The 215,706-nt window shown below is 42.0% G+C and overlaps 14 protein-coding genes across 17 annotated transcripts; 5 read left to right on the plus strand and 9 right to left on the minus strand.

The window, feature by feature from the left end:
• Positions 1-25,481: 25,481 nt before the first annotated feature.
• On the minus strand, positions 25,482-26,813 carry LOC308323419 (E3 ubiquitin-protein ligase TRIM39-like; the record flags this gene model as incomplete). The annotated part of the gene is made up of 1 exon (XM_080775150.1): positions 25,482-26,813. The coding sequence occupies one exon, from the start codon at positions 26,811-26,813 to the stop codon at positions 25,482-25,484; it is 1,332 nt and encodes a 443-aa protein (XP_080631276.1).
• Positions 26,814-32,789: 5,976 nt separating this feature from the next.
• unm_sa1261 (un-named sa1261) lies at positions 32,790-39,034 on the plus strand (the record flags this gene model as incomplete). Its single annotated transcript, XM_080775578.1, has 3 exons — positions 32,790-32,964; positions 35,660-35,862; positions 37,723-39,034. The coding sequence occupies 3 exons, from the start codon at positions 32,790-32,792 to the stop codon at positions 38,539-38,541; spliced, it is 1,197 nt and encodes a 398-aa protein (XP_080631704.1). The 3' UTR covers positions 38,542-39,034.
• Positions 39,035-44,227: 5,193 nt separating this feature from the next.
• On the minus strand, positions 44,228-49,929 carry LOC308323764 (uncharacterized protein). 3 transcript variants are annotated; one of them, XM_080775573.1, is made up of 6 exons: positions 49,617-49,929; positions 46,725-48,913; positions 46,534-46,627; positions 46,257-46,306; positions 45,946-46,026; positions 44,228-45,806 (listed from the first exon to the last, which is right to left on the minus strand). In XM_080775573.1, exons 2-5 carry the CDS (start codon positions 48,909-48,911, stop codon positions 45,982-45,984), a joined length of 2,376 nt encoding a protein of 791 aa, XP_080631699.1. In that variant the 5' UTR covers positions 48,912-48,913; positions 49,617-49,929; the 3' UTR covers positions 44,228-45,806; positions 45,946-45,981. The 3 variants fall into 3 exon arrangements, with proteins under 3 accessions (XP_080631699.1, XP_080631697.1, XP_080631698.1); XM_080775571.1 differs by having other exon boundaries at positions 45,946-46,029; XM_080775572.1 differs by having other exon boundaries at positions 45,946-46,029; positions 49,613-49,929.
• Positions 49,930-50,364: 435 nt separating this feature from the next.
• Positions 50,365-71,867, minus strand: LOC308323762 (uncharacterized protein). Its single transcript, XM_080775568.1, has 22 exons — positions 71,581-71,867; positions 70,500-70,577; positions 69,870-69,935; positions 69,029-69,180; positions 68,830-68,914; positions 68,297-68,480; positions 65,833-66,034; positions 64,631-64,748; positions 61,230-61,340; positions 60,764-60,820; positions 60,567-60,635; positions 60,359-60,448; positions 60,149-60,258; positions 59,399-59,954; positions 58,239-58,343; positions 55,591-58,113; positions 55,195-55,342; positions 54,775-54,892; positions 54,021-54,180; positions 53,607-53,708; positions 52,888-52,974; positions 50,365-52,786 (listed from the first exon to the last, which is right to left on the minus strand). Exons 1-22 carry the CDS (start codon positions 71,710-71,712, stop codon positions 52,646-52,648), a joined length of 5,394 nt encoding a protein of 1,797 aa, XP_080631694.1. The 5' UTR covers positions 71,713-71,867; the 3' UTR covers positions 50,365-52,645.
• Positions 71,868-72,331: 464 nt separating this feature from the next.
• Positions 72,332-81,437, minus strand: LOC308323771 (splicing factor U2AF 65 kDa subunit-like). Its single transcript, XM_080775581.1, is given in 14 exon segments — positions 72,332-73,468; positions 73,667-73,909; positions 74,907-74,993; positions 75,101-75,223; positions 76,431-76,453; positions 76,456-76,497; positions 76,500-76,521; positions 77,731-77,810; positions 78,618-78,756; positions 78,886-79,002; positions 79,121-79,272; positions 79,643-79,746; positions 79,844-80,105; positions 81,304-81,437. Coding segments are annotated over 14 exon segments (1,575 nt in total). The 5' UTR covers positions 81,353-81,437; the 3' UTR covers positions 72,332-73,336.
• A 1,291-nt stretch (positions 81,438-82,728) lies between these two features.
• Positions 82,729-86,728, plus strand: dhrs7ca (dehydrogenase/reductase (SDR family) member 7Ca). Its single transcript, XM_080775579.1, has 7 exons — positions 82,729-82,861; positions 84,420-84,603; positions 84,747-84,859; positions 85,040-85,250; positions 85,413-85,505; positions 85,631-85,783; positions 86,078-86,728. The coding sequence occupies exons 2-7, from the start codon at positions 84,438-84,440 to the stop codon at positions 86,278-86,280; spliced, it is 939 nt and encodes a 312-aa protein (XP_080631705.1). The 5' UTR covers positions 82,729-82,861; positions 84,420-84,437; the 3' UTR covers positions 86,281-86,728.
• A 365-nt stretch (positions 86,729-87,093) lies between these two features.
• Positions 87,094-88,626, plus strand: LOC308323772 (protein NATD1-like). Its single transcript, XM_080775582.1, has 3 exons — positions 87,094-87,331; positions 87,506-87,627; positions 87,834-88,626. The coding sequence occupies exons 1-3, from the start codon at positions 87,163-87,165 to the stop codon at positions 87,957-87,959; spliced, it is 417 nt and encodes a 138-aa protein (XP_080631708.1). The 5' UTR covers positions 87,094-87,162; the 3' UTR covers positions 87,960-88,626.
• Positions 88,627-89,577: 951 nt separating this feature from the next.
• LOC308323420 (germ cell-specific gene 1-like protein) lies at positions 89,578-95,959 on the minus strand (the record flags this gene model as incomplete). The annotated part of the gene is made up of 5 exons (XM_080775151.1): positions 89,578-89,839; positions 89,921-90,032; positions 92,054-92,206; positions 93,817-93,864; positions 95,656-95,959. The coding sequence occupies 5 exons, from the start codon at positions 95,957-95,959 to the stop codon at positions 89,578-89,580; spliced, it is 879 nt and encodes a 292-aa protein (XP_080631277.1).
• Positions 95,960-99,428: 3,469 nt separating this feature from the next.
• On the plus strand, positions 99,429-102,901 carry rcvrna (recoverin a; the record flags this gene model as incomplete). Its single annotated transcript, XM_080775580.1, has 3 exons — positions 99,429-99,809; positions 100,828-100,939; positions 102,783-102,901. The coding sequence occupies 3 exons, from the start codon at positions 99,429-99,431 to the stop codon at positions 102,899-102,901; spliced, it is 612 nt and encodes a 203-aa protein (XP_080631706.1).
• A 1,829-nt stretch (positions 102,902-104,730) lies between these two features.
• LOC308323765 (dynein regulatory complex protein 1-like) lies at positions 104,731-111,053 on the minus strand. Its single transcript, XM_080775574.1, has one exon. The coding sequence runs from the start codon at positions 110,397-110,399 to the stop codon at positions 108,342-108,344; it is 2,058 nt and encodes a 685-aa protein (XP_080631700.1). The 5' UTR covers positions 110,400-111,053; the 3' UTR covers positions 104,731-108,341.
• A 34-nt stretch (positions 111,054-111,087) lies between these two features.
• On the minus strand, positions 111,088-145,599 carry gas7a (growth arrest-specific 7a). Of its 2 annotated transcripts, XM_080775576.1 has the most exons (14): positions 145,517-145,599; positions 141,738-141,858; positions 138,101-138,178; positions 135,456-135,499; positions 133,255-133,317; positions 127,098-127,187; positions 122,895-123,010; positions 121,144-121,218; positions 120,482-120,560; positions 118,594-118,725; positions 116,991-117,114; positions 113,601-113,680; positions 113,413-113,511; positions 111,088-111,474 (listed from the first exon to the last, which is right to left on the minus strand). In XM_080775576.1, exons 1-14 carry the CDS (start codon positions 145,517-145,519, stop codon positions 111,361-111,363), a joined length of 1,218 nt encoding a protein of 405 aa, XP_080631702.1. In that variant the 5' UTR covers positions 145,520-145,599; the 3' UTR covers positions 111,088-111,360. The 2 variants fall into 2 exon arrangements, with proteins under 2 accessions (XP_080631702.1, XP_080631703.1); XM_080775577.1 differs by lacking the exons at positions 135,456-135,499; positions 138,101-138,178; positions 141,738-141,858; positions 145,517-145,599 and adding an exon at positions 134,870-135,101.
• A 6,769-nt stretch (positions 145,600-152,368) lies between these two features.
• LOC308323421 (myosin heavy chain, fast skeletal muscle-like) lies at positions 152,369-171,969 on the plus strand (the record flags this gene model as incomplete). Its single annotated transcript, XM_080775152.1, has 39 exons — positions 152,369-152,572; positions 152,995-153,138; positions 153,337-153,493; positions 153,585-153,612; positions 154,084-154,195; positions 154,333-154,425; positions 154,966-155,029; positions 155,138-155,236; positions 155,825-155,928; positions 156,019-156,157; positions 156,910-157,028; positions 157,679-157,828; positions 157,926-158,096; positions 158,526-158,832; positions 160,327-160,400; positions 160,541-160,628; positions 160,721-160,838; positions 162,447-162,570; positions 162,911-163,047; positions 163,144-163,399; positions 163,830-164,072; positions 164,205-164,381; positions 164,682-164,827; positions 164,987-165,077; positions 165,197-165,586; positions 165,720-165,846; positions 166,002-166,120; positions 166,220-166,416; positions 166,941-167,124; positions 167,290-167,455; positions 167,547-167,671; positions 167,763-168,071; positions 168,559-168,762; positions 169,734-169,859; positions 169,990-170,160; positions 170,642-170,746; positions 170,881-170,976; positions 171,322-171,453; positions 171,955-171,969. 39 exons carry the CDS (start codon positions 152,369-152,371, stop codon positions 171,967-171,969), a joined length of 5,811 nt encoding a protein of 1,936 aa, XP_080631278.1.
• Positions 171,970-174,176: 2,207 nt separating this feature from the next.
• LOC308323761 (myosin heavy chain, fast skeletal muscle-like) lies at positions 174,177-198,454 on the minus strand (the record flags this gene model as incomplete). Its single annotated transcript, XM_080775567.1, has 40 exons — positions 174,177-174,335; positions 174,852-174,986; positions 175,067-175,162; positions 175,518-175,622; positions 175,715-175,885; positions 182,632-182,757; positions 183,573-183,776; positions 184,466-184,774; positions 185,068-185,192; positions 185,306-185,471; positions 185,552-185,735; positions 186,229-186,425; positions 188,576-188,694; positions 188,789-188,915; positions 189,013-189,402; positions 189,491-189,581; positions 189,659-189,804; positions 190,386-190,562; positions 191,142-191,384; positions 191,486-191,741; positions 191,837-191,973; positions 192,059-192,182; positions 192,324-192,441; positions 192,575-192,662; positions 192,775-192,863; positions 193,112-193,205; positions 193,347-193,562; positions 194,319-194,489; positions 194,639-194,788; positions 194,897-195,015; positions 195,112-195,250; positions 195,559-195,662; positions 195,761-195,859; positions 195,951-196,014; positions 196,173-196,265; positions 196,352-196,466; positions 196,765-196,792; positions 196,934-197,090; positions 197,549-197,692; positions 198,251-198,454. 40 exons carry the CDS (start codon positions 198,452-198,454, stop codon positions 174,312-174,314), a joined length of 5,844 nt encoding a protein of 1,947 aa, XP_080631693.1. The 3' UTR covers positions 174,177-174,311.
• Positions 198,455-207,449: 8,995 nt separating this feature from the next.
• On the minus strand, positions 207,450-214,375 carry LOC308323422 (tripartite motif-containing protein 16-like; the record flags this gene model as incomplete). The annotated part of the gene is made up of 7 exons (XM_080775153.1): positions 207,450-208,824; positions 210,866-210,925; positions 211,499-211,658; positions 212,025-212,273; positions 212,935-213,030; positions 213,242-213,622; positions 214,130-214,375. 7 exons carry the CDS (start codon positions 214,373-214,375, stop codon positions 208,307-208,309), a joined length of 1,710 nt encoding a protein of 569 aa, XP_080631279.1. The 3' UTR covers positions 207,450-208,306.
• Between the last annotated feature and the right edge of the window lie 1,331 nt (positions 214,376-215,706).

Genomic DNA, 215,706 nt, shown 5'->3' on the forward strand with positions numbered 1-215,706 from the left:
AAAGGAATCCAAAGAACAGACAGTGCCAGAGGGGGGCATTTATACACTCGATAACATTTATGTCTATCACAGCCTGTTGCCCTTGACGTGCATACTGCATATTGCGCAGGTTCCTTGCAATGCAATGGTAGGGTTTGACGTGGGATGCCACAGTGTGATTTAGTGCTCATCACAGAGCTTAAGAGCATCAGAAATAACTCTGTCTCAAGAAGCCTGGTTAACCTCACAGACATGAAGTTTTGGTAGCAGCAATTTGTGGCTGGATCCTTGCATAGCTGGAGTTTGTCAAAGTGCTGCATGTTTGTTCCAATTTAGCCACAAGGATTTGTGAAACAATTTCTCCAGAGGGCAATTTGATGGCTGTCTGGCTACTGCTTTCCTTTATACAGACAATATCCTTGGGACAAACATATAGTCATAGCAAACACTTTCTATTTGATTGGATTTTGCCTCCCAATCTCTCTTGTGTGCGTGCAAGCATTATATTATATGCGAGTGTCGGTCTGTATTTACATGTCCAGCTTTGCGGATATGTATGTGTACAGCAGCTCTTGCTGACCCATGGCATACCGTTTAGTGACCTCCAAAAAGAAGAAGGGGCAACACTCCAGTCCTATTCTCTCCTCATAGCAAAGGATCAGGCTCATTCAGACTCCTATAGAAGAAAATCAGTCAGTTCAAGTCAATGTGAACAAAAAGACAAATGTTTTACCATATTCCGTGTAACTGCTTGTCTGCTTGTAGCTGACCATCCGGTTAGTGCCTGTCTAAGCTGGAACTGCTGACACAGGACCCTTGTAATGCGGGAGCTGGCGAAAACTTCTGGGAACTCAGATTACAGGACCCCCAACTTGGACATTCCTATTACCCGTGAAATGGGTTCCATTGCAACCAAGTGTATTGCTCATAACATGGTTTTTACTCCCCTACAAATGATGTGCTGAATTCCATTCACCTCTTGAAAGGGAACGACTCTTTGACCTCCTGCATCCTTGGTGATGACGAACGGTGGCAATGCAGTCGGCTAGCATAAAGCCCAGACAAATTGAAAAGGCCCATGCCTGGGTTTTTCTATTCTTTCAGAACAGTGATGTGGGGGGGGGGGGGGGGGGGGGGGTGATCCTCTCTCCTCGGTGAATCACCCTGAGAACCCGCAGTGCCATTACCTTGTGGGGTTGAATGCTTCAACTCAGCACTGACGATTCTTCCCGGACGTCCTTTGCTCAAACTTTTGGTACGATTGATCTTTCCTTCAGTGGGCAAAGTACAGTTTACTCTATCGTAGCCCCGAAGGACAAAAGGAACATTGTTCTAGTTTTGTTTCCCAGAGCCAGCGGCTGTTATCTGTTGAAGAATGAGGGGGATATCGAGAGCCATCCAGGAAATGAACAACTCCTTGCATTATGAACAAGTCTGAATCATAGTGCTAATCACAAGTGCTTCAAAGAATCCCCACTGTGGCATTTGGTTAATGCTAACTCAGATAATCTCTTTCCCCTAGAGATTATCTTGATTAGACATTTAAAAGATGCTGAAACTGTCCGGGACCTCTATCCTGACAAATTGAAGGGGAAAATTAGGGAGAGCCTGCAGATGGATGCTACAGCACAGAAGAATTAACTACTGTATTAGAGCTCTGGTTTGAATGGAGTAATCCTTTAAAATGCCATAATTGTTTCCAGTACCAGAGCTAGAGTTAGGATAGAGGAGGGAGATTTCCCACAGCTGGTTCAGGCGGGGAATGAGGGAGTAGAGAGGAGTTGGATTACTCAGCTCAAAGCCCCCCTGCATTGACAGACCTGCTCCCGTCTCTGTCTTTGTGTCCACCTGCTCCTGGTGACTATACTGAACCACTGGCTCATCTCATCCAGGAAATGCTCATCCTCTGACCTGTTGGGACTGGAATGCTGGGCCGGCCATCTCCAAGGAAAGCTTCTGAGCTGATATTATTGGATCCCCATCAAGCCTTTATTAAGTGCAAAAAGGAATTGAAAATATTTCATTTTTGTCAGTCAGTCTTGCATGTCTTATGACAGCACTATAAGTAGGCGATTATTTTCTTTTTCTTTATCAACTCCTTTTTGTTGGGTTAATTTTGTCATTTTGAAATGTGATTTCTAATTGTTTTTTATTTTTTGGATAAACTAATCTATGCGAACACCCTATTTCTTTCATACTTAAGTGTCAGGCTAAAATAAAAGCGATAGTAGGTCGACGAGCTAACAATGCACTGCGATGCATTGTTAGCTTGTAGATCTGCAATGTTTGCCATTATATTTAAAGAAGAAAATTATTCAAAGAAAACTTAGGTCAAAACAAAGTTAGTTCAATTTGAATGGGTTTTCAAACGTTTTGGAGCAGTAAGTAATATTGAATTTGCATATCGTCACCTTATAATAATGGCCTAATTAAAGTAAAATAGAAAAACAGAACTGAACCAGATCAAATATATATCATATATGCTCGTAAATCATATGCATATGATTTACCGACATTCTTTTTTACTCTTATTGATATTGTTTTGTTTTGAGAGCCTCTTCTCTTTCACCATCACAAAGTACTTTCTTTATCAGAGTAAGGGCACAACTTTGACGTAGTTACTGTTGATATGGTTGATCACCAAGCATCTCTGAAAGTATAACATACAGTTTGTACAAAGTATTGCAAATGCAAAGAATTGCTGCAGGAAAAGTTTACTACTGTAGTAGATGCCACCCTATACAAATCTTTAGAAATATTCATATCATTAAGGCCAAACCGTACCGATGCAATTAGTCACAACTCCTCGAAACAAAACAGTATTAACTGCACGAATTAAACTCCCTGCAACTGCCATTGGGGAGAATGGTAGTTGTATGTTGCAAGGAGTCGACTCATTGGTGTGGAGTGGGCTTTAGAAATGGCTGTATAGATGCTGTCAGGTGGAAATCTCATATCTCCATATTTCAACTTTGTGTGTTTTGTCACCAGCTATTTTCCACTATTTTAAGTTTATCAAATAAAAAAACACTGTTTTGGACATGGGTTTCCGACAGTGACTGTATGTCGCGATTGCGATGGCTCATCCTTCCTCCTCATGTTAAACAATAAGAGCAGGAAGTCACATGGTGGTGATGACCAGTTAGTATGCTGTACACCCAGAATGGTGAGCACGGCATCCCACGCAGGCTTCCTCAGTTCCAGTCCCAGGTCTCAGCAGAGATGGGGCGGGGTTCCTGAGACCCAAACCCCTCCCTCAGACACAGGAAATCCTGTCTGGAGACAGGGGGGGGGGGGGGGGGGGACGACACGTCAGCTTTGGGGTATCGCTCTCTCTACGTGGAGACCTGGCCTGGAGGACAGCCAGTCAAGGACTCACCAATATGTCCGTGACAGCTTCTCCGAGTGGGATGTTGGTAGAGAGAGAAGCAGGGCGGAAGCAATGAAGGCCATAGGTAGGTAGGGGCAAGGGAAGGTACAGCAACATGTCTCTGTATGAGTCAGATAGACAGGAAGCTGACCTGGAGTACGCCATGAAATTGTAAAGCACTTGGTTTTCAAGCAGTGGTTCCGGGGACCACCAGTGGTCCTTGAGGAGGTCTTCTTGAGAGCATAAAATGAATGCTCTCAAGAGTAAATGTTTTGTTAAACATCTGCATTACTAAGTTAATTTACGAGTAGTCTAGACAATTAGAGAATGTGAAACAATTGTTATTTATATCAACATTTGCCTTATATGGTATTCAAAGTTTTGGGTCCGAGACTGCATGTCAGCAAGGACATGATGAACCAAAGACTTGACCCCCCCCACCCGTCACAGAGTTTAGGCCAGTCAATCTAAGCTAAAGGTGTGTGGCCCAAAAGAAGAAAAAAAATGTCATTATGCTATAAGTAGCATGTGACGTGTCAAACTAGGGAGTTTCATGATTCTGAATCCATTGCAAGCATTGGTTTTGCACGAAAAACAAAAAATGGCCATATACTGTCGCTGTCATCACAAATGTGACGAGGTCATCACATTTGGCTATGGCCTTAATGTTAATGGTCACGTGGAACCTGTGAGCATTATACATGCTCACCAGTCCCACTGTTAGTCACTACGCCCTGAACCAATAACCCAAGACATTCTTTCACTCATAGGCCTAATGTAATACAATCATGAGCACATAACGTTTTTTGCATAATGTAGCCTAATGAATGATACATTAAGAACCAGTGGTAGTATCGTGTCAGTAATAGTATCAGGGTCGGAATCATGTTGGCATCATGTGGATATCATGTCAGTATCACACTTCCTGCTGTAACAAATTGTACATTCTGACCTTGACAAGTAAGGCATTACATTCTGTGAACTATTCTGATGAACAAATACAATCTCTCTACAGTGGCTAGCTATACAACTGTATGCAGTTTGCAAATAATCTGGTTCTAGACTTTCTCAAAAGGAGACATTCTATGGTTTCTCTACACATATTGTATAGCAGGGAATAGCAGCTGAACGATTCAGATGCTATTGGTGGGGTGGGGTCACTGCATTGTAAATTTGTATTCATAATTAAAAGTTATAACTTTGACATGCCATTAATAATAACGACTTCAACCCCAGCATCCCTATTCTGGAGTTGCAACTCAGGTCAGTTTTTGCTAAGAATAGAGGGTTTAAGTGGTTAAATACTAGTAAATACCTATTGCTTTTGCCATCAACAGAATCAGTCATCCATGAGGTTGAACCTAAGAACATAAAGTTGTGTTACATCGCCCTCTGTAGGGAGAAGAAGAAACTGAAGTTTCAGAGGAAGCTGTAGACATGGCTTCAGATGGAAACTGCCATAGACATGAGAAACTGCAGCACCACATTGTGAGACAGTTTAGCATGCAGATTTAAATTATTTAGGACATGAAGACTAAATTATATGATGTTATCCCTAAGTCATTATCCCATATTCCACCACAAGGTCTCAGATCCCTATACATAGGACCACAATGGAAACAAAAGTCCCCGGGACTGTTATCCGTTCATACACACACACACTTTAAGTGCATAAATGCTTTATAAACTGAGTTTGGAAGTTAACGTGTGTGTGTGTGTGTGCGTGTGCGTGTGCGTGTGCGTGTGCGTGTGTGTGTGTGTGTGTGTGTGTGTATGTGCATGTGTGTGTATGTGTGTGTGTGTGTGTGTGTGTGTGTGTGTGTGTGTGGAAAAGGAGGAAAGCATCTATTGCTCAGCATTTTTGGCAGCATCACATTTACCTATTGTCACAAACACCCACACTGGTGTTCCATTGCTCTGCTAGCCATCAATATCCCCTGCAGTGATTTCTACCCAAGGGTGTAGTGACTGGATGGGATTAGTCATGCAGCATGCTTTTAAATGTATAAGACTACATTTTACAGTAATACCAGATTGTGCTAACGTTCAACATAATAAAAAGCCAAGACCTCTCATCAGTTAGGGGTTTTCAACTGATTGTGAACGAGGGACCACCACCCTGACTTAGAATCAACCTGGGGACCACTATTGTGTTGGGTGAGGATATGGCCTAAGATTAGTGCTTTTGTAAGTTAACACTTGCACTATGCATCCCATGTGTATACATCCCACTGTTTCTTAACCGTTGACTACTACTGGTAAAATGTCCTAATAATGACTCAACCAGACAATCCGGTGCACTTCCCCCTTCTTGAGAATCTAACTCCCTTTTCATGTTGAATTTCTTGAACTCCCAACTTGTCAGTAAATGACTACATGGATGGACTCATCATAGGTCACCAGGTCATTCAGTTCACGGTTTCTCAACTAGTGGAAAGAACATTTAAAACAAATCAACAAATCCTACATTACTAAATTCATGGTCAGGGACCACATGCAATACCTCCACGGACCACCAGTGGTCCACGGACCACCTGTTGAAAACCCATGAGTTAAAAGACCACTTCACCACTTTTCAACCTATCTTCATATAATAGGTCCTCACTAATAATCATGGAAAAAAAATCTACTCGGTCTGTGTCTCATAGGAGGGCTGTGGGCAGTTCAGAAACCGTCTTCCAGTGACATCATCGATGGGGAATCCAAGCTAATAGAAACTGCAAGCTTTCTAGTCCTGAAAAGTTGCAATGCGAAAATGGAAGCCATCGTTCTCACGATAATGAGAATCTAAACATTTTTGTAAAAACATCTTGTTTAAAAAAAATCAGCCTAATGATGATGTCACTGGTGCCATTTGATCATGATTATTAGTGAGGACATATTATATGAAGATAGGTTGAAAAGTGGTGAAGTGGTCCTTTAACAGTAACTATTTAACCTTTTCTACTAGTTTTAAGTAGTAGTGTAGGAAATGTTTTTCTTGTCTATGTAGACTTATAGGTTGACTTGGATTGTTGACTGCGGTTGGTTGCCATGAGGAGAAGAGGTCCATTAAGCCAGGCAATGATTTATTGGAAAGTTGACCAGTGCATGCATGACCAGTGACACACACACACACACACACACTGCCGGGACTGCCCAATGGAATTCAATGCAGACAAGTAGCTAGGGCTGTATTTTGTGTGTCTTAAGTACCAGCAGGTCTTATTCCCTAACTTGAGTAAACTAAAGACCTGGAGGCGTGATCAATGCTCTTTGGCCACTCAGAATAGCCAAATGGCATTGATCACGCCTCCAGGTCTGTAGTTTACTCTAGTTAAGGAATAAGACCGCAAAATACAGCCCATATATGGCTCCTAATTCTTGGATCTTCAAGAGAAAAATACTTAGAAACACTGAGTTCCTATATTATCACTTTCGGGCGCCATCATTTGATGATGCCAATATAATGATTTATGATCAGATATTGGCTTTTGGCACTAAGGCTTTTCCTCTCTAATATACTACTTAAAGGACAACTTTAGTTTTTTTCAACCAAGGTTCATGTTTTAGCTTGTTATTATAGAAAGTAAAAGATGAATGTTAACTTTTTAGCTGTTTTTGACAGGGGGGGGCATTCGAGCATGGGGCTAAATATGTATTTTTTTACAACATTTTATAGCGATTTCTTTTTTTAATATTTACTATAGTCCAAAAACAGCTAAAAATCCATAAAACGAAAGAAAGCAGCAAATGAAAAATAATTAACACTCATCTTTTACTTTCTCTAATAACAAGCTAAAACACGAACCGTGGTTGAAAAAAACTAAAGTTGTCCTTTAAGTAAACTGGACTAAATACTATAGTCAAGGAGTAAAGGTGGACGGAAATTGTCTCTCACTGCAAATCAAGCCACATAATCAGTATAGGACATAGGACGTTATGCAAACTATCTCCTTGGTAATTTAATAACTTCCCTTCATCTGCAGACAGGCGCATAAACTCACAAGGATTATTATGCACAAAGTAAACAGCCACCCTTCATAGATAAGGTTTAAGTATATCATTGAACTTTTTCCTTTAAATTTTTATCCCACGATTTTGTAACCCAGTTTTTCTTTTCACCCAGTGCCAATTATCTAAGTAATCCTGGGCGCTACACTTCCTCTGCCAACCTGGGGGGGCAGCGGACTGACCTCATGCCTCCTTCTATGCATGAGGAGTCCAAGCTGCTTCTTTTCACCTGACAGAGGGGAATTTCCCCGGCCGGACGTAGCGCGTGGAAGGGACACGTTGAACAATTCTGATTATTCATACAGTAGTTTAGGCTTTTCGTGCTCTCTTTTTTTCCCCATTTTCAGATTATGTAAAATATCATTCTTCATGACAGATCATTGATATACAATACGGTTTCTTTCTATTGGCATATACTCAATGAGCAAAGATACAAGAACAATCCACAACAATGCTATGTGAAACAGACTCAAAACATCTGCAACACATTCTGGCTTTCTGGCTTCAACAAGATTTCAAGTCTACAGTTTGACGCCTCCAGTCACCTATAATTAATTGTTGAACGCTGTAGAGCAGAGATAGAATTTGTGCACAGACCGTGTCTTTATATGTAGGCCTATATAAGAAGCTACATTGTTTTGGACACTGGGCAGGTAACAGTCTAGTAATCAGATCCACTGGCAATCTGGTGGTGGAGGGTCATAGTTTACTAGACTCTAGTCTAGAGCTATCAGGGAGGCTAGATAAAAAAATGTCTTCTAGAAAAGACAAATTGTTTTGTGAAAGTGAAGACTCACTGCTGCAGGCTACTGCTGTGAGGACAGTTGGTACATATGTGATGATCTTCTGCTGTGTTACAGCGAGTAGAGCTACAACAATGCCTCGGTCAAGTGTATAGTGTTGATGCAAGGCTGTGTGTGTTCCTGCTATGCGTGGCTGGACTGGTGAGCAGGCTGGCAAAGAGATTCTCATTCAGTTACCACCCCTGGCCCAGTCAGAGCAGGACTGCTTATCGCCAGTTCAGCCGACAGCCCACTCCCTCATCTTGTGTCGGGTGGTTTCCTGTTCACCGGCTGGAGGTCGAAATACAACTGGATGTTTAATGTGTTTGTTTCGATCCTGAGCCGATAGGAGCCCAACTATGCTAAGTCCTTTAAACAATAGGACAGGATACGTTGGTCTATAGTGTGTGACTAGAGAAGACAATAACCGTGTAGTAAAGGGTATTAGGACAAATACAAGGAAGAAAATATGAGTTTCACAGGTTACAGTATAGAGCATTAGATAGATAACCAATAGTCTAAATATCCTCTATTCAACCTTTTGCCATTGGCAAACAACTCTCCAACCATGTCTACTCCATATTTCTAACCATAGTAAGAAATAATATTATATGCCATCTTTGTAAGAAACTGTATCCCAGTGCCTTATTCTGTAAGTGTTCAGTCAGAATAGGCTACTGTATATTTCTGCATACATTACTCACTGTAGCTCTACAAGAACTAGACAAAATAATTACTGAACTATATAGCAAAACATAGTAACTCCCACTCCCCCCTTGCAACGCCCCCATGGCCCTTATGACTCCACGGGATTCTGGACTTCTTCTGTTAGGACCTGTAATTAAATACATTAAACCTATAGTGTCCCTATTCTCGCCATGTCATATAGTTGAACATTCAACGAGAAAAGGCGCACATCTGGTTGTTACGACCCAGCCTAGGGGTCACCAGGTGTAACACAAAACGCACAAAAAGAAACCCCTCCAGAATAGGGATACTAGTATATAGGATCCATACGTTTCTTTAATATTCGTCTCTGTCCAGGTGGTGAAGCCTTCTTTCAGGGATGTCTGACATAGAATCTATGTCAGACTCCGGCAGGAGTCTAATCTTTGAACGTGACAAAAAAAGCAACGATCACTTTGCCCTCTAAAGTCATTTCAAAGAGGAATTTGATTTACTGCCATCTGTGTGGCTGTGGATATAAATAAATAAGAGCTTGGAGAAAGGGCAGCAGGCAGATTTTAACCCCAGTATACTTTGATTCTGCAGTCGCAAGGAAAGCAAGCAGCCATATGTGATGCCTTGCTTTGGTTAGTTGGGTCACACTGGCTGACACCAGCTAGAGCTGCCTCCAGGAAGGCTACTGCAGTCCGACTCATCTGGTCTAGATACAAACAGTGCGGGTTAAAGTACTGTCTTATATTGGTTTTTGGAATGTTGTCCTTCCACAACCCTCTAAACTAGTCCATCTGGCACTCTACATTAGCGTGTAATTCTGTAATATATACATTCACCACTTCAATAAGGCATGCATGCAGTGTGGTTACAGCATATGGAAAGGGTATCGCTGTCACGATGATCTGTAATTTGGGGGTTATGATTTGCATCCTGAAATACTTTTCTCAAGGTCAAATGGTAGAGCTATAGCATTTCCTTCCAAAAAGGCAATTCTATTTTTAATCATACCATAATGGAAAAATAATTCCTTATTTACAAACTGCGGAAAATGTAATGGAACATAAATCTTAATAAAGAGGCGTAGGGGTTTATTTTAGATCACTTCTGTATAGCACAATTAGAAAACGCAGAATCCTGCCAGGCTGGGTTGCCTACCCAGGGCTTTGTCAGTCATCGTGTGCAGCCGTCAGGACTCAGGAACGAAATTAAATTGTTTGTTCGACAGCTGGTGCAATTGTTCTCAGTTTGTAAATGAGGGTTATGGAGGTGCGCGTTTGCAATTTTGGTATGATTGGATGATAGGCTATATGTGGGTTTTTGGTGAGAAATAAGCCCCGGCCACGAATTTGTGGAAAAGCAATTACAGGAAAAAGTATTGAGTATCAGGTATGTTTGTCTATGCATATATTTGCTATATCTTTCTCTCGCTTCCCTTGCTCCCCCCTGCCCCCCCCCCCCCCCTCGTCTGCTTCCCTTCTCTTATGGAAATAACAAAAACGATGGAGCTTGGACAAAAGATTAGAATTCACCCACTGTCGTAAACCTGTGATGTTACAAGGCACCCCCTATGGGTGTAAATTAAATTGCTTTTGGCTCTGCGTTATTTAGAGGCCCCTCAATGTGTGAATTTTTTGCAGATGTTTTGTGGCATTTTTTGCAAAACGGTCCCCTCCTGTAATCATATAGCCAATCGGAAAGAAATTTGACATTTTGATCAGAGGACTCAGGAGGTAATGTGTACTACTATATGGGGAGTTGCGTCATATGGTCCAAGGAGGAATCCAGGAAAAATGTATTGTGAATATACGATATTGGTCAAGGTTCAAATCGTGAAGCGGCCTGTTCTAGTTCCCTACTGGGAGTGCAAAATTTTACACCAATCGGTCCGGCTGTGCCTGAGATTAGACAGACACACACACACACACACACACACACACACACACAGTCACACACACAGTCACACACACACACACACACACACACACACACACACACACGGGTGAGAGAACATAATCCCCGGCCCTGACCATTCCGGCTTGGCAGAGATAACAATTCATTGAATGATTTATATACTTGAATGAAGACTGCAGGGGGACAACCTCAGTCATGTTGGAGAGCCACATAAATGTGCTAGTCTCTGACAGGAGGGGATGACAGGACGTATTGCCTTCTAACCACTTTAACACTGGTGTCCCTTTGCACATGTCATACTCATAAGTGAAGATTTTCAAATAATTACAGCCATTTTCCAAACATTTCTAACAAAGATGTCCAGAGAATTGTATATTGTATAGCAGATCTTCAAGTGAATTTTTGCTATTCATCATACAATGACGTGTTACAGCGATGGGCAATATTACTCAAGAGTAATGTTACTTATTACATATTACTCCTTAAAAAAAGTAATATTATATTACTTACTTGGAATCAAGAGTAATATATTATGTTTCAGTTTATATTACATAGGCCTATTACTTCACGCAATTCGTTTAGTCAGCTTATTTTAGAATTGAATCCAAACCAAAAAAAGCAGCAATCTCTCTTGACCTTTTAAATGAAATGTAGCCAACAAATCCTGAGTAATATACCGTAATATCAATATGTGCTCCTTTTTTTTTTACAAAGCAATACCTTAATTACTTTACTTATTACTGGGTAAATAATAATATTACAGTAATATATTACTAGTAACTTGTTACTGCACAACACTGGACATGTATAGGATCCTCCTGATTGGATAAAATTGGTATCCTGACCTGAAAATGAATTGTCTACCGGTGCATACTAAAGAGCTGGAGACAGCAGGGACTGTACCACTGTTACTGAACAAACACTATATGGCAATGATTACTATTAGAGTAGCCTATATTTAGTCATTTTATGAAGTGTGTCTGTGGGTTTTATAAATATTGACACCATGCCAAAGCTATTAAGAGCTTGTGACTAAATAATAACTAATCAATTGGAATAGAGGTTTGTTGAAATCTTCGCCGAACAGTAATGGTTTTGGACACTACAAGGCTACAAGGCTACAATATATAATGTAATGGTAGCGTTAGTAGCCATTTCAGTGGCTGTGTGGAGAGGCTGCCGCTGGCCTATATAATGTAATGGTAGCGTTAGTAGCCATTTCAGTGGCTGTGTGGAGAGGCTGCCGCTGGCCTATATAATGTAATGGTAGCGTTAGTAGCCATTTCAGTGGCTGTGTGGAGAGGCTGCCGCTGGCCTATATAATGTAATGGTAGCGTTAGTAGCCATTTCAGTGGAGCTGTGTGGAGAGGCTGCCGCTGGCCTAGCATCTTTAATCCTCCACTGCTCAGACACAGAGTTGGCCGCCTGCAGCATCTCGATAACAACACAATGTTAATATTCTGAGCAGTGAGCAGGCATCAGTGCTTTGGCTAGAGGAAATTGGCGATACGTGAGCGAGTGAATATAAGCCTCGCAGCGTTGGCTAAGTATAACCGTGACAAACGCATGGAGCACAACACGTACAGTCAAGCGTTAATTACATGCCCCTGTGAAACATATAGCCTACATCAATGATATCCCTCTGTTGCTAATAGAATCCATCCATTCATCCACAATGCCGTGCAGTACGTGTTACCACGTACGGCACGTACGATTTTCACCAATCTCATAAAACAATATTCCTGTGCATGCCAACTGCCAAAGTGCATGCTTGAATCATTCATTAGTCAGTGTCTGGAAGAGTAAAATATTATTATTATGATTTTACAGTACGCTTATTGTTAATGTACCTGATATTCCCTCAAGGAGATATTATCGTCTACAGTGACATTACTGTAAGTCCTTGTCGTCAAGGAGGATGAATTCAGGGGGGGGGGGGGGACTGAGGCGATGGGGATGACCATTTATTCCTTCTGGCTCTGCACGTGTCCATGCCAGCATAGTGTCTAAACACGTGAACTGTTCATTTGCTGATTTTGCTCAAGTGCAGTGGCCTTGTGGGGGAGGGGGGAAGCTGCTTTTAATGCTGTAAAGTTTATAAACCACGTGGCAGATGTTTTTCAGTCTCACATCCGAAGATCTAGTCTATTTCCAATTCCTACTAAACAAACGACAACACATCAACAATACATCAGACAGCCTATACATAAGAAACTAGACTTAATGCACCCACTACCCACGTTTATAAAGAGCTATGCATCTACACTACAATAAAGTTCACAGTTCATCGTATAAATAAAGTGCGTACCAAACAGTCTATTAAAGTGCATATATTCTGGCATATCTGGGTGACTAGCAGAAGACTTCTATAGCATTGTCAAATAGATAAATATACAGTACGGTAGGACAGAATAGAAGTGCTATATGTGGTGCATTATCGAGTGATTTATTTGGCCTGGAAGACTGAAGGCTAAAGGAAAGACCTGTCCTGTGGAGCTTTATCTCCACATCTCCTAAATGTCCTGCTTCAGCCAAAGATATACACAGGATTGCAGGTCATTGCTGTTTGAGGACATTGCTACACTACAGCCTTTGTCTGTTATTATATGAGAGGGTGTGGGCCACTAGAGCAACATTAGCAGAGGTTATGAATTGCATACAGTCCAATCAAACCAGGTGGCTAGGGGAGATCACATGATGGTTTATCTAGACTCAGAGTTCAGAGTTGGCTGCTGGTTTTAGGCCCTGCTGGTCTGGATTTGGAAAAATCAAAATGAGACAACCTCGCATAAAAGTACATTTCCCAGTCACTGTCATGGCACACATACGAACAATACCACAGTCATGGACAGTACTGAATTTCTTTATTTATTCATTTTGTCCACCACTGCAAATACAATAACGCTCATCCAGCATCTAAGTTCATTGGCCCAGCAATCTGAACACTGCATTAGACATGGCAAAATTACATAAGCATATTGTCCCTGTGTACAAAGCAACACAGTCCGACACCATGGAGGAAAACACCAGATTGGAATCGGAAATTGAGGCTGAGTAACTGAGAGTGTAACAGACAAGCTATGCAGTCTTGTTTCTGAGTCCTGTCGAGATTAGAACACTGGATAACTGGAATATAGGACTGTCTGTGATTACATCAGTAACTTGATTGAAGTAGCCCCCAGTTGTTCTGTGGGATTTCTGATAAACAAAGTGACTGGCAGTGAAGCAAAATGTAGGGCTGTTTGCCAGGCACATCCTCAGGTTAGCCCCTTTCGGGACCCTCGGTTACCTTTTCTGAATTTTGGACGGCAGTTACCGCCGTCCAAAAATGCCGGTGAAGGGCCTACTGGGTCCTCCAAACTAAACATACACAGCAAACAAACCAATCAAAACAATACGAATGTGCAAAACCAAATGCAAATAAAGAAATTAAAGAATCACAGCAAACTAAATCCAAACCATCCACTATTAATTGGCCCAGTATACACCTACAGTATGTCCTCAACACCACTATTCTCCATATGCAGATCGCGGCCATCTTCATATAAGTTAATGGCAAGGTTCTACCTAGGTGCAACTTCCAATGGCTGTATCCCGAGAGAAGACAGACTATGCACCCACTGCACACAAAATGAAGTGGTAACCGAGCTACACTTCCTAACCATCTGTCCATTGTACCAAGACATCAGAGACACATACTTCCCACAGATTACAACCACACACGGAGATTTTGAAAACATGACCAATGACAAAAAACTCCCATATCTGCTGGGCGAAGTACAACAATGTGCAAACACAGCAGCAAGATTTGTGAGTTGCTGTGATAGGAGAAGGATATCAAATGGAACACAACCACCCTAAAGACTAATCATTGTGTATATTCCTGCACTATACCTGCATCGAGTGATCTTGGTACATAGAAGTTGATCTATTGAAGATACTGACCTTCAGAGTACATAATGTTTGTTTTGATTGTATTGCTGTATTGTTGTATTGTTCTTTCTGCTTTGGCAATGTAAACGTATGTTTTCTCATGCCAATAAAGCCCTTTGAATTTAATTGAATTGTGTCATTGCAGGAGATTATTTATTATAAGTGCTGGAGTTTGGAAGTGCTCGTTAGATATCACTCAACGGCCCTGTGTACCACCTGTTTATAATTAGCACATAATGCAAGCGGTAGCAGGACATTGCTTTACTGAAAACGAGTGCTTCCAAACTGATGGAAACATGGCCGCGGTCTGCAAATGAGCAATGGCTCATGGTGGCCCAGCAAACAATGTGGTAAAACCCAGTCTCAAGTACAATATGGCAAAACAGTGAAAGGTGGTAGATTAGGTATAGGTTAGTTGTCCTCCTATAATAGATCACATAATACATCTGGTTACCCCTCAATACAAATTCATTCCATTATACAAAATCATCATTATCATCATATCATATCATATATCATAATCATCATCATCATACTATCATCATCTTCATATCATCATACTATCATCATCATCATCATCATCATACTATAATGACTTGTTGCCCCCCGTGGCAACAAGTCACAAGTAGGCAAATATTTGAGTTGTGCAAAGAGAACCAATTTAGGTTAGTTAACTGCCATAGTTTTAGAGACACCTGCATCACTGGCCACCGTTCTCACTGTTCTCACTGGCACGCTTCCTCTAGCTACCGTCGTAACACAACAAACAGTGGCCTATACAATTTGGCGCCGCAACACAACAGTGGCAAATGAGTCATGACTAAAAGACAACAAAATACCAAAACCTATCCAGTCAATATACTCAAGGCTCCCACTGATGGAGGCTCTGGAAATACAGAGGATAAGGGAACGAGGATAAAGTAGGCTAACCATTGACTAACATTGACCCCATGTCAAAAAAACCTCTTTTTGAGCCTGCCGAACTCTATAAATTGAATAGAACATGTCACTAATTAAAATATATCCCATAATCAATATGAATTATCAAAGCATCAACATTTGTTTGAGGTTCTCTTACCTTAAGTACTAGGCTGTACACCTCACCATGCCTCCCCAACAAACACTCAAATCAGGCTTCTGGCCAAACATGAGGCCTCAAAACCTGCACCCCTTTTATGCACTACCCTTAAAGGGGCAGTGCTACTGTATAGTTACAACTCCTTCCTACCAGACTACTGCCTCTCTCTCTGGTTTCTCAGACACCAATCAATGGCCTAATTATTTACTTTTAATTTAACATATAATATGTTCTGTGGCATAGACATATAGAAAGGTAGTTGTCTCCTTCGGCTCTGGGGCATCTGTATCACAGGGAGGGCAAGCTTCTGTGACGCACGCGGAAGCTTGCCAAGCTCGCTTGAGCCGACAACCCCGTCCGAGTTGCGACCAGATAGGCACAGAATAGTAAATCCTCGTCCCACCAACAATGAACACAGTGGACAGCTCCCTACCCCACTAGGGTTTTATTGAAGGTGAGGGGAAAGAGCTGTTGCTTAAATACTCTGGGCCATGAGGTGGGAGTCCAGAAGGTTGGGGTAAGAAAAATGGACAGAAGCTGATAAGTCTGTTCCAAATCCGTTATCCAATTTCCTAGTGTAGAAGAGTTTCTACTTTCTACTTAGTCTCCAGGCCAGTGTGTCTGTACCAAAGACCAAAAATTAATTCAAAGATCACGCACTGACTGTAATTCCAATTCATTTTCAATCCTCAATGTTCTCTTACGTAAGGGTCTGTTCGTTCTCCTTAACAACCACCTTCCTCTCTGAGTGTGCCGAGTAGTTGGCCTCAAATACCGGTATAGGTCCTTCGTAATTACTGAAAATTGCTCACCTGTGCTCTCTCCAGGGGAGCATTCAGCCCTGACAAAATTTAGCAAAATGTGTATTTTTTTTATTGGATCCATTGCACTCACTGCCTTTTTAACATGGCAGGGTTTATATTTACAGTAGTATACACTGTACACGTTCACTACTGATTGGATAACACCGCTGTTTAGAGGAAATGTCGTTCAACCTGGAAACCAAACCATATAGGAAAACGGTACATTAACTTTTTAGATGTTTAGATAGAGTCCCCCAGGCCTGCCACAACAAAGTGGCATCCTGGCCCTCCCACATTCTGCATAGCTGTCCTTTTTTTGTGGCCCTGGGCTCCAGCCGGTGTCCTGAACACAGTTCCATCCAAAGAATGTAAGATGTAATTGTTGTACACTCTTGATACGCGATATTGCCCTGTTGCGCCCCTGTTAAGTGTTGACTTGATGCCATATGCAGTCCATCTGAAGAAAGCAAGGATTATACAGAGACATTGGAGGGGGGAGGGAGGGGAAAGAATCCTGTGAATTGCACTTGTGGCCTATGTATACATAGAAATGCTGTCTATACTGTACTGCTTTTTCCAAATAAAAAAAGAATTATTAAAAAAAATATATATATATTATAATAAATTATAATAAATGAGTGCTATTTTTGTAGGATAATTGCACGTCATGTGTGACGTACATTACAGTACAGTACATACACTGTAGAGCAGCGGGCCTTGTTGATAAGTCATAAGTGTCATCACTGCAGGTTGTCTTCATACCTGCAGCACCCAGGGATCTCATTATTCTCCTCTTTAGGGGAAATGATCAGACAATGCTGTCAAACACATGCACCACTGTATAATAATCAACAGCTCACTAATGAACTGCCCTCAAACCCCCATCAGGAAAACTGACATCTGATGCAGCCCTATATACTAGACAAGGGGTTTAAAGCGTTGTATACCCCGGAGCGTCCTGTATGTGTTTACTGTATGTTCTGCTATCAAACAATGATGCATTTAATTGCTGCTTGCTTGAGTGGATGCTGTTCTGCTCACTCAAACCCCTTTAAGATTGGTGGCACACCTGCCTTTAGTGTCACAGAATTGCCACACGTCCCACTTTTGTGTTCCCTTCCCTAGCTTTGGTTGCATCACATTGGTTGGTCATGCCCACGAGGCACTCATGATCCACAGTGCACACACACCCCTTATTCTGCTCACTCAGACAGTGAACAGATCTATCTGTTCATCCAAGCAATAGCATAACACCCGTGGCCAACACTTATACAGACGTAGAATCTTGTCCCTGTTGGGTAGCTGTGGAATGCATTGCACAGGTACCCCCCAAAAGAATGTGAAGTGAGTTTGCTCAGCAAATCAAATCATCACAAATGTCATTCCAACCAATCACTTTTGGCGTCTTCACTTTTTTGCCCTCACTTTTATCCTCAATATGTACTTTGCTCAGCCAATCAAATCATCGCTATGGGGTGATCAGCCAATCATCAGCCAATGTTTGTTTTTCAAACGGGTTCCCAGATTGCTACCATGCAAAGTTTTGACAAATTAGGATTTTTAAATGACACACACACACACACACACACACACACACACACACACACACACACACACACACACACACACACACACACACACACACACACACACACACACACACACACACACACACACACACACACACACACACACACACACACACACACACACACACAACCTGAACAAGGCTGTCCCCAAGGAATACACAGATGCACACTTCATCTGTCCCTCTCTGTCTCCTATACAGGGATGGCCTCCAATCTCATTTCAAGTGTTGTCAGCTACTCCACTTTTAAATAACTACTGTTGCCAGGTAGTGAGAGGACAGGGTTGGCCAACTGCCAGTTTCTAATAGAATGATCCAAAGTGTAATTAAACCTCTGGGTTGTTGCAATAATAGTATGTTTATATGCAGAGATGTCATGGATGATGGCCCAGGCTCAAATATGTGCACGTGTGAATTAATTCTGCAGTATAATTGCATTGACGAATGGATGTAATTCTCCCTCTGCTGTCCATTTCCCTAGCCTTGAATTTGGCCGTGAAGTCGTCTCCTCTGTGACAAACTCCTTTGCCTGCAGAATACCAATGCATTGTGGTGACGCAGGTCCTGTGCAGCCTGTGACTCAGGAATCAGGATCAGACGAATCAGAAGAAATACCATACACTGACATTGTATTGAAGCTTGGTTTACACTTAGTTGTGCAGGTGTCGCGTGCCCAGAATAGCTGATCTACAAGCTTGTATAGTTCGGGACAGATTTGACCATGCATCAGACGTTTGCCCGTCGCATGTGGCATGATGATTTACAATTCTCTGCCTATAGATCGGTGTGCAACTTGAATGCCGCTGAGTTGGCAGAAGTGGACTTCGCACAGCCTGCATGGCACATTGGCACAGCCATTCGCTCGCCTAATGGGGTGCCTGCCTCACATCTGTTCAGGTCTGCTTCTGACGTCACGCCTGCCTTGTTAAAGTGTTTCTATAGTGGACTCCTAGTATTTACCTGTTGGGACTGGAGTGAGAATGGCACGTCCATATTCCAGTGTGGGCAGGACCATATAGACATAAAAAGGTAGACGCCTCCTTTGGCTCTGGGGCATGTCTCTCTTGCAGGCAACATGGCGGCAAGCTTTCCCGAGGTTCCTTGCAAAGCATAACGGAAGCATGAGCGGAAGCTTGCCAAGCTTCCACATGCGTCACAGAAGCGGACCAATCAGAAGCAAGTTTGTTTTCTCCAACACTCCCTGCTGACAGGTGCCGCCCCAGCCTGTAGGATTACACGCAATGACAATTATCACCCTGCGAGGCCCGACTTCCCTCCTGCCATGGTGGATTCGAACCCACAACCTCTGTGGTGGTGAGCAAGCTAAAATGTCGCAATGGGAAATCCTGTTGTGTCACTACAGTCAGACAAGTGACCCATGGTCAGATGTTGCCCCACTATATATAGGACTTGAGTGTGAGAATGTGTAGAATATAAATAAACAATCAGGACACTTTCAGAATGATCCAGTGATCAAAATCGCTATACTCTGCTCCACATTCAACAACCTCTGCATCTCAACATACTGTGTGGCACATGCATGTTCCCCTATGGAGAAGCTCTTTGGATAATCAGAGATAGGCATAAAATATATGTTTTATGACATTTTATTCTCATATTGACACATTTATACGTGGAATAAATGAATAAATAAATAACCCAAGAATGCCTCTCTTATAGTTGGTCAACAAGAATGTACATGAAGAAAAGCAGATACGATATTGCGAATCTATGCATGGAGATTCGCTCCATATCAGTCCATTAGGGGCGCCCAGCCGCCCCTCGAAGCGCAGGTCAGCACTCAGATGTCTGTCCTGGTCCTGGAGAGCTCTCAGCTCTGACGTGTCTCTACTTTTTCAGACACTATATAGAAGTCCCTGCCTGTTTGTGACCTTGATAGGCCGCACAACCTAATGGTTAATGCTCTTAAAGGTCTACTTTAGCCTATATCATCACACATAGCAATATAATATCAAGAATATTATTTATTATATAATTTACTTGTTCTGTTTCTCTATTCTTAAACTCACACAGCAATGTTAATTTACTTACAGTAGGCCTACCTGCCTAAAACAGATATTTTTTGGACTGTCATTCCAATTTCTATCATATGAGGGAGAGGGAAAATATACCTTTTTGTGACCCAATCAACATTGCACTTTCACGCCTCAATTCACACCATGGAAAGCCTGGTGACGCGAGGTTAATTCACACCTGCCTGGCAGAGTGCCTGCAGCGTGCCATAAATCTACAACATTACATTACACGCCGTTTGATTAAAACACAGTGAAACAGCTGCGCGTTTCCTCCAGCATCATCTTTTGCTTTGTGTTTATCATTGCGCGCGCAGGATTGATCATGGATGGGATTGGGATGGGGAGGGATGGGAGGGACTCGGGAGTGAATTATGTGTGCAGAGAGAGACCAGACCAAAGGAACACATACATAGGAGCAGGAATCAGGATGCTGCCTTTTCGTCGAAGCCTTCATCTATGCTCCGTCTCTCGGTGGTGTCGCGCGTCTAAATAAATAGCCGACCTACAAGCTCACAACGCGTCGCGCATGGAACGCGCTGTGAGTTTATACGCTGCTGCTGTTATCAACGCGCGACGCCGTCGTGCGACGAAATCTAGACGGGGCTCCGTGTGTGCGTTCTGACTGGCCGCGACATACTCGGTGGGTGTGTCTTGTTGCAGCCTCGCTCGCAGCCTCTAGCAGCGGAGTGCGGAGACAATAGGAGGACAACACACTGTAGTGTGTAGTGTAGCAGCCACCGACACACACAGGCAAGCATCACCTCTACAACACACAGCCGCCACCGCAGGAATTGAAGGTGCCGCCGTCTCTCCCAGGTATCCAGTCTGTGCCTCGGCTTTTGTTTTGTTTAAGTGCAGTAGTAGTTTCCAAAAACTAGAGCGGAAAAAAACAAAAAACTAGAATAAATGATAGGCTATCACCTTTGTGACGTTTTCTCCCCAGTTAAGATGGTAGTATAGTAGTGGCTCCTTAATGGATTGACACTTGCAATTGCAAACCTTGTGTATCATAATTTCAAAGGTAAGCCCTCCAGTTTTTTTCGTTTATTAAAAAAATGTGGCTGGACCACAATAGCTAAGGAAGATTCCATTGTATTTTAAATTGTTAAAATGTAGACATATATTCTTTTGTGTTAAAATGTATATATAATTGTTTTTGTGTGTCAATGACCATTTTGTCTTTTGTGCTGGTCTGTTTGGCTCCAGTGTTTTTGCAATGCACTTACATAGGCTACATGTCATGTCACTGGCCTTGATGCTATAACATTTCAAAGCATATTTTTAAATGTGCTAAATTGATTCTAATTAACCATATATAACCTTCACAATTAAAAGTTATACATCCACCATAGATAACAATAACCTGAACAATGGGGTCATATATAGCTATGTCTTCCCGCAGGTTTTAGTTAGGTTGGTTACCGGTACACAATGTGCATTAATTGCCTATCACATTATCATGTTAGTTTTCTGTCTTGCATATATTTCTAAAATTACTAGTTCAAAATGCAATGTTTATTGAAGCACATCATGCGTACAGTATATAAACGCATGGCTTGCATGCGCACGCGCACCGCACACACACTCATAAAACATACACGCATGTACCCATGGTCCCGTGCACGCACACGCGCGCACACACACACACACACACACACACACACACACACACACACACACACACAGACGCATACAGTACAGTATAGCCTACACGTGCAGTCACATGCGCACATATCACGTGCACAGATATTGAAACATCAATACTGCTTGATAAAATGCTGCTATAGATATAGCTAACTGCACCGCTTAGGTTCTTTATGTATATGACCACATCACATATATAGCATCCTCTGATGTACACGGCATATAATATTACAGGTCTTATGGCGTTGTCATCTGCCTATTTCTTTGAGTCTGTTTGAGGGGGGTGAGACTTGGCCTTTCATGTGACTTTTGAGTTTAACCAGAGAGAGGATCATAGTTGTCATGAGAATGCACACACATTTACAAAGAAAATGACTCAATATCATGGTGAAACAATACATATAGGCTAATGGCCTGCCTATTAATAATAACCAAGTATAAAAACAGAGACTTTGGAGTGTAGACAGAGGAGCAACATGCAGCTTTTTGTCTTTGACACCGAGCTGTCTGTGTGAGATGTCAAGATATCTCTCCCAGCCAGGCTGGATTTGTTGTTTTTGAAGCATATCATTTGCTGCATATACTGTTACTCTACTCGTAGACCAGCTAGCCGACAGTGGATCTCACACTTGTACCACTGGATAGAGAGAGACAGGGGGAACATTACCGTGCTTTCACATACAGTAGTTGACAGCAATGTGGTACAAAACAGCAGCTCGTGGCCAGCCAGTGATGTGCCACTGACAGAGTGTACATGGCACAAAGGGACGTACTGTATTTACACAAGTGCATGCTATGCAAACTGCTTTGCCTTTTTGTTTATAGTTCAAATATCCAATCTACAAGCTCACAAGTCGCAACGTGTCGATGTAGATCGGCTTGTTGAACAATTTAAAAATGTTTTTCAAAATAGTTTAAAAAGGGGGGGGTTCCACTGGTCCAAGTGGTCCAGGCGCATGCCACATTTGGCCTGACAGCTAGCGTGTCGTGTGTTCGAGTCCCATTCGAGTCAGATCACCATGCCTTCATTTGCTTCTCTCTCTCCCTCTTTCCTGTCTATCTTCACTTGATACTATCAATAAAGGCAGAAAAGCAGAAAAGGGAAGAAGTTTAGAGAAAAGGATGAGATTTTTGCGTCCGGATACCCCGTCCAGGACAGACTTCAGACGTGCCTCCTCAGGAGACTTGGCTCAGATCTGAACCCATTAGACTTTTGCCGTTATAGGAACCCGACAACCCGTTGTTACCGCATGCCCTTGCTGACGTAACGTTGACCCCCAGGCAGGGTTCGAACCCACAACCTTCCGCATGAAAGGCATACGCTGTAACCACTACACTAGGGCGGCCCTAGGGATAAGGGATAAGGCCTTTGTGTTTGTAGATGGAGGAGGTCTATGCTGGCCAAAGCTCCATCGCTTTGAAGTGCTTCACAGCTCCGTGAACAGCGTGAGGAGGAGTGGATCAGGGCACAAAGTGAACGGCGGGTCGGCGGCTAGCAGACTGGCACTAAAGATCTGCAGAGAAGGGTCTGGGTGGGCAGCCTCACGCCCTTTAAAGCACTGGTTTCCCAACACTGGGTCGGGACCCATTTGTGGGTTGCGGACACATTTTTATGGGTTCCTATATATTTTTTGTTTAGCCTACGAAATGTTGTTTTAATTTAAAAAAAATATATTTTTTCATTTTCATTAAGAAAATCAAAGAAATTCTATAAATTTGAAAACAAATGTTTAAGAAGTAGAGTTAAAATAGCCGATCTACAAGCTCCCAACGCGGCGCGAACTCCGCGAAGCAACGCGTTGTAAGCATGTAGATTTGCTATATTTTCACTAGCTTGGGTCCCCCCCAGGCAAACGTTTTATTTCTTTTTTGGTTCCTGAGCTAAAAGGTTTGGGAACAACTGCTTTAAAAAGACTCGGTCCACACAGTGAAATCCTGAGTGTTCATTTAACTCAGAGTTATACACCCATAAGGGTCCATTTGGTTCCTTTTGTGCACTCTGGGTTGGTTGTCACTCAGGCTCTACTTTCATACATACATACATTAGACTTTGTTAGTGAGTTTTGCTTGTGACTAAAGAAATGGACTAGAAATTGTATACATTTCTTTGATTACAACAAAATAATGTCATGACATGATGATGTATCCAAACAGGTTTTCTGAATTTCAGTTGTCAACGATTTCACAAATAGACAATTTCTAATCAAGGGTCTTTGTGCTGCTGGAGCCTCAATGTTGTTCCCCGGGTTTGTTTTTCCAACAAATGTTCAGCTGTTAAAAATTTCAAGCAATCCATAACTAATTTGTCATTTGTGCTTCTGAAAAATGTACAGGTATATTGTAAATGAAATGACCCCTGCTCAACAGAAATGGAAGCACTATTGTTTGGTTGTTCCGTTTCTTTGAGCACAGAACGAGTTTCACTGACCCACATGGTCAATAGTCCAGGTAATTGAACAACCTGCTGGACCAGTAAAAACTCAAATTGCAATTCCATTGAACCAGTGGCCGGCAGCTGCCTCTATATTGAGTCAAACTCTGTAAATAATGCAGAAGCAGCATTTGCTGTCCTTCAATAAAAGACCATAGAATAGGGTTTTTCTGCTATAAACTAAAGGCTGCCGTGTTGCATTGGTAACACCATGCCACAATTCACCTTATGCTACCCAACACCATGGCACAATTCACCTTATGATACCCAACACCATGGCACAATTCACCTTCATATGCTACCTAACAGCATGCCACAATTCACCTTATGATACCTATAACACCATGGCACAATTCACCTTATGATACCCAACACCATGGCACAATTCACCTTTATATGCTACCTAACAGCATGCCACAATTCACCTTATGATACCTATAACAGCATGCCACAATTCACCTTATGATACCTATAACACCATGCCACAATTCTCCTTATGATACCTATAACACCATGCCACAATTCTCCTTATGATACCTATATAACACCATGCCACAATTCACCTTATGGTGAAAAACTAGTTACTAAGTGAATCATTTTTATGATTCATTTTTCTCTCTTTAATTTCTTTTCATTTTTACACAATACATCCCAATATGCATGCCATTTAGTAGCTCCCGGCAGCCATCATGGACGCCATGTTGAAAATGATCCGTTTCCCCCTTCCACCCTTAACACAATCGGTGCTGGGATTCCTTCAAAATAGGAGCTCTGGGGTGCCGGAAAGACATGGTCGCTTTTACTCTGAAACCCACAACCCGGAAACAATCCGCTAAATACGTGTGCTTTACATTGCTATCGTTTTAATTTATACGATATATAATCCAAAAAGCGTTCATATTTTGCGGGAGATCAGTTCAAAACCACGGAGAGCGCCCTGGATTAGGAGAGACGAGTCATTCTTTCTGCCGCGCTAACAGCCAAGTCAACGTTAAGCTAACATGGGCTCAGAGCGTAGCATATGGTAGCCGAAAGGCGAACTGACAAATAAAAAAAGGAAACAAATCTGAATATTCCTCTCTCGCCCGGTATGATTGAGGATGCGCTAGGACGTGTACAGAGACGTCGTATGGACGCGTCGATTGGGACCCCTAGGACGTGTGGCGACAGAAACGGATTTTAATATTGGACGTGCATTTATTCATGAATAATTTACTGCAGGGACAACTTCATGTTTTTCTTCTTTTTGAAGTTAGAGGGACACGTTCCCTCCGTGCTCACCGAGAGCAGCGTCCATGTTGACAGGAGAGATAATCAGAGGAGCAGAGTTCATACCACCCTCATTACGACATGGACTGAAGAGTGGAAAGAGTTTCTCAGTGAAGGAGCAGCCAGTGAAAGAGTAGAGATTAACTCTGGCATCCACGTCATAAAAGGAGACCAGACCCTCCTCAAAATCCACAAATACTCCCACTTTCTGGACCTTCTCTCTTACAGGGAGGAGGACAGCACGGCCACAATGAGCCTTGTACTTTCCATTTCTCAACGATATAGTCCTGTAACCATTGTTGGGGGCCAATGTGATTTGTCCCTTCCTGTCGATGGACTCTCTGGCCACTCCTAGATCCCAGTCAGTCTTCCCTTTAACCTGAACCTCGTAGTAAAACCTTCCTGAGGAGAAGCTTTGTTTTCCTAAGACATTAATACATTGAAAGAATCTCTCTGTGTTGTCTGGGACATTCTTCTCTACGTCTTCATCATGACTCACTTGTTTTCCATCCTCAGACAGGATGAGTTTGGGATGTGCTGTATCAGGGTCCAGAGTGACATCCACTGCATATTTCTGGATCCTCCTCAGCTCAGCATCACCCATCTTCTCACCTATCTCTTCACTGAGTGCCTTCTTCAGCTGAGCCACAGCTGTCCTCACAGTCCTCACATATGAAGACTGAAGGACATTGACCTTTGTCCAGTCCTTGGTGGGTGGAGGGGTGTGGATGGATGTGACCTTCTGGAGGTGATCTTCATTGTGTGAGTTCTGCTTCAGCTCAGAGATTCTCTCCTCTAACTGAGTAATTTCCTTTTGCAGATCTTCGACGAAGCCTTCAGCCTGTTTCTCTGTTGTTTTCTTCTTCTCTTCAATCGCATCAATGAGGTCAGCCTTGCTTCTCTGAATACAGCTAATGAGAGCAGTGAAGACCTGCACACTGTCTGCTAGGACTGCGTCTGCATCTTTCCTGCTGAGCTCTTCCAAGCGTTTGACCTCCTGGATCTTCACTCGTCTCTCCCGGATCATCTGCTGGATTTCAGCCTCTGACTTTGATTCATATTCTTCTTTCCACTCGTGACTCCTGAATCGATGAACCATGTCAGAAACGAAGACATCGACGGATACTTCTGGCCTCGCGTCGAAGACCTTTGCACACAGCGGACACCTGCACACGTGGTTGGTGTCCCAGTAGCGTGTGATACAGGTTCTGCAGTAGTTGTGTCCACATGGAGTTCTGATTGGATCGGTGAACACACACAGACAGACAGCGCAACGTAAGTCCTCTTCAGTAAGGCGAATGCAGACAGAAGCCATCTCTACACACTCAGAATAAAAGTGTACAAACTAAATAACTTCCTTCATGAGAGAGAGAGAGAACCCAACCCGGTGATCACTATCGTTGACTATCGGTGAATATGTTCGATGACGCTACAAATCCAACGTTAAGTTAAGATATTGTGAAGGTTGTATATAGGATTATTCTGGCAGGTGGTGAAGAGCCCAGCAGGAGGCGATGTCACGTAGGCAGGAGGTCTACCTTTATACCAGGTGCTGTGACATCATCACTGTGATGTCAATATGACAAGCCTTGCCCAAATAAGGAGTCCCGTGATGTCACACTGGCCTCCTAAGCTCACTGATCGGTAACACTAGGTAGCCAACGCAACCCCAAATCAACAAACTGATTTCTTAGGGGAAACTATAAGATGGAATCTCCATATATGGGCATACAGAGAACACACGTAGACACAGACACCGATATCTCCATATATGGGCTGCCATCAGGTACCCACACAGACACAGATAACTCCGTATATCATGGCCGTACCTAACACCATGCAAAATTCACCTTATGATACCTAACAGCATGCCAAAATTCACCTCATGATAACACCATGCCAAAATTCACCTTATGTCCATACGTAACACCATGCCACAATTCACCTTATGTCCATACCTAACACCATGCCACAATCAGGGCTGGACAGCGACAAAAAAAATTTCACGCCAATTTGGAACAGACCAGCCCACCACAACCAGCGCGCAGATAGCTGAAACTATACCGCCCGCTCCGTCGAGGCACACACAAACAAACAAGCCCTAATACCACCAACATAAATGATACAAACCAACAGACAACTACACAACCCTTTGTTGCTCCCACAAGATGCTTGCATAAGGATTCAAGATAGAAGAGGGTTTATTTGACACACACTGTCAGAAGTTGTCAATTATACTGTAAACCTGATTTATTTATGGTGTCCTTGTGTGTAAGGAAAGGACAGGCTGTGTCCCTTGGCACAATCAGAGTGATGAGAGATAACGATAGCAGTTTTAAGAAGCAAGCAGGCCTACATTAGTTCTCGATACCAAAACAGCTCTCAAGATATAGTTGAGAATTGCAGTACTGTATAGTCAAGTGTATACTGGTACATCCAAATGTAGGCTATACCGGTGCTACAGTATCCTACCCGTTATACCGATTAATATGGTAAACATTCTTCCCGCTATTTAGCATGGGTGATATATTGATTTGGCAAGTCCCAGATATTATTATTATTAATGCGCCGTCGGAATTACGAGCAGATCCCCCACTCGCTGCGCCAGTGCGTAACGTTCTCCCCTCTTGTTGAGGATCCAGACTACAGCCCCTAACATTTACAATTTACAATTTAGGCATTTGGCAGATGCTCCAGAGCGATTTACAGTGTTTAACAAAAACATGGTAATACATCATGAATCATAGTAAGCTAAGAACCTAACAAACTGCCTTTTGTTGTTATGCAAGCTAATGCTGTACGAGGCGAGTTTGGCAGGTAACGCAAGTTGACACTGACAGGATATGTGTTTTACTGTGCCCACTGTGTGTGCGTGTGTGTGCATGTAACGCACACGCATTATACTGTATACGAGTGTATACAGTGCATGCAGGAAACAGGAGAAAGAGGAGAAAGCATCTATTGCTCAGCACTTTTGGCAGTCATCACATTTACCTATTGTCACAAACTGACATTCCATCCTGTAGCCAACTATACATTGCTGCAGGGAAACAAGACAACAATACTCATTCCTGTCTCAGTGTTCCACTGCTCTGGCCATTTTTAAATAGCTAAAACACCAAAAGGGGTTCCCGTCCATAATGGGCCCCTGCAGCGAATCATCCCACCTAGGGTCCTTCCATAATAGGGTCCTTCCCAGTGCCAGATCTCAACACAGTCACCTCTTTTCCTGTGCGGTGTGCAAAAGCAAGCAGGCATCGGAACGGTGTTTCCCCAACACCCTCATGCTGTGTTAGGTGGTCAGATGGTCGAGAAACATTTTGTACATGATATCTTTTCATTGAAATATTAGTGTTTTACGAATTTGAGTAAAACACTGATATTGAATCCTCACCCACCGTGTGGATATCAGCCCCCATCAGAGTAGGATACGGACCGGGGGTATAGGGGCAAAGCAGCTATGATGACGCAAGGCAGATTGGCTGCTGAACACAGTTTCGTCTGTGCTTTGAATACACATGAATTAAACCCCATTGAGAAGCAAAGAAAACCCATTGCATGGCAATCTCAGCCCCCTTTGCCTAGGAGGCAAAATAGGACTCGGTGATCCCAGCAGCCCCTCTCGGGAGTATATAGCCATGGCAGGATTAGCCTACCCTAAAAAGGGTCTGGAGGAGGGGCGGGGGGGATGGCAGGGCTGCAGCAGAGGAGAAGCTCTTAATTGGCAGCATTTGCTTCTTTCTTTTCCCAGTCTCTTTGATATTAAAGCGACCACTCTGGTAACTGTGTCAATGCGTCATGCATGTATGCTCACTGCACATGTTATAGTGTTAGTTACACGTCAGTTATGTGTATCGATACACGCCACAGGCACATTCAGCAGAGGTGTGTTTAACCCATTTAGAAAATGTTTTCTGAAAAAGCTGTTTCTATGTTGTTTTTTTTCAAAAATAGCAGACCTACGAGTGGCGCGCTACGAGCTTGTAGATCTGCTATTTTTCAATAGCTAAAGCATAACATAACGCTAACACCAAAAGGTGTTGGGGGGGGGGGGTTCCCGCCCCCAAAATGGGTTAAATTCCAAGTAGATGATGCAAAAAAACAAAAAATTAAACCAACAGCGAAATAATACAAAGCTTTATAAATGTCTGTGTGTTGGATGCAGCGCGTGTCACACATGTTTTTGTCTTCAACCGTGAGTATGCATTTCTCTGCTTGCAGTGTCAGCTGGTCTTGTTCCTATGTGCTGGTGTTGTGTCCACCATGGGGCTTATTGACCTTGTCACAGTGCTCTGCATGCATGCTGAGTACACTGGAGCCATGTCTCACAGGCTGACAGCTAGCCAGTAACATTCTCATTGTTCATTTATCATTTCATTTCAGAGTTAAATTAGCACTGAGGAATGTGATTGATACATTGTGATATTTTCATGACATGATATTCATCTACAGGAAATGCATACATTTAAATGTATACTAACTAAACCATTTGAAGAAACAAGAAATTTGTTTGTGCTAGCTTTGATTTATTAAAATCATTATGATTATCATCAGTATACCTATATTTTTTGGCCATGTTAGTATAGCTGAAAATGTCAAAACAATTTAAAATATTTTGATTTATTTTTTTAACAATTTGTTGTACAAAATGTACACGGCTAAGTTGAGACCACAGGTCCGTCTGTCCACCATCCACCCCATGCCTCCATATATGGTCATGCCTCGTGACATCACGTGACATCATGGAGACACTTAGATCTTGTGCATTTTTTGGTCAAAGACGCTGACCTCATCTAACCCTGCAGGATAACCATACATGGAGAAGTCTGTATCATCACCTACTGTAGATCTGCATATATATGGAGCCGGCCAGCAACTCGCTCCATATTATGGCCAATACAGAATTAATTCCATATGTTGATCTGACCTTATCTGACCTCATCAAACCCTGTACACTCAAGACACTGCCCCCGCTGCCACCCTTAGATATATACCCTATATATGCCACCCATATAGCTCCATATATGGATATACTGACATCATGATGCAGCCCAGTGGCGTGCACAGACATTTAGAGGGGCAGGTGCTCAAGTGAAAAAAAGGGCACCTTGTGCAGCGCATTTTGGGGCGGGAACCCATTTTGGTGCTTTAGCTATCGAAAAATAGCAGATCTACAAGCTCATAGCGCGCCACTCGGTGGCGCGCTATGAGCTTGTAGATCTGCTATTTATTTTTTTATCGAAGAACCACTGACATAGAAACATAGCTTTAGATTGTGGGGGCCTAAATAATATAGTAGAAGCGTTTTTTTATCAAGATTTGATCAATGTCACCATGGTCCACACACTAAAAATTAGGGGAAAAAAATCAAACGTTTTTTTTTCCTTTTCTTCTTTTTTTGAGCACATTGCCAAAAGGGGTGCTCTGGCACCCCCTAGTGTCTATCTGTGCACGCCACTGATACAGCCCATGATGCTGACGACATCACAGTATCGTGTGAGTATTCTAAGACAGGCACAGATGGACGTCATTCACAGGATGTACTGTAGCTATAGCGTTCTGCATCATACCATCAGGGCTGTGAAGTCTATTCAGTCATATAGTCGATAACTTGGCCGCCGCGGGTGATGAAATACAGGATATTGCAAATGAGTGTTGCTTGACTTGTCTCGTGGCAGTTAAGGCAGGCTGAGAGGCATATTTACTGAGAATGAAGCTGAGCAGAGCGAGAATGATCAGATTAGAGGCAGGCATTCATTCATATTGGAAGCTCATTAATACTGTTTATCTTCCCGATCTGAATCTGCAAAATAGCAATGTTTTGCTGTCAGTAATGCTTCTTTTGTTGAGCACACAGTAGATACAGGATTTGCACTGGATAATAATACACAGAGTGTACTTTAGTTGCTAACATTTACATAAACATGACTACATGTTGAGTTAGTGACCTGACCTACATTGAGACTTGTAAGAACCTATTCAACTTCAGGAACTAGAACAAAAGAACAAAGGACTTGAATTGTGGATGTGTGTGTGTTCATGTCGTCTCTTCTGCTGTTTGAACTACTGGTTCAGTGTTCTCCTGTCAGGGGAAACGGCGGCTTGTGATCTTGGACACTTGAAAGTGGTTCCGCTGAACAGGGAGGGGATGCATGTTGTTTACTGCATGATATTTGAACTAAGATTACATAAGAGCTCATTTGGCCAGGATACAAAACACAGATGTCTCCACTTTGATGTTTGTAACAGAAAGAAAAAAAACGTGGTGTGTGTGTGTGTGTGTATATACAGTACTGTATATTGTACAGTATGTGCATTGTATACTGCACAATTGTGTGGGAATGAATGCATGGATGAACGCTGCCGGTTCAAATTCCACCTTAAACACTTTCACCCAGGCATCCCAAAAACTTCAATCTTCTTCTTTCTTTTTTTTAAAGCCGATCTACAAGCTCATAACCTGTTGAGGCACATTGTGAGCTTGTAGATCGGCAATTATTCGAATAGAGGAAGTATGTTTTATTTAACCCATTTAGACATGAGGACGCATCAGTGTCACCTTATAGCTTTTAACCACTTTAACCATTATTTTAACCTTTAGCTGTTGAAAAATAGCAGATCTACAAGCTTGTAGAGCTGATTTTTGTTTTATCGTGAAAATGTGGCACAAATCTTGAACGTGAACGTTTAACTTTATTCTTACCCCCGGCCTCTCCCTCGCAGGGACAGAAGTCTCCAGAGCAGCCTTCCTCTGCCCCCGGCCTCTCCCTCGCAGGGACAGAAGTCTCCAGAGCAGCCTTCCTCTGCCCCCGGCCTCTCCCTCGCAGGGACAGAAGTCTCCAGAGCAGCCTTCCTCTGCCCCCGGCCTCTCCTGAGCAGGAACAGAAGTCTCCAGAGCAGCCTTCCTCTGCCCCCGGCCTCTCCCTCGCAGGGACAGAAGTCTCCAGATCAGCCTTCCTCTGCCCCCGGCCTCTCCCTCGCAGGGACAGAAGTCTCCAGAGCAGCCTTCCTCTGCCCCCGGCCTCTCCCTCGCAGGAACAGAAGTCTCCAGAGCAGCCTTCCTCTGCCCCCGGCCTCTCCCTCGCAGGAACAGAAGTCTCCAGAGCAGCCTTCCTCTGCCCCCGGCCTCTCCTGAGAACAGAAGTCTCCAGAGCAGCCTTCCTCTGCCCCCGGCCTCTCCTGAGAACAGAAGTCTCCAGAGCAGCCTTCCTCTGCCCCCGGGCCTCTCCAGAGCAGGAACAGAAGTCTCCAGAGCAGCCTTCCTCTGCCCCCGGCCTCTCCCTCTGGAAGAATGAGCTCCTCACCCCATGGCTCCTCCCGTGCCTCCATGGACATCCTGGAGGAGCTCCAGGTCATCGCTGCCCAGAACCTCGAGAAGCTGGACATCAACAAGTACTATGAGGTCATCCGAGAACTGGGAAAGGGCACATATGGAAAAGTGGACCTGGTCGTCCACAAGATCAGAGGTAACTCTATGAAGGATGTTTGGTTACCCACTGCAAAAAGTCTGAAAGGCTTTAGCCTGATTGATGCTTAGTCGAACATTGTCCCATGCCGAAAATAGTTGACAAGCTCACTGAGCTGGTAAATTAGCTATTTTCGGTGCAGGAGTATTAATTAGGCATTTCTGCTAGTCATGCACTCATACATGTATCGCAGCAACGGTAGATGAGCATCCAAGGTGATTATCATGTGCAAATGATACTCTCTTTTAGAGTTCGTAACATTCAGTTCATTATCTTATCATCCTGATTTGAAGATTTCAGAGAGTCTTGTTATTTGGCTTGCAAGTGTTCATTTCAGCTGAAAATAATATTTCTGCATCCTAAATCCTAAGAAATAGATCAGATTATTTCAGTAATTGAGCACAGATCAAAATTCTAAACTCAGAATTCACAATGAATAAATACTTTCTGAATTTAAATCTAAAGCATTGTGCACCTGCTCCAATTCACCATAGCTTTTATAGAAACACAAAGAACCCATCTACATACAGTGTAGTACAGTGGTTTCTGTCACCAATTGAGGCACTGAACTGAATTGATCACTTAAATGGGTATAGTGTGTTTCTTTTTTTACATAATAGTAATCCTTTTTTGTCAAAACATGGTTACATAACAAACAGCTGAAAATACACGGTACACAGCATTAAATTAGACAGTACAGTGTAGAGAATAGTATTACTTTGAGTATTCGCTTATGGAAATCGCCAGTGTGAATTCACAGGAGTCTATACAGGTTCATAGACTCCAGAGAGAGAGAGAACCAGTATATACTGTAGCTTTATTGTTGTACATTACAATTCCAATTTGGCAGTGAACATACTGTAACTGGGCAAAAGGTTTTGAACTTTAAGGGAATTTATGATCTCTGAATTTTAGATCTGTGTTCATTTTAGGGTGGTTGGATATTTAGATTAATCTACAATATTCATAGGAAAGAACTATTCATAAAAAGCGAAGCATCAAATCTCTTTTTACTATTATTGTCAAGAAACGCCTCTGGGGCAATTGCATAAGTTCATCAAACGTTGGGGCCAGATAGATGGTTTATAAATATAGAACATCATTATGTTGGTTGCTGCTGAACAGTTCTTTGAGAAGAAAACAACCTTTGCAAGTAGGGATGCTCCGATCGGGTTTTTTGGGACCGATACCGATTGTTTTTCTCATGATCGGCCGATTCCGAAATGTTGCAAAATGTTATGTTTCCAAAATTATTATATGTCAAAACTGTTCCTGTGTGTGGGGGGAGGAAGGGGAGAATGTTTAGGCCTGTCACAACATTGCAAAATGATATTATGCTCTATATCTGATTGACATTTATACCACTTAAATGGTGTAAAAGATCAGTTTCTCCAGATAAGGTAAATTGCCGATCACAGATCAGAGTGAATATCGGTCCATATGACTCAAATTGCAAGGCTATTATTCAGTTCTCTGTTGTTTAGTTTCAACTTTCAACTCTGCTGCAATAGGGTTGTATTATTTTACATTATGGAATTGATTTCAAGATTACTTCAGAGATGACGTTAATGGAAAAACGTCCTATGGCAAATGGATCTTTCATGCAAGTCTATAGCTGTGCCTGCTCAATGCTTTCTTGGTGCAATAAGCAGAGCTGAGCCAGTGGTATTGGAGAAGCATCCCTCCTCACCTTCGCTGACACACCAGCCATTACAGTAGCTACAGTCAGACAACGTGGCATTTTGAAGCTGGCATCTCTCCAACTTATTGTGTGGGTATTTCTCCTCCTCTCAAATTAGTGGTGGTAATGTGTCTGTCTCCACGCCTATGCTCATTGCTGTGCTGTAGTTTTGGGGGAGTGTGTCTGATGAGTGGAGATTAAGTGAACCAAGGCTCTGGACTTATTGCTCTATCCCTCGAGGCAGTGGGATGGATTTTAGGTTTCCAGTGGCTTCACATTACTGTGTACATGAGTGGTTTCCAAACGGTGTGTAGAGGCACACTGCATGCTGTAAGACAAGTCCAGATCGTGCCTTGGGATATTGGGACAACCTGTATGCAACTACTGTATACAAATAACATTTTAATTACTGTATTAATAATACTTTGTGCGCCCTCATTTCTAAATACAAATTAAATAAATTATATATCCTAAACAAATATTTGTGCTAAAAATATTTGGGCACGACATTATAGGCAAATAAAAAAAGGAACTTTGAATTTTCCAAAATTCAAAGTTTGGTATTTTCTCATGGCCTGAGGCAAAATACACTTTTTTTGCCTAGTCTAATCTTCTAATTGTATTCCTGGCTGGATATGTTGACACCGCTGAATACATTCATAATTCCTGTTCAATTCCCTGCCAAATCCTGTACATCAAAGCAGATGAGGCCCTCATGCCTGCTACAGAGGCAACACTGTATGGAAACACAAATCCGACAGAGGATTTGGGATATTTACTAAATATACAAACCCAAAACCCAAATGGATTTAATTGAGTAATCCCACTCCCTTTAATTATTCATCACATTTTAAAATGAAAAAAGCATCTTAATTGCGTTTCATTCCCACAATTAAGTAGCCATTAATTATAATCCCCCATGGCACTGAAATGGAGCTAAAAAATAGCATGAGAGGGGAACAGGTTTGTATACTGCATGCCAGTTATGTAAACTGGCTTGCTTTCCTGTTTCAGGCACAAAAATGGCCTTGAAGTTCTTGCGGAAGAAGACAACCAAGCTGAAGAGTTTTCTGAGGGAATACAGCATCTCTCTGTACCTGTCGCCCTGTCCCTTCATCATCAACATGTTTGGCATCGCCTTTGAGACCGACGACTTTTACATCTTCGCCCAAGAGTACGCCCTGGCTGGAGATCTCTTTGACATTATCCCCCCGCAGGTGAGAACGAGCAGGGTACTGTACTAGGGCTGCCAGCCGCTGAACTATCGACTATTTTCTTAGACTATTTGGATTACTATATAGAGCGTTGCAGTCCCGCCCCCGACGAGGGGCCCGGAAGAGAATTTCCCATTCATTTTTCCTATAGACGTCTCAGAAGTTATTTATTTAAAGACCTTTAAGCCTCGGACAAGGCCAACTCGGCTCCTGACAAATCATGACAATAAACATTTGTTTTGGGCCAAACAAATAACTAGGAAGAAGAAACAAAACACCTTTTTTAGAGTTTTTCTTCTTTATAAATATTTGTTCGGCCCAACATTTTTTGTTTATTGTTGGCTTTGTCAGAGGCTTAAATGTATTTCAATAAATACTTCCTGATACTTTCAGCTTCCATTTGTTAGCTTCCAATATAGTGTTCAAGTTTCGATTTTGCCTGCTCATTTCTTTGTGTCATCACATACAGTTTCACTTGTTTATCCTGTATTCTGTATGAGTTCTCTTCCCTTTCCTGATTGGATCAAATTGGTATCCCGACCTGAAAATGCATTTTCTCTTCACTAAAGAGTTGGAGAGATGGGAGCCGGGAGACCCCCATTAAATAAAATTCTATTTATATTCTTATAAGAGTTAAATCACGGTATGTTTTATCACATGGATGTTATGTTACTGACTTGAAAGGAATGCAAAATGAATATGTGGTGCACCTGTGTAATAATGTGGTGGTTATGTGATCAAATGATCTGTAATATTAGTTTCCTCAGCCTAGGAAAGGTTGTAACATATATAACGGTTACAATAATAACAATTAAATAAACCTATTATAGCAAAAAAATTGGGAGGTGGTGGGTCAGTTCAGAATAAAAATCACTACAGAAATCAGTAAATAAGCTTAACGGTGATTTATTAAATCAAAAGAAAAATCAAGTTTTCGATCACGAAATGTTCACTTAACCAAATCAACATAAAATAAAACTCTCAAAAGGTAGGGGTGTGAAGTCCAAGTGTCCTAGCACTATGTACAAACTAAACTCAATGTGTCCAAAACTAAACTCAGGTGTCCAAAAAATAAAGCAAATCCAAACCAGTCTGTAGAGTAGAGTGTGGCCAGTCTCCTCTGGCCGCCCTTAAACTCCTTTGTAAAGTCTGGTCCAATATCCAAACTCCAGGAATGGGAAGAAGGTCTCTAAATCCAAATGTATAATCCAATATTAAGGGAATGATCCAAAAAGGAAAGAATGGCAAGACTTGGGAAATATCCCTCTTGCTCACGGCAGTAGCCTGTCTGTCTCTCTGCACCTCCACTCTGGACTGACAGAGTCAATCTCTCCAGGTGGCTCAAACAATGTGATTGCCCCTCACTCCATCAGCCAGGTGAGCTGTCGGCGGTGCTTCCCAATCACTGCCTGTTGCCATAGCAACACATGTATCCAACTGGTTTCTCATGGCATATAGTCCAGCAGATAACTAGAAACATTTGGCAGCGGATTGGTAGAAAATAATAAAATACAATGGTGCATAGCAAACAAAAAATGCATGGAACCAATGTGACTCTGGGCACAGATGTTACACATAATCCAGTTATTTATTTCTCACCCCGCTCCCTGAAACAATTAGATCTATTTTTAGGCTCTCATTTCCAGCTCACTCACTGCAAAAAACATATCTATGTGAATTACAAGTTGATATCTGCTGTGTAAAGGTATTTCTGCAGTATGGAAGCATTTTTTGACATTCTCACCATTTCTAATGATATGGATCGAGGGGTTTGGAATTTGCCACAGATCTTAACTTGGTGTTGTCCTGTGTGTGTGACTTCATCATTCTTTTATTTTATTTTTCTCCCTTCCCTTTGTCAAGGTGGGGCTCCCCGAGACGGTGGCCAAGCGATGTATCCACCAGGTTGCGATCGCCCTGGACTACATGCACTGTAAAAAGCTGGTCCACCGAGACATCAAGCCGGAGAACATCCTTATCTTTGACAAAGAGTGCCGCAAAATCAAGCTGTCCGACTTCGGCATGACGCGCCGCGCCGGCTCACCGGTGAAACGCGTGAGCGGAACCATCCCGTACACCGCCCCGGAGCTCTGCGACCCCATGCGCCACGAGGGCTTCTGTGTGGACTACAGCACGGACGTGTGGGCATTCGGCGTGCTGCTCTTCTGCATGCTGACGGGGAACTTCCCGTGGGAGAAGGCCATGCAGTGCGACGGCTTCTACGATGAGTTTGTCCGCTGGCAGCGCCGCAGGACGGGCACGGTGCCGTCACAGTGGCGCCGCTTCACTGACGACGCACTGCGCATGTTCCGGAGGCTTCTCTCCGTCGAGCAGGAGCGCCGCTGCTCCGTCAAGGAGGTCTTCAGCTATTTCAATCACTGCTGGATGCTGGACACAGAAAATGGGAACGCCGTTGGCGGCGGGGGGCTCGGGGGCAGCGGGCCCACGGTGGACATCAGCTCGTCTTCATCGGAGGAGGACGTGCTAGTGGACAGACTGAAGCAGCAGTCCTTGTCGCCTGGCTGCACGGTGGCGAAGGGGAGCATTCTGATGGACAACCATTACTCGTCCATGTCCACCAATAGCTCCCCCTCGTCCACGGGAAGCTACGAGCGGGTCAACCGAGAAAACAACGGAGGTGGCCGCATCCTGCATCCCACAGCGATTGAGATCTGCGTGTAGAGGCCGGCTGTTCCATCCTGGGCTACATCAACGTGAGGAGGGTGTTGCACCCGCACACCCGAGTAACACAAAGGTTGTCTGAGCTAAAGCGAGAGATCTTTCCAGGGAAGAGGAAGGAGAAATGAGAGAAAAGTGCGAAAAGAAACAAGGCAGCTGCTACAGTACTTTGTATAGTGGCGTGTCCTAGCTGGTCTGAGATAGGATATAGCTTCACTGTGGATTTCTGAATAATTTCTAATGACGATGCACTCTGAGGGAATGACTAGCAAGTCCCAATGTGTAGCCTACTTAACATTCTTGTATGGCTGTACTTCAGTTGCTGAAATACACTGGAAATACTGACTTAAAAAATAAAAGAACTGAAGGAAGACAACTTTACAGATGAAAACAGAACACTATTTAGAAGCAATATGAAAATGAATAATTTAAAACAACCCAGTCATCGATTTGTGAGGCAAAAGTGCAAGAAATACTCTTTGCATCAATTTGTGCATACAAAAGTCTGTAATATGATTGTGATGGAAGATACTTAATGGGCCTGTATTATATTGAACCATGTTTAATAGTTAACATTTTGTTATTTTTTTCTGTAAACTGTTTTTTTGTTATTTAGTTTTCGTTTCATTATTTATTATGTCGTAATATTTGTACTAGAAATTAGAACTTTGTTTTGATACATTTTCTCCCCAAGTTTAGGTGAACTGCTACGACATGCCATTTCGGCAGATGCTTAGAGTGCTTTACAATTCCCAGAAAATATACATTCTTTGCAGTGTTGGCTACAGTGAGACTCTGACAATGCTGTCCCTGTTAATGCCATAACTTGAACTTGACAGGATGACTACTATCATGCAGCTATGGAACATTTTACTCACCAAGCGTGAGTAAAAATGTTGTTGATGTACTGTAAGCCTCCCAAATATTTGTAGAGGTCAATGTTTTGTTTGTCAGAAATGTCTGTTCATCATGTCAGCGTGCAAGGTCTAAACCTACTGTTGTGTACAGTAGTATACAAGATCAAATGCCAAGGAAAAGGCTGTATACTGTTTCATGACTCTGTCTGGCATGTTGCTCAACATAGATTTAGGATTTTTCGAAACGATTAAAAAAAAACAATGTGAAAAAAAAAAACATTAATTTAAGCTTAAGAACACCTAGCTCTTGGAATCTAGTTTCCAATTAAGAAGTTGGAATGGAAGTATACGGGAACCTCTACTGATCCATTGATTACAAGCTGCTACAGTTGGCAAATCCAATCTAGTTAAATTATCATTTTGACAGCATTAGGAAGGATTTCCAAAGTGATACAATTAATTTGTAATGTAACTAAGCAATGAAAACCCTAATGTGTTTTTCAGTTTAGGGACGACCGTGCCACTCGTGCAATACATATGTCGCTATTTGGCAAGATGATTTATTTGCAAAGGAGGCATAGCATTCCTGTAGCTCCTCATGTCCTCAACTATGGTTAAACATAATTTTGTAATTGCATGGTTAAAAAAGAAAAAGAAAAAAAAACAACACTACAAAAGTGGAAATCTTAACTTTAGAAGATTTTGAGAAATTACAGAATTGGCATCTGATAATGAGTAAAAGAAAATGTTTCGTATCCAGTGTGCTGCTGTTTGAGTAGTTTCAACATGGAGAAGATAAAACGCTTTTGGGGATATATGTTCTACTTAACCTGACCAGGAAGTGACGTCAAGTCCTTTCTATTCAGTCATTTTACTCATGAATTTCTTTCTGTGAATAGAGGTAAACATTTTGGTTACTAAAGGATGGACAAACTTGAAAAACAGTACATTGTGAAATATTTTCTGTCTGTTGTGTTTTTCCAAAATAATTGCATGAATTCACATTGCTCTGGTGGAATATTGTTGAAATAAACAGCCCGCAGAGTCAAACATTGCTGTAGTTTATTTTCTCTGAATTAAGAAAAGTAGTTGGACTGCTTTTTTTTCCTTTTTCGTCTACACTAGTATAGGCCAGTGATACTCAACCTCAGGCCCGCGGGCCACATCAGGCCCGCGGGACCATTATGACTGGCCCACCAATGAAAATCTAAAAAATAGAAGAAAAAAAAATCTGGAAAATGAAATAAAAATAAATAAATCTGAATGAAGTTATCTTTAATTACATTATTATAAGTAATACTATTAGAGTTGTACTATTACTCGAACGAAAATAAAAGCTTGGGGGGGGGGGGGGGGGAGATGCAATGCAAATGAAAGACATATACTGTGTATCCCTATTCCCTGACATAATTTTATAGCTAAACGGACAGAATTCTATTTTATTTGAATGATGAAACCCAGCTGCCATTAATAGTTGGAAATGGAAATGGAAATTGCGGAAATTGTAATTGCGGAAATTGCGGAAAGGGTGGAAATGGAAATTGCGGAAATTGCGGAAATGCGGAAATGGAAATTGCGGAAATGGAAATTGCGGAAATGGTTTGCGGAAATTGTGGAAATGGAAATTGAGGAAATTGCGGAAATTGTAATTGCGGAAATTGCTCTTCACTTATAGCTATCTATTTTCAGGTAGATTGTTTTATTTTACTCAGTCAGCCATATCACTACTCATTTTTTTTCATGAAAAAGGTCATAGCTGGGTAATCTATTTTCAGGCAAATTGTGTTTATTGTATTTTATTTTACTCAGCCATAACAATTTATTTTCTGTTCATCATCTACTCATGGACAGACAGACAGACAGACAGGCAGGCAGGCAGGCAAAGAGCTACTCATGTTATGTTATTATAACAGCTACTCATGTTATGTGCAATAATTTGTGCAGTTATGGAAACAGCTCTTTGTGTTTATGCAAGAAAATGTAACACATTTATTTATTTACATATTGTGTGCATGCACATTGTACTTTGAATTGAAAGAGAGAAGTTATCAAGTATCATTAATGTCATAATTTTATCTACTGGCCCCTGGCCCCTTGCCATTTTTGTAATGTGGCCCACAGGTAAATCTATTTGAGTATCCCTGGTATAGGCTATAGCCTATCCTTGCCAAAAATAACCAATCTACAAACTGACATGAGCTTGTAGTTGTGCTATTTTTGGTTAATGTTCCCAGCAGAATGTAGCCTGTAGCCATAAAAATTACAATAATGGAGTGAAACGAAAGGCTGTCGGGCTACCTGAATATTGATGCTGGGGTTCAATTACTCCATACACTCACTCATTGGGCTTTATGTTAGTGTCCCCATTGCTGCCGAGTGGAAATTAAGTGGAAACCTTGTTAAAACTACATTACCTTTCTGAAAATAAAACAATTAAATAACCTGTTCCAATATATCCAATGTAGTTACTGTAGTACTTGGACACAAACTTGTACTCAATATTTATAAAACCCACAGAATGACAGAACACCTATACCTGATCGAATGAATCTAAATAAATACTGAATCAAGCAACTTAAAAAGTAGGGTGCTCACAAAAGCCTGAGCTGACGTTACAATGACCCCAAACATGTTTTAAATTGAAATATCCCTTTACACTGTAAAATCCTCTGTGATTTATTTACCTCTGCAGTGTGCAAACCAAATGGACCGTCCATTTTGTACACCCCCATTTTAATCTATACATGGGACAGTCCGATATTGCGAATTATTTTCAAAATAATTTGGCCAGCCACATACCACTAGAGCTGAGCTTGATCAACATGGACTGAATGTTCACAAGCCAACGCATGCCATGTGTCTGCTATCTTTTTGTGTGAGTCCTTTGAGAGGGACAGTGACTAACAGCGCCTGGCTGTCAGTCATGGAAGCACAGCTATGTACAAGGCTTTGCTATTTTTTGTTGTTGCTATGGATGGAGCATATTAAAAGATACTATTAAACCAGACAGATTCAGACATGAAGGAACGAGGAAACGAGAGAGATGGAGAAAGGAACTCTCACAGAAATTAAGAGATTTTTCACCCCGTTTTGGAGGGAGAAATACAGAGGGTATAATCAGCAAGCAAAAGAAGTAAACTAGACCAACACAGGAGATGAGGAATAGAGAAGGGAGAACAAAAGAGAGGTGAGGGTATAAGGGAAGGGTTTGGCTGAGGCTGCAGGCATCAACAACATAAAGGGACAATCTCACAGACATGTGACAAAGCTGCTCATCTGAAAAACGGGGGAAATTAGAAATCTGAACATCACAGCCAGTCAGTGTGGTGACCTGGAAAACAGTCTTTAATCACAGCCAACTGAGTAGCACAACCACAGTTTGCATTCTCACTACAAACTGGCCTTTGGGGAGGCAAATACGCAGCTGAGGGTGTCCTTATGTGACACAGGCACACAGCTCTCCCAAACAGCATTGCTCCCGTATGCTCATTGTTTACTTGAATGTGGTATTTGATACTGCAATAATTCATTCCAGTTTGAGTTGTTTTCTTTTGATTAAGTGAATGTGCATGATGTGAGTGACCTGAAAAACCGGAGGAATGAATTGCACTTTAGCGATCATTTTTGAGGCCTTTCAGTGAGTCCTTTGAGAAAATCTACTTCCCAAATGCTCTTCTTCAAACACCCGTGGATCTGACTGAGCCTTCATGTCTGTAACCTTGCAGTGGAATTCAGTATAATTGGCTTCCTCTTAAAGCTTAAATTTGTAATTATATATCTGTAGTGGTTGGACTGGTGCAGGTCTCTGCCGGTCATCAAATTATTGCGACAAACAAATATTTTTCCATGAATTCAAAACTTCATGGGGTGTAATTGATAGAAAATAAGTAATGTTTTTGGGTGAACTACTCCTTTAAAGCGAGCATTAAAACCGGGAAAACATGTTTGTCAGTTTCTATTTTAATGTTGGCTATTCTAAAATAGCAGATGTACAAGCTCTCAGCACGGCACGACGTGCTGGGTTTTTGATTAATCTGAAAAAGTGTGAGAACTACTGATTTAGAAGGCATTTGTAAAAATCGGTCTCAGGTCTTCCGGTTTAACTGTGAGGAAATGCAACCGCTACCATGACTATGTTAAAACAACTGTGCTGGAAAGTGGGAAGATGATGCTTTGCCATAGTAAGAAAACATGCTCTCACGTATCTTGGCTGTAGTGGGTCTATTCTGAATGAGTGTAACAAGAATGTAAGAAAAGCTTACAGGTTATAGACAGGTTATGCTGACAGCTAATTGCCTGGTAGATAGACACTTCCAAAAGTAATCCGAGTAGAAATTAAACCGATACGATATGGTGTCGAGGGAACACCGCTAATCTGAGATTGTGCAAGTGTGCGTAATGTTAATAATTAAACTTCAATTGCTTTCTACACAAATGAGCTAGCATTGTGGGCAAGGATTTTTAAAGACAAGAATGGCATACATACTGTACTTGTGTACTGCATATGACAAATAGATATTCTCTAGCCTCAAAATCCCAGAAACAATTCATATTCAAAAATAGTACCTACCCTTATAACCTTAGTGCAAACAGATTAAGGGTTAATTGTTGTTTAACTAGGGCAGGTTTGGTTGATATTTGAGAAACTGGAAATATTGGAAGAACATGATCGCATCTCATACTTAAGCCTTGTTTATACTTTGTCGTGATGGTGCAACTCTTTGGCAATAACAGATTTTAAAGTGAAAAATATGTGATGTCACATTTCTCTCTCGAAAATTAGTTTACAAGTACAAATTACAATACGGACAGTACAATAACTAACAAAGGGCTTAGTAATAACATTTTGTTTATTGATCGGACTTACTGCATAACTGTACAGTCAAAATATAGATAAACTATAAATGCCAAAACACATAAATAGTAATTTATGTGATGCATTTTAGTAAACAGACATTAAACATCAATGCTGCATATTGGTCAGAAAAAGGTAACCGAATCTATACAATACCTCAATGAAGCTCATTTTAACTTTAATTCCAAAATGACGTCATAAAGTAAATTATGCTGTTATTGTAGTTAGTCCAAGGGTGTATCACACACACACACACACACACTCACGCACGGACGTATGCACGCACGCACAAATATCCCATTCTTTTTTTGTTTTTTAAATCCCCGAAAGATTTTCTTTTCTGCATTTTTCTAAAGGGTTTCATAAATAAATATAATAAATTCCATAAATTAAAATAAATTAAAAAAGGAAGACAAGTAGTGAAAATAGCAGATCTACAAGCTTAAATTCATCGAGTCGAGCTTGTAGAGCAGCTACTTTGACTAGTTTGGAACCCCAGGGAGACATCACATCATTTTGGGTCTCAAGCTAAAAGGTTTGGGAACAGCTGCCTCAGTCTAACTGTAAACCGAACCATAACCACAGCCAGTCTAATCATAATCCTTACCCGGACAGACCAGGGACGGATTAACCCCCACGAGGGCCCCTGGGCCAGTATTTTCTTGCGTGCGGCCATGCGTGTGAAATCTTCGTATTTTTTAGTTTTTTTATCATCTTTCTGACCTAAATTTAACACAATCAACAGCCAATGGAGGTCCCCATGAGCCTTTTTCAGGGCCGCAAAGGCGCAAATCCTGTTTGTTTCCCTGAAGGGTCCCAAAAATTTAAAACTTGGCCCTGGAACAGACACGTCCAACATAAACCTTTAACCTTACCATATCTATAACAGATAGATGTCTAACGTAAACCCTTAACCTTACCATGGCCTAACAGATAGATGCATAACCTAACCTGTTACCTAATGTAACTGCAGTCAAATCTAATTGATAATACCAATTAGATATGCTGTCCAACATCAGCTAGTCACAAATTTGCCCCAAAACATGGCCTGTGTCAAGAACAGACACACAGACGCCCACAAATACACCTATGTCTATATCTTGCGCCACCCCTTACCCCTTGGCTTATCCCTAAGCTTATTTGCCATTCTTTACTTTTTTTAAAACATTTTTAAATAGTTCAAATAGCTGATCTACAAGCTTTACAACTTTTAAAATGTTTTAAAATACAAAAAAATGGCAAATAAGTTTAGGGATAAGGGTTATGGGGTGGTGCATGATAGGGCCCCTAGTCCCACACATACAGTACGGTACATGCAGTTGTACATCCTGTGTCATTTTGGCAGTAAAATTGGTGTCGGCAAAACAGAAAAGTGAAAACTTAATGGACGTCTCACATTTCAAACTGACCCCTATACTTGTTCTCACTTCTCTTCCATGAAGAGTGGATCCTTACCAGAAGCTTAGCTTTCTGCTTATTCAAACAAATACTGGACTAGTGTTAGTGAAGAAATAAGCAAATCAAATGTTGGACCCTGAGGACACCTGTGGACCATCCTGTAACAAACACAAAATAGAGGAGACAGATGTGAAAACAGTATCATCCAGCATAGTGTGTGTTTCCATTTATGAGGCCACAACATTTCTAGTCGTCCTGTACTGGTTCAAATGAAGTGAAGTGAGGGCTAGTACATACCTCCCGTGCATGGCCTCCAGTGTACTGCATTTCCTGTCATCTCTTGTGTTGTGTGCGCACACTGAGTGTAAGTGGTGCACTCTGCTGGACACAAACAAATGATTACAAATGTGAATTCAAATAATGTGCTTCTTAATTTCTTACTTTCAGACCCCCAGTTTGATATATATTAACTCAGAGAGTGGATAAATGGTTCTTAACTATCAATAATTTACCACTGGAATCCCCTCCTTTATACATAATTATAAAGAGAAAGTTAAAGCACTGGATGAGATTCAAGCCAATGGAGATTTAGAATCAAACGTGATTACCTTGTGCTTTGGACATCTCATTGAGAAGTTTTCTTCATTTAGCACACAGCCTGCAAGACAGCAGCATAAAATAATAAATAATACAACAAATACATCTCTTGATATTCATCGATTTGAAGAGGCTGATAATTTTAACCTTTTAAAATAGTGAAAATAGCCAATCTACACGGTGGGTTTGAACCTTCATATGAATTTATGAAAAAAAACACAAGTATAGAGATACTGTACGAGGTTTCTGCCTGACAGCAGTGATAATGTTGTATATGCTGTACAGTACCTGACTCAATGGCACATCTGTAGTGATAACTTTGGAGGCATCCCTTCTGGAAACAACCCATTACTGCACCCGTTTCATTGCATATGGAACAAACCTGAGAACAAGAATACAAACAAGCAGAATATGTAAAAGAGGACAATACACAGTTATGATTAAAGTAATGTGGGGGGCGGGGGGGTACTGTCACTCACTGTTCTTTGTGCAAGACTAGAGGCCTCACATAAGCCATACAGCTTCCCTTTAACTAGGAAAATACCAGTAGACCAGATACCACAGTCTTCATGTATCCAGCACTCATCTGAATGAAATGCCACTGTTGTGACATTTTGACCGTCAAGAACCACCACAGAAGGCTTTTTATCAGAGGGCGCGATGGAGCCCTCGCCATCACAGTCTTTGTCCTCCATTTTCACAGCGTGGCCATTGGCAAGGTTGTGTAACCTTTCGTCCACTTCTCGCCGCCTACTCACGTCACCTAGACACGGCTCTGTGCCGCTCTGCTGGTGTCTCGGGCAACCTTGAGACGACCCAATGGGATAATAAGGCCCATGAAGATCCCCCAGGCCCCTGGCGTTGGCTGAGCGACCGCACAAGCAGCAGAACTGCGTGGGCTGACACCTGCTCTCTGCACCGAGTCGGCCGAGCTGGAAGCAAGACGTGTTGGGAACAAGTCCAGTCAGCCCAGTAGTGCCTGTGCGTTGCTGTCTTGTATTGCACTTCACCGTTGTTTCCTGCTCTTCATAGTTGACAACAGTGCATACCTCCTGTTCTACGTGAACAAAGGGGTAAAAGCCATCAGATTTGTTCTGCCGTTTCTCCTTTTTGTATTTGTTTGCATATTTAAGCTCAATTTCCAGTTCTCCAGGGGGGAAAAAGCAGGACGGCCCAGTTTCTGTGTGCCTTTTTCTCTTTTTTCGTCGCGTGGATGCAGTTTTTTTGACGGGTGCCGTGGATGCAGTTTTTTTGACGGGTGCTTTACTGTCTGTCGAGACCTTTATATGTTGCTTTTCAGGGGTACCATGGTGGGGTTCTGGTTTGGTACTGAACCTTTTGCACTCACGGATGGGAAGGGACTTTCTTTTCTTTTGTTTTGTTTTTGGCAAATGGTCAGAATGTTGAGTATCCCTGTCGGAGTCATCCCTGTCAGAGTCATCTGACTTTGTGTCTGCCCGGTCAGAGTCATCTGACTTTGCGACTGCCCGGTCAGAGTAATTTGACTTTGCGGCTGCTCCAGGCTTCGGAGTGGACAGCGCAGGCTCTTCCTCTGAACTCGATAACCTCTCCAGAGACTCAATCACATCATCTGAATCATAACATTCAGTATAGAAACCTCTTTTAGCGCTTTGGGTTCTTAAATTGTGACGTCGCTGAGGAGGAGGAGGAGGAGGAGAGACACTGAAGTGTGTGAACTGAAGCGTTGTCGGGGCCGCGACCTTAATTCTGGCACTGCGGCGTAAACGTCTCGGCTCGCGTTCGGTCAGAGGTTTTAATGTTTCTTCTGCCGCACTACTGTGACCACTAGGCACACCGTCTGGAAACACAATCACCTTTTTCCTTCCATTGGTGACCGAGACTTCGACGACATCGCTGTCGTCACTCGAAACGTCTACGGGAGAGTCGATAGGGTGCATCTTGGCGCATACGGCTCTTATGTCCGGTAGGAGGACCACGGGCCTGGCATGGAATACGGGTATGTCCGTCGAGCTGTCTGAAGAGACTTGGGAGTATGTGCTGTCTGGACTGGGGGAGCTCAGAGGCTGCGGCAGGAGGTAACGGCCTCTCCCCTCGTCCATCGAGAGAGCTGCTGCTGGTGACAGCAGGGGTTCCGCAACAGGGCTGACACTTTCTCTGCTCAAAGAGCTACACACGAGTGTGTCCTTAGTTGTGGAAACGAGGAAGATAACATCAGACCCGCTGTCGCTCTCCTCTCCACCACTGCTTTCAGGAACCGGGCTCTCCACCGGATCGCACTCGTAAAACCTTTGATGCCACAGGTGGCCGTGGGCTCCGTTGTGATATAGACCCAGGCCCTGGGCTAATGTCGTGTCCATGTAGCTTCCTATGGCCTCAGGGCCCGGCTCCATCTCTCTGCGGTGAACGCCTCCGCCCATGTCAGGATGCAACTGGATGACGCCAGTGTCTCCTATACCCCTGTCCATTATACGAGTGGAGTAGGAGGACGAAGGCCTCGATCCGTTCCAGTAAGCGGAGCCGACTTCTGTGCTGCAGCTGGGTGGAGGTCTGTGGTACCATTCTGGCTTCTTTGCTAGCAGGGGGTCCCTGGCCTCAGCGTGGCCGTTGTAGTTCAGGGAGTTGACAGTGTATCCTTTAGACAGATCCATGGCTATGAGAGATGGATCCTTAGAAGAAACTTCCATCGCTGTCGGAAAAATAAAAGGATGAAACTGTAACCCACTGCTTGGAAGATATGAAATCTGCCACATGCATGGCATAATGGCCATCACAGCACATCATCAACATTATGTGTGTAACCACTAGCTACTGCAGTAGTTCTCCTTCTCAACCAGTGGTCCTTGAAATGATGGAGTTGGTAACCAAATGGACCCTTATAGATCTTTAACTGTCAAGAGTGCAAAATGAAAGCGTAAAATTATTGTTAACATCTGTATTACTTATTTTTCAAGATGTCGAGAGTCTACAATAATAGAGAATGTAGATAGAATAATTGTTATGTTGATCAACGTTTGCCTGTTATCTCTCCTATGGCATCACATCAATACTTGTGGACAAAATCTTATCCAACGACGACAACAAAATAATATAAGTCTTGGGTGTGAGAGGCAAAATCGCATCAAATGGTGGTCCGTGGCTCAAATGCTGAATAAATAATGGACCTTGATGAAAGTGTTGAAAACCACTGCTACTATAGCAGGTACCTCTGGTCCATAGCTCTAATGCTTCTATTAATGCAGGGAAGACTCATGGAAGCATTAGAGCTATAGTATGGACCAGAGCTACATTTCAGGTATTAATCAAAGTCGCATATATGATATGGTAAATAAACTTAAAACTTGACTACTATAAATTATATCACTGCTATATTTGTAATGATAAGTACCTACACACAACAGCTGCTGTTGGTCTTTTCTCCGGTGCCGAGTGATTATGACACTTGAACTCCTGTATGGTAGCTAGTGTAGGTGAGCTACCTATAGGCTACTATTACCTATCCATCCAGGCCCATCAAGTCATGATGTAAACAAAAGCAGCAACACTCCCGACTTCATCGTAGCAAGCTAGCTAGCAAGCTAATACTTCTGCCGATGAACGGAACGTCCACGGCGGACATATTTATTTTCCCGACTGTATCTCAGATAATAAAATATTCGGTTAGCTGTCAAAGAGGCTCTTTATTTTAATCGTTGTGGTTGACAAGCTGTGCCACTGTACCAAGCAGAGGGGAGGGCGGAACAGACCTGCAACTGAACACACTAGGGTTGCCAGAATATTTCCCAACCACCCATCAAGGACTCAACGAAAACAACTTGGATTATGGACGATCGATGCCGTTCATAACTTCTCATTAGATGTATTGACTACTACCCTAATGAGAGGTTAACGTGGTTACTTTGTGGTATCTTTACAGGCTATCTTTCAGGCACCGCACCTTGGCGTGAATGGCTCCCCCCCTCAAAACCCTTTTTTAATCAAACCTGGCAACACTTCAGATACGTACAATTGTACGTACTTGCTTTAATATTAAATAAAGGTTACTTGTCTGTGTCTCCCAATGTTACTACTACTACTAATAATAATAATAATAATAATAATAATAATAAAGAATACTGAAAAAAGGAATTTGTGTTATAAAGCAATGTTTATTATAATATACATGAATAGCCTATAATTGAAAAAGTACAGATAGAGCTGGCAAGGAAAGATTTATGTTTAAAACATGCTCATTTAACATGAATGATGCCATAAATATAAAATAAAAAAACAAATTACAGTGATAATTGCATGTGGAATATATATTCAAACAATTTTTTTATTTGTTTTCTTAGAAAAATATATTGTCTTGCTTTCTCACAGTAGTGACTTTCCATCCTACATGTAGATTATTTTGACCACTCAGTCACTATTAGCTGAAGTTTAGTAGTAGTAGCCCCATTAGGTATTCAGTGATTTCACTTAATTCAAATATCACTTATTTTTTTGTTTTGTTGTGATAATCCTCCCTACTAGTACTATAGAGTGTGCTGACCATAAGGAGTTCCTCCCTGTCCCCAGTTAACCCCTGGGGGTCAAAAAACCATAGGTTTCATTTTTGGCTAGATGGCCCAGCCTTCATCCAATCATGATCGAGCAGGGGCGGGCCTTGGTGTGTGTGCTGTTGGCCTGTTGCACGTCCCCCCCACTGTAGTGCATGCATGTGCACATCTTGTTACCGGGGTGGACCGGGGGGTTTCCAAATAAGCCAAATCACTGAATGCTCCTTTAAATGGACAGGTATCAGTCAAAAGGGAGAAATCGAAGAGGAAGGATGGATGGGGAAGGATCAACGAGGAATGTCAGCACAGGTTCTGACATATATCCATAAACTAATATTGATGACATCAGGGATCTCCATATATGGGCTCAGTTGTGACAGCAGGTCGCAGAATTGAAAAGTCTGCACACCAATTTCAGCGTGGTACCACCTTTATAAGGGTACCACCTTTAAGTAAAGAATTATTGGGAGCTGAAATTGGTGTGCAGACTTTTCTATTCTTACTCTATGACTGTCTTTGATCCGGCACCCAGCCTACATAGGTAATTGGATGTGCGTGTCTTTTCGGCTGTTTGTTCAGCCTCATTTGCTACGCATTTACGACCCTGATTTACAATCCTGATGATGTCAAGTAAGTAGCATAGTAATTTATCCACAAAACTGATTTTGTGCGATGACTGACGTCTGTATCCAGATTTTTCAATCCAACAGAAGGAAAAATCGGACATGAAATATATCTACCGGTATGTGAAACTGTTGGTTGATCTTGAGCATTGAGAGATCAAAACTAGGAACATGAAGAGAAATGTGGCATGGGATCACTGATCACATTTCTTGGATGTATTATATAGGCCAATGGCAGGTCACGGAAGGTTTATAATAAAATGTCTTGCTAACTAAATGCAATTGGGTTGACATTAAAGGAGGAGTTTGTCATGTAAGTGCAGGCCTCATTTAATTATGGAATTATTGGACTCGTTTTTATGTCCGGATCCCCCATCCTGACCAGGACAGGCTTCAGAAGTGCCTCCTCAGGACTTGGCTCAGATCTGAACCCATTTGATTTGGCGTTAGGAACCCGTTGCGACCGCATGCCCCTCTCTGACGTCGACCCCAGGCAGGTTTAGAACCCACAACCTTCCGCATGAAAGGCATACTCTAACTACTACACTAGGCCCTATTGCATAATAATTCTGCACAAATCAAGTTTGTTACCAAAAATAAGACTGCATTTGTAATTTAAAAAAAAGTGCTGGAATGATAAATAAAGCAGCATAGTGATTCTCCTAATCAAATGTGAAATTGTGCTTTAACCCATTAAAACCGGGAAAGCATCTGTCATTTTAGATTTTAGGCCTATATCTTGTCCCTAAAATTAGTTGACATTTTTTACTATTTTGAAAAACATTTTATAATAGTTATAGGTATAAAGAATAGCCAATCTACTGTACATCGACACGTTGTGAGCTTGTAGATCAGCTATTTTTTAAATGTTTTTCAAAATAGTACACAATAAATAAACAAGATATAGCCCAAAAGCTATAGAACGCACGCACGCATGCTAACACAGCACATTGGTTGTCGATAAAAAAATAGCAGATATACAAACTCACAGCGCGTCAATTCATCTATTATTATTCTTTTATCGTGAAAATCTGTGCAAATCTTAAAATAGATTTTTTTTTAGGCGATCATTTTCAAATATTTGCTTCAGGGGGGTCCCTGTGGAACAAAACATCTTGAGATGGGGGTCCGCAGCCAAATACATAATTGAGAGGGTCTGCCTTGACATGAAATAGTTTGAAATTGAGAACCACTGATATAGAAATGTTTTTCAGAAACTGTTAGGATTTATAAGACATTTTGTAGAGTCTTAATGGGTTAAGATAAGATATCCCCCAGGGCCCTGTGGGCAAGCTGCAGGTTCTCTCTGAGTTGTTCTATGTCTCTCTCTGCTTTGGCTCTCAGGATGCTCATCTCCGTGTAGATGTCCTTATACTTCTTTGTTGCAGTTCGCTTGTCCTGCGAGGTCACAGAAGGAGTTTGCTTATTGCTTTTGTTCAACGTGACAACATTGCTGCTTAACAGTCTATTATTATTATGGCTATGTATGTGTTCCTCACCCTCTGTGTAGACTGGAGCTCATCCTTGAGGGAGATAATCTCCTGCTTCAGACATTGAACCTCTGACTCCTTCACGCGCAAAGTAATCTGAAAATGTGATTATTTTCGTTTATTTGGAAGGCATAAAATCCACAAATCATACAATATGTTGGTTAAAAACAATCCAGCATAAACATATCATGGACATATTTTCATTGTAGCATTAATTATGAAATGTGTCTTTTCTGGCTTATTTTAGTTAGTTAGTTTGTTTTTTGAGGGGACAAAAAACCCACTTGCACAATCAATCTTCCAACCAAGGGCTCTTATTGTATTATACCCCACTTCCTCAACAAAACCAACGGTGATAATTAAAATCTAACTTACACATTTCGCTTCTCATCTTTCTGCGTTCTATTTTTCAATTATATATTTGTATTGACAAGCTTGGTGTTTAATCAAACATCTTTACAGAACAAATAAAGAATACAAGTAGCACAAGAGGAACATACTGCAAGGTGGGACATTATTCTATACTGGCCTTGGATGACATCTAGTGGTCCAAAACAATATAAACACTTAATTCTATGAAGGTTCCCATGACTGATTAATAATATGGACAGTGGACACACAACCGACCATAACACCCACCCATGTCCTCAGGCTCTCGCCACCTCCACACAACGTTAGTTATCAAGCTGTACTGTCCAGAGGAATAAGAGTGAAGAACAGAGACCCACCTCTAGTTCATAGGCATCCATTCCTTGGATAAGTGGGAGTGTGTCCTCCTTGGCCACAGAGCACAGTCTGGTGATTTCGGCTGCTAGATGACCACTCAGCTCCTAGATTATGTCAGTGACAGTATATGATCAGTATATGAAATGTGCTCGCATTTGAGTGTGGATCTTTGAATTCATTTCTTATTAAAACAAAGACAAAAGATTCCCTATCATTTCTTGTCTTTGGTTTCATATCAAACAAGCAAAAGAGTCGAGAGTAGAGCTGATTTGAAGATGTAAGTGCATCTATGAACATGAATGCATCTACTCACTGTATGTGAATGAATTTGCACTACTGGATAAAAAACATTCATAACAGAAAACCACTAGTGTATCGCATTCTCAACTGAACTGCAACTTTCTTGTCATTGTCACCTGGTTTCGAGTCCTCAGGTCTTGGTTTTCCTGCTGGCACTGACATAAGGCCTTCCTCTCTGCCTCCAACGCCTGGGAAAGGTGTCCATTCTCTAGATACTTCAGAGAGAACTGCTGGGATAGCACCTCCAGCTCTCGCTGACTAGAAGCCAATTCTTCACTATGCACACAAACACAGCCACATACAGTCACACACAGAAACACAGCCACATACAGTACAGTCGCACACAGGCCCCCTTTTCACCAAAATAACTTTGGTTCTAGAACTGGTTCCATTCTAGATTCTCGGAACCTTGGTGCTTTTCACGGCCATCATTTGGTTTCAGTTCTGAACCAACCTTTAGGGTTCTGAATATTGGTTCAGAACCAATGGAAATGGAAACGCTCTGAACTGGTTCAATATTAGATGGGAAAAAAGAACCACACTGGTTCAACACAGGTGGAAGGGGACACAGAAACACAGGATGTAAGCTATTTACTGTTTAACAACATACTGTGTTGCTCAGCTGGCATGACCAGGAAGACGTGGGGGCAAGTAAAACCACAAAATGTGCCACACAGTTTGTTCTTGCCAGCAATAATTAAATTATCACCTACAAACTGCACCATACTGTACAAATGCCAGGCATCCAATTCCCATATCTGTACAATTAAGTGTCAACAACACACCATATGGTATGAAGCTGGCTACACTTTGCCTTGGACGGTGGAAGCCGGGAGCATTTAAAAAGCTGTAAAAGCTCAGATAACGCACCTGTATTGTCGACATAATTCCTCAACATCAATGTCTCCTGTGTCCTTTCCTAATTGGCGCATCCTCTGTACTTCCCTCTCCAGCTCCATACGATGGGCGTTCATTATGGCTACAATTGCTGAGATTAGAGAAATGTGTGATACAGGCCTGGGTGAGATTCATGCGATATCATATTTACAGAATATGATATATTCCATTTCATGAGCATAAAAAAACTCACAATTTACTTGATCTGTCCATCTGAACTTGATGCTGTACGCACGCGCACACAAACACACGCACACGCACACGCACACACACGCACACACACACACACACACACACACACACACACACACACACACACACACACACACACACACACACACACACACACACACACACACACACACACACACACACACACACACACTTCCTCACCAGTTGCTGTAGCAGCCGTCTCTTCGTCCAGCAGTCTGTCCTTGTCCTTCAGAAGACCTTCCACTTCCAGCTGGTGTCTGTGCTGCAGGTCCTCAAGGGCTCTCTGGTGGGACGCCTCCATGGTGGTAAATCCATAATCACATGTGGCCTGAAGGAGCATACGTGATGTGGCATTCATACATCGTTGCTGTCGGGCAGAAACCTATTATCTCCATATTCTAACTTTTGCGCTTTTTCGTAAATGAATGCCCTTCCTTAATCATACTACAGCGTCACACAAAAGTATCGAAAGCAGAAGATCCACAAGTTCATAGATAGGAATATAAATCATATTATGACAAAAACAAATAAATAACGTACCACTGTGGAGTAAAATGGATGACAGAAGCCACCAACCTTAAGCTTTTCCATATCTTTCATATGTTGCGACTGGAGAGATGCCATTCTGCCTTGGAACTCCGTCTCCATCTCCTCTGTTATGACCAACTGCTGTTCCTCCAGAGAGTCCACTCTTCTTCTCAGCAGTACAACTTCCTCCGATGTTGCAGACCTCTCCGTTTCGTTAGGGGCTGCATCCACCGTCTCAGGTTCTTCGAGGGAGATCTCGTCCTGGATCCCACTCACGCTTAAATGAGTGATTCCCACGCCGTTCAGCAAGTCCTCTCCTTTAAGTATCTCTTCTGTTGTTGGACGTTTGTGCACATTCTCTTCTGTGATCTCACCATCCTCTGTGTCCTCCTCCTGCTTTCCACTTACAACACTTAGATCTGTGGTCTCTGCTTCCAGTTCATCTGCACTGTTCTGCAGCTCTGTGTCTCTGTCTTGCGGGTCATTTGTCTCTACATGTCTAACTGTGGTCATTTCACCTCCCCCGGAGGGACTCTGACGGCTATCCAGGTTTGACAATCTGGCTCGCAGCTCCTCATTGTCCTTCATCAGCACAGCACAATTGCTGCACATGACAGAAGAGGTGAGTGGTCCATGTTTGGCTTCCACAAGCTGTTTGCGGCATGCTGAATAAAGTCTACTGATTTCACAGGAAAGAAATGCTTCTGTGGCTGCAGAGTGCAGAATGCAATCTACCCATGGATGCTCTGAGTTGTGGAAGTCATGAAGCCTGTGTGCCAGCATCCGGAGTTTGTCGTTGGCCGGGATATTGACAGAGGTGGCAAGGTAGTTTAGCAAAGCAACTTTCATCTGTGTCATCTCCACAAAGTTCTCACTAATGTTCTTATTGATGTCATGGTGCTGGTAATTTAAGTCCACTATACCCCTGTTATCATCCTCCTCAGACACACTTACACTTACAATGTTCTCAACGATGTCTAGCTCTTTCAAAGGCCTGCTCTCCAGACATCCCAGCTCAACATCTGTCTTTGAGAACAGATCTCGGGCTAGAAGGAGCATCTGCTTCTCCGCGACCATACACTCTACTGCTTCTCTGAGAAGCATGTCCATATCTCTCTCCTCACTCAGCTGGGAAGGGTTGGCTTTCAATCTGCTCAAGAGTGCTTCCCAAAACTCTTCTTCCCACATTAGCTGGTTAACCACCGGTGACTGCCTTTCACCCATATGCTTACCATCTACTGACATTTTTATCACATTCAAATTGGACCAGTCAATCACCTCCAGTAACTTCCCAAGGGCTTTCAGCCTCAGTACCATATTGGCTATCATTTGCTGGGTCCTTTCTTCACCGGACACTGCTGTGACTCGACCCACCAACGCCTTTGACTCTTTCACTTTCTCAGTTTCCAAGTCTTCATTCAGCCTCCTGATGTCAGCCTCTGCCTCTTTAGCTCTCTGGCTGTAAAGCCTCTCCACCTCACTCAACTCAGCATTGCGGGCCTGAAGCTCCATACAAGTCAGCTGTGACTGCTCGAGCTTCTTCTCCAGCGCCATAAGCTTAGCCTCAGTGGCCTCAAAACACCGGAGTAGATATCCGTCTGCCTCATTTTCACAGTGCAATGTGTATTTTCTTTCCTCACCGGTTTCCTCTGATTCGGCCGGAACCGCCAGGCCTTGGAGAGTGGCCTCCTTCAGCCGCTGCTGCTCCTCTGTGTCCCGCAAACTTGTCTCCAGGGTGTTGGCCAATGACTGTGACTCCAAGAGTTCTTGGTTCCGCTTGCTGAGCTCCCTCTCCAGACACTCTACCCTGGTCTGACTGAGTTGCTCCGCTTCAGGAATGAGACAGGGCTCACTGTGGCTAGCGAGCTCCGCTTTTAGCCTATCGATTTCTCTGTCTGCCTCAGTCAACTGGTTCAGCATCTCCTGGTTGCGTTGGTTGAGTGCCTCGTTCTGGCCGGTGAGATATTCCACCTCTTGGGACAGCCTCCTCATCAAAACCTGATCTGGAACCATGTAGTCCTCTACACAGCTTGGTGTCTCACAGCAGTTCACTTCAGAATGAGCAGTGTTCTTCAGCACAGTCCCCTCCATGATCAGTGTATCTGTGCTCCATTCACTGCTATTTACTTGAGTTTCTGAGCTGGAGACCTGGCCATGGACGTGTCCTTCGAGCTGGGTCTGGTAAGGATTTGCTGTGCTATCGAAGCTCAACTCTCTGCTTTCTCCCTCCGTCTGAAGCAGAGAGCGTTGACCGTCAGAGACAGGGGACAGTGAAGGCGTGCCTGTCGTCATGGGGCAGTCAGAGAGCTCTCGCAGGTTGCCGTCGGTGTCATGAAGCCAGACGGTTGGTGTTTGAATGCCAGAGGTGGAGTCCTGATTAGGGGATGAGGTGGTAGACGGTCCCAGGCCAAGCTCTTCTTGCATGTTCTGTCTGATCATGTTCTGCTGGTGTAGGAGCTCTTGGGTCTCTCTGTACAGATCTCTCAAGCACTGAGTGTGACTGATGACTGAGTGTGCTTCCCCAGGCCTCTGTGGTAAAGCATCCACTTCTGAACTTAGTGCAGGTTCAAGCTGAGGAGAGGGAGCGAAGAGAAGAGATGAGCACAGTCTATCACAGAATGACTTGTTGTTTATAGTAGTAGTACTAGTTCTTGGAAATTCTGTAACAAAAACGAAATATTGTTTCTTTGCTTTACCTGTGGGTGAACTTGTTGTTGAGAACGTTCTGCTGTCCTCAGCCGTGCTTCCAGCTCCTGTCTGTGTTGATCAGCTTCTGCCAATTGAGCTTTTAAATCATCAACCTTCGACCAAAACATAAATCCATAAAATAAAGTTATAACTAAAGCTTGTGTGACTATTTTGATTGAAGGGCTTTAGAATGAAAAGCAGTACACCAAATTGACATTCTTCTATCCAGAAATCGCACTTCAGTAGGCTTAACAATGAGAATGTGCTACACTTTGGGTTATTTGTCTGTATGTATACGTACGTTCGTACGTACGTACGTAGTAAGTACAGTATGTATAACTCAATATTCTATACATATAATCAAATCCCAGCACAAGGCCATAAAACCTCATAATATCAATCTGACATAATAGGGCACAGTTTGGTGCTCAAGGTCAATGGTTGTTGATGAACCACGTGATTCAACTGTGCACTGCACACTTCTAGGTTTGCTCTTGTTAGTTCTGAGGATAGGAATGGTTTTAAATGTTTTTTAACTCCATCACACATAACGTATCTATAATTGTTTTCAAAGTAAGAATACAAGTGTTCATTTATCAATTCAGTATTTAAGTCCGACGTCATTTTGTAGTGCTACTGTACGTAACGTCCGGGTCCAAGTGGCATGGTATTTTTCAGAAAGGAAGCCACTGAGGGTTAAAATGGGTCTTAATGCTTCCAACTCGAGTAGAATTATTAATGTTTTGTGTCCATGACAACAAAAAAAAGGTGGCATTTGCTCTGTAAAATATTTCGGGGGCATATTTAGACTGTGTGCAGGCTTAAGTATGTTGAATCTAGTTTGCATTAATGAGGATTTAGTTGACACAATAAAATAAAATGGCGATAGTATTCCATTATTCCAAATTTGGGAGAGCAGCGCAGCTTTGTTGTTGCGAGGAAAGCGGTAAAATTAGACTTTCGTGGTTGTTTTCGTCTCAGATTTAGTCCGACGGAGCGTCACAGTATAACTCTATGGGGACACGAAAGCGACACAAAAGTAGGACCCGGAAGTATCTCAGGAGGGGGTGCTCACGTCACAGCTAAAATACTGAATTTGTAACTCTGACACAGTGTGGACCCAGCGTGGTCAATTTGAATGAACACACCATATTGCTATTTTACTCACCCCCTTCCTGTAGCTGTCCAGCAGCTTCTCAATCTCCACGGGTTCATTGGCCGGGGCCTCCATATACAGCAGCACTGTCTTCTCAGGCCTGAACACACACCTCTCCACCTGCAGCCAGCACTGCTCAATCTCTTCCTGCATCTTCCGCTGTGACCGTGGGCTGAGCGCTCTGACACTGTCCTCCCCCAGCAGGTCGCCAGACGCTGCCCCCTGCACCACTTCCACACCCAGAGAGAACCCCAGCATGCTTTTTTCGTAACGCTTCCGCCTCTCCTCTCGCCGCTTCTGTCTCTCCAGGTCGACCGGCTCAAGTGAACAGGGGGGGCCATTGGTCCTCAGAGCGGCGCCCGGCTCCGCGGCGGGCTTGGTCGGTAGTCTAAACTCTGCCCAGTCGAAGGTCCTGTAGCGCCCTTCTCTCCGTCTGTTGAGCGCGCTCCTGGGTCTGGGCTGCTGCTCTCTTTCCGTGGGGACTTCACTGCAGGAGGAGTCCTGAGTCACGTCTGGCTTGGGGAGGGCTTCTGGCACGCTGCAGGGAATAATGAGCTGTCCTGGCAAGCTGCAGTATGTCACAGCGAAATAACGATACGTGACATAACACTGTATTGTAATGCTGCGCTACAGTAGCAGTTGTCAACTGCTTATTATCTATTCTATCCCTGGTATAAATTTGCCTTGAAGTAGACAGATACAATAGAAAAACCAAGTAGTACTCCCCAGTCCCCAGTAATGTTGTAAAAAAAATAAGTGTACCTGGCTACATCAGGAGCATTAGAAGGATGTACATTTTTCATTAGGGCCTGGATCCAGTTTCGGCGTATTCCTGCAGTCATGGCCGTCAATGTGAATACACCCCTCTGAGTCTGTTGAAAGACAAGAACATTACCGTGGACCGTAGACCAAAGACGTGAAGAGACTACATGTATTTTGTGTATGATATCTTTGGTCAATTTCAACTCTTACGTGAATCTGAAAGCCATAGTTCCTCTGAACCTGACACTCGGAGACATTGTAACATGTGCTCAGGTCAATTTCCCCTTCCAGATCTGTAGCCTGGTAGCAAAAAGAATGTTGGGTATTCATTTGACAGCACAAGGGCATTAAATCGAAATCCTCTGTCAAAAGAAAATCATGTCCTGAGTGAGTTCAGAGTACAGTGGAATCAAAGTACCTCCTCAGCCATTGAGTCCTTGTAATACCGCAGATTGTCAGTTGACAGCACAAACCAGTATTTCTTCCACTAGAGGGGGGCAAAATCATTTGGAAAGTAAATGACAGTAGAAGCAGTGTTCAAAGCAAGCAATGTATAGAGTTGTTTACGATAAATGACCACGGTAATTTGCAATTGTGTTTAGATATATTCTTTACCCGATCCTCCTTCTCCAATTTGACCATCCATCCTTTCTTGAAGTTCAGTAAATCCGGCTGAAAGGAAGATTAAGTACATATTTGTCACAAACACAGTGGTCAACTGTGGTACAAGCCATCAGGAAGGGGTTAACGATTTTCAACGCCAACACATTTTCAATTAAGTTGACAGGACTTTGTCAAGCAATGAATTTCCCTCGAGATTTCATTCAGTAGAACAGACATTCCGAAATAATGAGAAGTAAACATTTAAAGAAAACATGAATCACTTCGGTATTTATCTTTGATTATAGTGCACAAATAAAGGCTGAACAGGGGTGTGTTTCAATATGTTTCCATATTAAATGAAACTTGAGTCGCCAATGTTTCCTCATTCTTTTGTCAGATTACTTACTACTCTCTTACTATCTCTTATTGGTGACAAGACATGATTTCAATGTTTTTTATCATCTGTTCAGTCACTCACAGTCATGACAGAGTCTGAGGTTCTCCGGTCCAGAGACTTGGCTCTTCGTTGCGGAGGGGGTGCGGTGAGTTGGTCCTGTCCCAGCGGTATGTCCCCACATGACTGAAGTTTCTGCAACAGAAAAAATATCATATCATTTGAAAACAGTTTGATTGATATTGTGATAATGCCTTTCATGGACATAATGTGTACATTAATAATACTGCAGCTGTTGTCCCATTTCTTTTTTTCCTACTGGATCTACTGGACTCTAGGAATGTTGTCTGGGCAGTGGGCACTATGATGTCTCTGACATACAATATACAGTACGTACATAAACTACTGGTCTAATACTACAGTTGTACTTGTTTTAATTTAAAGTATCATACCAGTAGTCTCAGTCTGTCATGTTTAGTAATGACTCACCCACAGCATACGTGACATTACCGCCCGGCACCTGCTTGTTTGATGTTCAAGGACGTGATTGGATTTTAATCCTGATTTAGATTTTGTCATGTTTTTGTCAAAGTTAGTTTCAACTTATACGTAGGTGTTTTGATCCATTTTAAAACATGGATTGATCTGAAAAGTACTATACTAGCCAAAACCAGTCGCAGGACATGACATGGGACAATGATGATTACTAGCCAACACAGGTATAGCATTGTATTGACTTTTGAGGAACAATCTTGGGATTAACAGTAATATCAACCAATGGCCTGCTAAAATAAAAGCAACCAAATCAAGCCTAGGCTAGTTTGCTTGTTATATTCCACTGGGTGTAGTAACCATGTAGTCATAATCCCTGGCAGACATGCCCACTGTAGGGCCTGGCTGCTGTAGAACCCCAGCGGGCATCTAATACAGTGTGTGTTAAACTCTCGCTCACATCAGCAGTGAGCAGTGAGTTACACATGGGTCACTGGATTTGGCCATCTATGGCATGCAATAGGCTTTGGAGGCGCAGCATAATCCCTGGTGTTCCTCATCTCACATTTCCCGAAAATGCTAGAAGTCTGAAATCTTTGTCTGAACATGATTCCTGTATCCTTCTTGGTTATATTCACCCTCTCACTTACCCATCTTTATAGGTATCTCCACCCCGGCTAGTATAGCATTACTTAAAGGACCACTTCACCACTTTTCAACCTATCTTCATATAATAGGTCCTCACTAATAATCTTGAAAAAATGGCGCAATTATTTTCTACTCAGTCTGTGTCTCATAGGAGGGCTGTGGGCAGTTCAGAAACCGTCTTCCAGTTACATCATCGATGGGGAATACAAGCTAATAGAAACTGCAGGCTTTCTAGTCCTGATAAGTTGACAGTTTCTAAACTGCCCACAGCCCTCCTATGAGACACAGACTGAGTAGAAAAGAATCGTGCCATTTTATCATGATTATTAGTGAGGACCTATTATATGAAGATAGGTTGAAAAGTGGTGAAGTGGTCCTTTAACAGCACATAATGAAGGATTTGTCTTTCATGTCTAGATTACGCACAACTCATTGAAACCGTGAGTACTTTTTTTTATTTATCTATTTACTTGAGCTACTTGCTCTGGTGTATTTTAAAAAGATTTATTCTTCCCTCTTATATAACTCCCTTAATGGAAAAATGAGGAGTTTAATGGATACAGAGCATTCTTTGTCTCCTCTCAGGCATTTACATTGAAAACCATCCAAGGACACAAAGCAACAGAGGGGGAACACTGTGCTGTGGCTCCAGTGCGAACTGCCCCGACCGTTTGTCATCCCAAACAAACGTTGCGACCGTTCCAGACAGTGGCTGTTTGGTGAAGGATCCTCATGTCCTCGGGACATGACAGGGAGGAGGGAGAAGGGAAGTGGGACTGCTGGCTTATCTGGGGAATCTGAAGCCCAGGGGGGGCCGCGGGAACTCTGGAAAGAGCCTTTTGACCTTCTCCTCTCTATCAAAACAGACGAAACCCAAAAGACACACAGATCATCACATGGGATGGAAATGTGCTGTGGCAATATTTAAAAAAAAAAGGCAAATCCTTTGAGAATGTGTGTTTTATGAAAGATTAACAGCTGACCTTTTTCCCCACAGTAATGGCCATCTGTGTTATATCCAAATTAAGCATTATTAGTAGACAGACAGCATGCCCTGGTACTGTTTTGTACAGTAAAGTGCACATTTGTACATGCAGTACAAATGTATTCATTTATAGTTTAGGGCACGAACCTTGCATATTGAAACATTTATGCTTCATGTACTTGTTTGTGTCATGGATGTCGTACAGACGCTTGGTTAAGTGTTAGTCACTTTAATCGCTGAGGGCTTGCCTGACAACACAGTGTGACTATCATTCACAAACAGATGTGCATTTGGTCAAAAGAGACGAGACTCTACTGTATGATGAGGACCCCCATAGTTTACAGAGCTCCGTTTAATGTACAGTATATGTGCTCAGTGCTTACAGCCATCCTTTGATTCGAACCCGGAGAATTGAGATCCAAGTAATAATGAGATAGTCAAATGCTACCGGTGTTCCATCATTGCCATGGCGTCCTTTAAGTGTAAGTCATGTGGAATCATTGGAAAATGTCTGTCAGAGGAATGCCCTTCCCAGATTACAACATGCGACAGGAGGCAGAATGAACAACCTTCGGGGCATTAAAACCAGTTTTGTTAGAGAGCTAAACACAGCGCTGGATGAATCACTGCTCTTTTCCCACCTGCTGGCACATGCACCCACACACACACACACACACACACACACACACACACACACACACACACACACACACACGCACATTCAGGAATACAGTACATGCCTTGACAAGGCAGACCAACAGGAGGATTGACTTATCCACGCGTTTCATGCCAAACTCCAAACTGAACGCTGACTGAAGTCTTAACACTTAACACTGACACACACACACAACGGCACCTGTTTAGTTTGGGGTACAAAGGAATTAAATTGTTCATATATATATGCCCCCCTCCGCACTGTCCGCACTGACAAACGCACGCAGATTGACAGACGTACAGTATGCTTGCATGTATGCAGGCAGGCTCGCGTGCACATGCACGTGATCACTCCTGACGTCTGACGGTGAGGAATGTATACGACTAGCAAGTAACGTCCCTGGCTATTTGTGATCCTCATGCACTACTATGCAATCAGGGCTGAGCTGTATGATGGAGGTGACGTCTCTCTGTACAACACCTGGTCTTGTTCTGAGTCATGTTCAGACCAGTCCAGCTCAGAGCACAGGGGAACCAGCTGTGCAGTCAGACTGCTTTTAATAACGGCCAATCAATTTGGGGATTAAACAAATGCTCCATGCAAATCCAACTAATGGAAGCACTGCTTGTGTGTGCAGTTAGCACCACAGCTGGAAATATGTAACCCTTTTCAAATAAACTTGTGTGGTCAATTTGTGCATTTTACCTCTCGCGGGTTGGTGCGCGCTTCACTTCTTCCCTTCCTTGAAATGGCATGATCACCTTCCTGCCCCGTGTCAGGTGAACTGGAATCGTTGGTCACCAAACTTGTTTGGTTGTAATGGCTGTAAAGCAGGACAACAAATCATCGTGTCTGTCATTCAGCACCATAAACAAGCCTGCTCCCCTCCTCCTTGACCCCCTCTCTCTCACAGCTGGGCCGTGACATCATTTCCGCCCCTGCAGAACATTGAAAACGACAGCCTAATAATGGATTGCCCCACACCACCTGTTTGGATTTGGTCACTCACGCTTGCTGTCCAAATCCTTCTCTGACTGTCAGTGAGCTATTGTTTACTGTTGAAAGACAAAATAAGACGTGACATCCGTCCTACTGGTGACAGAGACGACTGGTTTGTTTTGTGTTGAAAGAGAGCAAGTATTGTGGAATGCTGCAAAAAGAATCTGGTATTATGTACACAAACTACACATACAGTACTGCGGTGGTAAAACGTTGCATGAAAAGTGCAGTGAACAAAGGTGGAGGGATACCTGTTGAGACGCGTTTACTAATACTACCGTATGTGTATGTGTAAGAACGTGATTGAATTTGAAACACACTCTATCTCTTCAATGCCAAACTTTGAGATTGCTTGGGCTCACTTTCTCTACTTCAGGCAGGCAGACACTCAGCATTAATGTTCTGTGAAACAATGGTGCAGAAATATCTAATTACGACAGCCTCTAGGAATTCCTGTCCTTTTCCCCGAAAAAGGCAGTGAGTGAAGATTATCACATGACCCAAATATTTTATTCACTTTTGAGGCACAAAATGGGAGTACTTGTTCAAGCTAAATTTAAAAGGCAGTAGTTACTGTTGATCTCTAATGGAGGGGTAGAGCACGGGCCTTTGATCCGCTGTTTAGCTGCATGATGACTGTACAACTTTATACCGAGGAGAATCAGGGAGGCTTCAGATGCCCTTAGCTTCTAATTGCTTACACATTGCTACTTTACTTTGCCCAGCCATTTAAAATGGCTGTTAGCGTTACCAACAGGTTACACACGCACGCACGCAACGCACGCATGCACACACATACGCAAGGATAATGTGAGCACATCATTAGGTATGATCTATAGCGAAGCCATTATAATACAATGTGTAACCAAATATGGCCTGGAAATTGCAATACATTCCACAACTCTAACCTTCTGACTGCCCTCTGAGTCTTGTTGCTCGTTGATGTTTGCATGACATTTGGCCGGGGCTCCACAGGCTGTCCGTCGCCACCGGGGTGAGTGTCACCACTGGCCACCGAATCCACTGACCCCACTGGGCAACTAATACTGCTGGCGGGCCAGCTGCCGTTCAACGGCTCCCTGGAGACCGGGCACAGGTTTTTGGAAACATCTGCAAAATATGAAAGGGAATAGAGAGGTTTGTGGAATTCCGGTAATGCTACTACCGTACATCCGCCACTCTAGTCACACTGTTGTTTGTTATGTTATATATATACCATTATCTGTCAACCTATAGTGACGGCTCATCTTTCTGGCGTGCTCAACAGAGATAGCCTACAAATACAAAATGTATTTTTGTCCCATAAAAGTTAATCTCAAGACAGTCACATGCAGTAGCCAGCTTCTTCAATTCAACAGTAATATCAAGGATGGTAATAGGAAATACATGAGTAAAAAAACCAACAAAAAAACAAAACAATAATCAGTCTCATAGTCAGTTTCATCAATTCATTAATAATAACAGGGATGGTATCAGTCAGCTCCACCTATTGTATTGTATTGTATTGTATTGTATTGTATTGTATTGTATTGTATTGTATTGTATTGTATTGTATTGTATTGTATTGTATTGTATTGTATTGTATTGTATTGTATTGTATTGTATTGTATTGTATTGTATTGTATTGTATTGTATTGTATTGTATTGTATTGTATTGTATTGTATTGTATTGTATTGTATTGTATTGTATTGTATTGTATTGTATTGTATTGTATTGTATTGTATTGTATTGTATTGTATTGTATTGTATTGTATTGTATTGTATTGTATTGTATTGTACAAACTATAGTCCTGACTCCTGACTATACATGTATACATCCTGTTTGTTGTTCATTGGTCTCATCTCAGGGACCTGTGTCTGTAATCTCCATAGCTTTAATGAAACAGCCTATAGGCACAGTCAGCAGCGGTTAACCCATAAAGACCTGAGACCAGATTCTACAAAATGTCTCCTAAATCCAGAGAGTTTTCTGAAAAACATCAGTGGTACTCAAACTTTTGCAACTCAGACACTTCAATAAGACCGGCGCCAGATGCACGCTTATTGCGTCCATTTTTGTCACACGGCTCCAACATGGAGCAATATTGTAGGCCATGCGCTAATCCTCTGGCCTCTTGTTAAAGAGGTCTTTTATAGCCTATTTGTGAGGTTTTGTTTTTTATGACGACTGAAGATTAGCAAAGCAGGCTGTCCAGAACCCACTAGGAAAAACAGAAGAAGTACTTCTTCCCTCCCCTCGCTGAATATAACAACTGTTGAATTGCCCCTGAGCAAGGCTCTCTACCCCCAACTGCTATGGTGGAGCTGCTTAGTGGCATAAATATGGGGTTGTACTGAGAACACGTGTGTGTGTGTGTGTGTGTGTGTGCGTGCGTGCGTGTGTGCATGCGTGCGTGCGTGCCACAACAAGTAAATAATCATGTATTCTTCTCTTAGTAAACATGGCTGGGTAAACAAGGGTTAAATTAAATGTATAAATACAAGTGATGTGCTGCTGAACATCTGCAGGAAGTCAGGGTGCAGTGTAAGGGGACAGGAAATGAGGCAGACGAACACGAAAACTTGATGTTCCGTGTGTCTGTGTGTGTGTATGCGTGCGTGCGTGCGTGCGTGCGTGCGTGCGTGCGTGCGTGCGTGCGTGCATGCGTGCGTGCGTGTTGCCTCTCTGTCACACCTGCATTGGGCCAGTGTTGGAAAGTAACTAAAGTAACTTATTACTTAAAGTAACATGATTACTTTTTTCTAGTAATATAACCAATAACTTTACGTAATTTAAGTAATATTACTAATATGTTACTAACTTTACAATTTAAGTAATATTACTAATATGTTACTATTTTCCAAAAGCAACTTGTTACTATTTTCACGAGCCTTGGTGGTACTGTGGGCTTGATTAATGGTAGACTGGGTTGGGATGGAGTTGCTTTAGACTAGAGGCTGCTGATCCGGTCTAGATCTAGACCCTAGGGTCGATACGGAAACGATGCGCACGTGTGAATTATCGGATGCAGAAGGGCAGGCCTTAAAACCATTTTGGGCGGGAACCCCTTTTTATGATATAATTTAGCTATTGAAAAATAGCAGATCTACAAGCTCGTAGCGCGCCACTCGGTGGCGTGCTACGAGCTTATAGGTCTGCTATTTTTGAAAAATCGAAGAACCACTGACATAGAAACATAGCTTTTTCAGAAAACTGTCAGGATGCAGAAGACATTTTTAGAATCTGTTCTCAGGTCAGAATGGGTTAAACCGTCCGGGAACAAACTGGGTATAGTGTGACACTTTTTGGGACAAAAGTAATAAGTAACTAAGTTAGTTTTGGCAGAGAGTAATATGTAAAGTAATAATACTTTTTTATAGTAATATATTACCGTTTTTGAGTAACTTTTCCAACACTGCATGGGTCTGCTCTGGGCCCAGGGGATGTGTGTCTGTGACAGTCCAGACAGAATCCGCTCCATCCGGTCCCCTGCCGGGCTGTCCTTCCTGCCGCAGACTGGATCCAGACCCTGGGGCACTCTCCTCAGTGGCAGCCATCTTTGCTGGACTGGGTTCCTGATGTATGAAAAAAAGATATTATATAATAAATAATAGGCCTGACCTCGAATTTTAAAAAGAATCTTCTAAATCCTCCAGTTTTCTGAAAATAAATATTTTCACGATTTTTCAAAAATAGCAGACCTACTAGCTCATAGCGCGCCACTCGGTGGCTCGCGCTATGAGCTTGTAGATCTGCTATTTTTCAATAGCTAAATTATAACATAATGTTTACACCAAAAGGGGTTCCCGCCCCCAAAATGGGTTAATAAAATCAATAAAGAAATGAAAACAACAACTTCATTTCATGATAAGAAAACAGTGATGCAAATGGTTAGTTCAAAGATGAACCATTTCTTTGGTATACCTGGGAGGCAACTGGTTCTACTTTGCGCTTTTTCTTCGGATTTAGTTTTTTGGTCCTTGGGTAGACAGCAAGCTGTTCACTCCAACTGGTGAAGAAAACAACAGCAAACGACAACACGCACCATCATTTACCCTGACACCTTCATGTGTGTCAGATGTGAGAACTATACAAAATAAAATGCAAAACTATCACCACTGACCCATTGATGATCTCTTTGTTCTCCCCACGGATGAAGAGCGTGTGTGCGGCCGTGAAAATGCAGAGTGAGTTTCTCTGCCCGGTCCTGGGCTCTGCATCAACCACCTCTGTACATAGATTCATGTTCGCTGTTCCTTGTGGCAAAGTGCTTGACTGGAGGAGAATCAAGTCATCAGAAATGAGAAGTTGGCGATGCTAATTATAAAAATTGGGGGAATTGTATAATTGAGATGTTTTTGGGACAGAATCTAGAGTGCGGATTAAAACATGACAAGAGAGAGAGAGAGAGAGAGAGAGAGAGAGAGAGAGAGAGAGAGAGAGAGAGAGAGAGAGAGAGAGAGGGATGACAGATCAGAGAGAGGGGGAAGTGCGCATTAGAAGAGATGCTAAGCTGAACTCATCTGCTGTGGTTCTACACACAACATCTGGCCCAAAGATGCCTGGTGAAGCCAAATGTACTGTAAACCAGGACACAGAATAGACCTTATGCCTGATTTATATTTGGTCACGCATCATGTCGCACACCTAAAATGGATGATCTACAAGCTCATAATGCGACGCACCGTAATGTGTTGCGAGCTCATAGATCAGATATTTTAGATGTGCACAACTAAGTATATAAACCAGACTTACACAGAGCTTGCTGATGTTTGTGTGTGTGTGTGTGTGTGTGTGTGTGTGTGTGTGTGTGTGTGTGTGTGTGTGTGTGTGTGTGTGTGTGTGTGTGTGTGTGTGTGTGCGTGCGCGTGCGCGCTTGCATGCTTGAATTGCATGAATGTTTGTATGTTGACCTGGGTGGGAATACGCTAGTTTTAAACTGTTATAAAGAGAAATGTCCTTACCAGCTCATCCAGGGCAAAGCTCAGGCTTCCATCTTCATAAAGGATAAAGAACCGCCGTTGCCATTTCTGCAGTTTACAAACAGGAGATCAATCACTACAAGTCTGCTTCTCTTGCAGACAAGAGTCACATTTGAGATATAGAATAAAGCTGTGGTTCTCAAAGTGGAGGTTCCAGTGGGTCCCTGCAGATACATTTGTTAATATAGCATTTAAGTCAGTTTGATCACTTTACATTGGCTATTTGAAAATAGACGATCTACAAAATCACAGCACATGCATGGCATTGCGCTGTGCGCTTCTAGATCTGCTATTGTCAAACCATCTGAAAAAATGTGGAATATTTTAGAAAACATTTTAACAACACAAACTGTTGGGGTCCCTGCCTGGCACAAAATATTTCAATCAATGAATGAATTAATACATTTGGGGGTCCTTGACATGAAAAGGTTTGAGAACCATGCACTGGAATAAAGAATTGACAAATGGTAAACAATAGTGCTATAGATGCAAACACAGTTATAGCAATGTCCTGAGGGATAATCTCAGTATAACTCTAACACTCTGGATTTTGCTGTGTAGTTCTAATAAAATGTTTTGTGTCGTGTGGTGTACTGTCTTGCATGTTCATACCCTCGACCTCTGGACAGGGTTGTCAAAATCTGTCCCCTCTGGAGCCAAGCACAGCCAGCCTCCATAGATAGGTTTAGCCTGGAAATCAGGGGACATCAGTTAATAATATTCACCTTCTGGTTGTGTTCAATGGACAGCACAAGTATAGACTGATCAAATGTGATCAAATAAGCTCAAGCAAAGCACATAATATTGGCTCTACATGAGTGCATGGCACTATGTGGCATTTAGCCCAAATCTGCCCCAAAAAATACAATAACGCCTTGTTCATACACCCGAGGTAGACAGTTTCTTATGAGGTAGAGAAAAAGAATGAACTGCTCTTTGTCCACTGTGTTTGGGATGTCCCCAAAGAAACTGGAATGTGCTGATTCTCATGCCAATGCTGACATCGTACAGGACAAAATAGGCACAATTTTCTATTTCTATTAATTTATAACACAGAAAATAAAATTCATAGACCCATTGGCAGGAGAATTAAATGGATTTACAGGTTCAATATGGTGTTACGATCCATTATTTATTTATGCACATAATTATTTAAAGTAACTCAATAAAATAAAACAAAATACATTAAAATTGAACATAAGCAAATCTGAAGCGAAGGCTTTAGTGTGAGACTTTAGACAATGTTTGTGCATGTAGAGACTATCTGAGACTAATGCTTTGCATATTAGTCAGCTTGTGTCTAGTGTTTACTGGTTGTCTGGTTGAGCAACGCCATAAAGGTAAATTACAGGGCGCACTGAAGCGAGCCAGGGGGACGGAGGAGAGACCAGACACATTTCTGGCCAAAGTAATGGCATATTTGTACAATGACCAGCCTGCATGCACAAAGCTGTCATGAGCTGTCTGTCATTGTTATCTGTCTGTCTACACACACATCAAATCAGCACAAGTCTATAAGACAAAATACAGTCAAATGATAAATCGATATAGTGTCAGTGCCATTAATAGCCATATTTCCCGTTTATATATATTTTAATAGTAGACATACCGGTAGGCATAGTACTAATTAATACTAGGCCTGCTACTATACTAATAATCAAAAAAGTTCCAAATAAAAAGAAACTTAACCTACCTGTGCCATGTCATGATCAGTCACGAGGTGCAGTTCCCGGGCCTTGAAGCAGTTTTGACATTTGCTTTTATTGAAAATGTTCGCTTGGAATTTATTGCACGGGCTTGCCGCCTTCTCCCCTGACATTTTCATTCAGTGTTGTTGAGTCCCTCTGCTCTGTCGTAGCCTAGTCTTAAATCCACAAAACAAACTGCTCCTCCACCTCACTCCGCTTTGAATGGAGCGGCTTATCCCGAACGAACATCTGTCAAATCTGGGTTGTGGTCTCATGCTCATCTCACCCAACCGAAAACGCTCTGGAACTGGAAGGGAATTAAGGGATGTGTCCCACCGATGACAACACACAACTCCTCGGGTTATTTAACAAGCTAAATAAGTGTTTTGCTTCCCTCTACTGGGCAATAAGAGCAATTATAGCCTCATTTAACCTCATTTTATGGAAATAATTCAGCCTTAAACTTCTACTGTCTACTATCAACTTAGTACCAAGTAGCCTATGCTATAACAATGTAGTATTTACATGCATACATCAACATGTGTGTTTTCTTTGTCCTACATTGTATTGTATATTGATACTATCAATGTACTTATATTGTATTGAGTTGATACAATAATAAAATGGCCCCATCCTCCTTTTCTGTTCAGGATCAGGTTTTCCCAGACATTTATTTCATTTCAAATTTAGAAAATGTCTGAAAAATAAATACATAGAATGACATTTGGAGGCAAGCATTTATTCAAGGCATGGCAGTGGCAGGGATTGTACAGGTAAAAATGTTTTAAATATTTAGCCATCCAAAATGTATAAAATACTGTAATTGATTAATATAATTTGATATGTTGCACTTGTTACATTTAAAGCAAATTATTTGTTGTGACTGCAAACTTCGTAACAGGCTATCCAAATGCATGTATACATCAATTGTTTTGGATATATTATGGTCATGCCCGTACTGTTTAGAAAGCTTTAAAAAGAAAATGTAAAAAAAGAAAAGAAAAGAAAAGAAAAAAAGAAAAGAAAAGCTTAATATAATAAAGTATCTACAGAACTAAAGGTTCAATTCTTTTCAATGTGCATATCACATTTAACCTCTTCCATTATGATGCGAGGACAGATTTCTGTTTCTGAAAACTACTGGTATAAATTTTGTAATTAAATATCTTATCTATTGCTGGTAGTTCCAGTGTCATGTCTTGTCACCTTCAACACTTCCTGCCCTTCTTTACCTTTACATGGTGGAAGCTCAACACCTTAAGGAGTTTATATGCCAATTAAAGGTAATTTTCAATAAGAGTACATGATCGTAATAATATTATTAATCTTCAGACATAACTTTCTATTTACAACTTTGCAAGAAGTACATTGGATGTCTTCTAATGAAATGTTTTGGGGTTAATTTGTATCCACAAAACAACTAGACATTTGCTATCCTATACAGTAAGCAGTACAGTTTGACTTAATCATTGTTTTTAAGGTTAAGGAATAATTTGAACGTGTGACTGGAGGAAAGACTACTGGTAATACAGAATATAGTACACATAATATAGTACACACTCTTAAGAGTACAGCAGGTAAAATATGTGTATGTCTTCTTCAAACTAGTCTTTTCCAGCTCTAGTTAATGGGGAACGGTTCACCACATTCATGAAAGTTAATACTTTCGAAAGAAAATAACTATCTTTGTGGGAACAAAGAGAACAAAGTAGTGGACACAACCTTCCAAGACGTGCCCAGCCATGAGACCGGTCTGTCCACTCAGAACTCATGTCTATGGTACATATCGGGATCATAGTATTTGGTGACCACCACTCTGTTAGCAAACTTGCGGCCAGTGAGGGCCTGCATGGCTTTCTGACATTCTGCAGCGGACACGTACTCCACAAAGATCTGGAAAAAATAGGAGGAGGAGGAGGGGAAGTGAAGTATGAAAATAAAAAAAGCAGTACTACTGCTACTGTACCTAGTGTTTGAAAAATGTTGAATAATTTTTAATTAAGAAAAAGTTTGAGATCTACTGATTTAGATAGCATTTTCACAATCTGCCTCCGGTCTTAATGTGTATTATTATGCAAACACAGGCTTCACCTTTCCACAGCCAGGGACCTCCACGCCATCAACAGGCCGAGGGATCTCAATGGAGCGCACACTCCCGTACTTGCAGCACTCCTCGCGGATGTCTTCCAGGATCTCCTCATAATCGTCATCATCCACCAGCTCCTCAGACATCACCATGTTGAGAAGACACAGCACCTCTGTGGGAATGCCAGAGTTCTGGAGCCTTTGTAAACCAGGAACCTGCAGTGTCACTGGAGTCTCAATGATGGAAGTCTGGTTGAAGAAAAAGAGGACAGTCAAATGAGTCAATGTCTGTACTATAGAGCTTCGCAGTCTCGCCCCCTACCAGGGCCAAGGAAATGATTCCCCATTCATTTTCCTCATAGACATTTCAAAAATAATTTATTTAAAGACCTTTTAAGACTCTTACAAAGCCAACTCGAGTTGTGACAAATCATGACAACAAACTAAATAATAAATAATTAGAAGGGAATTGTACATTTCTGCAAACCATACATTGAAAATTGTGAGGTGCTAGCTGACCGAGTGTTGGCGCCAAGCAGTGTGATGGCTATCCTGATGACAGTCAGCAGCACTGTTCAAGTTGCATACTGATAGGTGGAAAATTAGTCTTGCGTAGCCAGACATAGAGAACTACACAGAACAGAACACAGAACTACACCTGCAAGGAAGCTTGCATTTATCTTTACATTCAAAAATATATATACTATATAAATTTCTGCTAAGCAGCAAGCTATATTATATATATATTATATATATATATTATATATATATATATATATATTAATATGCTTAGATGATTTCGATTTATAGGCCATTAGGATAAATTTGCACGACTGTAAAGACGAAACTGACTTTACTTCCGCTTTATCGCTTGCTCGTGTCATGATCAGAGCTTACGTGCTCCAGACTGTATGACCGGAAACATTTGAAAATTGTGGGAGGCAGTCTGTCCACACGAGACTAGGTGGGAATCAGTTATTATAATCTATTTTGAAATTGCACAATCTATTATTGCGTTAACATGGTCAGTCTAGAAACATTGAATAGGTTTGCTTCAGAAACGTCAACATTCAATGTACAGTATCTGTGGTTTGCAGTAACATACAATAACAATGTTTTTTCTTTGGTCACGAGGTTGCAAGTTTTCTATCTATATTCCATACACTATTACCTTGAAAAATAAGGTCTCCATAACAAGTCTCCATAACAGACTCAATAGATTATAGTTTAAATAAATCCTACTCACTGGATTGGCATTTTTAGCTCCAACACTAGCCCTTTGGACGATGAGTTTTTTGTCACCCAGCTGCATTCCGTTGAGCCCTGCTACTGCCTGACAAAACACAACACAACACAACCAAGAAGCCTCTAAAAACCAGTACATGCAACACTGCACTCTTGATAGAAACGGTAAAAGAAGAAGAAGAAGCAGCTTCTTACCTGATCGGTTGCACTGATGTCTACATATTCACAAAATGCGTAACCTTTTGACAGTGATGTGGCACTGTCCTTGACTAGATTGAAAGCTTTGAGGGGCCCAAATGATGTCAAGAGCTCCTTTACCTGCACAAGAGATGAAAACCAGCATGGACATGAGAAACACCATACATCAGCCTCACAAAGCTTACACAGCAAAATCCTGAGTGTTTATTAACTCTGATGAGTTACATGAACACTCACTCTCAGAGTTAAATGAACAACATGATTTTGCCGTGTACCCCACCTGAATAAAATAAACCTCAATTTGATTGATTCACATGAGATAAATCATACCATGGGGAATGGACAAGAAAAGCATAAATGACATGATTAAACAAGAATTTGCTTAGGTCACTTGTAGAACATATTGTTTATATTCCAACGCATACCGTGGTTTGTTTGATTTTCGAGGAAGCCGCTGGATTAAACTCATTTCAGTATGGTATGAAAGTGCAGAGAGAGAGAGTTGAAACTTGCTTGACTGAGTAAATTAGTACAGCAAACTTTATTGTTTCTTTATTTATTGTCAAAGTTATGTTATCATTGTGTTTACATATATATACATTTAAAAGCATGGATTGATTTGAAAAGCCTAGCCAATAACAAGTCCCTTGTGAAAGGATTGATTTATGAATGAAATTCCCATGTCCATCACTTGTTAACTGCACAATGATGTTCAGCCATATTGATACATTTATTCAGGTAAGTTCAATAATGTTTTAAAGACTATGTAGAGGAAATAAAAATAATAATAAAGCAATATATGCCCGAAGCCATGAATTGACAATGACATGTATTGAAGGTGGTATGGTCCTGTAAGTGTTTAAGTATAAATAATTTGCTACAGGAGACTTTGATTTTATAGGACCAGAAAGACACAATATTAACTTTTAAGTTAGTCTTGAGTGGTCATTTGTTTAAATCAAAAGAGCAATATGATGTATTCCAAATTGCCTTTATTTTGACTACATAAGCTATACTGTAAATGGTGGAAGGCAAAAGACACAAGATGAAGTTGAATTGCTCTTATTCAAAAACTTTAGCCTGATTATAGTTTGCTAATTGCAGGCAAAAAGGCATCAGATAGGTATCCAGACAGCATTATGTGTAGTCTTACCTGCCGAATTCAACCACCCTCCCCCACCCCCACCCAGCCAATACTAATAAGCAATCCTTTACCCCAACTCGTGGGCCCTAAACGCGCTCCAAAAGAATGATGGGAGAAAGAAAGTAGCCAGTAAGGGAGCCTGCTGGCTAGCAGTGTATCCGAGTGAGGATCAGAATGTCTTACTTGCCTTGTGTTACATGTTGGCATGGCAGCAGTAGATCAGTACTACTGAACAAATTATGAGCGCAGACTTAACGATCTTACAGGCCCCTAGCTGGGGACAAAGTGGGGGAACAAAAATGAAAGAGCTGTGAGTATCAAAGCAGTGGCAGCGACTGCAATAATAAATAAATAAAAATAAATAAAAATAACCAATAAATAATAAACACAAGGGTACACTTTACTCTGTCACAGCTAATTTAATTAGGATAAATTAGAATCGAAAATTAGAATCGAACAAGAAAGAAATTGACACCATCTCCCTTATGTGCCAAGATGGATCTATTGAGTGCTATGGTTTGGTCTAAGGGAGCATTTATTTATATAAATAAGTTGAAATCCACAGATCTACTTATAAACATAATTTGTTTTACTCTTACAGTATATATGTATATATAATACAGACACTTATTATTGGGGAACAGCATCCAGGTCTGCATACCATGCAGAAACAAAGGCATGAGACTTAACAGGCCTATTATGAATTGGACTTTGCTTACCTTTTTCAAGAGGTATGGTTAACATGAGCAATGAATAAGCAGCAGTATGTGATAAGCAAATGGCTTATAGGTAGCCAAGTCACAGAAAGCCTTACATAAAGCTGTGTGCACACAATAGTTATTAAATTGATATCAAAGGTTGGAGATATTTTCTAGAGCTAAGGTGGAATAATATTAGCTATCAAGTGTCCAATAGCCACCTATTATGATGACAGAGACAAACTCAGATATAAATAAATATGCTTCTAATCTGAAATTGCATGTTGCAGTTGCATCATTAAATTAAAGTCTAATCAAATAGCCCTTTTAAAATAAAAATGTATGTAAAGCTTTAAACACTGCTAGTGTTTTCGCCAGTAGTGCTAATTTCAGCTTTCTCCCTCTTTTCCCAGAAGCTTTGCCCTTGCTTACACTGCCATCAGTGCCATGGCCAGAATTCCAGAGTAGATGACACCATCAAATACTGTATGTACTGCACTCACTGCATTAGAACAACCTAGATAATATCTACTTTTGGACATGGTGCAATATGGATATTCATCAACTTTTTCGGCTACTTCTGTTCTTAGATCTAATAGGGCATATTTTTGCAATCTTCTTCCTTTTGTGTGGGAGATGTGTTCATCCCACAATGAAATAATAAAATAAATAATCTGTGCATGTGCAACTGTGACATTTAAAAACAAACAAATGAGAGAAGAATGAGAGAACGTGATTGCAGCTGCTTTATCTGTCAGCCTGATATAGCATTTTAGGTTAAATACCTGATCATCATTAAGATAGTTGGGCAGTCCTCCTATGAACAGTTTATGAGGGGAATCTGGGACTACTGTGGAGACGACACCTAAATAGACAAAAGCAACAAGAAAGAAATAAGATCCCAATCCACCACCAAATCTCAGATTTTATGTTGTCATCCATATCTCTGCTGTCGGGCAGAAACCAGCTAACTCCAAATTTCAAAGTAACATTTTCAGGAAATGAAAAATATATTCTACATTTCCTGAAAAATCCCTAGTCCCTCATCAAAGTTGGAATTGTGACTTTATATAATAGTCAGAGGGGAGAGGAGGTGGAGTTGGATGCTTTAGCAGACAGTCCAATGGTCCAATGGAGTTAGCTGGCTTTGTCAGAAGCACTGTATTCATTGGTTTGTGTTTTTACTTTTTTTTAACCAATACACAGACGTAAAGGGTGTTCAATAGCATTGATTTATGAAAGAAAAAAAGAGTTTCGGCCGGACATAACCGGGATACATAACATCATCACAGTAAGGCAGAAACCCCCATAAATGAATGTTCCTTGTTATACTTTGTTGCAAAAGTAGTGCAAAAAGGTCACAATGTGTGGCATCACGCCATGAACAAAAATAAACAATTGAATTGAACATTTTCACCTATAATGCATATTCCCAAATAGGGACGCAGGGTTAAAAGTGGTTGAATCTTCCTGTGTGTTTTATAAATATTCAACCAATGAAACATTTTACGAGCTATGACTAACTAAACTACGTACATTGCATCCATTGGAACACAGGTTCGTTTTACCAATTCTTGAACTGGAATGGTTTTGGACAAAGTTTGCACCAGATAGCGACAATATGTTCATGTATATAATTAGTAGCCTAGAAAGAAAACAGACACCCACAAACCTGGTACGTGGAAGGCAGGTTGCTCTGAAATACCAGGTAAAGGTCGGTAGTCATGAGGTCGTCTGATCTTCAGTGACTGACCTTGGAAAATTATTCCATCGAAGGCCATGGCCTGTGTAGTCTCATCTACCGATCGAAACTATACATGGAAAAGATACATTGGAGACAAACCAGGAAGTATCTAATGCTAGTCCACAAAGTCAACTTTGTTTACAATGGAGATCTAGTAACCGAAGGAATTGTAGAATTGACAGAAATCCTCTCTCACCTCTAAAAATGCAAAGTTCTTATCCTGATTAATTTGCACAGCAAGCACAGGGTTGCTAGGGGCTTGTGACAACCCTGCAAGTCGCATCTGGGCATTAAAGAATTCTGCCATGGACTCCTATGAAAAAGAGTTAAAAACATCACTTGAACTCGTCAGTGGGTGCCTAATATAAAAAAGAAATATCAGGAACCAGAGTAGGAAAAATGTGAGTAGAATAATTAAGAAGCTCAGTTACCTCAGTTACCCCAAATGGAATATTGCCAACATAAAGGCGTCTGGCTTGTCTTGTCATCTGACTGCCAACTATGGGCACTTGGGTTGGTGTCACGGCAACTCCACTCGCAGTGGATGTTGCCAGCAGAGCTATTGTTGGTATCTGTCCAGCGGCTGAGAGAAAAACAAAGTTGAGGGCACATGAGAATCTCCCCATGACTCAGATGACTCATATGCAATGAACATACATTTGCGCCTTCGAGTTCATACAAATGTCAACTAAGGAGGAGGGCAGGACAGTCAAGCGACATAATCTATGCTATGATCATACAGTGAAGATGGGAGGCTGTGTGAGATTACTAATGCATTGGCGACAGCAACATGTACTGAAGGTGAGGTGAAAATGAGCATGCATTTCAACCTCCATTAGAGACATCTTTATGAGTGCATTGCCAAAAGAGTCACCATGCTACCAGAGCTTTTTTGTGTTATTGCATAAGCATAACCGTACCTCTGTACTATTAGAAAAGCTGTTAACAAATACCTTGCATAGCTTTATATTGCATTGGTGTGATGTGTTCAAAGCCAGGGGGTGGCACGTCCCAATATTTGCAGGTCCTTTTCTTCCGTGTTCTCCTTGGAGAGTAGCTAAATGTAGAGTATAAACACAGGTCCAAAGTGGACAATACATTACAGGGCTCGACACATTTCTTCTAGTGGGCTGGCGTACTGCACACCCACCCACCTGTGTTTTTTGTGATCCCGTGAGGTGCTCCTTCGAGAGGCGCTCCTTCGCGACGTGCTCCTTCGTGAGGTGCTCCTTCGAGAGGCGCTCCTTCGCGACGTGCTCCTTCGCGACGCGCTCCTTCGGTCACGGCTCTTCCGGTCCCTGCTGCGAGTGCGCTTCTCTCGGCTGTGACTTCCCCGATCTTTGCTCCAGCTACGGTGCTTCTCACTTCGCTGGGATCCACTGCGGCTCCTCTTTTTGTGCCTCTCTTTCTCTCTCTCTGCGCAGTTCGACAAGGAGAAGAGCAAAGGTGCATAAACACGTCGCTTTGTAGCTACAACGGTCCTCAACCGGTCTGTTTAAAACTATAATCTATAACTTTCATGTCCTACCTGGAATTAAAACCAGTCTCCCATATGAGAGAAATTACCACCAGGAGATATTGGGGCAGTACTAGATGTTAACCAGTAGGTGTCCTACCCGAGACAAGGGTCTACATTTCTTACATTTTTGGGGCTTTTTTGCCTTTATTGTTAGATACACAGTAAGAAACAGGGAGAGAGATGGGGGGGGGGGAAGACACACAGCAAAGTTCATCGGGACTCGAACCCGCAACACACTGACATGCTGGATTACCAGCCAAGGTGCCTGGACCGCTAGGCAGGCCCAGGCCGGGTCTACCTTTCTCAATGGAAGAGACCAGCTCCAACTACTAGTCTGTAGATGTTATTATCATTACCATACTGATACCATTGATTAAAATAACGTTTTATCCATTAAAAAAAAGAGACCAGGTTGACCAGATAGAAATAATGCTTTCATGGTCACTGGATCTACAGCATGGCTTTGCTATTGGTAGGGATACAGGATAAGATAGGGACATGATGGGCACCTTGATGTAAAATTGGCTATTTTGTCCAAAATGTTAAAACATTTAATATTTGGAAAATGGGCTAAAGTAATGTAAATTTACATGAAGTGAACATACACAGTACATTATTATTTATCAGACCAAGTTGTATCTTTCAACATCACCAAAATGACTGGATGGATTTTGTAGCAACTGTAGAAATATTATACATTAATACGTTAATACAACATACGTTCTAAGTAGGTCTAGTTTACTTTACATAAAAACATTTTCCAAATATTATTATTATTTACATTTTTTTGGGGGGTAATAGCCAATTTAACATCGAGGTGCCCACCTATCCTGTTACCAAACCCTGTTCCCCTGTCGGTATGTCCAGAATTGCATTATTTAGGTTTTAGCAATGTTACAATTAAGCTAATGTTGTGTCAACGTCTATAACCATCTGGGAGGGAGACACACGAATGCCAAATAAATACACGACATGCATGTGAAGTTCGAGGATATTAGTATGCATTGCACAGTCAGTGAAGCATTGACAGATGATATTCATGCATACAGAATGTCAGCGACGTAATCGCTAGTCTGCAAACACAGATTAGCTCACCTTGTCGATTCTCACTGAGCTGTTTCTCAAATTCTTCGAAATCAGACATATTGACAGCTACTTTAATTTATACATCCAATGCACACCTGGCTTTTATCGCAATAATAAACCCAGTCCGGCTTAATATGTCTGTCTGTGCGAGAAGGACCACAGGATTTCCGAGCAGTTTTTCGCCACAGTTGTATTGCGCACGCACACACACACACACACACACACACACACACACACACACACACACACACACACACGCACACACACACACACACACACACACACACACACACACACACACACACACACACACACACACACACACACACACACACACACACATCCACATGGCACCGCCCCTTGCGCTGATAGATAAAACATACTTGTTCAACAGTAGTGTATGAGGATCGCTCTGGCCTAGCCGAATATAGTTACAGATCAGCAATGTTTGGCCCACCATTTATCTATGAGCTCATACAACTTCCTCCAATAAAATCTCAGTTTAATTCAAGAGAATCAACAATATTACAAGCATGTATACAGGAAGAGTATACCGGTAGCTACTGTCACCCTTATATATTATAACTCTATGGTGGCACATGGGTGGCACCTGCAATAGCCTTTTTCCCCTTCCAAAATGTGAGAAGATAAGAATAAAAGTATTCTTTGGAAAATGGTATGGAAAAAAAAATAGGCCTACACGATTTGAACATAAATACATGGTATGAAATATGAATCATGATCAGACCTACATAATATAGGCCAAAATGTATTCAAGCATGTTCAAAAATATATATACAATTTAATTTATTTCAGACAATTTTCCAATGCATGCATGCATTCATTCATAGCCAATTTAACACTGAGGTGCCTACAATTCTCAGGTTCCCACTCTTCGGTATGAGTCTTCAATATGTTGGGGGTCCTCTGGTCCGGTCAGTACAGTGGTGCTGCCAAATGCTTGTGTGATAGACCCTCCCCCCAGCATTTAAGGGCTTACAGGTCTTACAATAGTGGTATTTCTTGCCCTGACATTTATTATGTATGTGTGTTGTGCACGTGTACATGCAATATTCTGTACGTAAGTCTGCACGTCCTATCCGTCCGTCTGTGTGTGTGTGTGTGTGTGTGTGTGTGTGTGTGTGTGTGTGTGTGTGTGAGCCTACCCACAATGCATGTATTTGTGTGGTACACTGTATGAAACATAAAGTATAACCTAAAGATAGCCCTAGATGAAGCACATGGACCACTTAAGAGCCCCCCCCCCCCCCCCTGACCTGTCATTCTAAACATACCACATTGACCCCCACCCCACACCCCCATCCCACACCCATTGCCCTGTCATTCTAAACATAGGCTACCACACTGACAACATGTGTAGGAAAATAACTGACTCAGCTGTGTTGCTATTAAAAGAGCTCAAATCCCCCAGTATTGCTGGAGAGGGGGAATGCTGGCTGCCAGGGACCCTCATTGAATAAGCAGGGGTTTGGAGCTACACAGCTCCTCATGAGAGGACTTATCCTGCAGAAACACACCCAGAGGCCTGCAATAGCAATTCCAAGCAGTAAGTGGTTGTTGCTATTCATTCTTCATTGTTTAGATCAGACACCAAATGTTTATTTTACTCTGCTAACTGCTGGTCAGTTGAGCACTGATGTTTTACAGCGGAGATACTGTGCAGCAAGTTTGGGATTATTATAGGCCAGTGATTGATTCCATGTAAGACATTGATACATCTTGACTCTTGACTTGGAATAATGCCGATGTTATGCCATTACATTGGGTTTTTGTGAGATATACAGTATCTATTTCTAGGTCAGTTTATATTTAGTCTCTGCCTGGACAAGCACACTGTCCTCGGCACAGCAAACAGTTGCCCAAGGCTTTTCTTCCAACCCACAGTTGGCCAAAAATAGAGAACCTGGCTAACACTCGACACTTTGATAAATTTATCTTGAATTATTATCGTATTTTTAAATTAATGTTAGCCAGGAAAGAAAAGTTTGACTCTTAAAAGTGTTTATAAAAGTGGTGTTCTGTCCACCACAACATGTCAACTGCATGTCGTGCAAAAAAACATATGCCCCACCTTTTTCTAATGCCCAGATTTTTTAATGCCCCATTTTTAATGCCCAGAAAGATAATGACCAAAATGTTTTGACCAAAATATTAATATTACAATCTGAGAGTAACTGAGTTAAATAGTCCATTCACAAAGTCATAGCAACAGTTTAGGTTTCTTAGTGCCTTAATTCTGTTGTATGTAGTATGTATGTATATATACATACCCTATTTGTCAGGGACAATGCAAAAAAACATTGTGTCAAGTTACAAAACATGACTCCATTTTAGGTTTCTAGCCAAGACTCATTTGTGACACCTCCCTCTGGTCAGAGTAAAACATTTACTCCAGTTAAAACACATGAAAGGAGCTCCAATTAAAACAAACAATGACATTCCCATAATTATCACATAATAAGGTCATAAAATTAAGGTCATTCTTAACATTATAACACAAGCAGGCATATGGCTGCTGAGCATGCATACATACAAGTCTTTTTCTGGATAAAACATTGCCAAAGACTCGATTTTAAAGCAAAATATAGGTAAAGACACTCTTTTCATACAGTATATTTTTTAAAGGTTGATGCCTTTGCTTTTGAGGCCCAATCCAGCTCCCTGCAATTCATTGAGTGTCTGTCTAAGACATTATCTACATCTTCATTTGCAAGCTTATTCGGTGACCAAATATTTCATATAAAAGACTTGTGTCTTAGATTGTGTAGTAGATTGAACTATGTTGTTTTTATTTTTCTATAATTGAGAAAGAACATTCCAAAAAACAACTTATGATTTCAGAATCATAAGCATAAACTAGATTTTTAAATAAATGGTTGTAAAAGGTACAAGAGGTACACATACTTTACATACCATCAACATACTTCAACCGACTGCTGAGATAAAAAATGTTACTTTGCATGGTATGTTTTTGAATTGATGGTTTAAATGGTTTGCAGTGAATAACACTAAAAAACTAGTACTTTTAATTAGTATTTTTAATTTAAGATTACGCTGACCTGGTTAAATCATAGACACTTACACTCACTGTGTTGTTTTTTTAGGATTATATCTTCCCAGAGATGGACCAACCGTGGAACATCACTGTTCTATATTTGGTACCATGTGTGATTCTGGTCACAACTGGGCTTTGCTACCTGTACAGTCTGGTTTCCAGTCTGTTGCTGAAAACATGTGTGCGCAACAAGGTGGTGGTAATAACTGATGCCACATCTGGACTTGGAAAAGGTAGGTTCTGTTTTAAATGATTACTTGAATTCCCCGCTTCAGCATTTGATATAGAAATCTCATTGATTGCTTTAATCTCCTGTAATCATTTTTGTATCCTCGCTGTCTTTTTGTTCAAATTCCCCATTAATTCATCTTCGAAGAATGTGCCAGTGTGTTTCACAAGGATGGGGCTAGGCTGATCCTGTGTGGGAAACAATGGGAGAAACTTGAAGAACTTGATAGCGATTTGACAAGCGCTTCAGACCCTACTTTAGTAAGTATCGTACAGTAAACCAATTACATGAATCACCAAGTAGACTAGTCCTTTATAGAGAGTAGATATAGTACTGTAGGTATGTTTTAATGTTAGGGTAGGGTGAACTGAACATCAATCAGGTCTAATTAATCACACGCTAAATGCATCTCCAACCATATTTTCTTCCCTTGTCAACAGACTTTCCCCCCAAAGCTGGTGCTGGTAGATTTTGGTGACATGGACAGCATGCCCGAGGTAACTGAAGAGGTCCTGGAGTGTTATGGCTGCGTGGACATCCTCATCATCAACAGCAGTCTAAAGGTCAAGGCACCTGCCCAGAATGTGACTCTGGAGATGGAGAAGTTAATAATGGACAACAACTACTTTGGACCCATCACATTGGCCAAAGGTAAACCAATTAAGGAATACTATTGAAAAACTAATGGAAATTAGAGAGATATGATAGATAGCTGCAGGGTTGTTGTTGTTTTTAATCACATTTTTGTTGTTGTTTCTTAGTTGTCAAAATACAATGTTGCTTTATATTATATTATATTATATTATGTTTCAGGTGTTCTACCCTCCATGATCACCAGGAGAACGGGTCATTTGCTCCTGGTCAATAGTATCCAAGGAAAGCTGGCTGTGCCTTTTCGCACTACATGTTAGTCAAGATATTTTATGGTGGCAACAATTGGCAGCAATATTCTGAACACATGAATGAGGAATCAGATTTTCGTGGTAGGAAACATTGACATTGCAGTGAAGTGTATTCTTTCTGTGTTCCAGATGCTGCTTCCAAGCATGCAGTGCAGGCTTTCTTTGATTCTCTGAGGGCAGAAGTCCAAGAGTACAGCATCTCTGTCAGCACCGTAAACCACACCTTCATTAGCTCCTCAGCAACCGCAGAGACAGCACCCAGCAAAACATCCTTCTGGTCATGTGAGTGAATTAAGTCAGCTAAATCCAGACATAACATAATGATCTGTATTGTGTACTTAACTATATGTAGTGAAATTATATAGAATGGTGAATAAACTAAGCTACGTTAGTTAAGGAGTTTGTATCACATTAAATTGCATGTGCATTCTGTAGACCTGTGTGTATAGGGCCTCAGTGATAAACCTTTTGTTTATGGATTTTCATGCTTGGCCTCTCGCACCTGTGCGCAAACATCCCTACATATTTTCCTAAATGTTATACTCCTCTCCAATTTGTGCTTTCTTCATTTTCCAGATTTGTATAGCCAGAACCCCCTTGGCATTACCCCACATGAGGCGGCCACTGAGATCGTGAAGACTTTAAGCAATAAGAAAGAAGAGGTGGTAATTGCCCCTTCCCTCCCCAAGATGGCCATCTATACCAGATCTTTTTTCCCCAGCTTTTTCTTTGCTGTGATGGCTGCAGGAGTGAAGAATGCTGATGCTAAGGAAATGTAGTCCTGCCATGAGCAAAATAGTTTTGTAATGAATACATCTCTTGTAATGGGATTTGCTGGGTCTGTTGACATCAAATGTTTTTTTAAAGTATTTGGAATAAATGGATGAAAGTTAGAAAGTGATAATTAGCATGAAATGAAAGAAAGGCTTCGCAAAGTAGAAATTAAAGATAGCTGCACGTGCAATGCAATTCAGTGGGGTGGGGGTGCTGCTGCTCAGCATGCTCGCAATTTGGAAGTGAAAAATGAAGGGTTTGGTTAGTTAGAAAGTCAATATTGAAAGAATTAAGAGATTAAAAAAGTTTAAAAAAATGATTGTGTCTTTCCTTTGTCCATGCATTCACAGAAACTGTAATGATTTTAAGTGTGTGTGCGTGTGCGTGTGTGCTTCAATGTAATGTCCTGCTTTGATTATGACTGGTGGTGATTTGATGATTATGATGGTTTGTAAAGTAGGCTATATTCAATAAATGAATTCAGTGAGAATTATCTGGGCCTATTAACTAATAACTGGTCAACTTAGGCCTAGAGAATAGAATGAGATAATATATGGGAAATAAAACTATAGGCTAGCTAACTTACATGAAAGGAGATCCTTCTAGTATGACACGTACTAGTTTATGTATTTGGGTTAGTGATGGATGAATATCCAAGTAGGTTAAAATAATCAGTTATACAACGTTTGTACCATTTTTCTTTTGTACCTTTGGAGTTTGGACAGCTGAACAAAATAATTTTGATAAGAAAAGTAAGTGTAATACAATTACTCACCTGCAGGTGGTTACGAACACAGTACTGTACGAGTACATGGTCTGACTGTCACTGTGAAGAGATTCATACGGTATAGCTACACTCGGCTTTCCACACGGCGGAGCTCATTTCAATGGCTTTTAAACTGTTTTCCAGTTTCACTGCACTGAACAGCACACGTCTGTTCGGTTCTTCTTATTCGTCTACATGTGTTAAATCCAACCCCTACCCCAACAGCTGCGTAAGAGTGGAACATGACCGAGAGAACAGACGCTTTACCGTTAGCCTGGGCAGCGAGGCGGGTAAGAAGAGCCATTGCACAGCTCAGCTGAACCTATCATATCATTGGGTGAATGTGTAACTCTAGGCCGGCGTCCACTCCTGAGTCCTGACTCCTATTAATTTATATGGGCGATTTTATGTCTTAATACACAGGGAATGCATTGTTCTGGTTGTGTCTTCTCTTACTTGCACAGCAGGGAGCAGTGAATGTGCTGTTCTGCGTTACAACTTCACGGCCGAGAAAGAGGTGGATCTAATGTCAACCAACGTGCCCGAGTCATTCCGGGGGAAAGGTGTTGCTGCGCTGCTGTCAAAGGTTGGCTGGCCAGTGCTTATCTGAGGTGTATGTGTGTGAAACGGCCTTTACAAAACAGATGCAACATGCAATATACAGTAGAGTTAGAGTACACTGATACGAAATAGGGAGCTAAACTTGTGATTCATGAATTAAATCAAGAATACAATTCCTCAGTAATGTTGATTTAAATATATTTATTTTATATTCTGTAATTTCCTTTATAGGCTGCAATGGACTTTCTTGTTGAAGAAAACCTCAAGGCCCATGTTTCTTGCTGGTACATTAACAAATACATTAAGGATAACCCGCTGCTTGGTTATGAACATCTTATCATCACAGCTGCACATTGATGCCACAAAGACCCAAAAGAGAATGTTGATGTCTTCATGGGACAAAGGGGACATAAATAGCCAATCTTTAGATTGATTTGATTGAATACTTTATTATCAAGCTGCAGTAGGCTACAGCAGTATACAATTACACATATTAAACAGATGATGACACAAAAGGCCATATCATTGTTTCTATTGTGGTCCTAATTATATGTTATATTCATAGGCTACTTCTTAAAATGTGGAATTTCTGATTTCTGAAGAATCTTTGATTTGTTTTAATTATGAAAAACGTTGATTTTTATTTTATTTTTAAATATATATATATTTTATAATGTAGGAAACACAAAAAGTAGCCTATTTACGTTTGGGAAACAGTGCTGTGTATAGGCCTAGCCTACTTTTCAATTTAAATGAGCTTTATTGGCATGAGAAAACATGCCAAAGCAAGTGTCCAAATATAAAAACTACCTCAATGCACTGTTGCCCCTCTTGAATTGATGGGTTATAGGTTATTACTATATGATAATGACTCTAAGAAGAGACCAGATGGACAATCTATGTGAAGTATACACTAGTCTTATAAGATGTACAAATAATATTGTATTTTTGAATTGTCTGTTTGCAGATCTGAGTAAATTGTCTCATGATATCTGATGATTGAATGATTAATTGCTAAAAAATATCTTTCTAATCCATATACTGTATACTAATGCAAGCTATTTGATACATGTACATTAATGTATATACATTGAATTAAAAGTTATATTTTTGATCAAAGTAGTTGTCTCATCTTGTTTTTAGCTAATAATTAATAACATAACTGCTTTATTCTTGTATAGTACATACATGGCATATGAGTTTAAGTGCTTAATTTTCTGACCTCCAAACCATCCTCTACAGTCTAGTCTACACAACTAAACTGATGGAACTGTTATGGATATCTTTAAATCGGGTAATAACAAAATGAGTTTACAGGATTGTGTATTTATTAATTTGTCTGCAATGATGCTACCAAGCACCATGAAACTTTCCATTGACGTGTGAAACGTTAATTCCCACTGGGTGTCACTGTTTCCCTTCTACAGACCATAGATTAGACTGCTACAGAGTAATATACTGTATGTGGTTAGTGGTGTGTAGTCAGTGTTGTGTACATTTGAGGACCTCCAAATGAGCTGTATGGTATAGGATTATAGGTGCAATTTCAACATACAGTCTGGAGCAACAGAACAGATTTTGGGAAATATAGTTCCAGATAGCATTTGGTGTAGTTAGCATTATGTAGATGTAGATACATTATGTAGATTGGTGTAGATAGCATTAGGTGTATAGTTCCAGATAGCATTTGGAGATGTGGAATAGTTGTCTGGCTACACAAGACTTTGTATGGTAAAACAAGCATATAGACATCTATCACAACATATCCCATCATCTGTTACTGAATTATAGTCGTGGTGTTGGCTGTATAGTGTATACTAATTGGCTGTGCTCTGATGGTGTAGCACAATAATGTTTTCAATAACATAAGTTGACCATAACTGTAACGTTCTGTATCATCCATTTGCAAGTTAGGGTTAGGGAGTCGGGACAGGGTTGTAATGGAGTGAGTCAGACCCCTAAAAGTCCTCATATTTTAGCAATATTCTTCCCCCTGTGGTTCAGGCAGATAGTCCATATCAACAAAGTATGGTGTTTCATCTGTGTCCAGTACAGCGTCTGGCCCAGTAGTGTTCCACATCTGATCTAGGAGCTCCAGCTCCATCAGCTTCTGCTTGAGTCTCAGGTTCTTCTCAATGTTCCGCCGTTTGTATTTGAACTCTACGATAGTCTTGGTATACCTGTTCAATGCAGTCACTGCAGAGCCCATACAGGTGCCGAAGGAACCCCACGCTAACCTATGGGGTAGGGGACAGATTTGACTGTTACATAAAACCCACGGGTTGAGAACCCCTGCTATAAATTATAGATGCACTTACACATAAGACCAGCTGTAGTCCCAGGATGTAGGCCTCCAGTCTTCTGGGCCGATTGCTACAGCCAACTGGAAAATGGTGGAGAACATCATATGGGCCAACATCCCACAAAGGCCTGGGTGGGAATACGAACAAACAAATGTGTTGGCACATTCAAAATATATGTGTACAATGTAAACCGTTATCCAGCTATCATTAAATGTATTGCCATTTTTCTTTGCAAGCTCATTATATCATTGCACTTTATAATGAAGGCACCGCATGGCAGAGTTTCGTAATTTACATATGACATACAATATGCTAAACTTAGTAAGTATAACTGTGAAAATTAGTAAAGAGTAAAGAGTAATTGGCACTTATACAGTCACGGGTATTTTGTTTTTGTGTCTAGCTACACATTTAATGGTTTTATTATTCTGACAAATTAATAAAAAGACAAATATCCAAGAAACAATCATTTACTCCTAATGGAATTTCATTACAAATATGTCAGAAGACAGAGTGTTCAAGGCTGAAACATGTTCTTGCTTAGTTGCTTTCATCTGCATGTTGCACTGGGACTTTGGGACACCCTGGCGAGGTGAGCAGGGTTGTGTCTGGATGTTGTACGTCCTCTCTGCCAAGCTCTTGGCCAACATGCTGCTTTGGCACCGTTTCTTTTTTCTTGGAATTATAGTGCATAAAAACATCAACAACAAAGGGATGGGGGTGAAGAGAAGGGGATAGTGGAGGCGTAGGAAGGGTCTCCTCTGGGCCTGGCTTGTCACGGCCCAAAACCGCTGTCCCAGCCTCCAATCCGATTAGTCTGCAAACCACTTTTTAAATCCTCTGAAGCAGTGAGTGGGTGTTGCACTAGTCAGCATTATGGAGGTCCCCCCCCCCCCCCTTATGGTGCAACCGAATGGCATGGTGCAATAGAATGTTATATTATAGTTATATATTATATTATATTATATTATATTATATTATATTATATTATATTATAGTTGTTATAGAACAGTATTTAGATACTTACCGGTATATTGTATCTGTTTTTCTTATTTCCCATGTCACAGTAACAAATCAGATACTGGCATTATAGGGTGGCTGTATATACATTGCAGGAGCTTGCAGGGAGCAAAAGCATAGCTCTCCATGCTAATGTGGCACAAAATAATTACTGTATATAACACATGAATGTGTTATCTTCACCAATAGAGATGGACAGGAAATTTGTTTTTTCCATTTGTCTGTCTGGCTGTCTCTTTCAAGGATTCCTTCAATTCCAAAGGTTATACAGAAATGTGCATTCAACTTTGTGGAAAGGTTTATAATGGGCCAAGGAAGAACCGAATAACAATGATTTAACTAGTAGATAGCCATTTTGCAAACACTTACAAGGACAGGTGCGTACTAGGAGAAAACCATGTAATGACATGTACTGTAATATAACAAATAAAATAACAATAATATTCATCATTGAGTGGTGGATATGCACACACAGGACAGTTGATAATGACATTTATAATTCACTGCGTTCTTGCCCATGTTTATATGTTTGTTCCTCTTACCACAGGCAGTATTTTCCTTTACTGCAATGCATAGTGTTACCTTTAAGAGTGAAGCAACACACCTCAGAGGTGTTGACGTATTTACCTCTGCGACAAGTTTTGTGTTGATCTCTCTGTCTGATTAAACGGAGTGCCACCATCGTTGACTTTGACTTTTCCAAGAGGAATAAATCTCCTTCTTTTCTCTGCCTACACGGCACTCCTACATTGGTGATTTTAAACCATGATCTGTTTTGATGTAGAAATGTTAAATTGTTATTCCCCCCCCCCCCCCCCAAAAAAGGGGATCATAACAACATGAACTACTTCAATACTTTATTAGTCAGAAATGTAAACAGCCTGAGGTAGTCAGTAATGACAACACCAATGAAGTAATGAATATATTTCTTTATGATCCGTATATTGCTCTGTGAAGTTTAATTGCAAATGTGAGATTATGTTGAAAACCATCGACTGTACTTTGTCAAACTCCCAAACCAAACCCTCCACAGAATGTTTGTTTTACAAGAGAGATCAACTGTGTGCCAATTTTGACAGGATAGATAGAGTGTGTATGGCATCAGCAGTTTCCTGCTTCCTTCCCTACCTGACAAGGCAATGCACATAGCAGCGAAGGCATTGAGCTTCAGCTTGTCCATGACACTGAAGCACGGACACTGTTCCAGGATCAGCATGGCCCCGCCCGTAAACAACAGGGACAGGTACAGACTCTCAGCTACTATACACAACCACAAGACCCCTGAGAGAGAGAGAGAGAGAGAGAGAGAGAGAGAGAGAGAGAGAGAGAGAGAGAGAGAGAGAGAGAGAGAGAGAGAGAGAGAGACAGACAAGCACAATTAGTTACTTTGGTCTTTTAATAGGCTGGAGAATAATTTCACCTCTATGATAGGTGGTAGGCCAGAGGGCATATATGTAAACTGGCTAGATTGAGAGCGGTTGCAAAAGGTTCCCTGTATATACTAAGTAGTCTCACCTCGAGACAGACTACGCTGTTTTTCCTTTGTCTTTGTTTTTGCCAATGGGTTCCCAGATTAATCTGTCTAATCACTGTAGGAATGACCAAAGGGGTTCGTGTAAACATGGCTGGTGATGAGATCAAAGCATAGAGTTATTACGATGAAAGCTGCTCATTATCTTTGAGATTAGCAGAGGTGAGACTATAACAGTAATTAATACTCTGTTCTATATTCCAATTTCAACAGGGCACCATGCCAAAGATCACAATCCACATCCATCATAAATTTGTAGATTGCCTACTTTCAGCCCAGACTCAGACACAGTTGTACAACAGAGTGTTACTGCTGAATGCTGACACAGGACAAAGAATAGGATCTGTGAGTATTGTGGATAAAGTTAAAGGTAATGATAGTCACCAATGTTATGATAGTATGACGGTATGGTCATCTTTTTCAAGATGACAAGATTTTGCATTGATCTTAGTTTAGCATGCTAGAAGTTTAATTTAATTTAATTTAATTTGTTATGTTTGTATTGTAGCCTATTAGTACTAGATTACCGCCCTATATCCCCGGCTGTCACAGAAACGCAGACCACATGACCAAGTTACTTTTTTTCAGGCAAGTCTTATCAATGATTTCTTTCCCACTTTGCTGTGATGGATAAACAATTTCCTTCCGTATGATGACCGCTAAAAATGTTGACAAGATTATCTTATTTCTGATATATTTGAAGCATAATCTACACTGTAGATTATGCTTCTACACTGTAGATTCTACACTGTAGATTATACAGTATATAGACAGAACATTGATGGCAGAGAGGGGAAAGGACAACATACTGTAGGTATCCATTGAGAAATAAACTGAATGAGTTGCAATGTTGTGGTCAACACACACACAATGCAGTACATGCCAAGTCCCGGGTGTATTCATTTTGGTTCTGTAACATGCCAGTGAATTTGACATCCAACTAGGACTGCAACTATTGATTATTTTCTTCGCGATTACTCTATCGATTATTTTAACAGCAAAAACAAAGCCGATTTAAAAAAAAGAAACTCGACTATAATCGATTAGTCTGATTAAACACTTAAAACACTTAAAAAATAAATGCATACGAATAGCAGATCTACACACGAAGGGATAGAGTGGGTTGTGAACTTGTAGAATTGATTGTTTCATAATCATTAAATCGGTTACTTTAACTATTGCACCCCTACACCCCAACCTCTAACAGTACAAGTGTGTAAACCTGAAATAATGAAACTGAAGGGAAGACATATAACCATGCTGCAAGAATGAGCAGTCCAGAGCTTTGCTTAGGGAGCATACGGGACCAAAGTAGCTTACTGTACATTCAAAAGATTCTAAATGCCAGTATTTCACCAACCTCGTTCTTGTTCAGGTGCTATCTCTGAGAAGTATCTGCAGACAAAACCTGTAATAAGACAAAACAACAATGTTCATCAGATCTGAGATGCCCCTTTTGCGCTTTTATTTGTATTCTCATTGAGAAATACATTGATACATTTTGTTTGGTTTTGTGTTACTTAGATTGACTATAACTTATTAGGGAAAATGAAAGGCATGCAGGCAATAATATTGCCTGCACGCCTTTCATTTGCCCCAATAAGTTATATAAGGGATTCATCTATTCATCTTAATATTATTAAGATGAATAGACAAATTAACATGTCCAGGCCAAAGCAGGTTTTCTTAATGCTATTTGCTTCTTTGGCAAACATGATGGCAATTATTTCAATAAAGGGAAGGAGCAACTCCTTCAATCTCCTTCTCCATCATTTGTTGGTATGGAAACCTAAACATAAAGGACAAAAACCACCTTGGTAGGATTGTGAGAACGGCCTCAAAGATTGCCGGAGTTAATTTCAGTAGTCTAGTCTTAAAAGTATTTAAAAATCAGGTGCTTAAGAAAGCCAAGTCCATTTGTACGGACAACTCCCATCCGCTCAGCTCTGAGTTCAAGCTGCTTCCTTCTGGCCTTCGCCTAAAGGTTCCAGGGGCCAAAAGCAATAGGTATAAGTTCTCCTTCGTGCCTGTAGCTATCCAGGCTCTAAATGCCGACTGAGTAACTTGTCACCTGACTCGCTTGCATGAATTATTTATACAACTGTTCTGAAAATGTTATGAATTTCAATGTTACACCTTGTTACACCAATGTTGATACCTTGAACTGCCATCCTGTTTTATTGTTCTGTGTACTATGTGCCTTTTTACTGTGTTTTTGTGTTTCATGTTACCTGCCTGTGTTATGCCTTGTTGTAAACCAAATCGCCCCACGGGGACAAACAAATAAATGAACCTGAACCTGAATTGAAATAATACATAATAATAAACATGACACTGCATGGTATTTATCCAAATCTCAATTCCAAATATTACATTTGAAAGCCAAAGTTTAATCACCTATCAAAGATCACAAATAATAGCAATACAATTAAGGTAATAAAACACTGTTGGACAGCGAGCCAGCTGTCCAACAGAAGAATTGCATTCTTCATCCAAAACTTCCGCATAATTTGAAACATACCGTTTGCCCTGATGGTCATGGTCAATGATCATGGAACCATTCTTCTCACCTGGGGTAATGCAGTAGATAATAGGTTCCATAAGAACAAATGAGCATTTGTGTCTGTCGTAGACATGCGCAGAGCAAGTTCAGTCAGGGAACCTCAGTTGAGTCGCGCTGGCCGTTAATTGAGCCGCCTCAGCATCATGCTCTCATCCACATGATTCACTCAGCCAATCACACACTCACTCCATCTCATACCGGCTACTTTAACCGGAGGTTTGCATTCCTCTGCCTGCTTGCTTGCTTGCTGCTGCTGTATCAGCGTTCCGCTGTATACAAACCTGCTGCTGACCCACCTCCACCCCAGCTATACCACCTGTCGTTTTGGATCTACTGTTTAGGTACGGGGGATTTCAGAGTCCCTATGGCCGGGACTGATGCGCTTGATCTGAGTACCTAAAAAGCAGATCCAATACATCGCCAAACCATAATAAATATACTGCATTGCTCATCTATATTCAATAAATATATATTACTATTACTTCTTGAGTTGTCTGACTGAACCTTTCTATATACTGTGGATCTTAGATGAGTACAAAAACCTCGTACTGCTGGACTCATCACTTCGAATCTATACAGTGCAACTTGAAAAGGTCATCTTGTTCCCGAGGAGGCAGGAGTCCCAACCCATTTCACCTTTGAAATCTGCAGCCTGCTCACAGGAGAAGAATATGCCCGTGTGGAACTTCCTCATGAGAAACTTGTCGTCGCCCGTCTCCCAGATGTACTGGACCAGTCGGCTGTCATTGACGTCGGAGCTGTTGAAGCGGATGCAGAACGACTGCTTGGCCGCCACCGGGGGTCCCGTGCAGAAGGGCTTGACCACCTTCCTCGTCCCCTCGCACCAGAAGTTGGTGGTCACAGCTGACAAGGCAAAGGCAAACGCCACAAAGTTGAGGGTGATCGCCAAAGAAGCCCGCCGACCACGCTCCTCCAGCATCATGGTCAAGACCATGCAGGCTAGATGAAATGATCAGGCAACTATAATCCTGGCTGATGTGTAGCCACCGTGGTTTCCGCCTCCCCCCCCCCCCCATACTGTAACTCAAATCGTCATAATCCTCTTGAGTTTGAGGTTTGTTGGGCGGAGGGCGCATGCTACACATCCTGACACTGCGTCTAAAAGGACGTGCAGCTACCTTGATTGAACTATCTCATTACTCCAGGCCAGTGAACTCTTTCGTGCCTCATTCTCCACTCTACCTTTACATGGACTACTACTGTATGTCCAATTGTGAGCTTAAAATACATAACCACATACGGTAAGCAACAATACACTTCATATTTATGGAGAGAGGTGACTGTATTCCCAAGTTTTATACTGTACCTATACTTTCTCATATAGTACAACACAACTGTTTCAAAGCTTCTCTATAATATTATATTCTCTCTCGATAACCCAACCATACAACAATAGTCATGTTTTATTTCTCAGCCAAGCCATAGTGTAGTGCAAAGTGCATTGTATAGGCTATACATTGCATTGAATGTTCAATTACATATCCAGGAGAGACCCCAAGTAGAGCCGCTGCTCCTTTACGTGGAAAGGAGCCAGTTGAGGCGCTTCGGGCATCTAATACGGAATTACGGATGCCTTCGGGCGCCTCTCTAGGGAGGTTTTCGGCACACGCCCAGCTGGAATGGTACCAGTTCAGCAGGACTCTACTCATCTAGCAGTTCTAACTTCTGCACTTTTAGGTTTGTTTCCCCGCCTAAAAACAGGCAGACACCACACTTTGGCAGAAAGTAACTGTATAGTGCCCATAGGTAAAGATAAGTCACCCCTGCAAAAAAAAACTTCTCTCGTCTCTCCTGAAGTACCCAGGCATTATATCCTTCCTATATAGTGCCTGTGTTCTCTCCATTAACATTTGCTGTTGCGTGTAATTTGCATTGAACAGGAAAACAATAAACAATAAACTTGATGAAATATTAAGCCTTTGTTGTAGTATGGTAATTTTCCCTGACCATGACCCCTTTGCATAATACTGTATAATACCTGCTAGGGATGAGCTCCTTTTGATAGAATGAACAATGTATTATCTGTGTATTCAGCTGGCAGATGTGAGATTTGCATGTGTGTTTGTGTATGTTCTTGTAAATGCTTACAGTTGATCACAAATTGTTACCATCACATACTTCCACTGTAGCCTACTGTACACTGTACTTTCATTTGATTATTTAAAATCACACTGTTTGAATTGAATTGTTTGGTTGCCTGTTTCTTAATCTGATTTTGTAAATATAACTACGTGGTGCAATGTGAATTTAGGAGTCAGGACTGATACTTGAGGATTAACCTCTTAAGAATGGGCTTTTTACATACGGTATTTCACTTCTATTCAAGGAATTTAGGAACACCAAAGAATTTGTCTTCTCGGTTTTAAGCCTGCATGTATCAACGGGGTCTGCCCATAATTCTGACATCCCATTACTCCAACTACGTGGCTTCGCGTGCTGTTGGGGTTAGGCTAGGTTAATGTGCCCGCTGTCGGACTAATGCCACAGCACCGTGTCAACTATCCTCCATTTAAACACCCATACAAATGAACAGTGTACTGCAGCCAGCGTCGTAACCTGCACATGATCATGTTACTGTGGCTTCTGCCAGTCCCTGCATGGAAGGCACAGATTATGTTAACAGGGTGCCCAAAATTCAATCAGGTTTGCTGCACGCACCAAGCACAGAGATGGACAAAATCACACATTCGGAGGAGATCAATGCAATAACAAGAGATTAATGCCATGCAATAACAAGAACAGAAATGCTCCATAAGTAATGGACCACACAGAAGTGGATTAAAATCAAACAGCATCCTATATTTGTCAGGTTGATACTTTCAAAGCAGCTTCTGCATGCATGGGCCTCCTGCTGAAGAAAAAAAAATACCTCATGCTGACCTAGCTGCTCTGGGTTAAAGGTTCAAGAGTTCAAGGTGTTCTTTATTGTTACTGCTCATCTTATATAGGCTACAGGTACATAAGACAAGAGTAAAAGTATTTTGTTCTGGTTGTTCTGCAAACATTGTAGCAGCATTAATACTACTACTTATAATTAATAATATAATAAGTAATAAAGAAAGAGAACAGTTGACCATTATGTGTGTGTGTGTGTGTGTGTGTGTGTGTGTGTGTGTGTGTGTGTGTGTGTTGTGGCAACCCAGGGGAGAATAGGCACAGATTCACAATAAAATAAGAGGCGCAAAGTCAGATTCAACATAAACTTAAAATGTATTTTATTAAAGTATTAGGGAAAGGGGAAAAAGGGCAAAACGTCAACACACTAACACAGGGTTCCTCTTGTCAGGGGCTTGGGCTTCTATTCACATGCAGTCCTGCGGGCAGAGCAGAGAGAGAGCTAGTGACTACTTTACTCAGTTGGGGGAGAGTGCTAGCTGTAGGCTCTCCCTTGTGGAGTTCAGTCTGCCTACGAGGGAGGGAGAGAGAACGAGACCAGGTGAGCCACAATACACGCACAGCACATCCACAAGTGGGTCCAAAGGTTTGAGTTAAGTCTTACTTGTGAGATGATCTCCCTCATACCAGCCTCCTCATGAACAGACTAGAGTGATTCCTCCTTCCTCACTCCTCCATTAGTTCAAACTGACTCACCAGACAGCTTGGGCGTCGGCTATTTAAAATCTTCTGGTGATTGCCTTACCGGCTGCAGGTGCTGTGTGTGTGGGGATAGGCCTGGCTGGCTGGCTGGCTGGCTGGCTGGCTGGCTGGCTGGCTGGCTGGCTGGCTGGCTGGCTGGCTGGCTGGCTGGCTGGCTGGCCAGTGTGTGTGTGTGTGTGTGTGTGTGTGTGTGTGTGTGTGTGTGTGTGTGTGTGTGTGTGTGTGTGTGTGTGTGTGCGTGCACGCAAAAGCTGTAAAGTGACCTGTGTCAACAAAGTGTTTCATTTGCCTTACAAACTCTACTTTCACTTACCTACAACTCCTGATTAAGCCTCAAAGTCGATTGGTGGACCTCTTCAGTCTGACCTTAATTGACCTGCATTGCTTATTCATAGGGCTCTGTCATTACACATCACATACTCATCTCAATTCTTTAATGATTGGCTGCCATGCAGCCAACCAAGATGCTGATTTTGTGGAGTTCTGAGCCAAGTAATTTCTCTATTGGCTGCAGGTACCCATGGGTCCATTTGGTTCCATTTGTACATTAAATGTACACTCAGGATTTGACAGTGTATCTATATGTAGTAGTGTGATGTGGATCATCCCCTTAATCTTCAAGACAGCCATTGTAGATTAAGGGTAGTGATGGCCATAATCCCATCCAACACTTTGAGGAGTGCTCAGGGTGCATGAGAGGACAGACTAAAGAAGCAAGAGGTTTTCTCAGACCCCGAGACACTGACAAGAAGAAGAAAAATCACAAGCGTTATTGAGACCGTCTTTGGAGCATGGGGAACAGTAAGAGCGGGGCCCTGTCGAAGGAACTTCTGCAAGACCTGACATCCAACACCAAGTACGCCGAGGCTGAGCTTTGCACCTGGTACCAGACCTTTCTCAAGGAATGTCCCAGCGGTAAAATCACCAAGAAGCAGTTTGAGGGCATCTACGCCAGCTTCTTCCCCAACGCAGACCCCACCGCGTACGCGCGGCACGTGTTCAGGAGCTTCGACACCAACGCCGACGGCACGCTGGACTTCAAGGAGTACATTGTGGCGCTGCACCTCACCTCCGGTAGCAAAACACTGCAGAAGCTGGAGTGGGCCTTCGCCCTCTACGACGTGGACGGGAACGGAACCATCAGCAAAAATGAAATCCACGAGATCGTAAAGGTACTGAACCCATTAAGACCTGAGGATGATTCTAAAAAATATATAATTTTTTCTTACTGAAAACCCTATGTTGCTATATTATTGGTTCTCAAACTGTTTCATAGCAAGGACACCCAAAATGAATGTATTTAGCCACAGACCCCCTCATCTAAAAAATATGTGTGACCCCCAGAAGCAAAGATTTGAGTTACATTTTCTTTAAAAGAATATATAGTGTAAAGTAATACTTTTTAGCTCAAATCTAAAATGACATACAGTAAATGCATTCCCGGTTTTAATGGGTTAAAGCTGCAATCCATAACTTTTATGTTCTACCTGGGGTTCAAATCCCGGTCTCAGGCATGGGAGATTTGAGAATGAGAAATGTCTACCGCTCATCCAAGATGCAATTTCCGCTTGGGCAGGGGAGATATTGCGAGGTTCAGACAGTACACTACTTGTCAACCAGTATATACAGTAGGCATTCTACTCAACAGTCAACACCGGTGTCTCCAATTCTCAATGGAAGAGTAGGGAGACCATCTCCAGCCCCTGAAGATGTACTTTAATATTGTATTTACTAAAATAGGCCCCCGAATTGGAGCTTTAATTACTCTTCTCCATCCAGCAAGTGTAATTGGAGGCACAGAGAGCACAGCAGACTTCAATGCTACCTAAATGTCTTGAAATGTGAACCTAGAAATAAACATTATATACTGTATGTTCGGTAATGAACAATGAAATGTACACATAATGATTTGGCTATAATGCCCACATCACATTTAAAGACCAAAAGTGGTGCAGTATGGAAACAGGGACAAAATAAATGCATAAATAATAATAATAAGAAGAAGAAACGTTTAGAGAAAATACATTTATTTATACACTATTTACCAACAGCTTAGTGAATTAGGCCCATTGATTTATGTCAGTTATCCTGTATAAACATATAGCTTTAATGCTCAGCAATAAGCATAGACTCTTTGCAAGTGTGCTGCATGTAGAGATAATTGGGGTTCTAATCATTATTGTCATGTAGGCAATATTCAGCATGATCCCTGCTGGTGACCAGAAGAATCTCCCTGAGGATGAGAACACACCAGAAAAGAGAGCTGAAAAAATCTGGGACTTCTTTGGAAAGAAAGAACATGGCAAGTTAGAAACGCACGCATGCACGCACGCACGGACACGTCACACGACACACACACACACACACACACACACACACACACACACACACACACACACACACACACACACACACACACACACAAAGAGAGGCAGCTTTGCACGCAGTCACACATTGTTCATTTATGAAGGCAACGCCTCAGAACAATTTCAAAAGGAATGCTTGCAGCTATTGTTTTAATACAAGTGGTTTATTAAATAGGCTCTTAATACATTTTATCCAATTGGATGGATGGATGGATATTTCTACTAAAGTGTCACTGTGCAACTGAAACACGCATATTAAAATACAAAGCACACATCAGAATAAAAGAGTTGTGCATGGACCACTCACAAATAATTGTGATATACTTATCAAAAATGAATAAAACCTACTTAACATACTGTACATTATAAACATCATAAAACAAAATACAAAAACAGGATCGAAACAGATTCTGAGCAGATTTATGTTATTCAAATTTCTCTGTAATCTTCAAAGTCTGCTTGTTCATTCCTTGTGGTACTGTAGCTTTGTTTGTAGTATCACCAGTCAAAGGTTAATTGCAGTGTGGGTTTTGGCAGCCAAGCTCTCAGTTTGCGATTCCTTTGCTAGAAGAAAGCCCCAGCATTCACACCAAGAAAAGCAAATAAGTTAATTCGCATTTTATTTCAATGTAATCTCTTCCTGGACGGAATCTCGCTCTGTGATTATAACTATAATGGCATGCACAAATCTCCATCAGGAGGCATGCTCAACAGTCAACAATAGTATTTCCATGAAATGGAAATGACTGCAGCATGTGATTACCAGTTGTACGTTACTGTATCTCCACTGTCTGTCTCCCTGTCCCTCATACAGTATATACACATCCATTATATTCTTACATCTTTCTCTCATATTTCTGTCAGACAGCTTGCTCTGTAAATTATTCTTAACAACTTGGACATTTTATAATAGCGGAACGTTTGGTAAAATCGCACCTGAGCTAAGTGAGCGGTGCAGTGTAGTGTGTGTGTGTGTGTGTGTGTGTGTGTGTGTGTGTGTGTGTGTGTGTGTGTGTGTGTGCAGGAGGGACCAATTACAGACCACGAATTGAACGATTAATTGAATAGCCTATGCCTGATTGGCTAGCTGATTGGCTAGCTCCAGTCTATGGGACGTGTATCCCTCTGGTGGGATGATTGCTTCAATTATAATTCACAAAAATGACATAGTTGTTGTTGAAAACATATTTGGGAAATGACATCCTCGGACTGCTGGCAGTATGGACAAGAAATATGACACATACTGTATACTACTACTACTAGTAGTAGTAGTATACACTACTACTACTACTACTACTAGTAGTCTAGTAGTATGCAAAATGAGCTGTGGACAGACAAACAGAAACACTCACAGACAGACACAGAAACAGGGCTGAATGCAAGGAATACAAGAACAACAACCTGGTCGGACTGGGTCAAATCCGGCAACCTCAGAACGGTTGGACCCGATTCTGTCCGTGTTGGCACGCAACTCGAACGGCGCTGAGTCGGCTGAAGGAGACTTTGCAGTGTTCGGCACGGCAACGCGCTCGGCTGAGCTCGCTCCTCAAGTCCGCTTTTCTTACGTGAAGAAAGGGTCCCACTATAGGTTGTTGTACTGACCGTTCCAGTTACCAAGTTAGGCAAGACCTCCTTCTGGAGATTCTGCCAAAAATGACTCTGAAATATAATTGTTTCCATAATTCCAGGGTACAAAATAAATTTTTTGGTGTGGTATAATGGTTTCTTGATGGGTTCATTCATAAGTCAATAACATGATCTTTTTCTCTATTGCCACAGATAACATATCTGAAGGAGAGTTCATTCAAGGTGTGATGGATAACAAAGACATTCTGAGGCTGATACAGTATGATGAGCCCCAGAAGATCAAAGACAAACTGAAGGAAAAGAAGCATTAGCCTTTGGATGGAAGAAAAGTCCCTGCTTTTCTATGACTGTTCAAATCTTTACTGTTTACATGCTGTTCACCTGACTCCTCAGTACAACAGTACACTGTTGGTTTTATACATGGCAAGAAATGACTACTTTCCTGGACGTGTGTTAGGTAGAAAATAGCCGTCTCCTATACAAGCCAGTCTAGATACCTCTCAGGAAAAGTACTATAGAGTCTGGCCCATATTTTGAGAAACTGTGCACAGCTTTTTAAACAGAAAATACATTTTCAGGTAGGTGACAAAATTGCAGCCAATCAGTAGAAATCTACTAATTCCTTTGCGTCATCACTTAGAATTCCACTTATTTAATCTGTATCCTGACTAGTTCTCTGTCCTGATTGGATGAAATTCGTATCCCAATCTGAAAATGCTTTTTCTGTTTAATAAAAAGATGGAGAGACAAGGAGGCTCCTGTTACTGATCAAACACTTTATATAGCAATGAGTACTATCACAATATAGAGGTTTTTAACACTTATTTTAACCAAAGAAAATCACTTTCCCTACCTTTAACCTATTAGCATGTTTGACATAGTTTATTCCTGGTAAGCATTTTGTCTATTGAGAACATGAATCTAGCACCAATACTGTATACACTATCATGTTTTATTACACCGTGTCATTCATTAAATTAATTGCTAGAACACCAGGACAAGAGCTCCCTGAGAGAGGAATTAGGCTCAGGTTAACAATCCCTCTGTTCGAACCAATCCTATTAGGAGCTGAAGGTCAACTGAGACAAACAAACTGCTTGAGTCCTTACTGGTCTTTCTAGGTAATAATACATATTTATTTTTATTGACCTTTACTTAATCAGGGGAGACCCTTGAGAGCATGCTTTCTTTTACAAGGACGGATATAGATGAGCAATATTATTTAACATCATAATGCTAATGCTATGGGGCGACAAAAAACAGGTATAGCTATGTATTGCAGCAGCATCCTTGAGTAGTGTTTTAAATGACTGAAGAGACCAGATTGTCCAGCTTAATATCAATATTCTTAATATATCAATGTTAATAACAATAGTTGTCCAGGCCAGCTTCATATGGGCTTGGAACTCAAGGGGAAAACATTTACTTACTGATTTAATTACTGATTTCTCTGAGATTCTAGCTCCCCAGGCCCCCCTCATGGTTCTGTCACACTACTCTAAATTTAAACCTTTTACATTACTATGTTTTGCTTGAAGTTTTTGTACCTCACTTTGGATTTAATATAATAAACAGTTTGCCTCCTCTTAATTTTCAACATGCACTAATCAGACACCGATTTGAACATTCTGTATGGCCCCTGGGGGATCCTGAAATGCCTAGAACCAATTGTGAATAGAATGCAAGCTTAATGCAATCAGATAGGACTTTTCTGTTTAGATGTATGGGCTGTCAAGACCAGAAAGTAGTTTTTTTTGCCACTCAGTAGGCGTTCCCACATAACTTCCGGATATGATGATCATGAGGATGCCACGTGCATATACCCTCTCTCACCCATTTAGTGATGGTGGTACGTTCTCTAACCACTTATAACACCCATTTATGCCTATAATGCATTTATAATTGTGTTTGTGTAGAAATAACTTGCTTTGTCTAAAGTTTATGCCTTCCACATTCTGACCTTACTCAACATTATAAAACAGCCGAGCCGAGTAGGAAAGTCCAAGAGTCACCTTCTGAACTGACTTTCTTGAAGATTAGAAAATTGGCTGACATTGAAAATCACAAAAAACAGTATATGGTATATTTACATAGCAAAAGCCATATGTTTCATATTCAAGGAAGAGATTTATTTGGACGGCGCATTCCACAGTACACTGTCTCGACACATGGTCACCTACACTACAGTATGATAAAACATTTTTTAAACATCATGGATTTGATGTGCATGAAAATCATCCGTCACAACTTGGGGCAACTCAACAATTACGTCATCATGAAGCAATTGATTCCGTCGAGAACATTGAATGTAATAACTTTGCCACATTTAGTGCACAACATTTACACAAACGGGTTCAATTACTACAACAGATATGACATTGAAACGTGTAGCAGTTTGGTGTAGCCTTAAATACATTTTAAATAAAAGGAATCGGGTTATAAAAATAGCTGATCTATTGCGACACGTTGTGAGCTTGTATACCAGATAAGAGATTTGGTTTAGTGTAGAGCCTGAGGGACCCTGGTCAAATTAGTGGCTATATAGGAGTTAAGGGATTGATTAAAGATCTAAAACTAAAACAATCAGTATTTGTGCTATTATTTTACCCACCAATTGTTTTATAAATCAAATTAGTCTTGCTGCCCAATAATTATTGTAAACAATTAAAACATTAAACCCAGAAACAAAAATCCCATTACACCTCAGAACATCCAAACCACATCAGAATGTAGAGACAAAGACACAAACATGTACGTATACACAGAGAGACCTACTGTACATGCAGTCCATATGTTATAATCGATATTATCAGCATTTGTGCAAGTGGGTTATGTCTCCCATCTTTTGCGTCACTCAACCTCCTTGTTACTGTACTGTCAATCCATACAAGCGGTGTATTTGCTGTCCCAACTTCACTTCGCGCAAAATGATATTGTTGGAAATAATATGTGAACTACAGCTCCAGTATCAAGGATGAATTGAATTCTGTTCAGAAATTCTAACTGTTGAATTCTGCCCTTTTTTTTTATCAAACACCATCATAGACGTTCTCTGTACAGTTACCAAAAATAAAACAAGCAACAATGTACAAACACTTCATTGGCCCAAAGAGTTATAAGGCCTGTTAAAACATCTGACGGCAAAATACATCTACGTTGTGTATATACAAATATACATTGATGCAGAATAGAATTGATCAAGGACATTCCAGGTATATATAACCATTTAGGCACTAAAAGGTGTTCATTGTAACATGGATCATCTTTCTCTTCAGCCCTGACCCACAGTATACCCTGGCCTAAATTCGGATCTGCCGCATGGTGTGATTTGTGGCAAATGTACCAAATTTACATTCCAAAAACACCTGTGTGTGTGTGTGTATTGTTTATACAGTATACGTATGTTTTATCAACAGAGGTTATTATTCAACAACATGTACATTTACATGAACGCTCATTTCATACCAGAAAGATGGTAATATGTGCTGAGAAACTCCTGGCCATTTACAGTTACATTATATTTAAGACACACACACCTTTGTAAACATAAACCATCTGTCTTGTACCGTACTGTGCCAACATAACCATCACATTTTTTGCAAATTGTGCAGTTCTCCATGTACAACAAATATAAGTTGTTCAAAACATGCAAACAGTATCTGCCAAAATGAACCAGCAAAATATGAAAATATATAATATTCATTCAAAGATATCTCAATAACTTTCAGTGTCTAAAATCAAGGTAATATTAATAATTTGTCCACATTGCTCAAATGGGAAAAGTTTAAACAGGAACTACTAATTAAACTAAACTAAGCAATTCAAAGTTGTACATAATTTTCTAATAGTCTTAACTTTACAACATGTAAACAAAATTATGTTAAGTGGCATTCGTTTAAGCTATGGCAGATTATAATACTGTACAATTTAGATGGAACATGCTGGTATTTTGACTGTTGATCCATCGCTGTTTACCGGCCATGAGACTCAAGCTGTGTTTAAAAAACAAAAACTGTTTCTCAGAGAGTAAAAGACTACAATCAACTTTGGAATGTCATGGGTGTGTCACTTTGAGTGATGTCAAACCGGAAGTGACATCACTCAGTTATGTGGGGGCGTGTCATCGCCGCTCATCGGATATGATGTCACCGGTCGGGGCGTGTCACTTTGAGTGGCATGTCAAACCGGAAGTGACATCACTCAGGACATTTGAGGTCCGGGATGACACACGTTACGCACATGACGTCACTGAACGTCCGTCCACCTCCATGAACGTGCTGCAGTTCCACTTTTCGCCACTAGGTAGTGGGTAGCTGTTTTCCCAACGTTGAAAAACAGCTTCAACGTTGGATAGTCTTACTGGGGGCTTGGTGGTACCAGAGAGAATAGGTTGCCATGGTTACTAAGGGTGGGAGTGGTTTCCACCCATACACCACTCACAGCCAAACCCAACCATGTGCCAGGGACCCCTGAGGACCCCTAGGGACTATGATGATGATGATATGATTCATATTGACCACATAAATATAAATATAGGTCTGGATCTTCCGAGGACCAACAGTGACTATAGGGACCCGTTACATGGTAAATAGCTTTTTTTTCTTGACTGTTTCAGACATGGATTGTCTGAATGAACAGGGTATGCTCTTTTTTGGTTATATAATTATTACTTACAATGAAGTCCACACCGACAACAGAAATGACAATATTTCGAATGTACACTAGATGTTACCAAAGCAGCTACTTCATGATATAATGTAAGTAATAAACTTATTTTTATTTTATTTTATTTATTTTTTTAGTTGGCAGAATAAATTTGCCATCTCAAGATCTTTTGATTTAATTAATGATTTAGATATTTGTCTGTCTCCTCAGGTTCAAAGCAGTGGCAGCTAAAAGCAAACTGGACCTGGTTAATGAGGGCTTCACTGAGTTTACCATTGAAGACTTCCACAACACTGTGAGTTCAGTTCGAGTTCGCCGCCTCTCTGTAACAAGACCGTCCAGAAGAGACACCCATTCTGGATGGAACCCCTTTTGGTATAAACTTATTTATTATTGAAAACAAATGTTCTCCTATCATTGTATTTATGTAAGTATGTAGGGGTATACATTGTGTATTTGATGTTTCATATAAAACCACATCTTAGGCATATAATTATACAAATTGATTTTAACAAAGCCTTCAAAAGAAAAGTTAACATGCCCCTACCACCAGCACAAAAATGAATTTCACCCACTTTTTACACCTGTAAACCTCTAAAACCTGTGATATGACAATAAAGTTCTGAGCTTCCCTTGTCCATACTTTAAGTACACAGTCTAAAGACGTGACAAACAGGTAGCAGAGGCAAAAAGAGCTCGAGTGAAGCTTATTCTCCCAGGCTTAGATGCAGACTGCTGGTTGATTGGCAATGACATCCCATGTGCTGTCACTCTACCTTCAATCACTATTCGGACAAAACAGAAAGACACACAACATTGCAAACCTAATTCGTATAGGGCCATAACAGGGTCTATTATGGTCTAACAGACTTAATGTGGGCAGTCTATTATGTCATCTATAAGACTATAAAACGTGACAAAAAGTGGAGGAACTTCCTTGGCCTACTGGTAGTGTGCACAAGGAATTTGGTACTTGCGGTTTGCAAGTTAAGGCCCAGGCAAACAAACACTGTTGCCTTTTACAGCCATGCTGTAAAAAAAGGCTACATCCTGAGAGCATACAATAAATTCAAGTAAATTAATTGTTCACTTAGGCGCAGGTGTCAGCTTTACCACCTGGGGGATAGGGGAGGTTTGCACTGCCAGACGCTGGTTCAGGTGCATGCGGAGCTCAGCATTATTGTGCTTCAGATTTTGTGTGCTAGTGAGCAGCTTGGCCCGCTCTCTCAGGGCCTCATAGTACTTGTTCAGTCCATTTTCCAGCGCATCCCACACCTTTAATTTGGACTCGGGAATGACATTTGCCAAGCTGTTCCAATAGGCTGCGTCGTCGAAATCATCCCAGTCAATCACAGACTGGAACCGCTGAGGCGCCCGGGCTTCTTCGTATTGAGCAGTGAAGGCTTTCAGAACAGCCAGGACCTCATTGGGATGGATGGTCAGGATACTGTCGGCCTCTGCTGTTGATTCACTTGCACCCTCAGCCTGTCCTTGCTGCTGCTGTATGTAGTCGATGAATAATTCAGCCAGTCTGTAGACATCATCCTCATTGTCAATGAACATGGTGTCGAAGTTGGTGTCCACCTCGTCACACAGAACCTCCAACAGTCTCTTTACCATCAGTGTCGACACTTTGCCTTTTTCTTCCCCCTCACTCTCCTGCACCTCTACCCGGCTCTCCCTCCTCACCACCGCCTCCTCCTCCTCCACCGAGGTGTTCCTCTGCGCCCAGTTCCGTTCCCGTGTACCGGCGGGGTCAGGGCGCTCCACGATGGCCCCAGGAGGGCGCTCCCAGGACAAGTCTAAGACCTGCTCGTAGATTTGCTGGTCAATATCCAGAGCCTGCTCCACCAATGTCTTCACCTCAGCCTCGCTGAACATCCACATGTCTTCAAACCTGACGGCACTGATGTTTGAAAAGTGCTTCTTTCTCTTCTGTATTTCTTTACACTCCCTCATCTTGCTTTCGTAGCGTCTAGTCAAACGCTCAATTTCAGCTTTAGAATCTCTCTCCTGCATCATCAACTTGTTCAGCTCATCCCTCAGTTTAGTGATCTTCTGCTTCTGCATGATCTTGGTGATGGTGTTCTCCTCAGCTTGCTTCTTCAGCACCTTGCGTTGCATCTCCAGTTCCTCTTGGTTCATCTGGTATTGATTGTCCATCTGTTTTTGCCGCTCCTCCAGGGCCTGAACATGTGTGTCCAATTTGAGCTTGAGCGTGATGTTCTCCTCAGCACTGTGCTCCCTGAGCTTCTTAAGCAAGCTCTCAAATTCCTCCAGCTTCTCCATCCTCTCCTTCAGGTCACTCTGCTCCTTTAACTGTCTTTGTGTCATAGACTCTTCCCATTCCATTTTGTTTCCAGTCAGCAGGATCTGCCGTTCTTCCTCGTAGGTGTTCTCCATCTGGTCGAGTTCCTCCCTGTATGTCTTCATCATAGTCTTGACCTGCTCCTCCATCGTCACTAACAACAGGTCCACCTCGTCTGCCTGCTGTTTCAAGTCCTTTTCAAAGCGGTCATCATTGGCCTCGAGCTCCTCTTGCAGGTCATTGATGAGTTTTTTCTTGTCCTCGAGGAGCTGAGCACAGAGGTTCCTCTGGCTCTTCAGGATCTGTTCCACATCCTGAGGAATCGTCATATGCTGATGGTCCAACCACTTTGCATTGATCTCGTCAAACTTTTCTAGGCTGGAGTTGGCCTCGCTGTCTATCCTCTCCACTCTTATTCGTTGACTCTCCCTCAGTTCTGTCCTCCGACGGGACTCATTGTCACGGACAGTTGTTTGGATGTTGGTAATGACTCCTGTTCCATCATTTAACATGCTGATGACTCTCCTTCTGCTTTGCTCCACTTGCCGTTTGCTTATCCTCTCCTCCTTGGTCTTGTTATCACCCATGTCATCTCCCTGTGCTTGTCTTTTCCTGGCTTCATTTTGTGCTGATCGCTGTGGGTTTTGGGACGCCAAAGGTCCAGCCTCTTCTACTGCCTCTTCACCACCTGTCATGTCAGACGTTTCATTCATACTTCCACTCATACGTTCTCTTGTGAAATCGGCTGCTTCATGTGGATTATCAGATTCCAGAGTTGCAGCTTCTTCAGGTTCACAAACTTCAGGTTCAGGACCAATGTCAGAGGTTTCACTCATACGTGAGTGGCTATACGTTTAAACAATAACGTGCCTGAGTAAGAAATGGAATGAGGGAAGACAGTGAGCACTACTTTATATAATTCCATAAATGGAATTGTGAAATGTCATCATTCTGACTAGAGTGTTGTGGAATGGTATAGATCTTAGAATATGAAATATTGTCATTTCTAGGGTCTAGGGTTACATAGTTTGAATAGTTTAATAGATTACCGTCAACTATTGTTTGAACCTTTGTTCTGGTCCCATGTGATCCCGACAACCAAAAAAGAAGGGGGGTGAGTGAGAGGTGAGGGGGTTAGGTGGAGGTCAAAAGTGACTGTGGGAACCTACAGTATGTGGACTTCCGGTTTTCGGTAGGCGTAACTCGGAGTAATCTAGTAAGAAAGTGGCGTTGATAGAGAGTAGCGTTGACTCCCATTGTAACAATGGAATGCGGAAGTGCTCTTTCTATCTCAATGGGATAGTTCCAATGTTTGGAACTATTAGCCCATAGGCACCTGCTTAGTAGCGAGATCAAAGCGTGTCACCACTCTCTTACTATTCCACTTGGGTGCAACTTCCGGTTTAGAGCCCTCCCCACCTTCCTGAGTGATATCACTTTCAGTGTGACATGTCACTCAAAATGGCACGCCCCTTCCGGTGACGTCATATCCAATGACAACCCACCCCCCCCCCACATTCCTGAGTGATGTCACTTCCGGTTTGACCTGTCACTCAAAGTGACACGCCCACATTCCAAAGTCTGATTGATCCAGAGAGACAATAAGGGGATTTCAAGGTAGCTTGAACATGCACTGCCCTTTGTAGCTGTAATATGGACCCTCACGAGTCCATTCGGTTGTATTCCTAAACTTAAATCAACAACACTGATGATGATTTTACTGTGTAGAAGGTAGTGTCCCTGAACTCTGACAGTATGGAGGTGTTGGTGTTGACAGTCGGGAGACACTTGGTGGCGCTATATGTTCATGTCCACAGGGCGGACCTCACCGGTCTTGTGCTCCTTCACCCACAGCTCTCTGTCTTTGGCTGGGTCCACGCTCTGGAGCAGTTGGTCTACCGGCTCAGCTGTCTACAAACACAATACACACACATACATACATTACATACTGTATACCAGTGATTCTCAAAGTGGGGTCCGGAGACACCCAGGGGTCCTTGAGGGAGTTTGAAGGGGTCCCCAGACCCCAGCTAAATGATAGTTAGGAACCAAATGGACCCTTATGGGTCCGTAACTCAGAGACCCCTTTTCCACCGGTTGAGCCAGAGCTCCAAAATTGGTGGGCAAACTATACCCTATATATTAAATTGTTTATAAGATCAATACAAGTAAATTAATACATGATAACCCTTCCACAGTAGTAGCTTTTATTTATTATTTGATTATTTTGCATATTTTCCTACATAATGCCTCATTTGCATATTTAAAAATTTAAAATTTGTAATACAATAAATCATTGTCTTCGTGTAAGTACTCAATTGGGGAAGTTTAATGGTGATAACAATCTAATATAGGTATGGTTTTGCCCACTCAATTCATAATTAACGTTTCAATGTTGGAGCTCTGGCTCATGGACTAAGAACCAAAAAGAACTGAACCGGTTCCCACTGGGAACCAACCGGTGGAAAAGGGGCCAGAGAGTGTACAAATGGAACAATTTGGTTCCATTTGTACACTCTTGACATGAAACAGTTTGAGAAGCACTGCTCTACTACACACATACTGTATAATAATGCATATGAGATACAGATACGATCTGGATTAAATAGTCGCTCGCTACCCATAGCATGAATCTCATTTTTTTACCGGGCCCTTTCCCGTCACAGTCAGTAATGTTTTCATGAAGTTATCGTCATACTTGACACAGTTAGGTGTCCTAACTTATAGGACTGGAGTGGAGTCGAACATATCATCCACACCTTTGGAGCGACTGAAAGAAGTGGAAGCATGCAGGAAAACCTGTGATTGGGTCATTGACATAAAATCATGTAATGTTATGAGAGATATTGATTATGCCGGCGGACTGTGACTATAATCTACTGAGTGTAAAAGGGAACGAACAACACAACATCGCACGCACCCACACACGCACGCACACACGCATACACAGTAATATAACTATACATGCTCTATCTATCCAATTACCTGCCTGACTGCTTGCAGGTACTGTATACTGTATGTTATTTTGCATTGCCATGAACTGTTGGATATTTCCTGGGCCACATTTCCCTGCACACGTACTTGTAATGTTTCCGTGCAGTTATCAATATGACACAGACACACCCAGGAGTCAAATAAATCACTACAACCATTGGAGCGATGGAAAACATTTTCATGGCGTGCATAGAGCCAGTTCCATGAAAAGATCACGTCATCATTAGGCATTAGGCAATCAGACAGTCATCTCCATGAGGCTTGTCAGTCAGCCAGAAGGAAAGCTTGTTGCGGTGCAACCCTGTGACCTTATGTACATTGACGCCTAACACTGTGTCCCGGGTTCAATTCCCGAGCCTGGTGGTCGGATTTGCGGCATGTCACTCTCCTGTCTGTCTCTTCACTGTCCTATCAATAGAGGGTATGCGCGTGCGCGTGAAATCATCATCATACCCAGAAGTTATGCAGGAACGCCTACTGAGTGGCAAAAGACTACTTTCTGGCCATCCAAACAGAAAATCGGATTGCATTAAATGACTGCCACTCACTTTATATACCTCTATAAAGGTGAAAAAGCCCACTGTCCTTGCCAGAAGTTGCCACTGTTGCCAAATACTTTGCTCGGGGGGAAATGTCTAGCCTGATTGTCAGACTCTGAGCCTCCAGCTCTTGAAAGAATCAGTGCGCTCAGTGGAGTGGGCGGGGTCTATGGGCTGGAAACCAGGCTAGGAAATGTCTGCGTTCTTGGTCTATACATGTAAAGTGTCTTGAGACAACTTGATTGATTTTGAACTATAATAAACGTTAATTGAATTGAATACGAAGCAAAACACACAAAAGCAACATAATACTCACACTTTGGTTGAACATGTCGGTTTCGTGCCTCAGAGTGGTATACTGCCGTAGATGTTGCTGAATCCACTCGATCCGGTCCACCTCCAGTTTCTCTAGCTCCTGAAGGACAGAGGGACGAAAGTCAGAAGTTGTGTAGACATTATCGGCACTTATTTAGTTTGTAGTCTCTCAAGTGAATCCTTGCTTACCATGTTGGTAGTCACCATTTCCTCAAACCACTTGGATTGGGTTTGGTTATACAGATCCACACAGCGCATCAGGTCATCACCTGGAGAAATACAGAGACCAACGTCGAATGACGGAATGGCAAACACACGGTCAACATTCGAGAGGAATCCGTCCATCATACAGTACAATGATCAATATTGGTCATATTTAGCAAAAAAGCAACTACGGTAAAAAATGGACTTCATACAGTTCATAATCATCATGTCTAAAGTTCTCTTTCCAGACACCACTGGGCTGGACTGGATCCGATTTTACTTGTAGACATGCCCAACGAAGGTCTAAATACAATTCTGTAAGTGAAGACAATGTGCAGGATTTCAGTTTTTTACAGTTTCCCTACACTTGTAGACATGCAAAAATAAAAGCAACTGTTAGTACAGTCAGCTGTTTTTACGTTTTACTATCAGCTGTGCCACACATGACCCACCCGTCGGAAATTCTACAGTCTAGCAAGTGCAGCAAGCAGGCAGTAACAATCATCACTGACATTTTTATAGCTTCCCCTTCAGAGAAATATTGTCCAATTTAACCCATTTAGGCCTGACCTCAAATGATAAATCCTCCAGTTTTCTGAAATAAATATTTTCACGATTTAAAAAAATTTGCAGACCTACACTCGGTGGCACGCTATGAGCTTGTAGATCTGCTATTTTTCAATAGCTAAATTATAACAATGTTTAAACACCAAAAGTCACATGGACGGATTCCTCCACCAAGCAATCAGGCCCTGATCAACAACAGCAGTGCACATGACTGCACCGCTACACTGTACACACTGTACACACAGTGGATAATGAAACACAATATGGATCAGGTTATGGCTGCTAGTACTCTGCTCGCACAGCAGTTTCTCCAGTCAATACTATACACAGTCAAAAAGAAAACACTCCTCCACAACTAGTGTGATATTATCTCAATCTGTACATTTCTCAGTCTTGTTCAAATTACAATAATCCATACAATGAATTCTAGCATTAGTCTCTCAAGTAATCATCAGATTATTTTATAGTAACAGTAAGTTACTGTAAGTAATCTCCACCTCCAAAATATTTAAATCTATATATATATTGTAAATCCTTGCTGAGAAACTACCAACTAATCAATCTCGTGTGGCTATATGTGGCTTGATAATGGTGACTCAATCCTGGCCAGCAGAGGGCACTAAAATACAGACACTCATAGTCTTCAGTTAACCAATAACAAAGTCTCATTGGGATACAATAAATAAATAAATAACAGGTCTAATTCTTCAAGGTTGTCCTGGATATATTATAGTGTGACATAGTAAATCATAAAATAAATGTATTAGGGTTTGGAAGCTGTGCACCTCAAGCCGCTGTTTGCTTCAGCCAGGAAGAAGGTGAATGTGATCATTGACAGAACATCACTCGACTGTGTCCAATGAGATATTGACCACTGCTGTGAACTGTGACTAATCTACTGAGTGGAAACATCACACAGCGTTTACTGTACGCGCACCAATAGAAGAGGGAAACTATACCCTTGTCCATAGTGTTACACTGTCTTAATGAGTAATAACCAGTAAGGGCGAGAAGCGACCTCACCCTTTATCCGCCTGGGTGACAGAAGACTGCTGGGCGAGCACATTTGGTACTTATGTACCGGTTCATATATGGAGTGCGTCTTGAATGTACAGGCATTGATGAGGTCAGATCAACATATGGAATGTCAGAACAGGTCAGCTCCATATATGGAGATCTAAGGGTAGCAGCGGGGGCAGTGTCTTGAGTGTCCAGGGTGACGGATCGACAGGTTTTGCAGGTTTTCATAGTAATATGCGACCTATGGTCGCAATTAAACAATGTTCCATGTGGAGATATGTGTCAAGGTGTTTCCTACATTCCCTCTAAGGTGCTCAAGACAAGATTGGTTTTTGATACTGTCAGAGAATTGTGTAATGTTGTTGCTATCCAACCATTGAGCTCTTCAGCATGCCCATGTCTGCATGGATGTCTTAACAGTGAAGTCCTTTAAAACCCTCAGTCAGTGTCAGAAGCTATACCGCCTGCTGGTGCTCTCTCTGCTTTCGGCTCTGCTCCGTCTACTCTACAGCCTTGTTCCTTTCTGTCATTCTATGGGAGAGGAAGTAACGCAAGCTGGCAAGTTTCTGAGAATGAATGGCTGATGAATAGAATAGTCTCCCATTGATAGCGCCGCTATTATTCACCTAAACCAAAAGATTGGCTCCAAGGAATGTGGGGTAGGGGTCCTTTTCATCGCCAGAGTTGAAAACAGATGATTGCGTGTTGAAAATGCTGGCTGGAGCCAGGACCACTGGAGAGCTCCGTTGAACTGTCTGTGTGCTGCCAAGGAGAGATTCCCTCTTCGCTGTGCACTCTGCTTCCTGGCTCTGCCTCAAAACACCACCCCAACTTTACACAACAGTAGCGCAGCACAACAATAGCTGGCAATTTGAGAGCAATAAAAAAAAAGAGCCCCCTGAGGTGGCTTATGCTAAATGAAAGCTAGCCGCTCAACAATACAGGAATGATTTATTGAGAGACCCAGCAGCATGCGGAGAGAATGGACAGCGTTTGAAAGGAAAAGGTAATGTGTTGCCTCCATCCGTAAACCCCATTTTAGGGTTAATAATGCACACCTGAAAATGCACACGGCTCCAAGTGCACTTATGACGTCTAATCATCACCACTAGGCTAGCCTAGGATTATACATTAGTTGGACGGCTTTAAAGCTTTTGATAAGCTCTAATATAAATCTAGTCTATTGACCTCCTTGGTGGATACGGGGCCTTTTCTTCACAGTGATCCATCATTAATGGCACAGTTATATTCATGTTTTATTCTGGTTACAGGCATTGCAGTTTTTTTTATTGTAATATAAAGGCAAAGGGCAAGAAAAAAGCCCTAAAATGTATTTTCAGTGTACGTTATTTCGTTAGTTACTAGAGCAGTGCCTGTTGGGCACTGGCCTACTTGGAACGATGCAAGTTGGAAATGCTTGCCACACCCAGTTATTATGTCTGTGTTCCTTTTATGCCCATATATTATTATTATTGTGATGTCAGAACAGGCCAGCTCCATATATGGAGATATAGGGGTGCTCAGGTACAGAGTCCGGGCAGAGGCTTTTGTGCTGGTTCTGGACAACCGGCTATCCGTCGGACTCGACACCGGACACTGCACTCCCTATGGCGGCGTGGAACGCGTGTGTCGAATTTGAAGTTGTGGGCCGAACGGCTTTCGAGTTGCGTGGATTACAGACGCACGTACACATACACACACACACACACACACGTACAGAGACGTGGCGCATTTATAGTTATAAGATGAAGTCGTATAACCCGGAGGTCAACTGGTCTCTACTCTGACCTGCTTGTGTAGATTTCCGTCGCGCCTTCTTTATGTCCTCTTCTGTCTTGTTGCTGAGTTTGATCTCCAACTGCTGGGTCTTCACCTCCAGATCCTTCTGTCTATCTGCCAGGGCTTTGCGACTCTATACACGCACGCACGCGCACGAACACACACACACACACACACACACACACACACACACACACACACACACACACACACACACACACACACACAATATGAGACAATGAGCATAATCCACAGATTTACTGTTCCCACATCAAACTACAGTCATTACAGCCCTTTACATTGACTAGCTATATCCACTCTTCAATCCCAGTCTAATGTTTTAATCTCTCTTGCGATGCTCGCGGGACGCTTCGACATCCTGCGGTGAACGAACTCACCAAGGTCATATAGTGTGTTAACAATGTTTGAAAGGCAAACTTAGCAATTATCTATAAACCCACCAAATCTCTTCTTCAACAGATGCCAACTAAAATAAAACAGTGGGATGTGGAGTCTCACTATAAGCTCCGCGTTGGGGTCACTTACTGTAATCCTACCTAGAATAGCAACAAACTTTTAATTAGGAGAATATTAGGAGATATTACAGTACACAATGGAGGAAGAATAAGTAGTAAGTAGTCATTCATAACATGGGTGTCACAAAAAGGTGGTCCCACCATTGAAAGATGCCGATAGGCTAATCATGCAGCATGAATAGTGGTATGCAAGAAAACACAGCATTTTATGCGTATGTGTAAATAAAGCATGATTAACCTTATTTTTAATTGGATAACTCGACATACAATTGTTCAAATCATTCTCTTGTGCCATCTGGCTCCTTGCAAATGAGTGTGTGCAAGATTTAGAGGTAATCAAACTGTGGGAGGAGGAAACATCTGTTAATGCCCTCACTATTAATATTTTAAACAGAATTTTAACTAGGCTTCAGTTAATTATGTATCCAGGTACCTCTGCTAAAAGAGTAAGACGCGCATGCACGCACGCACGCACAGACAGACAGACAGACAGACAGACAGACAGACAGACAGACAGACAGACAGACAGACAGACAGACAGACAGACAGACGGTACCAACATCAACCCTGTTTTGCACCAAATCACAGTTGACATAACAAACAAGCAAATGTGTGCAGAAGGGAGTTCCAACCGCGCCTCTAGCCTATGGCAGGCCAGTCTGGTGCATCTCAGAGGCAGCCTCTAGCCTATGGCAGGCCAGTCTGGTGCATCTCAGAAGCAGGACATGTATCATAAGAGATGGAGGCGCTGGAGCAGCTCAGACAATTCAGGCCCTGACTTTATTAACAGGGTGCAGGTAAAAAGCGACAACGTTTCGATGTTTCGGTTACATCTTCGTCGGGTCATGAAAGCAAATGTGTGCATATGTGTTCTGCATACATGGCTGCTGGGTCGCAAGACAGATTGTCATATCATCACATCAATACAGATTCTATTTAACAGTTTTAAATAGCTAAATAATAAAACATGAATTAATAAATATATAATAATGATAATAATAATACTGAATTAAGTAATAGTGTTGAGCTGATAGAATCCTTCCAGAACACTCTTGTGAACATTCAAAGTTAGGTACCTTCTCCACGCTTGCATAACGACTCGCCAGCTGCTTCCTGAGGTCTGCCATGTGATGGTCGTACTTCTTCAGGTCCTTCTTGAAGTTGTCTGCCCTGAATGTCAGCAAGGGCTTCTCTACCTCGGAGTGGAGCTAGAGAGAGACAAGACAGAGCAGACAATTCATATACATGTCCTTATAATCAGGCCTACTCTACAGCGACATTATGTCACTGCATGGTAATTGGGGTGATTGGAGCTGGACTAATGCAGGATAGATGCACCTATGCCACCATAAAAGCTAACTTGGTTACCACCTGCCAAACGTTCAACAAGGACGTCTCTCTGTTCTTTCAGACCACACTTTAACACTGTCCTCTCATAATGAGCGGGGCGGAGATTCAGCCTATACTGTATGTTCCCCTTGCTGGGGGCCTTGTCACAACACACAGCTAATTAGTTAGACAACGGAAGGCTATGCAAAGCTCTGAGGCTTCCTCAGCTTTGTGTAAGGCTGCATTTGAAGCCCGTATCTAGTTTCTGCCGTAGCCTACTTGCCAATTGAATTGCAGGGCAGAGGGTCGTTTTTCTCTGTCAGACAAGCCAAGGCCAAGGTTGAACTAAATAAGCCATTTGACCCAAGGATGTTGTCTAGTCTACCCAAGCATGTGGGAAACTATTTCATTTCTTCCAGTTGATTGAAAACTCGAATTGTTTGACCTGAATGTGGGCAGATCTATAACAAAGGCATTGAGAGAGTGCTCAAAAACCTTTTTTGTTTTAATTATTAATTACAGATTTGAGCTTTTTGAGCTAGATTATGGTACAGTGCGGCCTCGGCAAAGACAATGACGAAAAACAAGATTTGGCCAAAATAACAGATGTACAAACAGAAACACACTTTAAAAAAACACTACTGAACAACACCTAAAACAAGGAGAGGCTGTAACAGGCCATACCCTTACTTTCCAAAGGGCCCTGGGAGCTCTCACTTAGGCTGTTACCTGTGTGTCAACCAAGGTCTAACTCACAAACATCAGCTGCGGTCTCCCCTTTATAGGAGAGAGACATACCAAACTGTATCCCAGCAAATTGGCAATTCAATTAACTCACCATAAGCATACAAAGGCCTATGAGTTAACACACCATTACTGAAGGTTTTAACCTGAACTTAAACATGACATTCTGGACCATTCATACACAAACTATAGTTTGGTTTTAAATAAGATTGCTCTCGAATCAAACACCCCTCCAGGAATGCCACTGCAGAGGGAGAGGTGACTCACAATCAATTCAACTTCACATCAATAAATACATTTAAAACAATTTGTATCCTTCAGCAATGCATTTCAGTTACAGTATATCAATAAATAGAACATACACTTTACAACTTGAACCACCACTTCCAAGCCGGCTAATTGATGATAATTAATTGGAAGCAGGTGTAGTAAAGTTTATGCCATGTCCCCAATCATTGTCTGTGTATATAGGGCACGGGCTGCCCCGTGACAGTTCCTTTAACTTCCTGAGTCGCTGGTCAATGTAATGCATTGTAAAGGTTGACATGTTATTGTGTAAATAATATTGTGTAAAACGTTGTGGAAAGTACCTATCTGTACTGAATTTGACCCTAATGACTTGTCAAAGGACTTTAGTCATTATTCTGTGAGGTATGAATGTTTCCTGATAAATAGTTAACACACACACACCCCATATTTGCCTTCACTGGCAGATTTGTCTCCAGATTTGTTACCAGGCTATGATAACATTACTTTTGGGTATAACGTTATCTCCAATTAAAACCTATAAGAACAACAAAAAGAAAGGTAATTTGTTTTTTATTGCAGACCTCTGTAGCTGGTACAGTACCTTGTTGTTTTTATTATAGACCTCTGTAGATGGTACAGTACCTTGTTGGAGAATTTGAGGTGGACCTCAGCTTCATCATGAAGACTCTTCTTCAGCTGGGTCCAGGCTTCTCCTAGAGTTCTGGAATTCCAATAGAATTCCAAGTACTTTAGTAGTGTTAGATGCAGGTTTCATAATCACCACAGGATTTAAGAAAGATTTATTGCAATGAGCCCTCTCTCTCTCTCTCTCTCTCTCTCTCTCTGTTTTTGGGGGTTTTTTTAATAGCGTTGCCGTTCCAAATTATACCACCCATACTGTTGTCAATACATCCATCTGTAGTACTATACAAAGATTAATAAATACTTTTATTTATTTATTTATTATTATTTATTTCCCCAGGGAAGTAGCTGAGCACAGGTGCTCATTTTCAGCAACGCCCTGCACATAGAAACACACACACACACACACACACACACACACACACACACACACACACACACACACACACACACACACACACACACACACACACACACACACACACACACACACACACACACACACACACACACACAACCCTTAGGCCACCGCTGCCACTTGTAGTTGTAGTAGTTGTTTGCATTTACTGTGTAAACCTCCCATTTCTGTATGACTTTGCAAGCTGGCATAACAAGATAGTGCAAGTCAATGATGAACACATTATTATGGACGGTACACTCACCCTTCTTCCTGCACAGCTAGAGGGCTCAGAGACAGCTTGGAGAGGTTTTTGGCATATTCCTCTTCAATCTTTATTCTAAAACAGACAGAGACAGAGACAGAATATAGAAAGTTGCTGCGGGCCCAAGGGACAAAACTTTAGTGAAAGAGATTTTTTTATTCATTTTTAAAACGTGAATTTAGTTTTGAGAGTGCATCAGAGCAAGAGTTTCCAACCCACTGCCAAGGCTGACATTAATGTCAAAATGGCCTCTCTCTCGCTGCCACTGTGTTTGAGCAAAATTCTCCAATACAGTAATATAGCAGAACAGCCATTTTATTAATTATTCATGTTCCTCCTCAGGGTTATTCAAAATGGGTAGCCTTTATGTGTTTGGCATTCGAGGCCCCCAGCAAGGGGAACATATAGGCATTCATACATGCCAACAAATGCACATAAACCCTCCAGTCCACACCTGCATAAATATGTCATCTATAGAAGGTCACGGGGCCCATTCTTGAAAGCCCATGCCCGCAATATGACGGCCTTAAAACAAGTTACAGAACCTCAAAGTAAAGGTCACCACTGAGTAGTGGTCATGGATTTGGTAGACAGAGATTTCCTACGTCAAATGTGCAAGATTAATTTAATCTTAAAATTGATTTAGGATCAAGGGAGAATGCTCATTAAATACATGAAGAGGTGCACGTACACATCATCCACCTGCAGGTGTCTGCAGGTGCAGGACAAACAACGGTGCAACAACAAGAAAAAAATATATATATCTGCATGAATCTGCATAAATAAGCTCCACTGTTTTAATGCGCTTGACTCGCGTGACTCAAGACACAATAAAACCAGTGTGTTCTGCTGTGTGATGCTCATTAAAGGCCGACTTATGCTTCAGCGCACTGTATGACAGTGTATAAATGAAGCATAACTTCCCAAATAGGCCTATGCTTTTTGTGTGCTACCACGTACCATGTGTGTCCTGAAGGTCAGTTGTAACACTTAAAATGTAATTCTTCATCACTCGGATGCAATTGATTCTTTTGACTTTATATGACAAAACAAAATGTTTTTATGTAGCAGCATTCATACGTTTGTAGCGCATCATACATTTATGTTACCTTAAAGGAATAATGTAAACGCTTTCATATGAACATGGAGGAAGTATTAAACTTTATTCAGAATGTAATTCTGCCACTGTACAAATGTAATCAAGTCAAATATATACTCTGGATGTTACAGTGTACAGCGGTAGACTGGCTGTCATCTGTGATTAAAGTCTCCACAAATCAAGTGACACAGCTGACCCTGACAGATTCTAATGAGAAAAATGACAGTGCTGCCAGACCTGTAGAAAGATCCCAACAAAATGAAAACTGAAGTCAACAGATACATTTTATATAGACCCCGACACCCCCCCCCCCCCCCCCCCCCCACACACACACACACACACACACACACACACACACACACACACACACACACACACACACCCAGGCTATCACAAAACTCAAGGGTAAAAAGCAAGACGGGAACACATTATTAAAGCCTTGATAACATGCTGTTAACAACCTCTGTTGTGGACACAATTAGACAAGATCACCCGAGTCTATCTCTAATAATAGCATGTTCAACACACACATGCAGATGTCTAATTCAATCTGAAATCTGTTTTGGGTGACTTCCAAGTCAACACACGCACACACAATGGATGGCACAAGCCTTCTCTGTCAGGATGTGTGCACGCACAATACTGTACGTACCTCTCATGAATGAATTCTGCCATCTCTTTCTGCATCTGTTTGCCCTTCAGCTGTTTCTGCAGTAGAACCTCGAAGCCTGGAACACAGGCGCCCCCCTGGGGGTCTTTCCTGTCAGTCTGAGAGGCGAAAGGAGACGTCACTCAATTACACAAACACAATCATTATCCACACTGCCACATGCATGCATGCACGCAGCTACACGTGCAGGAAAAAAAAACCCTGAGTGTTCATTTATCCATCTGTAACATTTTGTACAAATGGAACCAAATGTCCATCTTTACACTCGGGCCCCTTTTCCATGCACCGAGGTTGAACCGGTTCCGTTATTTTCTCCCCCACCTAATATTGAACCAGTTCAGAGTGTTTTCACTGAAAATGAATTGGTTCAGAATCTTAAGCTGGTTCGGAACTGGAATCAAAAAAAGAATGGTTCCGCCGGTTCCGTGAAAAGCACCACGGTTCCAAGAATCTAGAACGGAACCAGTTCTAGAACCAAAGTTATTTTGGGGGAAAATGGGCCTGCAGAGTTACTGTACAGATGTGTCCAGGATTTGACATTTTTAACAGAATGTCAAAGGGCACCTTTGGGCATTGTTTACATTCTGAGTGCGCGTATGGGGGATTTGTGTGTGTAGCGTGGGTGAGTCATGGCGAGCTACGAGCCTGAATCACTGAGTCACAGTGACATCGCTGCACATTTGCACGTCAAGGAGAAGGACATGAGTCAATGTGCGTTAATGAAACTCTGAGAGTGTATACGGGGCCATTTGGTTACATCTGTTGAATGAACACCGTCAGGGAGCTCAGGTGTACACAGGGGTAAAATACCTGTCCGTCCCCCATACAGTGCATGCTGCGGCTTGGCCAAACTCTATTTAACCCATTCTGACCGGAGATCAGATTCTAACACACAGATGAATAAAACACAAATGGCTGCAGGTGGGGTGGCCGGGTGGGCGATCTTAGCCACACCTAAGGGCCGGGGCCGAGCCTGTCAGCAGGGGGGGGGGGTGTTGAACGGAAGATGTATAGGACGGATGCGCTCCTCCTCACTGGCAGGTGACAACACTGTTAAAGTTTGACTGCTATAAACACGACTTTCCCGAGTTAATTGATAGTGTCTTTCCCTGCTATACACAAGAGTTTCCCCGAGTTATGTTTTATTTGTTTTATTGGGGCGATTTTGATAACTTCATGCGATTCTTTAACTTATGTGGTTTTGGATCCACGGCTATGGATCACATGACCGAAAAAAACAAAACAAAGTCTCACTAGCTTCTGGGGGCCGATGGGTAATCGCTCTCCAATGCAACGCTATTGACAATATGCGGCACGCTGCGAACGGCTGTGATTTTTCTTCTTTGTGGCGATCACGGCGATCATGGAATATTTTCCGACATTAGGACACGCAATCGCGCTATCTTAAGGCACACATTCGTGCAATGGAATAACGTACACTATCGGGTGATTCTTCAAAGGTTAGTGACAAACAACAGCAGTGAAGCGGGTTTTAGTATTGATTAATCAATAAATGTGTTAAATTAACACTGAGGAACATCTAACGTTATACTGTCATGGTGTGTATGAGAATGTGAGCATGTGTCTGTGTGTGGGTGTATTTGCCCATCTGCGCGTAAATGTTTCTGTATATGCATCAGTACATGTGCATGTGTTTGTAGTATGTGCGTTCGTCCATGTGCATTTCTATTTATATATTATGTGTGCAGACCGGTATAGAGCATCGCAGTCCCACCCCCTACCAGGGCCCAGGAAATTATTCTCTGTTCATTTTCCTCATAGACATTTCAAAATGTATTTATTTTAAAGACGTTTACGCCGCGGACAAAGCCAACGCGAGTCGTGACAACTCATGACAACAAACACAATATTTTGGATCAAACAAATAATTACAAAGAAGGAAAAAAAACGGCAGGTTACAACACCTTTTTTGTTGTTTTTCTTCTTTGTAATTATTTGTTTGGTCCAAAATATTGTGTTTGTTGTCATGAGCTGTCACGACTCGAGTTGGCCTTGTCCGCAGCGTAACCGTCTTTAAATAAATACTTTTTGAAATGCCTATGGGAAAAATGCATTGGGAATAATTTCCTGGGCCTGGCGTCGTCAAAGAAAGGGGGCGGGACTGCGACGCTCTATAGCCAGCCAATTAAGAGCAGCATTCTCTGTGGTTTAGTGACTAGTGGGGACTGATGGATTACACCAAGTGGAACAGAGGTGATGGCTTGTGCTATGGCTTCCATGAAGCAGGTCACGGGGATGTATGCACGGGAGTACAGTCAATCACAAGCAAACATGACACAATGGGCGATAAATTAAAACAACAGCCGTTGTAGACGAGGAAAGAGAGTGTGGTTTTCTTTCTTTTTGAAGGAGAGCGAGCGGAAAGTATTTGTCTTTTTCTTATTTAAAAAAGAAGAAATGAAGCAGTTGGCAAGCTGAAAGGCACTAGATGAGCAGAATCATGGGAACAGGAAGGAGACTTCCGATCCAAGGCCAGCAGGAGTGCATGTTGTAGCTGCAGGTACGGTGGGCAAAATGGAAAGTGTCTCTCTAAAAATAGCCTTTCGGCATGGACATTCATGAAAACGGAAGATTGTGGGGCCAGCATGTAGTGTGGCTGAGGGCTTGTCTTGTCAGTGATAAAATGGGAATATACCATGTATAATGTAAATGCAGTGTGTGTGTAACACACCCACACACGCGCAAATGTGCACGCACGCACACACACACACACACACACACACACACACACACACACACACACACACACACACACACACACACACACACCACACACACACACACACACACACACACACACACACACACACACACACACACACACACACACACACACAGCCTACTACTTTATATATATAACGCATACAGAAAATCAACCTCACTACTCATGAGGCCCTTCATATCATTGCAGTGCGCTGCATTGTATTCCATCATCTGCCGGCAAAACGCATAATGAGTACTATCTATCAGTGTAGGATCTCATTCATGTAGTGAGAGAAAGCATTGCCCAGCATGATGCCTGCAACACTCCAAATTAAACAAAAGTCTCTTCGAGAGCTGCACGATAAATGTCCTTTTCCAATGGGTCTTCCTCAGCTTGCCGGTTTCAAGGCGAGTTCATATTGGTTACTGCTGGGATAATGATTGATATAAATGACTCAGTGGTTACAGCTGGGATAATGATTGTGATGGTGCTTGCTCGTTATTGAGCCACGCCTAATGACAATAGACGAGGGTCCTCTTAATAGATCACACCAGTCGTGAACTGAGCGGTGCAACTACCGGTATACATTTATTGTTATAGTTACTGTACTGTACTGTGCTCTGTACTCTTATTGTAGTGTACTGTGCTCTGTACTGTACTTATTATTATTTGGAAAAAATAAATGACAGTTACCGCGTTGCAGCTTTCCGTGCTCGAACACGTACGCAGACACAGGGACATATAGATGCCTCATTGGTCGCTGCAGTTGGTTGGAGCGACCTGTCACCAGCGAGAGGAGGAAGTCAAGCAGGAAGTGCTGGAGGCACGCTGCGTCGCTGCCACTCAAGTGGCCACTGGGAAAGAGTGAGTCGCGCCTCTAATAGAGGGTATGCGCGTGACATCATCGTACCTGGAAGTTATGCGGGAACGCCCACTGAGTGGCAAAAAACTACGTTCTGGCCTTGACAGGCCATTCATCCAAAACACAAAAGTCCTGTCTGATTGCATTAAACAATGTTACGTTTTTGTTTCATAGAAATCCACCATAGAAACGTTATGAGCTACTTTCTGTCAAGAAATGCCCTGCATTTGATTATTTTTCTAAGTGTCAGAGTTTGGAAGTGCTTGTTTTCAATAACACAACATTTTGCTGCCTCCTGCATTATGTGACATTTAGAAACAGGACGGTTGAGTGATTTCCAACGAGCGCTTCCAAACTCCAACGCTCCATGCTGCTCAATGTTTTGCTACTCAGTCTAGATGAGGGGGGCGTGTCCTGATGGGAAAATCATGCATGTGCATACTCTCTATAGGTCTACCGAGCGTCCCCTTCCGTTACGTATCCGGAAGCTCGGCAAAGCTTACGCTACGCTTCGCAAGGAATCTCGGGAAAAGCTTCCCTCGAGATACGGCAGCCCCAGAGCCAGGAAGAGGCCTTTATGTGTCCATGGTTCTCTTACCCAGAAGTAGTCACAGTAACTCCATTCACCCGGCTTAAGGAGCTGCTGCTCTGGTCCCTCCCCAGGTAGCGGGAATGTGACGCCATTGATCTGTAAAACACAGACAATAAAATGTCAATTCAAAACATAGAGCAACAAGAACATACAGTAGGTGACGGTGCCCCCGATATCATTTAAGTATAAAACATCTGTGACAAAGAAAATATTTTGAGGTGCTTCTGTGGCATACTGGCATCATCTAAACACCCGTACTGCAGCAGTTACGTTACATGAATTCAGAATTTCAGAGAGCATATTTCATGCATATTGCGTAATGTTCTCTTTTCACGGACATTTCTACAATACAGCTAGTCACTCAACAAGATAGGATCTAATAATGACATGACATGGCTCCTATGTGGGTCTAAGGACTTGTGGCCAGTCTATGACTTCTATCATGAAGTGAATGGTTTTATATTATTACAAAAACAAAGTGTGTGTGTGTGTGTGTGTGTGTGTCATCCTGACAGGCTGCACAAGAAATTTGTCCCCTTATCGGTCCAGTGCTTATGAGGAGATTAGCCCCGGACAAACGGATACACGTGCGCACGCACACGCACGCGGGCACACACACACACACACAGCGAGACCCTCTTCTAGCCTACCTACAGGCACCATAAAAAAAGATTGGCATGGAATGCATGCTAACATCGTTGCAATGCAGTGAAAGAAAGAAAGAATAAACGTGACCTCAGCTCCATACAATGCCCACATTGTTATCGTCCATGTATACTCTATAGCCAGTATCTAAATCGGAAGCAGCATGATTTACTCTGTGTAGAACATGTCACTTTGTTCATTTTCCGCATCAGAGATCATACCGATTGTCATGGAGCTCCAGATCTTCCATTACGCGGCCCGGCCCACATCTATCACGGCCCGTTGTTTATCTGCTTCCTCACATCCAGCGGAAAATAAGACCATTTATCTAAAAGCAGGGCTCATATGTCTCCTATAACCCATTCTGACCTGAGATCAGATTCATACGAGGTTTCCACTGGACACACACTGGTCTGATTAACCCATTCTGACCTGAGATCAGATTCTAAAAATGTCAGTCGTTCTTCGATTTTTCAAAAATAGCAGACCTACAAGCTCGTATCGCGCCACTCGGTGGCGCGATATGAGCTTGTAGATCTGCTATTTTTCAATAGGTAAAGCATAACATGATGCTAACACCAAAATGGGTGCCCGGTCAGAATGGGATAACTCACTTGTCTTTTTTTCTTTTATGGGTGCTTAGTGAGAGGAGCTCCGGAGTTAGGACTAAAATATGAATACAGATTACCTTTATGACACGGGGGGCAGTCACAGCGCCATAAATCCTCATTGAGGATCTACAGTATAGTGTTCCCGACGTCTTTGACACTTTCTTTTCTTCTTAAGATAGCTATAGGAACTAGATAGGGTTTAGCCCTTCCGACTGTGGCCCCGAGTGATTAATGGTGTTTATCACGTGGGTATAGGTTACATTCATTATACAGTATTAGATACACATACTGTATACTGTATATCCTACATTAGGACAGAGCAGTGCCTGTCTCAACTTCTTGTTGCATAATCATCATCATCATCATCATATTATGTTATGTATCAGTTTGTGGAATTAGGGGCCTTTTTTCTTCATACATAAACAAACTTGAGTGTGCTAGTGTGTGCTGGGAACAGGGGGGGGGGCTTCTTCATCGCATAATGCAGCAGTTTTTTGTTTTGCTGAATAGACACAAATTCTACTGACGGAGTAGAAAATTAATGGCCCATAAGGCACACGTAAAAATAAGCGTCTGTCAGGCCAACAAATGGCTCTCTAACTGGCCATTCCAACACCATCAGGACTGTAGACTAACCTCCTAACCCCCCAAATTACCTCACTCTTTTGCTTATCTATCTACTATAACTCACATTATACACCCCGGCACATCAGTTCTAGGCATACTGTAGCACTGACGGAACATCACAGCAACGCTCCCTGGAAATGTGGAGAGGCTCGGCAGCTGTTGCTAAGCGACAAATTACTTTTGCTGTAAAGGCAGCCCCTCCGTATAACAAAACAACGTGAGACTTCCCCACTGTTGTCAGCATGCTTTCCTTCCATTCCGTCCCATTCCACTGTTCTTCCCTCATTCGTTATTATTATTTTACTTATAATATTGCAAGAGCTGACCGCTTTGGGAGAGGCCAATACAAAGAAGCCAGGTGCGGGCATGGCATGGCCACACACCTAACAGCACCCGAGCTATATAATAGTGTTTAATCGTCTTACACCCTATACAGGGTGTAAGACTGGTACTACTGGTACTAATGAGTCATATACTCGTGCTCATGACCAATGATACATACATAGGTACGCACGGACATTGCTGGTTGTAGGAGTGGTTGCACCACTCAAAAATTGTATGCAAAAAATATATATATGTAAAGTTTTTTTTCTTTTCTTGTTTTCTTAAGCGCTTTGTGACCTACCCAGCCTAACATGGATGCCGCTATGGCTGATTGACAGAGTTGGATCGTCAGGGAGATTGGACCACACCTGAGTGTGTCCCACTCCCATGCCTATAAATGTCTACTTGCCTTCATTCATACCCTTCTCCACTCTCCCTAGGTTGTTTGTTTAACACCCTGCGACATTCAGGGTGGGCCCTGGGTGTTACTAATTGAAAGGACAGTGAACTTCGTCCTGGGCGATTGGAGTGCTAACAGTGCCTGTGTCTCCCTTTTGTTGTGACCCTGAGTCAGGTTGTAACGACGATAGCCTGGGAAACATTCATTTTCGGGTTTAGGATCCGGTTGGAACTTGGATGGTAACTTATGTCATGTTGTAGTACTTAGGCAGGAAACAACAAACCATCAGAAGTACCCCAAATCCCCAAGTGATCAAAGGACATCGTAATTTTAGGGCCTACCCAATTAATACAGCTTGATACAGCGTATGAATCCGACACGTTTCTTTAAATACGTCTTGGAATAATTTGTTTGCTATGTCCATATATTTTATTCCAACTCGTGGCAACTGGCGAGACTAAAAACAAACAGGGGGGACCGGATCACATGCCAATTTAGAAACGCAGACCTTTCCTCCGAAGTGGAAAGCCAGGTGACACGAGGTTTGGTTGCAACGGCTTTCATTGCCATACTGACCGACACAAGAGATTGATCATTAAAATAAACATGCTCTGAAAATGCACACAGCCCATATACTGTACATCCATCTGACCATAATAGCGCTAAGTGGTCCAATGGGTGGGCCGGATGAATGCTTTCAAGGTTTTCAAGTGGGCCCTGTCTGATCCAGAAAAGGTTGGGAACCACAGACAGTACTTTGTTTACCCGGCCGTGGCCCACCATGCGCGCTGGCCCCCTTCCATTAGTCCCTCTATACACCAAATCAGTTCCCTGAAAATATATAGCTGATCTAGAAACCAATTGTGATATTGTGGATCGGAATATCTTTTTCTTTTTTTTTTGCCAAAAGTTCGTCAAAATGTTGGCCTATTAGGACATGCCCAGGTTTCACAATGTGAAGTCATAACCTACATATAATATTATTATTGGTCACACGTGGCTATGATGGAGGAGACAAGGTGAACGCAAGGTTACAGCTCTGCTCGGCTCTACCGTCTGATGCACAACAACACGACCCACATGGGGGTCCGCAGACACGGCGGAAACATCCCCAGTGATCATTTAACTCAGCGTACCAAATGTCACGTACGTACACGAGGGTCTATTTGAGTCATTTCTTACACGCCGTGTTAAATTAACACCGAGGATTTGGACTGTAGGCAGGGAGACGTACACTACCATGATGCACTCTATAGCGTGGATGTGCACGTCTCCATGACAACTGGAGGGTTGTGTAATCCGAGATGCACCGTGCCACAACAATAAACACACCTCTCTCTCTCGCTCTCTCTCTCTCCCCTGACGTCACCCCCACCCCGTGCACCAACAGTTTTTGGTTCAGCTGTTATCACACACACACACACACACACACCATCAGGAAACACCTTTTTCGTGTGCAAAAGGTCTTGTCAGAGCTATAATTTTGAACGAAGAAATCGTATTTTGAGTGAACATTGCATTTTGCGATTTTGTACTTTCAGTATAGCAACTAGCATGCGGGATCAAATGGGAAATAACAATTATTAAGTCAAAATATTAAAATAAACGGCGATAATGAATGTTATCATGGCTTATAGCAATACAGAGATATTGAGTGAGTACTCTTAATCAAAAGCATAGATCTGTGATCAAAGAAATATATATTGTTTAAATTATTAAAAAAACATTAACATTTTGCATAGTGTATATTCAGGAAATATCTGACCCCTTCCCCCCCCCCCAATTCTCTCCTATAGCAGTGTTTTCCGTTTCACCAGCCATTAATCAGTGCTATAGCTTTTGTCACCATGGCAACTGGACTCTCAGAGTCCCTCGCGGGTCTGTGTGGTGCTTCAACATCACAATAGCCAGACTTGACGGCTCCCGTGGCCCGTGGCAGGTCAGCCAGCCCACCGAGGGTATACGACCAGCCCCAAACCAAACACAAGACCCTCCTGTGTGTCCATCTGCCCTCGGCCACCCCCGCACCACACTACCAGCACCACCCGTTCCCTGGCATCGCACCCCTCTCACTTCTGCCATCAATCATCATCAACCATCAGCTTACATAGACATCAGCAGTGTCACACACTGGAGCGACTTTGGGATGAATCAGAGATTTCACATCAAATCTGCACTCCTTCAGAGACGAACGGTTTCTTTTCCTTTTTATTTGTTTGACAACCTGCTACTCAGCACAATGGTTTACCGATAAGTGATCGTTATGATTGTGTGTACTGTATGTGTGTGCGTGCGTCAGTGCGTGCACCATTGCAAGACCATTCATTTACCTCAGAGACAGTACAGATGTAACCAAAATGTGTTACGAAATTTGGTTAGATTTGTACTCTCTCAGAGGATTCATTTGTGTGTGGTCTGACATATGCCGGCTGAATGGTTGCTATTGTAGTGGACTTGGTGGAGGACTGGAGGAGTACACACTCCGTCCTAACAATGCAGTGTACAAAGTGCTTACTTTCCAAATCCTGAAGACATTGCCAGTAATGACAGCTGCAGTGCTGCTGTCTGTCTGTGTGACCTGCAATGCCTTGCAGAGTAGTGTGTTTGTGGTCCCTCTAGGGGATGGGACGTAAAGGCATCATGCCAAAAAGCGACTAAACTCAAATGTATACATTGTCATACAGAAAGAAATGACTGATTGTTAGCTGGAAAACGCATCACATTATTTTCATGTGAAAAGGAGTCATTAGTGTATAAAGCTTGAGAGAACAAACACTTGGAGATCCAAGTGAGATCCTTATCAGACAGACAAGACTGCGCAGTCCCAAAAAGATACCCATAGCTTGCCGCAGCAATTCTACAAAAGCTTTACGCTTTTCTGTCATTGCAGAGACAGCGCACCGTACCGAAAACAGACGTGCTACCTGGAATGGAGCTATAGGCTACGTACGTACGCTCCTGCTCCAAGTCTGTGAGGCAGGCAGGAATAGGGGGTGGGGGATAGGGGGTAAGGGGGGGGGGGGTGCAAGTTTGGCGTCTTGAGGATGCATCTTGTGTGAGTAAAACCTCTCTCTGCCAGGGGTCTGTCAAGCTACCGGGGAGTCGTGAAATTCAATACGGCAGAGTAAAGGACTGTTAGTCCACGAATGCGCTCGGGATTAACGGGAGACACCAGGGATGCTCCTTCATTGAGAGTAATGTTCTGTCCTGTACACTGTCAATGGAGGATTCCCTATGTGACTCCATATAGCCACAATCCACATCATGCATTATGATTTCCGGAGACATGTGAGCAGATTCAATGCACTATTCATATCAGTTGACATCTTTCTATAGCCATGACATAATAAAAGGATGTTTACTTACTTTATGTTTTGTTTTTGCGTTTTGTTTTTTGCAGAGAGGATCAGAATCCTGGATACAGAACATCAGCTTACCTGACATTTTCTAGCCCTTCAGAAACTGAGACCAACAGAACTAGGAAAGAGAGGAACAGAGATAAAAGGGGATGGAGATTGACTGACAGATGAAGTTGAGAGAGCTGTGAGGTACTCACCGTTATCTTGGTCTCCTTGACCTCTCTGATCTGCCTCTTGGCCGGAGAGATGGAGCCGGGCGGCTGTGGAACAAGACAGGAGGGATCGTCAAAGCTCTCCTCTGTGTCAAAGCTGGCTTCCATCATCGTCTCCTCTCCTCCTCTCTCTCTCTCCTGCTCCTTCTGTTCGGGAGGGAAAGCCTTCTCTCCACGTGCACACGCACAAACGCAACCCTGGAGCTGCCTCTCGGTGTCACAACCCAAGCCGCCGAGCTGCGCTGACTGGAGAGGAGAGGAGGTGACGTGTTGCAAGGGGGGGGGGGGTTAGGAGGTGGGGAGCAGGGAGGGGGACCGTGTAGGGGGGGGGGGGGGGGGGGGTGGCGTAAGGGGGTGGTCGGTCACGGTCCTGTGAATGTAACGCCTCGAGTTACTACCTCACACACACACACACACACACACACACACACACACACGAGTTGCACGTTTCAGCGAGGAGATACGGCGCGTGGATCCAGTCCATGCAGCGACCGATCACTGAGGATGGACGAGACTGGAGATGCGTGAGCCGACGAGAGAGAGAGAGCATGTGTGAATCTGTGAGGAAATTACCCGGGGAGAGAAAGGAGAGAGAGAGAGAGAGAGAGAGAGAGAGAAAGAGGAGGGGTATTTACATAGTCCCTGCCAGGAGAACAGAGGAGGTGGTGTGAGTGAGGAGGGACGGCTTGAGGAAGGGAGGGAGGGAGGGAGGGCAGGGTGAGATGTAAATGGGTGAATGATGATCTCCAAAAGGCTAATTATGATTGTGAGGCAAGCTGGTGGAGAGAGAGAGAGAGAGAGAGAGCATCCTCTCGTGTGAGATGAAGAAGAGGAGAAAGAAAAGCAGCCAATCAAGTGCCTCCATGGTTTTGTTTATAAACATATTAGATTAGGAAAGATGTGATTTAAGGACATCTGTGAGAGTGCATGCGTAATCACTTTCTGTGTGTGTGTGATATGCGTGCAGATCGAATGAGAGTGAGATCAAACGTTATAGGTAAAAGGACTTTAAAAGGTTTTGCGGCTGCTTAGTAGGGAAGCAGACTCAGATTCATCGATATTTATGTTTATGATGTGTGCGCGTGTGTGTGTGTGTGTGTGTGTGTGTGTGTGTGTGCGTGCATGTGTGGTACGGCTCCAACAACGGCATCATTATCATCTCTCTCTTATGACAGTGTTCCACCGGAGGCGTGAAACACACAGTAGAGCAGACACTGCGCACGTGATCGCTCCAGGTGCAGGAGCTCTCGCGACGACATCCACCTACAAACTGATCGGCAACACCAACACAGCCGGCCCACTGGCCTGGCTCGCTGTGAGCTTGGAGATCTGCCATGTTCGGTGCGAGTCACCGCCACATTTAACTAAACAAAGCTTTAGAAGCACAAGCAAAATGGCCACCGTGTGAACATTATAGTCAATGGAGGAAACGATCCACAACAATACTGCGGCGGGCTCACACAACCCCACCTTCCTTCCTTCCGCACAAATATGGTGGAGAAAACACAGCCAGAATACAACAACCTACAGTATACGTATACAGTAGGTGGAATTTAAACACGTATCGACCACCACAGACTCGGTCTCGGGTCTCTCTCACCTTCGTGGCACAGAACATGGTGGCGGGCAGTGCAGAGCCGAGCAGCGCCCACGGACACCGCCTATACCCAGGCTGCTGGGAGAAGGACAGCGATGCGACGGAGCCAGCTTAATATCGGTCCACTCCGGGGGCCCCCGGGTTCCCCCACTTCTCTCAGTGTGAGCTAAAGCTCTGTGGCTGGCCTCCGTTCAGAAGCTTGACAGACCCTGGTAGTGTGTTTTCTAATTCTCGGTTTGCCCATATGGCCCTAATATCTTTCCATCTACGGTACCGCTCCGGTGCGATGATGACGATGACATGGTATATGCCCTCATCTGACTCAAAGTTGGTCACGTGTCTTTTCTTGGCGCGTAATCACCGTTGTTGGCACAGATGAATCTGTGATATGGGGAGTGGCACTGATGGTTACATTGCACTCTGAATGATATCACAAAACATGATAAACTAAACGAATAAACAAATAGACAAAACGAGACTGTAAAGTGGGAAGATACAGTATTCACAGTATTACGAAGGTGTGGAAATAATGACGCCGGTGTACAGTACAATGTGTACAATTCTATGATGGTTTTAGACCATACGGTACCCGTTTGTCCATGGTGGCCTTCTGTTCAGCGACATCGGACATTTCTATGGGTGGGTAGAGAGACAAAAGGATTATAATCTGTTATTCGGAACAATCAACAGAAGAAGTCTTGTGATCATGAGATATCTTGACAATAGTGAGTAGGTGTGTATAGATCACGAGCGATCCACACTGTGAGATGTCATGTATGGCTCAATTATTGTGAAAAGGTCATTCAAATTATGCTGAGGATGTAATCTGTCATCTTTGGAGTGGGCAAGCCACTGTTTGCATGAGAATGGCAAGTCTCCTATAGCTCATTCAATTGTGTCCTCCCTCACATCAAAGCCACGAATCCCACATGATTACACTTTAGGAATTATCTTCTTCTGCACAGACTGTTACTTATTTCAGGTAGGAAGTGACTGCATGGTTCCTCCTCTCCTCCACAAACAGATAGTGCTGCATAATTAATCAAAAAGAGATCGTCATCTGGATTCAGACACCATATGCAATCCAATTTCTAAATTTGAGCCAGAATCGTGCAGCACTTGTTGGCTGTCCAATTCATTTTAGTTAATCTTGTGTTTTTGCTACAAGAGAGACTTTAAGAGAGGTTTAAGTCAAGCACTTTGATGTTGTCCGTTTAAAGCCACACTAGTCGGCTTCAGGTGCCACATTTTGAATAATGTTCAGCAACTACAGAATACATTTTGAATCATGTGAGAATCGTGATCAGTTCTTGTGGAGGAAATCGAGATTCACATTTGAGCAAGTATCGTCCAGCACTACAAACAGAACACATGGGGAAGGACAAGGACTCAGATGCTGCACGTCACGGTGGGTCTCTGTACAGTAGTAAAAAGAAAGCAGGGGCTCACAACTCACGTAAAGATGTTCCAAACTTTATTTAACGACAGGCAGGCAGAAAATATGACGTCTTTGTCAAGTATATGACAATACACATACTGTGTATATATATATATATATACTTGACAAAGTCCGTGGGGTCGAAACGTCTGCCTGTCGTTAAATAAAGTTTGGAGCATCTTAAAGTGAGTTGCGAGCCCCTGCTTTCTCTTTATTGTTTACTGTTTCTACAGTTTTGGCTCAGCACCAATGAGGATGTGCGTTACTTTTCTTACTCTGTACAATAGTAACCCACCTAGACACTAGCTAGGCACGAGCTATAGACACTATAGATACTAGCTATAGCGAGGAAGCCTGCAATAATAAAGGGGACTACAAACATACATAGACCCTAAAGTCTAATATAGTACTTGGTTGCATGACCACGACCAATGATTATGTTTGCAATCTGAACCTTTTATGTCATAATTATGATCATCTTCCAATTAACTCAATCGACATCCATTCATTTGTGAAATGTACATTTTGATTAACAGTAACATAGTACTTTAATAATTAACAGTTTCTTTTCAACATGCAGACATACAGTCCGATGTTATTGTTAAAAAATTATAAGTATATAACTATATTTTCAGATTCCGGTTCTTACTAAATGAGATCTTATCTTATGAAAGGACTCGACTGCAAAAGGTACGATAAACTAAACTATAATTTTCATTATAATTATTTCATTATGTCAAGTTGTCAACTGTAATCATGGTAAAGGGTCCGGTGTGACATCTTATCTCGGCACACTTCCTATGCAATGCTACATCAGTCTTTCTTTCTGTCTTGTCCATTATGTCAAATCACTGGTTTATCAGAGACAGAGACTCGTACAGTATCGTACACTGTCCTTGTTTCATCCTTTCATCATCACAGCTTGTTCAAATCCATTATTATGATATCAATAAAATAAAAATAAACGTAATTAACATTCAGTTCATGTTGTGCGACAGGCATATGCAGCCACCCGCCTACCCGGAAATGTAGTCTCTGGGTTATTTAACATATATAATCGACAACACACCCCAGGGCTCTATTCTTGGTCCACTCCTTTTCCCACCCTCAGATACTCAAAATAGCCAATTTACAAGTTCACAACTTGTTGCGTTGCTACGCATTGTCAGCTTGTAGATCTGATATTTTCATCAAATGGTACAGAATGGGGATGCTATAGGGTTCATGTGGTTATACCTCCAAGTGTGGCTCAGATCACAATGTCAATGGAATGATACCATGTGTTCTCTGCTCAGATGCTGGGCATGTCATTAGCAGGATTTCATCTAGTGCAGAAGGTTTTCAAATGTAAATGTTTCCAGTCATGGGACTCATTTTCCTGATATGAAAAGATACTTTAGTTTGAATGAATTTAAAATTGGCTAAATGTCATAATTGTACATAAATATGTCATATGAATATTCATAATTTGCGCCTTGGATAAAAGGGCTATATAGATAGATAGATAGATAGATTTTATTTCGGTCCATAAAAGGAAAAAGAGCACATGTACATACAAATGCACATACAGATTAAAATCCCCTAATACTATATAAATGCACCATATCCATTTACCATTTCATAATAATAGGACTGGAGACTTAAGGCCTATTCATACTCCATTTTTAGGTGATAAGGTGACCACATAATGTGGTCACTATTATGATGTGTTGATTATGCACCTACACCCACAGTGTGGGTGTAGGTGCATAGTGTTGAAAAATATGGTAAATTAAAAATATAGTGCTCAATATCACCATATGGTGAGGAGTTCTCTTGTGTCAGAGATGACTGTAGACACATGGCAGCGATGGAAGGCCGTTCCCATGTTGTTTCTGGAATGACACAAGGAGCAGTGAAGATATTGTTAAAAGAGACACAGTGTTTCTATTCATGGCTCATTTCATCCAGTCTGTAATGGCTTTACAACTCAAAGATTACATAAAGAAGCAGAAGTCAAATAGGCCTGCCCAGCACTCCAACAACAGAATTTCACAGATGTTTTGAAAGGTACCACCTCTTCGGGCACCCAAGGTAAGAGGTCGTGGTTGGCTGTGTAAAAGCTTTATTGAGTGGTGCAAACACTCCAAGGAACAGCAATGTCCGTGTTCACCTATGTGTTGGTTCACCTATGTGACTACCTATGAGTTGGTTAATGAGCACCAGTAGGGGAGCTGTTATGCCAGAAACAGAGAGAGAGAGAGTGCTGCACTGTTGCCTGCTAATGAGGGGGGGGGGGGGGAGTTGCACCACTCAGTTCACACGGGTGTGATTCTTTTTTTTAAAGAGAAGCACAGAGTAGGAAAAAGGACTATTCACCGCTCCACGTATAGAGCACCGAAGTCCTGACGTCACTGTCGGTAGAGGGCGTCAGTCCCCAGGTTCATGTATTTTTTATTTGCATTATAATCCCCATAGGGGGATTTTAGATCTCTTCATATAAGAACTGCGTTTGAAAAATAAACCGATCACCCCAGCCTTTTCACTCATATGGATATGAAGCATCGACTGAAGGTGGAAATGTACAAATATACCCAAAGAGTAACAAAATAAGTGTTAGAAACGAGTCAAATAACCCAGAGACTACATTTCCGGGTAGGCGGGTGGCTGCATATGCCTGTCGCACAACATAAACTGAATGTTAATTACGTTTATTTTTATTTTATTGAGATTTAATGTTTCGTGGTTAGTACGAGTTGAGTCACCACCAGCTGAGCTTATGTCAACGAGGAATCTCAGGAATGCAATGTGTTGACTGCTGGGCGTGACGTATATTAGCAGCGACATTGCCTTCAAACATAGTTCTTATATGAAGCGATCTAAAATCCCCCTATGGGGATTATAATTCAACTAAAAAAATACATGAACCTGTGTACTGGCGCCCTCCACTGAAAGTGACGTCAGACTTCGGTGCTCTATTGTTTCTCTTCAAATGATAATTTATTTTGCAGTAACAAAAAGTGGACTCAACGGCCCGGATGGCTGGCGTAGCCGTCTGGGCACACAGCGTGCGTCTCGGCCGACAACGTGTCGCGGGTTCGACTCCCGATCCCCGACGACCTTTGCTGCGTGTCACTGCCCATCTCTCTCTCTCCCCATTACCTATCTACAGTATCAATAAAGGCGTGTGTGTGCGTGCATGCATACGTGCAAGTCATAGGTGCCATGCAATGGTCTCTCTGTGTTTCTTTCTCTGTCTGTACAGCACTGTACTGTACTGTATGTGGTGTGTGGTAGAGCCTTGTATGGGCACAAACCAGCCCTAGCCTGGCACAAACCCAACAAGTGTCTGAAGCTGAAGCCCGAACCCTATCTGAGCCCCATCGCCTAATCAATTCAATCTCTCTCTCTGACGTGCGCTAGCTATCTCTGATGCCTGCAGCCGCGCAACTCTCTGATTCTCAACTCTCTGATTCACAGTTCAACTCCTTGAACACCGTGCGGAATCCTCTTCCCCCCGCCCCCACCCCTCCTTTCTCCGAAAATATAGCTTATGATTCTACGGAGCGTTATACCAATATGTATTGCATTGTAATATATTACTGATGAAGGTTAATCGTTTTGATAAAGTATTATATCAATCAATCAATTCACACGCAAATTGTGCTCTCTGATACACACAAACACAGAACACACAAAGCATACACACTACCAAGAGGTACACATGGCTATTATTAAACATAATAACTAGAAGTGCCGCCAACAAAAATGCTTATTAATAGACTTAAACTGTCCATATGCCATGCGGCAGAGAAAAAGAAAAGGAAACAGCATATGGTTATGTATGTGTAAAAATAGCCTTTGGGTATTTGTTCTACTCCAGTGAGAGGTTTGCCAAGGTGCAATCCCCTGCCAGAGTGCCAGTGGTGGAAAGTAACAAAGTACATAATTACTGTACAATTTTGAGGTATTTGTACTTACCTTGAGTATTTCCAATTTATAATACTTTTACTTCTACTCCATTACATCTCGGATCCAAATATTGTACTTTTACTCCACTACACTTACTTTGTAGACTTTGATTATTAATACAAAACATTAACCACTACAGTCCTACTTCTACACTGCAGTATTGATACTTTTACTTAAGTAAAAGATGTGGGTACTTTTTCCACCACTGCAGACTGAGTGCTGGGGTTGTTGATGCAGCGTTGCTCTGTCTCATGGGAGCCTGTCCTGCCCCTGGAATCCTTTCCAAATGAGGCATAAATTCTCAGATAAAACTTGGTGCATGAATGAGGCTAGTTGATTACAGAAAGATGTATCATTTAAACCGCAGCTTGCAGTGTAACTTATACACCAACGCTAGTATCCACACAATCCTCACATAATCCTATTAGATTCCTTATAGCCTACACCTATCCATTTGGGTAAGACTTTAATGTACTGTAAGCATGCAGGTAAGCATACATGTATGAATGTGTGCGTGCGTGCATGTATGCAGATGGGCACACACACACACACACACACACACACACACACACACACACACACACTTGGTGAAGCAAAACCATTTTCAGTAATTAAATGAAGCTGGGCATCTTTGTGAAAAGGTCAGATGCCTATTAGCCCCGGCATTAAATGCAATCGGGTTTTTCCCATATGGTGGTTCAATTTACAGATACATCACTCAAGCACTGAAGGCACGAACCGTGCTGCTGAGAAACTGGCAGGGCCACTTGGCCACAGAGTGTCACACGTTTAAGATAACCTGATTATAGCAGATAGAACCCGCAGGCCCCTCTTTTCATGAATGGACTGTGGAGATGATCATGATGAAGAGGAATGCTAATGAGTCTTCAGAGTTCAGAGTTTAGTGAGGGAGACACTGGATGCTATGGTAACAAAAACAAAACACAGGAAAGTGGTAATACTCTAGTTCCCTGTTCATCATCAGAAGTTGAACACTTCAGTGCATACTGTACTTTACATTGGTAAATGCATCATATACATAACTAGAGCCCATTGGGCACTGGCCTACTTGGAACGATGCAAGTTGGAAATGAATGCCCCACCCAGTTATTATGCCTGTTATGCCTGTGTCCCTTTTATGCCCATATATGGAGTTCTTTGTCAGGCATGCCCAATTATGGAGTCTATGCAGCTGTCAGAATGATGTTGGAACATGCAGCTCCATATATGGAGATATAGGGGCGATCAGGTGCAGAGCCCGGGCAAAGGACTTTTGTGGAGGTTCTAGACAACCGTGGGTCCGACGGACTCGACAGCGGGGACTGCACTCCCTGTGGGGGTGTGGAACGCGTGTGTTAAGGTTATCCTATGCATTATTAATGCTTAAAGCTTGGTGTGTGTTAGGAGGAACAACGCACACACTTTGACATCTTTGACAAACTTAAATATTCCTTTATCTGTTTTTCTTTGTGCCTTGCTTACCTTTGCTGGAACTATTGACGTAGTACCTCAGTCCCTCAGGTGACATGTAACATCTCCAGCCTGGGGGTAGAGGGCCGCTGTCAGCCACCTCCCTCGATGCAAGGCTCGTGGCCACTGGCTCCTGTCACAAACAAACAAACGTTAACTCATTTCACCACCATGCCACTAAGCATTACAGGCAGGTCACCTTGCAGGAAGAAGTGATCTGGTTTCCATGACCCTGTATTTACTGTATATAAGAGGCAACATCTCCCATGAAACAACCCCCCCCCCCATAAATAAATATAACATCGCATGGCAATTTTGTTTTATATCATATTACAAAAGCTGTGTTGCTTGGGCCAAGGGCCCGAGGCTAATTTTAGGATAATGATTTTATGTTGGCTAATACAAGTACTGTAGTAAACACATCGATCTGATCAATACGTTCACATTTTCAGCACTTTTCTACATTTTACCCCTTGCTTAATCATGTTATTTCAAATGTGAAATCAGACACTGTTTCCTGTGTGTTATCAGCCTTAAAGAGGAGTCTGCATGCATAGCCATTAGACGGACTTCAGTATAATGGTTTTCTGGCTACACTGGGCCAAAATTTACTGCGGTTCATTTACTAAGTAAACTTTACTTTACATGGGAAAAGTCATCTTCAATCTCCAGAGATGGCATGGCAGGTTCGACTGTTCATTTTCAGTAACAGTGCATGGCCTCTTCACAGCTGTCTGCTGTTATTTGCCGAAGTCAGTCCGTGCTCCGGGACAGTGCATGTCACGTCAGCACATGAACTGAGACATCTGGGGATAGCTGCTGAGTCGAGTGGGTGGAGTGTGGATGGATGGATTAATGGCAGAGCATTAATGAAATGACAAAACAGAGACAGAGATCTGTGTGTGCCATACTGCCAGGCCGACAGGATGCAGTAGGCGGACACGGTCGTTTGATGTTTAACTTAAAAGGGATTTCTCTCTTAGTCTCGCTCACTATCTTTCTTGCTGATGTAGGGATGCTGGCCTTAAGAGTTTACTGTGAGCAGAAGGTTTCCTTGCCTCCATCACAGAGCTGTGCTTTGCTGCAATATGTCAGCCATTGACTTCATACGGACAGGTAATTTACTGCAAAGACTCGTAATTTGGCTCCCTTGACATAAGCTCTGTTATCAGCAACCTCTGTGAGGTCCTCCCTCTGTATTCCTACTCCTGCCCCTGCAGTATGCTGCATGTGAATACGATGAAGACATAATGTACCGATTTGCCAGAGCCATGCCAAAATAACACTAAACCGAAAACGTTGGATTCGGAAATCAGGACATATATAACTTTGAAAGTGCCCTAAAGGTGCGCCTTTTATCTGAATCACGAATCATGATCCCCTTGTAGATATGCAAATTATAGGTTCTCATGAGGAAATGTTTTATCCTCAGCCGTTCACCAAAGGATTTCACACTACCGCTAGCAATAAGCTGTGTGCCGAAATTGGCACACAGCTTTCACAGTCTTAAAATCAAACGCGTTTGTTAAGAGTATAGGTAGTACAGTCAAAGGTGATGCTAAAAGGATAACACAAAAAGCAACGTGGCTTGTTGTTTCCATCTTCAGTTCTCAAGAAACAAACAAGACAAGCTCTTTCAAACTCTGTCAGAGGACAGCTCACCTAATACAGCTTTTCTCGGCTTGAACTGGTTCAAAGGCTTGACTAAATTGAAAAGAAAGGACTACTCTGCACCTGGAAAGAGGATTAATGAATAAGACTAGTAGGAAGAGTTCCAGTCAAATGACAAAAGCCTGACTGATTTCTGTATATTTGTGTTGTCTCACTGTTTCTCAAGTGGCCCATATCTGTGGCCCCTCCGGCTGAAGTCCTTTGAGAGAACACATTTGCACCGAGTCTCAACCGAGAAATATACGTCAAGAGTTCAAGTGAGTAGCAGCTAGGCATAGCTGGACAAGAAAAAGTATGACCCAAGAGGTGTATCGCTCTGAAAGAGACAAGACCATTGTTGAGGAAGTTGCCTAATGACAATGGTCAAGGTCATATGGTCATACTGGCAACATGCACAAGCGGAAATACAGTGCTGGTCGGTCCAGTAGCTTGCGAGATTAGTCGACAACACACAATTACAATAACAGACCCTCTTCTACACGGCTAGCTCCATTATGTGCCATGACATAAAAATGCATGGAACTTATTTAGATAGCTCGGATAGCACTTTTTTCCCCATTTGGTTTTTCTCTGCCCCCAGGGCACACTAGAGTATACAGGGGATTTTCAGTAAAGCAATTATAAAATGGAGCAGCCTTCTAGATGAATCTATAGCTACACAGGATGTTGATGGAATATAGAGGCCAGGGGAAAAACAACTGGTCTTCCTCGCCCACCCTAATGAGCATATAGCAACCTCAACTTCTGTTGACAGGTTGTCTAGACTTTTTCCACCAAAAAAACCCCCAACAACAGAGCTTAAGAGAATACCACACAAAGGAACAGACTATAATGAAGTGCTGGACTGCTAACAACAGAAACACGTTGGCATCTTAATACCAACTGTGTTGGCAGGGCTACACAAAGCAAGAGCAGTGATCAGAGTATATGCGACATATGAAGGCAACACGTGTACAGCTCTTTCAGAGTTAAACACTCAGGATTCTACAGTGTGGGTGTGATCAGGTCAGGGTGACACTGATGGATTGATGCAAACTGGGCTGAATACGGACAGTATTGAGTGTACTTCTCTGTATCTCTACATACAGTACAGTACAGTACAGTACATTACTGTACAGTTCTTGCTATTGTTAGACAGATGCTAGGTTCTTAGATTCCTTATGATTCTTGATGACTATTTTATGTATTTGATGCATTACCATGTGTTGTTCTTGCTTACTGTAAATCGCTCTGGATTAAGCGTCTGCTAAATGCCTCAATTGTAAATGATAGAACAGCATACAATTATTATATTACATACTATATATATACTATATTCATAATAATTACACCATCAAATGATTTGCCAGAGCCAATGATTGTGATTTGTGATATGATTTTCATGTCAGATTGTTGCCAGTTCATTTTAGAACTCAATGATGCCTTTTATAATTAATTTGTTTTTATTTCATGTATTTATTTTTCAGGGCGCAGGGGTGGAGGTAGTTTTAGCTTTATTTGGATATATAAGGCAGGAAACTGAAGGCAGTGAAGGTGAAGTTCATGCAACACAGGTCTAACCTTCAGGTCTCACTGTCTGTCATCAACTGGCGCGCATCAATGCCTTACAAACATGGGTGATTTTCACCCAGACAATTATATTTTTGGAATTTTCATGCTGATGTCTGCAGGTGGGTGGGTCTTTCTGTACCTTCATGATGCTCAGTGACATCATAGAAGGTAGGTTTGTTTCGCAGCCTACATCCCTGTTTTTTACTACAGGCAGGTGTTTGGGTGAATTTCACAGATTCTTCACTGTACAATTCTCACATGTCCCAGGAATGGGTGGACCAAAGGAGAAGCTCCCAGCTCCATTAGACCATTATCTGTTTTGGGGGAATATTTAAAAGAATAATACCGAAGTAGGCTTCCTCAATTTGCCATGTATTGGCAAATTGCCAAAAGGATTGTTTAGTGTTATAGCCAGGGTTAAAAGGAATTTATAAAGACGGACTGGAAGGCTTGCCAATGCAGTCTGAATCCAATACAGACAGTGATATATGAGCACTTCACTACAAAACCCCATACCACATAAGGGCCATGCAAGGTACATTATCAGGTCATTAAAATGAAATCCTTACCATGTGCCACAATGTTGTCGTCTAACTTGGTCAGAAGAACTCCAAGAGCCAGAGAGGTGTCCGTTAACAAGCCACTGGAAAAGTGGATAGAGATAAAGATACTTTAGAATGGAAAATGGAACGGAAACCTTTAGACTTACAGGATCACAAACTACTGTACAAAAGTATTCAAAGACTGGGGTCATACCTAAGGACATAGAATAAAGAGACACTGAATAGTTTATAAGTTATTCAGTATAGCTTTCAAGACAACTTCTTTCTTCATTTATGGGGGGGGAAATCTGGAAGGGAGACACGCCTTGGTTTAATCAGTGCAAAACCATTTCTATGAGTCTTTGTTGAGTGTAAAGACCAGATGTAAGGGTCCAAGAATTGGCCTCATTGCCCATGCCCGAGCGGAGCTTCGCTCAGTGTTGGGCAGCACAAAAGCTGATACTGTCAGACAGAACTGTGATTTAGTCCCACACAACAGGGACTGTTCTGTGTTCCCAGCTTGTACTTTTATGCTAAATCAAATTGACCCTACATTATAGTGAGTGTCCCTTTTGTAGCACTCCTCGCTGATTCAAACAGATGAGAGCTATATCAAGAATGCAGACCCCACTGTCTGGCAACTAGCTAAACAGACTGTCAAAGACACTGAGCTAAATGAAAGAAATCAGAACAACTCGTGCAAATCCTTCATTCTTAATTTCAACAAAGCAATTTGTGTTCAACTTCTGTGGTTCTCGGCATGAGTGGGACACAGACCATATCCTGATATCCAAGAGGCTGAAGTGAAATGTTGTCCAGCAGCAGGGGAAGTGGGTTCACCAGGCTATCTTGATCTTTACTCTGGTTCCAAAGTAAACGTGAGAAACTGACACACCCCTTCGATAAAGAGAGCCACGTGATGCATTGATAATCACAATCATGACGACATGCCCAGAAGAAGACCAGCTGTAATTTACAACAAAGGTAACTTTTAATTGCTCCTGGTCGTGGCTTGCCAAACGTCTTTAATGCGATTATTTGGGGTTAGGTTCTGATGCTAATGTGGCTAGCTAGCTTATCACATTCATAAGAGAAAAACATTTATCATTATTCGTGGGCCAATTATTTCCAAAGAAAATTAAGGCTAAGTTATCATTGATAAATTATCACTTTACCTGTCTGAGTCTGACCAGTGAGTGCATGCAGCAAGCACATTATTGTTCAAGCTGCTCCTGTTCATCTGTTGCTCTTATTTGGCTTGTAAAATAATTATTAAGAATGAATACAATAGCAAGTTGTTGCTGGATCATGTTGCTGTTCTCTTCTCTCTCTGTGTGACTGAACTACTGAAGGTTAATTGTGCCCGGCAACAATTATTGTAGACAGTGGTTTCCCCGCATGTTCTTTTTCCCTCGTAAAATGACCTCTTTTCACCATTGCATGGTTCGCTTAACATGTCCACGTGTCATTTGTTTACATATTTGGTTCGCTTTACAAAGTCCTGTGTCTGTGTGAACGCCGGTGTCATGCTCGTAGAACGCAGATATTATGGTACCACGCGCAGGGACGGAACGGTGCATGTGCGTGCACGCTAGAACCTTAGAGTATATAATAACTCTATGGCTAGAACGCGGTCCCCCGGCCTATAGATTCAAGAGAAGACGCACAACCGAACGCGTCACCAGACTTCCCAAGACGCACCAACTATACCCAGTGCCAGTGGTAGGTCGGTAACAAGACAACTCACCCCGTTTCTGTTTTCCTCCCAGAATTTTCCCCAGTGAGGGGTGGGAAAGGAAAGGTAGGCCTACTATGTTTTACCCAGGGTAACTGGACTAAGCTCAAGAACTTGTTTACACACAGCCAGGCTCTAGGTTTACTGGCGCCCCCTCCTCCTATCTTCACGCCGTGTCAAGTACCGTGCCGAATCAAATGGATACTACTTTGCATAACAACAGGACAGCTTTTACCTGAGCGCACGTAGCCTATACGGTAAGCATTATATGCACACAGCAGTATAGAGGCTAATAGGCTATGGCTCCTGGCAGTAGGCTATACTGCGTCTGTGTGCTGTACACAAGAAGATGCCTCCTCCTCCATCAAAGAACAGATTAATTCGTCCAAAGCAAACTTTTAGTTTCGCTAGTGGGCAAGTACTAAATTATTTTCGCTCTATATGCCACCAAAATGTGGAACGCCCTACCAACAGTCATTAAGACATATGCGAATCCTGCAAATTTGCAATTCGAAACTGGCCCCCATTCTGAATCCCCTCTCCCACCCCTTTTCCCTCTCACTATGTTTTCCCCCCCCTTTTTACCTCCTTTATGTTCTGTTCTTTGGCTATATAGAAGTGTCTATTTGAACGTCTCTAAATGTTTTGATGAATTGAACAAGGTGAACCCTCTTGTAAAGAAGTGTAATGCTTTATTGGGTCGTCCACTCACAGTTAACAGTCTTTGTATTGAGTTGTGCTGCTGGAAATGTACTGTAATTCAGGAAACTGTTAATACATATTTCAATCAATCAATCAAGATGTTTGTCTGACTATTTTAATTGTTTACTTTTGTGTTTGTCTAAAACTCCCATACACTATTTAACTACTAGGCTTATAGGTTATATCAGCTGTTCTGTGTGCATGCCGAGATGCGCACATGCACACGCGTGCACGTGCGTGACGTCATTAAAACGCCGTGGTACCAGTAAAAACATGACACCACTGCCAGTGTAGACTGGCTAATAAGCCAGATTGATTCGGTCTGGCGTATTAGCCAGGCTACTGCCAGTGACCACTCTTTGCAAGATGTTCATGTTTCACCCAATAATTCATGCCCAAAATAGGGATTCCAGATTTAAAGTGGTTGAAATATGTTTTGGGTGGACCAGGGTATAGAATTGGGGGACTCATAGGAACAGACTGACAACCAGGTATAGTCTGGTGACCACCGGAGAGACAGCCGGAATGTAGACGGCACACAGGTGAGCAGTATGGGCTAGCGCCCCAGCCTGTGTCCTCTGTGAGGAGGAAGCAATTAAGCCCTTGGTGAGGCCCTTAGGAGGGCCATGCAAGCAGCAAGCGGAGCCACAGCACCATTTCCCTGTGGAACCATTGCCCACCACTCCTGAATGAAGTGTCTGGTGCTGGGACTCTGGTGCAACGCACAGGTCCCTGGTGAGAGCAGGAGTGGACCTGGTGAGACGTAGGAGGGGCCCGGACAGGAGACAACCCACAGAGCCTAGTCCTTCCATGCGCCAGAAGTGTACCTCCCAGCCCTGGCAGCGTAGTTCTGGAGTAGTTCCAACGGATTGTGTGGCCCTGGTTTTGCCCTAGTGGGACTGATTGAGGGTAGCTACTGGGACGTAAGTCGGGACTTGATCACCCCGGCTGGGTCGCCTGAGTGAGGGGTATGATGTTGGAAGACCCGAAACCCCGTTGACCTCAGGATACATCACTGATAATACTTCCCAGGTGCATCCATGCGATGTATATTTTTTGTTTTTTAGGTATAGGGGGAGCTCTTGAGAATAATCGCAAATATTACATTTTCTCAAGTACAGTATGTGTATCTTAATTCTTAAATTTACTTGCATGATTTGGGCTTGTGAATGAAGTGTTTGAGCAAGCAGCAAGTTGGTTTGAGTATATCAGTAGTTTATTAAAAATGGAAAAATAAATTGCCATGATAATTGGATAGAATGTAACATACAATTTGTACTCCTAATTTTAGATAATGGTGATAAACCGTGGCAGTTCTTGCAACTTCCTAATACAACCTAACTTTGGTAATACCGGTATTCTTGTTGTAGTTATAGGCTACTGCAGTGCACTCTAGTGGAAGTTGTGAAAGGCATCATTTGCAGTAATGTAACAGAAAATATAAAATCTGCTTGCCTGACAGATACTGTAATGTATCTTTGTCTGCAAACGTGCAGGCTAACATACAGTTTTTAATACAAAATAATTATACCACACACTTGGACAATGCTATGCTGAACATGGCATTTAATTTGTTTCAAAATTGAAAATTGAACTGAACTGAACTGAACTGAACACTAAAGGTGAAGGCGATATAACAGATGTTTTATGAGTCTCCATTTAGATTTGTATTTCTAGTGTGTGGCCTTTATGTTCATTTCATTTGACACCTACCGCAGTGAACCGTTACTGTACTGTACATACTGTAAATTAAAATGGCTTCTCAATAGAAATGTTGATTCCAGAGAACATTGCAGCCTAGCTTCAGGCCTAGTTTCAGGTTCAGGGACCATAGCATTCACTTATTGCCATCAGACTATGTAGGAGAGCTACCAATTGTAGTTAGAAGACCTGAAAACTCTTAGTAACATATTGAGGAAGAAATCATATGGTTGATTATATCTGACCTTTTGTATTTTGCCATCACTTATGATACTTGTAGGCTATAATACATCATATTTGGTAGCTGTATGGGCCGAGCCTAGATGTCTCCACTAAGCCTAATTAATAGTTTATGTTACAACCTATCTTGTTGGCAGCTAGAGTATAACTATGATTTTCTGCCCTGTGCTGATTGGCTGATTGATCCAGAATTCCACGACAATAGTCGAGAGAGAGTGTTGTTTTTTTTAGCCAATGGGTTCCCAGATTGGTAGTACTAGTAACATAAGAGGCAATATCTTGAACTTCTGTGTTTGACTTCTCTGGCCACAGCACATATGGTCAACTGACAGACTATCTGTACACCACAGGGAATGGGCACTACAAAACTCAATCAAAAACAAACGTGCATGGTTCTATGTTGGAATACGGTATTCATTCCATTGTTCCAATATGCATGTTCCCAGCAGCTAAACATTTGCAAAATGTTTTGAACATCATTATTATCCATCCATTACTTTACAACTTATTTAGATATATTTTTCCTTGCGTTGTCTGTTGTTTTTCCTGTATTTGTGTTGTATTGTATATAGTAGACAGTTACAGTACACTTTTAATTAAAATGACTACCGGTAAAAACATCTACGTGAAATATTCTGTCAGCTATACATAGATGTATTGACTTCATAAATGGATGTTAGAATTTTACATCCAGACTCCCCAATAATTCCCACCTGTCGCCCTGGTGGAGATGATTAAATGTATATTGAATTGATGATATACACTGTACACAAGTATCCCTGTATTCCTGAGTGCCGGTGCAGTCAATTATCAGCAAGATAATACTACTTCCATTCCTGACATCAGACCAGCCTTGAGTATGGGAAATGTTGGGTGTCGGGAGGATTTAGCTGTGAATTTCTTTATATCTCTATCTCCATCTACCTCATTTGAAATACAAACATTTTTGCAAGGATATACAATTACAATTAATTTCAAAGAGACATCTTTTATAGGACAAGCTGTGGTCAAAGTTAAATCAAAACCCTGCTGCCAAAACCCTTTCATCCCTCACCTGGTTATGACGTTGCACTCAGTACTGTCAAAGGATATGAAATTCATCCAAAGTATTTACCAAAATGATGACTAAACAACAGACACAAATTGCTCAGTTTATTTTTTTTAACGTATTTGATGTGGGGTCCATTTGAAGTTGGGGATTACAGGACTTTCTCGTAGATGACCACAACGGAGTGCAGTATATCATATTATAAGTACTGTTTGGATTGGACTGACGCCATGTTCTCATTGTTAAAACAACTCTATCCCACTCAGGCTTTGATGGCCGGTATTTCCGTCCCAGCTGGTCGCAATAATCCCTTAAAAAGAATATAATCAATCCTCTTCAAATCCCCTTCTAAAGGTTGTCAGGCCGTTCGTGTCCGGACACTAATCATGTTAGTTTTCTTTATCTACCGAAATAGCTGTTGCAAAGGCTTTCACAACAAGTTCCATCAAGGGGAATATTTAGCCAGCTTAGTTTGGAGATGCACAGCTCTACATACGGACTACTGAATTGTCTCTGATGAGATTGTATAGATCTTGTTTGAATAAACTACTGCATCTAGTATGTTCTGCTAAGTTTGAATTTGCAGGATTTTAAATCAAACTGTATGGTTAGCTAACTTGCATACTGTATATGGCTAACATTCCTCCATTTATAATAGTTGGCATAAGTATATTACATATTTAATTGTTGTAAAAAGTGGCTGAAGTGGCTTTTGAACAATATTTCACTGGTATCAGTGGAAAATATGGCATTTTTGGGGGGTGAATAATTCAAACGGTTTATATTGCAAATCTGCCTTTACCGTGCCTCAGAAAAAAAGTATTTAAGAAAACTGTTCATTGTGAAAAAAGATTGAGCCTTTTCATACACGCTTGTGTTGAGTTCAGTTTGCTCGGCTTGAATATGACAATTTAAATATGCATGGCAGGCTTGGCAGCATTCCTGGAATGCACTGTACTGAGTCAAAACATGACATTTTACGGTGTTGGATGCTAAATATAGTTCTGTACGGCACCTTGTACTAATGAACTTATCCATGATGTGCAATAGGTTCACATATAGCAGCTTAACCACTACGTGCCCATGTAAAGGGAGAGGGATTTGCACCTAGGACAATGATACGATATAAAAAGGGCCTCTACAACAAGCCCAGCCAAATCAACTACTGTAGGTAAGTCTGCACAGCACTCACAATGGATGGTGACAGTGTCTATCACGATGCGATGTATTTTATGTCATGGTTAGGATTAAGTGCATGTGTATTTGTAAGTGTTTTGTTGTTGTAACACAAATTACCCAGACAGGTTTGGACGATTTGGTGATATTGATATTTTGTCTGGTGCACTAAGTAGGTGAGTTCACTCATGCCAGATGTCCACTATGAGTGAAGTAATACAAAAAGAAGAAGATGATGATGATGATGATGATTCCATCTTTGACACAGGAATAGAAAATGAGCACAGACGGGGAAATGGCCATCTTCGGGCCAGCCGCCCAATACCTGCGTAAGTCAGAGAAGGAGAGGATTGAGGCTCAGTCTCGTCCCTTTGACAGCAAAGCGGCATGCTTCATCAGCGATGAAAAAGAGCTGTATGTGAAGGCAGAGGTCCTGAGCCAGGAGGACGGAAAAGTCACTGTCAAGACTCAGGATGACAGGGTAGGCCTGCAGTCTGTAGTGGATGCAGAATGTTGGTTATTCTATATTTGAACGTTCATGATGTGTCACACCATATGTGCCCCCCAGGGATTCTTGAGGGGGTTCCTCAAGAATCCCCCAAGAGGGTTCCCCAGCAAATTATTTTGCAATTTTTTACTTCATGGCTATTCAAAAAAAAATAGCCAATCTTGTAGATTGGATATCTTTGAATAAACGTGGATGATTTGGAAAATGTCATCACAACACAAATTATTTTTAGATTGGGATCCACGGACTAGCAGGCTACATATCAACTTGACGTGAAAACATTTGAGAATTAACCGCTGCTGCTGTGCACATGATCATTTTTACACATTGTGTGCAGTGATAATTATTGCTTCATCTTAACATAAAAGACTATCATGTTTTTGTTTCCCTCCTAGACGGTAACGGTGAAGGAGGACCAAGTCCTCCCCTTGAACCCACCCAAGTATGATAAAATTGAGGATATGGCTATGATGACCCACCTCCATGAGCCAGCGGTCCTGTTCAACCTCAAAGAGCGCTATTCAGCATGGATGATCTATGTAAGTCATTCAGGGAGCATCTATAGCTAACTAGGGCTGTCCCACTGCGAAGGCCCTGTCTCTCCAAATTCGTTTGTTGGATTAGTGGAGTTCCAGTTACAACATTTACATTTACATTCACACTTTTGCTCATATTATTATTGACATGGCCACATGTGATGCCAGGCTTTAAGAGGTTATAACTTGCCTTCCCTATAGACCTATTCTGGGCTGTTCTGTGTGACTGTGAACCCCTACAAGTGGCTCCCAGTCTACAACCCAGAGGTGGTCCAGGCCTACCGAGGGAAGAAGAGGATGGAGGTTCCTCCTCACATCTTTGCTCTGTCTGATAATGCATATCAGTTCATGCTTACTGGTACGTCCATATCCACCAATGTCCAGTTCTGGCTGAGTATAGGTATTTTGGTTTTATAGTCAATAAATATGCCTAATCTTTCTTTTGACAGATCGTGAAAATCAGTCTATACTTATCACGTAAGTACAGTTATTATGTTCCCAATAAATAATTTCAACAACATATATGGTCCCTGTCAGGCAGAAACCTTGTATCTCCATATTTCATATACATTGAAGCACTATTTTTAATTCTTTGTCATGACAATGTTGTGCAAATGTAGCAAGAATAGGCAATCCACAACGCACTGTGATGTGACATGTTGTGAGCTTGCATATCTGCTATTTTCACTATTTTCTGAAAACTTTGATTAAAGAATAAATCTTCACCTATAATGACTCAAAATAGGGATGCCGGCCGGGTTGAAAGTGGCTTTTATAGATATTTAACAAGAGCTTGTGACTAAATGATACACTACACTGGATCCATTGGAATACATATACAGTAACAGGTTATTTTCCCTATTTCCTGAAAAGTAACTATGGGACATAAAGGTTTTCAGCCTGACAGTGTCTCTGTAACAGTTGAAATGTATTCTTTCATGCTTATAGTGGGGAATCTGGAGCGGGGAAGACTGTGAACACCAAACGGGTCATTCAGTACTTCGCGACAATCGCGACAGTGTCTGGAGACAAGAAAAAAGAGACGGCAAGCAAAATGAAGGTGGGCTCACTTCGGCTGACGTCTGAATGAGTAGCAGTACAGTTTATGTCCATGCAGACATACAGAGTGTTATTTAAATCTGGATATATCAGTTTGCACTTTGCACCCAAGATTTGACTGTGTTGTTCTTGAACCAGGGGACCCTGGAGGATCAAATCATCCAGGCCAACCCTCTGCTGGAGGCTTTTGGGAATGCCAAGACTGCGAGGAATGACAACTCTTCTCGCTTTGTAAGTCTGCATAAAATGTTAAGATCCATCCATCCATCCATCCATCTTCAACCGCTTATCCGTAGTCGGGTCGCGGGGGGCAACAGCTCCACCAGAATGTTCCAGACTTCCCTCTTCAGATCAACATTAGTGACTTCCTCCTGGGGGATCTCAAAATGTGCCTCAAGGACCTCCCTAGGGAGAAGCCCGAGAGGCATCCTGACCAGATGCCCGAACCACCTAAGCTGGCTCCTTTCCAGGCGAAGAAGCAGCGACTATTCTCTGAGTCTTTCTTGTGTGACTGAACTTCTCACCCTATCTCTAAGGGAGATGTCAGCCACCCGTCGAAGAAAACTCATTTTGGCCACTTTTATTCGCAACCTTATTCATTCGGTCATGACCCACACTTCATGACCATAGGTGGGACCTAGGACGTAGGTAGGACCAAAGATTGCTTGGTAGACAGAGAGCATTGCCTCTCTCTTGTTACGATTGTACACTAAAATGTTTTTTGTTTTGTTTTTTATAACATGGTCAGTAAGATGTGCTTCTGTTGAATAGGGCAAATTCATCCGAATACACTTTGGTGCAACCGGCAAACTGGCATCTTCAGATATTGAAACATGTACGTTTTGCTTTCACGTAAATTGATCATCTCCATGCTAATTGAAATAATACTCAATGCTGGCATGTTCTTATAATTTGTTGATATACTTTCTTGTGTCTTTGAAAGATCTGTTGGAGAAGTCCAGAGTGACATTTCAGTTGGGAGCTGAGAGGAGCTATCATATCTTTTATCAACTTACTTGCAACAAGAAGCCTGAACTTATTGGTAATCTCTCTCTCTCTCTCTCTCTCTCTCTCTCTCTCTCTCTCTCTCTCTCTCTCTCTCTACATTGCCTCCAGTGAGTCGGTCGGTGTGAGCTTGCCACCATTGGTGTGTGAATGTGGGAAGTGAGGACACTGGCGTCAACTGTTCGCCGCTTCACCTCCCAATGTATGAATGAATGAACCATTGTAAAGCGCTTTGAGCACTTGGAAAAGCACTATAAAAATGAAATTCATTACGTGTCATAGAGACTACTCATTGCTGGCTGTTTGAATACAAAAAAATGGGAGTGAATACACTCCCATAGAGTGAAGTATTTCGTGAACGAATACTTAACAAAACCCATTTTAAGTTCTTGCTCCATTGTAACCATGATACATTCATCAAATTGATTTCTATTGACTGAAATTGTCCTTCTAATAGCAACCAACAGTTTTACCCTATAGCAACAGCATAGTATATCCTAGCAACTGCCTATTTACCCTAGCAACCAACTAATTAGACCATAGTGACTCCTGCTCCTGCTCCTGTAATCACTCTTGAGAGTGTAACATTAAACACATTCAATTATCTTGATTGTGTTGATTTCAGATATGCTTCTCATCACCACCAACCCCTATGACTTTGCCTTTATCAGTCACGGGGAAATCGCTGTGAAGAGTATAAATGATGCGGAGGAGTTGATGGCCACTGATGTGAGTTTGACTCAGCGAAATGTGCTGGCGTGGTGTGTCTGATATCTAAAGCACTTAATTCAGCATTAATTTATCTACTTAACGAAACAGGAAGCCATTGATATTCTGGGCTTCACTGCTGATGAGAAAATGGGCATTTACAAGATGACCGGTGCAGTGATGCATTATGGGAACATGAAGTTCAAACAGAAGCAGAGAGAGGAGCAGGCGGAGCCTGACGGCACAGAGGGTGAGTTGTCTCTTAAACTTTTTATTTAATTTAAAATCTCTTAAACTTTGTATTTAATTGAATTGTCTCTTAGCCTTTTAATTTTGGCTCCACTTCATTTACATCACTGATTTCACCCATTTCCTGTCAATAGTGTCGCAGTTCATGATGACGCCAGGCCCAGGAAATGATTCCAAATGCATGTTTCTCATAGACATTTCAAAGAGTATTTATTTAAAGACGGTTACGCTGCGGACAAAGCCAACTCGAATTGTGACAAATCATGACAACAAACACAATATTTTGGACCAAACACAATATTTTGTACCAAACAAATAATTACAAAGAAGAAAAGCAACAAAAAAAGTGTTGCAACCTGCCGGTTTTTTGGGCCCTGGTAGGGGGATGGGACTGCGACGCTCTATAAAGGTAGAAAACGCCAAAAAAATATATCTTAAATAAAAAGAAGTAGTGAAAATATAGCCTGGCTTGGCCAGCCTTATAGCGGGGATTTACTGAAGAGGAAGCGTCCGTGAATCCTTGCTACAGTCGCCAGGCTAGTGAAAATAAACGATCTATATGCTCTCAATGAAGCGCTAGTTTGGGTCCCAGGCAAATGTCTAGTCTCTCTTTTGAGAAAGGTTTGGGAACCACTGATTTGCATCATAAAGACAACCACCTGACAAAAGCACAAACCTACAGTGCTGTACTATTCCAAAGAATCAAGTGCTTTGATATTAAGGATTACACTTTTTTTCTTTTATGTTGTCCAGAAGCTGATAAGGCAGCATATCTGATGGGTCTGAACTCTGCAGACCTGCTTAAAAATCTTTGTTGTCCCAGAGTTAAAGTTGGAAACGAGTACGTCACAAAAGGACAAAATGTTCAGCAGGTAAGATTACTCAGAATGCAATGATCATCATTGCATTAGCTAAAATTATACATTTTTGCTTTTTTTTTTTTTTTTTGCTTTTTATCACTTTCTTATTGCCTTTGCTGCTTATCGTTTTGATCAGTAACATATCATTGGTCAAATGTTCCACAGTGGTCTCTGTGCCTTTATGAGCCTCGTGGGACAGGTTCATTATTAAATACTTAGTTTCTGTGTTGAGTTTGCATGTTCTCCCCGTGTCCCCTAGGGTAGGTACCCTCACAAAAAACATGCAGTGATCCTGGTCTCTAAACTGCCTCCCCCTGGCCAGCCGGGGAGCGTGATGAGGGGAAAGGAACTGGTCGGAATAACGTGTTCCTTCCATGTCAGGTGTAAAGGAGCGACTTGGACACTCATGCATGAAGTATGAGTTCAAGTCTGTTGCTCTCCCCAGGTTGGCGGAGGGTGTGTAGAGCCCAGGATCACATTAGATAATTGACACAGGGGTGAAAAATGGGTTCCAAAATCGTGGGATAAAAATTATAAGAGAAAAAAATATATAGGCTACTTAGTTTTCAAGTAATTGTGCAACCCTAATGGCCAAAATTGTTTCATGTTTCTAGGCCTTTGTTTATAAGTGAAGACCTCCTTTCATTCTCTTCTCTTCCTAGGTGTATAACTCTGTTGGAGCCCTCGGTAAATCAGTCTACGAGAAGATGTTCTTGTGGATGGTTGTGCGAATCAACCAGCAGCTAGACACAAAACAGTCTAGACAGCACTTCATTGGTGTTCTGGATATCGCTGGCTTTGAAATATTTGATGTACGTGCTGAAAACTGCGTGCACAGCTCATAATGCACCTGATGCTATGATGAATAATGTTAATGAATACTGTATAATGTGATGCATGCTTCCTCAGTTCAACACGCTGGAACAGCTGTGTATTAACTTCACGAATGAGAAGCTGCAACAGTTTTTCAACCACCATATGTTTGTGTTGGAACAAGAAGAATACAAGAAAGAGGGGATCGAATGGGAGTTCATTGACTTCGGCATGGACTTGGCTGCCTGCATTGAGCTTATTGAGAAGGTATGTACTGTAGGTTAACGATCACGGGCGTTACAAGTGGCAATATCTTACAGAGTAAGTCAAATTAAAAACGGAAGGAACATTTAGCCTTGTACCGTTTTCTGATAATGAATGATAGCCGATGGGCATCTTCTCCATCCTAGTCTATCCCAATATGTTACAGTTGCTTTATCTCAGAGATGACTATATCTCAGAGATGACTTTATCTCAGAGATGACTATATCTCAGAGATGACTTTATCTCAGAGATGACTATATCTCAGAGATGACTTTATCTCAGAGATGACTATATCTCAGAGATGACTTTATCTCAGAGATGACTATATCTCAGAGATGACTTTATCTCAGAGATGACTTTATCTCAGAGATGACTTTATCTCAGAGATGACTATATCTCACGTTCATACCTACGGTTATGTCCAACAACAAGCCGATGGGCATCTTCGCCATCCTCGAGGAGGAGTGCATGTTCCCCAAGGCGTCGGACGTTTCCTTCAAGAACAAGCTGTACGACCAGCACCTCGGCAAGAACGACTGCTTCATGAAGCCCAAGCCCGTGAAGGGCCGGGCGGAGGCCCACTTCAGCCTGGTGCACTACGCCGGCACCGTGGACTACAACATCGGCGGCTGGCTCGACAAGAACAAAGACCCGCTGAACGAGTCCGTCGTGCAGCTGTACCAGAAGTCCCCGGTCAGAATACTGGCCATGGTGTACGCTAGCTTCTCTGGAACAGATGGTAAATGATGAGGGTTTTTTTTATTATGAAAAATAAATCACATTTATAATTCTGAAATGTATCACGACTACGCTAATACTTTGTCATGTGTTGATGCGATGCGAAAGTGTGGTCTATATCGACTCTATAGCCAACACCAACTCGGGTCGCTGCCCTAACATCAGGTTCTTGAACTCTACAGTGTTCTTAGTTAAGCTGTCGCGCCGCAGTGCGTCTACGTAGGTGGTGTGCTTCTTGCCCCTCGTGGCTCTGCCCTGGGTTGGCTCCCATAGAGTCAATAGTTAGTTCTGGCACTTCTGGGTGCCTGACGCAGTGCCCTGCCGGCCTCATCCTTCTCTCTCTGACTATGTCTGTGACCCGTGGTAGGTCCCCATGTAGGTCCACATTTCTGATGCGGTCCGTCCATGTGACACCTATGGTGCCAATTATAGCATTGTTGTGTAGACTCCATCCAGGGCTGTTTCCTGTTGTGCTGTAAGGGCCCATGTCTCAGCCCCATACAGGAGTACTCATGTACACAATTGCCGATCCACAACACATTATGATGCAACGTGTTGTGAGATTGTAGATCTACTTTTTTCACAATTTTCGGAAGATTTAGAAAAAATCACACCCGTGTGAACTGAGTGGTGCAACTCCTGCCCCCCCCCCCCCTCAATCTCTCTCATTAGCAGGCAACAGTGCAACACTATCTCTCTCTCTCTCTCTCTGTTTCTGGCACAACAGCACCACTTTTGCCCCTACTGGTAATCTAAACATAGTCACATAGGAACATTGCTGTTCCTTGGAGTTGTTGCACCATTCAAAAAATCAGACCAGTCTGAAGTGAGTGGTGCAACAGCACCCCCTATTGGTACTCTAAACATAGGGACATAGGGACATAGGTTGGGACATAGGGACATTGCTGTTCCTTGGAGTGGTTGCATCACTCAAAAAAAGAAAAGAAAAAGAAGACAGGGAAATAATGTTTAAAATGTTCACCCATAATGACATGCCCAAAACACAGGTTGAAAGTTTTTTTTTTTATATTTAACCAATTGAAAATATTAAGAGCTTGAGACTACACTGGATCCATTGTATGTACTTCTGCTGTACCAGAAGTCATCAGTAAAAAAAAACTGGCCATGCTGATGCTGTACACTATAGCTTCTTTGGAACAGATTGTAATTAAGGGTTTTTCCCAGCTGCCTCTTATTTTCAATTATCACATTTATAATTCTGAATTGTATCACTACACCAAGTGAATATTAATGGATAACATGGGGAAATGAGCTCGAATGTAGGATACTGTATGCAAATTAAATAATGAAATATACAGTCAAACATTCTTTTGCAGTACATAAAATCAAATCAATCAGTTCAAACGGTTAAGGTCACTCCTTGAGTATGATCGTTACAAGTTCATGGACTCAAAAAGGAACATTGGACATAGTAGTCATTAGCATAAATAATGCACATCAATACAAAATGTATTTGTTAATTGTTTTTCTGCAGAAGCACCTGCAGGAAGCAAGAAAGGCGCAAAGAAGAAGGGATCATCTTTCCAGACAGTGTCAGCTCTGTTCAGGGTAAACCACGTTGACACAGTACATATTATGAACATTGCACATGCACTACATTGAAATAAAAACAAAAGCATGTTTAGAAAATAAGGAAAATCTAACTGAAATGACTGTTGAATGAGTCTTTTTTTCCCCTATTTTCCCAGGAGAACCTTGGCAAGCTCATGACCAATCTGAGAACCACTCATCCTCACTTTGTACGGTGTTTGATTCCAAATGAGTCAAAGACGCCAGGTCGGTTTGATAATCACCTCAGTCGGATAAAATCCATCCTGTGAAAGAACATGCAGATCAGTGTACGTTTTTAACTTCATGAATCATTGCAGGAATTATGGAAAACCATCTGGTTATCCACCAGCTGCGCTGCAACGGCGTGCTGGAGGGCATCAGGATATGTAGAAAGGGATTTCCCAGCCGAATAGCCTACGGGGACTTCAAGCAGAGGTACTTTGGCATCTATCCATATAAATTGCACGTCTGCCTTGTCTGTCGTTCAAATATCTTGAGAACTGTTAATCCGATCTACTTCATGCTTGGTGGGTGTCATAATCATACAATTTACAATTTACAATTTAGGCATTTAGCAGACGCTCTTAATCCAGAGCGACTTACATTAAGCAAGAACAAAAAGCATGGGAATACATCACATAAAGACATTTATCATGAAACATGCGTAGCTAAGAAAGTAACAGTGGAATATCTATAATGAAACTATACATATAAGCTATACATCTATACTACTATGCTACACATATGTACTATGACGTGCTATGACTACATACAATGCACTTATGCTGTCTACATAACATGCTATAAGTCTGTATCAAATGCTATCTAAGTCTACAGAATTGCTATCTAAGGGGGTGGGGTAAGTGCTATGGGCCATGATGGAGTCTGAAAAGGTGGGTTTTCAGACTACGGCGGAAGATTGGGAGTGATGCTGCAGTTCTGACTGCAGCATCACTCCCAATCTTCCGCCGTCATCCATCTTCCGATCATCATCATCATCATCGCCTTTATTCATACTCGGAAGTATTGAAAATGTAGCCGAGGTTTTAGCTACTGCTGTGGACCCAACGTGATGTCACTCTCTGGTGTGAAGTCAATTGGATGAGCGGTTCTTGAGAACACAGTTCATGTGTTCTGGAAGCAGGGCCATACCACAGTTCATGTGTTCTGAACCGCCACTCTGTCCAAATGGCCATGCCCTGAACATGCAGTGCAGGCTTCACATTTCACTGTCTTATTATGCACTATACTGTATACATTATCTATATCAATATTATCTATCATTCATTCATAGGGTCTTGTAAAAGTTGTTAAAAACAATTATGTATTTTTGGCATTGACAATATATCCCTCAGAAAGGGATTAATGTGGAAGGGCATCTCATTCCAAGTGGCTTTTAAGTCAATCTTTGGCATTTAAAATTGTAAAAAATATCTTTAAGACATTTTTCATGGGTTATTTTTTGCCAAATCCTGTATAATATTAGTCTAATTACTATAAATGTAAAGGGTATACTTGGCACAATCAGTCAAGATTTCAGAATTATATCACCTTTAGGAATAATAGGTCATTTCTGGTGGCCATTTTGGATTTTTCCTTTAAAAAAGCCTTTAAATGTGTCCACATTTTTGGGCACCCCTTCTGAGATGGTGAGATACACCCCTAAAGAGTGCGTGTACCCGATTTGGTGCTTGTTTCCACCGTGTAATGATTCTAGCCATTTCATGCAGTATTGCCCCCTATACTACATGTGCAGGGGCCCTGTCCAGAGCCCCGGGCAGAGGCCTTTTGTGGCAGTTCTGGACAACCGTACACGGGTCTGACCGACTTGATGACACCGGGCACTGCACTCCCTGTGGGGGTGTGGAACGTGTGTGTCGAATTTGAAGTCGGTGGGGTGAACGGTTCTCGAGTTGCATGGATTACCCCCACCCCCCCGCCCTTCTGATGTATAGTCTTTTTAACCTTATTGTATGCCCGTATGAGCTATATAGGATCATCTGAATTTCCCGTGGGGGATCAATAAAGTATCTATCTACACAGGTACAGGATCCTCAATGCCAGTGCTGTTCCAGAGGGACAGTTCATGGACAACAAGAAGGCGGCTGAGAGAGTCCTGGGATCCATCGATGTGGATCACACACAGTACAAGTTTGGACACACCAAGGTGACTGTTGGTCTCAGTGTTATAATGTTGTCGACTAAAAACTATGGCGAAAAATGTCCCGTCGACTGCCTTTTTCACTGACAAAAGCGAAATAAACGAAATAAAAACTTGAGCTACGACTACTAATACTAAATATACTGACAATTTCGGCAACAAATAAAAACTGGACTAAATGTCAGGGAGGCACTATAGTGGAGAAGAGTTCCAGTAGAACTAAAAGACAAGTCATTATGTTTCGTTGCACTCAAAGTGTTGCGCTCTGAAAATAGCCATTCTACAAGCTCACAGTTATACTGTATTTCAAATAAACAAGCAATCAATCTATCGGATGTTCTTCCAGGTCTTTTTTAAAGCTGGTCTCCTTGGAACGTTGGAGGAGATGAGAGACGCGCGCCTGGCCCAGGTGGTGACGTCCACTCAGGCACTGTGCCGTGGCCACGTGGTCAGACTGGACTACCAGACCATGATGCTCAGAAAGTAAAGATAACTTACTGTTTGGAAATCACTGTATAGTACTGTACTGCAGGTTGACCTCGGAGCAGAAAACCCTTCTGGTCTTGCTTTGTTCACTAGGGAGGCCATCTACACCATCCAGTACAACTTCCGTTCGTTCATGAACGTCAAGCACTGGCCATGGATGAAGCTGTACTTCAAACTCAAGCCCCTCCTGAAGAGTGCGGAAGCGGAGAAGGAGATGGCCCAGATGAAGGTGGACTTCACCAAGCTCACGGACGACGTGGTCAAATCGGACAGCAGACGCAGAGAGCTCGAGGAAAAGATGGTCTCCATTGTACAAGAGAAGAACGATCTTCTTCTTCAATTCCAGGCTGTAAGTTCACCCAAACACACAGCCGCACATCCACTTTTAAAACAAACACAAATCAAACACAAATCTCCAAAACAATCTCCTTCTATAGCACTGCCACCCAAGTGTGGAATGGGCTTCTGTGCTTACCTGAAATATCGCTGCGCTGGATTTATAGTGTGGTTAAAGTTTTTATTAAATTGTGATATACCAAACATGTCAGAATGTACATTTCCCCAGAAGGAACTGCGTTTATTTAATAAGTCTTACCAAAGCAGGCATACAACATCTCCCCACTGGTGACAACAATGAATGACAAGAAGGGGGGGTGCGGAGATATCATCAAACACAGGGGCATGAACTTTCCCTCCCATGCCCCCCAGCAAATCGAAACCCTGAATCTCTCTCCAATAAGAGCTATGTAATATCAGCACTTTCTCCTATATAATGTCAGGAGTGTGACAACCTGCTGGATGCGGAGGAGAGGTGTGAGGGGCTCATCAAGAGGCAGATCCAGCAGGAGGCCAAGCTGAAGGAGGTGATGGAGAGGATGGAGGACGAGGAGGAGGTGAACGCCGAGCTCACCGCCAAGAAGAGGAAGCTGGAGGACGAGTGCTCCGAGCTGAAGAAGGACATGGACGACCTGGAGCTCACCCTGACCAAGGTGGAGAAGGAGAAACATGCAGTGGAGAACAAGGTAACTGAAGTGCTTCAGTGATTATCAACCGTTTCCATGCACAACATACAAACATTTGAGGGTCCTGGTCCTGGACAATGTTTGAGAACCACTGCGCTAAGCCACAGTGACTGTGTCTTTCTATCTCTTCAGGTGAAGAATCTCACAGAAGAGATCCTGAGCCAAGAGGACAACATCAGCAAACTGAGCCGAGAGAAGAAGGCTCTGCAGGAAGCTCACCAGCAGACACTGGATGACCTTCAGTCGGAGGAGGACAAGGTCAACTCACTGACCAAAGCCAAGGTCAAGTTGGAACAACAGGTGGACGATGTGAGTTACATTTCATGAAAGAGATTTGAACATAATTATGGTTTACTAGGGCTAGGCTATAAAAAATGTTTAACAAAATCATTGCATTCCTTGGGCATCTATTACTTTTATAATTATAAATCCCATGTATGGAAGGTGCAATTACTAAACTAACATGTGAACATGTGAATAAACATGTGAATTTGTTTTCAGGACATTATCTTTGTATCTTGTCATTGGTCTCTAAAGCTTTGACTCCGGAATGCTCCATCTTTTTCAAACATTTACTCAGAAAGTGGAAAAATATGGCCTTTTTAATAGGTGGAGGGTTCACTGGAGCAAGAAAAGAAGATCCGCATGGACCTTGAACGGGTGAAGAGAAAGCTTGAGGCTGATGTGAAACTTGCACATGAGTCTCTCATGGACCTGGAAAATGAAAAGCTTCAGCTGGATGAGAAGCTGAAAAAGTAACATGTCTTCTTATTCACAATGTCGTGACGAACCTAGTATCGTAATAAATAGTCAAGTTATTTAGGCTCATAGTATGTAAGGTTTCATTATTGGTATTTATTTTGTTTTGTCTGTCCCTTTTATTCTACCTCATCATGCTTGACTTCATTTTACAGAAAAGACTTAGAGTTGTCACAGCTGCAGAGTAAGGTTGAAGATGAGCAAGTCCTTGATGCACAGCTTCAGAAGAAGATAAAAGAGCTTCAGGTGATTTACCGTTCTGGATTTCACAAGTTAATAACTTACTGTTGTTCTGATTGTTTAGTTATTATCATAGGGATGTTCATTATAAAATTACAGTACTTCAAAACTCACGTTGCACACAGGCTCGAATTGAAGAGCTAGAGGAGGAAATTGAGTCTGAGCGTTCTGCTCGGGCCAGAGTGGAGAAGCAGAGGTCTGATGTCTCCAGGGAACTGGAGGAGATCAGCGAGAGGTTGGAGGAGGCCGGAGGAGCCACTGCTGCTCAGGTCGAGATGAACAAGAAGCGCGAAGCAGAGTTCCAGAGGCTGCGGCGAGACCTTGAAGAGGCCACGCTGCAGAATGAGGCCATCACTGCCGCTCTACGCAAGAAACAGGCAGACAGCGTGGCTGAGCTGGGAGAGCAAATTGATAACCTCCAACGGGTCAAACAGAAACTGGAGAAAGACAAGACCGAGTTAAAACTGGAAGTGGATGACTTGTCGAGTAACACGGAAGCCATTGCTAAATCAAAGGTCTGTCATTGAGCATCATTACAGATCATGATTCATCATCAATGCACTAGATTATGTGCTAAACTGAGTTTATATTTACACTAAACTGTAAAATCCTCCTGTTAACGTGTCCAAATGGACCTGGATATTGTAGGTTAATTTGGAGAAAATGTGCCGTTCACTTGAAGACCATCTGAATGAGGTGAAAACCAAAGGAGAGGACCATCAGAGACTGATTAACGACCTTTCAAGTCAGAGAGCTCGTCTACAGACAGAACATGGTGAGAGCTTATTGAAAAGAAATATAATCTAGTAATTAAACACACACACACACACACACACAGCTACAGACAGAAAATGGTGAGAGCTTATTGAAAAAAACAACAAAGCAATTAGATGCAATACATTTGTAAATTTTCTCTCATGTTTTATCAAGGTGAAATGTCTCGCCAGATGGAAGAGAAGGAATCTCTGATGTCACAGCTGACTCGTGGCAAACAAGCTTTCCTTCAACAGATTGAGGAACTAAAAAGACTTCTTGAGGAGGAGGTCAAGGTAAAAGAAGACACAAAAGGATAAGCAATCCCAATTATGATTCTGATTGAAAAATCTTACGAGTGTGTTTTTACACTTTCGTCCGTCGTTCTTTCAAAGGCAAAGAATGCCCTGGCTCACGGTTTGCAGTCGGCGCGGCATGACTGTGAGCTCTTAAGAGAACAGTACGAGGAGGAACAGGAGGCCAAAGCAGAGCTGCAGCGCTGCATGTCCAAGGCCAACGCTGAGGTGGCTCAGTGGAGAACCAAGTATGAGACTGATGCCATTCAGCGCACCGAGGAGCTGGAGGAGGCCAAGTAAGAATTGTGTACAATATATAACTTGTGGCAAAAATAGCTTGTGGAATTCCAGCAGTTGGCCTACAGGTGGCCCACCAAATCTTTGTGTAATTGGTACCTTTTTTTTTTTTTTTTACACTTAACCACTTGAACCCTAGCATCCCTACTGCGAGGGTAATACTAGCCGAGAATAGCACACTCACAACGCCTCACTGTGAGCTATAGCTAATACCACGCTCACAACGCCTCACTGTGAGCTTTTAGATCGGCTGTTTAAACCTGTTTTCAGCAAAGAGTTTTGGTGTAGGGTGAAAAAGCAGAGCAAGGATTTAAGTTAGGCTTAAGTGGTTACAGTAAATGTCTGAAACGCTACATGATGATGAAGCCATCTATTAAATGAAAAAAGGTTAATCTGCAACATTTTATACAATACATTATGTAGTGGGGGGGTCCCTGCTTCATCTCTCTCTCTCAGCTAGGGGGTCCTTGGTCTGAAAAACATTGAAGACCCCTGCTGTATACTGTATTCTCTCACACCACAGGAAGAAGCTCGCGCTGCGTCTTCAGGAAGCGGAGGAGGCCGTGGAGGCTGTAAACAGCAAGTGTTCTTCTCTGGAGAAGACTAAACAGCGGCTGCAGGGAGAGGTGGAGGACATGATGATGGACGTTGAAAGGTCAAATGCTACTGCTGCTGCCTTGGACAAGAAGCAAAGACATTTTGATAAGGTTTGTTTTATGTATATACGAGGTCAAATGCCAATGCAGCAAGGTGTGCGAATTGTGAAATGGTTTACGATGATGTTTGTGCATTCTCCAAGGAAGTTATTTCTGGAATCCATGAGATGTTTCCATGGGTGTTTTGCAGTTATTCCACTACACATGTACCTCTAGGTGTTGGTTGAGTGGAAGCAGAAGCATGAGGAGACTCAGGCAGAGCTGGAGTCCTCTCTGAAGGAGGTGCGTTCTGTCGGCACTGAGAACTTCAAGATGAAGAATTCCTATGAGGAATCCCTGGAACATCTAGAGACACTCAAACGTGAAAACAAAAACCTGCAACGTATGTCATTGGCCTTTTCTATATTCAAATCAATACATGCCAAACATTACTATTGCAAGAAAACCATTGGGAACATTTCTTGTGCTTTCAGAGGAAATTATGGATCTCACTAAACAGCTTGGAGAGACGAGCAAAACCGCCCACGAGCTTGAGAAATCAAAGAAACAGGCTGATCAGGAGAGACTGGAGGCCCAGGCTGCGCTGGACGAAGCGGAGGCAATGGCATTACACATTTGAAGAGGTCTAGTAGTCCATTGTGTTGAAAATAAGTTAGGTTTTAACGTTGCCTCTCCGGCTGAAATCCTAGGCCTCCTTGGAGCACGAGGAGTCTAAGATCCTTCGCGTCCAGCTCGAGCTGAACCAAGTGAAGTCTGAGGTGGACAAGAAGATAGCTGAGAAGGACGAGGAAATTGAGCAGCTGAAGAGAAACGGCCAGAGAATCACCGACTCCATGCAAAGCAACTTGGATGCTGAGGTCAGGAGCAGGAACGATGCCCTGAGGGTGAAGAAGAAGATGGAGGGAGACCTGAATGAGATGGAGATCCAGCTGAGCCATGCTAATAGGCAGGCTGCCGAGGCCCAGAAACAACTGAGAATCATACAGGTTCAGTTCAAGGTAAACTACAGCAAACGCGTAGTATGTCCATTTTAATACCTGGAAAAAACGGAAAGAAATGGAAAAAAAGACCAAAGATAATCAACCAAACTATACTATACTAAATACTGGTGAAATATTGGACAAAATTATTGTCAAATAACATAAGAAAGAGGCAAACATTGTGAAAATAGCTGATCTACAACGTGTTGTGAGCTTGTAGATCTGATATGTTCACAATATTTATCTGTGGAACTGGGTCAAACAAAATGTAATGCCTCAACTCCTACAATTCCAAGAGCCTGTCAGGTTGTGTGTGTGTGTGTGTGTGTGTGTGTGTGTGTGTGTGTACGTGAAGAAGACTTGTCGGCATTTGGTGGCTTTTAAGTGTTTTTAAATGTATAGCCCTGTCTAGTAATAAAGGTTGAGAACCACTGCTGTATGATAATAATAATAATAATAATATGAACTCACAGAAACTCGCCTATATGGATTAAAATTTCTCTAGGACGCACAGCTTCACCTGGACGATGCCCTGAGAACCAACGATGACATGAAGGAGCAGGTTTCCATGGCCGAGCGCAGGAGCACCCTGATGCAGGCTGAGATGGAGGAGCTCAGAGGAGCCCTGGAGCAGACGGAGAAGGGCCGCAAAGTGGCCGAGCAGGAGCTGTTGGAGGCCAGCGAGAGAGCGCAGCTTCTTCACTCACAGGTTCCAACGAGCTCTATATGCACACACGGCCATTCCCTACTTCTTTCACGGGTGTTACCGGCGCCGATACTAATGCAGGCTATATATGTTCCATTCTGGTCTCAAAGAAGTGTCCTTGAGTGGGTTCCATTCATTCCTGATGAAGGCCCGATTGGGGTCGAAACGTTGAATCCTAATAAAATACTACTGTGAGCTTAAGAACGGTGTGCGGACATCCTACCTTCTTTCTGTCATGTATATTTTTTGTGCAGCACCTGTCAACTTTTTTGAGATGTGCGTGTTTCCATTTTGGATCTTCTTATCTCATGGGTTCCAAATCCAAATGGCCCCATATGGGTGTGTAACTCTGAGAGTGTACAAATGGAACCAAATGGACCCGTCAGAGTCATGGGGGTCCTTGAAATTAAAAAGTTTGAGAACCACTGCACACTGCCACACTGAATAGAACAGAGCCTTAATTAGTATTGTTGGTAACACCTGTGAAGGAAGTATAGGAAAGCGGCCAAGTAGGAAGAGTTATGCTCACTGTTTAGATGCGACTGTGGCTCAGGAGGTAGAGCAGGTCGTCCAATGATACGTGGGTCGGCGGTTCGAATCCCGGCTCCTCCTGTCTACATGTCGAAGTGTCCTTGGGCAAGACACTGAACCCCAAATTGCTCCTGATGTGCTGGTTGGTGCCTTGCATGGCTTCCGCTGCAATCGGTGTATGAATGTGTGTGTGAATGGGGGAATGTATTGCACAATCTCTGTAAAGCGCCTTGGATAAAGGTGCTATATAAATGCCTTATTTACGAACGACCACAGCTGTGACGCATTCACACCGCCGACACCAGACAACCCCAGCTTCAGGGTAGGCACTCGGCACACCCGGTGCGCAGCGCACTGGAGACAATTGTGCTTCCAGTCTGAACACAGCCTTTGACCTCCAGGCGCTCTTATCTCTGCCACCTCTAATTTTATATCTCTTCTAGAATACCAGCCTGATAAACAGCCGGAAGAAATTGGAGACCGACTTGACCCAGGTTCAGAGTGAGATGGAGGACAGCGTCCAAGAGGCCAGAAATGCTGAAGAGAAAGCTAAAAAAGCGATCACAGATGTAAGCATGTTTATTATTGTCTCTCTCCCACTGTCACTATCAAATAAATGCAAGCAGAAATTCCAAACAATATAGTTTATCATGAATGTTGTATTTGTATATTTTACTAAACCCTGTTTGCATGAATTAGGCTGCCATGATGGCTGAGGAGCTGAAGAAAGAACAAGACACTAGCACTCACTTGGAGAGAATGAAGAAGAACTTGGAGGTCTCGGTGAAGGACTTGCAGCAGCGTCTCGATGAAGCTGAGAGCCTTGCCATGAAAGGTGGAAAGAAGCAACTTCAAAAACTGGAATCAAGGGTATGAAACAATAAATCAAAAATTCAATCTGTTTCATGTTGTAAACATAGTTGGTTTTCCCCCATAAACGTCACTAGCAGGGATAACAGCATGACTAGATCTATATTTGAGCCTGATTCATAGCCTGGCTCCAGCCCTGAATCGCTAACATTAAAAAAACATTTCCCGAAATGAAAATTCAGACTGAGTGTCAGGCTACCTGATTCATACTTCGTTGCACACTGGTGTCGCGTGCCAAAAAAAGCCGATCTACAAGCTCACGGCGCATCGATACGTTGTGTGAGCATGTATATCTGCCAGGGTTTTTTCTGTGTGCGCAACACCAGTGAATTAAGCACTAACCACCACCATACTATTTGCCATCTTCTGGAATATGATTATTAATTAGACAAAATATATGTGACAGGTATCATTAGAGCGAGTTACTGTAAGTCAACATGTCAAACTGTGTTGCAACAACGGTATCATGAATGTGTTCCAGGTGCGGGAACTGGAGAATGAGCTCGAAGCAGAGCAGAGACATGGATCTGATGCTGTGAAAGGGCTGCGCAAGTTTGAGCGCAGGATCAAAGAGCTGACCTATCAGGTATCTCACACTACGCCAAACCGTGTGAACAGCGTGAACATTAGTGGTCCTTAATTACATCATTTTGGAAACACATACGAGTTCTTTTCTGTTTTGTTTTTCAAATATTTGCTCCTGGAATAATTGAAAACCAGTCTGAGGAAGATAAGAAGAACCTCACAAGACTTCAAGAGTTGGTGGACAAGCTGCAGTCGAAGATCAAAGTGTTAAAGAGACAGGCTGAGGAGGCTGTGAGTAGTTTTGCCACTAACCCTCAGCTTAGAATATAAAAAAAAAAAGTACATGCGGATGTATTGATCATGTGGGGAGAATTCAGTCATTACAGCAGCCAATATTAATAAAGATGGATTCAAACGTCTATTTAATGAGCAAGCATGATCAGTATACTGTAGCTAGGTACAGTCTGTGTGCTTAGAGATGACATAACTACTTCACATATACAGCATAATCAGTCATACTGTAGTATAGCAATAGTAGTATTTGTGAGTTTATACAATATAATATCTAATAGTGTAATATCAAGGCGTAAAGCCTTGATATTACGTCTTTTAATGCAGTTGTATGTGATCTAACAGGAGGAACAAGCAAACACCCATCTAACTAAGTTGAGGAGGGTTCAGCATGAGCTGGAGGAGGCAGAAGAGCGTGCTGACATTGCAGAGTCCCAGGTCAATAAGATGCGGGTCAAGAGTCGTGACATGGGCAAGGTGAGTCATCCACCCCCCTCCCCCGGTCCGGAGCGGGGGCCCCCCACTTTGAGTGTCAATTGATTGTAAAAAAAAACAACTCAAAGATTTTCATGAGGTTTGCTATAATTTTTTAATGGCAAAACAAATCTTATAATGTTCAAAGCAGGAGTCAATATGTTTTGTTTACAGTATAAAATGGCATCAATTTAAGCAGTGGTAGAGTCTGTGGGGATTTTCAGGGAATTGCACTCAACTGCACTGAAGACAGTCAAAACACCGCCCTCCCCTGGCTAAACCAGGCATGGGCCCCCATGAGGATAATGAAAACTATTCGTTTCTGAATTTAAGTGATTTATCTTTAAAGTTTGGATTTCAGTGTTTTTATTTTCATTTTATTAACAGGGAAAGGACAGTGGCGGAGGACAATAGTGGTGCCTGGCTGGAATAATGAAGATGAGGTGTGCTGTGATTATCTAGTGTGCAACATACTCTTAACCAAATATCTCTTCTTTTCTTCAGCCAAGTAAAAAGTGAGGATAAGTCATTACAAAGGGGTATTCTGAAATGTATTTATTATGTGGTAGTGGATGTATGTTGCCATGATTTAAATAAAACTAAAAAAAGACAACCCTTTCCCTGCTTGATTAAATGCATTGTTTGGAAGGAAAAAAAACATATTTATTGCATTGCTGGGATGCAAGAAGCATTCTACTTCTACGTATTAGTAAATAAAAGACGTGCGAGATTTAAATAATTTGCAATGACACTGAATTACTCCAGAAAAAAAGCAATATTGTTCTTCGCTTATTGATATTCTCAATAAACATCACGCATAATCCACTTTGTATCAATGGATGGAGTTAATTGGTATCATTTAATTATTTGAAGACGGGAATAGGCTATGGCTATTACATAACCATAAGGCAGGGATACTCAAATAGATTTACCTGTGGGCCACATTACAAAAATGGCAAGGGGCCAGGGGCCAGTAGATAAAATTACGACATTAATGATACTTGATAGCTTCTCTCTTTCAATTGCTTTATTTTCGCAAAATGTATCAAAGTACAATGTGCATGCACACAATATGTAAATAAATAAATGTGTTACATTTTCTTGCATAAACACAAAGAGCTGTTTCCATAACTGCACAAATTATTGCACATAACATGAGTAGCTGTTATAACATAATAACATAACATGAGTAGCTCTTTGCCTGCCTGCCTGCCTGCCTGCCTGCCTGCCTGCCTGTCTGTCCATGAGTAGTTATTTGTCTGTCTGTCAATGAGTAGCGGTCTTACTGTCTGCCTGTCTATGAGTAGCTGTCTGCCTGCCTGTCCAATTCTCCATGAGTAGCTGTCTGTCTGCCTGTCTATGAGTAGCTGTCTGACTGCCTGCCTGTCCAATTCTCCATGAGTAGCTGTCTGTCTGCCTGTCTATGAGTAGCTGTCTGACTGCCTGCCTGTCCAATTCTCCATGAGTAGCTGTCTGTCTGTCTGCCTGTCTATGAGTAGCTGTCTGCCTGCCTGCCAGCCAGCAAGTTGGTTAACAGAAAATAAATTGTTATGGCTGAGTAAAATAAAATACAATAAACACAATTTGCCTGAAAATAGATTACCCAGCTATGACCTTTTTCATGAAAAAAAATGAGTAGTGATATGGCTGACTGAGTAAAATAAAACAATCTACCTGAAAATAGATAGATATAACTGAAGAGCAATTTCCGCAATTACCATTTCCGCAATTTCCATTTCCGCCATTTCCGCAATTACCATTTCCGCAATTTCTGCAATTTCCATTTCCACCATTTCCGCAATTTCCATTTCAGCAATTTCCTCAATTTCCATAATTTCCATTTCCGCAATTTCCATTTCCACCATTTCCGCAATTACCATTTCCGCAATTTCCGCAATTTCCATTTTCACCATTTCCACCATTTCCGCAATTTCCATTTCCGCAATTTCCGCAATTCCCATTTCCATTTCCAACTATTAATGGCAGCTGGGTTTCATCATTCAAATAAAATAGAATTCTGTCCGTTTAGCTATAAAATTATGTCAGGGAATAGGGATACACAGTATATGTCTTTCATTTGCATTGCATCGTTCGAGTAATAGTACAACTCTAATAGTATTACTTATAATAATGTAATTAAAGATAACTTCATTCAGATTTATTTATTTTTATTTCATTTTCCAGATTTTTTTTTCTTCTTTTTTTTTAGATTTTCATTGGTGGGCCAGTCATAATGGTCCCGTATGTGTGTACAGTACAAGCTCACAGCTATATCTGCTATTTTTGAACAGCCAGTGCAAAAGTTGCAGTTGCAGTTAAATTACTGGGTTTATATTACACTTAAGTTTAGTACATCATTTTAGAATTTCTCATTTCTGCACAAGTTACAGTGCTATGTACTGTAGGTACAGTAACATGCTCAGGTGAATTATTTTGAATAGAGGTGTTTCTATGGTCATGGACAGTGATGCTAACCACTTTCAACTACTTTGGGGCATGTTATAGGTCAAAGGTTTTCAAAATATTTCAAGAAATCTCTAAATAGTGGAAATAAATGCTTTGTTGTACTATTTACCAAGGTGATTATACAATAATGTTAGCTATAGTTTAACCAAAAGTTGAATGAATTCATAGCGTCATGCATATTTTGGGAAGCTTTACGTACATTGTGTGATATTATGGTGATCACAAACACAAATTCAGTAGCATTCACATCATGCACATGTAACATTAAAGGGACACTTCACACTTTTTGAAAAATAATAATATATATATATTATTTTGCAAAAAGGGTGAAGTTTCCCTTTAAAACACTGTCCACTGCTACTCAAACAGGGGCCATCTTCATCATCTTCTTTCCGCTACTCTCCTTGTCCGTCTTGTGCCTTCATAAGACATTTAGAGAAATACACAATTATCAGCATTATCCTAAAAGTGTCTCGGTTTCACACACCTTCAAGCCTGGAGTTTTATTTTAACAATAACTTATACAATTTCAGACTTAAATGCCCAGTTGCCCACTCTGTATTTCACTGTGAAGTGATGTTCTGCTATTGGTGGCGGTGGATCAGGTGTAGAGTGGCTGGATGGTAAGGTTGCCAGTTCGAACCCAGCCTCCCCCAGAGTTACTGTCGAAGTGTCCTTGAGCAAGATGCTGAAACCCTAATTGCTCCCGATGTGCTGGTTGGTGCCTTGCATGGTTTCTGCTGCCATCGGTGTATGGATGTGTGTCTAATTGGGTGAATGTAATGCACAATCTCTGTAAAGCGCCTTGGATAAAGGCGCTATATAAATGCAACCATTTACCTTAGCATTAATTAAAGTCCTGGCAGGTCATTATTAATTTCAAGACAGATACTCGAAAAGTATTATATATGGTATGCAATATATGGAACCTGTACCTTAGATCCTATTTCCCGGCTCTTGGCTCGCATCTTGTTGGCCTGGGATTCAGCTATATCAGCTCTCTCCTCAGCTTCTTCCAACTCATGCTGGACCTTCCTGAACCTGGCCAGGTGGATATTACATTGCTCCTCCTGTAAATAAATAAACACTGAATGTATGGATGGTCCGATGGTCTGAAACATTTAAATGCTTTCTCTTATGTTTCACTCACAGCTTCTTCAGCTTGTCTTTTGTAGGCTTTCACTTTATTCTGAAGCTTGTCCACCAAATCCTGGAGTCTGACATTGTTCTTCTTGTCCTCTTCAGCCTGCAGTAAATCAGTACATTTCGCTCACTTTAGTTTACCGCTGAACTGACTGAGCAAGTGATTCTTGTTATCTTAAGTTGACCAGGGTATACTCTAGGGCTCTATACTAGGCCTGCTCCATTGCTCCCTCTACAACAAATCTCTTTGATGAAAATAACACATCTGCAAGCTGTTTGAGCTTGTAGATCTGCCATTTATACGTGTAATGTTCAGCCAGAATAGTGACGCTGGCGCTGGGTGCATGTGGTTAATCTGTCAATGCACATTGACACTAAAAATATTGTATGTATATGTATGGCATAATATACTGTAATAGGATTACATTGAAAGTTTCAATACAGTTTTTAGGATTTACCTGATAAGTGCACTCTTTGATTTTCCTCTCATATTTACGGACTCCTTTGATGGCATCAGCGCCGCGCCTTTGCTCGGCGTCAAGCTCATTTTCCAGTTCACGGACCTTGGTAAAAAGATAATCATTAAGATAACTTTCTCCTTCCATACCAACATAGAGGATTACGTAAAACGTGCAGCTTGTTACAGTATGCATACCCTAGTTTCCAGCTTCTGAAGTTGTTTCTTTCCACCTTTCATTGCCAGGTTTTCAGCCTCATCTAAGCGATGCTGAAGGTCCTTGACAGTCACCTCCACGTTCTTTCTCATCCTCTCTAAGTGAGCACAGGTGTCTTGTTCTTTCTTCAGCTCCTCAGCCATCATGGCAGCCTAAAAGAGCAACATAGATCATGTTTTCCCCCCCCACTTAATTTCACTAAAATAAAAGCCCACAGTGGGTAATTTCAGGTACTGTAGATGCATGCAGGGATTTAAGGACATGTTTTTGTGCTGAAAAAGCACTCCTTCTTCCCCCGTTCTAATTCCCAGATCTTGTAATGAGCCATTTATAATGCTCAGAAAGCTAATGCTGCTTCTTTGACAACATGAATGGTTGCAATCAGAGTTTTGTAAGCCTAATAGCCCATTCAGAGACTTGGAGCAAGTCATTCACCAATCATTATGGTTCGCTTGCAGAACCTTCTGGTGTATGAGTACATACATGTTCTCTTTAATTCATCAACTTTATTAAAAGCTCAATCTTAACCCATTAAAACCGGGAAAGCCTCTGTGTTATTTTAGAGTTTAACCACTTTAACCATTATTTTATACTATAGCTATCACAAATAGCTTATAGGAAAAGGCAGTGCAGTGAACGCACGTGACCGCGTGCAATGATAGTCAACGGCAGCGCGTTCATGTGTTTGGGGCAAATCCATCCCAGAATGCACTCTGTTCCTACCCGGAAGGAGTGAAATCGCCTCATGCGCTTTTGAGCAACTTAATGCAAGTGGATGGGAGGAGAACTCGGGTGCCGTCTCTATTCATATACTCATATATAGGTTATAACTTGCATTTCCAGCAATACTACATTCCATGTGATTGGCTAAGAAGCTTTTTTTTCCCCATCCATCCAACAAAGCCATATATGGGAGACATTCTGATATCACATGACATCAGAATGACATGTGTAAAATATACTGTAGGCCTCGCCTCAGTGGAGAGAGTGGGTATTTAAGAGCTCACTTCTTTGCAAATCTCACTTTGTGCAAAAACTGCTGGAGGCCCAGATATGACATGGATGCAGAGAAAAGAAGAGGGAATACATTCCAAATGGGGTGTGCATGTGCTTGTCCGCGATATGGACGACCCCACGAACCAACGTGCCACCAAAGGGACTGCGATCACTTGGGGGCATATTGAGTGGGACTCCAAAGGCATCCAAATACACAACCTAATCGACCATGCCAGGTTCCAGGTCCATCGGCCACGCGGGTTTAGTGACGACTATGATTCGGTGAGTTTAAAACTGAACAAAACTTGTTATCATTGATTGTTTGATTGAATACTTTATTAACAGTTTGCAATAAAGGCACAGGAAAGTCTTCTTTTCCTTTCGGCTTCCTAGGCCTCCTCCTGCCTGGCAGTTCTAATAGCTGAACCTGTGGGCCACATAAAGAAAATGGCAATGGGCCAGGGGCCAGTTGATAAAATGACAACATTAATGATACTTGATAACTTCTCTATTTTCTTTGCTTTATGCAGCAATAACAATTATTTTACATTCTCAGTCTAATTGTGTGGAATTCTTGTAATTCTTCCGCAGAAGGTCTTCTATTTGATCCACGCGCCAACATTGGAGGACAAAGACGGCTATACTAAAGGGGGTCGGATCGGTCAATATCGCAGCCTCTATGAGCTTGTCTTCGAACGTCAACCGAAGCTAACCCGTATCTATGAAAACTCGGATGCCTTCCAAGGATTTGAATGCCTCATCATTGAGCGCGGGGGGTTAAAATGTACAGTTTCCCTCAACCTGCCAAAGCCTACATGTTTAGGGGAGGCATCATTGCTGTGTTTCCATTTTCCCCTCACAGTCATGGCTGTTGTAGTATCCCAAACATAAATAAATTATAATAATTTTTTCCTTCTTGTGTCTGTTGACTTATTGTGTCTGTTTGTGAGACATTACACACATTCAAAAGCCTGGTAGGCCTACAGTACATGACAAAATAATGGTATTCAGTGCCATCTGTGCTGGATGATGTGTTCACCTGTTGATAATTAAGTGGGATTGCACGTGAATTTGAACTACAATATCTCTGTCTTTCTCTATAATGATGATAAAATAAAGGGATTTAAGATCATTAAAGCTGGGCTTTTGCCTGAGTCCAATGCATTTCTGCTTACTTCCGGTCCAGGACTTGTCCCAGTTGGTTGTCCCGATTCTCAATAGAAGTCTATGGCCCCATGAAGTGTATGCAGTTTGTGTAACTCTGTCTATATCTAAGGCTCTGACCTAGCCAAAAACGAAACCTAGGGTTCTTTTTACCCCAGGGGTTAACTGGGGACTGAACTCCTTATATGGTCAGCACACTCTATAGTAGAGAGGATTATCACAACAAAACAAAAAAATACGTGATATTTGAATTTAGTGAAATAACTGAATATACCTTTAAGTGTTAAAAGAGTAACTACACACTACTAACGCACACACTAAGTCACATACGTACTGTAATGCAGTTGTGTTGCACTGGCCTCTGCAGGCTGAAACTTTCAACTAGGTTGCACAGTTGACTTCACCTGGCCACATCCTAGTCATGATGTAATAGGATCTGTTTTTCCTCAGGTGTAAATGGTTAAACTGCTACTGTTATTGTCACGATTGGGCCATGGCCAGGTGTGGCCAGCAGTGCAGCCTAATAAAACTGTAGTCCAGGGTTTTGGACCAAGGTGGCAAGCCATTTCCTGTTCCGGTTAATTTCCCCGTAGTTTCGTTTGATCGGCTTTTCAGTACATTTGTACTGGAAACATGTGAAGGTGTCATTTGCGTGTCCAGTTCAAATCGTCTGCTGAGCGAATCAAAACAAACTGGAACAGGAAACGGACCAGGTACGTATAGATCTGACTAGAATTTCGCCCCCCTTCGGGGGGCTCAATCCTAGTGTCGTTGCAGCGCAATATGGGAAGAAGGAAATTGCGGGAATTGACAGACTCCACTTCATGTTTCAGCTGTGGTTTTAAACTCAGTAGTGTGCCCTGCACACAGCGCACACTCGCAATTGCAGCTGGAGGGCGACGCGACACACACACACACACACACACACACACACACACACACACACACACACACACACACACACACACACACACAGAGCGATGTGTGGATAAATCACTGAGATTTGGGAAATGTGTTCAGAAGTACAACGATTAAGCACGCACAGGCAAATGTCAGAAGCATCTGTTTCGGTTTCCAAACAGGAAGTTGTAAATGTGCTTATTAGACGGAGGCAGCGTGATGCTGGCATCTATTGTGATGCCAGCATCACCACATTTCACATAGAAATATAAGCACCCATTTACTCGCTTAGCGGAGACTGTGGGGTGGTAGAGGACATCTCCCCGGACGCGTGGGTATGTCCAGATAGTTGCCTCGCGGAGGCCTCTTTGTCCAGTGTCCATTCTGGGTCTGGAAACGGCACTTTTTTGAGTGTTGACCCCAATAGAAGGTCTGCTGCTCTGAATTTTACACCTCTCCCGCTTAGCGGAGACTGTGGGGTGGTAGAGGACATCTCCCCGGACGCGTGGGTATGTCCAGATAGTTGCCTCGCGGAGCCGTCTTTTGTCCAGTGTCCAGTCTGGGTCCGGAAACGGTAATTTATTTTGCATTGACCCCAGTAGAAGCTCTGCTGCTCTGAATTTTACACCTCTCTCGCTTAGCGGAGACTGTGGGGTGGTAGAGGACATCTCCCCGGACGCGTGGGTATGTCCAGATAGTTGCCTCGCGGAGGCCTCTTTGTCCAGTGTCCATTCTGGGTCTGGAAACGGCACTTTTTTGAGTGTTGACCCCAATAGAAGGTCTGCTGCTCTGAATTTTACACCTCTCCCGCTTAGCGGAGACTGTGGGGTGGTAGAGGACATCTCCCGGGACGCGTGGGTATGTCCAGATAGTTGCCTCGCGGAGGCCTCTTTGTCCAGTGTCCATTCTGGGTCCGGAAACGGTACATTTTTTTGCATTGACCCCAGTAGAAGCTCTGCTGCTGTGAATTTTACACCTCTCCCGCTTAGCGGAGACTGTGGGGTGGTAGAGGACATCTTCCCAAACGCGTGGGTATGTCCAGATAGTTGCCTGGCGGAGCCGTCTTTTGTCCAGTGTCCACTTTATAAAGTCCATGCACTCCAGTGAATAGCATTTATCCATTTAGATAACTTTTTTATGTTATTTAATTACTTATTTTTACACAGAAACATAATGTGTGTCTTTACAATAACTGTAATGTAATAATAATACTAATAATGTAATGTAAAAATTATTTAATTAACGAATTAAATAATCTTATTTTATTCTGAAAGCAACCGGATGTCTTAAATCTGCTAGCTGTCAGACGGGAAGTTCTAAATTTGCTCATAAGACGGAGCCTTAGACGGAGCCAACTCGCAGGCAGTGCGAGAGGCTGGTTACAGGATTCTATAGGTCAGCCGTTTTGGTGTGACACACACGGCTTCCACATTTAGCTTCATACTGGGTGAAAGTGTCCTTCCAAAAATTATTATTTCGCTCGAAATTCTTATTCACAATGACATCGAGTTGAGGTGTTTGTGTTTTAGGGTAATTGTTGCATAAGCGCTATTTCGCACTATTTCTCCCTCCCCTCCCCTGTGTCTGAAGCAGCTAGCATGGAAGCTATATGGATTATGGAAGCTTTCCCTCCGATTGCACACAACCATGCCGTTATCCACGCGTCCATCCGATTGCTTTTAATGTAAATGTCCCATCCACTGAGCAATAGCGATATAAGCGCCTTATTCATTCATTCGATTCATTTGGGTGTGGGGCTGTGCAGTGCTGTGGGCAGCCTTTCTGACGGAGGCTCGGAGCTGCTGCTGCTGACGCTGTTCGAGTCGCATGGAGCAGTATAGAGTAGGCGTGGCGCAGCATTAGAAGGGCGCAGCAAATGCACGACATTGAGGGGTAGAAACCATCCCGGTCGCGTGGTTCATCTAACGCGTGTGTCACTGTGAAGGACTGGCCCCAATAAGTGAACGTAGTTGGCGTAGTAGACGCCAACATGACGATTCTGACGTAGGCTGGTGATGTTGAGCAACAATGGCGTGGTTGACAAAAGTAATATTTATTCAGTAATTAAGACATTTCTTTCAATGAAATGTAGCCTATATGTATTCTGGGAGTGTGCCGAATTTATTTTGCATATAGAGATGTGTGGTGAAAGTGTGGTTGGGTCGGAGAAAGCTGTTGGATAAACGGCCATGTGCTTATGTACCCCTGTCTATTAGGGTAGCAGGATTATTATGATTATTATTATTAGTATTGTTATTGTGATTATTACATGGATTATTGTTGTGATGTGAGCTTGTGGCTGACTCACTATCTAGAAAATATAAACATGGCACTTCATTTAAAATAGGTTACAGACCCCTGTTATATGCGCTTGTTTTGGGATTCTTTTTAAAGACCTATTTACTTGTTTCTATGAGACATGGCAACGCCAACAGCGCAGCGAAAGGCATCCACGTCTTTCTCTTGTGAAATGCTGAGATTAGAAACGACCATAATTATTTCATTTCTCAACCTTAAAAAAAAAATAAAGACATCTCCATAATCCTTGGGAAGTGTGTGTAGCAAAAGTAGTGGGCATTGTCATGGTTGAAAGTATTCATGCAACAGTGACGCTGTAAGCTGTGTGATGCTAACGCGCTAACACCGTTAGCATGGTCTGTGTTGGTCAAAGGAAAAAGGATAGATATGAAACTACTGGCCAAAGTGTCATACAAAACACAACACCTAAAATCGGAATGTGATGGTGACCTATTGAGCACAAACAGACAATCATGATTTGCTTGCTGGACCTATAATTAATTTATGTGCATTACATTTCCACCTCGCACATATAAATCAAAAGCAAGATGGATGCTAACGCGCTAACACCGTTAGCATGTTCTGTGTTGGTCGGAAAAAGGATAGATATGAAACTACTGGCCCAAATAAATGTCATAGAAAACACAACACCTAAAATCGGAATGTGATGGTGACCTATTGAGCACAAACAGACAATCATGATTTGCTTGCTGGACCTATAATTAATTTATGTGCATTACATTTCAACCTCGCACATATAAATCAAGCCACAGTGCAGTCAGAGAGTAGTTCACAGGTCACACACAGGAGCAGTGAAAGGGGGAGGGGCCTTCGGATGGCAGTGTAGAGTAGGCACGACATTGAGGGGTAGAAACCATCCCGGTCGCGTGGTTGATCTAACGCGTGTGTCACTGTGAAGGACTGGCCCCATTAAGTGAACGTAGTTGGCGTAGTAGACGCCAACATGACGATTCTGACGTAGGCTGTTGAGGTTGAGCAAGAATAGCGTGTTTCAGAAAAGTAATATTTAAACAGTAAAGAAGACATTTTTGGCGAATGCAATGTAGTCTATGTCTTTTGTGGGAGTGTGCAGGTTTTATTTTGCATAGAGAGATGTGTGGTGGAAGTGTGGCTTGGTCGGAGATAGAGCACGAATGAACGGCCAGGTGCTCATGCACCCCTGTCTATTAGGGTAGCAGGATATATGTGTAAGTCCTGAACAAATCGTAAGCAAATCTTTAAACATATTATATTTTTTAAAGCGTATTAAGTCTTTGCTTCTCTCTTGGAACAAAATATTTTGAGATGCGGGTCTGCAGTCAAATACATGTCATTTTTGGGGGTCCTTGACGTGAAAAGGTTTGCGCACCAAGCTGATATACTGTAGCACTAGCAACATACGTTTTTCAGAAAACTAAGGATGTCGAATAACTTTTGTAGAATCGGCCTCAGGTCTTAAAGAAAAAAAAACAAAACGCATGTGTGCGTGCGTGCGTGCGATGCTTTTCACCCCTTAATGAGGACGGGGACGAGGACTCACATCGGTTATGGCTTTCTTGGCTTTGTCCTCTGCGTTCCTTGCCTCTTGGGCGGAATCCTCCATTTCACCTTGAAGGTGACTGACGTCTGCCTCCAGCTTCTTTCTGCTGTTCAAGAGACTGGTGCTCTGTGGGAAACCAGCCATATGATGTGAGCAGTGATTCTCAACCTGTGGGTTAGGGTTAGAGACTGGTGCTCTGTGGGAAACCAGCCATATGATGTGAGCAGTGATTCTCAACCTGTGGGTTAGGGTTAGAGACTGGTGCTCTGTGGGAAACCAGCCATATGATGTGAGCAGTGATTCTCAACCTGTGGGTTAGGGTTAGAGACTGGTGCTCTGTGGGAAACCAGCCATATGATGTGAGCAGTGATTCTCAACCTGTGGGTTAGGGTTAGAGACTGGTGCTCTGTGGGAAACCAGCCATATGATGTGAGCAGTGATTCTCAACCTGTGGGTTAGGGTTAGAGACTGGTGCTCTGTGGGAAACCAGCCATATGATGTGAGCAGTGATTCTCAACCATGTGGGCCGGGGACCACTGCTGGGCCGGTAGGATATTGCAATTGGGCAAAACACTAAAGATTGTAATGGTAAATGTGACAGGTAAAATAAAAGGTTTTCGTGGTATTTTGTCATTAAAACATTGAAAGAAATGTGTTTTCATTCAGATACTGATAAATGGGAGCTTGTAGTATACTATTAGTACTATGTTAGTTAGTAGTACTTTAAGCTAGAACGCAATCGATTGATTGATCATTAAAATAGACATGCTCTGAAAGTGCATGCGACCCCATATGGCTGCCGTGTGAAGAGGTCAGATGGGTGGGCCGCAAATGCTTTTAAGATTCTCAAAATCAAGATGCCCTGATCCAGAACATTGAGAATCACTCGGCTAAAGAAATGCAATTTCTATAAACAACCACACCCTGGAAAACAAACTGACCTGTGAGTGTAGAAGCGCTGCTCGTTCACTGGCATCAATCAGCTCCTGCTCGGCTGTCTTGCGGCCACGTTCGGTCTGCTCAAGGGCTGCCCGAAGTTCTTCGATTTCGGCCTGCATCAGGGTTGTTCTGCGCTCCATCATGGCTACTTGTTCCTTCATGTCATCCTGCCCTCTGATAGAGTCGTCGAGGTGAATTTGAGCATCCTGAAATCCCATTAAGGTTTTATCAGAGTCACGTATTATTAGTGTTTTTACAGCATGCTACCTAGGGGGTGGGCTGTCTAGATTAAGATGGTCTGTCTGTGTGGGTGTGTTTGCTAATCTCTCAAAACACTGGACTGTTCTTGTGCACGCTGCCAGTAGTCCAAGGAAGTAAACCCTGAATATTGTTTTCACATATTGTGAATATTTGTCACATTTTCTGAATTCATAATCTCAGATTCACCATCCGTCTATCCCTCCATATTTGGGTAAGACTAGCCTTGGGGTTTTGTTTTCTAAAGATAAAAATGAAAGGAAATCTGGTCTAGGAGTGGCAGTGAACCTTGAATTTTGCTAACGAATAACATTGCAGAGGCCGGGGCAATGGTCAGATCTGTGAACCAATGGGATCCACCAGCTGTTTTTGCCGGCAAATTTGAATCCGCCCCTCTAGACCAGAAATCACACTGGCTGGGACCATAGAGTAGTGGCTGACGATATAGCATCCAAAGAGAGGTCACACCGTAATTGGACCCCGTCTTGTTTTAAATACATTCATTACGGTTGTGGGTGGTTTCCTTCTGTATACAGTAGATTCATTTTTAAAGAGATTTCTATCGATTAAAACACATTATTAATGTGAGTAAAATGATGTTATATTAAAACATAAGGAACTATATATAAACACTTGCCTTAAGTTGCCCCTGGACATTTCTCAGTTGTTTCTGGGCCTCGGCAGCCTGCCTGTTAGCATGGCTCAGCTGGATCTCCATCTCGTTCAGGTCTCCCTCCATCTTCTTCTTCACCCTCAGGGCGTCGTTCCTGCTCCTGACCTCAGCGTCCAGAGTGGTCTGCATTGACTCCATTATTCTCTGGCTGTTTTTCTTCAGCTGGTCAATCTCCTCGTCCTTCTCAGACACCTTCCGGTCTACTTCAGCCTTGATCTGGTTCAGCTCCATCTGAACACGAAGGAGCTTCGACTCCTCATGCTCCAGAGAGGCCTGTAGAAAGATGCTATTTATCACTGTATGGTAAACGTTATGTTATCTGCAGCACAGTGGTAGACACCACAGATGTCCGCCATACATCTAGCCTTCATCTACTACAGTACCACACTATACCATTGCAGCAAGCCTAGCAGCTTTTATCTTTCACAATGTTGCAAGCAACAAAAATGTGTCTGTCAAATAAATGTTGGGACAACAGCGTGCTTTACTGGCAGTCTGCATCCACAGACAGTGAATCCACTTAGCTAAAGGAAAGCTATTCCTGCTTCCATATTATCATATTTTACCTCAGCTTCGTCCAGTGCTGTTTGCATATCACTTTTCTCTGTCTCGACCAGCTTTTTGAATTTCTCCAGTTCATGGATGGTCTTTCCGCTCTCTCCGAGATGCTCTGTCAGGTCTGAGATCTCCTCTGCATTTTGAAAGATGAAACGCACATTGATAATGTTTCCTTTTTTATATATATATATTTTCTCATTACGGCGGTTTCATTTAAGAACGAATAAAAAGACTGACTTCACTCACGCTGTAGGTTTTTATTTTCTCGTTTCAGAGTTTCCAGATGATCCAGGGCTTCCTCGTGCGAGTTTTTCAATTTGAAAAGCTCGTTGCTCAGAGAACGACATTCCTTCATAGCCCCCTCAAGCTCCGCCTGAGACTCTTCATACTTCTGCTTCCAGTCAGCTAGAATCTGAACCAGACGATTATATTAGAGCTACTAAAACCCTGACAATGTGATGTATATCAATACAAGAAGAAAGTATCGAGTACCTTGTCAAAGTTCCTCTGTTTCTTATCGAGGCTAGCCGCTAAGGAGTTGGACCTCTCCACATCCACCATTAAATCCTCCATCTCATTATGAAGCCTCTGCTTGGTTTTCTCCAGGGAGGCACATTTTGAGTTTCCCGCTTCGATTTGTTCCTCAGCCTCTTGGAGGCGTTGTGTGAGCCTTTTTCTGGAGGAAAGCGAAAACAACAGTATTGGCTCATTAAAACTGGGAAAGCATCCGTGTCGATTTAGATTTTAACCACTTTAACCATTCTTTTATACTTTGGCTATTTAAAAGATATTAAAGCTCACAGCGCATCACTTCTTGTCGCACTATGAGCTTGTAGATCTGCTATTTATTTTTAAATCCTGAAATGACATAGGCCTATATTTGGGGGTCGACGGCCAAATATGTAACATTTTGTCTCATTCCTAAGCCAATAATTTGATGACCAACAGTCACTCCTATTGAGTCTCCTACTGACCGATGACCCAGTCAAACTATTGGCTCAGAAATGTGACAAAAACAACAACAAAGTCTCCATCAATTCAAGGCTTCATGGGGTGTGTGAATTATTGATAAATAAAATAAGTAATTATTTGGGTGAACTTCTCCTTTTAATGGGTTAAGATTTTCAAGAGGCTGACAAATGAATATACATTATATGGTCAACATTTACTTTGTCTCCTCCAGTTCGTCAGTGCGCTGGATGGCATCAGTCTCATATTTGCTCCTCCAAAGGGCCACCTCACTGTTGCTTTTTGATAAGCCACGCTGGAGCTCAGATTTGGCCTCCTGCTCCTCTTCAAATTGCTCCCGAAGGAGGTCACAGTCATGGCGAGCTGACTGTAAACTGTGAGCCAAGGCGTTCTTAGCCTAAAGAGGAAATCATAGGAACATGATGATGAGTACAATCAACCTCTGGACCGGGGAAGTCCCATAAAAAATAGGTCATTAAGGCATCAAAATCAAATGCCAATCAAACTATACTATAAAAACTAGTCAAGCATTGACCAAATTGTCAAATAATATAAGAAGGGGGCAAAAATGGTGAGCTTGTAGATCTGCTATTTTCACAATATTTATCTGTGGAACCGAGTCAAATGAAATTCAATGCCTCAACCACTATAATAAAGTATCCTGTGGTCAAGATTATGACAGCAATCTGTGACACTGCCACATACAATGTGTGAAATAATGTATTTCCTGTCCTGGTATGAGTATTGAAAGAAAATGAAACATACTGGGGAATAACAAGGGAATATGTTGGTTAAACTATGGTTGAATATTTAACACTGAAATGTAGTGTACGAAGAATATAATATAATGTGTTTTGTGTAGTTGAACCATGGTTATCAATTTTCTGTTGACAAAATGACAAGGTCTGATCACAGGGGGAGCTGTGGGGAAATGTATGTGTGCAATAGTTCCATGAGGAATAGTTCCAATTCCAGGAAGTCAACTGCCAGGAAGCTATAAAAGGAGGTGCCGAGCCTGGGTTCCATTTTGGCCATGTGAGAAGAGGGTTTGGTGTGGTTATTATTCTTGGCCAAACACAGTCTTTTAAAAGCCAATACTAAGCCAAATCAGAACTGAACTCGAACAACCACACAGTTTGACCGAAGAACTTTGTAGGGAAGGAGACAAAGTTTGGTCGGACTTTCTGAGGCTGTGAGCTCTGAACAAACGATCAGAGCTGGTGAACAGAGGACCCAGCGGAGCACTCCCGACTTAAAGGTTGGGTGAGCAGCATATACCTTTTCTTTATTCCCGTAAGCAATGCATTGCCTTTTGTTTTCAGAACTTTTTTGGACTACCTAAATTGAATAAAAGAGGATCTACAACGTTCTAGACACTTTGATACTTGGATTATTACCTTTTTCGGGATTACTTTTGGAATACTTTGGGGCACATTTAAAGGGTAATACCACTTTTTGAGGTTTGGGTTGTGTAGTTACTTTGCCATGATGCAACTCCAAATGTGGACAAGAAATAAGAAATTACTGTTCCAGTGATTAGAAATTGATAATTCAAAATATGCTCCTCATTGACTTACATTGTAGCTAAAACAGCTCTCAAAGTCACTCTTTTAGTACGTAAACAAACACAAACAAAGTTGATTCAGACAATATAGAGCATCACCAAAACTCATGTGGTTTTATTTTTTCATAAAAATGTTAGATTCCTGTTGATTAGTCCATTTTATTGGGAAGAAAACCCGGACTGGATCCGTGGATCCGGATCCAGATCTTCAAATAGTAAAATCAACAGGAAAAAATAAAACCACATGAGTTTTGGTGATGCTCTATATTGTCTGAATCAACATTGTTTGTGTTTGTTTACGTACTAAAAGAGTGACTTTGATAGCTGTTTTAGCCACTATGTAAGTCAATGAGGAGCATATTTTGAATTATCAATTTCTAATCACTGGAACAGTTATTTTTTATTTCTTGTCCACATTTGGAGTTGCATCATGGCAAAGTAACTACACAACACAAACCTCAAAAAAAGTGGTCTTACCCTTTAAAGGGACATTTCAGGGGAGAATTTAAAGGGAAATAAAAATTTTCATTTACATTTTGAAGGGACATTGATTGACCAATTGTACATTATTTTGTTTGACCTACCTTTTAACAATATAAAGATATCTCAATTTAAGTTAAAAATAAATGGTACTGTATTGAACTGTATTGCTCTGCAATACAGTTCATTTCCAGTGTTAAGACTTACTGTCTTGGTACAGGACCTTTATTTATTTATTTTATTTAACCCATTTAGGCCTAAGGCCGATTCTAAAAACGCCTCTAAATCCTGACCTAAGGTTTCTGAAAAACTTCAAATATTTATATAGCAGCATCAAAATTTTTACATTTTTGAATACTGTACATACTGTACAGAACCCAAATATGGGTGCCCGGCCTGAGGGGGTAAGATACCAATAGGGGTTCCCGCCCAGAATGAGACCTATAACTTCAAGGTTCTGATTGTTATAAATCTACACAGCATATGACGTCCCGAGGTGTTACCTTTGTTTCTTCCTCGATCTGCCTCTTCAGTTCATCAATTTGGGTTGTGAATCCCTGTTTTCCTCTCGTCAGTTGAGAAACTAGACTTTCTCTCTCTTCCATTTGTCGAGAAAATTCAGCTAAAACGCAATAGAAGATCAATGTTTTTTCCCCGTTACGTCTGTAATCATATAACGGGTGAGATAATTACGGTAGACATTTTCAAAAGATTACCATTCTCTGTTTGAAGACGGGCCCTCTGAGTACTAAGATCAGTCGTTTGACGGATGTTTTCTTCATTCTTGGTTTTCAGCTCTATAAGTTGATCTTCAAGTGAGCGACACATTTTCTCCATGTTGACCTTAACATTTTTCATAAAAGGTTAGACATAAACGGTCTAAATGAGAGATTCTGCTGTGTCACGCATGCAGGCATTTAGGCATTGCGGTGTAATATACCTTGGCTTTTGCCACGGTTTCCATATTGCCAGTCAAATCGTCAATTTCCATCTTCAGTTCACTCTTTTCTTTTTCAAGTTTCTGCTTTATTCTTTGGAGGTTGTCGATCTGCTCTCCCAGCTCAGCCATGCTGTCTGCCTGCTTCTTGCGCAGCGCAGCAGCCGTGGACTCGTGGTGCAGCGTGGCTTCTTCCAGATCACGTCGCATTTTGAGGAACTCGGCTTCGCGCTTCTTGTTCATCTCGACCTGAGCAGCAGTGGCTCCCCCGGCCTCCTCCAACCTCTCGCTGATCTCCTCCAGTTCCCTGGAGAGATCAGACCTCTGCTTCTCCACTTTGGCCCGGGCGGCACGCTCGGCCTCAGCCTCTTCTTCAAGCTCTTCGATACGAGCCTTATTGGGATGGAAAATGTGTTTTTTTACAATAATATCAGTTAAAAGCATTAATGGATAGGTCATGTATAAATCAGGGCTGCATTACCTGTAGTTCCTTCATCTTCTTTTGAAACTGGATATTTATTGCTTGCTCATCTGCAATTTTGCTGAATAGTTGGTTGTTTTCAAGTTCTGTCCTGGGAAGACAACATAATGTGTCAGTTTGAATCCAACAGCTTTTCCCCATGTACAAGGGCCACAGGTCATCACTTACCTCTTTATTTTTTCCTCAGATTGCTGTGTGTCATTCTCTAGATCCATTATGGACTCTTGCACACGTTTTAGATCACCCTCAATCTTCCTCTTGGTTCTCTCAAGGTCCATACGGATCTTCTTCTCTTGCTCCAGTGACCCCTCAAGCTTGAAATGAAGCAATTGTCACTGAACTTATATACAAAAATATTTACTTTAATGTGTAGAACAGTGATTCTCAACCAGTGGGCCGGGGACCACCTGTGGTCTTTGAGGTCCCAGGTGGTCCCCAGTTATATGATGGAATGGGCCCTTATAGATCTTTAACTTTACGTCTCCAATTGGTGTCATTTTACGCTCTCATCAGTAACATTTTTGTTAAACAATCGGCATTACTTAATTTAGTACCTTGTACAAGTACACAGCATGTGTTTGCCTGTTATATCCTACCACATAAATACAGCATGGAAATGTGGGCAAAATCTTATCCAACTATACCAAAATATTTTTTAGTTTTGACATTGTTGATCCCTCCCCACCCGTCCTTCCCGTTCTGATATTCCATAGGTTGATCTGACCTCATCAAACCCTGTACACTCAAGACACGCTCCATATATGGCCAGTACAGAACTCATTCCATATGTTGATTTGACCCCCCCCCTCCACCCAGGCGGATGCATGCACGCGACCTCGAGGTCGCTTCTCGTCCTCTGGGTATGAAAAATGTTGAACACCACCAAGTAACTCACATCGTCCACTTGTTGTTCAAGCTTAGCTTTAGCTTTGGTCAAAGAGTTGACTTTGTCTTCCTCTGCTTGAAGGTCGTCGAGGGTCTGTTGGTGGGCCTCTTGGAGGGCTCTCTTCTCCTTGGTCAGTTTGCCGATGCTCTCATCCTGGGCAGTCATCTCCTCCGTTAGATTCTTCACCTGCAATAGGTTTACAAATCAATACAAACAGCCATTTCCTCATTCACCACGTAAATGCTATACACATGCTTCGTTGTCCCCCATGCAGGCCCAGGGGTCTGAATGTTTGCCTATTATGACAGGCCCTGCAGAATGGAGATGCTATAGGTTTGTGGCAGTTCACCCTGCCACTGAGACTGAAGTTAACAAGCAGGGTTTTATATTATTTGTTGCAGAGAATGACTCCATTGAAGGGAGCAACTTGGGGAACATGACAACAGTGGGAGGGTTTGTTTAGAGAACTATATTATGTGGATCATTTATAAAGTAGTATGTGACACTTTATAAATGATGGTTATGAATGAATTGTGATGTCTCTGGACATTGATGCACTGGTTCGCTTGTGGAATCAGCCCGGGGTTGGTGGGCTGTAAATACCTATTTTGTGTTTGTTTGAATGACCATTTCGTGTGGACTCTGCAAAGGTGAATTAAAAACTTTTTTTTTTGTATTTTGAGAGCTGCTTCAGTGCCATTTTTGGCCTACACTACCTTCACTCAGACCAGAGTGTGACAAGGTTCATGGGCTTAAATTACAAACCTTGTTTTCAGTGGCATGCTTTTCCTTCTCCACTTTGGCCAAGGTCATCTCGAGGTCATCGATGTCCTTCTTGAGCTCAGAGCACTCGTCCTCTAGCTTCCTCTTCTTGGTGGTCATCTCAGTGTTGATTTCCTCTTCGTCGTCCAGTCTTTCGGTCACCTCTTTGAGTTTGGCCTCGAGTTGGATTTTGCTTTTGATCAGACTCTCACATCTCTCGTCTGCATCACAAAGGTTTTCTGCATCCTATGAAATGGGGGGGGGGGGGGGGAAACATCTGACATACATGACAAATAACATTGAAAGGTTAACGCAATAAAAGTACAGATTACATGTATAATACTCACAGCTTGCACTTGCAAAAGGAGGTCATTTTTCTCCTGCACCAGAGAAACCATTTTCTCTTCCAGATCCTTCCTCTTCGACTCTGCTTTTGTCAGATCCTCCTTACATTGGACGAAGTCCTCCTTCATGGTTACCATCTCCTTTTCAGTTTCTGCACTCCTCAGCAGGGGCTTTATTTTGAAAAACAGCTTAATCCATGGCCAGTGTTTCACATTCATGAATGAGCGCAAGTTGTATTGCAGAATCCACACACAATCCCTGGAACATGCAACAATGTTTAGTTCAAAAGTATATCTTTTATAAAAAACTTGTTTGAAAAGAGACAGGTACTTCTAGTTTAAGTGTAATCTTACTTCTTAATCGTTAACTTGAAGAATTCTTGTCTCATGACGTAACCACGACAAGCTGCTTGGGTCTGTATCACCAAAGAGACTAGTTTGTCATCCCGCAGCTCCTCCAGAGTGCCGAGCAAACCAGCTTTGAAGAAGACCTGCAATCACATTGTGTGACATTTACTGCTATTGACAATCTACTGTGTGCCTAATAACTATATTCGTAGAGCTTTTGGCGCATACCTTTGAAGTCCCAAATCTGTACTGTTCATGGTCAACATCAATCGAACCAAGAAGCTTCTCACAAGCTTTCTTTCCATCGATAAATTGTCCCTCTGGGATTGCACTGGCATTCAATATTCTATATCTAAAAAAAACAAATGGAAGCCCAGATGAACAACCCAGATGAAAACGGATGTTTTACTCTGTATGCTGGTGTAGGATTCAGTACTAGCCTAGTCTGTATATGCTGCCTAGTCTGTATGCTGGTGTAGGATTCAGTACTAGCCTCTGCTTGAAGTCAGCATAGAGAATCCTGCTAGGGAATCCCTTGGTGCAGATCCGGATTCCTTCCAGCACACCGTTGCAGCGCAGCTGGTGGATGACCAAGTGGTTGTCCATGATACCTACAGTAGAGTATGTTCAACACAACAGAGATCAGTTCATAAAAGACAGAAGCTATGCACTTATTCCACTTTTCTTCTTTCTAAGGTTACATGAGAAGGATATAGATGTTTGTTCATTAGAGCCATACAGCACCTGGTGTTTTCACCTCATTTGGAATGAGGCAACGGACAAAGTGAGGATGGGTGCACCTCAGGTTGGTCATTAGCTTTCCAAGATTCTCCTGCAAAGGAAAACAGTTAGTATTATAGTATAGTAGAATAGTCGCTATTATACAGTTTTTGTATAATACTGGATCCTGTAATACTGGAACAATTCATAATTTATTTTCCTACCCTGAAAACAGCAGACACAGTTTGGAAAGAGCCCCCCTTCTTCTTGGCCCCTTTCTTTGCAGTCTTACCACCGCCACCAGCATCACCACCTGATTCTTTTTTATATTGTATAAAACAATATCAGAACTCTGATTACATTAATACCTGCTGTGAATATCTGTCGGGCAGAAACCTTGTATCTCCATGTTGCAGGTTTTCATGTTTTTTCATAAAGGAATGCCAAATAAATCTATAGTGTTCGGGTAGCTCAGGGTAGAGCAAATGTGAGTACTTTTTTCTACCACTGACCATAATTATGCTTGTATTACTGTGTGGACGGACGGTACGGGTACAGTACCTGCTTCAGCTCCAGAGAATGAGGCGTACAGGAAACACAGCAGTTTAACCGATGACTTCTGGTACAGCTGCACAACGGACTCATTCAACGGGTCCTTAATAACATTTATAATAATAATACATCAGACTTGCTTTTCTTGGTACCCAAACAAAAAAAAAACTTTATTAGAAGAGAAATAGTTAAAAAGGCTAAGATATTTAGCAAAGAAAAACAAAACGTATTAAAGCTATAAGACCTTGTTCTTGTCCAGCCAGCCAGTGATGTTGTAGTCCACGTTGCCAGCGTAGTGCATCAGGGTGAAGTGGGCCTCAGGCTTGCCTTTGACAGGCTTGGGCTTCTGGAATGCATTGTTCTTGCCGAGGTGCTGGTCGTACAGTTTGTTCTTGAAGGAAACGTCCGACGCCTTGGGGAACATGCACTCCTCCTCGAGGATGGAGAAGATGCCCATCGGCTTGTTGGACATAATCATAGGTGAGATATATCTCTGAGATAAAGCGACTAACTGTCGAAACCTTAACTAACTTTTCAGGAAATGGGGGGAAAAAGTGTTCCAATGGCTCCGAGAGGCAGTTATAATTTGGAGTTCAGCCAGGACAACTCATGAATGCAACAAATATTTTTAATTTAATATAAAATGAGCGATATATTTATTATGGTTCGGCAATTAAATGGATCTGCTTTTAGGTACTCTCTCAAATAAATCAGTCTGAGAATGAAATGAGTGTGTGATTGGATGAGTTACCAAAAGTGGAGCTGAGGTGGCCCAATGAACGGCCGCCAACAACTGCACTGAGTTTCCTGACAGAGATTGCCCTGCACGGGAGGCATACTTTGGTTCGACACATATCATTGGTTCGAAGGAGCATTGGTCCGAGGTGCGTTAAGGGTTGGGGATGGTTAGGTGTGCTCCCCCGTGGGAGGTTAAGGTTAGGGTGAGGGTTTGAGGTAGGTTGTCGTTCAGACCAATGGTATGTCGGACCAAACGCATGCACCTGCTCTGCACAGGTCTGTGCGACGCCCGTTTCTTGTTACTACTTTTAGTTGGCTAAATAATTATAAAAGCCCACAAAGTTAATTTGTAGATATCTGATATTTTCACTACTTTTGCATGACATTGTTATACAACAAAGTATAGCATTGGGCATTAATTTATGAACAAAATATGAAATATTGAACAATGGTGTATTCATTCTCGTTTGTCTCTTACCTTCTCAATAAGCTCAATGCAGGCAGCCAAGTCCATACCAAAGTCAATGAACGCCCAGACAATTCCCTCTTTCTTGTATTCTTCTTGCTCCAGCACAAACATATGGTGGTTGAAAAACTGTTGCAGCTTCTCATTGGTGAAGTTGATGCAGAGCTGCTCCATGCTGTTGTACTAAGTGAGAAGAGCAAATCATTCATCTCTTTCTCTGGCAATTTTAGTGAAGAGCAATGAACCCATTTAATGTACTGTATTTGATGTATGCATTTTATTTGTATTTACTATTTATGTTTTGAATACCATGCAGTAGAGTTCATGCTCACATCAAAGATTTCAAATCCAGCGATGTCCAGCACTCCGATATAGAATTGCCTGGCCTGCTTGGTATCCAGCATTTCATTGATTCGGATAACCATCCAGAAGAACATCTTCTCATAGACTGACTTGGCCAAGGCACCAACTGCATTGCTGACCTAATCGTGGGGATCATGCAGAATACACTTTAAGGATTTGTGTTTCTCTGTTTCTGACAATCACTAAAATAATACATATTATTTATTAACATTGAGCTGTGTCAGTACCTGTGGGACTGTCTGCCCTTTGGTGACATACTCATTCCCTACTTTGACCCTAGGGTAGCAGAGGCCTTTCACCAGGTCAGCAGAGTTTAAACCCATGAGGAATGCCACTTTGTCTGCCACTGATGGATACCAAGGAAATGTATCAACTTATTAGCATAATGATGAATCAATGTGTTGAATATAACTTTGGTCACAACAGTGCAGATATTCTTCACCCTCTGTGCCGTCAGACTCCGCCTGTTCCTCTCGTTGCTTCTGCTTGAACTTCATGTTCCCATAATGCAGCACTGCACCAGTCAGCTTGTAGATGGCCATTTTCTCATCACTGTTGAACCCCAGGATATCAATGGCCGTCTGAAGTTTAGGAAACAACATTGTAATGAATTAACAGGAGACTGCTTATGTAGCAAAGTAGCTCCGACTTGAAGCCCAAATGCTTAATATGATTAATATCTGACTGAGCAAGACTAGTGGTAGATGTTTGCTTTCCCACGTGGATACTGGAGTTGGAATCTTGGTTGTGCTGGAGGTTTAGTGTAGCAGAGTAGCTTAGCCTGAATGCTAATATCTCCCCTGCCAAGGGGATTTCCTCTTCCCTAGCAGTAGATGCTTGGTTCTTCCATGCAGAAGACCTTGGTTTGAATCTCGGGTGTTACACTTACATCTGTGGCCACCAGCTCTTCTTTGTCATCGATGCTGGCCACAGTGATCTGCCCATGACTTATCATGGGGAAGTCATATGGGTTTGTTGATATGAGCAGTATCTCTGTAGAGGGGGAAAAGAGCATTAAATGGCTGTATTATGATGTGATACTGTACTTATTGAAAAAATACTTTTTGCATGCTATTGTGTTTTTACCACACCTATAAGGTCTGCTTTGTGGCCTGTCATTATCTGATAAAAGATGTGATAGCTTCTCTCTTCAGATAACTGGTATGTCACTCTTGACTTTTCCAGAAGATCTGCACAGAATACCATGTTTAATGACAAGGATTATCATTGCAAGTGTCCTATATGAAACAAAGGTCACATGTTCAGGCAAGACATACTTACAGGTTTCAATATCGGCGGAAGCCAGTTTTCCTGTGGTTCCGAAGTGAATTCTGATAAATTTACCCTAAGAGATATTGATGTACCGTCAACAATTTTGGAAATATCTTCATTGTTCTCATTTTCAAGATGATCTATAGTAACTGTCTAGTAGTAAGTAATTAAATTGGATCAGAATTTCTTGTTTTAAATTCGGGAACAATTAATTTGGGAGATCATACTTACAAAGCGGGAGGAGTTGTCATTCCTCACAGTCTTGGCATTCCCAAAGGCCTCGAGCAAAGGGTTTGCTGACATGATTTGATCTTCTAGTGTCCCCTGGAAAGGATACCAAGCTCCTTCAGTACCTCATAATGTAGATATATGTTTATTTCTTACATTGATTAGTGAAATGTTTGTCATACCTGTATTTTTCCAGACGTTTGTTCTTTCTTGTCGGCACCACCTGCCACTGCGATTGTCGCAAAATACTGGATGACACGCTTGGTGTTGACAGTCTTCCCTGCACCAGATTCTCCACTGTGAATAGGGACATCAATATAGTTTTGGTATAGGCACATACACATTTCTGACCGTTTCAAAAACATACATTTATTATCATTAGTTGTTTTTTACATTTTTGGGAGAAAAAAATGCAACATTGAACATTGAGGTGCCCACAAGGTTAGATGTCCACTAACCTATGTTAGCTATAGGTTACCGGTCCGGTAGTGCCCACTTAGTTAGGTTAGGTGCCCACTGGACCTGTATATAGATAGATAAGATTATACCTCTCTCTTTGTTAGTGTCAGAGATTCTGAAAATGCAACAGACTCACGTAATCAGGACAGACTGGTTCTCGCGATCTGTATAGGTTGGAGGACGATATAGAAACAAAGTTTCAGTGGCAATTCTATCTAAGCAGCATGCTTAGATGATCTGACTGCATGTGTTTACAATTAAATGAAAGTGCATGTATCGGGTCCTGTAAGGTCCTGTAAGAATACCTGTAAGCATATTTTGATATGCATTGTCGGAAACAGAGAAGATATGGGGTGGGGCCTCCATGCGCTTCTTGCCTCTGTAGGCAGACACCACCTTGGCGTCGTACACTGGGAGCCACTTGTAGGGGTTCACGGTAGCACAGAAGAGCCCAGAGTAGGTCTGCAACAAAGTCAAAACCTCTGTGTTCATTTCACTTAGAAAAGGACCCAAATGCAGTGGTGTAAAAAGCACTCAAATGTTTTACTTAAGTAAAAGTATATCAATAGGCCTATACTGCAATATAGAAATACTCAAGTAAAAGTACAAAATTATTGGTATCAAAATGTACTTAAAAGTACCAAAAGTAGTAAGTAAGTGTACTTAGTTATACCCAAATTGACCCTTACAGGGTGATTTCTACATGGTTGCAGTGTCACGCACTGAAAATAGCCAATCGACATTACAAACTCACAATACGTTGCAGACCGTGCCAATTGGTTGTGTGCTTGTAGATCTGCTATTTTCAGTATGTGTGCAACACCAGCATGTACAGTAACCAAGTATAAATTGGGTAGGATTTCAAGATGGAAGATAACACCGATAGGAAGATGAATGGAGTGCTTATTTGAAAACCTTACGTAAATCATCCATGCTGCGTAGCGATCTTTGAGGTTGTACAGCACAGAGGGCTCGTTGAGGTGGGACATCATCGCCATGTCCTCCATCTTGTCATATTTTGGGGGGTTCATTGGATGGCAGTCCTCTTCCTTAACGGTTACCGTCTGATGAAAACAATGACAGACTATATTCAGAGTGAAGCATGCTGCGTCCACATTATATAGTAATGTCATGTGACCCATTAGTCATTCATTCTTATACTGTCAACTTAAATGTCATTGTCACATCACAAGTTTACATGTGCATTTTCTCCCAAGCTCCCAATGTTTGGCAGTTACAAAATATAGTCAAGAATAGGAAATAGGAAAAAAGTCAGATAACACGACAATAGTATCCATAAATATACATAAGATGCATGCTCGTGTGTGTGTGTGTGTGTGTGTGTGTGTGTGTGTGTGTGCATATATACACATGTATATATGCCAGCAGATGCAGTGCTAGCGCAGCAGGAATGGAGCGTATTCATAGTCATAAAGTGATAATGCCTGTGTGACGGCCCGTGTCACCAACTGTTGGTTGACAGGTGGAAACTGTTCCATAGCAGTGGTATGGCTTTTGATACATACTGTTAGGCATCGCTTGCCGATAGCTTGCCTGACATCAGTGAGTGGTGGCGTGAACATTTTAATTAACGCCCAGGAATTTTGCTACATGACTCTCACCTCCCCATCTTGCGTCTGCACTGTGGCTTGGCCACCTTCCTTTGACTGAATCACACCTTTGACATACAGCTCCTTGGCATCAGGAACAAAGCAGGCCGTTTTGGCGTCAAAGGGTCGGTTCTGCGCCTCAATCCTCTCCTTCTCTGGTTTTCGGAGGTAGATGGCCGCAGGCCCATACTGGGCCATCTCCGCGTCAGAGCTCATTATTGTGATTAGCTCACTAATTTACCCAGAGAAAAACAACACAAACACATTCACAACTTGAGTTCAGTCTGTTAGCAATCCTTCATCATGCTTTAATAAAAAAGTACTGTATGATCTATCATGCTAACCGCATTTTTTGATTTGCCTTACCGTGTTCAGCTGCTGACCCAATAGAATCGACTTGGTTGAATGTTCCTCAGATACTGCAAAGGAAGCACAAACAGTCCCATGAAGTTTATATAGAGCACATCAGATGCCCAGCAGCTGTATTTAATGGATGCTTGCTTCAGTTGGAAGGTCTTACCACTGCTGTAGTCAGTGACCGGCCTCCTGAGTCTCCTCCTTAACCCTGACTACGAGAGATCGAGCTCCTTTTATCAAGATGAAGGTGCTGGTCAAGCAAAAGCCCGCGGTCCATATTTGGAAATGTAATTCTATTCAAGTCCCTGAATCAAGTCACATTAGCAATGTCTGCACGGCACTTTTGGCAGAGGATCTTCAAGTGGTAATAAGAATGTCACCAGCATCAAACAGGTGATTATCCCCATTCCCCGAGCACTATTTTTACATGCCTTCCGTCCTGTGTAGTGCTGTTGTTAGCCAACTCATGGATGGTAATCCATGGTCCGATTACACATTTAAGGCACTTGTGTGTGTGTGTGTGTGTGTGTGTGTGTGTGTGTGTGTGTGTGTGTGTGTGTGTGTGTACACATTTATTTGAACCCATTTACAGGGTGTAACTGTCTTTGTGCATATTTATGGATGGAAACAAATACCTCATTCACCCTTGATGGCTCTATAAGATCCTTATTGACCTACACAGCTCATCCTGTACTAGTAGGAGCACCTGCTCATCCTCTCCAAGGCATCTTGCGCAAGATTTACTGACTTAGCCAAGAAGGATGTTAGAGCTGGCAACCAAAGTAGGGATGTCCCGATCACGTTTTTTACAACCGATCCTTTGATTTTGAGTATCTGCGAATATGGATTTTTTCCAAATCTGTATTCGCAAGCTCCGAGCTTGTAGATCTGCTATTTTTCAACAGCCAAAGTATAAAATAATGGTTAAATTCAATGCAATATCCTCCAACCTCAACTGTCAACCTAGTGGTGTTGTTGTATCCCGGTGCTAGGGGTGACATTCTAGAAATCCATCTCTGCCTGTTGCTTCCGCCAGTGGCCGGGCAGTAGATGTCCAGTGGGTCTTAGGGGGACTCTGCTTCTAGGTCTAAATGTCACTGTCAAGGTTCTTCTGGCATAATGTATAACTCTTCAATGGCGTTGATCTGGAACAGACACAGAGAAGCCTCTGTGTGTCATTTATAGTTACACCTGTGCCCAGCCAACTGTTCATTGCAAAGATAGATGTGGAATGCTCCAGAGGTTTGGTATTACTGCTGCTTCTTTGACAGATTAACACCTACATTATACAAATGATTTACAGTCTGAAAGGAAATAAAACAGATATCTAGTTAAAATACCAATGTAGCATCAGATCAATAGAGTTATAATACAGTATCTTCGTGGATAGCATTCTTTCGTTTCATTTTTGTGGATAGAGGTCAATAGTGTAAGTAGGGTAGTGTGAAAAATGAGCTGTAAAAATGTTCAGTATATTTGTGTTATATACTTTCTCATGTTCTTTTCTCGAGTACATTAGCATTCTCTTACTGTGTTCTCTGGTGAGCCGCTGCACATGCACCCCATCTTGTGGTATTTCACCACGACTTCACCTTTAGAATATAGGCACATAAGGCTGTTAGAAATCTCATCCGTCATTGCAAGTAGAGCATGTGGAGCCCAGTGTGACTGAACTAACGTGTGAACGGAGTGTCAACTTGAAAACATATCACACCATAACTTCATCGTCAGCACCAAGGTGTAATATGTTTTACGCTCAATTACAAGGAAATGTAGACATCACAACTTTCAACTCCGATGACCTTTTACTATAGTTGCTGTCTGGCTAGTGACAGCTGACTATATTCTAAGGTCATGCACAGGACCCTTTGCTCAGACAGCTTTATTGGAGAAGCTTAAGAGGTTTCAAAGTCGATATGAGACATACATATCAGTGATATTGATACATGTAGATACTTTATGCTCTGAGCTGTGAATATGTAGGATAACTGAGTGGTGCATTCTGGGCCAGTGACTGAAAGTTTTTATAAATTCTTATTAGAGCCCTGGACAGACAGGAGCCCTATTTGGGTCTCACAGAATTTATCTCAGTACAACTGTACAACTGTGTTTGCAAATTAACATGTCGTTAGCTTAACTGATATAACACGACGCGTTGTCATCTTTAATATCTGTTTTGGTCGGCAAGCGACATGTTAGTAGAGTAGACCTAACCGTCGCTTGCCGAGATTGGTGTTCGTGGCTTACTTTACATAATTGTATCCCGTTTTGGTTGTGCATTAATTTTAACCTGAAAACGTTGTGAATCTTCTAACCCTTAAGCTGATTTTTATGCTTTTTTCAAACGGATGTTTGTAACGGTTTGTGTTTCTGATTGTCCCTGTACAGTGGATGGACGTGGATAAGGAGAACCCTGTACACATGATCTAGCACATGATGGGGAAGGGCAACGTACACCAATAAGGTAATGTATTTATTTAAAGTTTAAATAACTCTGATTCTCAACCTTAATGTCACAGACCCCAATTTGATACTGATGTTTTTCCAGACCCCATGCACTGCAAAATCCCTTGTGTTCATTTCTGACTGTGAATTGAAACAAATTGTGTTGTTTAACTTTAATTGGAGTCGCATACCTCTAACATAAGGTTCCCTTTTTTATAATCTCTCAGTTCAGGACCGTACTACACTACATGTCAACAAGGCCCTGGATACTAGTGTTCACTCAAGAACACACAGGATGATCCCTGGAGAGAAGCCTGTCACCTATGTAGACACACTGCATCGTGACAGAAGAGCTAAGGACACTGCAGAGCGCCTGACGCAGGATAGGAAGGTGTGGAGAGCATCCATCCTGGAGTCCCGAGTACGTTTTTGCTTGTCTGCACTGTAGAAATGCATATCATCGCTATCAGTATTTGTATATAATTGTTATCAGTATTTGTATTATATGTTTTTATAGAGCTTGTGACTAAATAATTACATTGGATCCATTCCTGAAAAGTAACAGTTTATGTTATAGACTTACTGGTTTCCACCCTACAGTGGAAATATACACTCTGTATTGGTCCACTTGGACCCTTATGGAACCAGTGATTTAAACTAAGATGCCAGTACTACAGTTTAACTTAAAATAACTTGAAGAAGAATGGGTTTTTGACTTTTTCCCCCTTCTCCTTCTCAGAGGACTGTTGTTTCAACCAAAACAACAGTAGAGGACATTGATGCAGGAGACTCTGGTGTACCATGGGTTGGGTACGAGGTCAGGGAGAGAATGACTACGCACTGTAACGGGCACCTGAAACCGATGGCCAACAAAGTCACAGTGACACAGGGCACAGCTAGGAGTGGAGAGAAGCCTGTCACCTATGTAGACACACTGCAGCGTCACTGTGACAGAAGAGCTAAGGACACGGCAGAGCGCCTGATGCAGGATAGGAAGGTGTGGAGAGCATCCATCCTGGAGTCCCGAGTACGTTTTTGCTTGTCTGCACTGTAGTGCATATCATCGCTATCAGTATTTGTATATGTAATTGCTATCAGTATAGTATTTGTATTATATGTTTTTATAGAGCTTGTGACTAAATAATTACATTGGATCCATTCCTGAAAAGTAACAGACCATTTTATGGAACCAGTGATTTAAACTAAGATGCAAGTACTGCAGTTTAACTTAAAAGAACTTAAAGAAGAATGGGTTTGAGTCTTTTGACCCTTTCTTTTTAATGAGCTGATGTATTACAGGTTCAGTCAGTTTCACCAAATAAGCTGCAGCTTGTTGGTGTTGCTGCCATGCTGCTGGCCTCAAAGTACGAGGAGGCCCAGATAGACGCCACTGGGATCAAGGAGTTGGCTGACATCACCGACAACAACTACACGACCACTCAGATTAGACAGACGGAGCGGATGGTGCTAAGGCGTCTCAACTTTGAGCTGGGCCGGAGCCCGTTGGCCTTGCACTTCCTCAGGAGAGCACCCAAGGCTGCAAACGTGAGTCGTTTTTCACTAACATACAAGGTGTAGTGATGAGACTTGACAAGTGGTTAGATTGGATTTGTGTAGAAAATGGCAGATTTATGTCACCATTTGACAAGCTTGTGCATCGTCTATTTACCATGATCGCCGTGTTTGCATATGTTCAGACTGAAGCGCAAATTTAGAAAATGGTTATGAAAGACATTTCAATCAATCAGGAATGTGGTTCAAATTTGATCACAAAAAATTTGATTTAGTGTTAGTGATTAGTGTTCACAGTCAGACTTTATAAAGCAAATGATTGTTTAGGACATTTACCAGATTTGGGCTGACGGTGTGCCCTCTGAGATCGCTGCTGCTTCACTGTGCCTCTTCCAGCTGCTGCTGGGTGGCCTGCCATGGGTGAGTTTAATAAAATCAATAAATGTGTTGGCTTATTATAGGGTATGTGTGACATCATCATACCCAGACGCTATGCAAGAATGCCTAGTGGCAAAAAATTACTTTCTGGCCTTTACAACCCATACATTCAAACATGATTGCATTAAACATAAAACTACATTAAACTCACTTTGCCACCCACTGTATGTATGCATGCGCATAACTTATATTACAGATGGCTAGCTTCACAATTTGTCTTGATTAGAGTTGTTTTTCCTTGGGTTGCAGACTAGTACAGAGCCGTAGTGTACCGCATATGATGATCCTAATGATTGTTTTCATGTGTTGCAGACTTCGACACAGCAGCATTATGCGACATATGTTGAGGTTCACCTGAAGCCAATAATGCAGCACATCGCTAAAAAGTGGCACCTGGGTTAAATAGCCCTGATCGACAAGCTTGCGTGTTGGGACCTTGTACACTGTACAGCGTGTTTGTATGTCTACTTGTCATGTATATATTTGTTTGTTGTGCAAAAGACAATGTAACATTTATGTTAATGTTCTGTGTACCATCAAATGTGTATATGTAAATAGCAATTGTCTCGTCTGTAAATATCTGAATTATCAAATGTGTATATGAGCATTGTATGCAAATTTTGTAAATATGCATTTTGTAAATACCCATTAATTAAATTATCAGTTTTAACCATGAGAATTGTGTCTGACTCTTTCAGTACTATGGCAATGTTTAAAAAGTGGCACTGGGTGTAAAATACATCCATGAAACTTCCACCTACCGGTAGTTTACTAATGTCTCTTTTTTTTAAATCAGCCCTCAGATTTATCATTGTTTTTAGACATCACGTGACGTCAGTGTACATTTTTGAATCTCGCCCCTGTAAAAAAATGTAATTCTAAACTAAAATAATAACCTTGCTCAGAATGCTGTTTCTTAAGTCCAGAAGCCTTGGAGCTGGAAACACTTGTTCCCAGCTCCAATGTGACCTCCTACACTGAAAGTCACACATGTGCACACGTGCAGGAGATAATTATCCCTACTTTACAGGGATTTCTGGAAATGTCATGTACATACCAGCTGCTGCCGTTCAGTACAGCCCAACGGAAAAGGTGGACTTTGATAGGGTCTATTGTAAATCTTAGGCTTTCCTTTTTGCAATCCAAATGCAAAGCTAGTCTTTAGATTAGACCATATGGCATGATATGGTCATGTTTTTATTTTTGGCGTTTTGAATGAATGGCGACTGTTAATGTATTTGAATATATATATGTATGTATGTATACTCCTATTTTACTGCTGTAGTGCCGAAATGATTTCGGCTCGTCAGAAATTTTCAGTAGCACCGAAGAGCCGACTTTAGGACGGTACCCCCCCCGCCCGAACCTCAAATGACACATTGTAGGCTCTACAGAGCCGAACCGACTTTTATTCGGCTCTGACTAAAATAGACTATGAATCGCGCCTAAATCTGGTGTCCGTGAGGTCAGATCATGATGTAGAGTTGCTGGCCGGCTCCATATATTCAGATATGTCAAACCATGTACAGTATATGGCTATCCAGGGTTTGATGAGGTCAGTGTCGTGATCTCTTCATGGAGATCCAGGTGATGATAGTCAGCTCCACATATAGGACATTCACTTATAGTCATTTTGACTAGTTGCCTAGTTTACTAGTGGACTAGTTGTTTTAACTGTACCTATCCTATTATGTAAAAAATTGTACATTTAAAAACTCTTAACTAGTCTAGTACCAACAAGGTCGACTAGTGGATTTACTAGTCGACTAGTTGCTTAATGCCCTATAGCTCCACATATGGAGATCAATGTGTTGTACCGACTTGGTTCATTTGCAAGTTCGAGTAGCGGCAACCACAGTGGTTGCACTGACAACCATATATGGAGATCTAAGGGTCGCCATGATGTCACGTGATGTCACAAGGCGTGACCATATATGGGGGCGTGACACAACGAACACACCAGAAATGCAGGTTTTCATAGTAAATGTGACATATGGTCGCAAAAAGGCTGGATCCTCCTCAGCTCAACATCACACAGCTTCTTCTTCATCTCTTGACCAAATAAAAATCACACCCGTGTGAAGTGAGGGGCGCTCTTGTACATCATCATGCATCATCTCATAGGCTACTGGCCAATCAGAATTCCTGTTGCCACAAATTTACGTCATATTTGGCGGACAATTCACAATTGACCTAATTTCTCCTTTCATTGTCAATGGCAAATAAGAGACGTGTGGTGACAAGATTTACATCATATTTGGCAGACATTTGACCTAATTTCTCTTTCTCCTTTCATTGTCAATGAAATATAGGAGGGGCAGTGTAGCTCTCTCCCTAGCCCTGGAACATGACTGCCATGATGATTATCATGACAGTCATGACGTAACTTCACCCTATTTTTGGCACTCGCTGCATTTACAAGTTTTCCGTATATATAAACATTCAGATTTCAAATATAAAGTACTCACATTTTCTCCCACGGGTGTTAGTTAGTAGCAGCCCAAACGCTAGCACTGCTGCATCCCGCGTTGTTTAATAAAAAGCATTTTTGTCCGAGCGCCCCGGCTACTTTTTTCAAACGGGGTTCGTTTGGGAAATCCACAGTTTCACAACGGGAGCGCACTCGCCTATTAGTCTGTATTGGCAGGGCGGTCAGAGTACCTATATCGAACACACCGAGTGCCACCCTCCTCCCGACCGATAGGGGCGCGTAGTTGAAAGCCAATGGGAAAATAACAGCTCGGATAAAAATGTTTTTTATTAAACAACGCGGGATGCAGAAATTCTAATCGCTGGATCTGCTACTAACTAACACCCGTGAGACAAAATGTGAGTACTTTATATTTGAAATCTGAATGTTTATATATACGGAAAACTTGTAAATGCAGCAAGTGCCAAAAATAGGGTGAAGTTTCGTCATGACTCTCGTATGAATACGAGAGTCATGAATCATGGCTACTCTCTCCCCAACAATGACGACACACAGGCGATAAATAATCAGCGAAGTGCGTTACGATACAAATATTGATCAAACAAATGTAGAAACACATGTAGAAATGCGCGATGCGCAGGTGAACGAGTCCGTTAAAACAAACGACATCAAAGACTAATCTAACGTAAAATACCTTGTTGGCCGCTTGTTGTGAAAAGAGGTTCTTGATGCTTGTGTGAGTCCTTAGAATGTCTCTGACCATTTCTCCTTAATTTCTGTTCCTTATAACTTTATCAGTGCAAACGTATTACACTGCTGCAAGTGTACTGCTTCCGAAGTTCCGTGTGTAGTAGACCAGAGTCTGTATGAGTGACAGAGGTTTGTACCATCTGTGTGCAATGTCAGGCAATCATTGTCAATCAGTCAATCAATCATGGTCCAGTGTTGCTACTGACACAGGGAACTTGTTTCTGCCTCAGAGTTATCATCACATGTTTTTACATTCTTAACCTCATATGAAATCAATTATGGACAACATATTAATTATACATCGTGAAATTGCTATGAATTATGCTTTATGAGCTTATGACCATGAATTTTTATATTTTAGCCATTTTAAAGTAAACATTTTAATAACAGCACTTACAGGCAGAATACTTGCGCTCTGCTTGCGCAAGTAACTAGAAAAAGTGCCCTTCTGGGCACAGGTCTCCACCAGGAGGATAGGAGAGTGTGTGACAAATACTTTCCCCAAGGCTTTGTAATCCAGTTTAATGGTGTTGTACATCTGCTCTTTGTTTAAAGATGATTGGTCTCCATCCTGTGGACTTTCAATGCTACTGCAGCAACTGAGATATAGGCTACCAGTGTACTTTCTTGCCCTTTTCATTATTGACAAGCTCCAAAAGTGGTATGTGGTATACCACTCTTTTCAAAATGGTATACCGTTTTGAAAATGAGGTTTTATACCACCCCTGGGTGCCACAGGCACACCGTTGCTCCCATCCGCACCAAACTTGGCAGTAATACTGTTCAGGGGTCTACCCGCATTTTGAAAGACGGTATAACCATTTAAGCCCCAGCCCCAGACAGTGGTTATGGAGCAATAAGTAGAGAGGTTTCCCTTAATTGTTTATTTCATGGTATATATGTACAATCTGATGTGGCTAATGTGATGATAGACCACTGAGCAGTTATTGCCAAGTTTGGTGTGGTAGGGTCAAATTACACTATACACTATTACACTATTACAGTTATTGGCATTGCACTATTACACTATTGCACCATTACACTTATTACACTATTAGTTATTGCACTATGACACTTATTACACCATTACACTATTACAGTTATTGCACTATTACACTATTAGTTATTGCACTATTACAGATATTACACTTATACAGATATTACACTACCAGTAAGTCGCCTGCGGGCGAGAAGCGCATCCGCCTGGGTGGGGTGGGGCGTCAGATCAACAATGGAATGAATTATTTACTGGCCATATATGGAGTGTGTCTTGAGTGTACAGGGTTTGATGAGGTGAGATCAACATATGGAATGTCAGAACAGGTCAGCTCCATATATGGAGATCTAAGGGTGGCAGCGGGGGCAGTGTCTTGAGTGTACAGGGTTTGGCCCAGGTATGGCCGGGCCTTAATTTTCAGCCTGTTGAGAACTCTCAATGGACAGGCATCAGGTCAGCTCCATATATGGAGATCTAAGAGTTTGAGGTCAGATGTAGAGTTGCTGGCCAATATTGATGACATCAGGGATCTCCATATATGGGCTTAATATTGATGACATCACGATATTTGATGAAAATTCCCCCTAAATAATCCCAAAATATAAATTGAACTGGGGACCCCCCAAAATAATCAAATTGAACTGGGGACTGCCCAAAATCAAATTTGAACTGGGACCCCCCAAAATAATCAAATTGAACTGGGGACCCCTCAATATAATCACATTTAAAATGAGAACCCCGCTAAATAATCATATTTGAACTGGGGACGTGACAAGCACTTGGCATTGAGGCTTAGTTTGAATCAAAAATAGGTTTGTTTACTGTTGAGATGAGAACACAATGTTCCACCCCCGGAGTCCTGCCCCACAGTTTAGGAACCACTGCATTACAGTACATTAAGTGTAACCAATCTCCACAGACTGACAGAGGACTCTGTAGTAATATCAACAAGATAACGGGGCATACTGTATAATGTTTGTCTGCAAAGAAATGCATTGAGTGGAACACAATCAATTGATTGATTGATCATGATTGGCACACATCATTCTTAATTCTTAATATCTAGAATGGAGAATCAAATTAAGAATCACAAAGTTTTCAACAGAATATCGTCATCAGTATTCTTAACATTGTTTGTCTACCATGTCTTACACAGCTCTGCTGTATCTCCATAGTGCCATGGGTTTATCCCTGGATAGAGAGGTTCTGTGAACGTGGTTTGAACTGTGTGGAGGAGGGTCATTGTGTCAGAAACACTGTAGAAGGACAGACTACCTGCCTTGTGATCCAGGTACACACCCACTCTGGAGGAGGAGAGAGGCCCTGACACTTTAGTCTGAACACTGTTGTGTCTGAACATGTAGCCTTTACCAGAGCACTGTAAACACCACGATTTATCATTGTATCCAAACCAGATGTGTCTGTTGATGTCTTTATAACAGACTGCTATATCAACCCCGTAACCACTCCTCTCTACTTCCCAGTAACGACGTTCAGACAGACCCTCTGTACACAACACCTGAGCGGACACAGCAAATCTCTCTGCATGATCAGGGTAAGGTTGTTGTTGTCGCGTTAGAGTCATCTTCCTCTTCTCCTCTGACAGGGAGAGATGTTTGTGTATTGTGTTCATGTCCAGAGACAGAGGATAGGAATCTGTGAGAACACACGACAAAAGAAAATCCAAACCTCATGAACCTCATTGTGTTGAGAGTTAGGGCTCCATTTGTCACCGCGAAACCCCTTATCCCTAAACTTCTTTGCCTTTTTTACTATTTTGCAAAACATTTTTGAATATTTAAAATGGCCAGTCTACAAGCTCACGACCTGTCAATGTAGAGTTGAACTAGGATAAGGGGGATAAGTTTAGGGATAAGGGGTTTAGCGGTGACGAAAATGGAGCCCTCAGGCCCTCATTTATCAATCGAGTGTAAAATCTGCCACAGATTCGAGTGCAGGTTTCGTAGTACACCCACGTCGCCACGGCATTTATAAAGTGATCGCAAACAGCTGATCCTTCCTTAATTTCGTTCTGACGTTAATAAATGTGACGGCTGAAATCTATCTGGCACGCCCTATGAAATCAAGCCTCGCCCTCGTTTTTGCGACTGAACACATGAAATACGACCTGTGGGAACCATGGAAACCATGGAAAAAAGGTTTCTCCCGTGCCTTGCCCGCTTCACGCACCTCTCTCTCACACACACACACACACGCAGAAGCACACGCAACTTGCAAGCCCACTGGTGTCTTGTTAAATAAAGAACGTCGAACACCTGCATGAATTAAATAAAATTGTAGGCCTACCCTGTCTGTTTCCCTCTCACCTCGCTTGCCTTGCTGTCATGTCCACGCATGCACGCATATACATGACACATCGACATCGCATCGCCATGAATGGAATTAGTTTGTAGGCTGGCCTATATTAATTTTACCCATTCGTGCTCAGTGCACGGCGAAGACTGCGCACTGCTGTGATATTAAAGTCCTGTAGGTGACTGCCGACATGATAGCCTAGCTCTCTCATACAGCATGAGAGAGGCTATCATGTCGTCAAGGCAGTCATAATCAACGTTTATGTAGTGATTTCTGATTTGATCATTGATGAACGAATCATAAACATATGGATGAAGGCTTGCCGCTTGCATGTGTGTTGGCGACGCACGCCGCGGTCCCGCGATCCTCCCGAGCCCCGAAAATGATCTCGCTTTTATCTGAACTGTCAAAACTGTCTAAGCACTTATAAATGGTGAATGATTAAGCCCCTTACGCCTATAGCCTGCTAGTACTTACTACAAATAGGCAAGCTGTATGCTTGTCACATGTCACTTGGAAATAAAGGCGTGCAGTCCATTCATGCCTTTAAAAAAATAATAATATCATAATCGCATATGCCGCATCACCGCGTCCGCATGCGCTCCAAAATCATCTCACAAGTGCGCTCGCATAACAAGGCCAGTAAAGCAGTGTTTGATTAAGCACAAACTAATACATTGTGAACATGTTATATTGTTTTTAATTGCGCGATTTTAATTACTTGTAAAGTTGGAAATCTCTCTTTTGTTTTTTACATACACATACCGTTTTATATTAACATTTTAGGAGTGAAAACATATGTTTAGATGCCTGTGACAGTGTCAGCAGTTCAGACAAGACTGCTCCGCTTGTGTACGAAAGAAAAACAGCCAAGGAAAAAGCGTAAGCAAGCTGCCGACCAGACGTGGGATTTGAACGTTGTCACGTTCAATTTCAAGCTTTGGCGGAAATGGTAAATGTCAAAAATGTCGGCAATTTCGGCGTGCACCCATATTTTGGCGTACGCACGGTTGATAAATGAGGGCCTTAGTCTCTCAGATCAAACTCACTAGTAGGGATGCACCGATATGGAAATTATTGGCCGATACCGATGTTTTTAAATAACAATTTAGCCGAAATAATTTATAACAAATAAATCTTAAAATTTTCATAATCTACAGCTTGGTAGGATAACAAACACGCCAACATAGCCAACGCAAAATGTATGCTTATCAACAACGGATAAATATCAGCTACTGCCATCGGTTAATGTTAGTTTTCTTTCGCGATACCGATATGTTGCCGATAGATCGGTGCATCCCTACTCATCACTCAGAGCATTCAATTACAACATATCAGAGTGAAACTTCAACGTTCAGAAACAGCATCAACATGGACTCACATTGTAAAAAGTCCTCCCTGATCCGAGGCTCCGTCGGATGTGAAACATCAACTGCACACACTGGAGACACAAGAAAACAGTAAACGTCATCATGGTGACATACTGAACGGAAGTTCCAAGGGTTTTGTCAAAACGTTAAAGCTATTATAGCTCGATAGCAATAATTGCTAATAGCTATAGTGTTTGTTCAGTAACAGCTGTCTCCCCATCTCTAGCTAGCTCTTTAGTGAAACAGAAAATAAATGTTCAGGCTGGTTACAAATCCAATCAGGAGAGAGAGAACTCCTCAAGATTATCCAATAACAAAAATATAATGATGATGATGATGATAAATAGTTCATTACTGTACTGGGTGATATAAGACACAGGTCCTACTAATTTAATGTCCCCCATACTACAGTATAGGCTTTAGTAGCCTTCCCAGACATACTTCCACCTGTTTAAAATCCATTCAACAGTCCTGAGAATCCTGAGAGTAATATTCTTACTTAATTCTTACATTTTACTGTCCAATCTGACAGACAGCCAACCTGTGTACCATCAGTCTGTTCTAGTTCAAATATCTCCAGTTGCCTTCCTTCTGGCTTCATCCATCCATGTTTACCATGAAAAACAAACACATTTAAATCTCACCTCTCTTTGATATCTCTGGCCAAGTTGTCTTCAGGATGTTGTCTAGTTGGTCTCTCAGTCCAGACACGACATCAGTCACGCCTGTGAAGGACCTCAGAGGGCAGATGACCACACTGGGTGAGACTGGAGAGCCACTGGAACTGGAGAGAGACTGGGAACTCTGGAGAGAGACAAGTACACCAGTTTAGACAGGGATGGAAGATCACTAGATTAGTACATTGATCACAATTGGTGGCGTTGAGCCGATGACCTTGTTGTTCAAATGGTAAATACTCGCGCATGTACACACACACACACACACACACACACACACACACACACACACACACACACACACACACACACGCACGCACGCACGTTACCTTGGAACAAATACAAATTGTATTTCTGTTCAATGAACAAAAATTTCACATACAATAATGCAACGTAATGTAGTTAGTATAAAATAATATGATGGAGTGGAATGAAATACTGTATGAAGCCCATTGGTCCTAAACGAGTCAAAACCAAAGTGTAAAAAAGCCACCTGTGGAACCTGAATGAAAGTGAACATGTCATCAGTGTTGGACTTGGACAGCTCCTCCAGCTCAGCATGTCTCCTCTCCAGCTGCTTCAGGGTCTCCTCCAGCTGACTCAGGAGAGCCTCAGTCTGAGCCACTGCAGTCTGCTGCTGATCTCTGATCAGTTCTTTGAGCTCACTGCGTCTTCTCTCAATGGAGACCATCATCTCACTGAAGATCCTGTCACTGGCCTCCACTGCTGCTTCTGCAGAGCTCTGCTTAAGACACACACAGACAGACACACAGACACAGACACACACACACACACACACACACACACACACACACACACACACACACACACACACACACACACAGTTTGTGTTGTCAAAATGTTGGACAAGGGTCCTCCAGGGCAGTAGTTCTCAAACCTTTTCATGTCAAGGACTCCCAAATGAATATGCATTTGTCCCCGGACCCCCCATCTGAAAATATTTTGTGCCATACAAGATTTATGTTGCTAAAATGTTTATTTTTTTATAATATTTGTTTTATTTGGAAAAAGCAATACATAGATAGCATAGATAGCATTTTTACATAGGACACAAGTGCAATTCCCAAGATTCTTATTTATTTATGCTAAAATGTTTCAAAAAGATATTGCATATCACGTTGAGATGCATTGTGAGCTTGTAGATCGTCAATTTTCAAATAGGCTATTTATATTTATTAACACATTTTTGGGGACCCCCCTGGAACCGCCTCATGGACCCCCTGGCGGTCCCCAGACCCCACTTTGGGCACCACTTCTCCAGGGGGTCCCCAGAAAATTGAGCTCTAATGCTTTAGACACAAGTCATCCACATACATGTAGCATCACCATCTTTCCTCTCTCCACAGTAAACACAAGAACAACTATTATCATAATCAGCTCACGTTCAGGGCCTCCATGGCTTGTCTCAGGTCTTTCAGCTCCTTCTTTTTCTCCTGGATCTTCTGCTTTACGTCCTCTTGACTTGTCACCAACTGTTTCTGCATGAAAAGTTATCAACCCCTCGGTTTTTTAATTGGGTCCAACATGTGTGTACTTCATCCTTTAACGTTTAATACTTTTTATTGTACAACACGCTGGTGTATGCTTTTAATGTCTCTGACATGGTTATTTAGTCTAGCTTACATCTTTAAAACATGATCCATGATCCGTCTTATATGTCTAATTGTCTTTAAGTGATCGTGGTGCTACCTGTTTCTCTGCCTTCTCTGCAGCAGCTGACACCGTGTCATGGCCCTTGTGTTCATCCATGGTACACAGATAGCAGATACACTGGCCGTCTGTGCGACAGAACACCTCCATCAGCTTGCCATGAGTGGAGCACATCTTCTCCTGCAGGTTGTCGGTGGCCGGGACCAGCTGGTGCTTCTGCAGCACAGGAGCATTGTAGTGAGGCTGGAGGTGAGTCTCGCAGTAAGAGGCCAGACACACCAGACAAGACATGAGAGCTTTGCGACGTCTGGCTCCGGCGCAGAGATCACAGGCCACGTCTGCAGGACCGGCGTACAGCGGAGCAGCGGAGGAGGCAACAGGAGACTGCTGAGCTCCTGTACTGCTCAGCTTCATCACCACCTGGAAGTAAAGAGCGAAGAGGAGGGGAGGTCACTCACGGAGGACAAATACAACATCATGGTGATAAACACAGTGAGAAATTACAGGTAATTTCACCGTAGTAACAATATCTGAACACTGTGGTTCTGAACTTTGCATTCCATAAAATTGATTGCTTTATGTTTAAAAAAAAGGTGCAATTTAGCAGACTGTAAACAGACTGTAATGCTACATTTTTGGGGACCCCCTGGAACCGCCTCATGGACCCCTGGGGGTCCCCGATCCCACTTTTGGAACCACTGGTTGAACACATAATATCTAAATAGCATTCTTAGTATTTATGGACAAACAATATAGCCTATATTATTATCAACATCAACATACAATGTGGACAAGTAAAGTAACCATTATATGTGCATAGTAGAACTACAATCTATCAAAACAAACGGGCAACAAGGAGTTTGCCAACCTAGCCCTGTAGCAGAGAATGTAGTTTAATATGTGGTTGTAATTTGTAAGGTCATATACCTCAGCCAGCAATGTATTTTTCCTCAGAACCGGTCTGGGACTGTAGCTCTCTCTGCACTGGGGACAGCTGTAGACTCCAGTCTCCTCATACTGGTCCCAGTAACCCTCGATACAGCTGCTACAGTAACTGTGTCCACAGTTTAGACTCACTGGTTCCTTCAGAAGGTCCAGACAGACAGGACAGCAGAACTGCTCCTGGTCCAGCTCACATCCCTGGTGGTGGTGTTGTTGTTGTTGTTCTGCCATTTGACAGACAACCACAGTCGCACTGACTGAGAGAAAACACACTCTGAAGAGAGACTCATTGATTGATTGAAATAAATGATGTGAATAAATGGATGAAACCAGAAAAAGCACAAGCCTTGTTTACATCAGGGTCCTCCATTTTCAGAATTCTTCTCCCTTTTGTGTTTTACGGCAGATGGAAACCAGTTTTTGGTGCATTACCGCCACCTTGTGACCCAAAACTGGAACCGTATTACGAAAATTGAATGGGTACAAAACCATAATTAAATTGTTTGTAAGGGTCAATGTAAGTAATTCAATATATGATCATTGATAACCCTTCCACATTAGTAGCTTTCTCCATATTTATCATTATCACACATTTCGTTTTTTTCACCGATGGGTGAATAGAATGGGAAAAAAACCAAGAAATAAATAGGCTAGTTATCACCATGAAACGTATCCACACTTGGTTACTTACATGAAGACAATGATGTATTGTAGTACAAGTTTTATGAAATTGTACAGTTACTGTAAATGCCCGAATTTGCTTTCCAGAATCAAAATCGGAAAATTAGATGAAGCCAGAGTGAACTTTCTTATTTCATTTTGTTTACATGTTAGTCAAAGGTTTTAAACAAGGGAATATTCAATATCTATCCATCTCCACTCCATCTGACCTTTGGGTCCCCACATTGACTTCCATAGGACTATACATTTCCACATCATCATCTGGTCACATGAAACAAACGCATTAGTTCATTTTGACTTGATGTGTACAAAAAGGTAAAACACAAAAAGAAAACTAGAATTTATACTTAGGCCTACCGGTATTTATGGAGTGATACAGATATTGAATAATCCCACAATTAAAACCTTAATTGACTCGAACATGTAAACAAAATGAAATAAGAATGTTGGCTTTATCCAATTTTCCGATCGATTAGATTCTGGAAAGTTATGTAAATGTAAATGCATGCATATTTTCCTATATGCCTATGATTCCTAATTTGCATATTTAAATGTACAATTTCAGAAAACTTGTAATACAAATCATTGTCTGTCAGTAATTAACTGGGTTCTGTCTGTCTGTGGCAGACAGACAGACAGTGGCACTGTTGAGCAGCCTAAATAAGGGCCATTCACACTGAGCACTATAACTACATATAACTGCAGCCAGCACCGCTCAGTTCACACCTTCACCTGGGTGTGATTTTTCTCATTGCTTGGCCCAGTCTTATCGGTTATATTTTTAATTCATTTACTATTCATATTTGATGATTGATTTCATTTGTAATACTGTATATACAGTAGCCACTATTTCTGAAATATACAGAAACATACTTCATCAC

This window comes from Protomyctophum bolini (genome assembly GCF_963924005.1).
Source record: "Protomyctophum bolini genome assembly, chromosome: 11".
NCBI classification, from domain to species: Eukaryota; Metazoa; Chordata; class Actinopteri; order Myctophiformes; family Myctophidae; genus Protomyctophum; species Protomyctophum bolini.

What these genes read in the sequence shown, in the direction of transcription:
- LOC308323764 (XM_080775571.1), bottom strand. Translation starts at nt 48,911, where the DNA reads ATGGAAGTTTCTTCTAAGGATCCATCTCTCATAGCCATGGATCTGTCT. An exon ending in CTAGTCTTGCACAAAGAACA is followed by an intron (nt 46,628 to 46,724) that starts GTGAGTGACAGT and finishes TCTTGTTCTCAG; the next exon opens with GTTTGTTCCATATGCAATGA. An exon ending in TGAGATGTCCAAAGCACAAG is followed by an intron (nt 46,030 to 46,256) that starts GTAATCACGTTT and finishes GTTTGTGTCCAG; the next exon opens with CAGAGTGCACCACTTACACT.
- LOC308323762 (XM_080775568.1), bottom strand. Translation starts at nt 71,712, where the DNA reads ATGAAAATGTCAGGGGAGAAGGCGGCAAGCCCGTGCAATAAATTCCAA. An exon ending in AGGACTCAATGGCTGAGGAG is followed by an intron (nt 60,449 to 60,566) that starts GTACTTTGATTC and finishes TTTTGCTACCAG; the next exon opens with GCTACAGATCTGGAAGGGGA. An exon ending in AACAACAAGTTCACCCACAG is followed by an intron (nt 58,114 to 58,238) that starts GTAAAGCAAAGA and finishes CCCTCTCCTCAG; the next exon opens with CTTGAACCTGCACTAAGTTC.
- dhrs7ca (XM_080775579.1), top strand. Translation starts at nt 84,438, where the DNA reads ATGGACCAACCGTGGAACATCACTGTTCTATATTTGGTACCATGTGTG. An exon ending in ACCCATCACATTGGCCAAAG is followed by an intron (nt 85,251 to 85,412) that starts GTAAACCAATTA and finishes ATTATGTTTCAG; the next exon opens with GTGTTCTACCCTCCATGATC. An exon ending in CAAAACATCCTTCTGGTCAT is followed by an intron (nt 85,784 to 86,077) that starts GTGAGTGAATTA and finishes TTCATTTTCCAG; the next exon opens with ATTTGTATAGCCAGAACCCC.
- LOC308323772 (XM_080775582.1), top strand. Translation starts at nt 87,163, where the DNA reads ATGGCTTTTAAACTGTTTTCCAGTTTCACTGCACTGAACAGCACACGT. An exon ending in TAGCCTGGGCAGCGAGGCGG is followed by an intron (nt 87,332 to 87,505) that starts GTAAGAAGAGCC and finishes TTACTTGCACAG; the next exon opens with CAGGGAGCAGTGAATGTGCT. An exon ending in TTGCTGCGCTGCTGTCAAAG is followed by an intron (nt 87,628 to 87,833) that starts GTTGGCTGGCCA and finishes TTTCCTTTATAG; the next exon opens with GCTGCAATGGACTTTCTTGT.
- LOC308323765 (XM_080775574.1), bottom strand. Translation starts at nt 110,399, where the DNA reads ATGAGTGAAACCTCTGACATTGGTCCTGAACCTGAAGTTTGTGAACCT.
- gas7a (XM_080775576.1), bottom strand. An exon ending in AGGCCACCATGGACAAACGG is followed by an intron (nt 133,318 to 135,455) that starts GTACCGTATGGT and finishes CTTGTTCCACAG; the next exon opens with CCGCCCGGCTCCATCTCTCC. An exon ending in CCGACATGTTCAACCAAAGT is followed by an intron (nt 111,475 to 113,412) that starts GTGAGTATTATG and finishes TTGTGTTTGTAG; the next exon opens with ACAGCTGAGCCGGTAGACCA.